This window comes from Lynx canadensis, chromosome C2 (assembly GCF_007474595.2).
Source record: "Lynx canadensis isolate LIC74 chromosome C2, mLynCan4.pri.v2, whole genome shotgun sequence".
In the NCBI taxonomy this organism is placed as follows: domain Eukaryota; kingdom Metazoa; phylum Chordata; class Mammalia; order Carnivora; family Felidae; genus Lynx; species Lynx canadensis.
The window spans coordinates 269,400-557,757 of NC_044311.2; the positions used below are offsets into that span (position 1 = coordinate 269,400).

The window sequence follows — 288,358 nt, forward strand, 5'->3', positions numbered from 1 at the left end:
CTAAGTCTAGCAAGTGAGGTCAAAAGCTTTAGACTCAAGAGTTTAAGAAATGAAAAAAAGAAAAGTTTAAGAAATGGGATCCTGTGGATGGAGATGCTTAGCCATTCCACTTTATTAGGTAAATGAAGAAAGGGGAGTAAATGTTTATGCCCAACTGCCACGCATATTACGTTAATCCTAATAACCCTGTTAAGAATAGCAAAGAGACTTGTGTCACCCAGGTTATAGTCAGGAGTCAAAAACCATACCAATTATTTTAAGAAAAAGAACTTAGAATTGTGTTCAGTAGGTATATCTAAGTAAAAAGCCAAAAAAAAGAAAAAAAAAGCTGATGTTCATGGAGGTAGTGACTTGAAACCTGGTACCACCCCAGGATGGGGGTGGGGGGTGATGTAATGGAGTCTGACCCCATTTTTGATGTTTGACAACTGACAGCTTTCAAGCCCTCCCCATTTTGCCTCACATCTGGGCCAACTGGTAAGGAAACCAGGCACTGTCTTAACACTTGAGGTGAACTTTATGCAAACCATTGCCCTGGAAACACACACCCCTAACCACAATAAAAATCAGTCACTTGCCCTTCCTTGCAATCAAGGCCAACTGACTGGCTGGGGTGCCTGTCTTGCTCTTCCCAGGGAGCCGCATTATGTGAAGAATAAACTTTTTCATAACATCCTGAGGTGTGTGGTGTCCTCTGTCTCAACATCTGAATCTGTTTGGGGGCACAGTATTTATCCCACCTACACAGGGCAAGCTACAAAGCAGGAACAGAATTATAAAAAGGGAGGACATTGGAAGAGAGCACCTGTGGGGCTGAATTCAGATGTATGCAGAGATCACTGCTGGGCTGGTGTTGGTCTGAATCAAAAGGAGGGCCTTATGATGACACAACTGCAAGCTGGACCCAATTGCTGCTACCAGAGGGAATTGCCACTGCTGGAGTGAAGGAGCATTGGAAACAGGAAACAGTGCCTACGTAGACATGAAAACCAGGAAAGGATTCCCCTCTTCCTCGTATTGTTAAGGTTCTCCAGAGGAACAGAACCAATATATGTGTGTATACACATAGAAATAGATTTATTATATGGAATTGTCTCGTGATTCCAGAGGCTGGCAAGTCAAAAATCTGCAGGATTGGCCAGAAGACTAGAGACCCAGGAGTGCTAATTTTCCTGTTCCAGTTGAAGGCTGGCTATTGTAGAACTAGAAAGAGCCAGTGTTGTAGATGAAGTCCAAAGGCAGCCTCCCAGAGAATTCTTTCTTGTCCCCGGGAGGCTTTTTGTTCTATGCAGGCCTTCAACTGATTCATGATGAGGCCCACCCACATTATGGACAGTAATCTGCTTTACTCAAAGTCCATTAATTTAAGCGTTAATCTTATCCAACAGCACCCTCACAGGAACACTCAGAATAATGTTTGTTCAAATTAGGCAACTTGTCACACGTAGCCAAGTTTACCCACAAAATCAATCACAATACTTCCAACACTGCAGCTTTCCTTTTACATTCCTCAATGCTAGAGCCTAGCAGAGATATAGCTGGCAAAATGGAGATGTGGATTACAGAGTTCCCACCCCATCATCTCAAAGCATCTACAGAAGAGTGGGTTTTGAAGCAGAGACCAGTTAACTGGCACAGCTTTCCTAAATAATTTTATCTTAAAAATTCCTAGGATGTTGACTTAAAACTTTTGAGACCAAGAATATTATTATTTTTTTTTTTATTTTTTTTTCAACGTTTATTTATTTTTGGGACAGAGAGAGACAGAGCATGAACGGGGGAGGGGCAGAGAGAGAGGGAGACACAGAATCGGAAACAGGCTCCAGGCTCTGAGCCATCAGCCCAGAGCCCGATGCGGGGCTCGAACTCATGGACTGCGAGATCGTGACCCGGCTGAAGTCGGACGCCCAACCGACTGCGCCACCCAGGCGCCCCAAGAATATTATTTTTTAAAAAAGTTTTATTTATTTTGAGAGAGCTAGAGTGTACAGGAGGGACAGGGAGAGAGGGAGAAAGAATCCCAAATAGGCTCCACAATGCAGGGCTCAACTCACGAACCTGGAGATCATGAGCTGAAAAAGCGTCAGATGCTTAACTGACGTGAGCCACCTAGGCGCCCCTCAAAATGGAGAACATATTTAAAGATATTTCTGCTTAAAAACATTTAATGTACAACAAAAAATGAATACATTTAATAAGTTTAATAAATTTAACAGTAAATTTATGACTTTAACAAAACACAGACTTCTGATTTGCCTCCAATGGAGCAGTAACTTAGGTGATAACCCCCCAACAGAGCTTAGGGGAGAGCATATAGCAACTCCTATAGCCCTGAATTCTAAATGAATGAATCAATTAAGAAGGCAAGGTTGCCTCCATTTATATCTCATAGTTGAGCCATCTGTCTTTGTTTCCCAACTGATCTGTAGCCACATTACTTCAAGCTTCTTGCTATGAAATCAATTTAAGCTAGGTAAGGCAAAGAGAGTGTATGCATCCTCTGATTAAGTCATAGGATGTTTAAGTGTTTTCAACAGATGGTTGCTATTGGTGTGAACCCAAGAATTGGGTCAATATATTGGATACAGGTAGAGAAATTTGGCCTATGGATGTTTTACCATTATGACTTGGGGTTTTAATGAGAGCAGAAAGCAAGCTGTCCTTGGATACATCATTGAGGTTTACTTAAAATGGCCATGGCAGGTTCTCCCTTGATGAGAAGTCTAAAGAGTCCATATGTACATAAACCAATACTAAATATTGAAGTCAGCAACCCAAAGGAAATGTACTTTTATATTCATACAAACATTTCCATATACTAGTTATACTAGTTCTATATTCATATATAAACAACAAAGTTTTGGGGGATATCCACAAATATTTCTTCCTTTTGATCTATTTATAATCAAAACAATTACTCTTTATACATATAGAGTTCTATCATCAGATCTTCAGCTGAGAAGCTCATTCTACCAAGGTGCATTCTAATGTGAACATAAGCAGAAATTTTATATGTTAAAAAAAAAAAAGAGAAACAAGTAGCATTTGCACATAAGAAGGAAGTCTGGTTGGAGTCCTTGAGAGCAAGCATGGTGACTGCATTGTCATTGGAAGGAGCTATGTTAGGTAAGACTACTGTAATTCTAATTATATGAGATGACTTGTAGAAGAATGTTCCAACTGATAAACCATGGTCATGGTCCTGGAGTAATCCAATGTCCAATAAGAATTGGTGTTTTCCTGTCCTCAAATGTTTCATTCACACATTGAATGTTTCATTCAACCCTAGAATGACTTTCCACCTGTAATTGGCCACATTAGTTGGAGCTGGTAATCTTTTAAAACTGAAATGGAAGAACAACCTATTAAAGTTTTACTTGATCTGAATATGTGGAAAATCTCCAGGTCTAGGGAATATAGGTCTGATATGAATCACCAAAACAGAGTTACAACTCATCACTCAAATCCCAGACTTAAGCTAGTTCACAGACCCAGAGCAGCTTGAATAAAGGGTAGGTAGGCCCCTTTGAAGCAGGACCCTATGTGTGTGTGTGTGTGTGTGTGTGTGTGTGTATGTGTTTTAGAGAGAGAATTTATATATATATTTTTTGAGAGAGAGAGAGATCATGAGCAGGATAGAGGGGCAGAGAGAGAGAGAGAGAATCCCAAGCAGGCTCCCTGATGTGGGGCTTGGTCCCACGACCCTGGGATCATGACCTGAGCTGAAATCAAGAGTCAGATGCTCAACTGACTGAGCCACCCAGGTGCCCAGAACAATTTATATTTTGAATTTTCCTCATCTTCTTCCAAGGCACCCAAGGACATTTACCAGTGCATCAGGAAGGACATATAAACAGACTTTTCTGGGATTGCCCAAGCCTGGTTCTGAACTGACACTAATTACAAGAGACACAACTTGCTTCAAATTGATCTTGATCCATATTCTTGGGCATTGAAAAATTCAATAATTGAAACTGCTTTCTACTATGTGGTGGTCTGAGTCAAGTTGAGAATAGATTACTTTCCTATCCTCTCTGTTTTTTAACAGAGTTGGGAAGAACATGAAAACTGTAGGTGAGTTCATAATTTATTTTGAATTCTTTGAGTTTCCTGAGTTTGATCAAAATTAACTGCAAAGCAGAGTTCAATCCAAATAGTTTTGAACAAAGGATTATTATTTTTTTCAATGAGAAGAGGCCTTAAGGTTTTACATTACTTGACCTAGAGAGCTACCTCTAGTTTTGGAGGACCCACTCAAAATCAGAAAGTTTAAAAGAGAGCTCTGAGTAATAACTCTAGAAGTGGAATGTAAGTGAAAATATAACTCTAGAAGTACAGTGTTCTATATTGAGTGAGAAAGAGTGCAGGAGGGGCAGAGAGAGAGAATCCCAAGCAGGCTCCCCATTATTGGCACAGAGCCTGATGTGGGTCTCAAACTCACGAACCGTGAGGTCATGACCTGAGCCAAAATGCTTTGGCTGAGCCAAAAGAGTTGGACACTTAACCGACTGAGCTACCCAGGCACCCCAAAAGTATTTTTTATCACAAAATGTAACAAAGTATTTGAAACAAAAATGTACAACTCAAGTTTCATGAAGTGAGCTCCCCTAGAATCACCAGACTCAGAAGTAGGACTCTGCAGGAAAATTTTAAGTCCCTCCTGCCCTTCCTGATCACTTTCCTCCCCTTACCAATGTAAACTGTAATCTGATGTATAATAATTTACTTGCACTTATTAACCACCTAAGAAAACTTCCCTAAACATATTTCTGCCTGATTTCTGTTTTGTTTTCTACTTTAAATAGATGGAATCATATAGTATGTATTCTTTGTGTCCGGTTCCTTTTCATCTAAGTGGTTTGTGGGATTCATCCCTGTTGTGTACCTCTGATTGGTTCATTTTCACAGAGAAGTATAGGTAGCACAGGTGATCACAGATCTAAGAAGGTTAGCTTTTCAAAATCCTGACAAGAAGACTGGAAAATAAAGTGCCATAGAAATGGAAATAGATATTCTCCATCATTCACCACCCTAAGCTTCCTGGGAATCTAAGCATCATAGTTGTTTTCATCTTTCCATCTGAGATACAAGGGCAAGTTTGGGATGTGGAAATTTTGTTAGAGAAAGGAAATAGGATAGACAACTCAGTGGAGTCTTAGGAGCCACTCCCAGAATCCATGTTAAATTAGGCTCATATTTGTGAGGACTGATGGGAACACAGGGAAATGCCCAGGGAGAGAGCATGGGGATGGCTCAAGAGCTCAAGGAACACGTTCTGGATCCTGATCTTAGGCCAAACCTGAGGAGAGAGGGTTGGAAAGTCAAGGATCATCTGCTCAATTTCCTCCTCACTATAGCAAATGCATCTGCCTCAGGTCAAGGGCTGGCTTCCTGGGTGTGCTACTTGGGCATTTGCACATAGGCCTCATACTTAGAAGAGCCTTGGCTTTAATGCCCTGATTTCACTGTCTTAAAATTTGGAATAATTTTGAACATTTTACAATTGATGTGGCAAATTATATAGCTGGTCCTGATTAGATCTCAAAGCAGCTCCAAACCAAAGCTGCTCAAAGCCGCACTGAGAGAGTGAATAGATAGTGTGAGATGAGAATTATCTGAGACTTAAGGGCACCCCCCCGCTTGGAAAACATTTGGGCAGTTCCACAAAATATTAAACCGAGTTACCATATGACCCAGCAAATGTCATGTAAAATTTCCTCTTGTGGCTCCTTTAAACATACAGAAAATAAATATTGGAAACATTACAAAGAATGAAATTTTGGAAAACATTGTTTACCTTAGCCAAGTTTATTTTCCACACTCTGTCATTTTATGTGTCTGGTCAGTAGTTAGAGTAGTAGTTAGAGTATGCTTCCGACATGGCAGATCTGATTACCCTAATATCATCAATATGTGGGCCAGCATGGTGTCCTGTTGGTAGAAATGTGATCAAAGTAACTGTGAACTAGATTGTAACTAGGGTTGTAGGGTTGGTATAGCCCTGAGGTAGGATAGTGAAGGTATATCCAGCTGAAAGCAAACAATTTTTGATGGTCTTTACTAACAGGCATAAAGAAAAAAAAAGCATTCATCAGATTAGATTAGTAGCTGCAAATCAGGTGCCAGATGTGTTGATTTGCTCAGTACCAAAACCACATGTGGAAACAACAGGTGCACTTGGAGTCACTACCTGATTAATTTATGATAATCCAATGTCATTCTCCAACATCCATGGAGGCAGGCTGAATGGGGAGTTCATATCTTACCTTGTCAGTTTCTCCAGGAGTGCAATATTGGTTTGGTCCACCATTTTCCTGGGTAGAGGCAGTTCTGGTGGCTTCCTCTTGGCCTCTCCTATAAAGCCTTCACTCTATGGGTCAGGGAATCAGTGGGATTCTGCCAGCTGTTGAGTATGTATAGTCTAATTCTGTGTTCCAGACTGGGAAAATAATTGCAGGATGAATATAGGAGGCCTACGGTGGAGCTGAGCAAAAACTCCATCAATCACTGACCTCCAAATGCTCATACTCTGACCAGGGGACCACAGTGGCATTTTGAGTCTCCTGTAATTAGTGTCAGTTCAGAATCAGGCTTGGGCAATCCCAGAAAAGTCTATTTATATGTTCTTCCTGATGCAAAGTCACTCTGGTAAATGTCCTTGGGTGTCTTGGGAGAAGATGAGGAAGATTCAAAATATAAATTGTTCTGGAGCACCTGGGTGGCTCAGTCAGTTGAGCATCTGACTCTTGATTTCAGCTCAGGTCATGATCCCAGGGTCGTGGGACCGAGCCCCACATCAGGGAGCCTGCTTGGGATTCTCTCTCTCTCTCTCTCTCTCTCTCTCTTTCTCTCTTTCTTTGCCCCTCTCTCCTGCTCATGTTCTCTCTAGAAAAAAGTATATATATATATATATATATATATATATATATATATATACCACTCTAAAAAATACACACACACACACACACACACATGTATATATAGTGTCCTGCTTCATAGGGGCCTACCTACCCTTTATTCAAGCAGGTCTGGGTCTGTGAACTAGCTTAAGTCTGGGAATTGAGTGATGAGTTGTAACTCTGGTGACTCATGTCATACCTATATTCCCTAGATCTGGAGCTTTTCCACATACTCAGATCAAATAAAACTTTAATAGACTGTCCATCCATTTCACTTCTAGGGACACCAGGATCAATTAGCTAATATCAAAGAATTCTGTGGGTCAGGCTATTCAGATTACAACTTTGACTCCACTGTTTATTATAGTAACTACATCTACCTTATCGTTGCTGACTGTTACCACATGGTCTTTGCCTCCCCTCAGGATTCCATTATCCCCATTGCATTTAGGAATCCCAGTTTAATGGAAGTAATTCCCACTGTTTGTAGATTCCCTTGGATTTTCTATGTAGATAATCTTATCAACTGTGACTAATGGCAGTTTTATTTCTTTCTTCCCAATCTTTGTACTTTTATTTTATTTTTTACACCTGTTAATTAACTGGTTAGTTTTACAATATTGAATCCTTATCTGATTCTTGCCTTAAAGGGGATTATTCTAAGATTTCACAATTAAGTATGATATTTACTGTATGATTAACATACTAGCATTATTGGCTTAAGTAAGCTCTCCTGTAGTTTTAGTTTGTCAGTATTTTTAAAAATTGTGAATGGATGTTTTATTTTGTCACAGATTTATTTTGCTCTTGTTGAGATATGGTGACTTAAATGGATTTTCTAATATTAAGCCATTTGTGAATTCCAAAGATAAATCCAAAGATGTATTTTTTAAAACATGTATACATCATTGGATTTGATTTGCTAATATTTATTTATAATTTTGCATCTATGTTAATGAATGAGATTGGCCTGTAATTTTCTATTTTCCTTATCCAAATTTGGTGTCAAGTTTATGCTAGCCCTATAATTGAAGATATCTCCTGTTTCCAACTCCCTGGAAGATTTTATTTTTTTTTTTTAATTTTTTTTTCAACGTTTATTTATTTTTGGGACAGAGAGAGACAGAGCATGAACGGGGGAGGGGCAGAGAGAGAGGGAGACACAGAATCGGAAACAGGCTCCAGGCTCTGAGCCATCAGCCCAGAGCCCGACGCGGGGCTCGAACTCACGGACCGCGAGATCGTGACCTGGCTGAAGTCGGACGCTTAACCGACTGCGCCACCCAGGCGCCCCATCCCCTGGAAGATTTTATATACAATTAGTGTGGCAGAGACCACTAGATGTCCCCAAAGAGAATGAAAAAACGATTTTCTGGCTTTCAAGGTCAGAGTTATTTAAATTGAATCAGAGTTAGGAATTGTGGTAGTCACGTGATTAATACCCTTACTAATTATTTTATGCCTCATCTATCAGTTAATGAGTAATACATAATTTTTAAACATCTCAGTGTGATGGTAGGATTATCATCTTCTCCATGTAAGTAGATCTATCTTTGTTTTGTCATGTACATTCAAGACAACAGTAATAACAGAATACACCTTAAGGATTGTAAAACATTGCTGGAAAACTGAATCTTTTATCGTTGTGTGATGAGCCTCTATATCCCTGGTAATACTTTTTGCCTTAAAGCAGGCACAGTTGACAAACTATGGTCCATTGGCATGAGAAAAAGAGATTAAAAAATCCAGGAGTATGAGAGGAAAATTAGAGAACTAAGTGATGCACTAAAGAGAAATAATCTATGCATAATTGGTATTCCAGAAGAGGAAGAGAGACAGAAAGGTGCTGAAGGTGTACTTGAAATCATAGCTGAGAACGTCCCTGAGCTGGGGAAGGCAAAAGGCATTGAAATCCAAGAGGCACAGAGAACTCCCTTCAGACTTGAACTGATCTTCTGCACAACATATCATAGTGAAACTGGCAAAATCCAAGGATAAAGAGAAAATTTTGAAAGCAGCTAGGGATAAACACGCTCTAACATACAAAGGGAGACCGATAAGACTAGTGGCAGATCTATCTACTGAAACTTGGCAGGCCAGACAGGAATGGCAGGAAATCTTCAATGTGATGAACAGAAAAAAAAAAATGCAGCCGAGAATCCTTTATCCAGGAAGTCTGTCATTCAGAATAGAAGGAGAGAGAAAGGTCTTCCCAAACAAACAAAAACTGAAGGAATTAATCACCACTAAACCATCCCTACAAGAGATCCTAAGGGGGATTCTGTGAGTGAAATGTTGCAAGGACCACAAAGTACCAGAGACATCACTACAAGCATGAAACCTACAGACATCACAATGACTCTAAATCCATATCTTTCAATAATAACAATGAATGTAAATGGACTAAATGCTTCAACCAAAAGACATAGGGTATCAGAATGGGTAAAAAAACAAGACCCATCTATTTGCTGTCTACAAAAGCCTCATTTTAGACCTGAGGACACCTTCAGATTGAGAGTGAGGGGATGGAGAACTATTTATCATGCCACTGGAAGTCAAAAGAAAGCTGGAGTAGCCATACTTATATCAGACAAACTAGACTTTAAATTAAAGGCTGTAACAAGAGATGAAGAAGGGAATTATATAATAATTACAGGGTCTATCCATCAGGAAGAGCTAACAATTATAAATGTCTATGCACCGAATACGGGAGCCCCCAAATATATAAAACAATTAATCACAAACATAAGCAACCTTATTGATAAGAATGTGGTAATTGCAGGGGACTTTAATACTCCAGTTACAACAATGGATAGATCATCTAGACACAGGATCAATAAAGAAACAAGGGCCCTGAATGATACATTGGATCAGATGGACTTGACAGATATATTTAGAACTCTGCATCCCAAAGCAACAGAATATACTTTCTTCTTGAGTGCACATGGAACATTCTCCAAGATAGATGACATACTGGGTCACAAAACAGCCCTTCATAAGTATAAAAGAGTTGAGATCATACCATGCATACTTTCAGACCACAATGCTATGAAGCTTGAAGTCAACCACAGGAAAAAGTCTGGAACACCTCCAAAAGCATGGAGGTTAAAGAACACCCTACTAAAGAATGAATGGGTCAACCAGACAATTAGAGAAGAAATTAAAAAATATATGGAAACAAACGAAAATGAAAATACAACAATCCAGACGCTTTGGGATGCAACGAAGGCAGTCCTGAGAGGAAAATACATTGTGATCCAGGCCTATCTCAAGAAACCAGAAAAATCCCAAATACAAAATCTAACAGCTCACCTAAAGGAAATAGAAGCAGAACAGCAAAGACACCCCAAACCCAACAGAAGAAGAGAAATAATAAAGATCAGAGCAGAAATAAACAATATAGAATCTAAAAAAAAAAACAAACCTGTAGAGCAGATCAATGAAACCAAGAGTTGGTTTTTTGAAAAAATAAACAAAATTGATAAACCTCTGGCCAGGCTTCTCAAAAAGAAAAGGGAGATGACCCAAATAAAATCATGAATGAAAATGGAATTATTACAACCAATCCCTCAGAGATACAAGCAATTATCAGGGAATACTATGAAAAATTATATGCCAACAAACTAGACGACCTGGAAGAAATGGACAAATTCCTAAGCACCCACACACTTCTAAAACTCAAACAGAAGAAATAGAAAACTTGAACAGACCATAACCAGCAAAGAAATTGAATCAGTTATCAAAAATCTCCCAACAAATAAGAGTCCAGGACCCAGATGGCATCCCAGGGGAATTCTACCAGACATTTAAAGCAGAGAGAATACTTATCATTCTCAAGCTGTTCCAAAAAATAGAAAGGGAAGGAAAACTTCCAGACTCATTCTATGAAGCCAGCATTACTTTGATTCCTAAACCAGACAGAGACCCAGTAAAAAAAGAGAACTACAGGCCACTATCCCTGATGAATATGGATGCAAAAATTCTCAACAAGATACTAGCAAATCGAATTCAACAGCATATAAAAAGAATTATTCACCATGATCAAGTGGGATTCATTCCTGGGCTGCAGGGTTGGTTCAACATTCGCAAATCAATGTGATGCATCACATTAGTAAAAGAAAAGATAAGAACCATATGATCCTGTCAATCGAAAGATGCAGAAAAAGCATTTGACAAAATTCAGTTGGGATAGAAGGAACATACTTAAACATCATAAAAGCCATTTATGAAAAGCCCACAACTAATATCATCTTTAATGGGGAAAAACTGAGAGCTTTCCCCCTGAGATCAGGAACACGACAGGGATATCTACTCTCACCGCTGTTGTTTAACACAGTGTTGGAAGTTCTAGCATCAGCAATCAGACAACAAAAGGAAATCAAAGGCATCAAAATAGGCAAAGATGAAGTCAAGCTTTCACTTTTTGCAGATGACATGATACTCTACATGGAAAACCCGATAGACTCCACCAGAAGTCTGCTAGAACTGATACATGAATTCAGCGAAGTTGCAGGATACAAAATCAATGTACAGAAATCAGTTGCATTCTTATACACTAATAATGAAGCAACAGAAAGACAAATAAAGACACTGATCCCATTCACAAGTGCACCAAGAATCATAAAATACCTACGAATAAACCTGACCAAAGATGTAAAAGATCTGTATGCTGAAAACTATAGAAAGCTTATGAAGGACATTGAAGAAGATACAATGAAATGGAAAAACATTCCATGCTCATGGATTGGAAGAATAAATATCGTTAAAATGTCAATACTACCCAAAGCAATCTACACATTCAATACAATCCCAATCAAAATTGCACCAGCATTCTTCTCGAAGCTAGAACAAGCAATCCTAAAATTTATATGGAACCACAAAAGGCCCCAAATAGCCAAAGTAATATCAAAGAAGAAGACCAAAGCAGGAGGCATCACAATCCCAGACTTTAGCCTCTACTACAAAGCTGTAATCATCAAGACAGCATGGTATTGGCTGACACATAGACCAATGGAAAAAAATAGAGACTCCAGAATTGGACCCACAAAAGTATGGCCAGCTAATCTTTGACAAAGCAGGGAAGAATATCCAATGGAAAAAAGACAGTCTCTTTAACAAATGGTGCTGGGAGAACCGGACAGCAACATGCAGAAGAATGAAACTAGACCACTTTCTTACACCATTCACCAAAAAAAAATAAAAATAAAAACCACCTCAAAATTGATGAAGGATCTGAAAGTGAGACAGGAAACCATTAAAACCCTAGAGGAGACGGCAGGAAAAATCCTCTCTGACCTGAGTCCCAGCAGTTTCCTACTTGACACATCTCCAAAGGCAAGGGAATTAAAAGCAAAAATGAACTATTGGGACCTCATCAAGATAAAAAGCTTCTGCACTGCAAAGGAAACAATCAACAAAACTAAAAGGATACCGAAGGAATGGGAAAAGGTATTTGCAAATGACATACCAGACAAAAGGCTAGTATCCAAAATCTATAAGGAACTCACCAGACTCCACACCCGAAAAACAAATAATCCAGTGAAGAAATGGGCAGAAAACATGAATAGACACTTCTCTAAAGAAGACATCCAGATGGCCAACAGGCACATGAAAAAATGCTCAACGTCGTTCCTCATCAGGGAAATACAAATCAAAACCACACTGAGATATCACCTCACACGAATCAGAGTGGCTAAAATGAAGAAATCAAGAGACTATAGATGCTGGTGAGGATGTGGAGAAACGGGAACCCTCTTACACTGTTGGTGGGAATGCAAACTGGTGCAGCTGCTCTGGAAAACAGTGTGGAGGTTCCTCAAAAAATTAAAAATAGATCTACCCTTTGACCCAGCAATAGCACTGCTAAGAATTTACCCAAGGGATACAGTAGTGCTGATGCATAAGGGCACTTGTACCCCAATGTTTATAGCAGCACTTTCAACAATAGTCAAATTATGGAAAGACCCTAAATGTCCATCCACTGATGAATGGATAAAGAAGTTGTGGTTTATATATACAATGGAATACTAAGTGGCAATGAGAAAGAGTGAAATATGGCCTTTAATAGCAACGTGGACGGAACTGGAGAGTGTTATGCTAAGTGAAATAAGTCATACAGAGAAAGACAGATACCATATGTTTTCACTCTTATGTGGATCCTGAGAAACTTAACAGAAGACCATGGGTGGGGAGGGAAGGGGGAGAAAAAGAGAGGGAGGGAGGCAAACCATAAGAGACTCTTAAAAACTGAGAATAAACTGAGGGTTGCTGGGGGTGGGAGGGAGGGAAAGTTGGTGATGGGCAATGAGGAGGGCACCTGTTAGGATGAGCACTGGGTGTTGTATGGAAACCAATTTGACAAAAAAATTTCTTATTTATTTATTTATTTTATTTAAAAAAATTTTAATGTTTATTTTTGAGAGAGAGAGAGCATGCGAGTAGAGGAAGGGAGGAGAGAGAGGGAGACACAGAATGCAAAGCAGGCTCCAGTCTCTGAGCTGTCAGCCCAGAGCCCGATGAGGGGCTTGAACTCACGAACTGTGAGATCATGACCTGAGCTGAAGTTAGACGCTTAGCCGACTGAGCCACCCAGGTGCCCCGATAAATTTCATATTAAAAAAAAAACCCAACTGGGGACCCTTTCCTAGGAAGTCGGCCTTAAGAAAGGACTACATGTGTTGGAAAGTTGCTTATATCATGACGGACTTCTATCTTACCATTTTTCATCATTGTCCTCTACTAACTACTTAAACTACAGAATTGGGAAATTTCACCTTGTAAAAACTTTCCAGTGTTTTCCATGGATTACAAATGGCAGGTTATTCATGGCCTTCTCAGCAAGGCAAGCCAAGGTGCAGCATGGCCTTCTCAGCAAGGCAGGCCAAGGTGAATCTGGCCTTTATGGTGTGGCCTTCTCAGCAAGGAAAATTCAGTCTATATGCCAGCACCCATTGTAGTCTAGGAAGCAATGGGGAAGTGGTAGGGGGGAGGGCAGGGGGGAGGGCTGGCCTCCCTCCTACAGGGTCTTTAGGGCAGGTGGTGATCATAGCAATTTTGAGAGATGCTTCAGGTCCCTTTGACACCAGGAACCTCTGACATATCCTGTGTGTGGAATGCCACCTGGGAGTTGGGGGGAATTTTCTTGGTAATGGACCTTCTCTCTTCTTCAATTCCCAAGGACTCTCCTTTGGGATGCCTTTTAACCCACTGGAAACAACTCAGATTGCAAAATTTAAGAAATAACTGCTCTTCTAAAGCACTGCATGGCCTCAGTAGGATCTATCAGTTAGATCTCTCCTGCAAGAAACAGGGAGACTGTTAGAGATACCCTATGTCCAGGACTTTTTGTCTCTAAATCAGGACCTCAACCTAAGGGCCTCTTGCAAACTGTGTTTGCTCAAATGTGTTTGGCTAGTAAACTTCCTCCTGATATATTGGATGATAATGGTCTAAATAAGTCTCCCTGAAATAAATCCAGGTTGCTGGAGGAAACACAGGCCATCTCTAATGAAGGGGATGCAGACTCTCTTGCACTGTTCCTCTTAGTAGACCCAGGTTACTCTAGCTATATGTGGGGGCTTCTCCCTCATTCATTTCCCAGGGTAATTGTCTATAATTGGAACCAATGGTCTCTGGTAAGTCTATCTCAGGACAGAGACTTTAAGGAATATTCCCAAGCAGCTGCCAAAACCCTCTTTGTTTCAGAAAAGTTCCCTGTCTTCTCTGGCCTGACATGGACTGCATGTTTCCACTTTGGTGGAAAAAACATGGTGTCTGCTCATCTGTCCAAGCTGACAAGGTTTAGAACCAGGAACCCTCTTTCTCTGCCTTCTGGCGGTGCTTTGCCTCTTTGGTCTTCCCCTGTTTCTGCACCACCTTGGGTGCAGCCTGTATCACTGGCTCTTACACCATCCTCTTTGCCTCTGGCACCATTGGCTCCTCCTTCTATCTTCACTGTCAAGGATTAAAAGGCAAAACCCCCTTGGGCCACCCACTTCAGATTTCCCCACAAGTGTCCCAGGTAAGAATTGACAATGGGGAACACATTGATTGACTTTTAAGTGGATGCAAGTGGAAAATATTCTGTATTTAAGCTAATTTAAGTTTGTGGGTTTAATTAATATAGACATGCCTTTAGAGTTTTTTTTTTAATTTTTTTTTTAACATTTATTTATTTTTGAGACAGAGAGAGACAGAGCATGAATGGGGGAAGGTCAGAGAGAGGGAGACACCGAATCTGAAACAGGCTCCAGGCTCCGAGCCGTCAGCACAGAGCTCAACGCGGGGCTCGAACTCACTGACAGCGAGATCATGACCTGAGCCGAAGTCGGCCGCTCAACCGACTGAGCCACCCAGGCACCCCTAGTGTTTTTAGCATTAAATATGAAACTTTTATACTATCTAGGTTTGCTGAAGGTCAAATAAGCTCATATTATCTCTGCAATTTGTCAACAAAAAGATGACTTAAAATGATGGTTAATTCTGTCTCAAAGTTTTCATGGGTAATTGTTAAGATAGCTTTCATTCTTTGGTAATGAAACTTTAAAGCTTTGCTTGCATGATAAATGGGATTGAATCCACTGGACATCTAGATCTTTTCCAAATAGAATGTAGTAGTGAAGAATTGAATTACTGAAAGTAGGTTTATGTCTTTTGGCTTCTTATTGAAGAGAAACTAAGGATATTTAAATCTGTTGGAAAACATGCTTTGTGCTTAAATGTGTCCATAAATTTGCCATCTAAAGAATTCTGGTGTGACAGACCACAATTGGTTACTACTTAGTTTTCACTGGAGACTAAGATTTCTAAGAGTTAAAAATTCTGCTAACTGTAATTAAGACTGATGGAGACTGTGATTAAGACTGCTGTCTAATAATAAGTCTTAAATTATATTTGGGTAAGTGCTATAACTATTCTAGAGATTATATGAAATTCCTGAAGCTTTAATATATATTGGTACAAGGCCATCACTTGGTATTCTGATTATTGAAGTGTTATATGTCACATAAATAACCGGATTTCTTGTCAGCTATACTCTCATCAGATCTTTATGTCCATTTTTTACTCTTTTTGTCATTTATAGTTTTTGTGACTCTTGTTAAAATATTTCTGGTTCTCTAATGTGTGCTCTTCCAGATTAGGGAAATTTCTCTTAAGATATTTATGATTTACAGAAAGGTGATAGAATATTCCTCTGTGAACAAATTGAAGCATTTAACTTTCTCCTTGAACCCTCTGAAATTCAGAAAACTCTCATTGAGTATTCTTTTTTTTCATGGCAACTACAGATATTTGCATAAGTTCAATAAGCATCTGTTCTTGTAAGAGGACACCATTGGAAATACTGGTTATTTTACCAAGGCATTGACTGAAATGTCATTATCTGAGAGACATACATAGACGCAAATGACTATACAACGTTAAGGAACTAAGGTTGACTTTATGAAGCATGAGCCATTAAAGCCCCTTGGAAATGTTGACCTGATACCTTGCTTACAGAGTTCCCAGCAGCCTTACTAGGTGAGTAAAAATTGTCACTTCCTGGCAAGTGCCAAACCTCAGGATATTTTGGGGACCTTGAGAAGAGGAATTCACCCAAATCTACAGGTATTTCAGGCATGTGTAATGGCCAGTACTTGGCTTGGCTTCTGGCCTGGAGAGACTACTAAAAGTTCAATCTAGAGATTCCTTATGAAAAAGTCCCAGCAAAGCAAAAATTTTAAAGATCTATATGATCAATCACTATTCTTACTGAGCTTATGTAAATAATTAGGCCAAGTTTGTTAAAATTGGATTTGTTTTACAAATGACTTAGTTTTGATTTGGCTATGGCTCTCCAAATTAAGGTTTCTAATATTCTTCCAAAAAGCCTTTTCTTACTTGTAGAGTTAACAATAGATGGAGACTATAATGCTCTGCTAAATTATTACATGAGACCAGGTTAATGCATAAATCCCTAAATGAATATGAGAAGGAAACCTGGTAAAAAGCAGACAAAAAGGGCCAGCCAAGATGTCCGAGGCTGGCTACTCCCTTTACATGCTTTTGGCTTCTGCAATCTTGCTTGCCTCTTGTATCAGCCAGCAGCCAGGAAACAAAAGCTTCTCTGTACCAGTCCCACCCAGCCTGGAAGCACTTATGTATAAAAGACCAGTAAAATGCAAGGCAGATGCTCAGCTTTTGGAATAACTCAGCTGGGGGCGGCACTGGTGCGAAATAAAGTCTTTTCTGATTCCCCGAGTGCGTGTCCCTTCCTGGGCACTGAGTATTCCTGTAACAAACATGCAAACTGTATCCTCCCTAAATCTGATCTGACAGTTACTAGCAACCCCATGTAAACTCAGGAGACCAGGTTTATTTAAGGGTTTGGAAGTCTAATACAGTGGGGTATTTAACTGCAAAATGTCAGCGTCCCTACTGGGTCATATTATGTACTCCCATTGCAGTAAATTAGAAGGACATTCCTCATGGACTCATATATCAAGAATTAAACATTTCCTTCTTCCCAGGAATCTAGGATGCCCGATAACATGCCTTCTTATTCCTATGAAACTGTGGAACACCTCAAATTCCTCTTCCAACGACAACGAAGGACTTGAGGAAAATTTTGGTCAACTATCAAAGGTCTTTTATTCAGGCTTCTTTTTCTCATGATAACATTAAACTTATTTTGTTGTCTTTTCCAGTGTCTTTCTGCCTGGCCTTTCTTCACTGCCATAACTTGTAGCTGACAGATGATCCTTTCTACTCAAGAAGGTTCATATATGTTGGATTGACTGTTTCTGCCTTTGGTAACTCCTACATATATATATATACCCCAACTGACCAATGTTGACCCATAGGTAGGGACATCTCTATGCCCCTATTCAGCAGGAAGAGGTTACAGAAGGTAAGACCTTCCACTCTCAGCAACCTTAAAGATTTAAGGGTCAAAATTGTTCAGGGGTGAATGATGTGGGAAACAAAGGCAGAAAGAAATGGTAGATAAAATTAAATTTCCTTATAACCTGCAGCCCATTGAAAAATACTTGAGTCTGGCAGAGTATGACATTCCTCCAGGAACTCCCAACTGTCTTAATGTTAATGCTTTGCTAGAGAGAAAAACAACCTTGGCTTCACAATAAGCTAGGCCTCCAGGATCCTGCGAATCTTCGTTAGCATATTAAAATCTCACTGGAAACTTCCTCTTGCCTTACCTTCCTCAACTCCCAAGTATGTAATCAGCCACTCTTCACAAACCCCAGGGCAGCTCTTTCTGCCCATGGATCCTGTCCCCATGCTTTAATAAAATCACATTTTTTGCACCAACGATGTCTCAAGAATTCTTTCTTAGATGTTGGATCCAGACCCCCCTCACCACCACTCCATAACCTCATCAATTTCTACAACCTTATTGTGCTTTTGAGTTTTAATTTGTCCTGCTTTATAGATCTTCTGCTACTTTTGTTTTGGATTTATTGAAGCCTTTAAATTCATTTTTTTCTCTATACTATGGTAGAAGTTATATGCTATTTCTGTTATCTGAAAATATCATGCATTTTATACCATATACATACTTACATTGTACCTCTATTCATATATGATATTGTTATTACTACCTCAACTTTTTTGAAACACTGTCTCTACTCACTTTCCATCTTTAATTTTTTTCTTTTTTGAAAAGAAATTATCCAATTAAAAACTGTAAATGAGCAACTATTACACAAAATTTTATAGAGCAAAAATTATTAGATGCTAAGACAGAACTGCTTAAATCTCTCCTACTTCCTTTTTTCATTTAATATTGACTATATGTTATAGACTTCCTTCAAGGTCAGTATATATAGGCACTTTCCATGTTAATGTCTGTTTTAATTTTGTTTGGTTTTTATCCCACAAACTACACATTTTTATTATTGTTTTATACACTGTTTACTACTGAGGTAGACATCTTTAAATATAATTAATTTCTGTCCATTTTTTAACCTTCTGTAAATGGAGTCAAAAAGTATTTTGTCTTGCATCTTTTGCTCAAAATTATGCTTGTCATTTTATGCATGTCACTACATGCCACTGTGCTTTAGTTTGTTTTATGGTATTCTGCATGATAACACAACTGATATCCAGACACCGGGCTCTTTCCAGTTTTTGTCCTAGCTCACTGGGAATATCTATGTCCAACACTATGAAATAACATCAAATCATAACAGTTCTTCTTGTTAATGCTTGATTTTGCCAGATTTCTTCACATTTGCCAATATGATAGATTTGTTATAAAAAGCAGCACACTTAATCTCATCTTTACTCACAACACCAATGTTATCTTCTGCAAATGCTGCCTGCCTCTTCATAGCCATAGCTCAAAACTGTCTTGGTTGAGTATACAGAGTGGTTATTTTTTTCAAACTTGCAAGGAACCAAATTATTCAACTGTCCATGTTATGGCAGGCCACAGTTGGAGTTACCTTCATTAATAATACAGGGTCCTTAACAACTCTCCTTGCATACTGGATAACTCCAGCCAGAGACCATCTTTCTTACAAGACTCTGCTAAAAGCAGCTGGAAAAAAGCCAAGAAATCCACCATTCTGGATTCTTGTTACCATTTTCCTAATGCCACCCGTGTGGTCAAACTGTGCTCTAACCCCCAAATTAAAGCAGACTGCAACCTGGCTGAACATTTTACTTGAAGCACCAGCTTCCCAGTCTGCCTAGCTAAAAGCCAGGGTTTCTATTATTAGGGAAAAGTGGAGAATGGACATTGATGTCTTTGTTATAGTTTCCTCTGGCATCATTTTCCCCCCCTGAATAATATGCTTTAGACCAGTGTTTCTCCTCAAGGGGACATTTCTCAATGTGTGGAGACAACTGGGAAGAGGGTGACATCTAGTGGATGGAGGGCAGGGTACTGCTAATTATTCTACCATGCACAACACACTACCCCCCCTCCCCTCACCCTCTACACCCCCAAGGAATCCTCTGGCCCAGTATGTCAGGAGTGCTGAAGTTAAAAAACACCATTTGAGACATTTCTTTAGGTCTGATTGTAGTAATTCACCTTGAAAATCTTTATATTTCCCTAATTCTTGATTAGCTGAGCATACAAATCCCAGCTGGTGGCTGGTTTTCCCCATATATTAAAGATATTCCACTAAACTCCATCATTATCGATGGCATCAGTTATTTATTTTCTTTAACCACTTTCAAGGTTATCTTTAGTGTTCCATGGTTTTGCTACTATGTAACTTATCTTGGGATTTAGTGGGGTCCCTGAGAATTTCTGTCTTTCATCAACTTGGAGGAAGTCTCAGCTTTCTATCTTTGATGTAGCTTCCCCACCTCTTCCTGTTCTGTTCTAGAGGTTTCTCTCTCTCTGCTCTGTATGTTGTCATTCAAATTTTCTTTCTCCTCCTCTCTACTACTCAAGAAATATGGCACTTAGGTCTTGTTCAAATTTAGCCCTGCTTCCATCTGTGTCTGATTTTGCTTAATCTGTCCATTAACTTCTTGCTCCTAATGATATATATATTTTTTCATTTTTAAAATTGAAAAAGCACATTGGCACAAAGAATGAAACACTGGTATTGTTTTAAAATGAATTTATTTGTGTCTCATGTCCATAAAATACAACCAGACCAACACTGAACCATCCTACACACCTAGAAAACTGGAAGATTAACACAACAATCTGCACAACCTGAACCACAGAATTCAGCAGGCACGCGGTGTGGAGAGCTGAACTTTGGGAGCAAGAAGTCCCAAAAGGTAGGGAACTGCTTTTGCGGGCAGAGGGAGGACGAAGACTGGGGAGGAGGGGAGAATCACCCTTCCCCAAAAGCAGCTGGAGAGAAAGTGGAAAACTGGAAATAGCCGCAGAGACGAAACTAAAAAGGGAGAAAGGAGAAAGGAGAGGGTTTGAATTCCATTAAGACTGTAAACAAGGGGAGCGCAAAGGCTGCAACTCTGCAGCTCGATACTTGGCGGTGCTTTGATGGGAAGGGCGAATCCCCAGGAACAGAGTGGGGTCCGGGAGGTTCTAGGGCCACAAGGGGAAAAGTGGTTCCACTGCTGGAAGGACATTTGGTAGAGACTGTTGAAGCCACCTGGTCCCAGCAGACCCCGGAAGGCGGCCACGTTAGCTGGTGCTGGGTCAAGGTTAAGGGTGAAGCTGGTGCCAGATGTGGGTTGTGATTTTCCATAATCCCTGAGACACTGCTGCTACACTGTCTCGCAAACATCTGGGATGGGCTGGCACCTGGCTCCAGTCTCGGGGCATCGGCCAGGCATCGGCAACAACAGCATCCAGCAGGAGTTCCTGGGTGCAGCTGACATTCGGCCATTGCTCATTCAGCCATTCCTCGGTGAGACCCTCCCACAGAGGGGTGGAACGGGTCAAAGCCAAAGTACTTTGGAAGTAGGGGGCCGGGGAAAACAGCCGCATCTGAGGCAAAACTCGGGGGAGAGGTGCTGCCTGGGGCCTGGTCACAGAGAGTGAAGAAGCAGGGAGTGGATGAGAGCTGAAGACAGAGGACGGATGCGCAATTGCTGATCCAGGAGAACAGACTGGGGAGCTGGGTGGCGCCGTTTTCAATGCTGCCACACATGCGCATACGCACCTAGGAGTCCCACAACAATCCATCCCAGTAGGCTAGCAGCGCCACCTAGTGGAGAGCAGAGCTGTTACCCAACTGGACCAACTTCACTGTTCAAGAACACAAGTCTCACCGCTGACTTAATTTATGGACGATAAAGAGCTAGACTGACTTCTAGGGGAAAACGAAGCAATTTCAGTCCTACTTCCATCTGTTAGCAGATTCATCTATTCGATTTTCTTTCTTTTTTCTTTTTCCTTTTTCTCTTTTACAATTCTTTTCTTTTTCTTGTATACATAAAGAGAAAACATTCATTTTTATTTTTAATTTTTATTAAAAATATCTTTCTTTAATTTTTATTACTGTACTTTTTACTTTTGTATAAATTTTTTCAAATTCTACTTTACTTCCATCATTTTATTTTAGCCTACTTCAGTGTGCTCACCTTTTCAAATTCTCAATTTCCTTTTTTTCTTTCTTTTTCTTTTTTCCTCTTTTTCATTTCTTTTCCTTTTCTTGAATACAGAAAGAGAAAAACTTTATTTTTACTTTCAATTTCTATTAAAATGTTTAATTTTTATTACTATATTTTTTGTCATTTGGTAAGTTTTTTCAAATTCTATTTTACTTCCATCATTTTATTTTAGTCTACTAGAGTGTATTCACTTTTCAAATTTTCAAATGATTTTTTTCTTTTCTTTTTTATCTCTTTTTCTCTTGTTCATTTCTTTCCTTTTTTCTTAAATACAGAAAATGAAAAAATTCATATTTATTTTTAATTTTTATTAAAAATATTTTTCTTTAGGGGCGCCTGGGTGGCGCAGTCGGTTAAGCGTCCGACTTCAGCCAGGTCACGATCTCGCGGTCCGTGAGTTCGAGCCCCGCGTCGGGCTCTGGGCTGATGGCTCAGAGCCTGGAGCCTGTTTCCGATTCTGTGTCTCCCTCTCTCTCTGCCCCTCCCCCATTCATGCTCTGTCTCTCTCTGTCCCAAAAACAAATAAACGTTGAAAAAATATATATATTTTTCTTTAATTTTTTCTACTACATTCTTTACTTTTGTGTATATTTTTCAAATTCTATTTTACCCCAATCATCTCATTTTAGTCTACTTCAGTGTATTCATTTTTTCAAATTCTCAATTTCCTCCCCCCATTTTTTTCTCTAATCTGTCAAACCATTTTCAACACCCAGACCAAAACACACCTAGGATCTAGCATCATCTATTAGATTTGTGTGTGTGTGTGTGTGTTTTTAATTTCAATATTTTTTTAATTTTAATTTTTTTATTTCAATTTTTCTACCTCATTAATTCCCTTTCTCCCTTCAAAATGACAAAACTAAGCAATTCACCCCAAAAGAAAGAGCATGAAGAAATGACAGCCAGGGATTTAACCAACACAGATACAAACAAGATGTCTGAACCAGAATTTAGAATCACGATAATAAGAATACTAGCTGGAGTTGAAAATAGATTAGAATCCCTTTGTGCAGAGATAAAAGAAGTAAAAAATAGCCAGGATGAAATTAAAAATGCTATAACTGAGCTGCAATCACAGATGGATGCAGCGGTGGCAAGAATGGACAATGCAGAACAGAGAATCAGCAATATAGAGGACAAACTTATAAAGAATAACGAAGCAGAAAAAAAGGGGGAGACTAAGGCAAAAGAGCACGATTTAAGAATTAGAGAAATCAGTGACTCATTAAAAAGGAACATCAGAATCACAGGGGTCCCAGAAGAGGAAGAGAGAAAAATAGGGGTAGAATAGTTATGTGAGCAAATCATAGTGGAAAACTTTCCTAACCTGGGGAAAGACATCAAAATCCAGGAAGCACAGAGGACCCCCATTAGATTCAACAAAAACTGACCATCAACAAGACATATCATAGTCAAATTCACAAAATACTCAGGCAAGGAGAGAATCATGAAAGCAACAAGGGAAAAAAAGTCCCTAACCTACAAGGGAAGACATATCAGGTTTGCAGCAGACCTATCCACAGAAACTTGGCAGGCCAGAAGGGAGTGGTGGGATATATTCAGTGTGCTGAATCAGAAAAATATGCAGCCAAGAATTCTTTATCCAGCAAAACTGTCATTCAAAATAGAAGGAGAGATAAAAAGTTTCCCAAACAAAAATTAAAGGAGTCACAACCACTATGCCAGCCCTGCAAGAAATTTTACGGGGTACTTTCTGAGGGAAGAAAAGATGAAAAAAAAATATGTAAATAAAAAATATATATGTATATATATACACATATACATATATATGTATGTATATATGTACATATGTATGTATATACACATACACATATATACATATATACACACATATATGTATATATGTACACATATATGTATGTACATATGTATGTATGTACATATGCATGTATGTATACATATGTATATATGTACACACATATACGTATATATACATATATATGTATATGTATATATGTATTTATATATATGTAAATAAAAAATATATATATGTAAATAAATACCAAAAGCACCAAAAGATTAGAAAGGACCAGAGAACAGCACCAGAAACTCCAACTCTACAAGACAAGCATCATAATGGCAATAAATTCATATCTTTCAGTACTCACTCTAAACGTTAATGGACTCAATGCTCCAATCAAAGACATAGGGTAACAGAATGGATAAGAAAACAAGATCCACCTATATGCTGTTTACAAGAGACCCACTTTAGACCTAAAGACTTCTTCAGATTGAAAATAAGGGGATGGAGAAACATCTATCATGCTAATGGTCAACAAAAGAAAGCTGGAGTAGCCATACTTATATCAGACAATCTAGACTTTAAAATAAATACTGTATCAAGGGATGCAGAAGGGCATTATATCATAATCAAGGGGTCTATAGACCAAGAAGACCTAACAATTGTAAACATTTATGTGCCAAATGTGGAAACACCCAAATATACAAATCAATTAATCACAAACATAAAGAAACTCATTAATAGTAATACCATAATAGTAGGAGACTTCAACACCACACTCACAGCAATGGACAGATCATTTAATCAAAAAATCAACAAGGAAACAATGGCTTTGGATTTTTTTTTTTTTTTTTTTTTTTTTTTTTTTTTAACGTTTATTTATTTTTGAGACAGAGAGAGACAGAGCATGAACAGGGGAGGGTGAGAGAGAGAGGGAGACACAGAATCTGAAACAGACTCCAGGCTCTGAGCTGTCAGCACAGAGCCCGACGTGGGGCTCGAACTCACGGACCGCGAGATCGTGACCTGAGCCGAAGTCGGCCGCTTTACCGACTGAGCCACCCAGGCGCCCCCGGAAACAATGGCTTTGAATGACACACTGGACCAGATGGACTTAACAGATATATTCAGATCATTTCATCCTAAAGCACCAGAATATACATTCTTCTCCAGTGTACATGGAACGTTCTCCAGAATAGACCATATACTGGGACACAAATCAGCCCCAAGTAAGTATAAAAAGATCAAGATCATACCATGCATATTTTCAGACCACAACGCTATGAAACTTGAAATCAACTACAAGAAAAAATTTGGAAAGGTAACAAATACTTAGAGACTAAAGAACATCCTACTAAAGAATGAATGGGCTAACCAAGCAGTTAAAGAGGAAATTAAAAAGTATACGGAAGCCAATGAAAATGATAACAGCACAGCCCAAAACCTCTGGGATGCAGCAGAGGTGGTCATAAAAGGGAAATATATAGCATTCCAGGCCTTCCTAAAGAAGGAAGAAAGGTCTCAGATAACCTTATGCCTTAAGGGGCTGGAAAAAGAACAGCAAATAAAACCCAAAACCAGTGGAAGACAGGAAATAATAAAGATTAGAGCAGAAATTAATGCTATTGAAACCAAAAAAAACAGCAGAACAGATCAAGGAAACCAGAAGTTGGTTCTTTGAAAGAATTAACAAAATTGACAAACCACTAGCCAGTTTTATCAAGAAGAAAAAGGAAAGAACCCAAATAAATAAAATCAAGAATGAAAGAGGAGAAATCACAACCAACACAACAGAAATAAAAACAATAATAAGAGAATATTATGAGCCATTATATGCCAATAAAATGGGCAATCTGGAAGAAATGGACAAATTCCTAGAAACATATACACTACCAAAACTGAAACAGGAAGAAATAGAAAATTTGAACAGACCCATAACCAGTAAGGAAATTGAATTAGTAATAAAAAATCTGCCAAAAAAACAAGAGTCCAAGGCAAGATGGCTTTCCTGGGGAATTCCACCAAACATTTAAGGAAGAGTTAACACCTATTCTCTTGAAGGTTTTCCAAAAAATAGAAATGGAAGGAAAACTTCCAAACTCTTTCTATGAAGCCAGCATTACCTTGATTCCAAAACCAGACAGAGACCCCACTAAAAAGGAGAATGATAGACCAATTTCCCTGATGAACATGGATGCAAAAACCCTCAACAGGATATTAGTCAACCGGATCCAACAATACATTAAAAAAAGTATTCACCACGACCAAGTGGGATTTATACCTGGGATGCAGGACTGGTTCAATATCTGCAAAACAACGTGATTCATCACATCAATAAAAGAAAGGACAAGAACCATATGATCCTCTCAATAGATGCAGAGAAAGCATTTGACAAAATGCAGCATCCTTTCTTTATAAAAACCCTCAAGAAAGTAGGGATAGAAGGATCATACCTCAAGATCATAAAAGCCATATATAAATGACCCAGTGCTAATATCATCCTCAATGGGGAAAAACTGAGAGCTTTCCCCCTAAGATCAGGAACGAGACAGGTATGTCCACTCTCACCACTTTATTCAACATAGTATTGGAAGTCTTAGCCTCTGCAATCAGACAACACAAAGAAATAAAAGGCATCCAAATCGGCCAGGAGGAGGTCAAACTTTCACTCTTCACAGACGACATGATACTCTATATGGAAAACCCAAAAGATGTCACCGAAAAACTGCTAGAACTGATTCATGAATTCAGCAAAGTCGCAGGATATAAAATCAATGCACAGAAATCAGTTGCATTCCTATACACCAACAATGAAGCAACAGAAAGAGAAATCAAGGAATTGGTCCCATTTACAATTGCACAAAAAAACATAAAATACCTAGGAATAAATCTAACCAAAGAGGTGAAAAATCTATACACTGAAAACTATAGAAAGCTTATGAAAGAAACTGAAGAAGACACAAAAAATGGAAAAAGATTCCATGCTTCTGGATAGGAAGAACAAATATTGTTAAAATGTCGATACTACCCAAAGCAATCTACATATTCAATGCAATCCCTATCAAAGTAACACCAGCATTCTTCACAGAGCTAGAACAAATAATCCTAAAATTTGTATGGAACCAGAAAAGACCCCGAAGAGCCAAAGCAATCTTGAAAAAGAAAACCAAAGTAGGAGGCATCACAATCCCAGACTTCAAGCTATACTACAAAGCTGTAATCATCAAGACAGTATGGTAGTGGCACAAGAGCAGACATTCAGATCAATGGAACAGAATAGAGAACCAGGAAATGGACCCACAAATGTATGGCCAACTATTCTTTGACAAAGCAGGAAAGAATATCCAATGGAATAAAGACAGTCTCTTCAGCAAGTGGTGCTGGGAAAACTGGACAGCGACATGCAGAAGAATGAACCTGGACCACTTTCTTACACCATACACAAAAATAAACTCAAAATGCATGCAAGACTCAATGTAACAGGAATCCATCAAAATCCTCGAGGAGAAAGCAGGCAAAAACCTCTTTGATCTTGGCCGCAGCAACTTCTTACTCAACACATCTCTGGAGGGAAGGGAAACAAAAGCAAAAATGAACTACAGGGACCTCATCAAAATAAAAAGTTTCTGCACAGTGAAGGAAACAATCAACAAAACTAAAAGGCAACTGAAAGAATGGGAGAAGATATTTGCAAATGACATATCAGATAAAGGGTTAGTATCCAAAATCTATACAGGACTTATCAAACTCAACACCCAAAAAACAAATAATCCAGTGAAGAAATGGGCAAAAGACATGAATAGACACTTCTCCAAAGAAGACACCCAGATGGCCAACTGATACATGAAAAAATGCTCAACATCACTCATCATCAGGGAAATATAAATGAAAACAACAATGAGATACCACCTTACACCTGTCAGAATGGCTAACATTAACAATTCAGGCAACAACAGATGTTGGCAAGGATATGGAGAAAGAGGATCTCTTTTGCATTGTTGGTGGCAATGCAAGCTGGTGCAGCCACTCTGGAAAACAGTATGGAGGTTCCTCAAAAAACTAGAAATAGAACTACCCTATGAGCCAGTAATTGCACTACTAGGCATTTATCCAAGGGATACAAGTGTGCTGTTTCGAAGGGACACATGCACTCCCATGTTTATAGCCGCACTATCAACAATAGCCAAAGTATGGAAAGAGCCCAAATGTCCATCTATGGATGAATGAATAAAGAAGATGTGGTATATACATACAATGGAGTATTACTCAGCAATCAAAAAGAATGAAATCTTGCCATTTGCAACTACGTGGATGGAACTGGAGGGTATTATGCTAAGTGAAATTAGTCAGTCAGAGAAAGACAAAAATCATATGACTTCACTCATATGAGGACTTTAAGAGACAAAACCGATGAACATAAGGGAAGGGAAACAAAAATAATATAAAAACAGGGAGGGGGACAAAACAGAAGAGACTCATAAATATTGAAAACAAACTGAGGGTTGCTGGAGGGGTTGTGGGAGGGGGGATGGGCTAAATGGGTAAGGGGCACTAAGGAATCTACTCCTGAAACCATTGCAGTATATGCTAACTAATTTGGATGTAAATTTTAAAAAATAAAAAAATTAAAACAAAAGAATTTATTTACAATAATTACACATACATATATGGAAAATAGTAAATATTTGAGAAAGACTTCAACATTAGACTCTGAGACATTTTAAAAGACAAACCAAGTCATGATTTGAGTCAGACTGAAAGCCTCTGAGAGCCCTGTGTAGGTCCTGTGAGTAATGCAAACAGCCTGGAAGACCATTTTCTGGAGGCTGAAGGATGTTACCTTTGTGGACAAATCATAAAAGTAGGAAAGCCCTTGTTCTAGGAGAGTGCCCTAGGGGGAGGGAAATGATGCCAGTGGCCAGCACAGTGGGGGAGCCTGAGAATGGAGAGAGCAGAATGCCTGGTTCTGCTAATGAAGGAGGGCTCTTGATAGCAGTGAGCACCTGCCCAGTGCCTGGTGGAGACCAACCAGGGCTTCTTAGGCTATTTTCTCTCAGGGAGGCAGACACTGGACTCAGTGTCTGTGTAGAGACAAAAGGTGAGCCTCTGAGATAGGAAGGAGCCACATTCTCAGCCCAAATCCAGATAGAGGTCTACATTTCATGCTCAGCAGAGAAGCAGGAGATGGTGTGGGAGGATTTATCTTCTATGTAAGGTAGGTAATTTGTGCAGTGACTTCATTTACCCATATAAATGTAGGTAAAAGCTTATTCCTTGACCCCAACTGACTTATCATCTAAAGGAGAGGAGAGAAAGCCTAGGTGAGTTCTCCATCAGTGGTCAATGGTGGGGAATTCTCTTCACACACATTGGTTCCAAGAAACCTCATGGTCCATGAGCTTCAGTGAACTAGCCTATGCTCCATAGGGGTACAAGCTTTTCTCAGAGACTTTAAAAACTTTTCCAGGAATATGAGAGATCTCATAAGCTGCCCCAATTTAATTTTTAGGTTTGATTAGAACTTGATAAGAAACACACTGCATTTCTCCAAGTCATCCATTCTTGCTCTAAATAACCAACACGCATTTGCCAAGGGCCATTTCCTGTGAATTTATGGGTTCTATTTCTTTTATAAGGTATGAAGTGATGATCTTTTCCAGTGACATCTGACAGCCCTTATCTCTAACTAAGTCAAAATAGTTTTTGTGGTCTGAGCACTGTTTTGGAAATTGATGCTGGGTGGGGAATGTGGGTTAGCTGTGGGAAGTGTTTGGGTCCGTGACTGGAACGCTGTGACAGTTCTAAGGCCATGGTCAGTGGGTTTGGGAGAAGGATGGCTGTAAAGGGAAGCACAAAGAGGAGGAGTGGCAGAAGACCTGCAGTACTCTCTCAACTCCACAGCCCCCTCCTTTTATTCTCTGGCACCAGCACTTAGCCTTTATGACATCAAGGCTCCCAGCCAATCATAGAGAATCATAGAGCTTTGCTTTCACAATGGGTTGTCCAAGGCGATTCATGGATGAAAGCACCTTTACTACCAGTATAAATACATACTTCTTTGCTTGTGCTAGTTAGCATGCTTGGGCGAGGGCAATTATTTTAGTCATATGAACTTTAATTTCTGGGCAATTAAATTAAATTTAATTTTTGTGAGTTCTATATTTTAAAGGTGAATTTGCTTCTATGATGTCATTTAAAAACATGAATAAAATAAGGTCAGATGTATCTAAGGGAATTTATATTATTTTAAGAATATGCTAAAAGTACTGAGAATTAACCAAATAATTTGGTAACAAAGAGGAACCTCTAGTACTTTAAACATTAAAAAAATTCCACCAAACACTATTAGAACTAATAAATGGGGGCGCCTGGGTGGCTCAGTCGGTTAAGCACCCTACTTCAGCCCAAGTCATGATCTCACAGTTTGTGAGTGTGAGCCCCACGTTGGGCTCTGTGTTGACAGCTCAGAGCCTGAAGCCTGCTTCAGATTCTGTGTCTCCCTCTCTCTCTGCCTCTACCCCGCTCTCTCTCTCAAAAATAATTAAACATTAAAAAAATTTAAAAAAGAACTAATAAATGAATTCAGTAATGGTGCAGAATACAAAACTAATGTACAGAAATTATTGTGTTTCTATATGCTAAGAATGAAATAGCAGAAAGAGAAATTAAGAAAATGATGCCATTTACAATCACATCAAAAAGAATAAAATACCCAGGAATAAATTTAGCCAGGGAGATGAAAGACCTATACACTGAAAATGATGACATTGATGAAAGAAATTGAAAACAACACAAACAAATGGAAAGATATTGTTACCATGGATTGGAAGAATATTGTTAAAATGTTTATACCACCCAAGCAGATTTAATGATATTCCTATCAAAATACCAATAGTACTTTTCACAGAACTAGAGCAAATAATCCTAAAATTTGTATGGAAACACAAAGGACCCCAAACATTAGCCAAAGCAATCTTGAGAAAGAACAAAACTGAAGGTATCATAATCCCAGATTTCAAGGTATACCACAAAGATATAGTGATCAAAACTGTATGGTACCACCATAAAACAAGACACATAGATCAATGTAGTAGAATATAAAGCCCAGAAATAAACCTACAATTACATGGTCAATTAATCTATGTCAAAGGAGGCAAGAATATTCAGTGGAGAAAAGACAGTCTCTTCAATAAATGGTGTTTGGAAAACTGGACAGCTACATGTAAAAGAATGAAATTGGACCACTTTCTTACACCATAGACAAAAATAAACTCAACATGGATCAAAGACCTGAATGTAAGATCTGAAACCATAAAACTTCTAAAAGAAAACATAGGCAGTAAATTTTTGGACATTGACCTTAGCAACAGTTTTCTGGATATGTCTCCTTGGGGCAGGGAAACAAAAGTAAACAAACAAACAAACAAAAACAAAAACAAACTATTGGACTATACCAAAATAAAAAGCTTTTGCACAACAAAGAAAGCCATCAACAAAATGAAAAGACAACCTATTGAATGGGAAAAGATATTTGTAAATGATATATCTGATAAGGGGTCAATATCCAACATATATAAAGAACTCATACAATTCAACACCAAAACAAAAAAACAAACAAGAAACCAAAAACAACTTGATTAAAAAGTGGGCAGAGGACCTGAATGGTCAATAATATTGTAATAACGTTGTATGGTAACAGATGGTGACTACTTATCATAGTGAGTACTGAGTAATGTATAGAATTGTTGATTCACTATGTTGTATACCTGAAATTAAAGTAACATTGTCAACTTGTATGTCAATAAAGCAAACAAGAACCTTAGTCCTTTTACATGAGAGACTGTATTAGGGTTCTTCAGAGAAATAGAATCAATAGGATGTATATATAACACATGTGTGTGTTTATATCTATGAGAGTTATTATAAGGACTTGGCTTACACGGTTATGAAGGCTGAGAAATACAGTACTGGGAGGGCTGATGGTATAGCCGCCATCCAGGTCAGAGGCCAAAGGCAGGAGGAGACCAACATCCCAGCTTGAGGACAATCAGGTAGAACTTTTATTCTATTCAGGCCTTCAACTGATTGGATGAAGCCCACCCACATTGGGGAGAGCAGTCTGCTTCACTCAGTCTAGGGATTCAAATGTTAATCTCATCCAGAAACACCTTCACAACGCATCCAGAAATAATATTTAGCTAAGTATCAGGGACCTAGTCAAGTTGACACATTAGCCATCAGAGACCCAAGTGTTAATTTTACTCTTTTGGTACATTATTTATGTAACAAATTATAATAAAGGAGCAATCAACTTACTTTTATTTGTATGCATTTAAGTATACACAGATGTATAAATATATACACAGGTAATAAGTTAAAGTTTCTAACTATGGCTTAAAATATAATTAACTTAATTGTATATTAATGAAACATATATATATCATACTAAAATTATCAGTTGAATGAAATATAACAACCATTTGAAATAATAGAATATCACATCTGTATACCTGTATCTTTCTGTTATTATGTATCCTGTGCAATTAACTACCAATTGTTAATTAGAGTAACCAATCTTTTTTTTTTTTTAATGAGAAATGTGGGGTAAAAAAGAGAAACTTGGGGATGAAGAGTTAAAAATCACACAGCTATATATTTCTGAGTATTTATCTTACATTATTTTAAAATCAGAGAAGGTAGGGGCGCCTGGGTGGCTCAGTCGGTTAGGCATCCGACTTCGGCTCAGGTCATAATCTCACGGTCCGTGAGTTTGAGTCCCGCGTCAGGCTCTGTGCTGACAAATCAGAGCCTGGAGCCTGTTTCAGATTCTGTGTCTCCCTCTCTCTCTGACCCTCTCCCCATTCATGCTCTTTCTCCCTGTCTCAAAAATAAATAAACGTTAAAAAAATAAAAAATAAAAAATAAAATCAGAGAAGACAAAACCAAACATATATGCAAATATGCAAATAATCATGTTAAATAATCAGTGTGTTTCTAAATCTTTTTTTCTTTCAGAAAATATATAGGTCTTAGGGAAGGAAAAAATAAGATAAAAACAGAGAGGGAGGCAAACCATAAGAAACTCTTAAATGCAGAGAACAAATTGAGGGTTGCTGAAGGTGGGGATAAGTGGGGAGATGGGTTAAATGGGTGATGGGCTTTAAGGAGGGCACTTTTTGGGATGAGCACTGGGTGTCATATGTAAGAGATGAATCACTGGGTTCTACTCTTGAAGCCAAGACTACATTGTATGTTAACTAACTTGAATATATATATTAAAAAGAAAATATATAATTCTTTAAAGATTACTTATTAATTGATTTGCTTGAAGTTTTTAAAACTAGTTAAAAATGTGGAGATGACAATTTAACACATCAAAACTTTGTGAAATGTAGTATTGTAAGTAATTTATAAAATTGAGGCATTTAAAAAGATTCATTGGGGCTCCTGGGTGGCTCGGTTGGATATCAGACTGTTGATTTCAGATCAGGTCATGATCTCAACGTTTTGTGGGATTGAGTCTTGCGTCAGGCTCTATGCTGACAGCCTGGAGCCAGCTTGGGATTTTCTCTCTCTCTGTCCCTCTCAAAATAAGTAAATTAATTTAAAAAATTAAAAAAAAACATTCATGGAAGATTGAGGGAAGATGGCAGTGTAGGAGGACGCTGGGCTCACCGCGTCCTGCTGATCACTTAGATTCCACCTATACCTGCCTAAATAACCCAGAAAACCACGAGAGGACTAGCAGAATGGACTCTCTGGAGCCAAGTGTAGACGAGAGGCCCACAGAAGAGGGTAGGAAGGGCAGAGAGGCGGTTGCGTGCTACACGGACTGGTGGGAGGGAGCCGGGGTGGAGGGGCGGCCCGCCGGCCAAGCAGAGCCCCCGAGTCTGGCTTGCAAAAGTGGAGGTGCCGGACGGAGTGTGTTCCGACAGCTAGCAGGACTTGACATCTGGAAGGTTATAAGCTAACAGCTCTGCTTGGAGAGCAGGAGGGCTGGAGGACAACGGGAGGGAGAGTTGTTGAGCCCCAGACGACAGAGCTCAGCTTGGCGGGGAACAAAGGCGCTCGCCAGCGCCATCTCCCTTGCCCATCCCCCAGCCAAAATCCCAAAGGGAACCGGTTCCTGCCAGGGAACTTGCTTGCACCACGCAAACACCCATCGCTGTGCTTCTGCAGATCCCTCCCTCCAGCAGGTCTGACTCCCGCCCGGTGCCGCAGGGCCCCTCCCAACGGGATCTCTGAAGGGTAAGCGAGCTGAGCCTGTCCCTCCTGCCCCTGTGCACCTTGACGATCCGCCCCAGCTAATCCGCCAGATCCCCAGCACCACAAGCCTGGCAATGTGCAAGTAGCCCAGATGGGCCACGCCACCCCACAGAGAATCCTGCCCCGAGGAGAGGGGAAGAGAAGGCACACACCAGTCTGACTGTGGCCCCAGCGGTGGGCTGGGGGCAGACATCAGGTCTGACTATGGCCCCGCCCACCAATGCAAGTTATTCAAGACAGCACAGGAGAAGTGCCCTGCAGTTCCGCACCACTCCAGGGACTAACCAAAATGACGAAATGGAAGAATTCCCCTCAAAAGAATCTCCAGGAAATAACAACAGCTAATGAACTGATCAAAAAGGATTTAAACAATATAACAGAAAGTGAATTTAGAATAATAGTCATAAAATTAATCACTGGGCTTGAAAACAGTGTAAAGGACAGCAGAGAATGTCTTGCTACAAAGATCAAGGGACTAAGGAACAGGCAGGAGGAGCTAAAAAATGCGATCAATGAACTGCAAAATAAAATGGATACAACTACGGCTCAGATTGAAGAGGCAGAGGAGAGAATAGGTGAACTAGAAGATAAAATTATGGAAAAAGAGGAAGCTAAGAAAAAGACAGATAAAAAAATCCAGGAGTATGAGGGGAAAATTAGAGAAGTGATGCACTGAAGAGAAATAATCTATGCATAATTGGTATTCCAGAGGAGGAAGAGAGAGGGAAAGGTGCTGAAGGTGTACTTGAAGGAATCATAGCTGAGAACCTCCCTGATCTGGGGAAGGAAAAAGACATTGAAATCCAAGAGGCACAGAGAACTCCCTTCAGACGTAACTTGAATTGATCTTCTGCACGACATATCATAGTGAAACTGGCAAAATACAATGATAAAGAGAAAATTCTGAAAGCAGTTAGAGATAAACAGGCTCTAACTTATAAAGGGAGACCTATAAGACTCGTGACCGATGTCTCTACTGAAACTTGGCAGGCCAGGAAGGAATGGCAGGAAATCATCAATGTGATGAACAGAAAAAAATATGCAGCCAAGAATCCTTTATCCAGCAAGTCTGTCATCCAGAATAGAAGGAGAGATAAAGGTCTTTCAAACAAACAAAAACTGAAGGAATTCACCAACACTAAACCAGCCCTACAAGAGATCCTAAGGGGGATCCTGTGAGACAAAGTACCAGAGACATCACCGCAAGCATGAAACCTACAGACATCACAATGACTCTAAACCCATATCTTTCTATAATAACACTGAACGTAAATGGACTAAATGCGCCAACCAAAAGACATAGGTATCAGAATGGATAAAAAAACAAGACCCATCTATTTGCTGCCTACAAGAGACTCATTTTAGACCTGAGGACACCTTCAGATTGAAAGTGAGGGGATGGAGAACTATTTATCATGCTACTGGAAGTCAAAAGAAAGCTGGAGCAGCCATACTTATATCAGACAAACTAGACTTTAAATTAAAGGCTGTAACCAGAGATGAAGAAGGGCATTATATAATAATTACAGGGTCTATCCATCAGGAAGAGCTAACAATTATAAATGTCTATGCACCGAATACGGGAGCCCCCAAATATATAAAACAATTAATCACAAACATAAGCAACCTTATTGATAAGAATGTGGTAATTGCAGGGGACTTTAACACTACACTTGCAGAAATGGACAGATCATCTAGACACACAGTCAATAAAGAAACAAGGGCCCTGAATGATACATTGGATCAGATGGACTTGACAGATATATTTAGAACTCTGCATCCCAAAGCAACAGAATATACTCTCTTCTCGAGTGCACATGGAACATTCTCCAAGATAGGTGACATACTGGGTCACAAAACAGCCCTTCATAAGTATACAAGATTTGAAATCATACCATGCATACTTTCAGACCACAATGCTATGAAGCTTGAAATCAACCACAGGAAAAAGTCTGGAAAACCTCCAAAAGCATGGAGGTTAAAGAACACCCTACTAAAGAATGAGTGGGTCAACCAGGCAATTAGAGAAGAAATTAAAAAATATATGGAAACAAACGAAAATGAAAATACAACAATCCAACGCTTTGGGATGCAGTGAAGGCAGTCCTGAGAGGAAAATATACTGCAATCCAGGCCTATCTCAAGAAACAAGAAAAATCCCAAATACAAAATCTAACAGCACACCTAAAGGAAATAGAAGCAGAACAGCAAAGACACCCCAAACCCAACAGAAGAAGAGAAATAATAAAGATCAGAGCAGAAATAAACAATATAGAATCTAAAAAAACTGTAGAGCAGATCAACAAATCCAAGAGTTGGTTTTTTGAAAAAATAAACAAAATTGATAAACCTCTAGCCAGGCTTCTCAAAAAGAAAAGGGAGATGACCCAAATAGATAAAATCATGAATGCAAATGGAATTATTACAACCAATCCCTCAGAGATACAAACAATTATCAGGGAATACTATGAAAAATTATATATATGCCAACAAACTGGACAACCTGGAAGAAATGGACAAATTCCTAAACACCCACACGCTTCCAAAACTCAATCAGGAGGAAATAGAAAGCTTGAACAGACCCATAACCAGAGAAGAAATTGAATCAGTCATCAAAAATCTCCCAACAAATAAGAGTCCAGGACCAGATGGCTTCCCAGGGGAGTTCTACCAGACGTTTAAAGCAGAGATAATACCTATCCTTCTCAAGCTATTCCAAAAAAATAGAAAGGGAAGGAAAACTTCCAGACTCATTCTATGAAGCCAGTATTACTTTGATTCCTAAACCAGACAGAGACCCAGTAAAAAAAAGAGAACTACAGGCCAATATCCCTGATTAATATGGATGCAAAAATTCTCAATAAGATACTAGCAAATCGAATTCAACAGCATATAAAAAGAACTATTCACCATGATCAAGTGGGATTCATTCCTGGGCTGCAGGGCTGGTTCAACATTCGCAAATCAATCAATGTGATACATCACATTAGTAAAAGAAAAGATAAGAATCATATGATCCTGTCAATCGATGCAGAAAAGGCCTTTGACAAAATTCAGCAACGTTTCTTAATAAAAACCCTCGAGAAAGTTGGGATAGAAGGAATGTACTTAAAGATCATGAAAGCCATTTATGAAAAGCCCACACACAGCTAACATCATATTCAATGGGGAAAAACAGAGCTTTTTCCCTGAGATCAGAAACACGACAGGGATGTCCACTCTCACCGCTGTTGTTTAACACAGTGTTGGAAGTGCTAGCATCAGCAATCAGACAACAAAAGGAAATCAAAGGCATCAAAATTGGCAAAGATGAAGTCAAGCTTTCACTTTTTGCAGATGACATGATACTCTACATGGAAAGCCCGATAGACTCCACCAAAAGTCTGCTAGAACTGATACATGAATTCAGCAAAGTCTCAGGATACAAAATCAATGTACAGAAATCAGTTGCATTCTTATACACTAATAAGGAAGCAACAGAAAGAAAAATAAAGAAACTGATCCCATTCACAAGTGCACCAAGAAGCATAAAATACCGAGGGATAAATCTAACCAAAGATGTAAAAGATCTGTATGCTGAAAACTATAGAAAGCTTATGAAGGAAATTGAAGAAGATATAAAGAAACGGGAAAACATTCCGTGCTCATGGATTGGAAGAATAAATATTGTCAAAATGTCAATACTACCCAAAGCTAATTACACATTCAAAGCAAAATTGCACCAGCATTCTTCTTGAAGCTAGAACAAGCAATCCTAAAATTTATATGGAACCGCAAAAGGCCCCGAATAGCCAAAGTAATTTTGAAGAAGAAGACCAAAGCAGGAGGCATCACAATCCCAGACTTTAGCCTCTACTACAAAGCTGTAATCATCAAGACAGCATGGTATTGGCACAAAAACAGACACATAGACCAATGGAATAGAATAGAAACCCCAGAACTAGACCCACAAACGTATGGCAACTAATCTTTGACAAAGCAGGAAAGAACATCCAATGGAAAAAAGACAGTCTCTTTATAAAATTTTTTTAATAACATTTATTTATTTTTGAGACAGAGAGAGACAGAGCATGAACGGGGGAGGGTCAGAGAGAGGGAGACATAGAATCTGAAACAGGCTCCAGGCTCTGAGCTGTCAGCACAGAGCCTGACACGGGGCTCGAACTCACAGCCCTCACGGACCGCGAGATCATGACCTGAGCTGAAGTTGGCCGCTTAACCGACTGAGCCACCCAGTCGCCCCTAAAAAAGACAGCCTCTTTAACAAATGGTGCTGGGAGAACTGGACAGCAACATGCAGAAGATTGAAACTAAACCACTTTCTCACACCATTCACAAAAATAAACTCAAAATGGATAAAGGACCTGGATGTGAGACAGGAAACCATCAAAACCCTAGAGGAGAAAGCAGGAAAAGACCTCTCTGACCTCAGTCGTAGCAATTTCTTACTTGACACATCCCCAAAGGCAAGGGAATTAAAAGCAAAAATGAACTATTGGGACCTCATGAAGATAAAAAGCTTCTGCACAGTAAAGGAAACAACCAACAAAACTAAAAGGCAACCAATGGAATGGGAAAAGAAATTTGCAAATGACATATCAGACAAAGGGCTAGTATCCAAAATCTACAAAGAGCTCACCAAACTCCACACCTGAAAAACAAATAACCCAGTGAAGAAATGGGCAGAAAACATGAATAGACACTTCTCTAAAGAAGACATCCAGATGGCCAACAGGCACATGAAAAAATGCTCAACGTCGTTCCTCATCAGGGAAATACAAATCAAAACCACACTCAGATATCACCTCACGCCAGTCAGAGTGGCCAAAATGAACAAATCAGGAGACTATAGATGCTGGCAAGGATGTGGAGAAACGGGAACCCTCTTACACTGTTGGTGGGAATGCAAATTGGTGCAGCCACTCTGGAAAACAGTGTGGAGGTTCCTCAGAAAATTAAAAATAGACCTACCCTATGACCCAGCAGTAGCACTGCTAGGAATTTACCCAAGGGATCCAGGAGTACTGATGCATAGGGGCACTTGTACCCCAATGTTCATAGCAGCACTCTCAACAATAGCCAAATTATGGAAAGAGCCTAAATGTCCATCCACTGATGAATCGATAAAGAAATTGTGGTTTATATACACAATGGAGTACTACGTGGCAATAAGAAAGAATGAAATATGGCCCTTTGTAGCAACGTGGATGGAACTGGAGAGTGTGATGCTAAGTGAAATAAGTCATACAGAGAAAGACAGATACCATATGTTTTCACTCTTATGTGGATCCTGAGAAACTTAACAGAAACCATTGGGGGAGGGGAAGGGAAAAAAAAGAAAAAAAAAGAGGTTAGAGTGGGAGAGAGATCCAAAGCATAAGAGACTCTTAAAATCTAAGAACAAACTGAGGGTTGATGGGGGGTGGGGGATGGGTATTGAGGAGGGCACTTTTGGGAGGAGCACTGGGTGTTGTATGGAAACCAATTTGACAATAAATTTCATATATTGAAAAAAAATATTCATTATTTTTATTACTTTATTTGTTCAATACTTTATGCATATGCTTTTTAAGCTTAAACTAGTTATGGAAAGAATGGAAACATATTTAACTCATAAAACCAATCTTGGAATTTTCAGAAGTTTGAATTGTGAGAAATGAAATCTTGGTCTTAGATAAACCAAAATATTTTACTAGCTTTTTTTTTATGATGATAAATTAGTAAAGACTGAATCATACTGAAGTTTTTCTTTTATTTTGAAAATTATGCCTTTTGTTATTATCTTATAGGCAATTATAAAAGCTATTAGGTAAATATACTTAAAAAAAACCAGATTACTGGTTTATTATAAAAGGGTAGAACTCAGGAAGTGCCAGATGGAATAGAGGCGTGGGGCAGGGTGTGAAGAAAGGGTGCAACCCTTTCCAGCACCTTCACGTATTCATCAACCCGAAGCTCCTAAATAAACTTTCTAAAGTCCATAAAAATAAACATAGTTTAATAATGTTTCTCTTCTTTCTTATGTAGACAATTTTGGCTTTATCTGAACTAAACATTCCTGAAGAATTTGTAAAACAAATGAATGTGTTTTGGATGAATAAAGGAAATCTGTCATGTTTCCAAGAAAGGGGAGAATGGAAGGGGAAGTGAGGTAGAAAACATAAGAAGGAACTGGTTTTAGACAACTAATCATTTTTCTCTGTAAGCAGAGGAGATAGCTGAGGCATGCACACACACCAAAGAGAGTGTTGTATATTAGATTTTGACATTGACATCACTTGGGTCCTTGACAGTTCTGTTGAGTCACAAGATTTTTAATACCAGCACTTATTAAAAATTTTTTTTAACATTTACTTATTTTTTTAAATTTTTTTCCCCACGTTTATTTATTTTTTTTGGGACAGAGAGAGACAGAGCACGAACGGGGGAGGGGCAGAGAGAGAGGGAGACACAGAATCGGAAACAGGCTCCAGGCTCTGAGCCATCAGCCCAGAGCCCGACGCGGGGCTCGAACTCACGGACCGCGAGATCGTGACCTGGCTGAAGTCGGACGCTTAACCGACTGCGCCACCCAGGCGCCCCTAACATTTACTTATTTTTGAGAGAGAGAGAGTGAGGTAGGGGCAGAGAGAATGGGAGAATCAGAAGCAGGCTGCAGGTTCTGAGCTGTCAGCACAGAGCCCGACACAGGGCTCCAGCTCAGGAACCACAAGATCATGAATTGAGCCGAAGTCAGCTGCTTAACCGACTGAGCCACCCAGGAACCCCAACACCAGCACTTATTAATTCACAATGTATGGAAAGCAAGGAAGGATGCCTCCTGCATGAAACAATTTCATGAGACTTCTTTCTTTTTTTGGTATCTACCTCCTTAAAATATATAGCCAAACACTGACATTTATGCAATCAAGTGATTTACCAGTCAACATTAAAAACAAAATTTTTTTTTTAAGTTTAGTTATTTTGAGAGAGACTGTGAGCTTGAGCTGGGGAGGGGTAGAGAGACGGAGAGAGAACGAATCCCAAGCAGGCTCCACATTGTTAGCATGGATCCTGATGGGGGCTTGAACTCATGAACTGTGAGATCATGACCTGATCCAAAATCAGAAGTCATATGCTTAATCCTACTGAGCCACCCAGGGCCCCTCAGCCAACATATCTATGCTAACATATCTCAGCTAACGTATCTATGATTTCTGACTGTAAGCCTTTAACAGACTGGAGAAAAAGCACGGGACATGTCAATACCAGAAGCTAATCCTAAAGGTGCTGATGAGGGAGAAAATTCTCATATATTAGTTTTAGCTACAAAATATTTTAGGAAGGCAATTTTTGAGTTTGAATTGTGTTTAGAATCCTTCTAAACACATAGCTACAAAGGAGGAGTCAGAATTTTGTTTTCATTTTTTAGAGTAAGTCACCTCTCAAATGAATAGTTGTGTCCATACCAAAATTTCTCAAAAGAGGCCATTTTAATTCCAAATTATTTTTGATGAGATTGAGCCAGTTAGGGAGATATGCATTAGCATTCTAGTGAGAAAACATACAGAAAGCAGGTATCTGGTCTGGAAGAGGCAGAGTTTTAGACAGAGAAGGTCCCAGAGAATTGGGGTATGTCCATAGGTTGGCGCTCATGTAACTTTTCGGCCCTGAGTTTGTCAAAGGCCATGCATTACCAGTCACACTTTTCTGACTGCATGGAAGACAAAGCCCTCAGAGTACATTCTCAAGAGCTGCATGTCCTGGTGGGAACAGGGGAAACCTTGAGCCCAGGGATGCACACAGCAAGCGTGTGCCTGTCAGCGATGGGCCTGTCAGCGTGGGCCTCGGTAAGGCCTGTTCCTGGTCCTGGAAGGATTTCTGGAGCACCTGGGAAAGCATCTGTCTTCCTGACAGAATCCTGGCACTGGCTGTCTAGTCCTAGCCCAGGGGCTGGTGGTTCCCTTTGACCCTGGCTGTGTAGAGACAGCCCTCTGTCCCCACTATGGCCAACTAAAGATGCATCTGTGTTGCCTCAATTTCCTCCTTTGTAGCTATGTCTAAGAGTCTGTTTGGACAGGGGAAGAAACCTCTAGATACGTTTTTCTGGGTAAACAAGATAACTGGAGAAATCACCTATCCCCCATGAAGACAGATGTACTTGAAGCTTCTCCAGCTTCTCTGGAGAACCCCCAAGATAGGCCCAGATCTCAGCATGGGAGCGTGCAGGGGCTCCTTCCAGTGACCAGGGTCTGTCCAGCACACCTGCACAGAGGCTGTCCTTTCACCTCCTTCTAAGACTTCGCTGAAAGACACTGGCTCAAGAAATTCCCTCCCATCTGCACCAACCTATGGCCTGGCTAAGGCTGGACCAAGGAGCACCCTCCCCTTCTCCCCACCCCCCACGCCCAGCCAATCTCAGCAATTCCTGTCACCATCTCACCACCAGGAGGCGCTCCACCAACATGAGGCGCCCTTGGACCAGCAGCCTGCCCCCAGTGTCTTCCTTTCTTCCCAGCCCTTCTGTCCCCTGGGCCTTCACCTGCAAGCTGAAAAGTGTCCTTAACTGGGAATAACCGATTTTCCTTTTGAACTTGAGAGTATTTGCATGGTCACACCTTCCTGAGCTGCCCATGGCCAGAGTGGCCTGTGACCTCTACACCTTCGTGCTCCCCTCTGCCTCCCCTGCAAGCGCACAGGACTGTGGGCAGAGTTCTTAGAAGAACAAACCAAGTGCTTTCAAACCTCATTTCAATTTAACTTTTTTTTTTTTTAATTTTTTTTTTTTCAACGTTTATTTATTTTTGGGACAGAGAGAGACAGAGCATGAACGGGGGAGGGGCAGAGAGAGAGGGAGACACAGAATCGGAAACAGGCTCCAGGCTCCGAGCCATCAGCCCAGAGCCAGACGCGGGGCTCGAACTCACGGACCGCGAGATCGTGACCTGGCTGAAGTCGAACGCTCAACCGACTGCGCCACCCAGGCGCCCCTCAATTTAACTTAGATTTTGACACATAGCATTTTCTAGACCTTCTTTTACCTCCCAAACCACCTTGGTATTTTGCTCCTAAGTTTTTTGGGTTCAAGAATTTGGTTCTGATGTTGGTGTCAGAGCAGTACTTTGGTTCCCAGCCAGAGTCAGAAGGATGCTTCTTTGGTGGAGATGGGAACAAGCTAGGATGAGTGTGACCCAAAGGCCCTGTGTTCCTGGGCACAGCCCGGGGCCACCTGGACTTGGGGATGGGCCTCAGGGCTGCCCTGGACCTTGAGCACAAAGGGGCTGGGGCCCTGACAGGAGCTTCGAGGCAATCTGAGGCTGAGAGAGACTTTGGGCAGGGCGCCCCTTCCAGCTATGTGCCTTCCCTAGTGGACAGGCTCCCTGATGATGCTTTGGTGGGACAGTGGACAGCTGCTCGGTCCTCCAGGAACGGATGACCACTTTCCCACTGATCCGGTCATGCTGGAGTGGGAGGCAGAAGCGGGGGCTCGGAAACACTGTCTCAGCCTGAGGACTCCGGGAAACCCCAGTTCTCGGGCCTGTGGAGCAAAGGCCTGAGGTCCCGCCTGCCTTGATTCTGTGGCCAGTGTGTCCTGTGACCCAGTCAGAATCCTGCCTCCCGTGGCCTCAGTGCAATGTAGGGGTGAGCGAGCCCGTTCTGCACAACACGCCCGTCGCATGTCAGCCCTGCTGCCTGCTGGCCCGTCCGCACCACGGTGCCAGGCCTGACACCTCGCCATCCAAGGTCTCTGTTCCTGTATCTCCCCTGCCCGCCCGCAAGGGCACATCTGATCCTGACTTGTGGGTTGCCTACGTGCAGTACTAGCTCAGCAGTGGGCACACACACGGCCGGGGGTGCTTCTGCCCGCTCAGACCCCTCACAGCCCCCGGGACACCTGGGCTCTAACCCCACCTCTCTTGTCTGCCTCAGGCAGAAAGGCCTTGGGCAAGTCTCCAATTTTGGGTGTCAGTTTCCTCATATGCAACATTCATCAGCTTAGGGGGAAAAATTGCTATAATGCTCCATAATAGGTATGTCCCCTGAGGGAAGGGTTTTGAGGGACCAGCAGCCTGAACTTGCAGGAAGCAGGGGAATGCAGGGAAGGAGAGGGTCCCGTGGCATTGACTCAGGTCTGATCTGTCTGGACACTGGCTGCCCCCCATCCTCCTCCTCCTCGTCCTTAGGAGTGAGGGGAACCTAGGCTGGCGGCCAAGACCACCCAACGGAGGGCTCTGCATTCCTGGGGCAGACTCACTGAGGGCGGGAGAAACTTCAAGAACACAACCTGGTGTCTCCTCTTAGAGATGGGGACACTGAGGCCAGATGAGGCCTTGCCCAGAGCCACTCTGTGCAGGGAGCCACTGGGAGCCCTACAAAGGTGCCCTGGGGATTGTGTCAATAATTACAGAACAGGCACCTGTGGTGACCCTGCCAGGTCACAGGGCTCGTGGTTGGGATCGGTGCCAGGTGGCACACGTAACAGGCAGTCTGGAAACAAGGGGGCACTTTGTGGGCAGCTAGCTGCCAGGCCTCACCCAGTGCATCGGTGGTTCCTGAACCCTGGGTCTGGGTGCCAGGCTCCCAGGAGCTTAGGCTCCCAGCTCTGGGGCCTGTGGTGGAAGGCTGCCAGGACCACAGCCCCCTGTAGAAGAGCCCAGAGCCTTGGAGCTACCAACCTCCACGGGACATGGTCTAACTGGCTCACTCTGGGGAAGCACAGACAGGTCCCTCCAGGGAAGTTGGGGTGGGGTGGTGATACTGGATTAGTATAGGGGAGGTAGGAACTCTAGGGTGCTGGGACAGTAGCCTGAGCTGGAGGGGTTCACTTCAGGGGCCTCTGCCTGGGACGTGCAGAGTCCTTGGAGGTTTCAAAGGTGAGCTGACTCCAGATGCAGCCCTGGTCCCTCTTACTTCACCGAACCATTTCTCAATGCCCACCACTCCCTCATGAGCTCAGGGGGGCTGCCTGGAGGCAGAGGTCTTTAAGAAATGAAGGAGGAAGTAGGGCTTGGGGAGATCTGTCCTGAAGACAGATGCGGCTTCCGATGTAAGCCAGGCCATCAGTTTCTTGTAATTTCTTATTATGTTCTAGGAGTTGTGAAACTATTAATAACCGAATAAGGAAAACAATAATCTGATTAATGTATTATTTATTATATTATTGTTAACAATCAGTTCTGAGACAAAGTCCAATTCAAAACATATTACTGAGGATTCTATATTAGTTGATTTTAGAAATGGCATGATCCAAAGCTACTTTTCAATAAATTTTCTTACATAACCTTTAAGGAAGGAATTGTTCACCCCCATCATTTGGCTCTGGAAAATCCTTATAGGCAACATTTTTACATTAGAAAAACAAATTCAGTATACTTGTTACTGAATGTTCACAGGGATGATATGCACAAACTATAAAAATTACACATCAGTATTTCTTTTGAACACACATTTGAATTTAAACAGTTTAAACAATCGGTGTTTTAGATGAATTTGAAACATACTTCAAGAATGGTTAACAGCTCCTTCCCTTTCTGATGCACTGTGAAAAAAACTTCCTTTCTTATTTCTTCAGCCAGCAGTAGGAGCCACGAAAATGGTATCCCAAATTAGATTCACCTTACCCTCCTGAGAAACAAGCTGGAGAGGTTTTGGATCTGGCGAAATACATTATCCGAAGGGAAAGGATTGCAGAGAGAGAAGCCCTGCGTCTCCAGAGTGGGCCCGCCATGGCCTTAGGTCTGGGCCGTGCTGCGACCTCAGGGAGGCCACACAACCTCGCACACGGGTGGCTCAGAGGGACTTCATGCCGGATGCGAAACACTGGTAGGAACAGGAAGCCCGGGGTTGAGGAGGTGACAAATCCTGGATGGCCTGAACCATTTTACACTTGGTTCGACTTGCTGGAACTCTGTGGGACACCAGCAAGGGTTTTTCCAGACAGTTTGTCCATGAGAAACCAGAGTCCCCTCACTGATTCAAAGACATTCACTGTCTGTTGTGTCATGCTACCAACAGTTGTGATAGATTAATGGATAGGAAAACCCACGGGTTTAAACCCAAGTTTGCTGTCACTAAGATGTTTCTAACGAACTGGTATCAGACTGCTTATGTCCATGTCAATACCATACATACATCCAGTTGCTTTTTTTCCTTCTACTCTTTCTTTCAGGAAAAATTCGGTTATCTAATTTTTGCCATCCATCGGTTGTCTTCTGTTTTGGACAGCAACTGTCCCGTACTGGCTGCAAAATACGCATTTGTATTGACCCATGAGATGTAACTACAAAGTTGCATGTTGAATGAGTTCCATCGCTCCGGAGCTACGCTGAATGAGACCTGATTACACTTACACACGCTCACTCATATAAAAATATATATCCTCAACTTCGTAGAACCCCTCATTTATATACCGCAAAATATGTTCCTTGATGCTGACATCTTTTTACCCAATCTTGCCAATCAGCTAAGAAACGCCATAAGACTGGGAGATAAAACCTTTTAAAGCAAGTTTTGTAGCAGAAATTAATTTTTAAAAAAGGTCTACTTTTAGAGCAGCAGTTAGAAATTTTGTCCTTGTAATATGTAAATAATACTGTTATATTAAATTGTGGATTTAAATAAGTTTAACGGTTTCTTGTCTCTTCAAAAAATAATACCGATTTCTGTGTTACTTAACGGCTTCTCCATCCTTCCAGTTCCAAGGAATACAAACGTCTCCATCTTGCATGACAGAATAAAAATGTGAAATGCAGAGATGCATCCCTCGTAGGTAAGGCAGCGACTGTTCTAGAAGTCTCTTACAACAATCCACCATTTGTATACTAGAAACGCTGGGCTCCTTATAAAACTTTCCCAGAGAAAATTTCTTCGTTGAAGCCTCTATCAATTCATTTTCAATAACCTTTAACCTGTCATATTGAAAATAAACGTAATATTGCCACAAGCTATCACCAAATAAAATAACATAAAATGTAGATACAATTTTATATATTGGGGCTCTAACTTTCCACTCTCAACATTGAAAATGGTGTTGCCCGCAAGGGGCGAATTACATGCTCGGAACACATGCCAATCGTTGTCGTGCATGTATCTCTAAAAGTATTTGTTAAATCTTTTTTAGCAGCAATGGGTAAAAATAATTAATACATAGTTTAAAAAGTTCTAATCCTGCCTCACTGAGCAGCTGTTAGTGACCAAAGAAGGCAGAAAGCAGAGTGTAAAAGCCATAGTTTTAGGAACCACCTGCTCTCTGACCCTTGGGCAGTAATGACTTCTGGAAATTCCCAAATACCCAAGCTGGCCCCCTGAGGAGGAAGGGCTCACTCCACTCACTTCCAAACCCATCAGCTCCCTTTCTGCTCCCTCCCCTTCGCCTGCAAGCAACAATGCCTCTTCCATCAAGGGCTTGAGTAAAGGCCTGCAAAGTAGACAACTCCCGGCAGAACTTGGTGTCTTAAGTACATTATCCCACAGGTGGTCAATGTTTACGGATATGTTTTAATGTTTATTTACTTATTTGAGAGAGAGAGAGAGAGAGAGAGAGAGAGAGAGAGAAAGCATGAGTCAGGGAGGAGCAGAGAGAAAGGGAGATACAGAATCTGAAGCAGGCTCCAAGCTCCAAGCTCCAAGCTGTCAGCACAGAACCCCATGCAGGGTTCAAACCCATGAACTGTGAGATCATGACCTGAGCCGAAGTCAGACACTTAACCGACTGAGCCACCCAGGCGCCCCAGTGAACATTCTTTTAAATGGTTGTTTCTTCTATATGTCAGTATCGAAATTATTTAAACATTCTTCTATTATTGTACATTTCCATGGTTTCCAGTTTGTCTAAGTGACATTAAAATTTATAGTATGTGATATAGGGTAGGAGGAAACGTGAGTGAACTTCCACAGAAACACTGAGTGAGGACAGCCTGTCTGGGGACAGCTGGCTTACCGCTAGGCCCAGGTTACCCTGGGTCACGACCGCCCTATGTAAGAGCTGTGCACAGGTTATTCCCAGCCTCCAAACACAGCAGGGGTTCCACAGACAGTGCCTGCACTCTCCCTGGCAGCCAGGAGGTGCAGCCAGGCGGTGTTAAGAGGCAGTCTTGAGAAGGCCACGTGGAGTCTACTTGGGACCCAGGTAGTAGCTTATTAGCATAGTGGTTTTAAACCGCTGGCAGGCTCCTGCAGAGCTATTCCGAGGCTCCCTGTGGGGACGGGGGCCCCTAGTTCCCTTCCTCTTCAGACAGAAAACCAGCGAGTTTTTACCTTTTTTATAATTTGAATTTCCACTCGGAAATCCACTTTATAGAGATATGCAGCTAAAAGGTGAAAACCACGGTCTAGGAGCACACTTCATCTGAGGGAAGCCAGTAGTCTTAACCACGCCCTGGTGATTACAAGGAGGGCAACCTTGATAGGGTGGGGAAAAGGAGCAAAGGAGAAGAGAAGGCAGAGTGGAGGGGACCTCTGGGCCCAGAGTCAGAGGTCTGCAGAAGGATGAAAGCAATGATTATGAGGGGAGGTATACTGGGACCAGCAACAAAGTGGCTTCCTCTCCACGGGTGGTGAAGCAGGGACGAAGGCTCCAGGGCCAGGGCCAGAGCAAGGCTCAGGCAACGTGCAAGTTAATGGATTCAGTCCGTTATCTTCCCGAAGGCCTCCTGTGTGCCAGGCGCTGATGCTGGCACTGGAGGGAATAAGAGACAAAAGTCCCTGCCCTTGTGGTACTCACATTCTGTCTGGGTGGGCACAGGCACTGAATAAATAAGGAAAAGAGCTTGTCAGAGGCCGATGGTGGTGAGTTCAAGGGAGCAAGGCAGACCAGGGCATGTGGAGGGGGTGCTGCAGGGGAGGGGGCTGGTTCCGCTAACCGCCAGGGAAAACCTCACCCAGAAAGAAGGTAGATGCGAGCTGAGACCCAGAGGGAGGTGAAGGGCAAACCGGGAGGACACTGGGAAGAGGCGCTCCAGGCAGGTGCCAGGGGAGAACAGAAGGGCCACCTGGCTGGGGCAAAGTGAGCGAGGGATGAGTGGAGGGGGTCCTGGCCTGCAGGCCACTGACGAGCCCCGACTGGGCTTCTCACAGAGTAACTCACTCTGGCTGCTCTGATGAGCCACTGTATTGACCCGACTCACTGGTAGGATGGAACTTTCAAAAGCTAACCCATGTGAACTGCATTTCTTTTTATCTGACTTCCTCAAAATCTAGTAGCAATACACTGAGCCTATTAAGTGGCCGTTGAGAAGACAGAAGCAGCAGCGACAGTGTAGCCAACAAAACTGTCAGCCCTGACGATGACAGGCTGGCCAGGGCTGCTCCCGAGGGTTCAAGCTGACTCACAACTGAGAAAATCACATCACAAACACGGAGGCTGAGCACCCAGTCAGGAAGTAGGGTGTCTGTGCCATCGGATCCCGCCAACGCAGCTGTCACCAACCCCACAAGCCAAACAAAGACGCAGCTCCTTCACTTGGTTTTTATATGCAAATGACCCCGTTATTTCTTGTCAGAGGGATGACTTCCGTGGCCCTCCTCCACTGCCACCCTCGATCTCTTCTGAATGAGCAACTGGTAGGGACGGAGGGGTGAGCGGGTGGCAGGACAGGAAAACCTGGAACCAATGCCCCAACGGTCCACGGCTCAACGGTCACCTCTACCTTCCGGGTGCCAGTCTCCGTCCTCCTTGCTGCCTCCCTGGACACGTGCAGCCGCCTTCTCTGGGCCTCCGTGGCCTTCGGGGAGCAGTAGCCCCGGTGCTTCTCACTCAGCCCCACCCTGGCCCAGCTACCCAGCGCTCGCACCTCCCACCAGAAACACATTCCAGGACGACAGGGACCCAGCCTCCATCTTTCTATCGATGGCACCTTTCAGTCATGGCAAATGACAGCTGAATGAATGAATGAATGAATGACTTCTCAGTATCCAAACCTCCTTTGCCAACATCTTTAGAAAAACAATCCTGTTTTGAGTGTAATATCCTCCTTTCTTCATAGTAGAAACATTATTAAGCAGTATCCACTGCCCACAAAACAGGAAACCATTGGCTAAGATTCCTTCAAAGATACAAACGACACAGATACAGGACTGCTTATGAACTGCAACAATTTTTTACTTCTAATCTCTTCTCCTTTACTTAAATTCAGACGAAGCTTGCTTTGCACCAGTAGGTCTCAAAGTTTTAAACAGAAAACATGCCTGTCATCTTTCTTTCTGATACTCTTATCTTCGTTCTGCTCTTGAGTTGACTTTTATATTAACAAGTCTTGATCCTCAAATTGAGGCACATGGTGGTAATGTAATTTAGACTCTTATATCAGGAAACACCATATGCAATTCTTGGCAGAATAAGGTGGGGGATAAGTAAACATGGACTATGCACCAATGAATCAATTTTCTAAGTGTAATACAGTTTTTATGTCCCATATTTATGAATTCTGAATATTCAAATTTTTATTTATTATTATTATTTTTTAATGTTTATGGTTGAGTGAGAGAGAGCATGAGCAGGGAAGAGACAGAGAGAGAGAGAGAAAGAGAGAGAGAGAGAGAGAGAGAGAGGATCCAAAGCAGGCCCTGTGCTGACAACAGAGAACCCAACACAGGGCTCGAACTCACTGACCGTGAGATCATGACTTGAGTCAAAGTCAGACGCCTAATGACTGAGCCACCCAGGCGCCCCTGAATGTTTAATAGACTGACTGGTAGGAAGTTACAGAGGGTTCATAGCACTCACTCTTCTTTCCTCTTCATGTTGTCTCTTGCCTGTTGGGCTTTGGTTAGAATAAACCACTGGAGCTTTGTTGGATCACAGAGGCTTGGGATGTTAAAGTGCCCGAGTTCATGCAAGCTTGGAGCATATCTGTCACTGTAATGAAATATACATAAAAGGAAAAGTCACTGATCTCTCATCCCCCACTCTGCCCCCAAAGAAAACATGTTATTAGTCTGATTAGTGATAAGGGAATTTTTCAAGAAAATCCATTTTAAAAGTATAGCAAAATTACATTTTAACTTTTGCTGTCCCCAAAGAGACACTTTCAGGATAACCGCATTCTTCCTCACTGTATGGCCACCCTCACCTGTAAATGGAGGCAGTAGCCCACTAGACGGTGAGGTATGCTTTTAAACAGCAAGCACAGGCTGTGAAAACAATGTGTGCACAACAAACACGGGCTGATTCAAATTAGTCTAACGCTATAAAGTTTTCCACAGGATTGACTTTGCCTTGAAGTGGCAATGTATTTCAAAAATGTTCTAGAGATTCAATCCTTCAATCCTCTCATGTTGGCTTTTTTAATGTGTAAAGAGCGCTGCTAACAGGAGTGACATTCTTTTCTTTAGTTCCTAAGAATCACACAGTGAAACACAAAACAATTTAATCTACCTACACACACAACACATCTAAGTGAAAGAATAAAAATAATTCTTATTTTAGATATTTACCTGTTAAGGATCATTTTTAAACCACGTAGACTTCGAGGGTGAAAGGGTATTCTATTTTTCAACAGCCGATTATAGAACACATCAAGAAGAGAGTAATACTCTTCAAGTGTCAATACTGGCTGCAACTCTTCGATATAAACCACTTGTATGCCACCTAGAAGATAGCTTATTTGGTCTTCCAACAGCATCAGCCTCCTCCGAAGGTCAAAATAACTTGGTAATCTTTCAAAAAGCTACAGTATTTAAAAAAATGAAAGAAATACTTAGTTTAATAACATAAAACTAAGTAAACATAAAACAAAACAATGTTAGGATTCCAATTAGTGATATTGAGAAATTTTAACAACAAAATTGTTTTTCTAGAAGGAAAGCTCACATAAGTACTATGACTTAATGTAGGGCTGGAAATATTAATGTTCAAAACAACCCACTGTAAATCTTAGGAATTTTTAGATAGGACTGAAGAGATTGCAGAAAAAAAGAAATACGTTCCAAATAAAAATAAGTCCTAAGTACTAACATTTAAATAATCAGGTAAGTGGGGCACCCGGGGGGCTCAGTTGGTTAAGCGTCCGACTTTGACTCAGGTCATGATCTCCCGGCTCCAGACGCGAGTTCGAGCCCCACGTCGAGCTCTGTGCTGACAGCTCAGAGCCTGGAGCCTGCTTTCCGATTCTGTCTGTCTGTCTCTCTCTCCCTGCCCCTCCCCCACTCGTGCTCTGTATGCCTCTTGCAAAAACAAACAAACATTTTAAAAAAATTAAAAAAAAATCAGGTAAGAATCTCAAATTAGTTTAGAATGATTATATGGTCTAATAAAGAAGGGTCTGGGAAATAAAGTACATGTAGTTCCCTCCAAGTATATTTCTTCAGAATTTACTTTTAATTCCAACAAAACTCAATTACATGCAATAAATATCACTGAGCACCTACCATGTACTTAAGCACTAAACTGTGTGTACAGATTATAAAAGGTGGGCCCTGCTTTTCAGCTGGGGTGCAAGGAAACAAAACAAGAACCAGGATTCTTTGTACTAAGTGCCATGTAAACATGAGTGGACACAGGGGAGAGGTTCAAGCAAAGGTTTCTAAGGAAGTCCAATGTGACCAGTCTGAAAAGCTGAGAAGACAACCAGGATTTAGCAAGAGTTAGATACGTGTGGAAGTGTTTTGGGGGTAGAAAGAAGAACATGTGTAAAGATGGAAGCATGGCAAGGGGCAGCACATCCCCAATTCTGGAGTCTGGTGTGGCTGGAGTGTGGCAAGGGTGTGGAAAGGAAAAGGCTGAAGACGCGGGAGTGGCTGGGCTGGGGAAGGCCCTGTATGTTGCACTGAGGACTCAGACTTGACGTAAAGAGCTGGGGATGTACAACTCACAGAGGAGTCGAAAGGCATAAAAACTCTGCGATGATAAAAGCAATAGCGGTACACAAGTTATTTGTAATGTATTTCCAACACTTTGTGAAAATAATTTCCCTACCCACTTTTTCCATTTTTTTCTCTTAATGAGTTATCCATGTATGAATGGTAGCTACCTTTAAAAAACTTTTTATTTTCACAGAACATCTTTCATACAGTTTCCCCAACGGTAACATCTAACAAAACTACAGTATACTATCACAACTGAGAAACTGATATTGAAAACAATCCACTGACCTTCTTCAGACTTTATCAGTTTTACTTACACTCGGGTGTGGGTATGGGGGGCGGGGCGGTGTATGTGTGTATATGTAACTGTATCCCATGTGTAGACTGACGTGCCATGACCACAGTCAAGATACGGAACAGTTCCACTCTATGGATCCTGCATGCCTACCCATGCACTAGCCACGGACCACGGCAGGGAGAGTCCCTCACTCTCCAACCCCTGGGAACCACTAATCTGTTCTTTCTACAATTTTATTTTAAGACCATTATGTACATGGAATCACACAGTATGTAGTCTTTTGATACTGACTTTTTTCACTCAGCACAATGTCCTTTTGTGCCAATCCACCCAAGTTGTGGCTGGTATCAGTAGTTCATTCCCTCTTTTTGTTGGGTAATATTCTGTTGTACGCATGTGTCACAATTTAAACATTCACACACTGAAGGACATTAGAGTTTTTCTAGTTGTTGGCTATTATGAACATTTATGTACAGGTTTTATGGGAACATAATTTTTCACTTCTCTAGTACAAATGCCCAAGGGTGCAACTGCTGGGTCATATGGTCACACTTGTTTAGTTGTGTACCATCACACTCTTTTCCAGACTGTCTGTAGCACTCTATACCCCCACCAGTGACCAGTGCCAGAATTTGGTGGTATCATTACTTTTCATCTTAGCCATTCAAAAAAAATTGCCATCTGTAGGTCACCTTCTGTGACAAACCTGTTCATGTCTTTTATTTTTGTTTTTGGATTGTTTGAGGTTTTTTTTGACTGTTGAGTTTCAGAGTTCTTTATACATTAGGTACACAGACTTTGTCAGAGACGTGGTTTGCAAATATTTTCTACCAAATATTTGAATAGCCACTTCACAAAAGCAAGTACGCAGATGGCAAATAAGCACATGAAAAGATGCTCAACATGATGGGTCATTAGGGAAACACAAATGAAACCCACATGAGATAGAACCATACTCGTGGTAGAACGGCTAAAACTAAAGACAACCATTGCAAATTTTAGCAGTTTCTTAAAAGGTAAAATGCCCTAACATGTGATCCAACTATTCACGGACAAATGTTCCTAGCAGCTTTATTTCCAACAGCCCAAACTAACACAGCTCAATGTCCATCAGTAGGTAAATGGATAAACAGACTGGGGTAGATTTAGATGATCAGATACTAACTACATGGCAATAAAAAGGAATAAATTCTTGATACATGCAACAGCATGGATGAATCTGAAAAAAATTATGTTGACTGAAAGAAATAAGAACCTGCCCCCCCCTGCCAAAAAAGAGAAGTATATACTTTGTGATTCCACTTATAGAAAACTCTAGTAATATAAACTGATCTACAGTGACAGCATGCCAGAGGTTGTTTGTGGAGAGGGTGGTGGGATGGACGAGAGGGCTTACAAGTGGACACGAGCACACTTTTGTGGGTGATGGATACGTTCACTATCTTGTTGTGGTAATGGCTATTTATACAGGTTAAATCTCATCAAATTATATACCATCTGTGCAATTTATTGTATGTCAATGATAGCGCAGTAAATCTGTTAACACCAAAACAATAGAATGCAAGCCTTTTAGGCGGTGCCTCAGAAAGACTACAAAATTTCCAAATAAAAACTGACTTAAAAATCAGGCCCCTAAGTATTTTAACTACATGATAGTAAACACCTAATCTGAAAACAGCCGAAACTATGATTCAAGTTGTTTTTTAGTTCATTGACGTAACAACATAGTTTGAGACAAGCGTATGTCTATGACAAATCAGAGATTCTTTTGCTTTTAAACTCTTCCTTACTTTTGTCCAGTGATGATGGACATCCATTGTTCCTAGCATCACATGGCCCACTGCACTCATCCCGGAGCGGTCTGTAAATATTATTGTACATCCTGATGATAAAAACACAAACCCTTTGGTCACTGTCCAGAGATGCTTCATTCACCACTGTGCAAATAATTACTTAAACTTAGCATACAAATTCAGGATTAAATTAGGTAGAAGCTTAAAGGCTAATTTTATGTTGCTGTTTTAATCAAAGGAACACATTTAAAAATTCAGCTGTGATATGGTCACATCTGTAAGGATTTTTAACACTTAGTTTTCCTCCACAAGTTACAGATGTGTATAGCAGCTGTGTGATATTTGAAAAGAAAACGGAAATTGTTTACCTTTTGCATTTTTAAGTGTTTCCAAGTTCTGCTGTGCTAGGCGGCCTAAACTGTGAAGCTGGCTACAGCGATGGGCGATGCCCCAGCCCCTCTGCCACCTAGGACACCAGAGCACAAAGGCACGTTAGCAGCAGACATCCCTGAGGTAAGAGCCGTGCATTCACCCCAGCTGCTTAATTCCTGTGAAAGACAGAGAATTAATTCCTGCGAATGCTTTTTTCAAGTAGTCGTGTTTTCCAACTAGCTCATTATTTTATGAAACAACCAAATGGAAAATGAATGGTTGGCCAGAGGGTAAAAATATTACTACTATGTTCAGGTACCCAAAGATTTAAAACAAGCAAATACAGGGGCATCTGAGTGGCTCAGTTGGTTGAATGTCTGACTCTTGATTTTGCCTCAGGTCACAGTCCCAGGGTCATGGGATAGAGCTCCAAGTCTAGGTCTACACTGAGTGTGGAGCCTACTTAAGATTCTCTCTCTCTGCCCCTCCCCATTCACCCTCTCTCTCTCTCTTTAAAATAAAATAAAACAAACAAACAAATAAAGCAAGCAAATACACTATGCTGTTTCTATTTTAAAATAAGGGAATGAGGGGCCCCTGGGTGGCTCAGTTGATTAAGCATCGGACTTTTGATTTCAGCACAGGTCATGGGTCATTCTTGCTCTCAAAATAAAGTTAAAAAAAGAAAAAAAAAAGAAAAAGAAGAGAATGAAATAGGAAACACTTAAAAAAATCTTTTCCATCTCCACATCACTCAAAGATGATGATTTTGTTTTAGATTTAAGGTTTTTTTTTTTAATTTATTTGAGAGAGAGAGAGCAAGAGAGCAGATGGGAGAGATGGAGAGACAGAATCCTAGGCAGGCTCCTTACAGTCAGTGCAGAGCACAATGTGGGGCTCGAACTCATGCTCCATGATATCATGACCTAAGCCAAATTTGGACACTTAACTGACTGAGCCACCTGGGGGCCTCTGGATTTAAGTTCTAATTAGGAATTCCAGTTAGGTTTATCAGATTCTTTTTATCTTATTCTGGACTAAGTGATTTTTATGACATGTGATCTACTTATTTTATAAATGAACACTAAATCTTAGTGACAAGATGGAACCTAATGTTCACATGATGTTACAGAGGCACTGGTGTGCAAATGTAATATGTAAATATATTATTATTATATAATAATATATATTATATGGCACTGTTCCTATTAACAAAGGGTCTTTCACACAGGCTGAATAGTTAGAAACGTCATTGGTTGCAATGTCTCCATCTTTTGGAGGTTTGGGTAATTTTCTAATAGTGGAAAGCCATCATGCCCATGGTCCTCAAATGTTTCGGTCTCAGAACGCTTTTGCACTCTGAAAAATGGAGAACCCCCAAGAGCTTTTGTTTATGTGGCTTATATTTATTGACATTTACCATGGTAAAAATCAAAGCTGAGAAATTTCTACACCATATTGTAACATAATGCTTGTTTCTTTTTATGTTTAAGAAATCCTTAAAAAAAATCCTTTTATTTTCCTAATCCCAGTCTCTTTGATAGATCATTTAGAATTTGCACTAGAAAAAGTTACTTATAAAAGTACAGGAATTTATTTTACAAACTTTTAAAAGGGATCTTGTTATTTGGTTGGAGCTAGAAAAGTCCGTGCTACTAGATTGTGGAATTGGAAGAATGCCCTATAAACAAAGCAGGGCCTAAAAATATTGACCTGATGATCAAAGAGCAGCTATCAGCACAAAACCCAACACCCCACATACCCCAAGTCCACATGTTTTCCTTGAAATCTGAATTCTCTTATAAAACTATGATTTGAAAAAAAAACCCCAAACCCACTATGATTTGAACATACAAGAACAGAACATATACGTCTTATTAATACCGGGCAGGCACAAAGAAAAGGTGCTATTATGGTACCCAAAGAGTCATTTCAGTTCAAAAGAAGAAAAAGCATCCTGTTAATGAGGGTTGAAAACAACAAAGCAGGTTACAAGAAACAGTAATAGCAATGTCCAAGCTTCACACTGCACAAGTTTTTTTTTTTTTAATATGAAATTTATTGTCAAATTGGTTTCCATATGACACCCAGCGCTCATCCCAACAGGTGCCCTCCTCAATACCCCTCACCCACCCTCCCCTCCCTCCCACCCCCCCATCAACCCTCAGTTTGTTCTCAGTTTTTAGGAGTCTCTTATGTTTCACAACAGTTTCTCAGAGTTCTCCTAATGGGGAGTCCTCCCTGGTGGGGAGTCCACCAGGCCCTGCCCTTTCTCTTCCTTACCATTTTAAACAGCTGTTAAATCTGTTTTTATAATAAACACCTACATGTATCTTTATGTACCTTGCAATTTCCAGGTTAATGAAAGCTTCTTTAAAAAGTCATGTTGGGGCGCCTGGGTGGCTCAGTCAGTCAGACTCTTGATTTCAGTTCAGGTCACAATCTCATGATCGTGAGATTGAGCCCCACATTGGGCTCTGGGCTGGGCATGGAGTCTGCATAAGATTCTCTCTCTCTTTGTCTCTCTCGCTCTCCCTCGGCCCCTCCCTTGCTAGTGTGTGCTCTCTGTCTCAAAAAAATTATATATACATTAAAAAAAGGTCATGTTATAAAACATGGAACCAAGAATACAACACCCATTTTCTCTCTCCCTTCATTTTAAACTTGGATACTGATCTCACATGATGGAGGAATAATTATTTTTTATATATTATGTGCATATGGGATAGATATTTTTCTTATAAACGTTACTTTAAAAAATTAAACTGCTATGCTAAAAATGTCAGTATCTAAACTTTAGTTCAGTATCTAATGTCAGTATCTAAACTTTAGTTCACTGTTTTCAGCAAGAAATTGATCATTTTCTTACACAGATGAACATTTGACAATTTCTGAAAAAGATGACTGAAGATTATTTAGTAATCAGAATAATTAAATTAAAGATGCAAATATCTAACTGCTGGAAAGCTTGACCAATAGATAGCACCTGCTTACTCCCATCTCCAAATTAGGCTCTGCCTTTGTTACCTGATGTCCGAGAGCTGCAGCTGATTAGACAGGTCATCTTTTAGACGATCTAGTTCTTTTCTAAGTGGCAAACTGTTCTTCAGCTTTCTAACTGCACTTTTCCCATTGTTATCTAACCAGGATCTGGAAAGAAAAAACAGACATACACACTTTGTAATACTGACTATAATGCAAATATTCCTAGTACTAAAAGATATAAGCACTACAGTAAAGTAGCCCCAGTATTAAACTGAGTTTCCAACCAAGCCTTTACCAAATTATAAGCAAAACACCAGATGGGGAAGAGTTGAGCACAGCCCACAGTAGCAGAGTGGACGGGGCATGTGGTAAGGCTGAAGGAAAGAGGTGGCAGTGAGCCCCAGGGGAGTAAATAGACAGGTATTTTTGGAGACTCTGGGGTAAAAACAAAAACAAAAACTGGACTGGTAAGGTCTGGCCACTGTGGGCCTTGGATAGAGCTATGGGGGAGTAAACACTGAGAGCTCAGGGAATTAATGATGAAGATTAAACTAAGGAAGGAGTTGGAGTCTACCCAGCTAGAACCCACAAAGTGATCTTTGCAAGTTCCTTCAGCCACGGGCATTGCCTTCTCAATGTCACCAGCACCATTGGCTGTGCCTTCCGAGTCTGACTCTTTCACCTTATTAGTTTGCCCATCTGCTCTGGTTAGAAGTGTAGCTCTGCCCTCTCACATGGACATGGCTGAGTGACGGGCTAGTGCAGCCTACCGAAAGGCGCAGCACATGTGCTGATTCTGAAGTATCCTGACATTTGAAATCTTTATCCCATCTCTAGAAATCTAGCAACAGGTTTAGCATAATTAAAATTTAATTTTTTTATATGCAAAGGAAGTTATCGAAACTAGAGTAGGATTTAAGAGGTGCTGGCAGAAGAGACATTTTAAAATGATCAAAGGTGATAATCTTGAAACCAATAAAATCTTTCTGCATTTATCCAATGCCTGATACTGTGCTGTGCTGAGATATAAGGAAGATAAAGTCGCCGTGTAAAGGAAGACACACCTACTAAGGAATACAGAGATAAAAAATTAGGATAGATGAGCCTTTGTGAGAACAGAGGAAGAATGAATTCTGTCTATAAGAGTCTGTGGAACAGGTGATATGTGACCTGGAACCTGAGAGACGTGTCAGATGTTTCCAGGCAGATTACTGTCGGGGGAAGGGCAAGCCAATCATGCCAGTGCGCTGGGAACCGTGAGGCGAATCAATGTGCCCAGATCATATAATGCCCTGAGGGAGGGAAGTATGAGATGAGACTAGGGAGGAAGGTGGGAGGACTTGCACATTGGGAGAAGGAATTGGGACTTTACCCTCTAAGTAAAGGTATTCAACTTTTAATTAATTTTTAATTCACCAACTCTGTATAGTAATTAATAACTCTCCCTACTCCCTTTTTAAGAATATTGGTAAAAATTTTGTCATCGGTGCATAATGGGATAAATAAGAAAATAAATAAAAATATCTTATTTCACCTCACTATTATAAGCTATTGCATTATAAATTTTCAAGATTTTCCTCATTTATTAATGTTATTCAACTTATTTTAAATCATATAAGAGAAAGCATGATTTGTTGACAAATGAATCATCAAAGAGCATGCCATATTTGGTTGGAGAAAAAATGTCTTAAAATGTAGGCTGAAATATAATCTTATGACTATATGCTCATGACCTGACTTTTGGAATTCTTACATTTAGTGTATAAAAATCAGCTGGTCTAGTTTAACAGTTTTTGTGTTTTGTTTCTAAACACGGAGATAGAAATGAAGCTTCTAAACACAGTATTTACTACATACATGTAGATAAAGATACATGTTTCCTAGCCTCAGCCATGAGGGGTTTGGGAGCTATGGAGCACATCTATCTGCCCCAGACCTCAGATTCTACAAACCATTCCTTACTAAAAAGAATGAGGGCTTCCTGGCCAAATGGCTGAATCAAACATTGCGGCACAGACAGTCCAGATGAGCCTGGAACGACTTAATGAATCAGAAAGCAAAACTTCCCAAGGAATGATAGGGACATAGGAGCCAGCTTGAAGGGATGATGAAATTAGAAAATTGTTATATGGATGCTATCATTTAATATGTGATTTAGGCAAGAATCATCAATGAAGATTAGGGCTAAGGGGTAAGAATGTGGTGAGTAAAAGGATATCTAAATAGCTGTATCTTTTCAAAAGCAACTAACCGAAAGGAAAACTTTACTATGGAAAAACAGAGGTAATCATCTTACTCATTTTTTTTTTTTCTTTAGTGCACTGGTTGGACCCTCTAAGACATGTAAGTTATAAAGGGGGACAGCAGTCTTGTTGCTGGCCAGCTTGTTTCTCCTCTCATCTGCTTTCTATTTTTCAAAAATTCCCCCAAACATGTCTCTTACTGACATTCCTTTGCTTTCTCTCACCAACCTCCATGAACTTTCATAAATTCCTAAGGATCTGCAGGCTACCAAAGAGAAATGCTTCTCTGGATAATGCATGAGTTATTAAGGGGAATGACAGGATAAAATTGAATATGTAGGTTAGGGGGAATACAGAATCTAGGATGCAGGGAAGAGAAACCAACAGCACCAGATCCTTTAGGAAGTTACAATCTAGGAGAAAGTAGCAACGCAGATTTCCATTAAGTATTTTTGAATGATCTTTTTCTCCCCTAAGTAAGAACTATGAAAACAAACTGGAATAAGTCAAGAGCTACATTTACTTTAAAACTTGTCTGGACATACCCTCCCCCTAACTTCTGTCCTATGACTGGCCAGTGTACTTTTTTAGTATCTCTTTTTGAGAGATACAGTCTGTAGAATAATTTCTCTAAGTGTTTCATTTCCTCCATTACCTTATTACCTCATGAGGGAAAGATAAGTCATCCCTTACCTAATGTTGTTTTAAATTCAAACTTCAGATTTCAATTTCATCTCAGGAGATCACTAGACAACCTACATTTTCACTATGCAAATTAAACCATAAGGCAAAGAGAAAAGTGTATCTTCTTGTCCGACATGGAGACACATGGTTATCCTGACTGTCCATATTCTAGAACTAAGAGACAGAATTCTATGTTATTCTCTGGATGGATTTAAAAAGGACATTAAGGGCACCTGGTGGCTCAGTCAGTTAAATATCCGAGTCTTAATTTAGGCTCAGTACATAATCTCGTGGTTTGGGAGTTCAAGCCCTGCCTGCTCCCCCGCTGACGGTGCAGCGCCCAACTGGGATATTTCTCTCTCTGTCTCTTCCCCCTTCCCCCCCTTTATCTGCCCCTCCCCTGCTCATGAGCTCGCTCTCAAAATAAAAAAAACATTTAAAAAATGTTAAAAAACCAAAAAGGACAATTAATGCCTGAATTTGCCATAAAAATAATTTAAATTCTTAATTTTACAATCATAGTCATTTGTAAAATTTGAACACTTGATTTTTAATGGGGAAAAGTCCATTCAAATTATTATTGAGATTAAAGAGCCATCTTATATTTATTCTATAATAAAATACAGTTAAACCATACTTTAAATTTTTGTAAACATTTATTTTTGAGAGAGAGAGAGTGTGTGTGTGGGGAGGGAGGGTGGGGGACGCACAGAGAGAGAGGGAGACACAGAATCCGAAGAAGGCTCCAGGCTCTGAGCTGTCAGCACACAATCCATGCAGGGTTGAATTCACAAACCGCCCACATCAGACGCTTAACCGAGTAAGCCACCCAGGTGCCCCTAAACCATACTTTTTTTTTTTTTTTAACTTGAAAAAACTTTTTTTAAATGTTTGTTTATTTTTGAGACAAAGAGCATGAGCAGGGGAGCACAGAGAGAGAGGGAGACACAGAATCTGAATAGGCTCCAGGCTCTGAGTTGTCAGCACAGAGCCTGATGCCGGGTTCGAACCCACGAACTGTGAGATCATGACCTGAGCTGAAGTCGGAAACTTAACTGACTGAGCCACCCAGGCGCCCCCGCAAACCATACTTTTTAAACTTTACTAGTCAAGAACTTTAAGAAATGTTGAAATTTCTTATTATAAAAATTTATCAAAAATGAAATAATCCAAATAAATAGTATTCATGAATATATTTTTTAAAAATAGTAATAGTTTTGTGTTTAAAACTTTATTGATGCACTAAAAACCATAAGATGCCTCGGAATACACCAAAGCAAAGAGGTGAAAGACCTATACTCAGAAAACTATAAAACACTGATGAAAGAAATTGAAGATGACAGAAAGAAATGGAAAAAAAAAAACCATTCCATGCTTATGGATTCAAAGAACAAATATTGTTTAAATTTTTTTTTAATTTATTTTTGAGACAGAGAGAGACAGCACAAGCGGGGGAGGGGCAGAGAGAGAGGGAGACACAAAATCCGAAGGAGGCTCCAGGCTCCGACCTGTCAGCACAGAGCCTGACGCGGGGCTCGAACTCACGGACCACGAGATCATAACCTGAGCCGAAGTCGGACGCTTAACCAACTGAGCCACCCAGGCGCCCTTTTTTTAAATTTAATTTTTTTTTTGAAGAACAAATATTGTTAACATGTCTATATTACCCAAAGCAGTCTACACATTTAATACAATCCCTATCTAAATACCACCGGGCATTTTTCACAGAGCTAGAACAAACAATCCTAAAATTTATATGGAATGACAAAAGACCCAAATAGCCACAGCAATCTTGAAAAGGAAAAGCAAAACTGGAAGCATCACACTTTTGAACTTCAGGTTATATACGGAGCTGTAGTCATTGATACAATATGGTAGTGGCACAAAAACAGACACATAGATCAGTGGAACAGAACAGAACAGAAAGCCCACAAGTGGACCCACAAATATATGGCCAGCTAATCTTTGACAAAGCAGGAAAGAATATCCAATGGATAAAAGGACAGTCTCTTCAACAAATGGTCCTGGGATAACTGGACAGTGACATGCAGAAGAATGAAACTGGACCACTTTCCTACACCAGACACAAAAATAAATTCAAAATGGATTTAAGACCTAAGTGTGAAACAGGAAACCATTAAAATCCTAGAGGAGAACACAAGCAGTAACCTCTTTGACCTTGCCCATAGCAACTTCTTACTAGATATGTCTCCTGAGGCAAGGGAAACAAAAGCAAAAATTAACTATTGAGACCTCATCAAAATAAAAAGCTTCTGCACAGCAGAGGAAACAATCAACAAAACTAAAAGGCAACCTACAGAATGGGAGAAGACATTTGCAAATGGCATACCTGATAAAGGGTTAGTATCCAAAATCTACACAGAACTTCTCAAACTCAACACCCAAAAATAAATAGTCCAGTTAAGAAACGGGCAGAAGACATCAATAGACATTTCTCCAAAAAGACACACAGATGACCAACAGACAAATGAAAAGATGCTCAACATCACTTACCATCTGGGAAGTGCAAATCAAAACTACAATGAGATATCGCCTCACACCTGTCCATATGGCTAAACGTAACAACACAAGAAACAACAGGTGTTGGTGAGGATGAGAAAGGGAAACCCTCTTGCCCTGTTGGTGGGAATGCCAATTGGGGCAGCCACTATGGAAAACAGTAAGGAGTTTCCTCAAAAAGTTAAAAACAGAACTACTCTACAATCTAGCAATTGCATTACTAGGTATTTACCTAAAGAATCCAAACAATACTAATTTGAAGAGATACATGCACCTTGATGTTTATAGCAGCATTATCAACAATAGTCAAATTTTGGAAAGATCCCAAGTGTCCATTGACTGGTGAATGGGTTAAGAAGCCATGGTGTAGTGGGGGAGCCTGGGTGGCTCAGTCAGTTAAGCATCAGACCTCGGCTCAGGTTATGATATCCTGATTTGTGAGTTCAAGACCTGCATTGGGCTCTGGGCTGACAGCTAGGAGCCTGAAGCCTGCTTCAGATTCTGTGTCTCCCTCTCCCTGCCCCACCCCCGCTCACATGCATGCTCTCTCAAAAATAAAAATTAAAAAAAAAAGAAGAAGAAGAAGACATAGTGTAGGGGAGCCTGGGTGGCTCAGTCGGTTAAGCATTGGACTGTTGATTTTGGCTCAGGTCATGATCTCACCGTCTGTGGGATCAAGCCCCATGTCCGGCTCTGTGCTGACAGTGCAGAGCCTGCTTGGGATCCTCTCTCTCTGCCCCTCCCCTGCTTGTGCTCTCTCTCTCTCTCTCTCAAAATAAATAAATAAACTTAAAAAAAAAAAGGAAGACGTTGTGTACGCACACACACACACACACACACACACATACACACACACACACTGGAATATTATTTAGCCATAAGAAAGAATGAAATCTTGCCATTTACAATGATGTAGATGGAGCTAGAGAGTGTAATGCTAAGTGAAATAAGTCAGTCAGAGAAAGACAAATCACTCATATGTGGAATTTAAGAAACAAAATAAATGATCATAGGGGGGAAAAAAGAGGAAAACCAAGAAACAGACTCTTAACTACACAGAACAAACTGATGGTTACCAGAGAGTTAAATAGGTGACAGGGATTAAGGAGGGCACTTGTCATGAGCACTGGGTGTTGCATGGAAGCACCGAATCGCTACATTGTACACCTGAAACTACTATTACACTGTTAACTGGAATTTAAATTAAAAAATAAATAAAAATAAGAGTTTTACTGAAATGTAATACACACACCATGCATGTTGTGTATATTCTCAGAGTTGTGCAATCACCAGTACAATCAATTTGGGGATACTTTCGTCACCCTAGTAAGAAACACGTAGCAGGGCGCCTGGGTGGCTCAGTCGGTTAAGCATCCAACTCTTGATTTCAGCTCAGGTCAGGATCCTACGGCTCCTGAATTCGAGCCCTGCATGGGGCTCTGTGCTGACAGTGCCGAGCTTACTTGGGAATCTCTCTCTCTCCCTCTCTCTCTCTCTGCTCTTCCCCTGCTCTAAATAAATAAATAAACTCAAAAAAGAAAAAGAAATCATGTACCTATTAGCAGTTACTTCAATACTCACTTCCACCTCTGAGCAACCACTAATCTACTTCCTGTGTCACAGATTTGTCAATTCTATACACTTCACATAGATGGAAGCATTCAATATGTGGTCCACTGTGACCGCTTCTTTCTCTTAGCATAATGTTCTCAAAGTTCATCCATGCTGTAGCATGTATGAGGACTTCCTTTGTTTTTAGGGCCAAGTACTATTTTCACTGTATGAATATACCACATTTTGCTTAACCACTCATCCATTGATGGACCTTTGGGTTATTTCCACTTTTTGGTGATTATGAATAATGCTGCTATGAACAAGTTTTTATGTAGACGTGCTTTTTTCTACATCCTTCCCAATACTTGCTATTTTCTTTTGATTATAACCATGCTAGGCTATGAAGTGTTATCTCATGGTAGTTAATTTACTTGTTAGACCTTGCCTTGGTTCCAAAAATGATTTCATTATACTTATAATAATAAATATGAAACATGTATTGTTATAAGATGCAGGGAAAGAGAAAAAATGCTGGTAATGAAATGAAGCCACAGGGAAGTGGTATATAAAAATGAATACAGGAATATCATGTACAGGGTCTAAAGTTAGACTGCAGACTGAAGACAACTGGTTTAGTTCTTAGGCTAATGATTCTTTTGAGATAAAAATATTTCAGTAACTCAAGAGAAGTTCAGTTTTTCATGGATACAAGAGGATGAAAAGGACAGCCATGATCCAAATCGCAGTAAAGTTAAAATGGCATAAATTTCAAACTCCTAGGCCTCAAACTACATGGAACTACATGACATTTACACCACAGCTTTTCAAACTTCTCTGATGGCAGCCCACAGTAAGAAATTTTAAATGGCGACTCAGTATACACACATATGCATATACATATATGTTTACACAGAACTCAAAGGAGTATTTTGAGAAACGTTGAAATTTACTGAAAATATATATTTAAAAAATGTTTAAAAGGAAGAACACAAAGCAACTTTGCTGGTCCCAAATCACTAAACTGTGTCATGACTTGTTATTTGAAAAACACTGACTTAGCCTGTAAACAAGGGGAAGAATAAATACAGGCATGATAGGAGTTAAAATTTCCAAACGTTCTATAGAAATAATTCCAATGTTATAGTTGTCCAAGGTGTCATTTCGTGGACAAAGATTGATTTACAACTTAGACACTGAAGGTGAAAAAAAAAAACTACTTGAGCAAAATTCGAATGGAGAAAACAGAAGTCTGACATTTATTGGTCTTCCAGTATCTGATAGAATAGCATTTCAATGATCCTTCTACAGTTTATGTTTTCTCAATGGGAAAGATATTACATATGGGATTATTTTATTTTGTTTTCAAAGTTTATTTATTTTGAGAGAGAGGGAGAGAGAGAAAGAGAGAGGGACAGAGAGAGAGGGAGACAGTGAGAATCTCAAGCAGGTTCTGCACTGTCAGCATGCAGACTGATGCGGGGCTGGATCCCATGAACTGTGAGATTATGACCTTAGCTGAAATCAAGAATTGGACACTTAACCAACTGAGCCACCCAGGTGCCCTGGGATTATTTTGTTTAGACATAAATGGATCCTGTTGGCTCCTTCCAAATACAAACTATATAATTAAAATCCATTTTTGTTATAACAGTATTTGAAAATCAGAGAATATATTCAAAATATGAACATACTAAAATCTACAACATGGAGTGGCATTTCCTAATCTTTTTGAGACTCGTAAATTCCTATTACAGTATATAATTAAAGAAAACTCCTGAGGTATTAAAATTTTAATTTTGTTCTTTTTATATGGTTATACAGTAAAATGAGTTTGAAGTAAGCTAAAGCATAGTTTGTTGAGAAATTCAGAATTACACAGCATGTCCTAAAATGTGGATTGAAATACAGTTACCAGATGTAGTATGAAAACAAATTAAATGGAGCTTTTATGACCTGATAATTCTTCTATTTAAAAAGCAATCCCAACTGATTTATTTTCATGATTTCTGTGTCTTATTTCATAATAGTAAGAGACTACTTCAGCCTGCACTTCTCAACAAAAACAGAATTATTGAAAAAATTAAGTCTAAACTAAATAACATTGCTGCTATATCTTCTCTTTTTAATATTATATCCTAAAATATTAGAAGTATCTTAATGTGCTTTCCAAAATGAATTTGAATCAAGTGAATATAATTTATAAATCAAGTGAAGATCAGTTTGATGTAAATCTGATGCTCCTTCTGACCATATAATTCAGCATGTGCTCTGATTCTTCTTCTGCAACCTACATATATAAGATGAAATTAAACAATACAAGAATACAAACAAAAACTTAAACTGCAGAATGGCCAAAATGACCATGGTGGCCAATAAGTTTTGGTTGAGTTATAGGCACCCTAAATCTTATCAAGTGGTGTCACACAATTCATGAGTTGAAAGCTTTAAAATGGTTCAACAATTTTGTAATTATTTTTAAAATAATTACTAATTTATTTTTTTTTATTTTTCAATATATGAAGTTTATTGTCAAATTGGTTTCCATACAACACCCAGTGCTCATCGCAAAAGGTGCCCTCCTCAATACCCATCACCCACCCTCCCCTCCCTCCCATCAACCCTCAGTTTCTTCTCAGTTTTTACGAGTCTCTTAGCTTTGGCTCTCTTCCACTCTAACCTCTTTTTTTTTTTCCTTCCCCTCCCCCATGGGTTTCTGTTAAGTTTCTCAGGATCCACATAAGAGTGAAAACATATGGTATCTGTCTTTCTCTGTATGGCTTATTTCACTTAGCATCACACTCTCCAGTTCCATCCACGTTGCTACAAAGGGCCATATTTCGTTCTTTCTCATTGCCCTGTGGTACTCCATTGTGAATATAAACCACAATTTCTTTATCCATTCATCAGCGGATGGACATTTAGGCTCTTTCCATCATTTGGCTATTGTTGAGAGTGCTGCTATGAACATTGGGGTACAAGTGCCCCTATGCATCAGTACTCCTGTATCCCTTGGGTAAATTCCTAGCAGTGCTACTGCTGGGTAATAGGGTAGGTCTATTTTTAATTTTCTGAGGAACCTCCACACTGTTTTCCAGAGTGGCTGCACCAATTTGCATTCCCACCAACAGTGCAAGAGGCTTCCCGTTTCTCCACATCCTCTCCAGCATCTATAGTCTCCTGATTTGTTCATTTTGGCCACTCTGACTGGCGTGAGGTGATATCTGAGTGTGGTTTTCATTTGTATTTCCCTGATAAGGAGAGACGTTGAGCATCTTTTCATGTGCCTGTTGGCCATCCGGATGTCTTCTTTAGAGAAGTGTCTATTCATGTTTTCTGCCTATTTCTTCACTGGGTTATTTGTTTTTCGGGTGTGGAGTTTGGTGTGCACTTTATAGATTTTGGATACTAGCCCTTTGTCCGATATGTCATTTGCAAATATCTTTTCCCATTCCGTTGGTTGCCTTTTAGTTTTGTTGGTTGTTTCCTTTGCTGTGCAGAAGCTTTTTATCTTCATAAGGTCCCAGTAATTCATTTTTGCTTTTAATTCCCTTGCCTTTGGGGATGTGTCGAGCAAGAGATTGCTACGACTGAGGTCAGAGATGTCTTTTCCTGCTTTCTCCTCTAGGGTTTTGATGGTTTCCTGTCTCACATTCCTTTATCCATTTTGAGTTTATTTTTGCGAATGGTGTGAGAAAGTGGTCTAGTTTCAATCTTCTGCATGTTGCTGTCCAGTTCTCCCAGCACCATTTGTTAAAGAGACTGCCTTTTTTCCATTGGATAGTCTTTCCTGCTTTGTCAAAGATTAGTTGGCCATACTTTTGTGGGTCTAGTTCTGGAGTTTCTATTCTATTCCATTGGTCTATGTGTCTGTTTTTGTGCCAATACCATGCTGTCTTGATGATTACAGCTTTGTAGTAGAGGCTAAAGTCTGGGATTGTGATGCCTCCTGCTTTGGTCTTCTTCTTCAAAATTACTTTGGCTATTCGGGGCCTTTTGTGGTTCCATACGAATTTTAGGATTGCTTGTTCTAGTTTCGAGAAGAATGCTGGTGCACTTTTGATTAGGATTGCATTGAATGTGTAGATAGCTTTGGGTAGTATTGACATTTTGACAATATTTATTCTTCCAATCCATGAGCACGGAATGTCTTTCCATTTCTTTATCTCTTCTTCAATTACCTTCATAAGCTTTCTATAGTTTTCAGCATACAGATCTTTTACATCTTTGGTTAGATTTATTCCTAGGTATTTCATGCCTCTTGGTGCAATTGTGAATGGGATCAGTTTCTTTATTTGTCTTTCTGTTGCTTCATTGTTAGTGTATAAGAATGCAACTGATTTCTGTACATTGATTTTGTATCCTGCAACTTTGCTAAATTCATGTATCAGTTCTAGCAGACTTTTGGTGGAGTCTATCGGGTTTTCCATGTATAGTATCATGTCATCTGCAAAAAGTGAAAGCTTGACTTCATCTTTGCCAATTTTGATGCCTTTGATTTCCTTTCATTGTCTGATTGCTGATGCTAGAACTTCCAACACTATGTTAAATGACAGCGGTGAGAGTGGGCATCCCTGTCGTGTTCCTGATCTCAGGGAAAAAGCTTTCAGTTTTTCCCCATTGAGGATGACGTTAGCTGTGGGCTTTTCATAAATGGCTTTTATGATGTTTAAGTATGTTCCTTCCATCCCAACTTTCTCGAGGGTTTTTATTAAGAAAGGTTGCTGAATTTTGTCAAAGGCCTTTTTTTGCATCGATTGACAGGATCATATGATTCTTATCTTTTCTTTCATTAATGTCATGTATCACGTTGATTGATTTGCAAATGTTGAACCAGCCCTGCAGCCCAGGAATGAATCCCACTTGATCATGGTGAATAATTCTTTTTATATGCTGTTGAATTCGATTTGCTAGTATCTTATTGAGAATTTTTGCATCCATATTCATCAGGGATATTGGCCTGTAGTTCTCTTTTTTTACTGGGTCTCTGTCTGGTTTAGGAATCAAAGTAATACTGGCTTCATAGAATGAGTCTGGAAGTTTTCCTTCCCTTTCTATTTCTTGGAATAGCTTGAGAAGGATAGGTATTATCTCTGCTTTAAACGTCTGGTAGAACTCCCCTGGGAAGCCATCTGGTCCTGGACTCTTATTTGTTGGGAGATTTTTGATAATTGATTCAATTTCTTTGCTGGTTATGGGTCTGTTCAAGCTTTCTATTTCCCCCTGATTGAGTTTTGGAAGTGTGTGGGTGTTTAGGAATTTGTCCATTTCTTCCAGGTTGTCCAGTTTGTTGCCATATAATTTTTCATAGTATTCCCTGATAATTGTTTGTATCTCTGAGGGATTGGTTGTAATAATTCCATTTGCATTCATGATTTTATCTATTTGGGTCATCTCCCTTTTCTTTTTGAGAAGCCTGGCTAGAGGTTTATCAATTTTGTTTATTTTTTCAAAAAACCAACTCTTGGTTTCGTTGATCTGCTCTACAGTTTTTTTAGATTCTATATTGTTTATTTCTGCTCTGGTCTTTATTATTTCTCTTCTTCTGCTGGGTTTAGGCTGTCCTTGCCATTGTGCTTCTATTTCCTTTAGGTGTGCTGTTAGATTTTGTATTTGGGATTTTTCTGGTTTCTTGAGATAGGCCTGGATTGCAGTGTATTTTCCTCTCAGGACTGCCTTCGCTGCATTTCCAAAGCGTTTGGATTGTTGTATTTTCATTTTCGTTTGTTTCCATATATTTTTCAATTTCTTCTGGTTGACCCACTCATTCTTTAGTAGGGTGTTCTTTAACCTCCATGCTTTTGGAGGTTTTCCAGACTTTTTCCTGTGGTTGATTTCAAGCTTCATAGCATTGTGGTCTGAAAGTATGCATGGTATGATTTCAAATCTTGTATACTTATGAAGGGCTATTTTGTGACCCAGTATGTGATCTACCTTGGAGAATATTCCATGTGCACTCAAGAAGAAAGTATATTCTGTTGCTTTGGGATGCAGAGTTCTAAATATATCTGTCAAGTCCATCTGATCCAATGTATCATTCAGGGCCCTTGTTTCTTTATTGACTGTGTGTCTAGATGATCTGTCCATTTCTGCAAGTGTAGTGTTAAAGTCCCCTGCAATTACCATATTCTTATCAATAAGGTTGCTTATGTTTGTGATTAATTGTTTTATATATTTGGGGGCTCCCGTATTCGGTGCATAGACATTTATAATTGTTAGCTCTTCCTGATGGATAGACCCTGTAATTATTATATAATGCCCTTCTTCATCTCTGGTTACAGCCTTTAATTTAAAGTCTAGTTCGTCTGACATAAGTATGGCTGCTCCAGCTTTCTTTTGACTTCCAGTAGCATGATAAATAGTTCTCCATCCCCTCACTTTCAATCTGAAGGTGTCCTCAGGTCTAAAATGAGTCTCTTGTAGGCAGCAAATAGATGGGTCTTGTTTTTTTATCCATTCTGATACCTATGTCTTTTGGTTGGCGCATTTAGTCCATTTACGTTCAGTGTTATTATAGAAAGATATGGGTTTAGAGTCATTGTGATGTCTGTAGGTTTCATGCTTGCGGTGATGTCTCTGGTACTTTGTCTCACAGGATCCCCCTTAGGATCTCTTGTAGGGCTGGTTTAGTGTTGGTGAATTCCTTCAGTTTTTGTTTGTTTGAAAGACCTTTATCTCTCCTTCTATTCTGGATGACAGACTTGCTGGATAAAGGATTCTTGGCTGCATATTTTTTTCTGTTCATCACATTGATGATTTCCTGCCATTCCTTCCTGGCCTGCCAAGTTTCAGTAGAGACATCGGTCACGAGTCTTATAGGTCTCCCTTTATAAGTTAGAGCCTGTTTATCTCTAACTGCTTTCAGAATTTTCTCTTTATCATTGTATTTTGCCAGTTTCACTATGATATGTCGTGCAGAAGATCGATTCAAGTTACGTCTGAAGGGAGTTCTCTGTGCCTCTTGGATTTCAATGTCTTTTTCCTTCCCCAGATCAGGGAGGTTCTCAGCTATGATTCCTTCAAGTACACCTTCAGCACCTTTCCCTCTCTCTTCCTCCTCTGGAATACCAATTATGCATAGATTATTTCTCTTCAGTGCATCACTTCTCTAATTTTCCCCTCATACTCCTGGATTTTTTTATCTGTCTTTTTCTTAGCTTCCTCTTTTTCCATAATTTTATCTTCTAGTTCACCTATTCTCTCCTCTGCCTCTTCAATCTGAGCCGTAGTTGTATCCATTTTATTTTGCAGTTCATTGATCGCATTTTTTAGCTCCTCCTGCCTGTTCCTTAGTCCCTTGATCTTTGTAGCAAGACATTCTCTGCTGTCCTTTACACTGTTTTCAAGCCCAGTGATTAATTTTATGACTATTATTCTAAATTCACTTTCTGTTATATTGTTTAAATCCTTTTTGATCAGTTCGTTAGCTGTTGTTATTTCCTGGAGATTCTTTTGAGGGGAATTCTTCCATTTCGTCATTTTGGATAGTCCCTGGAGTGGTGCAGGACTGCGGGGCACTTCCCCTGTGCTGTCTTGAATAACTTGCGTTGGTGGGCGGGGCCACAGTGAGACCTGATATCTGCCCCCAGCCCACCGCTGGGGCCACAGTCAGACTGGTGTGTGCCTTCTCTTCCCCTCTCCTAGGGGCGGGATTCACTGTGGGGTGGCTTGGCCCATCTGGGCTACTTGCACACTGCCAGGCTTGTGGTGCTGGGGATCTGGCGGATTAGCTGGGGCAGATCAGCAAGGTGTACAGGGGCAGGAGGGACAGGCTCAGCTCGCTTACCCTTCGTAGACCTGCTTCTGGAGGGGCCCTGCGGCACCGGGCGGGAGTCAGACCCGCTGGAAGGAGGGATCTGCAGAAGCACAGCGATGGGTGTTTGCGTGGTGCAAGCAAGTTCCCTGGCAGGAACCGGTTCCCTTTGGGATTTTGGCTGGGGGATGGGCAAGGGAGATGGCGCTGGTGAGCGCCTTTGTTCCCCGCTAAGCTGAGCTCTGTTGTCCGGGGCTCAACAACTCTCCCTCCCGTTGTCCTCCAGCCCTCCTGCTCTCCAAGCAGAGCTGTTAGCTTATAACCTTCCAGATGTCAAGTCCCGCTTGCTGTCGGAACACACTCCATCCGGCCCCTCCGCTTTTGGAAGCCAGACTCGGGGGCTCTGCTTGGCCGGCGGGCCGCCCCTCCACCCCGGCTCCCTCCCGCCAGTCCGTGTAGCGCGCAACCGCCTCTCTGGCCTTCCTACCTTCTTCCGTGGGCCTCTTGTCTATACTTAGCTCCGGAGACTCTGTTCTGCTAGTCCTCTCATGGTTTTCTGGGTTGTTTAGGCAGGTGTAGGTGGAATCTAAGTGATCAGCAGGACGCGCGGTGAGTCCAGCGTCCTCCTCCGCCGCCATCTTCCCAGGATTCTCAATAATTACTAATTTAAAAACACTAATAATTGAAGCAAGAATTGATAGATAACATTCTGGCTTTCGTGATAAAATCCCCTGGAATCCTTACTGGGAAAAACTAACATAAAACAAACTGTTGAAGAAGCCCTCAGAGAATGCCTTCAAAGTGGGCAATTATCTGTGTTTGGGAGCAGGTCAAGACTGGTTTGAAGGGGCTCAAAGGGGCTTGAAGCGGCCCAAGGGCACAGCAACCCACTTGACTTCCAATGTAGCCTCTGCACGTAATTCACCTTCAATCATCTTTTATTTTTCTAAACTTTTTTTCTAAATCATCACTTTCTATCCTACCATGACTGCTCTTTGTTTTTCTTATCCCTACTTCTTCATGCTATCTTCATTACTGCTGGTCTATCATTAAATTATCATTCCCAGTGAGCCATAGCATAAGTGACTCTTCAAAACTGAGAACAAACTGAGGGTTGATGGGGGGTGGGAGGGAGGGGTGGGTGGGTGATGGGTATTGAAGAGGGCATCTTTTGGGATGAGCACTGGGTGTTGTATGGAAACCAATTTGAGAATAAATTTCATATATTAAAAAAAAAAGAAAAAATAAATTATCATTCCCATAGCCACATTTTCCTCTTGGTTTTATTTACAAAGAAAATTTGAACAATTAAAATCCACATATTTAGGGAGGTGATTTACCTATTAGCTACACATATAGATAGAGACACACCTTCACCACAGACATGCCTTCAGGCAGACACTGGTCTCCTTTTCTGTACAAGACTCTGTTACTTTCTTGTCTCTTCAGTTTTGTTTGGAATCTAGCTAGATAATGGGAGCAGGGATTCCTGAGGTAGTACAGGTAATCTACAAAGCAAATGTTCTGCCAATGGAGGATTAAGGATTATCTACCATGCTGTAAAAAGTGAGAATCCTCTGGTAAGCCATGGACTCATTAAATACAACCACAGAACAGAATATGGCTGGTCTTTATGGAGTCCAAAAAGGACTTACTTAAAAAACATTAATGGTGACTTTACAAACAAGATAAATCATAGGGAAATATTTCATACACGGCTTTTATAACTAAAAATTATTCTTTCTCAATACATTCCAGATGATATATTTAAAAAAATTAGATATAAATGACATATAACATTAGTTTTATGTATATAGCATAATGATTTGATATTAGTGTATATTACACTTACTAAAGTAAGTCTAGTTAACAGCTATCACCATATGTAGTTATCAACTGTTTTTCTTATGAAGATCTACTCTCTCAGCAACTTTCAAATACACAATACAGTATTATTGACCACAGTACCCATGCTGTATGTTACATCACTAGGACTAGTTTATTTTATAGCTGAGAGTTTGTACTTTATAACCCCCTAGAGATGATATTTTCAAGCGCTGTCTCCATGCATTTTTATTATGTATGGACTGTTACACTAAAGAACATTACTCCTACACTAGCTGAAGAAACTGGAAATGCTTACCTGAAGAAGCCTCATATTTTTTATAGTCTTAGGTATATACATCCTTTTTCCATATACCAGGGGTAACTTGAATAGTAGAATTTTTAAAATTTAAAACAACTTCCTGCATTTGTTTGGCATCAAAAGACCACAAATTAAAAACATTTGAAAGTATTCTGGCCACTTTAAGAAACATGAATTATCTTTTTCATAATGGTCACTGGATTAACTATATTGATAGAATTATTTTTCCTGAAAAATTAGGCTTTAATTTTAAACATGAACTAGAAATACGTTTAATTAAATAGGAACTTTTACATACGTGAGGGTTGTTTCCATTCTCGAGACTTGTTCAAGGTCTTCATGAGGGTCCTTGAATCCAGTAAAGTAGTAATAAGACTTGTCCCACTTGATGGGCCTGTCAGGCATCCTTTTAGCCTCTTTGAGAGGCTGGGAACACACATTAGTATTCAAGCTTTGGATATGTTCAACAGATAAACTGCAGGAGTTGAGAATATATAATACTGTGCTTAGCAGATCTCTGGTGTGCAAAGTAAATTTGACTGCTCGAAATCCTAGAGAATATAATTCCCCCAAACAATTAATACAGATGATTATTCATTTATTTAAAAATAATTATTCATGCAACATTAATAAAATCAAAATCTTTTAAAACATTTGATTACTGCTTAAAATCCATCCTATTGGCAAATCATCTGTAAATGGAAAACTACTCTTCTCTAAAACTTTACCACAGTATCTTTACCTTCATGAATTCCTCTGTCAGTTTTTCTTTCTAGTCTGGCACTAGAGACCAAACCCATTCCAGCCCAAGGAGGGGATTCAGAATATTTTCAATGCTGGCCATAAATATGGTCTCTATAGTCTAGAATGGAAAAGCTCTCCTATTAGCAAGTATCCATGAAAGATGGTTTCTAGCACTAAGACAAAGGAGGAGAGATGGGAGATGGGGAAGTTTTACTGTAACAATGGTTCAGGTGGGAGTGGCCTAGCCTCAGGGGTGACAGAAACCCATCTCAAATTTTCTCTGTGATTACAGGAGACCATCTTCCTATTTGTCCACTCAGCTACCTAGTAACTCAATATTTTTGGCAGTGATGTAAAATTCCCTAACTGGTTAAAAGTTAATGCTTCACAATCTGATTTTGATTTTGGGTAGTCAGTGGGGTAAGGTCAGTAATCTAATGTGTTACATCCTCAATAGGAAATCCACTGTTTTTTCTTTTCTTCATTACTGGGGGTTAGGCAGGGTTCCAGCTGAATTTATACAACTTCTCAACATCCTCACCAACTGTGTCACTATTATCTTTCTTCAACTGTGAAGAAATCTGGCTTAAGGAGGTTAGGAAAACAGAGCAAGGGCTTAAATCTGAGTTGACCCCAAGCCCAGTATTTTCTCCATTATACCACCCCAACACTGACTCTTTCTTCTTTTTTTTAAAAAAAAGTACTTTTAGTTGGTTTCAAAAATTATACAATTATTTTATAAGTACATCCTCACTATGAAATTGGAGATACATATAGTAAAAATAAAAGTCTGTTCACAGGCATACAGACTCACATCTTTACTAGACACAACAATTAGGAACCTGTGCTTTTCGACCTGCACTGTCTAATATGGTAGCTACTAGCCCTCTAATGGAAGTTTAGGATTAAATTAATCAAAATTAAATAAAATTAAAATTCAGTTCCCGGTCACATTAACCCCATTTCAATAGTCACATGGGGCTAGTGCCTGCAATATTAGTGCACATACAGAACACTGACATCATTACAGAAAGTTCTCTTGGACAGCACTGCTCTAGACCTTTTCTATGTGTTTATGCATGTATAATACATGTGATATATGCCCATATTTGTTTACACACACCCCTACAGTTTGAATTGTTTCTTTTTAATATAGAAATAGTAACATTCTAGGTATATTACTTTGAACTTGCTTATATTACTTAACCCGTTGTCTGTATGTATAGATCAACTTATTCTTTTTAGCAGCTATATATACCAGTCCATATATTGAAGGCAGTGCAATTTTTATTTAACACTTCTGAAACTGATGGACACAAACATTTTTAATTGTTCACTTTTCTTTTTAAAAAAAATTTTTTTTCAACGTTTTTTATTTATTTTTGGGACAGAGCGAGACAGAGCGGGGGAGGGGCAGAGAGAGAGGGAGACACAGAATCGGAAACAGGCTCCAGGCTCTGGGCCATCAGCCCAGAGCCCGACGCGGGGCTCGAACCCACGGACCGTGAGATCGTGACCTGGCTGAAGTCGGACGCTTAACCGACTGCACCACCCAGGCGCCCCAATTGTTCACTTTTCATATAAGGCTGAAATGTATTTTCTTATCTTGGCCACTGATGACAGACACCAGAGTTTAAATCATTATGAGAGATACACACACGCCTTGCCACACAGACTTAAGGAATCCAGAACATGCAAACTAAGAAGTTTTTTAGTTCAATCATTTGATGGTAAAGTGAGAAATACTGGCAGGAGAGTTGTTCTAGTTAGTGAAAGAAGAAAGCAAAGTCCAAATTCCTGCATTTGAGGTAAGGAAGAGCTCAGTCAAGGAACAAATCCCCAGAAGAGTTGTCAGGAATAAATCTCAGTTTCTATCTTATCGATTCTGTTAATTATTTATTCCAATGTAAGGGCTGCTATATAGTGAGGAATGCCTCTACCAATGTGACTACAGAAGCTACACATTTTAATGGTTGTTGGCTATTTGTATATATTATTTCCTGGGGTGCCTGGGTGGCTCAGTCAGTTAAGCATCGGACTTCAGCTCAGGTCATGATCTCACGGTTCGTGGGTTCAGGCCCCGCGCTGGGCTCTGTGCTGACAGCTCAGAGCCTGGAGCCTGCTTTGGATTCTGTATCTCCCTCTCTGCCCCTCTTCTGCTCACACTCTCTGTCTCTGTCTCCCTCTCTCTCTCACAAATAAACATAAAAAAAAAAAATAGAGAGGTGCTTGGGTGGCTCAGTTGGTTAAGCATCTGACTTAGCTCAGGTCATGATCTTGTGGTCTGTGAGTTCAAGCTCTGCATTGGGCTCTGTGCTGATAGCTCAGAGCCTGGAGCCTTCTTCAGATTCTGTGTCTCCCTCTCTCTCTGCACTCCCCTGCTTGCACTCTGTCTGTCTCTCTCTCAAAAATAAACATTAAAAAATTAAGAAAAAAAAGTAGAGGATTTTTATTTCTACTCAGTCACCACTGACTACAACTACTTGTTTTAGCATTTTTATGAAAGTTTATTTATTTATTTGGGGGGAGGGGAAAGAGAAGGGGGAGGGGAAAGAGTGAGAAAGAATCCTAAGCAGGATCAGTGCTGTCAGCACAGACCCCGACGCCAACGCAGGACTTGATCTCACCAACCTTGCGATCATGACCTGAGCCAAAATCTAGAGTTGGACACTTAACCAACTGAGCCACTCAGGCGCCCCCTACTAGTTTTAACATTAACTCACAGAAGGCTCCTGGTAACTCTTCCACTTGTTTTAGTGGAGTATATCTCCTCACAGGCCACCAAAAAATGTAGAGCTAAAGAAACAATTTAGGCCTTTCAGTACTGAAAATCAGTAGTAAACATTTTACCTTGTTACCATCTTAATTATCAGTGATCTTAATTTTACAATCAGATAAAAAGGTTAAAAACATAAAAATCTTTTAAATACTTGTCAGATTTCCAGACTCTGTCATAACGGCAGAGGCAAAAATGATTACTAACAAAATTTTTGAAGAGGAATAGATAATGTAAAATACAAATCACAACATTAGACTATGAATGAGGAGATGTTAGGTCTAGTAACAGCTCTGTCCCTAATTTGCTGTGTGAAACTTTCTAAGTTTGAGTTTCCCTCTGTTTGCTCCTTCCCTAACAAATAAACCTGGTTCATTCTTTTTTTTTTAATTTTTAAAATTTTATTTTTGAGAGAGGGAGAGAGAGAGAGAGAAAGAGACAGAGGGAGGGGCAGAGAGAGGGGGAGACATAGGATCCAAAGCAGGCTCCAGGCTCTGAGCTATCAGCACAGAGCCTGATGTGAGGCTCGAACTCACGAACCATGAGATCATGACCTGAGCCGAAGTTGGCACTTAGCCAACTGAGCCATCCAGGCACCCTATAGACCTGGTTCATTCTTTAACTCCATGTGAGGTGAACGTCCAAGACAAACCCAGTTAATGGCAGTAGTGAAAGTGGCAATGACTAGAAATGAGCCTGACTCTCCAAAACCCAGACAAATAAAAACTGAACGGTGATAATATTGTTTTAAAAACTGTAAAGGACTTAACCTACCTTTACAAATTCTATCTGTCAAGGAGAAATCATTAACTCTAAGTAGACAACTATGCATAAGTATGAGGTTTTTCAATTCCTAGCCTAATCTTGACTGTGTATCTATTTGAAGAGTATTTATGAATATTTGGTCTTATACTACTAAAGAATGTATCTCAGCTGCTTAAGAAGAGCACCTTTATAATTACTTACAATTTCAAATAGAATTGTGTCATTTAGAGTGATAAACATAATTACTTGTTACGACTACTATTATCATTAACAGCATTCTTCAGTAGGGCTGTGCTTTCATAACAGGACTCTGAGTTGACTTTTTGTCTCTGGATAATGAAGAATAGTGTCTTTCTTTTTTTTTTTAAATTTTTTTTCAACGTTTATTTATTTTTGGGACAGAGAGAGACAGAGCATGAACAGGGGAGGGGCAGAGAGAGAGGGAGACACAGAATCGGAAACAGGCTCCAGGCTCTGAGCCATCAGCCCAGAGCCTGACGCGGGGCTCGAACTCACGGACCGCGAGATCGTGACCTGGCTGAAGTCGGACGCTTAACCGACTGCGCCACCCAGGCGCCCCAATAGTGTCTTTCTTTAAATAAAACTCCCAAATCAGAGGTAGATGGAGAAACAGACAAGGAATTTCTGATTTCTGATCTCCCACATTCAAACATGAGAGGGTAAGAAAACAAAGAGAAGATACATGATCAAATATTCATTCCTGGAGAGATTGGGTGGGAAGTGTTTTTCAACATAAAGATCCTGCTTTAGCCCTTTTTAGCCCAAGCTCTCCTCACTCCATGCGAGCTCCTGAGAGCCTTATGAGCCCCGGGTATAAGGTAGGGTCTTCACTGAATGCTTCAGTACGTACACACAGTATTTCACCTCTTTCATTTTAATAATGAAGAACCAGAAATTAAGGTCACATAGCTAGTCACTGGCAGAGCAAGAAATAGACTCTAGGTCCCCAAAACGATCACATTTTGAGTTTTCTAACAGTTTGTTTCAAGAAAAAACATTATAGTGCATTTTCTAATTGTTTTGACCTTAACTCACAGAAAGCTCCTGGTAAACCTTTAAATTATTTTAAGGTTCACTCCAAAAATAAAGTTATTTCCTCAAGGATCACCAAAAGAGTATATATTTAGAGAAAATATAGACCCTTATTTGCCCTTAATTTTAAGTATTTCTGGATCTGGATTAAAGTAGCAACAAAGGATCAAAAAGAAGGCTGTATATTGGGGTGCCTGGGTGGCTCAGTTGGTTAAAGCAACTGACCTCGGCTCAGGTCATGATCTCACGGTTCATGAGTTCGAGCCCCGCGTGAGGCTCTATGCTGACAGCTCAGAGCCTGGAGCCTGCTTCAGATTCTGTGTCTCCCTCTCTCTCTGCCCCTCCCCCACTCACACTCTGTCTCTCTCTGTCAAAAATAAATACTAAAAAAAAATAATAATAATAATAATAAAAAGAAGACTGTATATTAAGACTGATTAAAAAGAGCCAAAAGGCACCTGCATGGCTTAGTCTGTTGATTTCAGCTCAGATCATGATCTCTTGGCTCTGAAGATTGAGCCCTGTGTAAGGCTCTGTGGTGACGGTGTGAAGCTTGCTTGGGATTCTCTCTCTCTCTGTCTCTCTGTCTCTCTCTCTCTCTCTTTCTGCCCCCCCCCCCATCTTGCTCTCTCTCTCTTTCAAAATAAATAAATACCACTTAAAAAAAATAAATAAAAGAGCGTAAAGCTGGAGTTGAAAGGCCTAAGTTCAAGACCCATACTCCATCTCCACAGTCCTGGCAAAATCCCTGCACATTACCAATTTATTTGGGCAAACACTACCTACTTCAGAGTACTTTGAGGACAAAATAAGGGATTATAGGCTGTACTTTAAAAAATGTAAATTGTTATAAACACGTTTAACACTTAAAACAACACTGAAATAGGAAGTGGACAAATAGATTAAAAAACAACTTTAAAGGGGGCACCTGGCTCATGAGTATCTGACTTTGGCTCAGGTCATGATCTCATGGTTCAGGGGTTCAAGCTCCACACTGGGCTCTGTGCTGACAGCCTGGAGCCTGCTTGAGATTCTCTGTCTCCCTCTCTCTCTGTCCCTCCCCGACTTGTGTTCTCTCTCTCTCAAAAAAAATAAACATTAAAAAAAAATTTTTTTAAAAAGTGGACAAATAGGAACATTTTAGTTTTACAGACAAAAAAGTTTAAACACAAAAAATGGCTTGTTCAAACACAGGTAGCCAGAAATAGAATCTAATTCTAGGAAAACAATTAAATGATATTATTACTACTTTTTTTTTTTTAAGACCAAGTCTTCAATCCAAAGGTATTCTGGCAACAACACACTTAATGAACAGATTTATCACAGAGCTTATAAGGGAAACACTAGAAATGAGAACACATACCGGATGTGCTAAAGGGTTCCTGGCCTTCAGAAGAATTCTGCTCTGTTTCTCTTACATAAAATGTAAGCTGAGTTGGTTTCAAAGACTTGGAGCCTGGTTTCTGGAGGTTTTCTAAGTAGACACTTAATCTCTTAAGAGAATTTTCATTGACTTCCTGGGGAAAAAAAAACAGTAAGGGGCATTTACATGCAAAATAGAACAAGGAAACAATTATACCCTGACCTTTAAAACATTATTGACGGTATTAAATAATTACTATCAGTGTTAAATAATTTAGTGTTAAAAATGTTGGGATTTCATAGCTCTCTGGTGAAGAATAAAACTGGACCCACGTCTTATAACATGTAACAGAATGAACTCCTTATGACTAAGATGTGAAAAAAAGTGCCTAAGTAGTGGAAGAAAACATGGTTGAATTCCTTTATAACCTTGGTGTGGAAAAAGCCTAACTATGACTCAATCTCAAACTGATACAGGATTGATACATCCAATTACATAAAAAATTTAAAAACAAAAAAAATCACACAAAAAACCACACACACACACACACACACACACACAGCTGTTTACATACAGATAAGCTACTGAGAGAAAATATTTTCAAGTTATTTGTCTCTATAAATGGCTCTTAAAATGACCACCCAGAGGAGATTGGTTGAATTACAGTACATTCATTCAATGGAGTACTATACAACCAAAAAAGAAGGGAGAGAAAGAATGTGGTGTAGAAGTCTAGGAATTGATATGGAATTATTTCCAATGTTTTAAGTGAAAAAAGTAACATCCTTTAGTGAAGGAACAGCTCTACAGAACGGCATAAATAGTAACCATGCTTCTTATCACTGTAGATTTCTTCTCAGACACATTGTGTGATCTGAAATTAGGAACACTTTATTTTTTTATTTTTATTTTTATTTTTTGAGAGAGAGACAGAGAGAGCTTGTGACCAGGGGAGGGGCAGAGGGAAGGGAGGGGAGAAAGCATCCCAAGTAGGTTCCATGCTGTCAGCACAGAGCCCGATGGGGGGCTCAAACTCATGAACCGTGAGATCATGACCTGAGCTGAAATCAAGAGTCAGACACCTACCCGACTGAGTCACCCAGGCGCCCCTGTTTGTCTGTTTAATTTGATTATAATATGCTGTTCTTAGCTGTGATCCAGTGGACTGAGGTACATTTCCTGCTAAGACTAAATCTTATTATGTTTTGCTACAAGTTTCTACTTTTGCCAGAAAGAAATAGGCAGAACAACCAAGAAAGAACCTAGTAAAAATGGTTGCCTACAGGAAGTTCACAGGAATGGGGTAAAGGAAACAGGGACAGGAGTGAGACTTCTGAGTAAGCTTTGCATTTAGTTTTGATTTTTGAAACTTGGAAATGCTTTGTGTATTTTACAATGGAGTTAAAATGAAGAAACAATAATAAAACAGCGATAACTGTGTTTCACTTTGAGACCCTGGCCGGATGCTGACTAGATGGCCCTTTAAGTCTGCTTCCCTAGAAGAGGGATGGGGGTGTCCTGCACAAGTGCAGAGAAGACCGGACTGAACATGTGGTGCCAAGAAGGGTGAACTGCCTGCTCAGAGCTGGCCTCTTGGTGCCAGTTTTTGACATGTGAGGGAAGGGGACACACACAGCAGCAGAAACACTATGGCAGGGCATGGGGGACAGAGTGCTGGGAAGCAAGGTGGGGTGGCAGGCAGTCTCAAATGGCGCAGTCTGGGAGAGCCTCATGAAAAGGAGATACTTAAACAAGAAAGGAAAGGACACGCCACACCTATGTGACCAAGTCCCAGTAGAAACCCTGGACCCACGGCTTGGTACAGAGGAGGCACGCAAACACAGTGAGAGAGTAAATGGAAATACAGCTGACTCTTGAACAACACGGATTTGAGCTGCACAGACTCACTTATCCGCAGACTCTTTTTGGATAAATACACAGTAAATGTATTTTCTCTTCCTTATAATTTCCTTTTTAAATACATATTTTTGATAGAGGGCACGAGCAGGGGAGGGACAGAGAGAAGGGGAGACAGAGGACCTGAAGTGGCTCTGCACTCTCTGTGTAGCTGACTGAACCACCCAGACACCCCTCTTCCTCATGATTTCTTAATAACATCTTCTTTTCTCTAGCTTATTTTAAGACTTTAGTATATATTACACATAACATGTAAAATATGTGTTGATTATTTATATTACTGGTAAGACATCTGGTCAACAGTAGGCTGTTAGTAGTTAAATTTGGGGGAGTCAAAAGTTATATACAGATTTTCAAATGTGCCATTTATGTGGCCATTCAGAGCACTAAAATGAGACCATCTTCAGAGGGGACAACCAAAATGAAAACCCCATAAGCCATGCTCCTGATGTGGAGACAATCACTGGTAATCTGAATGTATTGGGGACCTCTATCTATGAGGGCTCAGATAACCAATGTCTGGGGCTCTTCACGGTGACTCCCCTAAACCAACTGTCTATCAGAAACCCAGAGCCTCGGGTGACTCTAAATATAGAAGAAAAACTGGTTGATTTCCTTCTTAACACCAGAGCTACTTTTCTGTCCTCCTTTCCACTCCAGGCCAACTATCCAAATGCAGCATGATGATTAGAGGCATCTCCGGAAAACGTCTAACTAAATTTTTCTCTCAGCCCCTGGGATGTATATGGGGAAACCTAATTTTTTCTCGTTCTTTCCTGATAATGCCAGAGAGCCTTGCTCCCTTGCTAGAAAGGGACATTACAACTGAATTAGAGACTATGGTGCTACCAACTCCAGGACAGATAAACAGTTATGTGAGTTTTTGGAAATTACTAGACATTGTAGGCTGTGCATATCAGAGTTCAGGAAAATAGTTTGCCTGCTATATCAATTATTAAAGGAGACTCAATCCCACCTACTCTCCAAAAAGATAAATAAATAAACAAACTGGGGTCTGACTCCTAGACACTGTTTGTAGCCCTTGGAATGGTTACAAACACAGCAGGGCAATTACTATCACCAAGCTCACAGAGCTAAACATCATTAAAACACAGCACCAGGCCTTTCTTGAGGGAGGGACAAACCTTATCAAATGGCCCAAAGGATGTTTACTAAACAAAAATTTGTCAAGGACAGTTCTGCAAGTAGTGTCAGCCTGTGAAGTGTGTCTTAGAAACAATCCTTTCAACCACAAACTTGTTCCCTCAGGCAATCAAGGAACCGAAGGCTACCCAGGAAAGACTAACAATTAGGTTTCCCTCATATGCCAAGGTCAAAGGAATTCCAACACCTGTCGGTATGGATTGATACTTTCACTAACTGAATAAAGGCCTTCTCCTGCAACACAAAAAAAGGCACAACAGGTAATAAAAGTTTTGCTTTATAAAATAATACCCAGGTTTGGTTTACCTAAAATTGTGCAAATTAATAATGGTAAATGGCTGCTTTGACTCTTTCTCTAATAGAACTCCTGGCTGTTAAAAAAGTTTTACACCTCAAAATAAAGCAGGCTGTCTGCTTATACTCAGCAAAACTCTAAATAATACCTCACAAGCATTAGATGCTTTAAATTTTTTTAAATTAAATTATGGCCAAACTCTTGGAAATAGAGCCACCACTGCTCTCCTGCTTCTCCATCACCTGGGTTATGAGAGACTCCCCAACATATATTGTTTACATAGTCAGGGTCTCTCCTAGACTGTTTCACATGTTTGGAAACTGCAGACATTATCTTAAGATGCCATCTTGTTGGTCAGTATAATCTTTACGTTGAGTTTTTCTCTTTGTGTCTGCTAATGTTTACGCCACCTCATGCCTGCCAGCCTTCCTGTAAAACCATACTGTGGGCCACTCGAACAATCCTTGAGTAGACTCTAACTGCTGTACCCCTACACCGTCCCTTATCAGCTTGAAGAAACCAGAACGGTCATCATCCCTGTTCCCTAATGGCAGTTAGGGGCCCTGTTCCAGGGGGAGGAATGAATAGGAAGAGTTAACATGAGGCACGGAGAGATAAGGGACCTTCAGGGAGGCAGATTGCAGCAGCAGGTGGGAGGCTGAAGAAGCAGATGCGACTTTCCCCTTATAAAATCCTTTTTGGGTGCCCTCCTTCCATTATCAAGGGTACAAGGCGGGGAATGTAAATGAGACAGACAATCTAACCCTAAGGCAACAGATGCGGGCCCTTGGTTCTACCCTAACCATCTCACACCCCTGGGTCTGGGAGCCATTGCCTGTGAGTCTGACTGCAGACGCTCACCCCTTTAAACCAGGAGATGCGATATGGATAAAGGAGTGAAACGTCCAACCCCTAACACCCCTCTGGAGGGGTCCCTTCACTGTCATTTTGTCCACCCCTACTGCAGTAAAGGTGGCCGAGGTAGGTCCCTGGATTCATCACAGCAGAGTGAAGCCCGCATCTCGAAACTGGGAGTGCCTTCCTGATCCATCAACGCCTTGCAAGCTGACCATATGGAAGAAGCAATCTGCAACCCCAGAGGCTCTGGGAGACCGCAGCCCTGCTTCAGTCACTCTGGAAGCTGACTGATCTAGGCACGGCAGAAGCTTGAGGAATGGACGGTCCGGTGAAACAGAAGACTGTCCTTATTTTCTGTTTCCTTACTGTGACGCACTGTCACGCCTTGTTTCTCACCGTTATTGTGATTCTTGCTCTACTCTTTGCCATAGGATTGGCCGAGGCTGACCCAGAAATGTGGGGAGAGGCTTCCATTAGCACTCACCTTCCTCTTGGGGTTAGGATACTTCATTGGTACCAACATGGGGAAACAATGGCCATAAGAGACTAGAAAATTAGATTCCCACAAACCTTATAGTGAAACAAAATACCCCAGTCCTACTACCGGGGTCTGGCTCCTCAAAAGCTCAATTATTGGGAAAAAATGTTTTGCTTGGTGGAAAAAATTTCATCATCGTCTCTGTTAAAAACTTAACATACCTAGGCCAAAGATTTTATAACCGAAATGCCCGGAAAATCCAATGGTGGGGGACCCCAGATCACCTTGAGCCAGATCCCCATTCCTTGTCTAACTTCTCTCATCTCTGAGAGGCCTGGGACAATGTCGATGCAGCCATCAAATGGCAGGCCCAGGTGGACTATACTAGATTATGTGGAAGGACAGCCTATATAGTACTTCCCTCTGTCTGGTCAGGGTCATATGTACTGAAAACTATTCATCCATCTTTCTTCCTGCTCTCACTTGCTAGAGGGAAACATTTGGGAGCCCAAGTGTATGGGGACAGGGAGACTCAAAGGAAGCAGTGTGCCTTACAAATTGGCAATTAAAAAGATAATAAATGGCTTCCTGAGTGTATAATCCAATATTATGGCCCTGCCACCTGGGCAGAGGATGGTCCCGGGGCTACCACACTCCCATTTACATGCTAAACCATATGATTAGAGTGCAAGCAGTTGTAGAAATTACAATCAATGAAACTGCCAGGGCTCTTAACTTACTAGCCAAGCAACAAACCAAATGGGCAATGCTATCTATCAAAATCGCTTGGACTTAAATTATCTGCTTGCTTCTGAGGGAGGAGTTTGTAAAAAGTTTAACTTAAGCAACTGCTGCCTACAGATAATGAGAAAAAGTCATAGAAGAGATCACAGAACAAATGAAAAGGACTGCTCATGTCCCCGACCAGGCCTGGAATGGTTAAAACCCCAGGGAGTTATTTGGAGGATTTTCAACTGTCAGGGGATTCAAAACTCTCATAAAAATTATCCTCCTAATTCTGGGAGGGTGCTTAATCCTACCTTCCTTAGCTCCCCAGTCTGCCTCCAGTCTCACTGAGGCCATGATTACAAAAAAAAAAAAAAAAAAAAAAAAAAAAAAAAAGACAGCACTCATGTAATGGTGTTATAAAAATATAAACTTCTAAACCAAGATGATGCTCTTTGACCCAAAACAGAGGGGTCTGAGCATGAAAGGGGGGAATATGGTAGGGTCCCCTCCCTAAGGAAAGAAAAAAAAAAAAAACCCTCAAGGCAATCTGACTATATGCTAATGACAACATCCCTCAGGACCTTGTAACATGAGACCACTTCATCAGACTGCATGTTTGTGTGTTACCATATATGGGAGACAAAGAAGTAAAAAATACATTAAAAACTATGTCATGTGGCACTGGGGCCTCAGTTCTTCTGGTAAGAACCCAACTAAGCAGTGCCCCAGGAATAAAGTTGCTTCCTGGAAGGCAAAGCCTGGTATCATGACTCTCTGTGCGAGAATCCTGCTACAGTGGAGGAAGGAAAACATTCACCTACTACTAGGCTTAATTTTTGCATACGTGCTGGGTTTAAAAACTAGGTAATTAGCAACCCTGAGGTAATGGCTATTTTTCTGTTGATTCATTTTACCAATCACTTAGAAAGGATCTGAACTTGAGTAGCCAACATATGTATCAAATATCACAATCAGAATATTTTCCTCGAGCAAAGAAGCAAAATTAATTTTTTCCACAAGTAGAAAAAAATTATATAATAATGTTCTAAATTTTCAAGAGTTTTAAATTCCTTATCATGTTAAACCAGGTATTAATGTTAAGGAAGATAAACAGAACCAATGAAATAATTTCTATCTAATGTCAAAAAATATTGACCCTCACACTAAGTTTATTGTAAGTTCCTTTTCATCTCAGTTTGCATTCCTTCAACATACGATAACCGAGGCTGTAGGGAATTAATCAGTGGCATGTAACAGAAGGGAAAACCATTTAGGGGACTAAAAACCTTCCTGTAACCATCCTTTTTTTACTTTACATTTTAGTTTTTATTAAGAATTTTTTTTCTTACATTTATTTGAGAGAGAGAGAGTGTGAGTAGGCAGAGGGGCAGAGGAAGAGAAAGAAGTCTTTAGCAGACTCCACGCTCAGCACGGAGCCCGATGCAGGGCTCCATCCTACGGCCCTGGGATCATGACCTGAGCCAAAATCAAGAGCTGGATGCTCAACTGAGCCACCCAGGCGCCCCCCTTGCAAGCACCCTTAACAATAGGGTGGACCATGGTCACAGAAGCCTGAAATTTTCTTCCTAACACTCAATTTGACTCTGAAAACTGGTCAGGAAACGTGATTACTCATACTGTAAAGAGTTTCCATGATAGCTGTATAGACTTCATTAAAAATGACAGCTTTCGGGGCGCCTGGGTGGCGCAGTCGGTTAAGCGGCCGACTTCAGCCAGGTCACGATCTCGCGGTCCGTGAGTTCGAGCCCCGCGTCAGGCTCTGGGCTGATGGCTCGGAGCCTGGAGCCTGTTTCCGATTCTGTGTCTCCCTCTCTCTCTGCCCCTCCCCCGTTCATGCTCTGTCTCTCTCTGTCCCAAAAATAAATAAAAACGTTGAAAAAAAAATTAAAAAAAAAAAATGACAGCTTTCGTATAAAGGAAAAACTCAGTCTGTCTCCTGTGTGCCTCCTTTATTATTCACACAAAACACTTCACTTCTGATACTTCTGGTCACCAAATGGGTGGTTTTTCCCCACAATAAGCAATTCTCTGTGACATCAGCTGGGTGCCCTAGAATTTAACTCAATTGTGACATTACTCACCCAGAGACAGTATCAGATCCCACAGGTTAAGGGCTCGGTCTCACAAGACTGTCCTCTCCCCCCCACCCCATACGCGCGCGCGCGCGCACACACACACACACACACACACACGCCAGATGCCAGGTGCACCTGTTATCACCTGTGACTCTGACCAACCAGCTATTTGCAGCACGCCCTCCTTAGGTTCTATTAATTTGCTACAGCGGCTCACAGAACTCAGGGAAAAACTTACCTATGTTTACCGTATTAAAGAATGTAAAGGATGCAGATAACAGCCAGATGAAGAGATACACAGGGAACTTGTGTCCCTGCAGAGTTGGGGAGCCCTACCCTCCAGTGTAGATGTGTTTACCCACCTGGAAGCTGTCTGAACCCCAGACTACAGGAGTTTGATGGAGGCTTCTACACTAGGCATGATCAATTTTTAACTCTATTTCCAGCCCTTCTCTCTTCTCTGGAGGTTGAGGTTTGGAGCTGAAAATTCCAAGCTTCTAATCATGCCTTGGTCTTTCTGGCGACCAGCCCTCATCCAGGAGCCACCCAGGGTCACTTCATTAGAACAAAAGACGCTTCTGGTGCTGCTACCACTTAGGAATTTACAAGGGTTTTAGGAGCTTTGTGTCAGGAACTGGGGGCAGAGAGCAATATATGTATTTTCTATTTCCTCAGATTTCATAAAAAAACATAGCTATATTTTCAATTTTCAGTATATATATTTCAAATTAATTCAAAACACTGACTTTGTCACCATGACAGAAAAATTCAAATTTATAAAACTCTGTATTATACTGTGTCAAAAAGAAATAAAATAAACTGAAATGTGAACTAAAGGTTAAATATAAATAAATAAATAAATGTTTACCCTCTCTCTGGGGTGTTGTCCAAAGAAATCTGGATGTACTGCAAAATAGAATGGCCTCAAGGCATTGACTGCTTCAGCTCCAGATAAAGCTCTTGAGTAGAGAAACCAGTGTGGAAATATCTTCTCCAGACATAACCTTTTAAAAAGATTCAGATTTATTATATCAAGGCACTGACACACACACACTCAGATCCTCAATGCATAAAGTGACAATAACATCAAAATTATTATGTATGGAAGATACCATAGAAACAAGACAGAAACCAAAACTGTGGTTTTCTGAAATATATAAAAGTTTTGACAAGCAAATGTCCACGTCTGAAATAAATAAGTTGCGGGGATGTGATGTACAGCATAGGCAAATAGTCAATAATATCAGAACAACTTTGTATGGTGACAGATGGTTAACTATGCTTATCAGGGAGATTATTTAATAATGTATAAAAACATTGACTCATGATGTATACTTGAAACTAAGGATACTGTATGTCAATTATACTTAAAAAGAATTTAAAATTAAATTAAGAAATATATTAAAGTTTTAACAAGCAGTGAGTACCACGTGGCTTCTAAAAACAGTGATTTTAAATTCTTCTGGTGCAATATGAAAAAATAATATCAATTAATAATGAAATTTCCAAATTTCCCCTCAAAGCCTATTATGAAATACTAAATGGCATTACTACAGATGATGACAATTTTCTATAACATTTTTTTCTTCAGATAAAAAAACCTCAATATCCAATAATATAGTCTTTTCTTTATAGTGAAAAATATTTTGAAAATTATAATGCTTAAAAAGAGATACAAGATGTCCCTTGGTTTACTTCCTCATTGCTAGCATGCTAAAATTATTTTAGTTGGATAACTTAACATTCTCATTCTTAGATTCTGGCATAACTCACCTAGGAGTGCTTTTTTAAAGTGTAGTTTTAAATCCAAACGAAAATATTTGCAATTTTGGGGAAGCACTGCCACGACAATCTATTTTTGAACATTACAATTTTACCTTTTCCATTCCATAATGGTCTATAAAGAAGTCTAAATATTAGGCACATTTTTGTCTTAATACATTACCTCATAGATAATTGAGCATGAGTGTTGTCTCATACAGTATTGAATCTATAGAAAGGTTTTATATTTTTAAAATGAGAGATTATCGAATCATTTATGAGATTTTGCTAACAATCTGGAGACCACCAGCATATTTTCAGATTACCTTTGGTTTTGTTTTGTTTTGTTTTTTTGCATATATTTGACCCTTTTACAAAGTCAGTATATGTAGGCTGTGTACAAAGGACTACAACAGGAGCCTGAACAATAAAGGAAACAGTAAACAGGTACCCGAGTCCTCAAAGTGGGGCAGCATAAGTAAAGATTGGTGATGGCTCCACTCAGTCCCCATTTGAGTTTCAGTTCTCATTTCTAAGTGTCTCACGGACACTTAGCTGTCCTGTCAGCCTGTCAAATTCTGTGTCTATAAAAAGGAATAGAGGTCACTGTCTTCCTTCTAATCTCTGCCTGGATACAGAACGCAAGGAAGCAGTTCAATCCAGGATTATCTTCCTTATTTCTGTCATTCAGGTACCACTGTTCTCAGAGTTGCCAAAGCACAAACCTGCAGAGGTACCACTGCCCAAAGCAGTTCACACCCCCACCCCATTTTGGGGTGCTCTGGAAGTGGGTTATTTCTTCTCACTTTACAGTGTCCCTGGAAACCGTTCCTTCTTTCCATTTTCTGTGCTCCCCATTTATCACCACAGGGTTGGACTGCATAGCCTCACCATCCGTCTACCCTCCAGTCTTATCCCTACCATATTACATACAGGTTAATTTTCCTGAAATTCCACTACCACTGTATTCCCTGCTAAAACACCTCTGCTGGTGTTTCAACTCCTGCTGAATAAACTTCACTTCTTAGGCTGGTATTCAAGTCCTCTGTAATCATTTCCAATCTGTCTTTACAACATGACCTCCTACCACTTCTTTAGACACCTCAGGTCAACTCTCAGTGATCTCTCTCATTCTTCCCTTTCTTCTGCGTGGTTTCTGAGCCCTAAACACGCTCCCTGTGCCTTAGTTCCATCTACCCAAACAGTACTCACTCACTAAACAATTATTGTGTAAGTGCTATGTGCCAGAAGGCAAGATGCCCGTTTCCCCCAGATACTTCCCTTTAGTATCCTCACTATAAACAGTCTTCCCTTCTTCTAATCTCTAAAAACAGAAACTGTGGACCCAGCATATTTGGAGCACCATACCATAACGTGTGAGAGATGTTTCCATTTGTTCTCTTCCTCCACCCACACCCATCCTCCTCAGCTATCATGCACCCTTGAAGGCTGTAAACATGGTTTACATGTGTACTTGCCGTTGTTCGGTTCGTTAGTTGGCATCTGCTGAAAAGCACTAGCCAAACACACTTAGATGTGCGAGAGAAGTGCTGGGAAAGGGAGAAGATAGGGAGAACTTTCAAACCAGGAGTTAGGTCTGACACCGGTAGGGGAGAGGGGAGGCAGGACTGGGTAGGAAGTCTTGGGCTGCAGCACAGTTCCAAGAAGCGCTCAGGTAGGCCAGTGGAGTGTCCTTGGACCAAAGATGCCCACTGGCAGAGTCCTGTGTCTTGCTGGAGTGAGCCTGACTTAGTATTCCTGCTTTGCTTGGTCACTGACAGCCAGGAAAGCGTGGCTTCGGGACAAATCCTTTGGTGGACCCGGAGAGGCCAGAGTGCTCAGTGGGTATCTTATAACCACCACAGCACAGGGTCTGGCACAAGTATTATTGTTTTTATTTTAAAAATTTTTTTAAATGTTTATTTATTTTTGCGAGAGAGAGAGACAGAGACAGAGAGTGTGAGCGGGGGAGGGGCAAAGAGAGAGGGAGACAATCTGAAGCACGTTCCAGGCGCTGAGCTGTCAGAACAGAGCCCAGTGTGGGGCTCAAACTCATGAACCACGAGATCATAACCTGAGCCAAAGTCGGACCCTTAGGTGCCCCAAGTATTATTTTTACTGTACGTTAAATGAATGTATAGTAGGTTTTTAATGAAAGGAAACAAAACAACCAAGGAAAGGTAAATGGAAAACAATATTATACTGCTTGAAATCGAGCAGATTCAGCACATGAAAATCTGAAATTGCAAGATATTAAGGAAAAGATTAGATTTTGTAGGCCACGTGGCCTGTATTACAACTATCTTACTTTGCTGCTATAGCAGGAAAGCAGCCACAATGAGCACGTGAATGAGTGTAGCCGCGGTCACAGAACTTCACTCACATAAGTAGGCAGTGGGCCCGTCTGCCTCATGGACTATACTTCGCTGACCTCTGCACTAGAGGAAGCATCCCAAGTACATTAAAAAATACGTGCACAATTTCCTTCTAATTTTTGTGGAACAGACTATGCAAGAGAGAGATCTGTCAAATTATTTGCATTTTTCCAAAAAGGAAAGTTATCCTACCTATAAGAGCAAAGCTGCTTTGAGTTAAATGCAGAGCCATTAACAACATGTCAGGGGATTAGGTCCTAAAGAATGTCACTACTGGTATCTGTTTTGCATATGATGTGATTTCTAATTAACAAAGAGTTTGCACTGCAGTTACTCCAGGGCAGTGTTCATCATGATCCATAGCACTGTAAAATCAACCTACTGGGCTATGAACCGGCATTAAAAAAGAGAGGATGCACAAGAGAAAATATCACTGGATACATATTTTTTAATGTTTTGTTTTTGAGAGAGAGAGAGAGAGAGAGGTGTGACAGAGCGTGAGAGGGGGAGGGGCAGAAAGGGAGGGAGACTGAATCCAAAGCAGGCTCCAGGCTCTGAGCTGTCAGCACAGAGACATCATACCCTGAACTGAAGTCGGAAGCTTAACCGACTGAGCCACCCAGACGCCCCAATATCACTGGATATTTTCTCAGGCTCAGTTGGTTAAGCCTCTGACTTCAACTCAGCTCCTGGTTTCAAGGTTCGCGGCTTTGAGCCCTGTGTCCGACTCTGTGCTTACAGTGTGGGGCCTGCTTGGGACTCTTTCTCTCCCCATCTCTTTCTCTGCCCCTCCCCAACTTGTGTGCATGTGCATGCTCTCTCTAAATAAATAAATAAACTTAAAAAAAAAAGAAAATATCACTGGGTAACTATTGTCATGAAACTTGTATTTTAAGGATTATGATTAAAATACTGTTTTCTGAAGGCTGGAATAAAAACAAGCTGGAAAAGCGTGGCTCTATTCTACAACCACTACTATTCACTGCCTGTCAAAGGCATGGAGTGAGGGGGCAACCATCACTGAGGGGAATGGTCCATGAGATGTTACAGAACTCATTCCTCCAGGCTCCTATGGTCTCTCCTGTATCAGAGCATGAAAACACAATACTTTAGCCTGGTTTTCTGTGGTTGAATATTATTAAAAATACCACACCATGAAGAATGTCTCCTCATCTGCAGAAGAACAGTTTTTCAGGGCACTGTATCCCACAGTTGCTTTGTTTCCCTGCCACTCCCCCTCCCCCTTCATCTCCTCACAGTTGGGTCAGGAATTCTGTCAGAGAAAGTCTCCCTTTGTTTGAGAATCCTTGTTATTTACAACTTGGTGGAAAAAGTGTTTCCTCTAAACAACTTCCTTTTGCCAGGAACTATTTACTTACACAGAATAGTTATTTAAAGGAACTAAATACTGCCAAGTATGTTTCAGAAAACTAAAACTTCACATATTTTTATGTAGCAAGTCAAATTGTCTTGTAGTTATACATTTTGAGCCAAATGAACAATATTTTCCCCTTTTTTGACTTGGCTACCAAGAAGCCAGGACTGAATTTGATGTCTGAGTAATTGTTGACCAGTTCTGTTTTTTTTTTTTTTAAATTCTTAATGTTTATTTATTTTTGAGAGAGATAGAGTGTGAGTGAGGAGGGGCAGAGAGAAAGGGAGACATAGAATCCGAAGCAGGCTCCAGGCTCTGAGCTGTCAGCACAGAACCCGACATGGGGCTCAAACTCACGAACCTCGAGATCATGACCTGAGCCAAAGTCAGATGCTTAATCAGTTCTGCTTTTTAATATGATTTTTTTTTCTCTACAGGGCTTTTGATCTCTTTCAATTATACTATATATGCCTATTATACAATGTCAATTAAATTCATATATTTGAACTCAAATCCTTTCTTGAAGTAGGATTTAGATTATATATCATTAGTAGCAAATACAGGATTCAAATGATCTTACTATACAATTAAATACAATTTAAATGTAAAGTGGTTTTCCATATGACAGCATAGACTTGAGGGCAACATGACAAAAACTGTGCTAAGGACAATCTTTATCTTTTTTTCTCTTAAATTTTTCATACTAAACTATTCTGAAACATGGTATTTTTTTTTCAGCTTCTGCCCTGAATGAACTCTTGGAGGGTCTGGATGTTAATATGAATTTTCTTTTTCTTTTTTCGTTCCTGCCCTCCATCATAATATAATTTTAGAATTTGAAAAATAAAAATAAATTAAAATTATCCAAATGCATAACAGATACCCCCACCCACACTATTTACAGATTGGACCACACAGCTTACCTTCTCACTGGTCTCAGGTGGCAAAACATTTCTGAATATATGTATATACATCAACTGCCAGCCAGCCATTAATCACCTAAAAAGTTAAGCAGATACAAGTAATGAACAAATGGAATTTGAAATTAAAAATTACCATTTATATTAGCATCCCCCACTCCCAATATGAAATGCTTATCCATAAATCTAACAAAATATGTACAAGATCTATGAGTAAAACTGTGAAATTGATGATGAAATCAAAGAATTAAATAAATGGATATCCTATGCACATGAATAGGAAGACTCAATATTGTCAAGATATCACTACTTTCCAACTTGATCTATAGGACAATAGATGAAATCTATAGATTCAGTGCAATCCCAATCAAAACTCCAGTAAGTTATTTTATGGATATTGGAGGTTCTTCAAAAAGTTAAAAATAGAACTACCCCAGAACCCAGCAATCACACCATTATATATTTACCAAAGGATACAAAAATACAGATTTGAAGGGGTTACATGCATCCTGATGTTTATAGTAGCATTATCAACAATAGCCAAACTATGGAGAAAGTCCAAATGTCCATCAAGTGATGAGTGGATAAAAAAGATGTGGTACACACACATGTAGGAATATTACTCAGCCATCAGAAAGAATGCAACCATGTGGATGGAGCTAGAATGTATTATGCTAAGAGAAAGAAATCAGAGAGAGAAAAATACCATATGATTTCATCACTCATATGTGCAATTTAAGAAACAAAACAGACCAAGAAAAAAAAAAGAGAAACAAAATAGATAAACATATGGGATGGGGGAAGAAAAAGAGGAGAGAGGGAAACAAACCACACGAGACTCTTAATGATGGAGAACAAACTGAGGGTTGATGGAGGGAAGTGGGTAGGAGATAGGCTAGATGGATATTAAGGAGGGCACTTGTGATGAGCACTGGGTGTTGTATGTGGGTGATGAATCACTGAATTCTACTCCTGAAACCAATATTGCACTGTATGTTAACCAAAATTTAAAAAAAAGAAAGAAAGAAAGAAACCAGCATACAGATGTCTAAAGAAGCTTTATTCATAATTGCCAAAACTGGGGAGCAACCAAGATGTTCTTCAGAAGGTGAATGGATAAACTGTGGTACATTCAGACAATGGAATATTATTCAGCACTAAAAAGAAAAAAAGCTATCAGGCCATGAAAAGATGTGGAAGAAGCTTCCAAAGCTATAGTAATTAAAACAGTATACTGACATAAAAATAGACATATAGATTGATGTGACAGAATAGAGAGTCTCAAAATAAGCCCATGCATAGATGGTTAATTAATTTATGACAAAGGAGCCAAGACTATACCATGGGGAAAGGACATTCTCTTCAAGAAATGATGCTGGGAAAATTGGACAGACATATACAAAAGAATGAAATTGGACTCCTGTCTTATACCATACACAAAAATTAATTCAAAATTAATGATTTGAACATAAGACCTAAAAGCATAAAACTCCTAGAAGAAAACAAAAGTGGCCAGCTCTTTGACAATGATATTTTTGAATATGACACCAAAAGCAAAAGCAACAAAAGCAAAAATAAACAAGACAATATCAAACTAAAAGGAAAGCATCAACAAAATGAAAAGGCAACCTCCTGAATGGCAGAAAATCATTGCAAAGCATAAATCTGATAAGGGGCCAATATCAAAATGTATAAAGAACTCAACTCAATAGCAAACAATCTGATTAAAAAAACCTGAATAGACATTTTCTAAAGACATACTGATGGCCAACAGACATATGAAAAGATGCTCAACCTCACTAATTTCAGGGAAATGCCAATCAAAACCACAATCTGATATCACCTCACGCCTGTTAGAATGGTTATTATAAAAAAGGCAAGAAATAACAAAGTTGGTGAGGACGTGAAGAAAAGAAAACCCCTGTACACAGTTGGTTGGAATGTAAATTGGTGTAATCACTATGGAAAATAGTATGGAGTTTCCTCAAAAAATGAAAAATAGAATTACCATATGATCCAGTAATTACTTTACTGGTTATTCAAAGAAAACAAGAACACTAATTTAAAAAGATAAAAGCATCTCCATATTTGCTAAAGCATCATTTAGAGTAGCCAAGATATGGACACAATCCAAGTGTCCATTGGTTGAATGAATGGATAAAGGCATTGTAGTACACACACACACACACACACACACACACACACACACACACACAGAAGAATATATTATTCAGCCATAAAAAAGAATGAAATGCTGCCATTTGCAACAACATGGATGGACTTCAGGGATCATATGCAAAGTGAAATAAGTCAGACAAAGAAAGACAAAAACTATATGACCTGTCTTATGTGTGGGATCTAAAAAAAATAAAAAGAAAAAACCCATCAAGCTCAGAGATAAAGAGAACAGATCGGTGGCTGCAAAGGGTGGGGTGGGGGTGGGGGGAAGAAATGGATGGGCTGTCCTTTTTTTAGTTTACATAAATTCAATATAAAATTTTTAAAAGTTTAAAAAAGAAAAATAAATGAGCTATCAAACCATGAAAAGATGTGGAAGAAAAAGTGACAGAAGCCAATCTACAAAGATTATGTACAGTGTGATTCCAACCATATGACATTCTGGAAAAGGCAACACTATGGAGACAGTCAAAAGTTCAGTGGTTGCCAGAGGTTGGAGGGAGAGAAGGATGAACAGGTGGAGCACAGAGGATTTTTAGGACAGTGAAACTACTCTCTGTACTACCATGGCAGACACACGTCATTATACTTTCGTCAAAACCCATGGAATGTACAACACCAAGAGTGAACCCTAATGTAAGCTGTGGATTTTGGGTGGTAATGATGTGTCACTGTAGGTTCAAACTGTAACAAACGTACCATGCAGGTGTGGAAGACTGTGTGTCAGGGACAGAAGGTATATGGGAACTCTATACTTTGCTCAATTTTGCTGTGAACCTAAAACTGCTCTAAAAAATACTGTATTTTTTGGGAAGCCTGGGTGGCTCAGTCGGTTGAGTGGCCGACTTCGGCTCAGGTCACGATCTCAGTCTGTGAGTTCGAGCCCCGCATCGGGCTCTGTGCTGACAGCTCTGAGCCTGGAGCCTGTTTCGGATTCTGTGTCTCCCTCTCTCTGACCCTCGCCTGTTCATGCTCTGTCTCTCTCTGTCTCAAAAATAACTAAACGTTAAAAAAAATTTTTTTAAATAAAAAATAGTGTACTTTTTAAAAAGGTAAGCAGATAAAAGGGGGAAGATTTTAATCACATGAACTTTTCCAACAATTTAGATTATAGGAAGATGTTCAACTATAGTATGATATCCATGTCAACTGACATAGTGATTTAAAAAAATCCTAAGAGGAAGAAAAATCGTATGAGCAGTCCCTTAATAAGTATTGAAATGCCCTATTCACCCAATAATCACCAAGTAAAACATTCCTTTTCTCCCTATTATCAAGCTCTTCGCTGTCTTACTCCCTATTATTCCACTCTTCCAGGCATCTGTTCAGAAGCATTATTCTCTCAAACAAACCATTACATGGCTAAAGTCCTACTCCATCAAATCTTGAGCATTAAGTATGTTTAAAAAATATTTTCATGATGTAGTTAATATACCTGAACCAAGGTAATGTAATGAAGCATATCTGCCGTTAATAAAATGACAGAAATGTGTATTTTAAAGACAAATCGAGAATTACCTTGAAAAATTTATGTATTCAAACAACAATGGATACTTTACTTTCTGGTTAATTGGTGTGGCAAGAGTCTGTGGGATGCAGAATGTGTTAGACATATTCATTTCAGTGTTTAAAAAGATGATTTTACTTAACCATCTACCTTTATATTTTGTTTGAGACAAATACACAGATACGGGAGACACTCCTACCATTTTGAAGATTTCTGAGATGAAATGCAGGAAAAAGAACCATTTGGACTATCTAAAAGTTCAGTGCAATCTGTGATGGACTGAATTCTCACAAAATTTTCTCAAGAAGTAACCAGAATAATCTAATCTTCGTTAAGATGGCACAGATAGAAGGCTCAAAGCTTGCAAAGACCAGAAGGATATACATATCCAATCTTTTTTTTTTTTAATTTTTTTTAACCTTTATTTATTTTTGAGACAGAGAGAGACAGAGCATGAACGGGGGAGGGTCACAGAGAGAGGGAGACACAGAATCTGAAACAGGCTCCAGGCTCTGAGCCATCAGCACAGAGCCCGACGCGGGGCTTGAACTCACGAACCGCGAGATCATGACCTGAGCCGAAGTCGGATGCTTAACCGACTGAGCCACCCAGGCGCCCCTACATATCCAATCTTTAACTGGCTACCTGTAGGTAGTAAGATATTAAGTGCTTTAATTTTATTTTCTGGTTTACTTACAATGAACATGTGGCATACATTCTTAATTTTTTTTAATCAATGCTTTTAACATTCAAATTTAATGAAGAAAATGAGTATAGCAGGAAAGAGGGTTGCTCACTCAGTATTTAAGACAGGACCCTAACCCTGGAATATCTGTCCAAAGACATTCCTGGACTGTAGTCCCAATTTAGCTCAAGAAGAAACAGCTCACCACACTCACACATAATGAATTCATTTTTATATTATTATTTTTTTAAGTTTATTTTTTTTTTAGTAATCTCTGCACCCAATGTGAGGCTTGAACTTAAAACCGTGAGATCAAGAGTCACATGCTCTTCTGACTGAGCCAGCCAGGCGCTCATTTTTTATATTATTAAGAACATTTATGCCACTTAATGGCAAAGATACTAATAAATGAGCTAAAACTGTGGGTAAGAAATGAGGAATAATACTTGAGAGGCAAATGATCATCTAAGAATACAGATGGGAAACAGATGAAATACACAACCATGCTCTAACCAATATCCATTATTCAGCATAAAATGATCTAAAAGCACCCTTGAAAAGCCAGAATTACTAAACACCACAAAGCACCTCGGTCTACAACACAACAGTGCAACCTGTTTTGTCTTTTGCAGCAGTATCTTAGAAGTTCATAAAATCAAAATGTCTACATCCAATGAATAATGTAGGTGATCCAGAGGACATGCTCTCCTACACATTTTCAAAAGCAAGACATTAAAACACAACACTGAAAAGAAACTGTTATGATAGCTGATTTGAAATAAATGTTTTGAATTTTGAAGTTAAAGCACACCATAAAGATAATTTAAAAATCTGAAATGAATTTAGGAAAGACTAGCTGTTTCAAATTTGATTCAAAAAGTGTTTTAGAGGCAGATAGCCAAGTTACACTAAACACTTATGAATAAGATTTCCTAGGAAAAGTAGCTCATTTATCACAGAAAGCAGTTTTGTAACTTCAGAGTCAGCTTGGAATTGATCTCCAAAGAATCACCAACAGCAAAATTGCAAAAACTACAGAATGTGACCTTAATGATTTTCTTTATTTTTTTTATTATGAAATTTATTGTCAAATTGGTTTCCATACAACATCCAGTGCTCATCCCAACAGGTGCCCTCCTCAATACCCATCACGCACCCACCCCTCCTTCCCACCCCCCATAAACCCTGTTTGTTCTCAGTTTTTAGGAGTCTCTTATGTTTTGGCTCCCTCCCTCTCTAACCATTATTTTTTTCTTCCCCTCCCCCATGGGTTTCTGTTAAGTTTCTCAGGATCCACATAGGAGTGAAAACATATGGAATCTGTTCTTCTCTGTATGATTTATTTCACTTGCATCACACTCTCCAGTTCCATCCATGTTGCTACAAAAGGCCATATTTCACTCTTTCTCATTGCCACGTAGTATTCCATTGTGTATATAAACCACAATTTCTTTATCCATTTGTCAGTTGATGGACATTTAGGCTCTTTCCATAATTTAGATATTGTTGAGAGTGCTGCTATAAACATTGGGGTACAAGTGCCCCTATGCATCAGCACTCCTGTATCCCTTGGGTAAATTCCTAGCAGTGCTACTGCTGGGTCATAGGGTAGGTCTATTTTTAATCTTGTGAGGAACCTCCACACTGTTTTCCAGAGTGGCTGCACTAGTTTGCATTCCCACCAACATTGTAAGAGGGTTCCCGTTTCTCCACACCCTCTCCAGCATCTATAGTCTCCTGTTTTGTTCATTTTAGCCACTCTGACTGGCATGAGGTGATATCTGAGTGTGGTTTTCATTTGTATTTCCCTGATGAGGAGCAATGTTGAGCATCTTTTCATGTGCCTGTTGGCCATCCGGATGTCTTCTTTAGAGAAGTGTCTATTCATGTTTTCTGCCCATATCTTCACTGGGTTATTTGTTTTTCGGGTGTGGAGTTTGGTGAGCTCTTTATAGATTTTTGGATACTAGCCCTTTGTCCGATATGTCATTTGCAAATATCTTTTCCCATTCCGTTGGTTGCCTTTTAGTTTTGTTGGCTGTTTCCTTTGCTATGCAGAAGCTTTTTATCTTCATGAGGTCCCAATAGTTCATTTTTGCTTTTAATTCCCTTGCCTTTGGGGATGTGTCAAGTAAGAAATTGCTGCGGCTCAGGTCAGAGAGGTTTTTCCCTGCCTTCTCCTCTAGGGTTTTGATGATTTCCTGCCTTACATTCAGGTCCTGTATCCATTTTGAGTTTGTTTTTGTGAATGGTGTAAGAAAGTGGTCTAGTTTCATCCTTCTACATGTTGCTGTCCAGTTCTCCCAGCACCATTTGTTAAAGAGACTGTCTTTTTTCCATTGGATATTCTTTCCTGCTTTGTCAAAGATTAGTTGGCCATACATTTGTGGGTCTAGTTCTGGGGTTTCCATCCTATTCCATTGGTCTATGCGTCTGTTTTTGTGCCAATACCATGCTGTCTTGATGATTACAGCTTTGTAGTAGAGGCTAAAGTCTAGGATTGTGATGGCTCCTGCTTTGCTCTTCTTCTTCGATATTACTTTGGCTATTTGGGGCCTTTTGTGGTTCCATATAAATTTTAGGATTGCTTGTTCTAGCTTCGAGAAGAATGCTGGTGCAATTCTGATTGGGATTGTGTCGAATCTGTAGATTGCTTTGGGTAGTATTGACATTTTAACGATATTTATTCTTCCAATCCATGAGCATGGAATGTTTTTCCATTTCATTGTATCTTCTTCAATGTCCTTCATAAGCTTTCTATAGTTTTCAGCATACAGATCTTTTACATCTTTGGTCAGGTTTATTTGTAGGTATTTTATGATTCTTGGTGCACTTGTGAATGGGATCAGTTTCTTTATTTGTCTTTCTGTTGCTTCATTATTACTGTATAAGAATGCAACTGATTTCTGTACATTGATTTTGTATCCTGTGACTTTGCTGAATTCATGTATCAGTTCTAGCAGACTTTTGGTGGAGTCTATCGGGTTTTCCATGTATAGTATCATGTCATCTGCAAAAAGTGAAAGCTTGACTTCATCTTTGCCTATTTTGATGCCTTTGATTTCCTTTCATTGTCTGATTGCTGATGCTAGAACTTCCAACACTATGTTAAACAACAGCGGTGAGAGTGGACATCCCTGTCATGTTCCTGATCTCAGGGATAAAGCTCTCAGTTTTTCCCCATTGAGGATATTAGCTGTGGGCTTTTCATAAATGGCTTTTATGATCTTTAAGTATGTTCCTTCTATCCCAACTTTCTCGAGGGTTTTTATTAAGAAAGGAGGCTGAATTTTGTCAAATGCTTTCCTGCATCTTTCGATTGACAGGATCATATGGTTCTTATCTTTTCTTTTATTAATGTGATGCATCACATTGATTGATTTGCGAATGTTGAACCAGCCCTGCAGCCCAGAAATGAATCCCACTTGATCATGGTGAATAATTCTTTTCATATGCTGTTGAATTTGATTTGCTAGTATCTTGCTAAGAATTTTTGCATCCATATTCATCAGGGATAGTGGCCTGTAGTTCCCTTTTTTTTGCTGGGTCTCTGTCTGGTTTAGGAATCAAAGTAATACTGGCTTCATAGAATGAGTCTGGAAGTTTTCCTTCCCTTTCTATTTTTTGGAACAGCTTGAGAAGGATAGGTATTATCTCTGCTTTAAATGTCTGGTAGAATTCCCCTGGGATGCCATCTGGGTCCTGGAGTCTTATTTGTTGGGAGATTTTTGAGAACTGATTCAATTTCTTTGCTGGTTATGGTCTGTTCAAGTTTTCTATTTCTTCCCGTTTGAGTTTTGGAAGTGTGTGGGTGCTTAGGAATTTGTCCATTTCTTCCAGGTCGTCCAGTTTGTTGGCATATAATTTTTCATAGTATTCCCTGATAATTGCTTGTATATCTGAGGGATTGGTTGTAATAATTCCACTTTCATTCATGAATTTTTCTATATGGGTCATCTCCCTTTTCTTTTTGAGTAGCCTGGCTAGAGGTTTACCAATTTTGTTTATTTTTTCAAAAACCAACTCTTGGTTTCATTGGTCTGCTCTACTGTTTTTTTAGATTCTATATTGTTTATTTCTGCTCTGATCTTTATTATTTCTCTTCTTCTGTTGGGTTTGGGGTGTCTTTGCTGTTCTGCTTCTATTTTCTTTAGGTGTGCTGTTAGATTTTGTATTTGGGATTTTTCTGGTTTCTTGAGATAGGCCTGGATTGCAGTGTATTTTCCTCTCAGGACTGCCTTCGCTGCATTTCCAAAGCGTTTGGATTGTTGTATTTTCATTTTCATTTGTTTCCATATATTTTTTAATTTCTTTTCTAATTGCCTGGTTGACCCATTCATTCTTTAGTAGGGTGTTCTTTAATCTCCATGCTTTTGGAGGTTTTCTAGACTTTTTCCTGTGGTTGATTTCAAGCTTCGTAGCATTGTGGTCTGAAAGTATACATGGTATGATTTCAAATCTTGTATACTTACGAAGGGCTGTTTTGTGACCCAGTATGTCATCTATCTTGGAGAATGTTCCATGTGCACTCGAGAAGAAAGTATATTCTGTTGCTTTGGGATGCAGAGTTCTAAATATATCTGTCAAGTCCATCTGATCCAATGTATCATTCAGGGCCCTTGTTTCTTTATTGATCCTGTGTTTAGATGATCTATCCATTTCTGTAAGTGGAGTGTTAAAGTCCCCTGCAATTACCACATTCTTATCAATAAGGTTGCTTATGTTTGTGATTAATTGTTTCACATATTTGGGGGCTCCCATATTCAGCCCATAGACATTTATAATTGTTAGCTCTTCCTGATGGATAGACCCTGTAATTATTATATAATTATCTTCTTCATGTCTTGTTACAGCCTTTAATTTAAAGTCTAGTTCGTCTGACATAAGTATGGCTACTCCAGCTTTCTTTTGACTTCCAATAGCATGATAGTTCTCCATCCCCTCACTTTCAATCTGAAGGTGTCCTCAGGTCTAAAATGAGTCTCTTGTAGACAGCAAATAGATGGGTCTTGTTTTTTTGTCCATTCTGATACCCTATGTCTTTTGGTTGGCGCATTTAGTCCATTTACATTCAGTGTTATTATTGAAAGATATGAGTTTAGAGTCATTGTGATGTCCGTAGCTTTCATGCTTGCAGTGATGTCTCTGGTACTTTATCTCACAGGATTCCCCTTAGGATCTCTTGTAGGGCTGGTTTAGTGGTGATAAATTCCTTCGGTTTTTGTTTGTTTGGGAAGACCTTTATCTCTCCTTCTATTCTGAATGACAGACTTCCTGGATAAAGGATTCTCAGCTGCATATTTTTTCTGTTCATCACATTGAAGATTTCCTGCCATTCCTTTCTGGCCTGCCAAGTTTCAGTAGACAGATCCGTCACAAGTCTTATAGGTCTCCCTTTATATGTTAGAGCATGTTTACCCTAGCTGCTTTCAGAATTCTCTCTTTATCCTTGTATTTTGCCAGTTTCACTCTGATATGTCATGCAGAAGATCGATTCAAGTTACGTCTGAAGGGAGTTCTCTGTGCTTCTTGGATTTCAATGCCTTTTTCCTTTCCCAGTTCAGAGACATTCTCAGCTATTATTTCTTCAAGTACACCTTCAGCACCTTTCCCTCTCTCTTCCTCCTCTGGAATCCCAATTATGCGTGCATTATTTCTTTTAATTATGTCACTTAGTTCTCTAAGTCTCCCTTCATGCTCCTGGATTTTTTTATCTCTCTTTGTCAGCTTCTTCTTCTTCCATAATTTTATCTTCTATTTCACCTATTCTCTCCTCTGCCTCTTCAATCCGAGCTGTGGTCGCCTCCATTTTATTTTGCACTTTTTTAGGTCCTCATGACTGTTTCTTAGTCTCTTGATCTCTGTAGCAATAGATTCTCTACTGTCCTCTATACTTTTTTTCAAACCCAGTGATTAATTCTGTGAGTATTACTCTAAATTCTTGTTCCATTATATTGCTTAAATCGTTTTTGATCAATTCATTAGCTGTCACTACTTCCTGGAGTTTCTTTTGAGGAGAGTTCTTCCATTTCATCATTTTGGGTATTCCCTGGTGGCTCCAAACTACAGGGCACTTCCCCTGTACTGTCTGGAGAAACTTGTGTTGGTGGGCGGGGCCACAGTGAGACCTGATGTCTGCCCCCAGCCTACCACTGGGGCCACAGTCAGACTGGTGTGTACCTTCTCTCTCCCAGGGGCAGGACTCACTGTGGAGTGGTGTGGCTCCTGTCTGGGCTGCTTGCACCCTGCCAGGCTTGTGGTGCTGCTTTGATGGGATCTGGCCAAGGGCGTATTAGCCGGTGGATCCGCAAGGTGCGCAGGGGCGGGAGGGGCAGGCTCAGCTCGCTTTGCCTTCGGTGGTCTGCTTTGGGAGGGGCCCTGCGGCACCGGGAGGGAGGCAGACCTGTGGGAGGGATGGATCCACAGAAGCACAGTGTTGGGTGTTTGTGCTGTGCAAGCAAGTTCCATGATGGGAACTGGTTCCCTTTGGGATTTTGGCTGGGGGATGGGCGAGGGAGATAGCGCTTCCCAGCACCTTTGTTCCCTGCCAAGCTGAGCTCTGTCCTCTGGGGCTCAACAACTCTCCCTCCCGCTCTCTGAGCAGAGCTGTTGACTTATAACATATCAGATGTTAAGTCCCACTGGCTGTCAGAGCACACTCCGTGCGGCCCCTCTGCTTTTGCAAGCCAGACTCGGGGGCTCTGCATTGCTGGGCGGGCTGCCCCTCTGCTGCCCTGGCTCTCTCCCACCAGTCCGTGTAGCGCGCACTGCCTCTCCGCCTTTCCTACCCTCTTCCGTGCACCTCACGTCTAAGCTTGGCTCCGGAGAGTCCGTTCTGCTAGTCTTCTGGTGGTTAGCAGGGCAAATTAGGCAGATGTGGGTGGAATCTAAGCGATCAGCAGGACATGGTGAGCCCAGCGTCCTCCTATGCCGCCATCTTACTGTCTTCCCTTAATGATTTTCAAACATGGAACAAAAAGTATGTTATACAGAGAATTTTTTGTTTGTGCAGAGAATTTATGTTGCAAGTTTTAGAAGCATTTCCATAAACAATAAGGCAAAAAAAAAGTTTCTGTACCTAAAGTACTGGTTTTCAGTTGTACAGAAAAATTATATATTCAATGTCCACTCTGTAATCACATGGCAAATTTACTACTGAGCAATGACTAATAAAGGACATTAATACTTAGAAATGGGACAACGGATTCCCCCAAAGAAAATAAAATGTTCCTAAATACAAATCTGAACATCTCATCATGGCTTCTAGATTTAGGGAGAACTTAAAAAAAAAAAGTTGGACTGTTACAGGTTAAAAGTTAGGTGCTTTCTGCCTGCTTTTTTGGTGAGTAGGCAATTTCCTTAAAAGGTGCCCATGGCAGTAAAATGATTTCAAATCTAGGCCACCTAATAAGGTAGCCACCTAAAGCCACCTTCCCCAAAGGCCTTAGTGGTCTCACAGGTAGAAAATTTTGCGGCAGGGAATGTAATAGACTCTGGTGTGTGTGTGTGTGAGAGAGAATGTGTGGCTCAGCCAGCCTTGCCGATTTCGAGTTTGTGGCTCCACGGACAGGCACCCTTAAGGTCCCCAAAAGTCTACGGAGTCTGAGTGGGCTCTCCTTGTCCTTTGGGAGCATAAGGTCTAGGGCAGTATTGGATCAGATTCTGATATCAAGTCACAAAGCTGAGTCCACTCCAGCCAAACCTCACCTAAAGTTTCCCTCGGGAACATGACCAGAGGAGTATCTGATTGGTCCTCTCATCCGAGGAAATACTCTCCTTTTGTCTGCTCTTGTGACACTGAACATGAGAAAGAAATTAATAATGGGATCAAAACAGAGTAAGCTTACGATTTTAGAGGTCATGCCCAAAAATTTTACAAAGGGATTTTTCTGGTGATTATGGGGTGAAAATGACACCTGGGAAGTTAAGGACCTTTTGGGAACTAGAATGGCTTATATTCAATGTAGGATGGCCCCTAGAAGGGACATGAAATGCTCAAACAGTGCAGTGGGTTTGGCTAATAGTCACTGGGAACCCAGGCCACCCTGATCAATTTCCATACATCTTCTCCTGGCTTGAAATTGCCCGAAACCCCCTACCTTGGGTGTGATTCATCCTTAGCAAGCAGAGCCAGGTAATGTTTTAGCCATTTTATCTGGACACTCACCCAGGGAACCAAAGAAGCAACCCACCGCTCCTCTAATATTTAAAGGAGACATGGAGAAAGATCTTGTCTTTCCACCTCCTTATGAGTCGTTAAACTCCCTCCCCGATGCCCCTGAGCTTTAAACCCCACCCCCGTCTGTCTGTCTGTCCCATCTGCTGCTGTTGCCACCGCCATTGTCACCACGGCCCATCTCCCTGCCCCTCTCAGACCTGGAGAACTTTCCCCCACAAAGGCCAGCAGCCAGATTGCATGCCAGACCCAGACCTAACGCTCTCCAAATGCCTGTAAGGGATATGAGAGAGCCTGAAAGACAGAATGAGGAGGGAACAGTCCAGCCCAGCCATTCCATGATGTATTACCAACCTTTCTCTATAACTGACCTCCTCATTTGGAAACACAACACTCCATCATACTCTGAAATGCCACAAGCAGTGGTCGACTTGATGGAGTCCCTCTTCCAGACCCACCGACCGAGTTGGGAAGACTGTCAACAGTTACTCCATACTCTGTTTGATACAGAAGAAAAAAGAAGAAGAATGAGAGAAACATAACAGTACCTAGAAGATCACACACCTCTGGGGATCAATGACCCTGCTGTCTGGGCTCAAGCTGCCATGCCTGAAGAACGCCCAACATGGGATTTCACCACAGAAGGACAAGCCCATATCCCATGATACCAGGAAGCCCTCCTTTGGGGAATCTGAGCTGGAGCCAAAAGGCCTATGAACATGACTAAAACATCATCAGTCACGCAGCACCCTGGGGAGTCTCCCAGAGACTACTATGAAAGATTATGTGAAGCATACCATGTATACACCCTGTTTGACCCCGAGGCACCAGAAAGTCAACAAATGGTAAATACCTCTTTTGTGGCACAGGCTGCCCCAGATATCAGAAGAAAACTCCAGAAGTTGGAGGGCTTTGCCGGAACGAATATCACTCAGCTGATAGAGGTCGCCAATAAAGTTTTTATGAACAGAGAAGTCACAGCCGAGAGAGAGAAGTGGAGAGAAGACCAAAAAAGAAAGCCACCCTTCTCGCAGCAGCACTAAAAGAAAAGGACACTGCAAAGATAGGAAGACCCCAACCACCAAAAGGGGGGAAGCCCAGAGCACCCTCAGCAAAAGACCAATGTGCATACTGCAAAGAGAAGGGACACCGGAAGAATGAATGTCCGAATCGGAAGGGGCTCTCAAAACCCAGTCAATATCAGGAGGAACTCAAGGCGAGAACCTCATTGGTCTGGCCGGGGTAGAATCAGACTGAGGGGGACTGGGCTCTTTCTCTCTTGGCCCCCATGAGCCCACGGTCGGAATGAAGGTAGGAGGCCAAACAGTAACTTTCATTGTTGACACTGGGGCTGAATACTCCATTGTTAATTCCCTGGTGGCGCCCTTAAGCCAAAAGACGGCAACCATACTTGGGGCTACTGGGACACGGGTGATGCAACAGCCCTTCTGTCAAGTTCAACAATGTGAACCTGGGGGTCACAAGGTGCGGCATGAGTTCCTCTACTTACCTGACTGCCCGATTCCTCTCCTGGGCCGGGATATGCTCTCCAAACTTGGGGCCCAGATAACTTTTGAACCCAATGGACACACTAGCCTCCAATTAAACCCAAGCAGGAGGAAACCCTGGTCTTGGCAATTACCCTGCCAAGGGAAGAAGAATGGAGACTATTCTGTGCACAGGCCCTACCCTGTAACCCCTCAGAATTCAGGCTTACATTCCCCTCTGTATGGGCTGAAGATAACCCACCTGGACTAGCTTGCAGTTGGGGCCCCACCGTTGTTGATCCCTGGAGCCCAACCTCAGAGACAAAGGCAGTACTCTCTTCCACTCGAGGCTAGAATGGGTATACAAGAGCACCTGACCAAGCTCAGAGAAGCAGGTATTCTAATTGAGTGCCAATCGGCTTGGAATACCCCGCTCTTGCCAGTCAAGAAGCCAGGAGGAGGATACTGACCAGTACAGGATTTGAGGTCCATTAACAAAGTGACTGTTTCCTTACACCCAGTGGTTCCGAACCCATATACTCTCTCCAGACGCATTCTGGGGTCAGCCAAATGGTTTACATGCCTCGACCTAAAGGATGCTTTCTTCTGCCTCCGCCTGGCTCCTCAAAGTCAACCATTGTTTGCCGTTGAATGGACTGAGCCCGTTACAGGGCGCCAGATGCAGCTGACCTGGACACGACTCCCCCAAGGTTTCAAGAACTCGCCCACTCTTTTTGGGGAAGCACTAGCTGCAGACCTTGCCGACTTTCTGAGGGAAACCACAGGGTGTGTCCTCCTCCAATACGTAGGTGACATCCTCCTTGCCAGCGACACCCAAGAAGACTGTATGAAAGGTACCAAGGCCCTCCTGCAGCTCCTGTCCTACTCGGGGTACCAGGCCTCTCGGAAAAAAGGCACAGGTTTGTCAGCAGCAGGTCTGATACTTAGGCTTCCTCCTCACAAAAGGAAAAAGAGAACTAGGACCGGAAAGGAAGAAAGTTATCACCACACTGCCACAGCCCCAAACAAAATGAGGCTTGCATGAATTTTTAGGGGCCACAGGGTTCTGTCGCATTTGGATTCCTGGATTCTCAGCCATAGTGAGGCCCCTCTATGATCTGTTGGGAGGGCCAGACTGGGGGCCCCTTGCATGGACTAAGAAGGCAAGAGCTGCTTTCACAGAAATAAAGTGGCTCTGGGATGAGCCCCAGCCCTGGGTTTGCCTGACATAGAAAGACCCTTTAACTTCTTCGTACATGAAAAGGACAAATAGCCCTTGGAGTGCTCACTCAGAGTATGGGGCCTTGGCAATGGCCAGTGGCCTGTCAAAAAAACTTGATCCTGTGGCTGCAGGATGGCCCACCGTGCCTCAGAGTGCTGGCAGCCACAGTCCTGCTCATCAAGGATGCAGACAAAGTCACGCTGGGACAAACGCTTAATGTTAAGGTCCCACACACGGTCATGTCCCTCATGAGCACCCAAGGATATCGTCTCCTCTCCAATTCTCGGCTGACACAATACCAAGGCCTTCTCTACAAAAACCCAAGGGTCGCTCTTTTACTGCTCTTGAAGCAGTAAAAACACTAAACCTGGCCACCTTCCTTCCCATGGGGGAGGGAGAACCTGACCATGTCTGTTCCGAAGTAGTGAATGAAGTCTACGCCAACTGCCCGGACCTCCAAGACCAGGTTATGTAACAAGCCCGGAGATCACCCTGTTCAGTGATGGGAGCAGCTATTTACAAGAGGGCAGCCGAAGAACAGGATATGTAGTAACCACAACCACCGAAGTTCTGGAAGCCAAGGCTTTGCTGGAAGGATGGTCGGCACAACGGGCTGAACTGTATGCCTTAATCTGAGCCCTCATCCTTAGCAAAGGTAAATGAGTTAACATCTACACTGATTCCCAGTATACCTTTGCTACTGTGCGTGTACACAGGGCCATCTATAAAGAAAGAGGTCTCCTTACTGCTGCAGGGAAAACTATCAAAAACAAGGAAGAAATACTAAAGCTTCTTGAGGCCGTATGGCTACCAGACAAGGTAGCTATCTTACACTGTAAGGGACATCAGAAAGGAGACGACCCTATAACTCAAGGAAATCACCTCGCCGACAAAACAGCCAGAGCGGCTGCCTGTGGTGACCCAGGACAAGCTCCTACCTACACTATGACTCTTGTGCCCCACAGGGAAGCCTCCCTGCCCCTGTACACAAACAATGAAAGAAGTTGGGCTTCGACAGAAGGGGGCACACTAAGCGAAGAGGGATGGTGGGTCATGCCAAGTGGACACATCTTTGTCCTGTCGTCTATGGGAAAACACCTAGTGAAGGAATATCACCAACTCATGCACCTAGGGAAAACCGCACTGGAGGCCCTCCTCAAAAAGAGCTACTATATCAGCCAGGTGCCGGCATTATGCTGAGCTATCAGTGAACAATGTGTAACATGTACCAAAACCATGCTTGGTCTGCCCCATGGCCCCCGCCTGGCACGCAAATGATGGGGGCCGCCCCTTTTGAAGACTTTGAGGTGGACTTTACCGACATACAACCAAATAAAGGATTCAGGTACCTTCTTGTAATAATCTGCACATATTCGGGATGGGTCGAAGCATTCCCGACCAGAACGGAACGAAGTCGCAAGGTGGCCAAAACTCTTCTACAGGAGATTGCACCTCGGTTTGATCTACCCTTAACCATACACAGTGATAATTGACCTTTTGTGGCAGACATTATACAAACCCTGACAAAGTCCCTCAACATTACCTGGAAACTGCACACTGCTTAACGACCCCAGAGCTCAGGGAAAAGTAGAGCAGATGAATCGCGCCCTCAAGGAAACCCTAGCTAAGTTCCACCAAGAGACTAATCTCCCAAGGCCAGATTTACTACTGCTGGCCCTCCTGCATGCCCGATGCACACCTCGGGCACTAGGATTCTCCCCTTTTGAGTTATTATGTGGGCGACCCCCTCACATGTTTAGGAAAACTCCCAGGAGACCTACACCAGATTGGAGACAAGGGAACAAGAGAACAGCTCCAGACCTTGGGGGCAGTCCTAAACAAGTTATAGAGATATTCCATAGAGAGGGCCCCAATTTCCTTAGGGACCCCCATTCACCCCTTTCAGCCAGGAGACTCTGTATGGGTCAAAGATTGGAAGAGGGAACCTCTTAAACCACAGTGGACTGGGTCTCATACTGTTATTCTAACAACTCCTGCAGCCCTTCAAGTTTCAGGTGTCACCCCATGGGTCCATCACTCCAGAGTTAAGAAGGCCAACTCAGAAGAACCCACAACCTGGCGAAGTGATCCAGATCCAGTCAACCCATTTAAACTGACCCTCAAAAGGGAAACTGCCCCTGAGACCTCCAGCCCTGCTCCAGCCACACCCCAGAAGCTGGCTGGCCTGCGTACAGCAGAAGCTTGAGGAATCAACGCATGAACCTAGCCCAGGGGTCTGGATGCAACTCTGCCAGCCCTTGCCCCTTATTGGTGTCATAGCCCTGATCTTACTTCTTACTGTTGGGCTGATAGAGACTGTACCATCAAGCTGGGACACAGGACAAAAGATGCATTCTGGGTCTCACATACCTCCTCTGGATGGGAGGGCCATTAGGTATTGCCTGTATATTATGATAGCCTCTCTCACCCTCACAACTGCTGCTTACCCACTTTGCCTCTAGGATTGTCATATGACAATAAGGGGGTCAAGGGCATTCAGTGCCTTCCCCTGCCTCCACAAGATTGCTACAAGGGAAAAACACCCACTCTCTGTCAGTCACCCGGTGCCCCAATGACTAAGTATTGGACTGCAGAGATAACCCAAAATGTCAGGAACCCATGTCACAACAAGGGCCTCCAGAGAGGGAAGCGAGCTTGCTACACTTACTTTCCTCAATAGGGGAATCTCGGATGGGGTAGGGGTGCAGGACAGGGCCCATCAAAAGGTTATAAAGGATACCCAGGATAGGGTAATACAAGCCATAAAGGCGACCACTCCCCCGGCAGCCTACCAAGGTGCGAACCTTTCAGCCCTCAATCAGATGCTTACCGTTTCCCCACTCCAGCGTTGGGCCAACACTACTCTACAAGTCCTCCATAAAATAGATATTCACACCCAAACCTGCTGGATGTGCTTGCCCCTCAGCTGGAAGGCTTACTTAGCCACTCCTATCCCTTTGACCTGGGAAGCTCCTGAAAATCTCAAAACCAACACCTCTGTCTTAATTGGACCCCTGGCCGCTGGGGTCCGTCTCACAAATGCCAACAATCTAATCTGTACAGTTGCTGAAGGTATGAATGGTACCTCTCTATGCAGAATAAATATAACCTTAAGGAGGAACACAACCCTATGTTCAGCCTTTGGGGTGTTCTATCTGTGTTCTAATTCGGCCTACCGATGCTTAAAGGCCAACTGGACTCAGATATGTTATTCCATCTTCCTAACCCCAGAGCTATCCATATACACTGAAGATCAGTTCCTAACAGCCTTTAGCCCCAAGTCCCAGGCCAAACGGCAGTCTTGCTACCTGTTCTGATAGGAGCAGGAATTGCGACAGGAATAGGAACTGGAATAGGGGGCATAGGTTCATCCGTAGGACTCTACCATAGACCATGGCAAGAGCTAAATGAAGATGTGGAACAAACAGGTGGCAGATTCTCTGGTAACCTTACAAAGCCAAATAAACTCTCTGGCAGCAGTGACCCTCCAAAATAGGCAAGCCCTCAACCTCCTCACTTAAGAAAAAGGAGGGACTTGCATCTTTCTGAGGGAGGAATGTTGCTATTTTGTAAACCAGTCAGGAATAGTTATAATTAAGGTTAAGGAACTCAAGGAAAGAATTTAACGTTAGACAACAGGAAAATATCAATCAATGGAAAGGATAGGATCTCATGGATCGGGCATCCTGGCTTCCTGCCCTGGCGGGGGCCCTCCTCTCCATAACTTGTACCCATTGGCCCCTGTATACTGAATGCCATGGTTTTACTGAAAACACTGTTTGCTCGCCAAACTACTGCACACGTATCTTAGCCTTCCGAGAGTACCAACCTGTAAAACTGAAAGGTGATGCCTACTAAACATTTTTTTTAAAAGGCATTAAAGGGGGGCATGTTGGAGAAGTGAATAAAGTACGCCAAAGATGGCCAACAGGGCTAAAACAGACTCTGGTCTCTAGCTTATAGACCCCCTCCTCCAGGTTCTTCTTCCTTTGTTTGCTGTGCGCACAAAACCCCCACAGATATGGAAGCGGACAACTACAAATTAGCCTCCCCACTTGCGTTCGGCACTCAGGTCTTTGAAGAAACAGTCTCCTCTGATCCTGCCGGTGTTAAATAAGTCTCTGATCCACCAAGATCGCCGAGTGCCGCTTGGTTTTTCTGCCAGCCTTCCTGCCTGGTTCCGTAACACAAGAACTGTCTGTTCTGCTACAAAAAAAGTTTCTTTAATGTGAACTAGCTTATGTGCAATTGGTGAATAAGGGAAATATGTTACACCTTGTGAAGTTTTTTCCCAGCATGTAAGTGGTTTAGAGCAACCAGAAGTGGTCTTTCTACAATTACAGTGGCTTCAGCTGTATGTAAAGACCTTACAAAACCTGAAAATCCCCCAGGAGTTCCTTCCTTTGATTTAAGCTTATGTTTAGTGGCTTCAAGTATCCCTGCGTTTTTCACTACATCAAGCAATCTGGAAAGCTGCTGGTGCAGATGAAAAAGCTGGAGACTTCCACATGTCTCATTTTGAGTGGTATATATTTTTTCTTCATAACCCCTGTTATTTTAATGTATTATCCTACAGAATGTCAGGATTTCCAGGAATGCGTACATATCCTTACAGCAGAAACACCTGTATAATAGGCACTGTCACCCCAAATTGCCCTTTAATTTAAAATTTAAAAATTTTCATTAACTGAGAGAATACTTTAAGCTAACACTGTCTGCTAGACAGGAGTGGTTTAGTCAGAAACTTTACTGTAGAAATGTTAATTCCGTAAGCATTTTATTAAATTTTGTCTTTATCAAAAGGATTACATTTCCTTTTTTTTTTTTTAATTTTTGTTTATTTTTGAGAGAGAGAGACAGAGAGAGGAGGGGTACAGAAAGAGGGAGACACAGAATCTGAAGCAGGCTCCAGGCTCCGAGATGTCAGCACAGAGCCTGACGTGGGGCTTCAACCCATCAGCTATGAGATCATGACCTGAGCTGGTCAGACACTTAACCGACTGAGCCACCAGGTGCCCCAAAAGAATTACATTTCTAGTGCTAGCAATAAAGACTAACAAATTGAATACAAATGAAACAATAAATACAGGTATCATCATTTGTCCTTTATCTCATGCTCCCTAAAGCTATCTTCACTGTGTATTTAAGAAAAAATGTTGACAGACACATATAAAATGCTGGAAATACTCATTACAGACTGTTTCTAAAAGGTGAAATGTAGGGGCGCCTGGGTGGCGCAGTCGGTTAAGCGTCCGACTTCAGCCAGGTCACGATCTCGCGGTCCGTGAGTTCGAGCCCCGCGTCGGGCTCTGGGCTGATGGCTCGGAGCCTGGAGCCTGGAGCCTGTTTCCGATTCTGTGTCTCCCTCTCTCTCTGCCCCTCCCCCGTTCATGCTCTGTCTCTCTCTGTCCCAAAAATAAATAAACGTTGAAAAAAAAAATTAAAAAAAAAAAAAGGTGAAATGTAATCTAGAATATTGTAATTATTTTTTAGTTCTCTGGATATGGAATCCCACATCAAACTTTTGTACATGTTTTAATGAGTGTGTTATGTATAAAAGTAGGGGCTACTTGTGTTAGGATTTTGTGAATCTTAAATAAAATACATAAAGGATTAGCAACATCTGGCAAATAGAAAATTTATATGACATCTATTATTATTAGATAATTTGGGGCTCATAAAATTCTGCAGAATTCCTTTTTCCCCGCCTAAGGGCTTACATATAGATAGAACATGTAGTTAAATACAACATTTTATCCAAAAACAAATTCTGTGATTGGAAAATAAGGATAAGGATATGTGAAAGTCTTAAAAAATACAATGCAAGGCTAGACACAAGTCAAAAATCACAAATGAATAAGTTCACAAACTATAGGGAAAAAACTGAATCTATCAGAACAAATAAGTATGGCTATTTATTTTTGTTATTCAAAGACAAATAAAGTTAGCATTTGCTAAGTAATACAAAACAAGTTTTCACAGGAGTATTTCTCTTAAAAAAAAAAAAGAGAGAACTTAAGTGTGTATAATAAAATTATATTGTGCTGTGGGAACTGCCTTTTTAGTGAATAAAGTGGTTTTCTCAACTGGGAGATGGAGGGACTTCTTTTCCTTTGGCCAAAAATCTTCCCCTGCCCCCATCAATGGTGGCCAACTCGTATTTCTATAGGAAAATGCCTATATACATAAAATGTCCACTTAATTCCGATATACCCTCAACCTAATTATTACCCTAAAATGATTGTTTCCTATTTAAATCATTGGAAAAAATTAAAAATGTGTGTTCTGGTTCTGTTGAACCAGACAGGACAGGAAATGTGTGGTTTCCCCTGGAAGTCCTAGGAGTGTTTTTAAGTGTTTCCATAAGCTCTCCTTGAAGAGTAGGCTGACAATTTGATCGTGATGGGTGGGATCAGCAATCAGCTCTGGAAGGGCAGGGATTAGAGAAAAGAAAGGGGCGCCTGGGTGGCTCAGTCGGCTAAGCGGCCGACTTCGGCTCAGGTCATGATCTCGAAGTCCGTGAGTTCGAGCCCCGCGTCAGCTCTGTGCTGACGGCTCAGAGCCTGGAGCCTGTTTCGGATTCTGTGTCTCCCTCTCTCTGCCCCTCCCCCGTTCATGCTCTGTCTCTCTCTGTCTCAAAAATAAATAAACGTTAAAAAAAATTAAGAGAAGAAACAGCAAACAACCTTTAGGGCAGTGGTTCTCAAAGCTGGAAGAACATCTTTGGGAATTTGTTATAAATGCAAATTATCAGGCCCCACCCTAGACCTGCAGAATCAGAAACTGGGTGGGGCCCAGCAGTCTGTTTTAACATGCCTTTAGGATTCTGATGTTTAGGGAACCCTAATGTCATCATTTTATAGGACCCAGGTGTCTGTCAGGAAACTTTTAAGCTTTAATTCATTAAAAATACTTCTTTAACACAACCTTAGGGAAAGATCTCTAGATAGCTGTAGGGGAAAAGTCAAATAATTTTAAGTTTTGTTTTAACTAGTTCTTTGTTTTCTGTATGATTTACCCACTCCTTAAGAAGAAAAAAAAAACAAAGCAGTTCTAACTGGAAATGATGAGGGAGCATAAGGCAGGCTGAGGGCAAAGTATAAGTGAGCATTACCACGCCCCACCCCCAGGTGGGATATGTGTGGCATTTCTCAGGCACTCCTGGCTGCCCAAGGACAGAAAACAAATGGTTAAATGATAGAGATTGCATTCATACAGGACATGGGTCTCCCTCACTTAACAAATCTTAGTAAATTACAAGAAAAGGCAATCTTATCAATAGCCTAATCTCCAGAAACCTACAGACTGTTTCCTGGAGCCCCAACATCACCCTCCCTCCATAGTGATGGGGGGGAACAAAGGCAAGAAGGAAATGGCAGAAAAAACTGAATTTCCTTATAACCTGCAGCCCACTTGACAAATATTTGAGGCTGGCAGTCAAACTTTTCTCCAGGAACTCCCCAGGGTCTTAATGTTAATGCTTTGCTAGAGGGAAAAACCACCTTAGCTGGACAATACCTAGGCCTCCAGGATCCTGTGAGTCTTTAGCATATGAAAGTCTCCTTGGAAACTTGCAGGACTTTACCTTCCCCAAGCCCGTAGCGTATAACCAGTCATTCTTCCCAACCCCAACGCAGCTCGTTTTGCCCTGGGGTCCTGTCCCCGTGCTTTAATAAAATCACTTTTGCACCAAAGATGTCTTCAAGAATTCTTTCTTGTCCATCGGCTCTGCATCCCCACGAACCCCACCATCATCCTAAAACCTCATCAGAAACAAGGTTAAAACCCAGCCGGTTGGCAGGCATGGCTGCTTGTTTTTTCACGTGGCACAGATCTTAGATCAGTTCTCATCTCTGCAAGACAAGAACCCAATTACATCACTTTAGTCAGAGATAAACAGGCCTAGGGAAAACAAAATCATAAGAGGCCTGATTTGATAACTGCAATGTCAACTTTTTAATTTACTATGAGAAATGTGATTGCTAACGACAAGAAGATTTAGATCTGTGGTTCTTGGGCCTTAGTTACCCAGAAAGTCAAATGATTTTTAGCAGATTGAAAATCTGCTTCAGAGTGGAGTTGGGTGCACTCATTTGCTAGTGAGAAATGGTCTGAAAGCCTGGGACACCCAGGTCAACCGCAGGGTTTTGTCTCCAGATAAATTCTTCCGTTGCCTACAATTCTTCCATTTGGAAAAGGCCTCAGGCATGCTACAAAATAACTAATTTTTCAGACTTCAGAGGCACTCTGGGTCCCTAATTCACCTAATTCCTCTACAGGCATTTACCATGTTCGTATGTGCCAGGCTGTATGCCAAGTACTGGGAATAAAAAACAAAACAAAAAACACATTAAGACAATCCACTTGTCCAAAATTTTAGCGCAGGAAAGAGGGAGAGAGTGGAAAAATAGACAAAGATAATTATAAAACAATATAGTAAATGAAATAATACAGCCGCGCACAGAGTATTATGGGACACTCTCTGGTACAATAGGTAGAATGGGAGAGGGGAGTTGGAAGGTCTTTTCCAAGGAGATGGTGAACTCTGGACGGAGGTGGAAGATGAGGAAGGTCACAATTTATTTACAGTCCATCGAAAATGGCCTCTGTCATCCGTTTAATAGTGATGTTAGCTTTTATTTCGTAAAATGAAAACTTCTCTGACCTTAACCTAAACTGTGCGAACCGAGGCATTAAATCTATGCAGTTTCAGGTCAAATGTGGTAGGAAGAGATAATCGAAATTGGTGGAAAAGCCACATTATGGGTTGTTTAAAAAAACAAAACAAAACTGTTCTGCTTACCTCTGATACAGAAACAGTAACAATGATTGTTAAATAAAGGCCCTAAGATTGACTTTTGGCCATTTGGCATAATTTTTATTTGAAAGTAACTTATTTTAACAAAGTTTAATATCCCCAGGCTTCTCTCATTTAAACTGTGACTTATCTTACTATTTTGCAAGGGTTTAAAAGCAATTTGCTCTGTCAAGGAGGAATAAAAGCAATTTTTCATTGCTTTTCGGTTGACTACTCAGGAAAGCGAAAAAGGTAAAGGAAAAGCAAAAGCAGCAAGTCCCATTAAATAAATTAATAAATTACAGCAAGAGCAAAGCATGTAGACTCTTTAGTTTCCTTCCTAAGTCTCTGGCTATGAGGTTTGAATCACAACAGTTTCCTATAAGGTAAAGGGCTTCGGGGATATATATCTTCTTTGGCTTCTCATTTCAAAACAAGTTAAGACAGGTGCGGTGCAGGTACCCCGGGCCCTGGCAACGCCTCAGTTCAAAAGCGCGTCGACCTAAGGTGACTGTGCACGCTGCCCGCCCAGACGCCCGTTCTGAACGCGCCCGTTCAGTGCCGAGCGGCCGAAGGTACCACTTGCGCACCCTCCTGCTCCTTACAGCTCGGACCAGCGCCCAGCGCAAACGATTCCTCAGACCTGCTCCACCCACCACCCGGTACCAGGGCGAAGGGCGGTCGCTCCCGCAGGGCGGTGCGGGGGCGGGGGGCGCATGCGCAGCGGAGGGCCAGCCCTGGCAACGGGAGCGCGCCGCGGGGCCCGGCGCTCCCACCTCCACTCGCCCCACTGGGGGAGAGGCTGACAAATTCCTACCAGCAGTGCTCGCCAAGCCCCCGTCCCTGAAACCGCAGCCGGGCGCGCACCCCTGCGCGCGTCGCTCCGGCGCCAGCCGCGACGGGTCGCTCGAGGCGAGTCCGGCGTCTGGCCCGCGCCGAGCTCGCGCTCCCATTGGCCGACGCGTGCCCGGCCTTCCTTCCCTGAGCGCCTGCGCGCAGCCGGACGCAGGGGAAACCCCGAGCGGTCCCCAGCCCCGCGCTGGTAGCACTGCCCAGGTCACCGGCCTGGGGCCCCCGGACCTCTTGAGACCCTTGCCCCTCCGCCTTCTTACCGCCCGGCCGGGAAGGAACTCCGCCCTCCCCGGAAAGCACTGGGAGACGCGAATGAGCACTCCAAGACCTGATGGACTAGGCCGGAGGGAGTCAGAAAATGACTGGGTGGCAGGTGACGGGGCCTGACCGGAGCAGGGCAGGCTGGACGGGGAGCGGAGGGCGACCGAGCACGCGCTGGAACCCGGAGCGGGGACTGGCGGGGGGGGGGGGGGGCGCATGCGCCGGGCCGCCCTCCGCCCTCCCGCCCCGCGTCCCCCACCGGGGCGGCCTGGGAGCGTGGGGGGGCGGGGGGAGGCTGGCCCTGTGAAACGCGCTCGGCGCTTTCGGAGCTGATGCCTTAGGTCGGCTCTCAGTGGAGAGTTCCAGGTTTTAAAGGTCTTATTAAAGTGTGCCCTTTGGCATTCCATATAGAAACATAGCTAATTTTTAAACATTTCTTTTCTCCAGCTTGCATTTTCTGACTTCGGTCCCTTCGATATCTGACCTTTTTCAGACTTGAAGCGCCCCCTTGCCCTCCCGTCACCGCCGCCTCTTTAAACTATGCATCTAGGGTTTTAGCTTTATTTTGCTCTTTTGGCTTTGATTATCCCTAGAAACAGCAACAAATGAAATTAGGCAAATGCAACAAACGCTCTTTTCCCTTTCTTTGGCACTGTTGACAGAAGCAAAAAGGAGCGCCTCCATTTTTTGCAACCCTAGGACCGTAAGGGCTCTTGATTTGTCCTTAGAAAGGATCTGGCCACTTGTAATCTATTCCATTCAATCCCATTTTTTAAAAAATTCTTTTAAATGTTTTTTATTTGTTTTTGAGAGAGACAGAGCATTAATGGGGGAGGAGCAAAGAGAGAGGGAGGCACAGAAGCCGAAGCAGGCTCCAGGCTCCGAGCTGTCAGCGCAGAGCCCAACATGGGGCTCCAACCCACAAACCGTGAGATCATGACCTGAGCTGAAGTCGGTTGACTTCAGTCGGTGACTGAGCCACCCAGGCGCCCCAATCCCATTTTTTCTTAAAAGCTTAATTTACAGGGTGCCTGCTTGGCTCAGTTAAGCCTCCCACTCTCGATTTCGGCTCAGGTCATGATCTGGTGGTTTTCTGAGTTAAAGCCCCGAATCGGACTCTGTGCAGGCAGCCCAGAGCCTGCTTGGGATTCTCTCTCCCTCTCCTTCTGCCCTTTCCCCACTCACGCTGTCTCTGTCTCTCTCAAAATTAAAAAAAAAAACAAAAACCTTTTTTTATTAAAATAAAAAATTTTTAAAAAGTTTAATTTATGCCCTTTGCCATTTTAATCCTTTCAAATGCATCCTAGCCACAAGCATCTAAACAGTGTTGCTCTTTGCATTTCAGTTTCCATTTATAGGAAAGACTAATTTATAAGCGGCCACTTAACATTCTCCACTTGTCCCCAAAGGCACCTTAAACTAACGGTAGTAATCTCCAAACCTAATCTATTTCCTAGGTGCCGCAATTAAGTAATGGTAGTTATAGTCACCTGGTTTTTTCATACTAGACAAGTGGGCATTTTTCTTGACATCTCCTGCCTCATTTCCACTATCCTGTTCATGATGGTGTTCATTTCATATCCTATCATATGGTAAAAGGTGATGTGAAATGTTGGGGTCCAGGAGCAAATGGTCAAGAAAGGACTGAGACCTCTCCAGCGCAAAAAAGTGGTTGTATTGAAGCACAGGCCCCTGGGCAGAAAGAGCTGCACTGCAGTTGTGAGGAATGGCTGATAATAGACTTTCTTTCAGGTTGGGAGGGGGTCAGGTATAGTGTAACTCTCTAAGGAATTTGGAAGCAAGTTTTCCAGCACCTTGAGAGGCAAGCTGTTGTTAGGAAAAGGTCATTTACAGTGGTCTATAAAACCTTAGTCATGAGACCCTTCAGATGTGTACCAGTGCGCCCTATGCTTGGAGGGTAATTGCTAACCTGTATCTTGGGAGGTGGGGGTGGGGATGGGTAGAGAGTTTCCAAAGGGATTTTCCAAAGGATCTTTGATCCAAAGGGTCAGGTTACTGTCAAGCTAAGGTTGCCTTTTGCCTTTAGCAAAGTACTAACACTGAGACCGCTAAGCTCCTTGAGGAAGGTTACTGTCTTCCTCAAGTACTTGTCACTACGCTGTAAGTGATAAGGAAGTTTAATTTTTTCCCCCTTTGTTCTCCACATTAATAGGCATTTTGCTAAGTGCTAGGATTTAACTGTTTTTAGTCTTGGGAGGGTGCACTTATTCCAGTGATGCTATTATCATATTTTGAGAACTTTAAGAAATACTTTCAGTTCTCCTAGTCACAATTTATTATTCACCTTATTCAGACTTTTTCTCTAAATGATTTTAAATTATGGTTTAAAGTATCAAATCAAGGATTGAGAATGATCACCTTGGACAATGACTGTACTACAGATCCTGAGGAGGACTTCAGAAAAGGAGTTTTAACTTCTTAAGGTGGTTAGGAATAGTACTTGTTAGGGTATCTAGATTGTGGTATACTTGTTTAAAATACTATTTTCTTTAGCCATACCTAATGTAACAAATTACAGATTTCCAAAATACAGGTAGTATTCTAAGATACAATAAAGTTACTCAGAGGGTAATTTAAAATTTTTTGGTATAACTTAGAAGGTGCTCTGGAATTTTAGTGTTTGAATCATCTTTCAATAGTATTTATGATTCTAGATTACAGATGTAGAATAGGATTTAGAGACTGGACTGTGTATACATTATTTCATACCCAAAAGCTTTATCTTTAAACTCCAGTGACTTCCTCATGTACTTCCCTTTTATATCCCCCTCTCATTAAATGCTGCACTATATTCAGTTTGTGATTTATCATTGTTTGGATTTCAGAATAAATAGGGATTTACTACATTTAGGTTTACCTAAGTTAAAGAGAAGTAAAGTAATTTGAAAAGTCATTTTTCTGTGTGGGTAAACCATTTGCATACTTCAAATTTTTTTGTGTTTTGCTGGAAGCCGAGCTATCCCAGCCTGAGTGGCAGGGCCCGAGCTGTGGATGGATTGGTGACTGCAGGGCGGCCGCCGACAGGGAAGCTTCTTGTACTCCCGCTTTTAGGTAATTTGGCCTTAAAACTACCTGGGGTATTGTCAGTTGGGGAATTGCCCTTGACAGGCCCTCTGGGAAAAGAACCAGTAGGAAAGAAAATAAGGTTCCGCAAGAAACTGTGCGGCCTTACATTTAGCCCTTGCCATTCCCCATGGAGACTCCTCTACTTATAGGAAGGATAGCCTCGTACCTTTGCCAGCAAAGAGGGCCTGTATAGGAGAGACATATGGATTTGAAAGCCCCACTCTGGCAACTAAGGAGTGTATCTATGGACACAGGTCACTCTAATCCCTAGGCCCACTTGGCCCCCAGGAGGCATTCCAGATGATGACTGAACCTAGTCGGTTAAAGTACAGAATGGTTCATTGGTTCCTAGGTGCATTGTCTCTCTGAGAATGTATAAGGCGTGGGTTTCTAAGGCCCTCTTGGCCCTCTTCCTGGCACCTCGGACCCAGGCGAACACTTTTGTTCTTCAAAACCACGAACGCTTCAGGGAAACAACTAACAGGTCGTGTCCCTCTAACTGTTCCACTTGAGGTGTTGAGAGATAAATGACCTTTCATGAAAACAGCAAAGCAAATACTTTATAGATTATAGATAAACGTAGATACATAATAAAAACAATGAAAGAAATTAAAGGGCAGGAGGGAACGTTATGAGAAAACAATCATGTTATTCCTTATTGGGTGATGATACATAGAAACATTTTCAAAATTAGGTAATGTTAGAAAAACATAGATGACGTATGCTACAAGGAAATCACTAGCATATATAATGCCACGCTTGGTACAATAAATTGGTCAGTTCAACACACTGCTGTTGTCTGTGTCCATTTTTATTTCAGTTTTAGTTTTTTATTTTCCAGTTTTTTATTTTAGTTTTATTTTCACCGACACTGTTCTTCCTTCGGGAACCCCTGGTTGCTGGAGCTGGTCTCTGGCACTGTTTGGAAACTATTAACTTACTATAAACCAATAAAGGGCAAAAGCTGAATATAGTGAAAATTGTCTTTACTTTTATTGCCTTTTATTTTCAACAATGATTACTTGAACTTAAAAAAAAAAAAAGCCTTTATTAACTAATGGTTATTGAAAAGCCAAACCTTTCCAGCCCACTTCATATTATCTTTCAACCATTTCAGGGCAGAACAATGTTCCAAACTATAAACCTGTTCCTTATTAACATTGACGGTCATGTGCTTAATGAAGAGCTTTGGGTCCGATATACGAGCAGCCATAATTAGTCTTTCCACTGCAGCTTGATAATCATCCTTACTCCGAGATTTGTCTTCTTCACATCTACAAAGTGAACACCTCCCGAAGTCAGAAACTGTTAAAAAGGAGTTCTATCGTTTCTCCAAAAGACAGTACTTTGCATTTCCTGGTACTAAGCTATAAGAATCTTTTTACTATATTCTTCTAACAGTGCCTTTCAAACTTGTTTGAACATAACACACAGCAAGAAACACACTTTATATTGTGACCCGGTGTATACCCTCCACATCAAAATGGAAGTAAGAGTTTCACAAAACAAGACTTACCCTTATGACAATGTACTCTATTTTCTACTCTCTTTTAGTTTTGTAATAATGTTGCAATCCCCTGAACTGATTTCACCAACCAAATAGGCTACAACCCACAGTTTGAAAAACACTAATCTAGAACACAGATAATAACCTCTTTGTATTTTGAAAATTGATAATTGCGTAACTATTTATTGTAATATGTACAAAAACATTGAGTTTAATCAAGTTTGGAGTTACTAATGGTCATATGTTTTACCTTGATATTAGCTATTTTTAATTATAAGCATATACGTAATAGGTAGCTAACATTTGGAACTGTTGCTGTGTACCTTTACTAAATTTCCAGTTATTTTATTTAGTCTTGATTTAAGATTCTTCACTAAGTGCTCAGACTTACTTTTCTAATAACTCTTTTACCAGTCTCCAACTTTCATAAAATTCATACCTTATGGCTGTTTATCATAAGGGATAGGGAATGGGAAGTACATACATTTTTTAATGTTTACTTATTTTTGAGGGTGGGGAGAGCAGAGACAGAGGAAGTCACAGAATCCAAAGCAGGCTTTAGGCTCTGTCAGCACAGAGCCCTATGCTGGGCTTGAACTCATGAACTGAGAGATCATGACCTGAGCTGAAGTCAGAAGCTTAAGCAACTGAACCACCCAAGCGTCCCTGGAGTGGGAAGTATTTAAAATAGAGATGTGGCTGTTACATTAGGCATCAGTTGTTCTTTATGTTCACTGTATCCTGCTCTTGGCACCTGTAGGACCCAACAGCAAGGTCCAAGAGTGAGCCTACCCACATCAATACCTTAGTATGGTGCAGAGTGGTGGGAGTGAGGACTTCAACTTAGAACAGAAACTTGTCACAGAGAGGAAAGATTGGTCAGGCACCTTCTACTACATTCTGGCTTAGAAACTGGTGCCTGGGATCTGGTAGACCGGGCATATCCCAACTATGTGCAGTTTCTGAAAGTCTAAAGATGCATAGATTCTCTCAGAGAGAGGTTAGTATAGCAAGGCAAGGCTCAGTATGATGATGACGATAATAAGAGAAATAGTATTGGTTAGGACAAAATTAAAGATCTAGGCATGTCACTAATTTGCACTGAGGTCACAAATAGCAACCAAGTTCAACAATGAATAAAAAGGCTGCATATGTGTGGGGAGTCCTGAGAAAACCAAACCCTCATTAGGAAGATGGGGAGCCAAGATTCCTCATGCCACTTATAGTGCATAGTAGTAAACAAGGAGGCCCTCAGAAAAGACCTATATCAATAAAGCTAATTTAGTGAGTTTTTAAAAAATTGTCGACCTAAAATAAATTATTTCATAATTCTCCTCCCTTTAAGTATGGGCTAGATTAAATGACTCGTTTATCACATATAGGATAAGGGTGCCTACCTGGCTCAGCTGGGGTTGTGAGTTGGAGCCCCACACCGGGTGTAGCGATTATTTAAAAAATAAGACCTTAAACAAATGACTTGCTTATCACATATGGAACAAAGCAGAAATGACTGTGTAACTCTGGACACTAGGTTATCAGATGACAATTCTTCCTCGGTCCCTGAATTTCTGGAAGTTTTGAGGACAGAGACAGTAACTACCTCTTGTTCTGAATTTCAGGCATGTTTATATAGTGAACAACCTTGAAAGACAGATAGGTCCTCCCTCTGGAGCAAACGATAGGTTTGCTTACAGCCTTACAAGATAGTGATGGTGTTTCCCTGCAGAGCAACAGGGCAGGCATGCTTATCATTTATAGTAAGAGACTTAGGTTCCCCAAAGTTCAAGATTCCTCTTCTGTAAGAGGGCCCGGTACCTGTGTAGGTATCCACCAGGGCCCCTCTGTGGGACTTGGGAGCAAAACCAGAGACACAGATATGCATATAATCATATGCAAGCAAGAGTCTTACGTCTTATGCTAGGATCCAGGACACTGTCAGCCTGCAATTAGGGTAAAATTCAGAGCCTTCCCAGTTCTTGATATAGCTCATGAAAGGCACTGTAGCTTCCTCCTTGTCTTTTTTCTCTTGGATCACTCACTCAGAGTGTCATAAAGACACTCAAGTAATGTATGGAAGGACCCATGCGGCAAGCAACTGAGGATTCCTGGCAACAGGCACGTGAGTGAGCCATCTAAGAAACAGATCCTCCAGTCCCAGTCAAGCCATCAGGTAGGTGACTTTACCTCCTGACCAACTACCTCAGAGACTCTGAACCATAACCATACTGCTAAGCTACTCCAAAATTCCTGACCCACAAAAACTAACATAATATTTGCTGTTTTAAGCCACTACATTTTGGGATAATTTATACACAGTGATAGATAGATAGATAGATAGATAGATAGATAGATAGATAGATAGAATATCCAATCTGATGATGTGGTTTATGATACCATTAAACTGAAGCAAAATTCTTGTCAAGAAACCCTCAAAACAGGAGTTCCATGAGATCTTTATTAGTTTCCTGGATAGGTTAACAAGAAATTGGGAGTGGTGTAAGTCTAAATTCTGGGACTTTGAAAAAATTATTTAAAGAGATACTAGTCTGGTCCAACAGCTAAATTGTATGCATTTGTAACATTTTAAATATAGACACTAGGCTGATGGCTTTATTTTCAACAGAATTCTTAAAAAAATTTTTTTTTAATTTTATATTTGAGAGACAGAGAGAGAGAGACAGAGTGTGAGTTGGGGAGGGGCAGAGAGAGAGGGAGACACAGAATCTGAAGCAGACTTCAGGCTCCGAGCTGTCAGTGTAGAACCTGATGCAGGGCTCGAACTCACGGACTGTGAGATCATGACCTGAGCCAAAGTCAGATGCTTAACTGACTGAGCCACCCAAGCGCCCCTCAACAGAATTCTTGACTGAACCAAATTCTTGACTGAACCAAAAAACTATCACATATTTTCCTTTTAGACCTGGTTCTTAGATCTTCTGTGTTGACCAAAAAGGTAAATAACTTAGATATCTATCTCAAAACCATCAGTGCACAAGAAAGATGCATACCTAAAGAAGGCCCATCTCTTTGAACAGCATCTTTGGAGTTGTTAACGTGTTTATTAAATGCTATCAGCTTGTTCATTTTAAGTCTCAGGTCAAATCCTTGCTCAATTTAAATGTTACCAAAATTTGTAAATGCATACAAACACAAGTATATACATATATATGAATATGTATGTGTATACACACACACACACATATGTATAGAAATGTGTTTGTGTATATATGAAAATATTTATGCATAAAAATATATAAAATATATATTACAAAATATAAAGTAGAGATAAACATTTACATCCTAGGGCAGGTGTAATGATCTGCTTTTAGCATGCAATTAGAAGTTATATCAACCAACCTTTTCAAAACTATCTGCAGCATCTGTGTAGAAGTTCCAGGACTCTGAATACTACTAGCATTAGATACCAGGAAGATTTCAATAGCTAAAAGCATTTCAATCTCAGATAAATAAGAAGGAATCAGTAGAAGTTTTCGGTATAAATTTCCCTCCAATGGTGGATAGCAACCCAATGAAAGAGCACCTGGAAATCAAATAACAGATCAAACTTTATTAAACCCCAACAAGTGAAAAACTAGATTTCCAAAATATCCACAGGTGATAATTACTTACATCATAGAATGATTCTTCACATTAGTAGGTTTATTATACAAATTATATGGTGGTGAGCTTATCCTAATACATGGGAAATTATTCTTTGTAAAATACTTTTGAAACATTAAATATGAAGTAAAAATATATATTTAAAAAACTCTCCTAAAAATGACTTTTGAGCCTCATCGTGGTAAGTGACCATTTATTTCAAGTCATCGTCAATCAATACAACATAATTATAGAATAACTAAAAAACCAGAATAGCGACTTGGGTTTTATTTTAATGGGATCTGGTCTAATAGCAGCTACACAGATTTGTAATTATTGCCTATCTTGAATTATGAATCCAAAATGTAGAAAAAAAGAAATTATAATTTGAAGATTTTGTCATATATATTATACTATTTTTTAGCACTTATTTATACTGCTGTTATAGTTTGCATAATAAACATTTACTGTTCTAACCACAAGAGACTCTTAACAATAAAAGAACAAACTGAAGGATAATGGAGGGAGGTGAGTGGGTGATGGGCATTAAGGAAAGCACTTGTTGAGATGAGCACTGGGTGTTGTATGTAAGTGACGAATCACTAAATTCTACTCCTGAAACCAATACTGCATTGTATGTTAACTAAAATTTAAATTAAAATAAATAAATTAATAAAATAAAAATGGAAAAAACACATGTACTGTTCCTACTCTATGTCTGGCATTGAGCTAAGCACTATTTAGATATGAAACTAAAATACATATCTTAAAATATGTATCTTTCCTGTAGATGGTCAATGTGTTGTAGCTATACTCACCAAGTAATGTTCTAAAAATTTTACTTTTCAAGAAAAGAGATTTAACTTTTAAACTGTTTAGGTGCTTATTACAAATGATCTATACGGAAAACCCCTGAAGTCTTGGGGTATCCAAACTGTATATAAACAATATTATACTGTCAAATTTCACTGAAACCAATTTAAATCATACAATGTAAATTTACAATTTACAATTTAAATCATACATGTAAAATTTGTTTAAAATGTTGTGTTAAGATAAGTTTCTTTAGGGGCACCTGGGTGGCTCAGTTGATTAAGCGTCCAACTTTGGCTCAAGTCATGATCTCAAGGTTCGGGCTTTTGAGCCCGCACCAGGCTCTGTGCTGACAGCTCAGGGCCTGGATCCTGCTTCGGATTCTGGGTCTCCCTCTCTCTGTGCCCCTTCCCCAGTCACACTGGAGGTCTCTCTCTCTCTCTCTCTCTGTGTGTCTCTGTCTCAAAAATGAGTAAATACTTAAAAAAAAAAAAAAAAGTAAGTTTCTTCAAGAAATCTAATGTGGATGATGACTGCTAATCTTTGGGGGCCTACTATGTGCCAGGTACCTGTGTTAAACATAAACACATAAGTTTTCCCTCATTTTAACTGACAGCACTACCTTTGAAATCAGGTATACTGACTCCTACATTAGGTGAAGGGCTCTGGCAATCACCCCAGCCTCTGACTCCAGATCTCGGATTCCTAACTACTAGGTAGTTCCACTCCCTAGGTCGCTTGCAGGATTAACATACTACTGACTCATTAACTTTCTGACTATTGATAGGTATAATTTACATACATTCTTGTTTTACTTTGCTGACCGGAAGAGGAAAACAAAAAATAACAAACTGAGTAGAAATTTACCAACATCATTTTTCCTCTAAAAGCAAGTATGAAAAGAAAAATATTCCTATTCAGTTTTAGGGGAGGGAAACATACTGGAAAGACACACTAACATCTCCCCTTCCTAACTTTTTGGCTGAGAGAAAATCAGTATTTTTAGGACTAGGAAGAACAAATCAGGAGCATCAGGAAGGCAATTTTACTGTCCTTGGACAGTTTCTTTATGATTAGTTTGAAAATAAAAGCAGAGCCAAGCCATTAAGAAAGTGAAAGACAACTGACAGACTGGAAAAAAAATATATTTGAAATTCATGTATCTGACATGGGACTTGCATCCAGAGTGTGTGTGTGTGTGTGTGTGTGTGTGTGTGTGTGTGTGTTGTGTGTGTTGTGTGTGTGTATATGTACATATATGTATATATATGTATATTATGTGCATGTATTCTTACAACTCAATAATAAAAAAAATTAAAAAATGTGCAAAGAAAAAAATGGGTAAAGGATTTAACAGACATTTATCCAGAGAAAATACACAAATGGCTAATAAGTACTTGAAAAAGTCACTAGGATCATGCAAATCAAAACCACAATGAGATACCACTTTATATCCACAGGAAGTCTAAAATAAAAAACACAGTGTAACGAGTGTTGGTGAGGATGTGAGGAAACTGGAAATCTCAAATTTGGGTAGTGGGTATATAAATACAAAATGATACTGCATCTTTGGAAAAGCAGATTTGGCAGTTTCCTAAAATGCTAAAAACAGATTTATATGAGCCAGCCACTTTGATCCCAAGAGAAATAAAAATATATGTCCACACAAAAACTTGTATGTGAATACAGCAGTGTTATTCATAATAACTAAAAACTAGAAACAACTCAAATGTCCATCAAAGGATGGATGGATAATTCCACACAATGGAATATTATTCAGCAATAAAAAGGAATGAAGTATTGATACACGCTATAACAGGATGAGCCTTGAAAATATTACACTAATTACATGAAGCTAGTCATAAAAAACTACATATTGAAGGATTTCATTTATGTGAAATGCCCCAAATATGCAAATCTACAGAAATAGAGTCAATTAGTTGTTGTCTGGTCAGCAGGAGGCATCCAGGGAATGCTAATATGTTTCCTTTTTGGAGGTGCTGAAGATGTTCTAAAATTAGATTGTGGTGTTGGCTACACAATTCTGTGATTATAATAAACACTAATGCATTGCCTAAATGGCTGAAATTTATGGTATGTGAAATTATTTCAGTAAAGCTACACAAAATATTTTTTAAAAAAGCAAAACAAAGGCATTGGCACCACAGTCTTGAAAAAGCCATCAGCCTAAAATCCAGCACTACTGGACCAATTATAACGCTTTTCTAGAGTGTTAACTATGTGTGAAGATAAACCTAGAGAGTTCCAATGATATCTGAAATGTCAGCATTGTCAGGTAATAAGATGTTTTTGAAGACTGATTGGTGAATATACATTACTCTTTTCATTTTGTAACTCAGGCACATTAAAAATACCAAAAATACTCTTAGCCTTATACCTAACCTGCATAAGTCCCAGTAGTTCACTGCATATGAAATTAGGCATAGATGTATTTAAATTATTATTATCATTTTTAATTTGAGACAGAGAGAGCATGAGTTGGGGAGACAGACACGGGGGTGGGGGGGAGGGAGGGGGGGGGAGAGAGGGAGAGAGAGAGAGAGAGAGAGAGAGAGAGAGAGAGAGAGAGAGAGAATCCCAAGCAGGCTCCACACTCAGTGTGATTGCACGAACTATGAATACCTTAAGACCACTGTAAATGGGTGAACTGAATTTGAATTATATCTCAATAAAATTGTTAATAAAAATTTTTACAAATGATTAAGTTTAGCTGCTTTAAAACAGAATTTTATTTCCAACTAAGAAACAGAGATTCATAGAAATCTCATCTAAGTGTTTCCAAGTTTATGTTTTGTTCCTATGGCAGAGAAACACCTTCTATGGCATGATCCCCAAATCGCACAATTATTTTGAAAATAAATAACCCCACTGATTCTAAAAACTAAAATAAAGAAGCTACAGCAAAAACTAGTATATATATACTTTGTGTGTGTGATTTCTAGTAATCTGCAGGGAAATAGTGTAAGGAGTTGAAACATAAGTTGAAATGAGGTGTTTATGAATAAACAAATCTACGTTTCCTCTGAATTTCTGATCATTTTAAAAAATTGTTTTTAATTTTATTTATTTATTTTGAGAGGGGGGAGGGCAGAGAGAGAGAGAGAGAGACAGAGAGAGAGACAGAGAGAGAGAGAGAGAGAGAGAATCCCAAGCAGGCTCCATGCTGTCAGCACAGAGACCAATGTGGGGCTTGGTCCCTCAAAACGTAAGATCATGACCCAAGCTGAATCAAGAGTCAGGCGCTTAACTCACTGAGCCACCCAGGTGCCCCTAAAAAAATTCTGCTTTTAAAACTTCTTTTGATTGTAACCTACAATAAGAGGTACATTTTACATATTGACCTGGTACACATATATGGATATATGTAACTAAAATGAAAATTTTATCAAATAATACTTCATCTTACCACCTGTAATGTATGCTAATGTTTTCTTTCCTATTTCATTGGGGAAAAGTTACCACCTGCTAAACAGCTGGTAGTGTGAAAAACACTCCCAAGTTCAGAGAGGTTTCTGGGCTGGCAGGGGTGGCTGGGATGTTTGGCAAATCTGGCACAGCGGTGACATGCAGTAGGCACTCAAATGTTTGTCAGATACGTGGCAGTGATAGAAACGTAAATTTAGGACAAACTACTGCAGGAAGGCAGAAGTGTTTTCTGGATCTCGACTCTACATGAAATTACTTCCAATTCAAATACCTATGAGGTGGCTGGGACTAGAGAAAGCATTAGTTTTCCAGGCTTATTGGTTAGAGAGAAACAACTGTAAATAGATTAATAAAGTTCTTTTACTAGGAACCACGTGAAAAACCTATGTGTCGTGTTCATTGTAATGGCAGCCTCTGTACTTCTTATGTGGCCTGCTATAAAATATTCTAACTTATGAATTATAAAGATCAGGGATATAGCAGGGATGAATAAAATATATAAATATTCCTATTGTTTTACTCCTATATATTTATAAGCTATGTCAACTGGTTGAAATTCTTTTATTTATTTCCTTTGTGCACCCTCAAGTGGGCATACTAATGTGCAAAGAAATAAAGATATAGTAATTAGAAACGAGAAAGAACACGTTTCAAAAGAGAGAACAAATCTGTGTACACCATTATCTTTGACTGTGTATCAACTGCTCCTTTTACATATTTAAATGCCTAGTCATAGACACTATGCAAGGATTCTTGGTTAGAAAATCGAAGTCAAAACCAAGATTTCAAATATAAATTTTTAAAATGCAACTTACTTTTGTAGTGGGTTCTGGCTTTGAGCCATAAACAACTCCTTCCCAAAGAAGTAATTAATCTTCTAAGAAAGGAGAGCTCAATAGGGATGTTCTTTGAAATCATGAAGTCTGCCACGGAGGATGACATACCAAGACTGTTGCTTTCTATACAGGCATCTAGAAGTTTATTAAAAAGAAGGCTGTACTGTGAGACCTCCACAGTTTCTGGAAAACAAAAAGGATATAATGAAATCAATCTATCTTAGTCTCTCAATCTTCCCTCTCTCACTGCTTTTCTTTTCCCTTTGCTCCTGTTGGGATTTTCCTACCCACTATGGGAGTCACAGTCGCTAAAATGCAATCATATATTCTCTAAGAAACAAGCATTCAACAAAAGAAACCTCCTTCATTTACTTTGGAACAAAGAAGAAGAAAGGAACCTTGTAACAATGTGGGTGAAACCAGAGGGTATTATGCTAAGTGAAGTAAGTCAGGCAGAGACAGATACCTGTTTTCACTCCTATGTGGAATTTGAGACACTTAAGACCATGGGGGAACAGTAGAGAAAAAAAAAGTTACAAATAGAGAGGGAGGCAAACCATAAGAGACTCTCAAATACAGAGAACAAACTGAGGGTGGATGGGGAGGTGGGGGCAGGGGACAATGGATGATGGGCACTGAGGAGGTAACTTGTTGGGATGAGCACTGGATGTTGTGTGTAAGTGATGAATCACGAGAATCTACTCCTGATGCCAAGAGCACACTGTATACATGTATGTTAGCGAAGGTGACAATAAATTATGCTTAAAAAAAAAAAGGAAGCTTGACAACTATCGCAGAGGCTACATTAACACCGCTGTCTGTGATTCCACCTGCGACTGCATCTGCTCTCCCAAATGAATGACTTGCACAGTTCTGTTTGCACTGTCTACAGTTCAGACCTCAGACTTAATTTCTCATGACTAAAAATAAACCACCACCTCTAATATTCTCTCTCAAATTAAAAACAAATCCTTTATTAGGTATTTATCCTTCTTTCAATTCCTCACTTAGAAGAAAGTGAAGTCACCTTGGAGACTGTGAAATCTTTTATTCCCTGTATTGTCAGTTCAATCTATGACCTAGATTTTGGTCTTTATCACTTCATCTGTAGCATCCTTTAGTGATCCAGGCCTAAGCAAGAAGTTAATCTCCTTACCTTTTAGTCTCTTCCTAAACATCTCCACCAATGGAACTTTCCTAGAACATGTACACTGATAAAGCACTGTGGGAGGCATTCAGGTTAACATTCTCATGAAGTGGCAACTTGCCACTCTGAAAGCATTACTCAGGTTCATTTTGATCCAAAGCTTTTGCTCATGTTTCCCTTAACATGGACCCCCTCTGGTCTACATAAAACTTGAGTGTCAGGATTCGACTACCTACTATTGTCCACATTAATATTCTCTTTCTGTGAACTTGTCATTTCTTCCATTTATTTCATATTTTCCTATGTTCCAAGGTAATGGAAACTAAGCTCTGTATTTAATGTTAAGTAATAAAAGAAAAAGTATTCTTCATTATTCTAATGCAATGAATTCTTTTACGACACAAAACTTGCTGGGGCATTATTGTTTGCTGCTGACCTGACAGAGAGGGAAAGGGGACTGATGAAAACAGTTGAGGGAGGGAATGGCTGACAACCCGAAGGTAAGCATCTCTGCTTTTGAAAAAACAAAAACAAAAACAAAAACAAAAAAACAACAAAAAAGAGAAAGAAAAAAGAAAAACATATTGAATTTGCAGAGAACACATTTTACAGAAAATAATTTCATTAAAAATATATGCTGGAATATAAAACTCAACCAAAACAGGTGGAGAATGGTTTCTTATTTAAACACCAGATGGACATTAGAATTGAGGCTTTTAAAAAAACATACCTTGAGAATTTTGAAAACCTGGTAGATTTTGCAAAACTTCAAATGTCTGTCTATAAAGGCTCTTGGCTAAGATTTCATGTGCAATTGTACAGAGCAGATTATGTCGATTGAGTACATCCAGTCTATCACAAGGCCACAGTGGTGTATTGATGATCCATTCTGATTCTTCCAAAAAGAAAAAAGTACTAATACTTTATACTATGTAAATTACACTTAAGAGTATAATTACAACTAATGTTTTCAAATATGTTTTGTTAAGTATCAAAATTTATGTGTATTCAGAAACGATAACAGTAACTCAAATTTATTAGAAACAACTTGTATAGTAATGGTCACTATCCTAAGGGGATACAAACGAATGAGTACTTTGTTATACTTATTTTTTAATTTTTCATTTTTCTAAGTGTACTAACTCAGTTTTTAACTCTAAGGTTAATGTTTATTTTTACATGACAAAAATGTTTCTTTTGTAGTAAATTATTTGTTATAATGTAAAATATTTGTGTGGACAAGTTTAACAATTTTATAATAAAGAATACATAAATTAATTAGTTTTTGGCATTTTGGGGAACAGCTTCCCCCCCCAATTTCTTACATAATTTTTATTACAAGATAGTTGATATGTGCACAATATATAATGTAAGTTATAAAAGCAAAATAACAAACTTTTATGCACGCTTCACACAGCTTAAAAAAAAGAGAATATTACCTATAATGCTGAAGTTCCTTAATTTCTGCCTTGATTTGCACATTGAGAAAAACAATAGGAGACTATCATACAGAACACTGAGGTACTAAAATATTAGAAATGTCAATATTTTATCATTTGCCTAATTCTCTCAATCATCATACACCAGATACATAAACGAAACGTTGTTATAACACTTAAATCATATTTCCCTGTTTTTTAACTGTACTAAGTATAGGAGTCATGTTTTCTTTTTCTTTGGGGGCCTTCCCAGCACGGTGAATACAAAAAGTATTGAAGGGAGATTTGGTAATTCATGTACACAAATGCCAAAATAAAGGCTTAATTACCCAGTATAACTTTAAAACAGGAGCTAGTTTTTAAATTAGTAGAGCCCATCTGACACACTGATTGACTGACTGAATTGCCTTATGCTATGTGTTAGGCAATGTTTTACAAATATTGGTGCTTTATGAATCTTAGCTCATTTAAACAGATATTTCCATTAATTTACTTCCAAATCTGCTTAAACTTTACTTTATAGAGAAATTTAAATGAACTTGTTATCTTTTGAAAGACTGCATAAATCATTGGTTAAGCATAATTCCCATTTTCCCTCATAATTCCCCAAAGTAAAACCGCTAAATCACCATTCCTTATAAACTGAATTTTATTTTTATCAAATAAGTTCAATTGTTTTTTGTTAATGATCTATCTGGTAGATATGTCACACTTACAAAAAGTAGACTATGTGGACCTTTCTCACAACAATTGCACTGTTCTTTAGTACTCATTTTTTATTGTTAAGGTAGAATAATGGTCACAGTTTTTGAAAGAATAGATGGTATTTTAGGAGCTTCATTTTGAAATCTTACCAAATTGTGTAGCTATATTAAAAACTCTGAATAAGCTGGTCATTTTATGTACTAAAGTTAACTGAAACTGGTAATTGGGTAGTCATTTAGACTTTTAACTAATCCACCCCATTCACAACTCTATCAGCATAAACACTTTTGAGAAATTTTATAAGACCTCTTATGAGAATTAAATTTTCAAAAACAAAAACCAGTTTACTAGTGTACTTTAATACTAGTTTTATGGTGATAGAAGTCCTTATTGCATTACCCCTCATGTTTTTCACTCTTCGATGGTTGGGAATATTTTCCATTTGTCTAAAAAGTCTGAGTCAAAATGCAAGCAAATTTTCTATAATAGCCATTCTTTATCCACTCACCTTCCAACATATGCATATTTAGTCATTTGACTCATGCAAGATTTTGAATACAAGGCACTGAGAATATGAAGACTATTAATATGAAGATGGTCTGCAGTGAATGAATTTCCAGGCTAGTCAGTGAGACTATCAAATAACTATCCTTGACTACCATAGTGAATGCTACATATACCATAAAGAATATCTAAAGATACCTTTCTCCTTTTAATATATACATTTAACATAATCCCAATCAAATTTCCTTACAGAACTATATGAAAAATTCAATAGCTGAAATTCATCTAAAAGAATAAGCACTTGAGAATGTGAACAATAATTTGGAAAAGAGGAGTAAAAGTGGTGTTGCCTAAATAGATATTACAGATATTCTAAAGCTACATTAACTAAAAAGAGTTTGGTGCTACCATAGAAACAGATCCCTGGGAGAGAAGACAAGTATAGAAACACACCTAAGCAGATACAAGATTCTAATAAATGATAAAAGTGGCATTTTAAATAAGTGAGTAAAGGGTGAGTTGGGACATTTTGGGGAAATAAATACAATTTTGTTCCCATTTCATATCAAAATTTAAAACTAGTAATGAATGAAAAAATTTGAAGAACATGGGTAAATATATAATTTTGAGATAGCTAAGGAGTGCCTAAACCATGATACAAAACAAAAAGTCATGGGAATAAAAGGTATAGCAAAGGGAATATAGTCAACGGTATTGTAATAGTGTTGTATGGTGACAGACGTATAGCTGTGGTGAACATAAGCATAATGTATAGAGATGCTGAGTCACTATGTCACTATGTCGTACACTTGAAACTAATGTAACATTGGTGTCAGGTATACTAAAAAAAAAAATATTAAAAAAATAAAAAGCTATACTAAAAAGAGAACACTAAAAAAATAAAAACAGTTTACGTTAGGTAGAAAAAATGTCAGGTGGACAACAGAAGAAAAACAAAAATGCAAAAAAAATCATAAAGTTAAAGGAAAATGAAAAGCTGAGAAAAATATGTGCAAATATCCAACAGATGAAGGACTAATATCTTTAATATGTAAAACTATCATAATACAAAGGGACATAATTTACAGTATAATATTTTCTAAGTGTGATACATACATCATTGATGATAAGTACCTGAACTGATTTTTAGATCACATTATAATGTTAATAACCTATTTGATTGTGTACTATAAAAACTGTAACAATAAAAGAGTGCATCAAGTATAAAATCCACATTAAACAGGCAATTTCAGAAATACTGTTCAGGATGAGGCCAAGCTGGTTGATTTACTTCTAAAATAATGTTTATTTAAAAAATTATTTTTTAAAGTTTATTTACTTATTTCTGAGAGAGACAGAGAGAGAGAGTGAAGGAAGGGCAGAGAGAATGAATCCCAAGCAGGCTCTGCATGGTCAGCGCAAAGCCCGATGTGGGGCTGAAACTCACGAAGTGTGAGATCATGAGATCATGATCCGAGCTGAAACCAAGAGTCGGACGCTTAACCAACTGAGCCACCCAGGTGCCCCTAAAATAATGTTTATTTAAAAAATATAAACCATCACAGAGGTGCCTGTGTGGCTCAGTTGGTTAAGCGTCAGACTTAGGCTCAGGTCATGATCTTGCAGTCTGGAAGTTTGAGCTCCCTGTTGGACTCTGCATTGACAGCTCAGAGCCTGGAGCCTACTTGGCATCCTGTGTATCCCTTTCTCTCTTCCCCTCCCCTGCTTGCATTCTGTCTCTCTCTCAAAAATAAACATTATATATATATATAATATATATATGTGTGTGTATGTATACACACACACACACAATCACTACAAAAAATTAAAACAGAGAAGTATAAAGAAGAAATTAACAAAAATTGAATATCCCATCACTGAAAATGACCAGTGTTCACATTTGGTGAAAATTACCTGGGAAAGAAGTGTTAATGACCTAAATAATGGCTATGCCTACATAAGTAGTTATAAATGAAACTGCTGTATGAAAACAGAGATTAAACATGGCCTGGCCTAACATAACACTGTTCTGAACAGAGCTATCCACTGATTGAAAATAAAGATGATGCAGTTTTTAAATATTAACATTGTTTATATGCTTATATTAGTACTGCAGTGGCAGTCACTGGTCTAGGTGTTCAAGCTAAACTTTATGCTATATTTCCTATATAACAAAGGGTAACACTTTCCTAAATAAACAAAAAAACACACACACATCTATGCTTTAAACAAGTCTAGCCTAAAACAATATAGATGGACCTTGAGAGCATTAGGCAAAGTGAAGTAAGTGAAATACAGAAAGAGAAACACTGCATGATCTCACTGGTATGTGAAATCTTAGAATCATAGAAAAAGAGATTGGATTTGTGGTTACCAGAGGTGGGGGTGAGGGTGGGGAAATGGATGAAGGTGGTCAAAAGGCACAAACTTCCAGTTGTAAGGAATACTGGAGATGTAATGTACCATAACACGGTGACTATAGTTAACATTGCTGTATAACATCCAGGAAAGTTGTTGAGAGTAGATCCTAAGAGTTCTCATCACAAGGGAAAAAATGTATTTTTCTTTTTTTTTTCTATCTATAGGAGATGATGGATGTTAACTATATTGTGCCAATCACAATTCACAACATATATGTCATTATGCTATACTCCTTAAACTTACACAGTGCTATATGTCAATTATATCTCAACAAAACTAGAAAAAAAAATCTAAAACAAAAACATCTCCAGCCATTTCCTCCCTAGGAAGGTACAAAGAGAGTTAAATGTAGAAAATCCATAAATAATACATAATAAAAATGGTAATGCTTGTAGCACTGGTTAACAAACTAGGGGAGTGACTTGAGGAAGTGTGGTTTAGGGATACAGGGGAGGTGTGAGAAATGCCCACACAAGAGAGCTATAGGGTAGTGGTCTTCAAAGTGAGGTCCCAGACTACCATCATCATCAGTAACCTCTGAGAACTTGTAAGAAATGCAAATTCCCAGGACCCATCCCAGATTTAATGAATCAGAAAATCTGGGAATGGACCAAGCAATCTGTGTTTTAACAATCTTTCAGGGTGTTCTGATGGCCAACTTTGAGAACTACTGTCTCAGATTTATAAAAACAAGATCAGAATCACCACTTTGCTCAGGTGGCTGATTAGGTCAGATCCAGGTCTGTTTCTGTGGTTTGTGCTTCCTCCCTGGTTGCAATTTTACAAAGTCCATTTAAATGAAAGATTAGGGAAATAACAGTGGTATAAGGTTTTAATATATGGACTCTGCAATCAGACCTAGATTGGAATTGCTGTGTGATCTTCTCTGTGCCTCAGCGCCTTCATCTTGGGATACCATCATCTACTTAATAGGGTTAGTGTTGATTAAATGAGATGACACAAGTAACACACTTAGCACAATGCTTGGTATATAGCAAATAATTACATTATTATTAAATCAATAATGAAGAGATATATTAAAATTTGAAAACAGACCAAGAGGGGCGCCTGGGTGGCTCAGTCAGTTAAATGTCTGACTTCGGCTCAGGTCATGATCTCGCAGTTTGTGAGTTCGAGCCCCGCATCGGGCTCTGTGCTGACAGCTCAGAGCCTGGAGCCTGCTTTGGATTCTGTGTCTCCCTCTCTCTGACCCTCCCCCACTGTGCTCTGTCTCTCTCTATCAAAAAATAAATAAATGTAAAAAGAAAAAAAATTAAAAAAAAAAAGAAAACAGACCAAGAACATGAATAATCCACAAAAGAATAAGTAAAAATGGTAAAAAGGGGAAAGAGTTAAATTTTCTAATAAGCAATTAAATGCAAAGTAAAGCAACAAATATCACCTTTTCTCTGTCAAACTAGCAAAGAGAAAAGAAAAATAGTATTCAAAAAATAGTATTGGTGAGGGTGTTTCATAACATGCATCTTCACATGCTGGTAAGACTAATTACTACAAACTTTCTAAAGGTGTAGGGTACTTTTATATTCCACTTGCAGAGATAAGACCTGGAATGGAAAGTATTGAATGGCCAGATTAGGGATTGCATAGACTGGAAAGTACCAGTCTGTCTGACAACTAAAAACCATAATATTCGGCACTAACTCTTGGACTGTTTATATGCACCTATGACCCCTAAAAGGACAATGTGTTTATAGAAGAGATACCTATGTAATAGTTCTCTAGGATTTTCTTACAAAGGGAGGGTTTCTAATAAACTCAAGATAACTTGATGCAAATCTGAATGGGAATAAGGGCAAATCTACCAACATTTACCAAAAAGCTTTAAACTGCCTTATCCTTTAACCCAGCAATTGTCAGAATTTATCCTAAGGATGTAATATTAGCAGGAATGTTTAGCATGGATTATTATTTATGATGGACATCTGGAAACAAGCTAGATGAAGAAATGTGGGTCTATGGATATATTTACGTATCTACATTTATACACTTATATATATTTTTTCGTAAGATGGAAAACTAAGCATCCCATTAAGTGACGTTATAGAAGAACATTCCTTTACACAGAAGATGTCCACAGAAAGACTGTTCCCTAGGGGCGCCTCGGTGGCTCAGTCGGTTAAGCGTCTGACTTCAGCTCAGGTCATGATCTCGTGGTCCGTGATTTCGAGCCCCACTTCGGGCTCTGTGCTGACGGCTCAGAGCCTGGAGCCTGTTTCGGATTCTGTGTCTCCCTCTCTCTCTCTGACCCTCCCCCGTTCATGCTCTATCTCTCTCTGTCTCAAAAATAAATAAACGTTAAAAAAAAAAAAAAAAAAAAGAAAGAAAGACTGTTCCCTGAACAAAACAATGCAAGGTACAAAAGGAGTCTGTGTAGTAACGTTAAAGTGGTTAACAGTCATTTCTGGGTGGACTGAATAAGGAATTTTTATCATCAGTTTTTCTTATCTACCTTTTCCTACTGGTTGCTAATGAACATGTGTTACTTATGTTGAGGCAATAAAATTTATTTTAAAGTTCAAAGGCAGCTTCTCAATAAATGGCATAACTTTTTACAAAATGTATATTCCAGGGAGTTAGGACACTTATTTTTCAGCCTCTAAGCCATGATTATAAATTATGGTTTAAAGGCTTTTTTTTTTTTTTTTTTTTTTTTTTTTTTTTTTTTTGGTAAGGGGAGAAGGCAGGAATTTATTGTTCATTTGCCAAGATACAAGCTACTAGTGCTGAGAGTTTTAAATGTCAAACTGAAAAGCCAAAACAATAGATTTCTCATCATAAAGTCTGCCACTAACTAAAATGAGTAAAATATTCTGCATTTCTCCAACACAAGTAATGTATAACCCTTCTATAAAAAGTGTAGTAGGTAGTAAGTGCACAGGTTTTCAAAAGGAAAAAATATAGAGAAATAAGATGGTAGAGGAGCAGGGGGACCCTAAACTTCCCTTGTCCCTTGAACACAGCCAGATAAATATCCAATCATTCTGAGCACCCAAGAAATCGATCTGAGGACTGAGAGAGCAAAACTGCACAACTAGAGGGAGAAAATGGCTACAAAAGGCCACATCGTGGAAGATAGGAGCTACGGAGAGTTGATTTGGGAAAGCAAAGAACTGCAGGTGCTATGAAGGGGAGGGAGTCCTGATGATGGAGAGATGAGAGAATATAAGAAAGAGAAAGAGGGGGCGGGGGCAGTGCGGAGCGACGAGCACACGCAGGGGACTGCACAAGAAAACTCTTTCCCCAAGACCACTGACTAGGAAAAGGAGAGCAGTGGAGCACAGTCTGAAGCTTTGAAGGTCTGCACCATGGTTGTGCCTTGTGGCCCCGGTGGGGAAAGACTATGAAGACCTGGGAGAGGCCAGCAAGATCTCAGGATTCCCTGGGTCACATGGGAAGAAACAGTTCCCCTGCTAGGAGTACATTTGGCAGTGGCCGCACAGCCTCTGCGGGGACAAAACAACTGGCAGCACCCATGGGTTGCCCTGTTCTCAAGCATAGGAACAAAGACACAAGCAGGGGAAGCAAATCTTGGTGCCAATTTTGTGCTGTGCTTTACAGAAACTCCAAACTGCTGAGCTGTATCGTGACCATTTTTCTATAACAAACCAGCAAATGCAATAGTACAGTGAAAGCTTCCCCCAGAGGGTCAGCACGGGTCTGAGCAGCTTGGATCTCTGAAATTTGGAGTTTTGAAACCCACCTGTGTGCCTGAGATAAAACACAGGAATACAGTGTCACCTGGCAGGTAGACAGCTCGGACACTGGCAGGGTGAAGGCAGGAATCTGACAGAAGCTGGGGACACAAAAGGGGTGAATATCTGCTCTTCTGTGCCAGCTTCCTAAAGAGTGGTGGGTGTGAGCTTCCTGCTCTGGGGAAGGAGGAGAGAGCGGGGCTAAGCCATTACCCTCCCTCCCCCACACCGGCACTGAGGTCCTTCAGTGAGCAAAACAGTGCCACCCAGTGTAGGCAAGAGCAGCTTACACCAAGGCCCTGCTGTGCACCTCCACAGGGGCAAGTCCACCTGAGAATCATCACTGCAGGCCCCACCATCATGGGACCAGCACAAACCCCTCTTATGCACTAAGTCTACTGATCATAGAGTGCTACAAAGCTTCAGCTCTAGGGGAGATAGGATCCAGCTGCCTTTTTTTTTTTTTTTTTTTTTGATCTAGTTTCTTTTAATAAGCAGACCAAAATACACCTAGGATCTAGCTTCCTTCCTTTCTTTCTTTCTTTTGAACTTCTTCTTAATATAGCCATTACTCTCAGGAGCAGGAATACGACAAGCTTTCCTAACAACCCCCCCCCCCCCCCACACACACACACCCAGTGACTCAGACAAATGACAAGATGGATGAATTCACACCAAAAGAAAGAACAGGACGAAATCATGGCCAGGGATTTAATCAATACAAATATAAGTAAGATGTCCAAATCAGAATTTAAAATAATAATTATAAGGATACTAGCTGGGCTTGAGAAAAGCACAGAAAACACTAGAGAATCCCTTACTGCACAGATAAAATAACCTAAAAACTAGTCCAGTCAAAATAAAAAATATTATAACTAAGATGCAAAACCGACCGGGTGTAATGACAACAAGGAAGCAGAAGAACAAATGAGTGATACAGAAGATAAAATTATGGGAAATACTGGAGCTGAAAAAAAGAAGGAAAGAAAGGTACCGGATCATGGATGTAGACTTAGGGAACTCAGTGACTCCTTAAAGCACAACAACATTCCTATCATAGGAGTCCCAGAAGAAAAAGAGAAAGAGAAAGGAGCAGAAAGTTTATACGAGCAAATTATAGCTGAAAACCTCCCTAATCTAAGGAAGAACACAGATCCAAATCCATTAGAACCACAGAGAATTCCCATTAAATTCAACAAAAGCCAGTCATCACCAAGACCCCTCATAGTGGAATTTACAAAATGCTCATATAAAGAAGGAATCCTGAAAGAAGCAAGGGTAAAAAAAAAATCCTTAACCTGCAAAGCAAGACAGATTGGTTTGCAGCAGATCTGTCCAGAAACTTGGCAGGCCAGAAGAGAATGGCACGATATACTCAATGTGCTAAATGGGAAAAGTATGCAGCCAAGAATACTTTACGCAGCAAGGCTGTCACGCAGATACAGGAAAGACAGTTTCCCAAACAAAAACTAAAGGAGTTCATGACCACTAACCCAGCCCTGCAAGAAATATTAAAGGGGACTCTTTGAAGTGGGAAAAAAAGAGCAAAAGCATAAAGACTAGAAAGGAAGAGAGAACATCACCAGAAACACCAACTTTATAGATAACACAATGTCACCAAATTGACATCTATCAATAATAGGTCTAAATATAATGGACTAAAAGCTCAAATCAAAGGACACAGGGTATCAGAATGGATAAACAAACAAGACCCATCTACGTGGTGCCTACAAGAGGATCACTTTATTTTATTTTATTTTTTTAAACTTCTTTTTTTGTTTATTTATTCATTTTTGAGAGACAGAGCATGAGCAGGGGAGGGGCAGAGAGAGAAGGAGACACAGAATCCAAAGCAGGCTCCAGGCTCTGAGATGTCAGCACAGAGCCCAATGCGGGGCTTGAACTCAAGAACCGAGAGATCATGACCTGAGCTGAAGTGGGACGCTCAACCTACTGAGCCACCCAGGTGCCCCTAAGAGGATCACTTTAGACCTAAAGACACCTACAGACTGAAAGTGAGAGGATGGATAATGATTTATCATGCTAACAGATGCCAAAACAAAGCCAGAGTAGCCATACTTAGACAAACCAGATTTTAAACCAAAGACTGTAATGTGAGATGAAGAAGGGCATTATACCATAATTAAGGGACCTACCTATCAAGAAGATCTAACAATTGTAAACATTTATGCGCCCAAATATATAAATCAATTAATAACAAACATAAAGAAACCCAGTGATAATAATACAATAATAGTAAAGGACTTTAACATGCCACTTACAACAATGGATAGATCATCTAAGCAGATCAACAAAGAAACAATAGCCTTGAATGACACACTGGACCAGATAGACTTAACAGATATATTCAGAACTTTTCATCCTAAAGCTGGAGTATACACATTCTTCTCGAGTGACCATGGAACATTCTACAGATTAGATCACATACTGGATCACAAATCAGCTCTCAACAAGTACAAAAAACTGAGATCATACCATGCGTATTTTCAGACCACAGCGTTATGAAACCTGAAGTCAGCCATAAGAAAAAATTTGGAAAGACTGCAAATTATTGGAGACTAAACTTCTACTAAAGGATAAATGGGATAACCAGGAAATTGAAGAAGAAATTTAAAAAAATACATGGAAGCAAATGAAAATGAAAACATGATAGTCCAAAACCTTTGGGATATGGCAAAGGTGGTCCTAAGAGGGAAGTATACCGTAATACAGGCCTACCTCAAGAAGTAAGACATGCCTCAAATAAACAACTTAAATTACACCTAAAGAGGGTAGAAAAGGAACAGCAAATAAAGCCTAAATCCAGCAGAATAGAGGAAGTAATAATGATTTGAGCAGAAATAAATAAAATAGAAACAAACAAAAAAACCCAGTAGAACAGATCAATGAAACTAAGAGCTGGTTCTCAGAAAGAATTAATAAAATTGATAAACCCCTAGTCAGACTTATCAAAAATAAAATAAACAAATAAAGTCACAAATGAAAGAGGAGCGATCACAACCAACATCACAGAAATATAAAATTATGAGAATATTACAAATTATATGCCAACAAACTGGTCAATGTGGAAGAAATGGTCAAATTCTTAGAAACACACAAACAACCAAAACTGAAACAGGAAGAAACAGAAAATCTGAACAAACCCAAACCAGCAAAGAAACGGAATCAGTAATCAAAAATCTCCCAACAAATAAAAGTCCTGCGCCAGATGGCTTCCCAGGGAAATTGTACCAGACATTTAAGAGTTAATACCTATTCTTCTCAAACTTCCAAAAAACAGAAATGAAAGGAAAACTTCCAAATTCATTCTATGAGGACAGCATCACCTTGAATCCAAAACCAGACAAAGACCCCACTATAAAGGAGACTTACAGGCCAATATCCCTGATGAACATGGATGCAAAAATTCTCAACAAGATACTAACAAATCAAATCCAACAATACATTAAAAGAATTATTTACCATAATTAAGTGGGACTTATTCCTGGGCTGTAGGGCTGGTTCAATATTTGCAAATCAATGTGATACACCACAATAAAAGAAAAGAACCATATATCCTCTCAATAGATTAAAAAAAAAAAAAAGCATTTGACAAAACATAGCCTCCACTCTTGACAAAAATGCTCAACAAAGAAGGTATACATGGAACATACCTCAACATCATAAAGGCCATATACAAAAGACCCCCAGCCAATATTATCCTCAGTGGAGAAAAACTGAGAGCTTTTCCTGTATAGCCAGGAAAAAGACAGCAATGTCTACTCTCACCACTGTTACTTACCATAGTATTGGAAGTCTTAGCCTCAGCAATCAGACAACAAAAAGAAATGAAAAGCATCCAAATCGGCAATGAAGAAGTCAAACCTTTGCTCTTTGCAGATGACATGATATTCTATATAGAAAACCTAAAAGACTTCACCAAAAATTGCCAGAACTAATATATAAATTCAACAAAGTTGCAGGATAATAAAATCAATGTTCAGAAATCTGTTGCCATTTCTACACACCAAAAGAAGCAGAAGAAAAATAAATCAAGGAATTTGCAATCCCATTTAAAATTGCACCAAAAACCATAGATGCCTTGGAATAAACCTAACAAAAGAGGTAAAAAATCGGTACTCTGAAAACTATAGAACACTTATGAAAGAAATTAAAGAGGACACACCCCTATGTTTATAGCCACACTATCAACAATAGCCAAAGTATGGAAAGAGCCCAAATGTCCATCGATGGATGAATGGATAAAGAAAATGTGGTATATATATACAATGGAGTATTACTCAACAATCAAAAAGAATGAAATCTTGCCATTTGCAACTACGTGGATGGAACTGGAGGGTATTACGCTAAGCGAAATTAGTCAGAGAAAGACAAAAATCATATGACTTCACTCATATGAGGACTTTAAGAGACAAAACCGATGAACATAAGGGAAGGGAAACAAAAATAATACAAAAACATGGAGGGGGACAAAACAAAAGAGACTCATAAATATGGAGAACAAACTGAGGGTTACTAGAGGGGTTGTGGGAGGGGGGATGGGCTAAATGGGTAAGGGGCATTAAGGAATCTACTGAAATCATTGCTTCACTATATACTAACTAATTTGGATGTAAATTTTAAAAAATAAAAAATCAAGGTTAAAAAAATAAAAAAAAAAAAAAAGAAATTAAAGAGGACACAAAGAAATGGAAAAACATTCCATGCTTGTGGATTGAAAGAAAAAACATTGTTATAATGTCGATACTACCCAAAGTTGTCTACACATTTAATGCAATCCCTATCAAAATACCACCAGCATTTTTCACAGAACTAGAGCAAACAACCCTAAAATTGGTATGGAACCACGAAAAACCTCCAATAGACAAAGCAATCCTGAAAAAGAAAAGGAAGGGCGCCTGGGTGGCTCAGTCAGGTTAAGCGCCCAACTTTGGCCCAGGTCATGCTCTCATGGTTCATGAGTTCAAGCCCTGTGTCAGGCTCTGTGCTGACAGCTCAGAGCCTGGAGCCTCCTTCAGATTCTGTGTCTCCCGTCTCTCTGCTCCTCCCCTGCTCATGCTCTCTCTCTCAAAAATAAATAAACATTAAAAAAAAAAAAAAAAAGAAAAAGGAAAGTGGGAGGCATCACAATTCTGGACTTCAAGCTGTATTACAAAGCTGCAGTTATCAATACAGTATGGTACTGACACAAAAACAGGCACAGATCAATGGAACAGAACAGAAAACCCAGAATTAGACCCACAAGTATGTGGTCAACCAATCTTTGACAAAGCAGAAGAGTATATCCAATGGAAAAAAAGACAATCTCATCAGCAAATGGTACTGGGAAAACTGGACAGCAACATGCAGAAGAATGAAACTGGACTACTTTCTTATACCATACACAAAAAGAAATTCAAGATGGATGAAACACTTAAATGTGAGACAGGAAACCATCAAAATCCTAGAGAACACAGCGAGCAACCTCCCTGGCCTCAGTCATAGCAACTTCTTACTAGACATGTCTTCAGAGGCAAGGGAAACAAAAGCAAAAATGAACTATTCGGACCTCATCAAAATAAAAAACTTCTGCATAGCAAAGGAAAACAATCAACAAAACTAAAAGGCAACCTACAGAATGGGAGAAGATATTTGCAAATGACATATCTGAGAAAGATAATATCCAAAATCTATTAAGAACTTATCAAACTCAATACCCCCAAAATAAACATTCCAGTTAAGAAATGGGCAGGAGACATTTATAGACATTTTTCCAAAGAAGACATCCAGATAGCTAACAGACACATGAAAAAATGCTCAACATCACTCATCATCAGGGAAATACAAATCAAAACTACAGTGAGATACCACCTCACACCTATCGGAATGGCTAAGATTTACAACACAAGAGACAACACATGTTGGCACGGATGTCTAGAAAGGGAACCCTCTTGCACTGTTGGTGGAAATGCAAACTGGTGTAGCCACTCTGGAGAACTGTATGGAGATTCCTCAAAAATTTAAAAATAGAACTACCCTATGAACTAGCAATTCACTAGTAGGTATTTACCCAAAGGTTACAAAAATACAGATTCGAAGGGGTACATGTACACTGATGTTTATAGCAGCATTATCAACAATAGCCAAACTATGGAAAGAGTCCAAGTGTCTGTCCACTGATGAGTGGATAAAGATGTGGTACAGATATACAATGGAATATTATGCAACCATCACAAAGAATGACATCTTGCCATTTGCAATGATGTGGATGGAGGTAGAGTGTATTATGCTAAGCAAAATAAGTCAGAGAAAGACAAATACCTTATTATTTCACAGATATGTATAATTTAGGAAGCAAAACAGATGAACATAGGGGAAGGGGGAAAAAGAGAGAGGGAAACAAACCATAATAGACTTAAATATTTTTTTTAATGTTCATTTTTGAGAGAGAGAGGGAGAAAGAATGTGAGCAGGGGAAGGGGGTGGGACAGAGAATCTGAAGCATCCTCTGTGCTGACAGCAAAAGCAGGGCTGGAACCCATAAACCATGAGATCATGACCTGAGCCGAAGTCAAGACACTTAACCAACTAAGCCAGCCAGGCACCCCAAAGACTATCAACAATAGAGGACAAACTGATGGTTGATGAAGGGAGGTGGATGGGTGATGGGCTAAATGGATGATGGGCATTAATAGGAGGGCACTTGTTGTGATGAGCACTGGGTGGTATACGTAGGTGATGAATCACTAACTTCTACTCCTGAAACCAACATTACACTGTATGTTATCTAAATACTATTTCAATAAAAATTTGGAAAAAAATAATTAAAAAAGAAAAATAAAAGGAGAAAATATAGAAAAAGCATATGGAAAAAGTTAATCTGCCTCCTATCCATGTCCTCCAAGCACTAAACTCTTCTTTCCAGAAGCAAACACCATTCTTTGTTTCTTGTGCATCCTTCTAAAAATATTTTAAGGATATAAAAGGAAATACGTGTGTGTCCATCTTATTTACGTTACTGTGGACACAGTTCTGCACATTCCTTTTTTCATCTGGCAACAGATCCTGGAGAACATTCCAAATGATTATCTGTAGATCTGCTTTATTCTACTCCATCATATGGCTATCACACAGTTAATCAACTTGTACTTTCTTAATGAAACATTTAAGTTATGTGGAATCCTTTGTTAGCACTGTGATGGTTAAAAAATATATTCTAGGGGTTCCTGGGTAGCTTACTTGGTTGAACATCTGACTCTTGCCTTTAGTGTGGGTCATGATCCCAGGGTCATGGGATCGAGCCCCAAGTTGGGCTCCATGCTGAGCATGCAGCCTGCTTGAGATCCTCTCTCTCTCTCTCTCTCTCTCTCTCTCTCTCTCTCTCTCTGTCACTCTCTCCTTCATCCCTCTCTCCCTGCTCATGCACACTCTCTCAATCTATCTCTCTCTCTCAAAAAAAAGATTGTAGACAACTTACAGTACATACTTGTGTTTGCAGGAGAAATTCCTAGAAATAGAGATGAAACATAAAAGAAAATATGCACTATTAGATTTTAACAGATATTTTGCCAAAAAGCCCCTAAAGACAATGTATGTGAATGCCTGTTTCTCTATACTTTCATGAAAAGTATATCACTAAACTCTTATTTTGCTACTCTGACAGGTATTTTGTAATTTTAATGTATATTTTTATTATGAGTATTGCACTCATGTATTACAAGTGAGATAGAGTCCTTTGTATTTCCTTTCTTGAGAAAGGCCTGTTTACTGCAGAATGCTTTTAACAATAAAATAATTCTGGGGAGAACTTAGTATACTTCTGTGGGTCTTTCTTTTGAAGAAGTAAATTTTTATTTATGAAAATGACTTTCAGTTGAAATTATCCCTGCAAAAGGAAATCCTGTGTTATAACTTACAGAATTTTTAAAGAGAACATTAAAATTGTAAACATTTTAAATCTCCACAGTTCATTTTACACCCTTCACACAAACCCTCCTTCATGCTCTAGTTTGAGAAAGATTGGTTTTTCCAGAATTTTTAGGCTGAAATTTCCTATCATAAGGTGACTCACGCTCATTTTTATCAACCATTTTAACCTTTCCATTCTCACCACATCTCTCCTTTCCAACAAAGCTTGTGAGCTCTGGCTTACATCTTGCTAATTTCTATTTTTGTATTTTGGTTACCCTTCCCCACTTAGCAAACTTCACTGGCTATATTTGTTAAGTTGGAGAAAACCCTTTCCAACAAGCTTTTGATCCTGAAGTCCACTCAGAACCTCTGTATTCCATAAACTCTCAGCCCTGAACAAATACAAGGCATTACATATATGTATGCAATTATTCCACGTATATAATACATAAATTATATATTCATATGTATGCGCATGTATATGTGCTTGTGTGTTAGTGTAAAGATTATCTATTTGCTCTACCTGTGCATATGTTCTATCTTTCCACCTAAACCCAGAGATTTTTAATTTCTTTAATGTTTATTTATTTTTGAGAGAGAGAGCGAGCATGAGCGGGGAAGGGGCAGAGAGAGAGGGAGACACAGAATCCGAAGCAGGCTCCAGGCTCTGAGGTGTCAGTCAGCACAGATCCCGATGCAGGACTCGAATCCATGGACCGTGAGATCATGACCTGAGTTGTTCAGATGCTTAACTGACTGAACCACCCAGGTGCCCCATAAACCCAGAGATTCTTGAGGTTTCTTCACTGTTATCCCATTTTATCAAATGAAATCTGCCTGATGGTTTAAGCAGCCAAAGGTACCATCATGTAGCATCTTGTGTTACCAGTGTGATCTCTAAGTTTCCATTTACCTCATAGCAAACCAATCTTAATTGCTTCTCCTGGCTTAATTTCATTGTGATTTCTGCTAGATGGACTGACTTACTAGGGAAGTAACCTTGCTTGTCCTGGCTTGAAGTCATGTTTGCCTGTATGTACAAAGGTTAAGAGTTCATGCAGATTATCAATAGGGATTTACCTGCCCCAGTGGTAGCTGAAGCCTGGGCTCCGAAGCTGGACTGTCTGGGTTTGAATCCAGTCTCCACTTCTTACTTGTTGTATCATTTTGGGCAAGTGGCTTAATGTCTCTGACATTTTTTAACTAACAAAAAAAGGGGGTTATACTAATTCCAAACTTGTAGAGTTTCTATGAAAATTAACTGAGATAATTGATGTAAAGCATTTATTAGTATGGTGCCTGGGCTGAAGTAAGAACTAGCTTTTCAACAAAGGGTCATATGATTTTTTCTTTAAAGTGAGGTTAACTTTCTCCTTCCATTTAACACATCAACCACCTTTCCTATGCACATGATCACTAGGGTTTATTAGGTCAAACTGCCATTCACAATTCAACATCAATTTAAGGTAATTACATAGACAAGAATTTGTAACAACAAATTATATTATGCTTACATATATCAGAACTTACCCCTCAATACCCAAATGGCACCATCTAGGCTTCCACTTTTTAGAAAAATTTCTGCTGCAATATTCACAATTTGACATCTTGGTGCTAACTTCTCAGGCCCTGTAAGTCCTTTTAAAGTTGTAAAATGTATTTTCAATTCATATAGTTTATCTAAGACCTTCCTTCCCTAGAGTAAAAGTAAAGAACACTCATTGAATATCATTCATGTAGAGTATCACAGAGGTACAAAATGAGTAATTATATACAAACCAATTATCCGATATTAATCATCCTTCTATACTGATGGTTTTCAAACTGCTCTAAAATCCCTGTTTTCAGTCCCCTCCTGCTTAGCCACAAAGACAGACAGGGAAGGGGAGGAAGCAGGGCTTTGCCTCACTATTAATCCTCACACTGCTGACTCCTTTTTTCAAGTGTTTTTATACTTGTGCTTCCCCTAAAGATTTCTTTTGGAAAAAGGAGTTCTTGCCCTAATGTGGAAAACTACTGATTACAAGTTTCTGCACTTCTTCTGTTGATCACCCTAAGAGTCAAGAGGGAGAGACAATGAAAATCGAGATAATGTCTTATCAAATTTATAGGAAGAATGACAGTGGGGGAAAAAAAAGAATAAAACTACTGACTGGAAACTGTCTTTTTTATTCAATAGACTATTCACATAGTCTACATAAAAGATTAGCTCTAGTGTGGACATCAGAAATGAGACATATATTATTATTTTATATCAAGAGTCAGCAAACTTTTTCTATAGACAGCCAGATAGTAAATACTTAGGCTCTGCAGGTCACATTTAGTCAGTTGCACATTCTTTTTAGTTGTTGCTGTTTTTCTTTTCTAACTGTTTAAAAATGTAAAAAACACTCTTACCTCTTGAGATGTAAAAAAACAGGTGAGGGCCAGATCTGGCTCTTAGATGGACCCTTGTTTTATATTATATTCTGTACTAGCTGAGTCAGATTCATATTGTGATGTCAAAGTATTTTTAAGTTGCCTATATAAATGAGTGCATTTTTAAAGGGAAAGCTTTAACTTAATTTTAATAATTTTGTGTTCAAAAGGAATAGGTTTCCACTAAAAAAATTCATACTAAGTAAAATAAATAAAATATTTGTTTCAAACAAGACAGTGAAAATTTTAAATCAAAATTCAGGTACAAACTCACCAACCTCTTAAGAGATAGTATTAACCAAATAAAATTAAAATATGCCTTAAAATTGTAGCAAAATCTATCTTTTTCAAAAAGATTTTATCATGTAGTCCTCAATTTCTCAAGCATTAAATATCTAAGAAATTAATGCTATGATGAACCTTAAACTAGACTGTGAGACCAGGGACAAGGTACATTCTGCCCATCCCAGTATGGGATCACATACTAATCACACATCAGTCGGTATGGGATCACACATCACAGTAGGTGCTAAACCTCATGAAGAGCTTGGAGACTGAAGACCTTATATATAAGGATTCTGTTGCTGTTTTTAAAAAAAATTTTTTTAATGTTTAGTTATTTTTGAGACAGAGACAGACAGAGCATGAGTGGAGGAGGGTAGAAAGAGAGAGGGAGACACAGAATCTGAAGCAGGCTCCAGGCTCTGAGCTGTCAGCACAGAGCCTGACACGGGGCTCAAACTCACGAAATGTGAGATCATGACCTAAGCTAAAGTCAGACGCCCAACTGACTGAGCCATCCAGGTGCCACTGTTGTTGTTTTTTAAATAAAACAAATCCATGGGGGTGCCTGGGTGACTCAGTAGGTTAAGTGTCCATGTTGGCTCAGGTCATGATCTTGTGGTTCATGAGTTTGAGTCCTGCATCCAGCTCTGCGCTGACAGCTCGGTGCCTGAAGCCTACTTTGGATTCTGTGTCTCCCTCTCTCTCTGCCCCTCCTCCGCTCACGCCCTGTCTCTCTCTTTCAGAAACAGATAAGCATTAAAATTTTTAATATCCATGAATCTGTATATGTAGGAGTGACCCTGTGCTTAAATGTTATTGAACATACTCAATTATAACTTATTCAATTCACCTTCAATTATATGAAATATAAGAAGTAGTAACAAAAAGATATATTGTAATAGTTGATTCAGTATTGACCACACTCTCAACTGCTCCATTCATCCCTCAGCACTTACTTCTTGTTTTAGATTTTCCTGTCCTTTACTTTATTTCACTTTAATGAATCTATAACCACCTGCCACCTCAGGGAAATCTAAAGAATGGTAGTTCAGTATAGTCCAGAATAACTAGACCACTTCTATGCAGATATCCCAAAGCAGATATCAAGATATATGGGATATAGTGTTCTAGAGCATTCTAGGAGATGATTTTTAAGAAGTTCTGTTGTGAGTTTACCAGATTCATCTTAAAAAAAAGGTCTTGAACTCTTGCAAAATGGTATTTAGCACAGCTTCCCAAGTGCTCCCTATAGTGAGATACTTCAGGGTAGCTGGTCTCCTGATACTTCCTTTCCACGTTTGCTTAATATACCACCTAATAATTCACTTACTAGTCTGGGACTCATTTTGCCACTTGTAACATTATTAGCAAATTTCTAATTTGTAGTTTTAACTATATTCTGTTAAAAAATTTAAAATTAACACTTTCTGTACCAAGCCCAAACAAAATTTAATGACATACCTTGGCCCACTGCAACAGCTTGTGATAGAAGTACATAGCACTGATTCCAATTCTTCCCAGCAAAGTTTTATCTACTTCACTATTTTGTGGATCTTTGCTAACTGGAACACAAAGTAGGCATATGGGAAAAGGTGGAAAAGTCATTTAAAATGACAGAAAAGGCAAATTAACATGAAATTATTGATACTAGACCAAAGATCAGGTGTCGGCAAACCACAGCCTACATGCCAAATCTGGTGTGTGGTCTGTTTTTGTATAGCCTGAGAGCTAAAAATGGTTTCCCTATTAAAAAGAATTTTTTTAATGTTTTTATTTATTTTTGGGAGAGAGAGACACACACACACAGAATCAGAAGCAGAATCCAGGCTCTGAGCTGTCAGCACAGAGCCTGATGCAGGGCTCGAACCCACGAACCATGAGATCATGACCTGAGCTGAAGTCGGATGCTTAACTAACTGACAGAGCCACCTGGGTGCCCCATGTTTCCCTATTTAAAAAAAAATTTTTTTTTAATATTTATTTATTTTTGAGAGAGAGACAGAGTGTGAGCAGGGGAGGAGCAGAGAGAGAGGGAGACACAGAATCCAAAGCAGGCTCCAGGCCCTGAGCTGTCAGCACAGAGCCCAACACAAGGTTCAAACTCACGAACTGTGAGATCTTGACCTGAGCTGAAGTCGGTCACTCAACCGACTGAGCCACCCAGGAGCCTCCCATGTTTCCCTATTTTTAAAGGGTTGTTTGAAAGGAAAAGAAAACTATGTAACACAGATTAAATGTGAATGTGTAAAGCCTAAAACATTTACTACCTGGCCCTTTGCAGAAAACATGTGCTGACCCCTGATAAAGAATATACAGCAGTGAAGGGGCACCTGGGTGGCTCAGTCAGTTGAGTGTCTGACTCTTGATTTCAGCTCAGGCCATGATCTCACGGTTTGTGGGATTGAGTCCTGTGTCAGGTTCTGCGCTGATGGTGGGGAGCCTGCTTGGGACTCTCTTTCTGCTTATGTTCACTCTCTCTCTCTCTCTCAAAATAAGCAAATAAACATTTAAAAAATATATAAATAGCAGCGAAGAGCTCAAAAAAGTCTCAAAAACATGAATTTTGTTGACTTGTAGTGAAGATAGTAACAACTTAAATGATTCAAAAATTCAGGTGCTCCAGTATAATTTGCTAGGAATAGTTTTACCAATCTGAATGAAAAGAAAAATAAAACATGAAGCATGAGATATTAAAACACCAATTCTTGACCTTATATCATTATAATCTAACTTAATAATAAAAAGATGGAAATATTTATAAAGAGAAATCTGAAATCTGCAATATTAACTTATCCCCAACGTGGAAAATATTAAGAGCTTTACATTCCTGTTAAAAACACTGCACCACGCTAACACACATAATACTCAGACCCAAATAGTGACATTTTACCTGTTTCAGCAAATTCACAAAATGGAATGCCTGGTCTCTCTTCTTTACAGTTTTGTGTTAGTGTTTCAGCAATACAAGCACAAAATCTCTGGAAATCTGCAAAGTTTCCACAGCTCATTTTTATGTTAATGTATAAATTTCCCAATTTGGTCCAGTCACCTTTTTCTTTACAATGCTATCAGAATTATTAGAAACAAAACAAAACAAAAAAAGAGAAAGAAAGCTGTCATTATGCAAACATATTATGGAATAGGCACATGCTGACATTAGATATACAGAAATTAATAAGACAATCTCCATAGGTCTTATAAACTTACCAGCAGTGTTATACCATTAAAAAACTTTCTATCATACAATTTGTGTTTCTGACTACAGCACAGTCTCTATAAGTTCCAGATGGCAATGTCCATTTGTTTTAATGGTCTTGTTCCTAATGTACTTAAGGATGTCACCCTCAAACCTGAACTAGACAGTAGGATAGATTTTATGGAAAAGAGATAATTAGCAATATGATTTGAGCTGTCTCCAGAGAAATACATTATTTTGCTACTTTTACAGATTGCATTTTACTATTATTTGGCCCCATTTATGATTTGGGGCCCAAATATCATTTTGGGAATACAAAGTAAATTTCAGTAAACTTAACCTCTTCTCATTATTTTCTATTATAAACAAAGAAATAGTTTTCCATACCAACAGATTGTTTCAAGGATATAAATACTAATTAAGACTAGACCAACAATTACTACATGAATATAAAAATCATCTTAAACCAAACAGTAAAATCGTCCTGAAAGTTCTCCATTTCTTATCCTCCAAACGCCTGGAAAAGGCACACTGGCCTTGGCTTTCCACTATCATCTCACATATCGCAGCCATCCATGGACTGTGACAAGAAAGCCAACTTTCTTATGCACTGAGTCTGTCCAGTGATAAGAATTGAAGGTTAATTAAGCCTTAGATTATTATACCTTGATAGAAGTTAACTTTGGAAATGAGCCAATTATTTCCAGAATTATTTTTAGAATAGTCCATAACTCCAGAAGTTACATTTGTATTTCAAAGTATTAAAAAAATTAAACTTTTTTCTTGAGCACTTTCTTTGTATAACAGTCACATTTTAAAAATTTTTCCTAAAACTTTTACTATTCAAGGTCCTTTGTTATTACTGGTTTTCAGAGATCACAGCTATTTATTTAAAAAAGTAAATGTCATACCTGTATTTCATTCAAGGCTGAATCTAAATCACATTTCCAGTTCTGTTTAAATTGCCTCATCCGTAACCTTTAACAATAGAAAAGCATTAATTATGTTCACACCCCCCAAAGTCACTATTGTCCCTAATTCACTTGTTCCAAAGTATATACCTCAGAGAGTGGAAAAAAAGGAATGCAGTATCTATAAAAATTCTTTAGAGCTGAAGAAAATGGCAAATGCATAGATACCCACCTCACATTATTTCTTCCCCAAACCATAGGCAACAGGAATGAAAAGGGAAATTCTACATGAAACCATACCTTCAGCCTGTAAAGTAACTAAGACAGAAAATGCCAAAGCTTCAAAATAATTGTGAATAAAAAGAGAAGAAAAACATTAAAACCAGCACTTGTTCTCTCCTGCTCCCACTTCATCCTTGCTGATCCACAAGGATTTGTGATAAGCAGAAACAGACCAGAACAAAAACAATGCAAAAAAACCCCAACCAACCAAACAAAAAAACCAAAAAACCAAAACCAAAAACCCTGTGGGGGAAAATTGAACAGATGGAACCTAACACTGATTAAAAAAATACAACAGACTAAGTCCATACTAAATTTGAAAATGATTTTTAAAAAACCCATAGAACAAAACAAAAACTGGGTAGATTATAACCCAAATCACGCAGAAGGAACTTAAAAGTTTGTATGATTTGAAGAACACAATCTAGGGATGCCTGGGTGGCTCAGTCAGTTAAGGTGTTAGACTCTTGATCTCTGCTCAGGTTTGTGACCTCACAGTTTGTGAGTATGAGCTGAACTGGGCTCTGTGCTGACAGTGTGGAACCTGCTTGGAATTCTCTCTTACTCTCTCTGCCCACACCCTGCTCGTGCTCTCTCTCAAAATAAATAAATCAACTTAAAATTTTTTTGAAAAAAAAAAAAAAAAGAACACAATTTATAAAATGCATAGCTTCTGGGAAAGAAAAAAACGACAAAAATGAAGAAGAAACATCCTTTGGCAACTGGAAAGAGAAAAAGAAGAAAAAAGGAAGAAGAGGGTGCCATTACTGTACATCAAATTATGGGGTTAGTTTTGATAATTAGTCTCAATGCTCTACAAATTAACTTATAATGCTCTATAAGCATTAAAATGGAATTCCTTGGGGCGCCTGGGTGGCTCAGTCGGTTGAGCGTCAGGCTTCGGCTCAGGTCATGATCTCATGGTTCGTGAGTTCGAGCCCCGCATCCGGCTCTGTGCTGACAGCTCAGGGCCTGGAGCCTGCTTCAGGTTCTATGTCTCCCTCTCTCTCTGCTCCTCCTGTGCTCACACTCTGTCTCTCTCTCAAAAATAAATAAAGATTAAAAAAAATTTTTTTAATGGAATTCCTAATTCCTTTCATGAATCAAGTATAAATAACATTGATACTTAAACTAGATAAAGGCGGAAGAAAGAAAAGTACAGAACAGTATCACTTATAATGGTGATGAAAAAAGCTAGATAAAATATTAACAAGCAAACCGGTTTTACAAAATTGAAAAGAGTTACGCAGATGATGGTTGTGATGGCTGCACAAAAATGTGAATGTATTTAACGCTGCTGAAATGTACACCTAAAAATGGTTAAGATGGTAAATATTATGTGTATTTTACCACAAAATTAAAAATATTGACAAACAGAATCCAAGACCATCTTAAGAAAATGATACACCATGACAGAGTGGTATTTATTTTGCAAATGTAAGGCAACTTCAGTATTAGAAAATCCATCAATATCATATACCATATTAATAAATCTAAGGGAAAAATCATGATTATTTCCATAGATATTAAAAAAGACTGATAAAATTCAACATCAATTCACTTATGAATATAGGGACTGAGAGACACTTTCTTAGAGTGATTAAATACATATATCTTAGTCCTAAAGCTACTATTGTATTTAATGAGAAAATTCTAGAGATATTTCCACTATGATCAGGAACAATGAAAAGATGTCCACCATATCCATTATTACTCATTATTATTCATTTAAAAAAATTTTTAATGTTTATTCATTTTTAAGAGAGAGACAGAGTGGTAGCAGGGGAGAGGAAAGAGAGAGAGGGAGACACAGAATCTGAAGCAGGCTCCAGGCTCTGAGATATCAGAGCCCCGAAGCGGGGCTCGAACTCATGAACCATGAGATCATGACCTGAACTGAAGTCGGACACTTAACCGACTGAGCCACCCAGGTGGCCCTATCCATTATTATTCAATACTGTACTAGAGGTAGGAGCCAAAGCAGTTAGGTAAGACAAACTACTTACAGGCAATAAAACATACATGCACGAAGAGCAAGAGAGACATGGAAAAGAAAAACTTCACGGGGGATTATCCCCACAAAATGTTAAAACATATTACTAAAGCCTCTATAATTAAAATACTGTGGAACTGGTGCACAAATAAACAAACAGTCCAGTGGAATAGAATACAAAGTCCAGACACAGACCCAAACACATATGAGATTTAGTATTTGATAAAGGTAGCATTTCAAATCACTCAAGTTAAATAAATGGTGCTGGGAAAACTGGGACAACCAATGGAAAAAAAAATTAGACCTGTATCTTACACTACACATAAGAATAAACTCCAAATAGATTAAGAACCTAACTATAGAAATGAAACCATATAAATAAGGAAACATGGGTGAATTTCTCTAAAACCTTGGTTTAGGTAAATTATGACTCAAAATTCAGATGCAATAAAAAATAACTATGACTCAAAACTGAGGCAATAAAAAAAAGATTGATAATGTAGGTTGAATAAAAATAAAAGTTTTTGCATGGTAAAAACCATAAACAAATTCAAAAGACAACTGACAAACTAGAAAAAAATATTAAGGAACAAAGAACCAGAATCCAATAGAAAAATGGACATGAGCAGACAATTCACAACAAAAAGTATAAAAACAGCCCTCAAATACATGAAAAGAAAAGTTTTAAACTCATTTATGGTAAAAGAAAAGCAAATCAGAACACTGAAATACCATTTGTTACCTAACAGACTAGAAAAAAGTATGACACACTATGTTAGCAAAGCTGTGCTGAATAGTCTCTGAAGTTTCTGGATATATGGATATATATGTGTGTGTGTACATATATGTATACACACACACACCACAGGTACATATATGCACATATACCAAAATACGTATATACACACACCACATATACAAACATATACACCGTGAATACAACATATCTATACAAACATAATGTATATATACATACCACGTATACAAATTGGTAGAGCCCTCTGGGCTGTATCTAACATATGTACTTACCCTTAAAAAACTTATACTGAAATAATTATAGACTCACAGAAATTTTCAAAATAGTACCTAGTCCTGGTACTCTTCATCCAGCTTCTTCCAATGATGATTTCTTACATAATTGCAGAACAACATAAAAACTAGGAAACTGACATTGTTACAATACTGTTAATTAGGCTACAGATATTATTTAGTTTTCACCACTTTTTACATGCATTCATCTGTGGGTGTGTAGTTCTATGCAATTTTATCCCATATATAGATTCATGTTACCATCACCACAATACAGATATAGAACTGTTCCATCACCACAAAGGAACTTCCTCATGTTACCCATTTATACTCACCCCCCAACCCCTATCCCCATCCCCTGTCAACCATACTTGGTTCTCCAAATCTACAGCTTTGTCATTTTGAGAATGTTATATAAATGGAACCACGTAGCATGTGGCCTTTGAGATTGGCTTTTTAAATTCAGTATGATTTCTTTGAGAACAATTTGTTTCATGTTTCAATAGTTTGTTGATTTCTATTGCTAAGTAGTATTCCTTGGTATGGATGTACCACAACTGAACTGTTCATTCACTTGTTGAAGAACATCTGTTTTCCCCCTAGGTTTTGGCTATTACAATTAAAGCTGCTATGAATGTTTGTACACAAATTTTTGAGTACAAGTTTTCATTTCATTACAATAAATGCCCAATAGTTCAATGCTATACTTGATTTTTATATGTTCAGTTTTTAAGGAAACTGCTCAACTATTTTCCGTAATGGCTATATAATTTTACATTCCCACCAAAACATATAAGAGACACTTTTCCTAAACCCTTGCTAGCTAGCACTGTTATTGACACTTTTCCCCCAGTTAAACCAAGGCATGTTGACAAATAAAAATTGTATATAAGATATACAACATGTTTTACTAAATGTATATACATTGTGAAATAATTGTCACCATTGAGATAGTTAATGTATCTATCACCTCATCTAGTGTGTGTGTATGGGGGGGGGGTGAGAACACGAGATCTACTCTCAGCAAATTCCAAGTACACAATACATCTCTCAGCAAATTCCAAGTACACAATACGTTATGATTAACCATAGTCATTATGTTGTAAAATAGGTCTCCAGAACTTACTAATTTTACAGCTACAAGTTTGTACCCTTTGACCAACATCTCATCTGCTCCCATCCCCATCTCCTGGTAACCACTATTCTAATTTGTTGCTGAGTTAGACTTCTTCAGATTCCACATACAAGTGAGATCATGCAGATCTGTCTTTCTGTGACTGCCTTATTTCACTTAGCATAATGTACTCCATGTTAATCCGTGTTGTCACAGATGGTAGGATATCCTTCTTTTTAAAGGCTGAATAATACATATTCTGTATATATACACCATACCCTACTTTGTTCTTTTTGCTCAAGATTGCTTTAGCCATTCAGGGTATGTTGTAGCTCCGTATGAATTTTAAAATTGTTTTTTCTATTTCTGTAAAAAAAATGTTATTAGAATTTTGATCGGAATTGAATTGAACCTATAGTTAGTTTTGGGTAGCATGGACATTTTCACAGTATTAATTCTTCCGATCCATGAACACAGAATATCTTTTTATTTTTTTTGTTTTGATTACTTTTATCAGTTTCATGGTTTTCAATGTATAAATCTTTCACCTCCTCAGTAAATTTATTTGTTAAGAGGTTATTGTAAAGGGGATTGTTTTCTTGATTTTTCTGAATACTTCGCTATTAGTATATAGAGATGCAACTTTGTGTTTTAATTTTTAAATTTTTATTTTAAGTTTTTATTTAAATTCCGGTTAGTTAACACACAGTATAATGTTAGTTTCAGGTGTATAATTTAGTGATACAACACTTCTGCACAACACTGGGTGCTTATCACAAATTCCCTCCTTAATCACCATACCTATTTAACCCATCCCCCTGCCTATCTCCCCTCTGGTAGCCATTAGTTTGTTCTCTATACAAAGTGTCTGTTTCTTGGTTTGCCACTCTCTTCTTTTCCCTACAGTCATTTGTTTTGTTTCTTAAATTCCACATATGAGTGAAATCATATGGTATTTGTCTTTCTCTGACTTATTTCACTTAGGATTATACTCTCTAGTTCCATCCACATTGTTGCAATGGTGAGATTTCATTCTTTTTTTTATGGCTGAATAATATTCCATTGCATGCATATACACACACGCACACACACACACCCATGCAGTAAAATCTTGGTTTGCGAGCATAATTTGTTCCAGAAACATGCTTGTAATGCAAAGCACTTGTATATGAAAGTCAATTTCCCCACAAGAAATAATGGAAGCTCAGATGATTCATTCCACAACCCAAAAATATTCATATAAAAATGATTACAATACTGTACTATAATATAAAATTAAAAAGAAAATACAAAATATAAAGAAAAATAAACAAATTAATCTGTACTTCCCTTTGTAAACCTTTGTGGCTGGTGTGAGGGAGACAAGAGAGAGGAGGGTTATTGTATAGAATGACTTTCTAACGGAATTGCTGCCATCTATTGGTTCTGTGGAATCTTTTTCTTTTCATGCAACTTTAACAAGGAACCTTTCCAAGCACACTTGCTTTCGCCTCCTTTTGAGGATTCTGCGGAAATGTGACATTGCATTGTCGTTAAACAGATTCATCGCTTGCACTGCTAAAGCCTTCATCAGGTGGTGCTTTTCTCCAAAATCTTGCACTGTTTCTCACATTTTACCCATTTCCCTAATCTCATCTGAAATGAGGGATACCTTTATCTCCTCCTCCTCTGCAAACGAGATATAGACATAGACTTCTTCTAAAATCTTGCAATTTTGGCCACCTGCATACCTCATCTGTACTTCTCCTTTTTTACTTCCATTGTAATTATCTTCTTACTGCCTTCCTTTTCAACCTTTTTCTGCATGGGGGCCATTGTATATGCTCACACATGTTGACTACAGTACAGTATTAATAAACTCTTGTCATATACTGTATTTAATGTAACAGGCAGTAAGACAGCAGAGGAAAGGGTCTATATCTGCAGGCAGCCTGACCCAGAATGAAGCAAAGCATTCCTAAGCATACTCTTGTATGCAAAAGCAAATGACTGTCCATAGGTGCTTTGAAGTGACAAAAAACACACTAGTAGTACCAGCTGTGGGCACCTTCCAGCGTTCTGAAAAATCACTGATTTCTGCCAAACACTGTGGCCTGAGACCGAGCATCCGAGTATGAGAGATGATCACACACAATCTGCAGCGAGACAGAGAAGAACCAAGGGCTAAGTTGTGATCATGTGACATTCAGCATTGCATACTACTCATATTGCAAGACATCACTCGTTTATCAAGTTAAAATTTGTTAGAAATGTTTGCTCATCTTGTGGAACACTCACAGAACAAGTTCCTCACAAGCCAAGGTTTTACACACACCACAACTTCTTTATCCACTCATCAGTTGATGGACATTTGAGCTGCTTCCATAACTTGGCAATCGTAGATAATGCTGCTATAAACATCAGGGTGCATGTATCCCTTTGAATTAGTATTTTTATATTCTTTTGGTAAATACTAGTGGTGCAACTGCTGGATCGTAGGGTAGTTCTATTTTTAACTTTTCGAGGAAACTTCATACTGTTTTCCAGAGTGGATGCACCAGTTTGCATTCCTACCAACAGTGCAAGAGGGTTCCCCTTTCCTGACATTCTTGCCAACACCTGTTGTTTTTGGGTTATTGATTTTAGTCATTCTGACAGGTGTGAGAATTGGTAGTTTTGCTTTGCATTTCCTGGATGGTAAGTGATAATGAACATATTTTAATATGTGAATATGTTTAAACACACAAAACGTGTGTTTTGTTTTTTTGTGTGTGTTGATTTCAGCCATTCTGACGGGTGTGAAGTGACATCTCATTGCAGTTTTGCTTTGCATTTCCTAGATGGTGACGATGAACATATTTTCATGTGTCTGTTGGCCATCTATATGTCTTCTTTGGAAAAATGCCTAATTATGTCTTTTGCCCATTTGTTAACTGGATTATTCATTTTTTGGATATTCAGTTTTATAAGTTCTTCATTTATTTTAGATACTAACCCTTTATTAGATATGCCATTTGCAAATATCCTCTCCCATTCTGTAGGATGCCTTTTAGTTTTGTTGATTGTTTCCCTTGCTGTGTAGAAGTTTATTTTGATGAATTCCCAATAGTTTATTTTTGCTTTTGTTTCCCTTGCCTCAGGAGATGTATCTAGTAAGAAGTTGCTATGGCCAAGGTCAAAGAGGTTACTAGGATTTTAATGTCTCACATTTAGGTCTTTGATCCATTTGAATTTATTTTTGTGTATGGTGTAAGAAAGAGGTCCAGTTTCATTCTTTTGCATGTTGCTGTCTAGTTTTCCCAATACTATTTGTAAAAGAGACTGTTTTTTCCCAATTGGATTGTTGAAAACTGACCACATAGTTGTGGGTTCATTTCTGACTTTTGTATTCTGCTCCATTGAAATATGTGTTTATTTTTGTGCCAGTACCATACTGTTTTGATCACTACAGCTTTGTACTATAACTTGAAGTCCAGAATTGTGATGCCTCCAGCTTTGCTTTGTTTTTTCCAGGTTGCTTTGACTGCTTGGGATATTTTGTGGTTCCATACAAATTTTAGGATTGTTTGTTCTAGCTCTGAGAAGATACATCAAAATAACATCTTTCCATTTCTTGTGCCCTCCTCAATTTCTTTCATTAGTGTTCTATAGTTTTCAGAGTACAGAAATTTCACCTCTTTGGTTAGGTTTATTTCTAGGTATCTTATGGTTTTTGGTGCAATTGTAAATGGGATCCATCCCTTTATTTCTTTTTCTGCTGCTTTATTGTTAGTATATAGAAATGCAATGGATTTCTGTACAACGAATTTATATTCTAAGACTGCTGAATTCATGTATTAGTTCTAGCAATTTTTTGGGTAGAGTCTTTTGGGTTTTCTGTATAGAGTATCATGTCATCTGCATATAATAGTGGAAGTTTTACCTCTTCCTTGCCAATTTGCTGTCTACTTGCTGTGGCTAGGACTTCCAATACTATGTTAAATAACAGTGGTCAGAATGGACATTCCTGTCTTGTTCCTGACTGCAAAAGGAAAACTCTCAGTTTTCCCCCATTGAGGATGATATTAGTTGTGGGTTTTTCATATATGGCCCTTATTATGGTGAGGTATGTTCCCTCTAACACTATTTTGTTGAGGGTTTTTATCATGAATGGATGTTGCATTTTGTCAAATGCTTTTTCAATACGCAACTGATTTTTGTATGTGGATATGACATCCTGCAACTTTACTTAATTAGTTCTAACGATTTTTGGTGGTGTCTTTAAGGTTTTCTGTATGTAGGATCATGTAATCTGCAAACAGAGACAATTCTAATTCTTTCTTTCTAATTTGAATGTCTTTTTCTTTAAAAAATTTTTAAAAAATTTTTTTATTTTTTAAAATTTACATCCAAATTAGTTAGCATATGATTGTTAGCAACAATGATAAGGAGTGCCCCTCACCCATTTAGCCCATCCCCCCTCCCACAACCCCTCTAGTAACCCTCAGTTTGTTCTCCATATTTATGAGTCTCTTCTGTTTTGTCCCCCTCCCTGTTTTTATATTATTTTTGTTTCCCTTCCCTTATGTTCATCGGTTTTGTCTCTTAAAGTCCTCCTATGAGTGAGGTCGTATGATTTTTGTCTTTCTCTGACTGACTAATTTCACTTAGCATAATACCCTCCAGTTCCATCCACGTAGTTGCAAATGGCAAGATTTCATTCTTTTTGACTGCCGAGTAACACTCCATTGTATATATATATACCACATCTTCTTTATCCATTCATCCATCGATGGACATTTGGGTTCTTTCCATACTTTGGCTATTGTTGATAGTGCTGCTATAAACATGGGGGTGTATGTGTCCCTTCGAAATAGCACACCTATATCCCGTGGATAAATGCCTAGTAGTGCAATTGCTGGGTCATAGGGAGTTCTATGTTTAGTTTTTTGAGGAACCTCCATACTGTTTTCCAGAGTGGCTGCACCAGGTTGCATTGCCACCTACAATGCAAAAGAGATCCTCTTTCTCCGCATCCTCGCCAACATCTGTTGTTGCCTGAGTTGTTAACGTTAGCCATTCTGACAGGTGTGAGGTGGTATCTCATTGTGGTTTTGACTTGTATTTCCCTGATGATGAGTGATGTTGAGCATTTTTTCACATGTCGGTTGGGCATCTTGATGTTTTCTTTGGAGAAGTGTCTGTTCAAGTCTTTTGCCCATTTCTTCACTGGATTTTTTTTTGGGGGGGGGTGTTGAGTTTGATTAAATTCTTTATAGATTTTGGATACTAGCCCTTTATCTGATATGTCATTTGGAAATATCTTCTCCCATTCTGTCAGTTGCCTTTTAGTTTTGGTGACTGTTTCCTTCACTGTGCAGAAGCTTTTTATTTTGATGAGATCCCATCAAAAATTTTTTTTAATGTTTATTTACTTTTGAGAGAGACAGAGTGTGAGTGGGGGAGGGGCAGAGAGAGAGAGGAAGGCACAAATTCTGAAGCAGGTTCCAGGCTCTGAGCTGTCAGAACAGAGCCTGACATTGGGCTTGAACTTGTGAACCATGAGATCACGACCTGAGCTCAAGTCGGACACTTAACTAACTGAGCCACCCAGGCACCCCTGATTTCTTTTTCTTGCCTAATTACTCCACCTAGGACTTCCACACTGTGCTGAACATAAGTGGTTACAGTAGACATCTTTTCTTTGTTCCTGATCTTAGAGAAAAATCTTTCAGCTTTTTACTGTGCAGTATGTCAGCTGCGGCCTTGTCATATATGGTCATTGTTATACTGAGGTACCATTTTCCCTATACATAATTTGTTGAGAGTTTTTATCACAAAAGGATGTTAAATTTGGTCAAATGCTTTATCTGCATCTACTGAATCATTTGATATCCATCCTTCATTCTATTAATGGGACAGATCATATTTATTGATTTACACATGTTGAACCATTACTGTATCCCAGGGACAAATCCCACTTTATCTTGGTGTATGATGCACAGTTGAATTTGGTTTGGTAATATTTTGTTGAGAATTTTATATCTATGTTCATCAAGAAAAATGTCCTGTGATTTTCAGTTTTTGTGGTACCTTTGTCTGACTTTGGTATCAGGGTAATACTGGACTTGTAAATGAGTTTGGAAGTGTCCCCTCATCTTCAATTTCTTGGAAGAGTTTGAGCAGGATTGGTATTAACTCTTCCTTAACTGGTAAAATTCATCAGTGAAGCCATCTAGTCCTGGGTTTTTCTTTATGGAAAGATTTTTAATCTCCTTACTCAAAACTGTCTGTTCAATTTTTCTATTTCTTCATGTTTCAGACTTGGCAAGTTGTAGGTTTCTAGGAATTTATCCAATTCTTCTAGATTGTCCAATCAGTTGGTGTGTAACCGTTCTTAGTCTTTTAATAGCCTTTGTATTTCTGTGCTGCCAGTTATGTCTCCTCTTTCATTTCTGATTTATTTGCTCCATCTCTCCTTTTTTCTTAGTGTAGCTAAAGGTTTGTCAATTTTATCTTTTTGAAAACAAACCCTTGGTTTTGTTTTTCTATTGCTTTTCTAGTTTCTACTTATTTCTGCTCTGATCTTTATTTCCTTCCATTAACCCTGACCTTAGTTTGTTCTTCTTTTTCTACTTCCTTGAGGTACATATTCAGTTAGGTTTCAGATCCTTCTTTTTTCTTAGTGTAGCCATTTATCACTATAAAGGTCTCTGTTAGAACTGCTTTTGCTGTATCCCATAGATTTTGGTATGTTGCATTTCCATTCTCATTTGTTTAAGGTTTTTTTTACTTCCCTTTTGATTTATTCCTTGATTAACTGGTTGTTTAGGAGTATCTGTTTAATTTCCACATATCTGTGGGTTTTCCAGTTTTCTTCCTGTTATTGACTTCTAGTTTCATATCATTGTAATCAGGAAAGATACCTGACTCAATCCTCTTAAATTTTGTTTACTTGTTTTGTGAACTAACATATGATCTATCCTGAGAATGGTCTGAATGTGCTTAAGAAGAATGTCTGTTCTGCTCCTGTTGGATGGAATTGTTTTGTATATATCTGTTAGGTCCATTTAGTCTAAAGTGTAGTTCATGTCACATGTTTGTTTACTGATTTTCTGCTGGATGATATACCCATTGTTGAAATAAGTACTGACATCCTCTACTTTTATTATACTGGTGTCTATTTCTCCCACTAGATCTGTTAATATTTGCTTTAGATATTAGGCTGCTCTGATGTTGGGTGTGTGTGTGTGTATATATATATATATATATATATATATGTATTTACAATTGTTATATTCCCTATCTATCTTTTTATTTTGGGAGAGAGAGAAAGCGCACAAGCCAGGGAGAGGGGCAGAGGGAGAGAGAAAGAATGTTAAGTAGGCTCCACACTCAGTGCTGAGCCTGATTCGGGGCTTAATCCCATGATCCCAGGATCATGACCTGAGCCAAAATCAAGAGTCGGACACTCAACTGACTGAGCCACCCAGGTGCCTCATACAATTGTTATACCCTTTGATGAACTGACTCCTTTCCTTATATAATGACTTTGTCTCTTCCTACTTAAAAGTCTAGTATTTCTCAGAAAAAGTATATCCTGCCCTCTTGGTTTCCATGTGCATGGAACAGCTTTTTTTTTTTCCATCCCTTCACTTTCAGCGTATATGTATCTTTATAGCTGAAGTAAGTCTCTAGAAGGTGGCATATAGCTGGATCTTGTTTTTAATCCATTTAGACACTGCCTTTCATTTGGAGAATTTAATCCAGTCACATTTCAAGTAATAATTGATAGGCAAGACTCACTACCGGCATTTTGTTAAATTGTTTTCTGGCTATTTTGTAGTTCCTTTGTTCCTTCCTTACTATCTTCTTTGGTAATTTGGTATTATAGAGTCTCCAACTAAAATTATAGATTTGTCTATTTTATCCATTCAGCTCTATCAGTTTTGTTTCACATATTTTGAAGCTCTGTTGTCTGCTGCATACACATTTCAGATTGCTAAGCATTCTTGGTGTACTGATGATTTTGTTATTATGCAGTGTTCTTCTTTGTCTCTGGTAATTTTCTTTGCTCTGAAGTGTATCTTACCCGTAATCAATACAGCCATTCACATTCTTTCTTCAAAATTACCATTTGTATGGTATATTGTTTTCCATGCTTTAACTTTCAACCTACCTATATCTTCATATTGGAAGTGAATTTCTTATAGATAGTATATAGTTGGATCGTGCTTTTATATCTACTCTGCCAACTGCTGTCATTTAATTGTTATAATTAGAATATTTACATTTAGGGGCAGCTGGGTGGTTCAGTCGGCTGAGCATCTGACTCTTGATTTCAGCTCAGGTCCTGATCCCAGGGTTGTGGGATCAAGCCTGACACTGGGCTTGGTGCTGAGCGAGGAGCCTGCTTGAGATTCTCTCACTCTCTCCCACGTGCCCCTTCTTTCATTCTCTCCCACGCTCCCCTTCCCTGCTCATGTGTGCACATGCACAAATACATGCACATGTTTTCTCTCTCTCTCTCTCTCTCTCTCTCTCTCTCTCTCTCAAAAAAAAGAACATTTACATTTAATGTGAGTATTGATAAGCTAAAAAGCTTAAGTCTGCCATTTTATTATATGTTCTGTTTCCCTTTATCTTCCTTTGGGGTTACTTGAATATTCTTAGAATTTCATTTTGGTTATCCATACCTTTTTGAGTACTTTGTACAGTAGTGCACTTATCTTTTGAACAAGCAATCCCAATTCTAGAAATATACCATAAAAATATACCTCCAACAATACAAAAATACATATATTCAGGGTTATTCACTGCAGCATTGTATGAATATCCACACAACGAAGTACGGTGCAGTTCTAAAAAAGGATGACAAATTTCCCTATACTAATTTAAATTGATTTCCAGGATATACTGTTTTAGTGAAAAAAGCAAAGTTGAAGAGAGCATTTATTGTATGATACACTTTATGTAAGAAAGAATTAAACATAACAAAATATATATATATCTACACATTGTAAGGAGGACAAACCAGAAACTAAAATACTGGCTACCTTGAGTAGGTGGAAAACAGGTAAAAAGAAGGAATGGAAATAGGGCATTAGGGGTAAGGAGAACCAACACTTTTCACTGCATACATTTTAGTACAGCTTTGACTCTTAGAACAAACAGTAATGTTTCATATACCTCCTTAAATAATTAAAACCAGGATTTGGAAGAACTCAAAATATAAAACAAACAGTAATGAATAACCTCAATGTTCTACAAATGAATAACCGCACTGAAAGGAGTGAGGAAAAAAAGAACTAACCTAAGTAACGGAGGAAATAATTTTTTTGGCTGAATACTATAAGACTAAAGAAAAAAAATAACTTTATACTAATACCATACTCTAAATAAATTTTTTTTTTTCCACAGGGGTATGGGTTAGCAGTTCTGACACCACTTTATGTGGATAGGATGGATAAATGACTAAACATATTATTCATAATGAAAGTTAGGTTTCTCACTGTCAGAAAGAATTTATAAATAAGAAAAAGGGAAGGCTAAAATAAACCTGTGGTGTTGGATTAGAATCAAGCTGTCAGTATGAACTCATGTTTTTTAAATATACATACAAAGAGAAAAGTATGTTTTTTGTGTATATATGTATATGTCTGTATATATATAGGCACACATATATTTCCTATGTGTATTTTTATTTACATATTTTGTATACACATTTACATGCATATATTTCCTAGCCCTGTCCACTCAGAAGGCCTGGCTGCAGTTATGCTCCTGTAGCAATGATCAGATCTTGGTCTTCGAATACCACTCTCCCATAAAAGGAACCAAAGCTCCTTGGAGAAGCTCCTTGGTTGTCGCCAATGTTGCAGGAGGAAAAACAGAAGATGACACTTAAAGCAACTTTATGGCTCCAAAAAATAAGAAAATGGTAGAAAAATGAACAGAATGTGATGGAAGGATACAGGAACTACCCTGAAGCACTTCCCAAAAGTCAAATCTGGAATAATTTGAGCAACAAAATAATAATAGTATTAGATCATATATAACCCCTAAAATAAAATAAATATACATGAGCTCATACTGATATAAATAAATGAAGAAATAAATGAAGAAGGGGCAACTCTCCTTTACTCAAAATTCCAATTAAAAAAATGTAGAAGAAATAGGGAAAATACAAAATCACCATGGGGCAAATACCACAGTAGTAACCTCCAGGAAAGATCCCCTGATGAATCCTAAAATTAATGTGTAAAGGTTTGAGGAAGAACCAGATAATGTATAATGTTAAAGACTCTTCCCCCAAATATTAATTACAAAGGGGCAAAGAGTATCTTTACATGTAGAAACCTGGCAGTTAACACTGTTTTTACTAAGTTATCAAGGTTAACTTATCTAAAATGTATTGGCACCATGTACGTCCTATGAGGATGCACTGAGACGTGTAGTTAATTGGGTTTTACAGTAGTGATTTCCTGGTTTTGATAACTGCACCATTACTATGTAGGATATTAACATGAAGGGAAGCTAGATGAAGGGTTCATGGGAAGTCTCTATACTAATTTTTGCAACATTTCTATAAGTCTAAAATTATTTCAAAATAAAAAAATTTACTCATTAAATGTATGTTAAATGTCCTAGATTATAGACACACCTACATTCTCACTGATATCCTGAAAGTAAATGTTAGAATTTTTTTCTAGCAGCCTTATCTACTGAAAGTGAAAACCTTCCAAATGAACTATAAACTACCTAATTAAAAACTATAATAAAATCAAAGTATGAGTGTCTATTGAAACTCATTTCCCTAGGCCAGAAAAGGGTAATTATTTCAACAGGTGTCAGGAAAATACAAATATAAAATAATATTAATTTTTTTTTCCTTCTGCATTGAGGCTGCATCCACATCCCCAACCATAAACTGTACCTTTTAACTACCAAGTTATTTTCCTAGTCTGTCCTTCATCAAATAGGTCACCAATGTTAATTCCTCTTAAAAATACCAGATAATTCTTTTGAAGTGGGAGCATACGAAGTAGTAGAGTATTTAAGGATACAATTTTCAAAATTAGGGGTTGTAAAATAAACTACAAAAATATTTGTGGGATTGTGTCAATTTGAAAATTTGAAAACTAAGGCTGGTTTGTTCTGGAGTCTTCCTATATCAAGAGATCCTTTTCCCAATCAGCGCCTGAAGGGTTGAGTTGAATAGCTGTTCTGGGTACCAGGGTACTGCTGCTCCTTTTGAACATGGACGCGCACACTTCCCTTGTGCCAGATGCTACTCAATCTGGCAGAAGACTAACATCTGCTAGCCATTTCAGCTCTCTGTCATAGCTGCCACTGTCCAAAAAGCCAACTTGTTAGCATGTGGATCAGAAGAGGAATGACTTAATGTTCTGAAGAAAACATCGATGTACTCTAGTTATTATAAATGGATTTAATCCCAGAACTCTATGCTAGACATTCTTCTCACAAAAATTTATTTCCTAAGTAGTCCCAACACTTTATGTAGCCTGAAGAGTATTATAATTTTTATAGACAACATAAATTGCAATTATCATTAGTTAAAGAAATGAAACAACTCCCAGAACTTGAAGAAGTCAAATGTATCTTCAATGCTGGTGCTTCAAGGGACGTCCTATTACTTAGTAGAATCACTGCAATTCCCTATCTGTGTACCATGACATCCAGGGCACTATAGCAAATGCATAGGAGCCTCACAGGTTATTTAAAATTTTTAAGAACCTTCTGTCAGATATCATAAAATTACTACTATTAACTTGTTTGCATCTAACTACATAATAAATGTGACTACTAATGTACTTCTTTTGGCCTACGGACACTATGAACCAAGAAGTCAAAAGCTCTGTATTATAAAATGAGAAAGGAGATGACAACAGCTGTGGAAGCTGTATGAAGGAACTTTCTAGGCATTCTCAAGGACTTTGGTAGTTAATACCATTTGTATTCTATCAACTATGATTTCATTCAAAAGTCATGGTTCTTTTAAACACAATATGTAATACTTTCTCTATGTATATAACGGTTTACTTAAAATTTCTGTAAAAGTCAAGGCTTTCCTTTTTCTCAATACAGGTATATTATGATACTGCTCATAATTATCATAGGTTTCCAAATAAAAAAGTCTTGGGAGTCCTATGAGCCACATAGAGAAACTGAACAAGTGAGAGACAGATGAAGAAGGGGCTTAAAGTATTTTATTATAGCTAACATGAAAAGAAGTGAAAGAAAATAAAGAATTAACGCAATTTATATACATAAAAGAGAGTGCAGTAAGTGTAATTAAGTAAGTTCTGAAACAAAGGATAAGAGATTCCTTTTACACTTGATGTGCAGGCATGGAGATGAATGAGGTACTGACAAAGATTTGGTGAGGCTGGTCAGAAGGGCTGTCTAGAGGCAGCCCGACTAATGACAATGTGACTAGGACAGAGCCAAGAGATGGGAGAAGGGCTTATGGTGGGTAAGTACCCAGGTGTTTGAACAGTGGTAAGTAAGTGCTTTCCTTTCATCCTTTGTAAGTCCATAAGTATATATATTTAAATATATAAATATATAGAAAAAATATATATATAAATATAAAATTTAACCTTAATTATAATGACTTTTCTCACCTGGATTTCATTTCCAGAACTGCAGTTATTTCTTGTTGGGAAGCCTGTAGTTGGTATAAGAGCTTGATGATATAGTTAAAGTGTTCTGGGTCAAACACCATCCCAACTTCAACAAACTGTAGAAGACAAAAAAAAAAAAAAAAAAAAAAAAAAGAAAAGGAATCATTTTTATACAAATATGAAAAAGTTAAAAACCAGTATGTAACAATTAGGAGACTGGTGGACAAAATGAAATAAGCAGACAAGCAGAATTAAAATTCACTTAAAAAGTCTGAAGCATATTTTCTTCCAATATTTGAGAACCAAAATTAGACACCCTACTTTAAGAATTTAAAGTGAAAATGAAAATAATTCTTTAATTCAAAACTTGAATATTCTTTCTGTTTTTCAAGTTATCTCAATGAATTTATCGTCCGTACATCTTGTTTTGTACTCATTTCATCTTTAGCATAGCACTGGTGTTTATACCTTATCCCAGATTGTAAACTTCCTGAGAAGTATCAAACCGAGCTTTTCTACAACTATTAGTGGTAATCAGTAATTTCTGGTTCAAAAAATTTCTAGGCGGGTAATTCTGTCAAGTTTTGTAAAGTGGAACTAGAGGCATTCACTGAAATATCCATACATCTGCTAGAGTGGTTCCAATGCTGCTCCTTAAAGAAAATGCAGGCTTTCTTGCTGTTAGCCTATTCTGAAATGGATGGCCATGCAGTGCTAAATACCAGTAAGCATCCAAAAGTACAAATTTTAACATATTTTTAGGAAGCCATGAAAATTATTTTTCTTTTTGTTTAGTGTCAAATATAAAATTAATTCCTAACCTCCATGTTTTTCCCTATCTACTTCCTTTGTTTCGGTCATGATTTTCTATTTATATATTGATTTGCATATTTATTTTTGTTATAAATGACCTCAAATCTTTTTGATGAAGAGAGTTTTCTTTAATCATTTTTGAGGTATAAAGATGACTTCACAACTTAAAAAGAAGTCACCTGGAGTGCTTGGAATGATTTATTTAAGGGGAAGGCCTATCAGTCACTGGAGTCTGTTTATAAATCCTATTTCAAGAGAAAAAGAACATTTCTGAAAAACAGAATTCTTTGGCATCAGTAATGTGGATAAAATGTGCTTTAAGAGTGTTAGTGGAAAGAATTATTTTCTTGGTTAGTCACTATCAGAGAATAAAAGAGATAAAGCATACCTTACAAAATATATCAATTAAAGCAGGTACAGCATTCCTTAATTTCATAGTTGCCACATGCTCAAATATTTTTAGTAATATTTTCAGAGCAGGCTGGATAAAACAAAAAAAATTACACTCATTTTCATGTCTTCTTTCTGTACACCTTAAGTTTCTCAAATTCGTTTATGCTGAAAAACACAAGTGTCCTCTAGGAAGTATTCGACAACACAGAAATTTAACTGCTAAATTATACAAACAAGAAACATAACAGAGAAGTTCACATATGAGTTAGAAAGTATATATTTTTAGGTTACTTACCAGCATTTTAACCATTATGCTGAGGTTCACTACCTGAAATACTTCTTTCAATAAACAATGTTTGAGTAAAGAATTTAGAAGGTCATTTAGCACTTGTAAATCAAAGTGTATACCTGGAGGAAACTTTCTGTAGTACTCCATAAACATGTTTACTAAAACAAACAAACAAAACATAAAAGTCATGTGCTGATTTTAAGATATTTATCTTTCCTAAATTAGGCAAATTTTCTATATTTAAAAATCAAGTAGTATAAATTTATTTTCTTGAAAGGTACATTTCCACATCAGAAATATTTGATGAAAGTAAATTAAAGCAGAAGTTAATAACCACACAACATTTGAAATCAACGAGGCATATTAGGCACTAGACCGGGAGCTAACTCAATGTGCTAACCACACGAAATACGTCGAAGTTACCTCATATACCATGGTCTCAATATGAACTCTGAGGGAGCCATGCTCTCGGGGAGTCTTCAGGCCTGGCCTAGTCATGTACGAGAAACTGTGTAATTGGGGGTGGATGTAGACTATTCTGACACACACAAGAATGTCATTTTAACCCCACCAACATGTTAATCCTAAGGATAGTTTTTTTATTCCAGTTTATGATTATGAACACTCTACTAAAAAGTACAGATTAATTTCCTTTGACAAAGTAACTTCTTAATGTCAATTCCTTAATCTATTTTCTATACAACACTTAACCATTACAAATTTTCCCCATTAATTTTAGGGATCATTCATTCATTATTTTTTCCCAATTTCAAAATTTCATAGGTCAAAATCTATACACCTTAGCTGAAACTGCCTTAATAAAAATTACTTTGGGCTTTACTTTTGTGTAATTATTTCTGCCCAAAATACTTATTACTATCTGGATCACTTGGTGATGCTTGGGAAAGTCAATAACTACTGATAAAGTTCAATAGCATAATAAGAAAAAATAATTGTTGAAGTTACAATAACCTTTAACAACCTTAATACAATATAATAACATTCAGGTTTTCTTTTTAAAAAAAAATTTTTTTCTTAATGTTTATTTTTGAGAGAGAGAGAGAGAGAGAGAGAGAGAGAGAGAGAGAGAGGGGGGGGGGGGGGGAGGGGGAGGGGCAGAGAGAGAGGGAGACAGAATCTGAAGTAGCTCCAGGCTCTGAGCCATGAGCACAGAGACTGCCGTGGGGCTCCAACCCAGGAACCATGAGATCATGACCTAAGCCAAAATCAGATGTTTAACTGACTGAGCCACCCAGGTGCCCCAACATTCAGGTTTTCTTAAAGCGTCTTTATATACAACTGTTTTTCCTGGGCACATACAGATGAGTTCTTCCTGATATTCATTTTGCAGTATCTGCATAGTTGCCTTCTTAGCAGGTAACATGGGAAATTCAGAGTGCTTGCTATTATCATTTATTAATAAAACTGGAACTGCATGTTTAAAAAAAGAGGGGTGCCTGGGTGGCTCAGTTAAGCGTCCGATTCGTGATTTCTGCTCAGGTTATGATTTCACAGTTTGTTGGATCGAGCTCTGTGTCAGGCTCCGAGCTATGGAGAGGCAATTGATAATTCTTGGCATTTTCTCTCTCTCCTCTGCTCTCTCTCCTCACCAACACCATCCCCATCCGCCCCACCGCCCTTGGGAACATGGGCACTCTCTCTCAAAATAAATAAACTAAAAAAAAAAGATAGTTGGAAAAAATTTGTTAATGTTTAAGTAGTCCACTAAATGACACGAAGCCCTCCTTCTTTTGTCATGAACTACTTTTAAATTTTAAAATATTAATATAACTTCTCTTTTTAAAATAATCTCTCCTGGTTAAACTGTTGGATGACAAAAGTTTAAAAATTGTGATGGCTTTTGACACAACCTGCTACATTGCTTGCCCCCCCCCAATTTTTCATTGTGATAAAATACACATAATATAAAATTTACCATCTTCATTATTTTTTAATGTTTATTTATTTTTGAGACAGAGAGAAAGACTCAGAGTGTGAGCAGTGGAGGGGCAGAGAGAGAAAGGGAGACACAGAATCAGAAGCAGGCTCCAGGCTTCGAGCTGTCAGCACAGGGCCCAATGCAGGGCTTGAACTCACAAACCATGAGATCATGACCTGAGCCAAAGTCAGACGCTTAACCAACTGAGCCCCAACCAACCCAGGCGCCCCACCATCTTCATTATTTTGAAGTGTACCGTTCAGTGGTATTAAATACATTCAAAATGTTCATCCATCTCCATGAAATTTTTTCATCTTATAAAACTGAAACTCTACACTCATTAAGCGATAATTCTCCCTTTTCACCTCCTCCTAGCCCCCCACAACCACCACTCACTTTCTGTCTCTATGATTTTGACTACTCGAACTACGTCACATAAATAGAATCACACAGTATTTGTCTCTTTGTGATGGACTGACTTCGCCTAGCATAATGACCTCAAGGTTCATCCATCCATGTTGTAGCATGTGTTAGAATTTCCTCTTTTTAAGGCTGAATAATATTCTGTATGTATATACCACATTTTCCTAATCTATTAATCTGTCATGAATACTTGGGTTTCTTTACATTTTAGCTATTATAAATAATGCTGTTATGAACATGACTGTACAAGTATCTTTTGAGACCCTGCTGTTAGTTCTTTTGCGTATATACCTAGAAGAATTCCTGGGTCATATGGTAATTCTATTTTTAAGTTTCTGAAGAACTGCCATACTATTTTCTATAGTGTGTGTACTATTTTACATTCTCACCAACGGTGCACAAGATTTCCAATTTCTATATATCCTAACATTTTATTTGATAGTAACCATCCTAATGGGTGTGAGGTGGTGTCACATGTAGTTTTATGTGCCCTTTCCTAATGACGTTAAGCATCTTTTTATGTGCTTATTGGCCATTTGTACATCTTCTTGGGAAAAACGTATATTGAAGTACTTTACCTATTTTTCAATCAGGTTGCTTTTTTTTGCTGTTGAGTTTTAGGAGTTCTCTATATATTCTAGATACTAATCCATTGTTAGATATATGATTTGCCAATATCTTCTCCCATTCTGTGGGTTGCTGTTTTACTTTAGATACTGTATGTTAATGCACAAATTTTTAAAATTTTCATAAAGTCCAATTTGTTTATTTTTCTTTTGTTGTCTGTGTTTTTGGTGTCATACCTGAGAAATTACTGTGAAACCAATACTGTGGAGCCTTTGCCCTTAAGACTTCCAAGAGCTTTATTTTTGTACATTTTGTACATTAAGGTCTTTGATCCATTTTGAATTAATTTTTGTATATAGTGTTAGGTAAGGGTTTAATTTTATTCTTTTGCATGTTGGATAGCCAGCATTCCCAGCACCATTTGTTGAAAAAAACTATCCTTTCCCCATGAAGTAGTATTGGCACCACTGTCTAAAATCATTTGACCATATCCATGAGGGTTTATGTTTGGGCTTTCTATTCTATTCCATTGGTTTTATGTCTTTATGCCAGTACCACAGTTTTTGATTACTATAGCTTTGTAGGAAGCTTTCAAGTCAGAAGTTTGATTCCTCAAGTTTTTTTCTTTTTCAAGATTGCTCTTCGATATGCGGAGTTTAGGAAACAAAACAGATGAACATAAGGGAAGGGAAAGAAAAATAAGATAAAAACAGAGAGGGAGGTAAACCATAAGAGACTCCTAAATAGAAAGAACAATCTGAGGGTTGCTGGAGGCGAGCTGTGTGGGGTGATGGGCTAAGTAGGTAATGGGTATTAACGAGGGCACTTGTTGGATTGAGCTCTGGGTGCTGTATATAAGTGATGAATCACTGGGTTCTACTCTGGAAACGAATACTACACCAGTAAATCAATACTATGTTAACTAACTTGAATTTAAATAATAAATTTTTAAAAAAACTTGAAAAAAATGAAAATAAAAAAATTGTTTTGGTATTCCTTATAATATATAGGTTTTTCTATTTCTGCAGACAAACGTCATTGGGATTTTGATAGGGACTGCGCTGAATTTTAACAATATTAAGTCTTCCAGTCTGTGAACATGGAATGTGTTTCCACTAGTTTAGGCCTTCTTTAATTTCAGCAATGCTTTGTAGATTTCATTAGACAAGGCTTTCACTTCCTTGGTTAACTCCTAAATATTTTATTATTTTTGATGCTGTTGTAATTGAAATGTTTTTATAGTTTCCTTTTCAGATTGCTCAAAAATGCAACTGATTTTTGCATGTTGATTCTATATCCTACTTTGCTGAATTCATATTTTAGTTCTTATAGGGTTTTTTTTTTTTTGGTGTCAAATTTTTAGTACTTCTACATATAAGATCGTATCACTTGCAAGCAGAGATAATTTTACTTCTTCCTTTCCAAAACGGATGCATTTCATTTCCTTGCCTTGCCTAATTACTCTGGCTAGACTATGCTGAACAGAAGTGATGAAAGTAGGTATCCTTGCCTTTGTTCCTGATCTTAAGGGAAAGAGTTTTCAGTCTTTCACCATTGAGCATGATATTTGCAATAGGTTTTTTATATACAGGTTTCCCTCATTCTCTGTAAGTTTGCTTTATCTGCTTTACTTTTATGAAAGTCCTAGCTTAGTGTGCCTACCTTGTTTTATTGTACTTTGCTTTACTGTACTTTGCAGACACTGCATTTTTTTACAAATTAAAGATTTGTGGGAACCTACATCAAGTAAACCTATTGGCACAATTTTTCCGATAGCACTTGCTCATTTCATGTCTGTGTGTCACCTTTTGGTAATTCTTGAAATATTTCAAACTTTTTCATTATTACGTCTGTTGTGGTGACCTGTGATCAGTGTTTAGGACTAATGGAGGGCTTAGATGATGGTTAGAATTTTTTAGCAATAAAGTTTAACTAAGGTTCATATGCACATTGTTTTTTCCTATTACACACTTAACAGACTATAATATATAAATGTTATATTTACCAGGAAACAAAAAATTCATCTGACTTATTTTTTCTATATTCATTTTATTGCAGTGGTCTGGAACAGAACTCACAACATCTCTGAGGTATGCCTGTACCTATTTTCACTAACAGAGAAACTTAAAGAGGATTTTCACTTCTACAAAATGGTAACTGCTTCTCCACTTTATGTCACTTTGGCTTATGAAAGGTTTCCTAAGAACACTTTACTTTCAGATAGTGGGAGAAACTTATACAGCTTTTACATCAGTCTCCTCTTATTCCCAGTTTTTTGGAGTGTTTTTATCATGAAAGAATGTTGAATTTTACCACATGCTTTTTCTGCATCAATTGAAAGGAATATGTGGTTTTTCTCTTTCATTCTGTTAATGTGGTGTATTACTTTGATTTTGTATGTTGAACTATCCTTGCAATTCCAAGAATAAAATCCCACTTGGTCATGGTGTATAATCCTCTGAATGTGCTGCTGACTTTGGTCTGCTAGTATTCTGTTGAGGAATTTTTATCAGTTTCATAAAGGATACTGATTTGTAGTTTTCTTTAGTGTCTTTGCTCGCTATCAAAATAATGACTAACTCAACCTCATAGAATGAGTAAGCACGTGCTCCCTCCTCTTCAACTTTCTGGGAAAGATTGAGAATAACTGCTATTGGTTCTTTTTTTTCTATACACTTATTTATTTTGAGAGAGAGAGAGAGAGAAAGTGCACACGTGGTGAGAGAAGGAGAGGGAGACCGGGGATCCAAAGCGGGCTCTGTGCTGACAGCAGAGAGCCTGATGCACGGCTTGAACCCACAAACCACCAGATCATGACCTGAGCTGAAGTCAGCTGCTTAACTGATTGAGCCACCCAGGCGTCCTGGTATTAGCTCTTTTCTAAATGTTTGGTAAAACTCACAAATGAAGCCATTGGGTGCAGGGATTATGTCAGGAGCCTTCTGATTACTGATTTAATCCCCTTACTAGTTATAGGTCTATTTGGACTTTGACATCACTTAGTCTTGGCAGGTTTTGGGTTTCTAGGAATTCGTTCATCTAGTTTTGTGTACAATTATTCATAGTATTCTTTTATAATTGTTTTTATTTTCTGTAGAATCATTAATGTCTTTCAGTTTTTATTTTAGTAACTTGAATATTCCTTTTTTCTTAGTCAATCTAGCTAAAGGTTTGTTCATTTTGATGGTTTAAGAACCAACTTTCAGTTTCACTGATTTTCTTTCTCATTGTTTTTCTATTCTCTATTCCCTTTATCTCTGCTGTAAGTTTTATCATTTCCTTCCTTCTGCTAGCTTTGGGTTTAGTTTGTTTTTCTTTCTCTAGTTTCTTAAGTTGTAAAGGTAGGTTGTTGATTTAAGATCTTTCTTAATGTAAGCCTTTAAAGCCTTAAACTTCCTTCTTAGCAGCACGTTCACTGCATCCCATACGTTTTGGTATGTTCTGCTTCATCTTCATTTGTCTCTAAGTTTTTTCTAATTTCTCCTTTGATATACCTGTTCAACTTCCACCATTTTGGGAATTTTCCAGTTTTCCTTCTGTTACTGATTTCTAATTTTATCCTATTGCAGTCACAGAAGACACTTTGTGCAATATGTATCTTTCAAATCTGTTGAGACTTAATTTGTGGCCTAACATATTGTCTATCCTGGAAAATGTCCTATGTGTTCACAAAAAGAATGTGTATGCTATTGTTATTGGGTAGAATATTCTGTATATGTCTGTTAGACCTATTTGGTATGTTGTGTCAAGGGCTCTTTTATCAGGTTGCTCAATACATTATTGTGAATTGGATACTGAAATCTCTATTATTGGAAAACTGTCTCTAATTCTGTCAATTTTTGCTTTATAGATTTTGATGGTCTGTCTTTAGGTATATAAATGTTTATAACTATTATATCTTCTTACTATATTGAAACTTTTATTACTATATAATGTGTGAACTTAAGGTATACTCAGGTCTTTTCTGAGCCTTTCCCATGCATAGTCACTTTTTAGTTTTCTCCATAAATGGATACAGCAGTTGTTTTTGAATATCCTAGCCTCTAATTGTTCCTGTAAAGGAAAAAAGAGAAAATTGAAAGGGAGGATAAAAAAAAAAAGGTTGCTAGCTCTTTAAATCCTCTGGAAGTCACTAGCAGGAAGGAGAGGCGCTTGCAACAATGGGGAAAAGTGCTATAAGAGCTGCCCATCCTTTTGCACCTGTGATTAGAAGCAGCAATCTGAGTGTAGATTCCTGATAATCTGGGGGACAGCATCTTTCTTCCCCACTCTGGCTCTCACAAGCTGTGTGCAAACTGCTCCAGGAAGTCATGTGCAGCTGCCCATTAAATGGCTCTGATGAGGCATGGGCAGTTGTTACTGTGCTAAGAGCTGAAACGGACTGAAATTAACTCCAATTTATCCCTCAAGTCTTCTCATAGAAGTTGCAAACCTTCAATAGACTCTGGAGTTCTAAAACAGTTGTACCAGATTCTGCCAGTGCAGTTGTTATCTAGGTGGGAAGACAGATACACACACACACACACACACACACACACACATCAAAGAAAGACAATGGCAGTGTTCTATAATAAAGGAGCATAAAGAGAACAACTAAATGTAATGACTGATCCTGATCTGGAGGGGAAAATGATGTAAGAACATTATGGGTTAACTGACAGAATTTGAATACAAATGTAGCTTAGACAAAAGTATTGTACCCAATGTTAAATTTACTGAGTTGATAAATGTGCCATGGTTACATAAGAGGATATCCTGTTTTTAGGAAATATACACTGAAGTATTTAGGAGTAAAAAGCCATGATGCATGTAACCTACTTTTGGATGGTTCAGGGAAAAAAATGTGTGTGCATGTATACCACACACATGCACACACATGCACATAAGGAGAGAAGGAGAGGGGGATAGAGAGAATGAGTGCAAACATTAAAGTAAGGATATGTGGGTATTCTTTGTATTATTTTAAGTTTTGCAACTTCCTGGAAATTTGAAATTATTTCTAAGTAAAACATTCAAAAATTGCTTCCAGAAAGAGAATTTTATGTGTAAAATCAAATATAAAATATATAAAAGAGGACCTATGGATAAATAGGGGATGAGGAGTCCTACCCACTCGGTAACTTCCCCTGTGTACCAATGTAGGTTCTCTGTAGAGCCTGAGCAGTTAGACCTACACCTTATACCTGTGGTATTCGTTTCTCTTTCTAAAATGGTATCTAGTTATCCTAACATCATTCATTAAATGAGTCTTCCCTTACCAAACTCTCTGGTCTTTCTAAATATTAAAATTCTTTATATGTAATATTAGTTCTATTCTGAGCTATCTATTCTGTTCCACTGATCTAAGTTTCTGTTTTCACACCAAACATAATTTCCACAGGTTCTTACCAACTTTCATTCATTATAGGTCTTTATTTTTGTTCTCTGTATTTGTTGATTTTTATTTATTTGTTAATTATTATTATCTTTTTTACATTCTAATAAGCCAAGAGCTTTATTGATGCAGTAGGCACTTTACAATGAACCCAAGAGAGCCCCATCTTCCCAGGGATGTCTGTACAAATCCTGGAAGTTTTACTACTTCAAAAAAACAAGGCTCTGCCTTTTACCACAGCCCTTGGATCTGTACCTGCTCAGATAGTCCCTCCTCCATTTTAAATAGGCAGAGCACACATGGACACCTGGCCAAGATGCGCCAGCCACTCCAGCAGGCAGTTGCAACATCAGTTCTGTGTTACTTGCGGACAAAGGCATAGACTATCAGATCCTACAAAGGATTTAAGAAACAGACGACTTCTCCCTCCACCTTGAAAATAAAATACACTTCAGCGGATGCATGTCCTGAAATAGTTTAGCTGGGAATTCCTAGGAAGATGGTCCAGTGTCAATCCCTTCTTCATCAGCCTGTGCATCCAAAATTCTTCTCAAGATAAGAGGAGTCCTTTTTTTTTTTCTTTTTAAAGTCTTTCTTGCTGTGAGAACTCATAATGGAGCCTAGTCCTCCTACTGCTAATGCCTTTTCATGCCATTGGGGTAACACTGCGCTGCTGTTTTCTGTGGGCTTCTCAAACCCTTTATAAATGTACTTGATTGGCAAGTCAATGCCATTTCTGTCCAGTGAATGCACAGCCTGCTCAATTGCTCTGCTCTTAAAATCTGTAAGTACTTTCAGCACCATGCTCTGGGACCGTTCCTTCATGGCCTGATTCTTGGTGTTGATGGGACAGTTCTGCAAGGCTGAACGGAATGCTCGAAGCACGCCCCCTTGCTGCAGAAGGCCATCCGCCTCACCAGGGTCCGGGCATGGTCTGGCCACCGCTGCCTCCTCCTGCTTGCCCAGGAACCTGTTCTCATCAAACTTGTCGATGTCCACCCAATGGAAGTTCTGGGCCGTGGCAGGGAGTCAGAGCCTGCCCAGCCGGCTCGGCTCCGGGTCCTGCCCCGGCTCTACACCGCTTGGCACTGGCTCAGGGGCAAGAAGCGGCTGCCAGGGGCCTCCTCCACCTCCTCCGTGCACAGACGCCACCACCCATCCCTATATTTGTTGTTTTAAAACTAAATTCAAATATATTTCTCCTGATACACTAGATGTTTACACAATCAGAATTACAATTTTGGGAGTCTTCCTGTTTTTTTTTTTCATGTCATCCATTTTTCTTCCACATCTCATGCTACAGAATTATTTCTGGAATATACATGTTCATTGACATCTAATCATGCAGCTTCTCCCATCAATGCCTGGGTGATGGGTACATTCTCTATATAGGCTCCTGTTACTTCTCCCTTGCCTACTTCCTCCTTACTGTAAGAGTAAGTTCAGTCATAGCAGTTCCCTCAGACGCTTCCTTTAATCCTTGGGGAGATGATGTCACTCAGCAAAACAAATAATAAACTTGTCAGAAATTTTGTTTTTAACCAAATGAGATTTCAAGCTGATGAATATGCAGCTAACATGTTCTATTACCATGATACTATGTGGCTTGGGTGGCTGTGTCAGCGTGACAAATATAAATAAGCTTGGTCCCTTCCTCTTGACACTCAAGGTGTAGTAGGGGGAGACGGTGACAGAGAATGGGATGAGGCAGTAGAGTCAGATAACGGCTGACAGAGGAGGTAATCCTATTTCCTGTGACTAAAACTTGCGAGATAAATAGGTCTTTGCTGTGGAGAAGATGGATGAAAGAAAGGCATCCCAGATAGACAGCAGGGACAGCAGTGGCTCTGATATTATAACACAGCCTGTCCTGCTTAGGGAACTGAACAGAACTCAGTATGGATGGTGCCATCGGCCTCAAGGGGTAAGTGTTAAAAGAGAAGGATAAAGATGTAGGGAAGATCTAGTTTCTGAAACATCCCTTCAGAAAGATTTTAAGCCAATTATCTATGTTATATTTTTGTCTTACACACATACATAAAATTTCTATCTATGTCATGCAATTTGGTTTTAGAAAATGATAGTGCTAGGTGGATTATAATTTTTTAGTAACCAAAATGCCATACTTATTTTTAATCATTTGTAACACCAATAGAGCCACTCTAAGGCATTCAGTTTTCATACTTACAAGTATTGAATTTACTTTCAAACTGTAAGATACAATTGCACATTGCTTGAAATACTCACATTCTTGAATTTATAGTAATCATCCCTGTCTCATACCTGCACGTTGTAGCAAACACAGCTCGTTGATGCTTATATATTTCTTAAACACATCCATACAAACCTACAAGTAATGAAAAATATAACGTTACCTTTTTATATTTCATAAAGAAGACAAAATTTCAATCCTATCTTTCTGCTTATTCTCAAAGTGAACTTAAAGCAATGGAATAAAAAAACTGATGTTGGTTAACTCACAGATTTGAAATATGTACTGAATTCACTATAAAAACTTAATTTTACAGATGTTCTGACAAAGAAATAGTCAAGGAAATAGCAAGATTAGCAAGCAATTGGGGAGGGAAGGAAATTCCTGAATATTCAAAATTAAAAAAAAACTTATTTAGGTCATTTAAAAAATAGCCATTTACTGACTCAAGGATAAACACATTGACCAATGGATTAGAACAAAGAGCCTAGAAACAGACTCACTCATATATAATTAGCTGATTTATGACACAGTGACCCTGAAGTGCAACAGGGGAAAAGGATGTTTTTTTTTAAGTAAATGGTGTTGGCTTACAAAGGGATCCTCATGCGGAAAAAATATTTATCTTGACCTTGTTTTCACATGAAAACCAAAAATCAATTCCAGGTGGCTTTGTGTTCTAAATGCCAAGATAAAACAACAGACCTTTTAAAGGAAAAAATATAAGAGAACATCTTCATGATCTTGGCAAAGATTTCTCCAACAGGATGCAAAAAGTTAACACCGTAAAAGGATCGACAGAATCGGACTACGTAGAAATTAAGAAGTTCTGTTTACCAAAAGACACCTTAAGAGGGTGAAAAGGCAACCTTTACAGTAGTAAAAGTTATCTGCTATACACATACTCAATAAATAACTTATACCCAGAATATATAAAGAATTCTTAAGGTATATAAGAAAAAGACAATCCCATAGAATATAGGCAAAATATTTAGAGATTTCCAAAAAGAGTGTATCCAAGTGTCCAATAATGATTTTGAAAGATGCTCAGCTTCGTAAGTCATCAAGGAAGACATCACTCCCCACTCACTAGAATGGCTAAAATTAAAATACCAAGAGCTGGTAACGCTACGAAGCAAGCTGAACTCTCAGACATTGCTGGTGAAAAAGTGTAATTGGGCAGACCACCTTGGAAATCTGTTTGGTACTATCAACTAACGTTGAATATATGCAGATCCTATGACTCAGCAATTCCAGTTTTAAGTATAACCCATCAGAAAGTACACATATGTTCACCAAGAGACACACGAAAGAACACTGATAACATCACTACTGTAATTCCCAAATTCAGAAATCCAATGAATCAAAAGTAATATTTATCAATAAAATAAATTTTGATATACTCACAAAATGGAATATTCAATATTACAATGAGAAAGAAATGTTTATAATTAAATAAAAAAATATAGATGAATCTCAAAAATATTGAGCAAAAAGAAGCCAGAAACAAAAGAATACAGATTGGATGATTTATTTAAAGCACAAAACCAGACAAAGCTCATCTATGCTATTAGGGGTTAATGAAAATCTGACTTAAAACATATAACTGAGATAATCTGAAAACAATCTCTACTTCAAAGACTTTACATATTTTACCTTTTCATCCCCTTGCTCAGGCACATGAGCAAACTTGCATTGCGATCGCTCACAGCCACGTAATGTATTAAAATGAAATTTGCAGTATCTATGGGGTAGCATCAACCCTAGGGGCTTCTGGAACACCTAGAAAATTAAATAAATTTTCTTTCTGTGTTAATTGTAAAAAAATACCATAATCAGGTAAGAAAGCATTTGAAGGAACCAGAAATTATACCCAAAACTGCACCAAGACAAATTGCTTGCTGACTTGATAAAAAAATAAAACTCCCAACTTAATCTATATTTTCAAAAATAATGAAAAAAAACAACTCAAAGTGGTTTGTCTGACTTTTTGCAATATTTTGAAAATACTCCATCAAAGTTACTACTGTTTTACTTTACATGTTTTTAAAAGTTTTACATCCCCTCCCTTTCTCACATACTTGCCCTGTTTGCTTTTACAAAAAGTTAGTCCTATTTACAATATGTACCATATTTCAGATGCATTTATTTAGAACTCAGATTTTCCTTAGCTTTTCTGATTAACAGAAAGAGAAATGACAGATTCAAAATATATACAACAAACTTTTCCTATAAACAGCTTTAAATCACTAGTTTTCTCTTCTATCACCAGGAACTATCCATCCTGTATTTTCTGTTTTGGATATCCCCTCTCCACCCCGCCTGCCCAGCCTTCTGCTTTCAACTTCTTACATTATATGTGAATATCCTCTGAGTTACTATTCATTTTCTGCTTCTCATCACCAAGTGTCATGCAAACTCTGTAAACGTCCAGAAGTGCTTAACAAATGATAGGGAAATACAACCAAAATATGTACTTTGTAAGATTTTTTTTTTTTAAATGGGGGACTTACCCCTACATTTTTTTCCCTCTTAAATATTTCACAAGTTTCAGGATTCTGCAGCTTTAAGAGAGAATGTTTTCCTGGAAATCTGAAATCTAGAAATGATTAAGAATCACATCAAATACCAATATGTTATAGCTTCTTCCCTTCATAACAATGAACAGATGACTACTACTATCTGCTTTAAAGTTTCACTTTGGACCACTCATACTCAGTTCACAGACTATGCTGCCATGTGTATTCCTGTGAAATTATTTACATCTTTGGTGCTCCTTAAGTATTTCTAGGCCTAACTAAAATTTTAAACTCATTTTAAGCTGAAGATACTTTCTTAAAAGCCTTAAAACAGCAGCACTGAACACTGCACTCAAATGACAGTCTCCATGTTAAACAAATATGATAGACAATTAAAATCTCTAAGTAAATTACTGACAAACCTAAGTGTTATGAAATGAACCCCACAAATTCATATGTTCAAGCCCTAAACCTCAGTGTGAGTTTATTTGAAGATAGGGTCTTTTACAGAACTAATTAAGGTTAAATGGGGTCATAAGGAAGAGACCCTGAGCTGATGGAATTAATGCTCTTATAAGAGACAGCAGAGAGCTTGCTCTCTCTCCATGCACATGCACCAAGGAGAAGCCATGTGAGGACTTAGCAAGAAGGCAGCCATCTGTAAGCCAGGAAGAGAGCTAGAAACTAGACCCTGACAGAACCCTGATTAAGACTTCTAGCCTCCAGAACCGTGTGAAATAAATTTCTGTTGTTTAGGCCATCTAGTCTGTGGTATTTTATTATGGCTGCCTGAGCTGACTAATATACCAGGCACCCTATTCCTTAATGTTGGTCCTTTAAAATGAGAATTAGGACATCTGGAAATGTTTTTTCTAAAGATATTTTATTTTTTTATTTAAAATAATTTCATTTTTCAGTTGGCAGCATTCAGACAGAAGTTGGAAAAAGCTGAAGTTTCTGCTGCAGAGTTTTGCTGTAATTTCCATTATAAAATCTGTTAAGGCTTTTTAAGATAAAACACACAATCATCTGGACATGCTGCAGTCCTACACGACACCAAGAAGCACGAAGTCAACAACAGGAAGGGACAATTAGGTATGAGCTACACAAAGAAAATTTATTGTTTCCAAATTCATTCCTCAATCTAGCTTATTTTGTTCAAAAGCTTTATGGATTTTCAAAAAAACTAACACAAATTTTAAAATACATTATAATTCTAAAATATTCAACTAAAATATGAATATTTTAGGTATAACCTATAATTTATTTGCACTACAACTATCACGTAAGTACAGATATTTAAGAAATTGTTCCATCAAAAGTATTAAGTGAAGGTATACAAACTTCCTAATTTTAACATATTCTAGGCTGGTTTTGATTTTTTTAACCTTTTTTGCTTTTGGTGAAAAAAATCTCACACATAATTTCTATACTATCAAAGGCCAACATAATTATATTAAGAAAATAGTACCATTCATCCAGGGCTTCAGTAATATGTCTTCTTGATGAGCATTTAGATTCAAAGGTGGCACTGATAAGCACAGAGGTTTGGGGGCCAATGTTGATAACTGACATTCACCAACCATCTCTGAATTTTTAGGATCTTTGCTGTATGAGCAGAAAAAAACAGAATCAGAATTTAAATTTATTCTAAAACCTTTAAAGTAATGAGAATTGAGTGGAAACACAACCTAACACTATGTATATACTATATACCATGCTGTATACTGTTACCATACCATGATTCTTCATTATTTTCAGTAAGCATTCCTGCCTTCTTACATAGAAAACCAATGCTTGTTGAACGGCCAGGGTAGAGGCAGGAGTAAGGTGGTTGGGTTAAAACTGGAGCAGAACACTTTTTTAAAAAAATTTTTTTAATTTTTTTTTTTAACGTTTATTTATTTTTAAGACAGAGAGAGAGCATGAACGGGGGAGAGTCAAAGAGAGGGAGACACAGAATCCGAAACAGGCTCCAGGCTCTGAGCTGTCAGCACAGAGCCCGACGCGGGGCTTGAACTCACTGACCGCGAGATCATGACCTGAGCCGAAGTCGGCCACCCAACCGACTGAGCCACCCAGGTGCCCCAAAAAAATTTTTTTTAAAAATCTTTATTCACTTTTGAGAGACAGAGCGAGACAGAGCATGAGTGGGGGAGGGGCAGAGGGAGAGGGGCAGACACAGAATCCGAAGCATTCTCCAGGCTCTGAGCGGTCCGCACAGAGCCCGACACAGGGCTCGAACCCATGAACCATGAGATCATGACCTGAGCCGAAGTTGGATGCTCAACTGACCAAGCCACCCAGCTGCCCTGAGCACAATACTTTTGATCATGCCAGACAAAATGTCCAAGGAGGCACTGAACTGGCATTCTAACAGAAAAGATTATCCAATTATTCTATTGATAGTATAGTGAAAAAAGAATGAGTTATAAATTAATTCTTTGGGATAAGTATATTTAATAAATTTATACATGTACTTGAGAGCTTCCTTTGGGAAGAAGGTATAAAAAATTTACTGTCCTTGGTTGCTGATTTAAACAGTTTCAACTAGGGGCACCTGGGTGGCTCAGTCGGTTAAGCATCTGACTTTGGCTCAGGTCATGATCTCACAGTTTGTGAGTTTGAGCCCTGTGCTGGGCTCTGGGCTGATAGCACAGAGCCTGGAATCCTTTTGGAGTTCTGTGTCTCCCTCTCTCTCTGCCCCTCCCCTGTTTACTCTCTCTCTCAAATATAAATAAACGTTAAAAAAATAAACAAAAATAAACAGTTTCAACTCTATTTTAATATGTGAGATCCTACATAACCAATTTTAGAAAAACTTAAAAAGAGTTTGCTGGACAAAGCAGGAAAGAATATCCAATGGAATGAAGACAGTCTCTTCAGCAAGTGGTGCTGGGAAAACTGGACACTGACATGCAGAAGAATGAACCTGGACCCTTTCTTACACCATACACAAAAATAAACTCAAAATGGATGAAAGACCTCAATGTAAGACAGGAAGCCATCAAAACCCTTGAGGAGAAAGCAGGCAAAAACCTCTTTGATCTTGGCCACAGCAACTTCTTACTCAACACATCTCCGGAGTCAAGGGAAACAAAAGCAAAAATGAACTACTGGGACCTCATCAAAATAAAAAGCTTCTGTACAGTGAAGGAAACAATCACCAAAACTAAAAGTCAACCGACAGAATGGGAGAAGATATTTCCAAATGACATATCAGATAAAGGGCTAGTATCCAAAATCTATAAAGAACTCATCAAACTCAACACCCCCCCCAAAAAAAATCCAGTGAAGAAATGGGCAAAAGACTTGAACAGACACTTCTCCAAAGAAGACATCCAGATGCCCAACCGACACGTGAAAAAATGCTCAACATCACTCATCATCAGGGAAATACAAATCAAAACCACAATGAGATACCACCTCACACCTGTCAGAATGGCTAACGTTAACAACTCAGGCAACAACAGATGTTGGCGAGGATGCGGAGAAAGAGGATCTCTTTTGCATTGTAGGTGGCAATGCAACCTGGTGCAGCCACTCTGGAAAACAGTATGGAGGTTCCTCAAAAAACTAAACATAGAACTACCCTATGACCCAGCAATTGCACTATTAGGCATTTATCCACGGGATATAGGTGTGCTATTTCGAAGGGACACATACACCCCCATGTTTATAGCCGCACTATCAACAATAGCCAAAGTTACGGAAAGAGCCCAAATGTCCATCGATGGATGAATGGATAAAGGAGATGTGGTATGTATATATATATATACAATGGAGTGTTACTCAGCAATCAAGAAGAATGAAATCTTGCCATTTGCAACTACGTGGATGGAACTGGGGAGTATTATGCTAAGTGAAATTAGTCAGTCAGAGAAAGACAAAAATCATATGACTCCACTCATATGAGGACTTTAAGAGACAAAACCGATGAACATAAGGGAAGGGAAACAAAAATAATATAAAAACAGGGAGGGGGACAAAACAGAAGAGACTCATAAATATGGAAAACAAACTGAGGGTTACTAGAGGGGTTGTGGGAGGGGGGATGGGCTAAATGGGTAAGGGGCACTAAGGAATCTACCTGAAATCATTGTTGCACTATATGCTAACTAATTTGGATGTAAATTTTTAAAAATAAAAAATTAAATTAAATTAAATTAAAATAAAATTAAACCCCCTCCCCCCCCCAAAAAAAAAGAGTTTTCTGGAGTTTCACTTACCTAGAAAAAGAAATAACTTAAGCAAGGGGGAGAGGAGGAAGTATCTCAAAGCTGACTAACAGACAACTAATAGATAAGGAAATCAGTTTTTTGGAGATTAAAAACAATTCTAACAAGCTTTTTCAGCTGGGGTTCCCTGGACCAGTGGAGAGTAAAAATAGAAAAGGGTCCCACACTGGGGCGCCTGGGTGGCGCAGTCGGTTAAGCGTCCGACTTCAGCCAGGTCACGATCTCGCGGTCCGTGAGTTCGAGCCCCGCGTCGGGCTCTGGGCTGATGGCTCAGAGCCTGGAGCCTGCTTCCGATTCTGTGTCTCCCTCTCTCTCTGCCCCTCGCCCGTTCATGCTCTGTCTCTCTCTGTCCCAAAAATAAATAAACGTTGAAAAAGAAAAGGGTCCCACACTTACAACAGTTGAAACTTACTAGCATTGACGGGGCTTAAAAATTACACAGAAAATAAAGATACTTCTCTTTCCAACTTGGGACATAATTAATATGTGCATTCAATAATAATAACCTCCCTCAAAACAAAAGCAATAACATACAATAAACAAATAAGAATTATGGAATTTTACAGATGGAAGAGATGATCTAATAAAACTCTTTTTGTTTTTGATTGGATGACTGAAGCCAAGGGTAATGTAGTGACTTCAATGTCAACATTCCTGGTCATTATGGTAGATCCAAAATCATGATAAAACTCTGCAGGCTGCAATGACACTATTCAGTTTGTAAGCAAAATGCTTTCAATAGAATAAAAAAGTTAAATTGTCATTTTTTTCCTTTAAAAATTTTCAAATGGTCATGAATCGTACTGGGTTTCTGTGCCAATCTAATTCTTACCTAGCTTTTCCTTAATACAATGGTTCTCAAACTTGAGCACATCTTAGGACTAGCTAAGGGGCGCTGTTGAAACACAGACTGATGGGCTCCATCTCCAGAGTTTCTGATTTAGCGAATCAGGGATGGGACCAAATAATTTGCATTTCTGACTCATTCCCAGATGCTGCTGCCACTACAAGAATCACACTTTGAAAACTACGTCTTAACATAAAAAGACTTGAAACATTTGTCACCTGATTTGAGTGTACCTTGCCTCAACAGCAAAATGGGAGTGCACGATGGTCAGGTGATCTCCAAGGTATCTTCCAACTCTAAGTTTTGTATTTGCATATATTCTAGTGAGTGTACTGTAACTTGCAGTACTCATGACCACAACCATGTCAGATACCTGCAAACTGCAATATTCATCTGATTTCAGCTGCTTTTACCTTCACAAATGTCATGTACATTCTTTTTTCTTTTATCACTACTCTTTACTCCTTCCTTGAAAAATATTTTAATGGCTCAAAAATCTTTGTGACAGCTTTAAGGTAACTTACAGTATCGCTGACATCTGTGGGTACCAGATACACCAATTTAATAATACCCATATATGGCTTACGGCATAGTGGCCCAAGTACATAAAGCAGAGAATGAAAAACACAATCAAAATACAAATTATTTGACTATTTTAAAGTTACATAATTAAAAATGTTACAGACCTTTTGCAAACTTCAAAAATATTTTCTTTTTCTTCTTTAATAGTCACCTCTTCTGAAAATGTATGCTATAAGGAGATTATGGTTAAAAAGTACAAGTGAGTATCTCTGTATTCCATATTAAGCTGAGGCTTACCAGACATATTAGAATTTATTAGATGTTAATTAAACCACCACCTGATGGCCAACCAAAAGCACAACTCTGTATTATTTAAAATAATGAATATTGACTTAAAAATTCCACTGTTGCTTAAGAAAAAAACTAATAGAAATAATATATTTTCTCAGCTTTTGACATCACTTTTAATTATACAGGCTGTCATTTAAAGTTATTATGAACAATTAAAGTTACATTTGTTTTCTTTCAGATAAAAAGCTTCAAATGATTTTTATTTTCAGATGGTATTTATGAACATAAATTTATTTTTCTCATTAGAAGTATCTATATGGGGTGCCTGGGTGGCTCAGTCAGTTAAGCATCAGACTTCAGCTCAGGTCATGATCTCGTGGTTCATGAGTTCAAGCCCTGTGTCAGGCTCTGTGCTGACAATTTGGAGCCTGGAGCCTGCTTTCAATTCTCTGTCTCCCTCTCTTTCTCTTCCCCCGCTGCTCGCACTCTGTCTCTCTTAAAAATAAATTTTAAAAAAATTAAAAAAGGAAGTATTTGTATGTATTTTACATATCACTATACTTAAAACATTTCACATTAGTGTTCTGGAATTGTGACTTTCCAATTAAAAGAAAGTTCTAAATGCTTAATATTAAACTTTTGAAAAAACAGGCAAGCACCAAGAAAACAAACCTCCAAATCACCTATCATTTGAGCAGAGATAACCATTTAATATCTTACTTTATATCTTTCAAGTCTTTTCAATTTAAAAAAATTATTTTTTAATTATTAAACATTTTCCAGTCTTATTGAGAATTAATTGATACATATTATGGTATAAGTTTAAAGCATACAGCATGATGGTTGGGTTTATATATATCGTCAGATCATTACAACTGGTTCAGCTAACATCCATCTTTTCACAGAGATACAACAAAAAGAAGAAAACAAGAAAAAAATTTTCTCCTTGTGATGAGAACTCTGAAAATGTACTCTCTTAGCAACTATTCTTTTTTAAAGTACATAATCACACATTACATAATGATACACACGGCATATACTATTGTTACGAAGAAAATTAGAAAAATCAAGTGAGAAACATAAAACATCAACAAATACAAAAATATACTATGTTCCTGAATGAGATTAAAAAAAATTTTTTTTAAGTGTTTATTTATTTTTGACAGAGAGACAGACAGAGTGCGAGCTAAGGAGGGCAGAGAGAGAGGGAGACACAGAATCCGAAGCAGGCTCCAGGATCGGAGCTGTCAGCAGAGCCTGATGCAGGGCTCAAACCCACCAGCAGTGAGATCATGACCAGAGCTGAAGTCCGACACTCAACCAACTGAGCCACCCAGGGGCCCCCTGAATGAGATCATTAAATGTAAAGATGTTAGTTCTCCCTAAATTAATTCATACACTTTAAAAACTACTTTACGTGTTTAAAGAACTCTTAGGAAAATATAAGAACAGCCAAAAAATATTTTAGATTTATAATACATTTCAGAATCTTTCAAAGTAAGCGTTCCTTGTTTTATTTTTATTTTGCTTGCCATTTTTATTTTTCAAATAACTGACAATATGGTATCAGTAAAAGGACCTGGGCAATCAATGAAACACAAAAGAAGGAATAGTTCCATACATAAAAATTTGAAAAATTTAAAGATAGCATTTGAAATTTGTGAAAAAATGATTCAATAAATGGAAGTAGAACAACAGTCTAGCTAACTGGATAGAAAATAAGTTTGGTACCAACTCACCCTATGTCAAAATACTTTTTAGGTTCATTAAAGATTTAAATACAAAAAATATCAGAAATAGCAAAAACAAAATAGAGGTATAATTTGGAGGGTGGAGAAAGACTAACCATGATACCAGAAGCAGAAACCATAAATTATGATACCAACAGGTGTGAATATAAATATGTTAGATATTTTCTTATGCTGGAGAATACAGAGCACACAAAAGCCATTTGTCAAAAAAATTTTTTTAAAGGTTACATTGTTTCTACCTTCTTTCTCCTAAGATAAATTTTAGATTCAGATAAAAAATTCAAACATAATAAAAAACAACAGAAAAAAACACCAGGAGGAAATACAGAAGAAAAATTTTAAATCTTGAAATGGGGAAGAGCTTCATTAGAATACCCATTGCTCATCACAAGAAGTGCCCTCCTTAATACCCATCACCCACTTAGCCCATTCCCCTGCCCACCTCCCCTCCAGTAACCCTCAGTTTGTTCTCTACAGCTAAAGTCTATTTTATGGTTTGCCTTTCTCTCTTTTCCCTCCTCCCCCCACCCAGGTTCATTTGTTTTGTTTCTTAAATTCCACATGAGTGAAATCATATGGTATTTGTCCTTCTATGATGGACTTATTTTGTTTAGCCTATTACTCTAGAGCTCCATCCATGTCATTTCAAATGGTAAGATTTCATTCTTTTTATGGCTGAGTAATATTCCATTGTATATATACACAACTTCCTTATCCATTCATCAGTCAATGGACATTTGGGTTCTTTCTATAATTTGGGTATTGCTGATAATGCTGCTATAAACATTGGAGTGCATGCATCCCTACAAATCAGTATTTTTGTACCCTCTGGGTAAATACCTAGCAGTAAAATTGCTGGATCATAGTGTAGTTCTATTTTTAACGTTTTGAGGAACCTTCATACTGTTTTCCAGAGTGGCTGCACCAGTTTGCATTTCCACCAACAGCGTAAGAGGGTTCCCCTTTCTCTGAATCCTCGCCAACATCTGTTGTTTCTTGAGTTGTTAATTTTAGCCATTCTGACAGGTGTGAAGTGATATCTCATTTGTATTTCCCTGATGATGAGTGATGTAAGAATATATTTAATACATGAAAAGTTCCTACAACTAAAAAAATCAAAATCTCAGAAGAAAAATGGGCAAAGAACATAAAAAGGAAGTTCATAAAAAATGTAAATGGCCTTTAAATATACTAAAAGATGCCTAACTAGTCTCATAAGAGGAAAGCAAATTAAAACTAAAAGTCATTTGTAAAAATAGACAGATGGGACAAAATTTTAATACTGAGTTGGTTAGTGTGTGGGGAGAAAACTGGCATTCTTACCCAATGTTGCTGAATGTATAAATCACAGTCATCTTTATGTAGGCCAATCTGACAATTCTACTTCTAAGAATTAATCCAAAAATGCTTGCACATATACAAAATGCCTTATGTTCAAGGGTACATAATGCAGCAATATTTAAATTGCAAAAAATGGGAACAAAGCAAGTGTCCACCAACAGTGGAAGTTGTTGAATAGAGTATATCCATACAGTGGATAATTATACAATTAGAAAAACAGGGCATAATTACATACATTGAAAAGAAACAATCTCCATTATATATTTAGTTTAAAAAGCAAGATAAAGAATGGTATGCTACCGTTTGTATAAAAAGAATAAACAATACATCCACTTTGAGAAATGGCAGAGTATGTCTTATTGGGATAATCCTCTTGCAGTTAACAATTCTAAACCCTAGATAAAATATAAAAAAAATCACTGGAAAGATATGAAAAGCAGGCAGAATCTGGAGCGAAGTCTACACTTGGAAAGAAGGAATAGTACTGACCAGCTCTTCTGCTTTCATGGTTTTATTCCTGAAGGCAGGCCCTAGTTGGAATCACCTGGGAAGGCCAAGAACTTGCCTTGCTGAAACAATGCACTGGAAGGCTAAATTTAGGACATAGTCAGAAACTGGGAAATAAGGATGAGAATCCAGGAAAGGAGAGAACCTAAGACAGGAAACCCTGAAATCTGGCTATACACTTGGTGCAAATCTCTCGCTGATCCTTGAACTGTATCTCTCTAAGGTTAGACTCCAAACAGCCCAGCTAAGGTTACAAGAACCGAAAAAATATTAAAAAAAATTTTTTTCAACGTTTTTTATTTATTTTTGGGACAGAGAGAGACAGAGCATGAACGGGGGAGGGGCAGAGAGAGAGGGAGACACAGAATCGGAAACAGGCTCCAGGCTCTGAGCCATCAGCCCAGAGCCCGACGCGGGGCTCGAACTCACGGACCGCGAGATCGTGACCTGGCTGAAGTCGGACGCGTAACCGACTGCGCCACCCAGGCGCCCCAAGAACCGAAAAAATATTTAAACTAACTGCTACTGTGGAAGAGTAATCTGGAGGCTGAACTCACCTAAGTTAAAACCTAAACATACAATTACCATACAACCCAGCAAATACAGACTTGGGCATTGATCCCAGAGAAACTAAAAATTAGATTCACCAAAAACCTGTACACAAATGTTTATAGCAGCTTTATTTGAAATAGCCCAAAACTGGAGACAAGACAGTTGTCCTTCAATGAGTGAACGGCTTTTAAATAAATGGGAGTAACCCACCCCACGGAATACTGCTAAGCAATCAAAATGAATGAACTACTGATACATGCAACAAACTTGATGACTATCCAGAGCATTATGCTGGGTGAAAAAAACCCCAATCTGCAGTGGTTACGTACTATATCTAATTCCATTTATGTAATACACTTAAAAAAATTTTTTTAATGTTTATTTTTGAGAGTGAGCGAGCATGAGTGGGGGAGGGGCAGAGAGAGCGAGAGCGAGAGCGAGAGCGAGAGAGAGAGAGAGAGAGAGAGGGAGACACAGAACCCGAAGCAGGCTCCAGGCTCTGAGCTGTCAGCACAGAGCTCGACACGGGGCTCAAATCCACGAACCGTGAGATCATGACCCGAGCTGAAGTCGGACGCTTAACCAACTGAGCCACCCAGGCGTCCCTGTAACATCTTGAAATGATAAAATTATAACAATGAAGAACAGATTAGCAGTTGTCAAGGGTTAAGGAGAGGTTAGGGGGAGGCAGGGAGAAAGCAGGCATGGTTATAAAAGGGTAACATAAGGGATCCTTGTGGTGATGGAAGTGTTTTGTATCTCTGACTGTATTATAGTGTCAATATTCTGGTTGTGGTATTATACTAAAGCTTTGCAGTGTTACCATTGGGGGAAATTGGGTAAAGAGTACATGAGATTTCTGTTATTTCTTGCCACTACTGTGGTGAATCTGTAACTATTTCAAAGTTAAAAGAAATGTGGGATCCTGCTAAGGCAGTATTTATGGATATGTTTATAGCACTAAATTGTCTCAGAAAATAAGTTTTAAATCAGTGACCCCAGTTGTAACCTTAAGAAACTACAAAAAGAGGGGTGCCTGGGTGGCTCAGTTGGTTAAGCCTCTGACTTAAGCTCAGGTCACGATTTCACGGTTTGTGAGTTCGAGCCCCGTGTCAGGCTCTGTGCTGACAGCTCAGAGCCTGGAGCCTGCTTCGGATTCTGTGCCTCCCTCTCTCTCTGCCCCACCCCCGGCTTGCACTCTGATACTCTGTCTCTCAAAAATGAATAAACATTAAAAAAATTAAAAAAAAAAAAGAAACTACAAAATGAATGGCAGATTAAATCCAAAGTAAGCAGAAAAAAGGAGAAAGTAATGATCAGCAGAAATCAGTAAAATAGAAAACAACAGAGCAAGAGAGAAAAAAAATTAATAAAACCAAAGCTGGTTCTTTTCGAATAGTAACAAAATTGATAATCTTCTAGTCAACCTCCAGCAAATCTACATCTATTTCAAAATACCAAAATTACAGAGATGGAAAACAGATTAATGGTTGGCTAAGGTTAGGAATGTTAGAGGTAGGGAGAAAAGTGTAACCAAGGAATAACATAAGGGAGATATTTACAGTGATAGAATAATTCTTTACCTTGATTGCAGTGGTGGCTAAAAGAGTCTGCCCATTTAATAAAATACAGAGAGGTATATATACTATACATTTAATATCAGATTCCTGCTTCTGATATTGCATTTAAAGACGCAATCGCAGGAAAAAACCAGGTGGAGGATACACAGGTCCTCTCTATACTACTTTTGCAACTTCCTGTGAATCTACAATTATTTCAAAATAAAAAAATTTTAAAACGGTATACTAGCATTTTAGCTATATGGGGTTCAAAACTAGAATTAAGTAATTCCTATCATGGTTAAATTTAAAAATTGTTACATACACAAGACAAAATAAAAGGTCACTGGAAAAGACAGAATATACATATAGTTATTCCATGAATATTTATCCCGTAAGTATTATATAAATATATACAAAATATCAGTAAGGAAGCATTTATAAAAATTCACAGAAAACTATGTAAAAGGAGAAAAGTAGTAGGCCATACATATGTCCTAAAGTCAATCTATTTATCCCCTCAAATTCCTAAAATGTAAAGTGAGAGAGAGACAAAGTTTAATTCCCAAATTTGGGGGCCAGATATCTTAAAAAAAAATTTTTTTTTAACATTTATTTATTTGTGAGAGACAGAGAAAGAGCAAGAGTGGGGGTGGGGCAGAGAGAGAGGTAGACACAAAATCCGAAGCAGGCTCCAGGCTCTGAGCTGTCAGCACAGGGCTCGATGTGGGGTTCGAACTCATGAACCGTGAGATCATGACCTGAGCCGAAGTCGGACACTCAACCAACTGAGCCACCCAGGCAGCCCGGAGGCCAGATATCTTAAAGACAAATATTACTGTTTGGTCATGATTATTTTCTAGAGTTGGTACTTTGAAGCTTACCATAATATTAGAAGAATAAATGTATCATCCCCTTTTCTTAAACAAAACCAAAAATCTTACTATACTAGGAAGCAACTAAACAATTCTGTGGATTATTTTAAAAGAATTAATGCCAAAAATAGTCTACATCTTGAAAATATTTACAGTGTTAAGAATTGAGTGACTTCTGGCAAACATCTCCTAAAATCTATCCTTACAGGAACAAATGGATTAAGTCTTTTCCTCAGCTTTAAGTAGAACAAACTAGTTTTTGTTGTTATTTTGTCTTAACATTCATTTATTTTTGAGAGACAGAGACAGAGCACAAGTTGGGGAAGGGCAAAGAGAGAAGGAGACACAGAATCTGAGGCAGGCTCCAGGTTCTGGGCTGTCAGCAGAGTCTGACACGGGGCTCAAACCCACGAACCGCAAGATCATGACCTGAGCCAAAGTCCTATGCTTAACCAACTGAGCCAGCCAGGCGCCCGTTTGTTTGTTTTTAATGCTTCAGAGCAAGGGTTGGCAAGCTACAGCCTGCCTGTTTTTGTAAAGATTTACTTGAATATAGCAACTGCTATTTGTTTATATATTGTCTATGGCTTCTTTCATGTTATGACGGCAGAGTTGCAACAGCAACTATAGGGCCCACAAAGCCATACAGGAATTTTACCATCTAGCCCTTTGAAAAAAACTTTGCCAACCCTTGCTATACTATAAGTCAAGGGACTCTGCTGTGAGACCTTGGACAAGATACAGACTCAAAATCTGTTTCTTCATCTATTAAAAAGAATAATAGCACATGCCCATGTGCAGCAAATGAGTAACTCAGCAAGTCAGGGTTGTCGATACTGTGTACATTGAAGGTATGTATGGTCCTTGATCTACTCCTTGGAGGGAACTTTTAAGCCCTTGGAATGTGCTGCCTTTGGTAATGTGTTTTTGCTTGCTTGGGGGTCTGGGACCAGACAGTGTATACCAATAGTGTAATTCATGGTAGGGGCTTTGGGCCACTCTAGACAGTCTAAACTAACAATTTGATTTATGGTGGGGGCCTCAGGTCATCTGGTATCCAGCCTGACCTCTGGAGGGTATGGAGAGACTGAGTGATCGAGGTCAGCCACACAGGCAGTCAGACATGCCAATGTGACTGACCCCCAAAAAGACTGACCAGGGCTCAAGTAAATTCCTTTGCCTAGCATTCCTCTCTGTGTTGCTATGCATCATTGCTGGGAGAAGCAAGCAGTGTCTACATGGCTCTACTGAGAAAGGACAGCTGGAAACCTGTGCCTGGTTTCTCTTGGACTCTGCCCTATGTGACTCTTGTTTGTGGATTTTAATGTACACTCTTTCACTGTAATAAAATGTAATCTCAAGTATTAACAGCTTTGCTGACCTCTGTAAGTTCTACCAAATCACCAAATCTGAGGGTGGTCTGGGGGGCTCCTGAGCAGCATCTCATTATATTATGTGGATAAAATGTGATAACCCATACTAGGCATTTAACAGTGGCTGGCTGGCATTATGATAAAGGCTGAGTACATACTGGCTGTTATCATCAAACCATTAAACAAGTACTTTGTAAGATTCTTTGTGTTATAAGACTCTTATAGCACTTAAAGACTTTTCAAATGGAGTTCATATTCAATATGTATTCAACAATTATTTGTGTTATTACTCTGTATCAGCCACTGCTCTAGGTGCTAGAGATTTAGTAGTAAGCAAAATGGACAAAAATCCTTGCTTTCATGGAGCTTCACTCTAGCAGGAAGAGATAAACATAAAAAAGTAAATGTGTAGAATGTTAAACCATAATAAATATAAGAAAGGGGAATATGAAATGTTGAGAGAAAGGAGAACATTTGAAGTTTCAGGTTGAATGGCCAGGAAAGTTATCTCTGAGAACACGAAACCTGAGTAAAGATGTGAAGGAAGTATGAGAACCAGCTGTACTATTTTTAGGAGAACATCCCAGGCAGACAAAATAGCGAGAGCAAAGGCCCTGAAGTAGGAGAAAGCCTACTATGTTTTAAGAACAGCAAGGAGGCTAGTGTGGTCAGGGTGAAATGGATATGGATAGGAGTATAAGAGATCAGAGAGATAACAAGGTGGGGAAGGAGTACAGGAGACAGATACAGGGCACTACAGGTCACAGTAAGGACTTTGGCTTTGAATCTGAATGTCATTAGAAACTAATGGAGAGTCTGAAAATAATGACATGATCTAACTAATGCTGTGTCGAGAATAAACCACAAGAGAACAAAATTAGAAGCAGGAGATCTACTAGAAGGTGACTGTAATAAATCAGGCAAGAGATGACCCTCACTTGGGTCTGTGTGGTATTGGTGAGGGGTGATGAAAAGTGGACAGTTTCTAGACATCTGATGGTAAAGCCTGCAGGTTTTCCTTGCAGTCTGGGTATGGACTGAGAGAAAAAGAAAGGAAATCCAAGGTTTTGAGTCCGAACAATTATAAAGGATGGAGTTGCCATTAACAGAGAAGGAGAAGATTATAGGAGGAACTAGTTTGTGGTAGAGGAGGGGATATATAACAGAAGTTCATTTTTTAAAAAATTTAAAAAATTCTTTCTTAATTTTTTATTGAGATATAGCTGACATACAATATTACACTAATTTCAGGTGTACAACATAACGCTTTGGCATTTGTACACATTACAAAATGATCACAACTGATCTAATTACCATCTGTCACCATACAAAGTGAATACAATATTAACTATATTCCCTATGCTGTAGATTGTACCCCCTTATTTTGTAACTGAAAGTTTGTACCTTTTGACCACCCTTCACCCATTTTGCCCCACCACAACCCCCCCTCCTGTCTGGCAACAACCAATCTGTTCTCTATATCTTTGAGTCTGGGTTTTATTGTGGTTGTTGTTTTGATTCCAAATAGTGAAATCATAAAGTATTTATTTTTCTTTGCCTGACTTACTTTACTTAGCGTAATACTGGTAAATAATACTGCAATGAACACAGGAGTGCATGTATCTTTTTGAATTAATATTTTTGGTTTTTTTGGATACCCGTAGTGGAACTGCTAGATTGTATGGTAGTTCTATTTTTAGTTTTATTTAGGAACTGCCATACTTTTTTTCCATAGTGGTTATACCAAATTACACTCTTACCAACAGTATACAAAAGTTTTCTCTGTATCTTTTTCTCCATATCCTCACCAGCATTTGTTATTCCTTGTCTTTTGAATAACAACCATTCAGACAGATGTTAAGGTGATATCTCACTGTGGTTTTGATTTACATTTCCATGATCATGAGTGATGTTGAGTACCTTTTCATGTGTCTGTTCACCAACTGGATGTCTTCTTTTGGAAAATGCCCATTTAGGTCTTCTGCCCATTTTTAAATCAGATTGTTTGTTTTTCTTTGTTATTGAGTTGTAGGAGTTCTTCACATATTTTGGACATTAACCCCTTATCTGATATATGACTTACAAATGTCTCTTCCCGTTAAGTTGCCTTTGCATTTTGTTGTTTGGTAGTTTCCTTCTCTGTGCAGAAGCTTTTCTGTTTCGTGTGGTCCCATTTGTTTGGTTTTGCTTTGTTTCCCTTGCCTTTGGAGTCAGATGCAAAAAAACTTTGCTAAGATTTATGTCAAGGAGATTACTGCTTATGTTTCCTTCTAGGGTTTATGGTTTCAGGTCTTAAAGTCAAGTCTTTAATCCATTTTGAGTTAATTTTTGTATATGGTGCAAAATAGTAATCCGTATTCATTCTTTTGCATGTAGCTGGCCAGTTTTTCCAAAACTATTTACTGAAGAGACTGTCCTTCCCCCACTGCATGTCCTTACTTCCTTTATCGTAAATTAATTGACCATATATACTTGGGTCTATTTCCGGGCTGTCTATTCTGTTCCACTAATCTATGTGTGTTTTTATGCTAACACCATACTGTTTTGATTACTATAGGTTTATGGTATAGTTTGAAATCAGGGAGTGTGATACCTCTGGCTTTGTTCCTTTTTAAGACTACTTTGGCTATTCAAGGTCTTTTGTGGTTCCATATACATTTTAGAAGTATTTTTTCTTGTTCTGTGGAAAATGCCATTGGAATTTTGATAGGGATTGCATCAAATCTGTACATTGCTTCGGGTGGTATGGTCATTTTACCAATATTAATTCTTCCAATCCATGGGCACAGAATATCTTTCCATTTATTTGTGTCTTTAATTTCTTTCATCAACGTCTTATAGTTTTTTAAATTTTTTCAAATGTTTACCTTTGAGAGAGAGGGATAGACAGAACACGAGTGCAGAGGGGCAGAGAGAGAAAGAGAGAGAGAGGGAGAGAAAATCCAAAGCAGGCTCCAGGCTCTGAGCCATCAGCATAGACCCCAACACAGGGCTTGAACTCATGAACCATGAGATCATGACCTAAGCCGAAGTTGGATGCTTGACCAACTGAGCCACTCAGGCACCCCAATGTCTTACAGTTTTCAGTGTAACCTATAGTTTTTGGTTAAATTTATTCATAGGTATTTTACTCTTTTTGATGTGCCCATAAATGGGATTTTTTGGATTTCTTTTGTTAATAGCTATTATCATACAGAAACACAACAGATTTTTGAATATTAACTTTGTGTCCTGAAACTTTACTGAATCCATTTATTAGTTCTAACAGCTTTAGTGGTGGAGTCTTGAGGGTTTTCTATATATAATATCACGTCACCAGCAAATAGTGATGGTTTTACTTCTTCCTTTCCAATCTGGATATCTTTTATTTCTTTTTCTTGCCTAACTGTCCTTGTTAGGACTTCCAATGCTATGTCGAATAAAAGTAGGGACAGTGGGAATCCTTGTCTTGTTCTTGATCTCAGTGGAAAAGCTTTTAACCTTTCACTGTTGCATATGACATTAGCTGTGGGTTTGTCATATACAGTCTTGATTATGTTGAGGTACATAATCAAGTTTTTATCATCAATGGATGTTGAATTTTATCAAATGCTTTTCTGTACCTACTGAGATGATCATACATTTTTATCTTTCATTTTGTTAATGTGGCATATGACATTGATTTGATTTGCGGATGCTGAATAATCCTTGTATCTGTGGAGTAAATCCCACTTGATCATGGTGCACAATCCTTTTCACGTACTGTCGAATTCCTAAGGTTGAATTTGATTTTGTTGAAGGTTTCTGCACCTGTGTTTATTAGGGATCTTGGCCTGTAATTTTCGTTTTTTTGTGGTATCTGTGTCTGGTTTTAGTATCAGGCCTTGTAAAGTGAGTTTGGAACTGTTTCCTCCTCTTCAGTTATTGGAAAAAGTTTGTGAAGGAGGGTAGGTGTTAAATCTTTGAATGTCTGATAGAATTCACCAATGAAGTCCAGTGGTCCTGGACTTTAATTTTTGGGAGGTTTCTGATTGCTGATTCAATCTCCTTACTAGTAATTATAATCAGATTTTCTATTTCTTCATAATTCACTCTTGGAAAATTGTAACTTTCTAGGAATTTATCTATTTCTTCTAGGTTGTCCAAGTTTTTGGTCTATAATTCATAATTCATAGTGAACTATAGTTCCTAGTATTTCTGTGGTATCAGTTATAACTTCTTTTTCACTTCTGATTTTATTTGAGTCTTGTTTTTGTTGTTGTTGTTTCTAAGTCTGGCCAAAAGTCTTGTCAATTTTATCTTTTCAAAGAACCAGCTCTTGGGTTCCACTGATCTTTTCTACTGTCTTTTTATTCTCTATTTCATTTATTCCATTCTGATCTTTATTATTTCCTTCCTCCTACTAACTTTTGGCTTTATTCTTTTTCTAGTTCTTTCTGATGTACCATTAAATTGAGATTTCTCCTGTTTCTGGAGGTAGGCCTGCATGCTATCAACCTCCCTTTCAGAACTGCTTTTACTTCATCCTGTAGATTTTTGTATGCCATATTTCCGTTTTCATTGTGTCTAGGTATTTTTTTCTCTTTTGATTTATTCTATGATTCAACAATTGTTCAGTAGCATGTTGTTTATTCTCCACATATTTGTGATTTTTCTGATTTTCCTCTTGTAATTTATTTCTAGTTTCATACAATAGTGGTATGCTAAATATGCTTGATATGCTTGATGGGATTTAAACCTTCTTGCATTTACTGAGACTTGCTTTGTGACCTAACACCTTATCTATTCTAGACAATATTCTGTGTGAACTTGAGAGGAATTTATATTCTGCTGCTTTTGGATGGAATGTTCCATATATATCTATTAAGTCCATCTGGTCTAAAATGTCATTTAAGGTTTATGTTTCCTTACTGATTTTCAGTTGTTTTTTTTTTTTTAATTAAAAGGATATTTTTAAATATTTATTTATTTCTCAGAGAGAGAGAGAGAGAGAGAGAGAGAGTGAGTGCAGGAGTGGAGGGGGGGAGCAGAGAGAGGGAGATACAGAATCCGAAGCAGGCTCCAGGCTTTGAGCTGTCAGCACAGAGCCCAATGTGGGGCTTGAACCCACAAACTGCGAGATCATGACCTGAGTGGAAGTCGGCTGTTTAACCAACTGAGCCACTCAGGTGCCCCTGATTTTCAGTTTTGATGACTGATGTAAGTAAGATGTTAAAGTCCTCTACTATTATTGTATAGTATATACAATTATATTATATACTTTGACGCTCTTATGTTGGGTGCATACATATTTATAAATGTTATATTTTCTTGCTGGATTGACTACTTTATCATTATGTACTGCATCTCTTTGTCTTTAATTACACTCTCTTTTTTACAGTCTATTTTGTTTGATATAAGTATAGCTGCACCAGCTTTTTGTTTCCATTTGCACTGGACATCTTTTTCCTTCCCTTTACTTTCAGCCTGCGTGTGTTCCTACAGCTGAAATGAGTCTGGTAGGCTGTATATAGATGTTTTAGGAATTCAGTTTGAACATGTTAAGTTTTATATGTCTAATTGGACATCCAAGTGGAAAAATCCAGTAGACAACTAGACATAAAGGTCTGCAGTTCAGAAAGTTCAGGCTGCAGTTATAAATTTGAGCGTCTTAGCACACAGATGGCATTTAATTCAATGAGGTTGCATAAGACCATTTAAAGAGCAAATCTACATAGGAAAGAAGAACACATCATGGTCTAGGCTCTAGGTCATTCTAATATGTAGAGGTCAGGGAGATTAGGAGACACCAGCAACATTAGTTGGGAAGTTGCAGACAGAAAGGCAAAAAGTAAACCAGGCAAGTATGTTTACCCTGAAAGTCAGGGTTTCAAGGAAAGTGTGATCAACTGTGACAAATAATGATGATAGGTTAAGTAAGATTAAGACTGAGAAAATGTTCATTGGATTCGGCAACAAGGAGGTCAACCAGAGAGTTAAAGGATAATTCTGGTTGCAGTAAAGGCAAATATCTTTGGAATGGGTTCAAGAGAACTGGAGGAGAGAAACTAGAAATAGTGGGTATAGATATGCCTTTTGAGAAATAGGGTGACAGCTGGAAAAAAAAATGGGACTATGTAAAGGTTTTTGTTCTGTTTGAAAATGGGAGAACAGCATATTTATATATTGATGAGAATAATCCAACAATAAAAGAAGAATTACTGCAGTAATATTTTGAGAGAGAGAAGAGATGGACTTTAGCACATAAGTGGAAGGAATATCCTTGGCTAAATCACCTATTGTAATTGAAGAGAAGCTGGAGTTTGGGGAGCAGATGCAGGTTAAGTGGCTAATGTTTTGGTAGGGAATCAGGATGTTCTTTTCCAGTTACTTCAATTTTCTTGGAAAGTAGGAAACTAGGTTGTTAGCCATGAGGATGAAAGAGGAGGAATAATGAGAAAAAAGAAAGTATGAAATAGTTGCCTAGGAAGTCAAATGAATTATGCAAAAGGTCAGGACAATCATACACATTTTCTGGCAGAAAACAAGAACAAACTTTATATCCAAACTTTTCCCCATACCATATGCCAGTGGTATGTTCCGCCATCGCTCCAATATGCCTTCTGGATCTGTGGTTAAATAACTGCTGTGTGCATTCATAGCCCTTGAGCACTAGGATATTCTTAAATTTTAAAGATCAAGTGATATTCAGAACTTTGTGTTTAATGAGGCAGAAAAATAAGTAATAATTTAGAGACTTATGTAGGTTTGAGACCAACTTCAGGACACTAAAAAAAACAAACAAAAAAACTAAATAATAATTAAACACCTTATTTTCCCAGACATGTGAAACTTGTAAATAGTGTGCTTATGTAAAGCATCAAACAATATATCCTTAGGAGCAGAATGATGCAATTCTTTTCCTCAATAAAAAGGCGTTACACTTGTCACCTGACCACACTGTTATGATGAATTTCTGTATTATAACTATTTAGACCAAGAAATAAGAAAATGCAGAAGATTCCCACAGTACCTTTTCATCCAAGTCTGAACTACTGACAGCATTGTTAAGATGAAATTCTGCATTACCACTGTTTAGACCAGGAAATAAGAAAATGCAAGAGTCTCTTGTACCTTTTCATCCAAGTCTGAACTTTTTATGTGTTCACTGAAGTCTTCCAGATTTTCACTTTCAGAGGTCTCATTAGTAATTTCCCCTAGGGAAATGTTTTCACCTTTGGAATCATGTTTTATCTCATTTGCTGAAAAGAAAGAATATTCAACTGTAGAAACTTCAAACAGTGAAATAACTAAGTTATTCAAAGATTGTTCTAAAAATGAGTTAGAATTCAGACTCTTTTAAAGTCCAATGTGACAAACATGAAGTAGTTTTCAGCAAACTATACAATTATTCCTCCTTCTTTCAAAATAACTCCATTATATTAGATATAAAAAGAATGGCACTAAGACAAACTGAGATATATCAAGATAAATTTAAGAATGTTTCTTGATTACATCCAGTTATTTTAAATATGTTTTTAAAACTTTAAAGTACAATTAACTTTCAAAATATTTCCTGTGAAGACCCAGGTATTCAAACTTATGATTAACTGTAAATTACAAAAAATTATAAAAAGGATTCAGATTTAAAATGTGATAAAGTTTAAATACATACTTCCATTTAAAAATAATGCCACAAAATTTCTAAGGTCAATGATCCTCTCTTTTGTAGATAAAGCTGAACAAAGTTGCTTACTAAATAATCAAATGGAAAATCTCTCAATCTCATCTGTCAACCAAGCAATAAAACTGAGGAAAACTGACAAACTATAAAACATGTTTTAACAAACTCTAGAATGAGAAGCTTCCTATTTTAATGAATTCATTTTGGCTAGGCCTGAATAGAGACACAAAATGATACTTCAATATACATATTTTGAAAACGTCAAATTTTACCTGCTGACAAGGAAGCACAGACCTCTGACTTCATCAATCCTGAATCCGGTACAGGAAGTTCTCTATTATAAAGCAAACAGAGCTTGAACATTATAAAGGATTCTACACAGATCCACTTCTCTAAACATTATATGTTACCAGCTTTAGTAGCTGGTGAGGATCAGCTCAAGTTCTCCAAGGACAGAGTATTACACTGGAGGTTCAGAAACCCAGCACACCCAAGTAGATTCCTCATTTGTTTCTTTTAATCACACACATAAGCCACAACTGTTAGGGAGTGCTGCCATTCAAACTGCTATCAGGGAGAACCCGATGACAGTTCTAACAGTTCTAAACTATTACACCCATACTAGAAGATGTTTAACTTCTACTCTGAAGTTTATGTATGTACAGCTTACTGACAATGTAAAAAGGAAGACAGTTTGACAGCTGTTTGAATCTTTTTTTGTAGTCTCTAAAGACCACATATGGTCTAAAGGTTAAGGGTATAGAGATCAGAGTTAGATCAACCTAGGTTCAAATATCGTTCTGCCGCTTAACTGTGTCAACTATGGCAACATTATTTCTTTCAGTCTTACCATATCTGTAAAATGGGAATATCACCTATCCATGAGGTTATTGTGAGGATTAAATGAAGTGTTTTTAAAACCAATAGCATAGACTCAACAAATGAAAACTCATTTATATGAGCGACAAATGGCTAAACATTTCTCCATTTTTAAATATTTAGAAATATATAAAAGAATAAAATATAATAAACGCCCATAATCCCACCACTTTTTTCATTTAATAAATTCGTTTTATTAAACCTAGCCTACAGCTCTACAACCGCTCACTGGTTCAAGATTACTTCCTACTCAAGAAAGAGAAAAACTAAACAAAGTATTTTATACATCATTCTTTAAAGTCTTTGGAAAACAGGAAGCATTTGCTCCCTGACATAAGACCTAAAACAACTGGAAACATATAGTTTAAAGAATGGAAAAAATAATAATATGAACAGAAGGCTCATACAATTTGACATCATGAGCAGAACACATCCCCAATCCTGCCCATTCATATCTGAGAATTGTCATGTCCTTCTCTGAAATAAGAAAGAAATCAGGTATCATTCTTAACTCCTACCTATGATTGATCAATCAGATTAATCAACCTTCACTTCCTAAATCTCTCCCAAATCCACATCCACTTCTGTTTGAAGTCATCATGTCCTTTGGCCTCATTATTACAATAGCTCCCCGCCACACCAGAGCTACAATGATTTTTAAAATGTAAATCTGGTCTATTTAAAAGTCCTTTGGTGAATCCCTATATGCTGTTAGGATAAAGTTCAAACTCACCATGACTTCCAGTTTATCTAGGGTGGTCTGTTTAGTCCTGTTGTCTTGGCTTAAATTATTAAAAGCTCCTCACTTCACTCTCAAAAGTTTTGCAGTTCAGAAGACAGATTCTATGGTCATCCTATTTGTAAAGGATGTAATGTAATGACTGAGCTTTCTGCACATTTTGTAGCTTTATTTCTTGCCATATGAACCCTAAGCCATGGAACATTATCTCTGTTTCTCAGTTGTGGCATACCTTTCCCTGTGGGCCTTTATACAGGCTATTACTCCTATAACAAAATTCTATTTGCTTTTCTTCACCAACTGGCTAATTCTTGGTAATTCCTTTAGTGTTCATCTTAAATACCATTTTGAAAGGAAGTCCTTAACATCTCACACTTCTATTATAGTTTACTGTACTTGCTTAAATATCTGCCTCTCTTGGTGGATCAAAAGCTTAGGGAGGACAAGGCCCAGACGTGTCTTGTTGCCCTCCATATATACTCAGCACCTGACATCTTCGTAGCCAGGCACCACAGGGAGACCCAAATGAAGATGCCCCTCTTCTGTCTAGGAACTCCCAGTATATGGGAGGCTCACATACAAGCAGACGTAATACACTGAGATAAGTGCCAAGAAAACTGCTAGAACAAATTCCTAGAGTACCATCTCAGATGAGACTTGAAGGATAGCTGAATAAAAAGAAAGGGACTTGCAGATAAAGTAACATAATGCAAAAGGACTCAAGTACATGACATACTGTAGAAACCACGAGCTGCTTGCTGTGCATATCTGTTATTACCCTTTCCCCCCTCTCCCCCCGCCCCCCAAAACCATATTTGTCAAAGAGAGAATGGATGCAATCCACTAAAGAGCCTTAAAAAGACATGCCAAGCAATTTAGACTCTATCCTCAGGTGGGCAGAAAGCCATTGAAGCAATGTAAGCAGTCACTGGCAGATCAATTTCTATTACAGACTATCACTACGGAGGAGGATAAACAGAGAGTTCAGGGAGAATTAGCCAGGAGCTCATTACAATAATCTAGGAGAAAGATGAATAAGATAGCAGCAGTGAGAAATGAGAGGAAGAAAAAACTGTGAGAGATTCAAGTAATAGCATGAATACGATTAAGTGACTCAATAAATACACAAGAACTGAAGGATGTTTTTGCAGTTTCTAATTATCCTGAAAGTTACATTCTCACATAGGTATAGCTCCAGACACATAGGAGGTTATATCTGCAAACAAAACAAAAACCATAAACAGGCTATAATATAGCAAGTATACTGCTTTAATTTCAATTTCAAAGTACCATATTAAAATAGTATTTTTAATATTGCTGGTATAGCTTATAAACATGAGAAACTTTTTACTATGAATAAGTAGCTCACAGGAAGGTAAAATTGTACATGCTGCTCTTGTTAGAAGTAATTTAATTTTGTTTTGAAGATGAGAAACACAAAGAAATTAAATTCATCTAAACTAAAAAAAATAATAAAGCAACACTGTAATGCACATAAATATTTTACAGTTTTGTACTGCTGTAATGAAAAGGTACAGCTCTCCCTTGATGGAGTGGGAAGGTTCAAAAATGAAGGGGAGGATGAGGAAAGGAGAGAAACGAACAGACTTGAGTGAAGCTATAGAAGTACAGAGAAGCAAAAGAGATTTGAGCAACAAGGAGAGGGAAGGAGAGGGGAGTAAAAGAGGTTTCTGAAGAACGACACGGATTACATCAAGTTTATCCTCCAACCACAGCATTTTGTAAGGGAGTGATGAAGTTTAATGGGTTCCACCCAGGACTTGTTTTTTTTTTTTTTTTATAAAACAAAATTTAATACAAAATATGATACTACATCTCTTATAGTAGGGAAAATATTGTTTTTATAAATCTGTTTCACACACTCACAAGTATGTACTGGATTGTAATGCAAAATGTACCTTTGCTATGGGTAACTGACAAAAAGTTGAGCAGGACTGCTCTAGAATTATTACTACCAGAACAAGTCTGAAAACTATGCCCAAGAAAAATTCAAAATGTTATTGCTTTCTTCTAAGATGTTAACTAGCTGACTTGAGGTCAGTGTTCACTTATTTACACATTCACATACTGCTTCTAAATAGGGCTGCTACAAATTTACTGAGGCAATTATTCTGTAGATAGCAGTGGCCAAAAGCAGAGAAATATTATAGTATCCAATTCATTGGGACAGAGGTTGCCTGGCCTGATGCCCTGGTGTGAGGTGCTAGGTCTCTTGCTACTACAAATGAGTATTCCATAAAGTACAATATCATATATTCTGGCAAAGACAAAAAAAAACAATGGTTTATGTGACCCAAAAGAGAAAAAAGTAAAAATAAGAATGACACTTCTTCAAACTGCCCCACCGCCACTTTAGAGAGGAAATGATGGAGAAAAGAGATCAAAAGTAGATTAATGTTCTGTGGCAATCTGTAGAGTAATCAAATTAAAGTCTTACAAATAACCAAAATGTCTCTGTTCTAGCAGGCTGTTTTGGGCTGAGGAGCAAACTTCAGAGCAAGCTACCCTGGGTTCAGATCCAGGCCTTACTAACTTACTAGCTGTGTGTCCTTTGGAAAATTAAACACTTTGATTCAATTTTAAGGGGGGCTAGTTTTGGAGAAACTGAACAGACATTTTTCCTAAGAAGACTCAGAGATGGCCAATGAACACATGAAAAGATGCTCAATACCACTAATCATCAGAAAGATGCAAATCAAAATCACTTCATACCTGTCAGAATGGCTAAAATAAGTAACACAAGAAATAACAAGTGTTAGTGAGGATGTAGAGAAAAAGGAACGCTTGTACAATGTTGGTGCAACCACTGCGGAAAATAGTATGGAGGTTCCTCAAAAAATTAAAAATAGAAGTACATTATGACTCAATAATTGTACTACTGAAAGAAAATGAAAATACCAATATATGCACCTCTATGTTTACTGTAGCATTACTTACATTAGCCAAGATAAGGAAGCACCCTAAGTGTCCATCGATAGATGAACGGATAAAGATGTAGTGTATACACACAGGAATATTACATAGCACTAAAAAAAAAAAAAAAAAAAAGGAAGAGGTCATACTATTTGCAACAACATGGATGGACCTACAGGGTATTATGCTAAATGAAATCAGTCAGACTGAGGAAGACAAATACTATATGATTTCACTCATATGTGGAATCTAAAAAACAAATGAATAAACAAAAAGCAGAATGAAACCTATAAAGAATGAACTGATGATTGCTACAGGGAAGGGAGGTATGGGAATGGAAAAAGTGGGTTAAGGAGAATAGGAGATACAGGATTCTAGTTATGGAGTGAAAAATTCATGGGAAGAAAAGGCACAGCAAAGGAAATATAGTCAATGATATTGTAATACTATTGTAAGGTGACAGACGGTAGTTAAACTTGTGGTGAGCATAGCATAAGGTACAGAGATAGTGAGTCACTACACTGTATACCTGAAACTAATACAACATTGTATGTCAACTGGACTTAAAAAAGAATTAAAATAAAAAGGGCCAGTTTCAACCTCAGAATTATTCTACTAAATAAAATAATGTAAGTGATGTATCTAGCACAGGGCAGACACCAAATATCAGTTCTGATAATTCAGTGTAAAATTTTGCACTATAGAGTGTCTCAGATATTCAGTGGAAAGGCAGAATGGAGCAAGGTAAGCTTCCTAAAAGGCTACAGAATCTAAATATACAGGGAGAGAAAGAATGTCTTCTGAATCATCTGAACAACCTTGGTGTCAGGCATTTTTCCCTCTAGAAGTTTGTGTTTATTATTACCAGCTCCAGAAGGTACAATGCTCTTTATGGATTTAAATCCAATTTGCAAAGGTGGTGTAACTGGTCCTCATTGATCACCAGCATTAGTCCTGTCCTGGTGACTTCAATTTCTGAGGCTCAACTTTCCAACCATCTTAATCTGGCATCACCCTATTTATCCAGTTTTATTTCCCAGTACTCATCAACATCTATTTGCTTTAGAAAGAAAGGATTCACTGTCTTCATTTACGTATATTCTAATCTAGATGCTTGAGGCACAGCCTACTATGATAGAAATTTAAAGTTTAATTCTCTCCCTTCCCTCAAAGTATGAGGGACTGGGCTTGCAAAGGTAAATGAGACATGGGAACTTCCTACCCTCAAGAAGTCCAACAGTTTAATAGGCAAGAGACATGTAAGTTATTACTATCATAACATCAGTGCCATAATTGTGATAGGAAAAGGTGCTATGGGAACAGAAAGGGCTCCTAACTCTGCCTGAAAGAGTCAGGAAATGCTTCATAATCTGCCCTCTACAACCATATTCATATTTACCTTTACCTTATGCCTACCTTTTCTTCATTAATTTTCTTCCCCCACCAATTTTTTTTCCTTCTTCCCCTTTGTTAAATCTAAATCAATCCAAATTTCAAGGATCAGTACAAATTCTGACTTTTCCAAGATACCTTTTCATCCCTCTTTTCTAAACTACTAGTATTCTTAGTACTTCAGTTTATGTATTTTTGTTTCAGGCACATTGATTTTTCCTTCATACCTACACAGCAATTCCCTCGAATGCTTGGCAGATTCTTAAAATCTCAATGATCCACTGTATAATATCACTCAACTTATATTTTAGAATATAATAAAATTGTGATTGAAGATAATCCTACGTTCTAGGTCAGCACTATTATAGACAATCTCAGGCTAATGTATTTACAGGCTAATTCAAAAGTTTTATCATTGTCAAAAATTATGCATTACCAAGCTCATCAGTTCAAGTGTTAGTGGATTAGTTCCAATATGCTTCTGATAATTTGGGTTTTAATATGAACTCTATCCATTGTAGAGATCAAAAATGAATAAGCATTCTAACATAACTTACACATCTTACAAATTCTCCCTAACCAAGTCTGAGAACACTTCCTCCAATAACTGAATCAATTCAGGCTTGACTATGTTTTAACAGTAAGAAGCAGTCCAGAGCTTCTGACAGTATCTGCCCTAACCCTCCCACTTTTTTTTAAATTATTTTTTAAAAAACCTTTTGTTAGTGTTTATTTTTTGAGAGACAGAGTAAGAGTGGGAGAGGGGCAGAGAGAGAAAGGGAGACACAGAATCTGAAGCAAACTCCAGCCTCTGAGCTGTCAGCACAGCAGCGCCTGACGCAAGGCTTGAACCCATGAATCACGAGATCATTACCTGAGCCTAAGTTGACCACTTAACTGACTGAGCCAGTCAGACGCCCCCTAACCCTCCCATCCTTTAGTTCTGTTCCTGTAAAATACAAACACGGTCTAACAGGCTTCAACCTCTTAGTGTCTTAGAGGAAAAAGTAGTATATGAACCAGCAACTGGTTGATAAAAGGGACAGTTTTGAAATTTGAAATTATATTTTAAGCTTCATTTAGTTCTAGAATCATTAACAACTTTCTGTCCAACTATTAGCAGACCCTCTGTTTATCATACCTCCATTTTTCCCCGTTAAGGTTGATCCTAGCACTGTGGATGATTATAAAACGGGTATTTCTATTGCAGAAAAAAAATTAAAATAACTACTGAGGGGACACCCGGGTGGCTCAGTTAGTTGAGTGTCTGACTCTTGATATCAGCTCAAGTCATGATCCCAGTGTCATGGGAATGAGCCACAAGTTCGGGTTTGCACTGAGCATGAAGCCTGCTTAAGATTTGCTCTCCTGAGCCAAAGCATAAGAGACTGTTAAAAACTGGGAACAAACTGAGGGTTGATGGGGGGTGGGAGGGAGGGGAGGGTGGGTGATGGGTATTGAGGAGGGCACCTTTTGGGATGAGCACTGGGTGTTGTATGGAAACCAATTCGACAATAAATTTCATATATTGAAAAAATAATAATAAAAAATAAAAAAAAAATGAAAACTTGGAAGAAAAAAAAAAAGATTTGCTCTCCCTCTCTCTCTTTCCTTGTCTCTCTCTTTCTCCCTCCCTCTGCCCCTCTCCCCGGCTCACACTTTCTCTAAAAAAGTAAAATCAGGGGCACCTGGGTGGCGCAGTCGGTTAAGCGTCCGACTTCAGCCAGGTCACGATCTCGCAGTCTGGGAGTTCGAGCCCCGCGTCGGGCTCTGGGCTGATGGCTCAGAGCCTGGAGCCTGTTTCTGATTCTGTGTCTCTCTCTCTCTCTGCCCCTCCCCCGTTCATGCTCTGTCTCTCTCTGTCCCAAAAATAAATAAACGTTGAAAAAAAAAATAAAATAAAATAAAAAAGTAAAATCAAATAAAAAAAATACAATACAATGCAATAAATAACAACTGAGGAAATTTTCAAGTTTACTTGAAGACCAAAATTTCAGAAGGAGATATGAAAAAAAAAGCCAATAAAAGTATAATTGGCACTTCTGAAATAAAGGGAAATGACGTTCAAAGACAATCAGAAAAATTATCTGAAGTAAATTTGATACTGCAAACCAAAACGGTTCACCTTGTCCAGGAAAAACTGACACATAATTACCAATCCCAAGACAGAAAGTAAGAGAAACAACTGATAGCTGATAGGAGGAAGACGAGGTGGAAAGGGAGAAGGAGGAGTGGGGGGAGGGCTAGGAGGAAAAGGCAGAAGTGGCAGTTGAGAGAGGAATGATGGGAGAATTAGGTTTGGCTTCAGGCTTCACAACGAAGTCAGAAAGCAGGCTGGAATGACCATACAGTTGTAAAAAGGAAAAACATCAACTGAAAATTTTATACCCAATTTGCCTACACAACAGTTGTTCTTATGTATCCAAGATCTTAAAGAACACAGCAATCATGAACTCTTCTTGAAGAAAACTGCTCTGAAATCTATCCAACTAAGAAATGAATCAAAATAGCCAAAGCAGAGGAAAGTACAAAGCATAATGGTAGGGACTGAATCAATTTAAATATATAACTAAGAGAGTCTTTGGGAATTCAGATTATTGAAGAGAATGTAAATGACACAAAGCTTAACAATATAAAACATTTTTTTAAAACACAAAAGTTGGGGGCAACACTGGTAGAAAAGCCAAAGTGTACAGTTATGCTCATCTTTCATGTTTGGAAAGCAAATGCTGCTGTCTGAAGTTAGAACATAATTTTTAAAAGTCATGATAAAATTCAAGCTATTAAATAACATTTCTTATTAACTTTAGAGAGAGACTTTTCGAAACTAATCTCTTGTGATACAGAAGTATATTGTTTCAGCAATCCCTTTAGTTTCATTTTAGTTCCCCTTCCCCTCAATCAAGAATAAAAATATTTTTACTAAAAAATAACAATATAATTTTTCTAAAATATGTCTATGTATATGCCTAAATAGATGTCTGAAATGATGACTACAAATTGTTAGCAATTGATTTGTTATTTTGGATGGTAGGATTACCCCCCTTTTATACTTTTAATGTAATGAACATGTATCACTTTTTTCAAAATCAGCCATTATTCTAAAAAAAAGAAAAGAAAACAAACTTCCTAACAATTCACATTTCTTTCTACCTTTGGTGGTAGCTTACTGTCAACATCTTATTAGCTAACGGAGATGTCTGCTCTATTTAAATGCAGGATTTGCTCTAATTTCCCTTTGTATTCCTCAAAAGAAGTGTGGTATACCAAAAGTTAAAATCACCTTCATTAACTACCTCCTTTTGAACCCTTACTCCTCACTCAGTGCCATGCTAAAACCAAAATCTCCTCTTTGATTTAACCCACACAATCCAGAAGCAAGTATCTTCCCCTTTAACAGATAAGGTAAAATAATTTGCCTAAAAGGTCCCATAGCTGATAGGTGGCAAGAAGAATAAAAAACGATAAAGACTATAAAGGTCAAGTTCTCAATCATTAAATTTTTTCTTTTTTTAGCACTAATTCTAAAGTAAGACAGGCCTCAGTTCATAGCCAGATGTTATTAGCAGTGTGACCCTAGACAAATGACAACTTGTCATCTTTATTTTTCCATCTTTGAAATGGGCAAACTATCATCCTATCTCATTATACTGCTAAAAATACATAATAAAGCTTAGTCTTCCATTTGACAAACAGAAAGTACTCGATTTGATAAGTTAAAAGTTCTCGAGGGGCGCCTGGGTGGCTCAGCTGGTTGGGCAACCGACTTTGGCTCAGGTCATGATCTTGCAGTTTGTGAGTTCGAGCCCCGCGCTGGGCTCTGTACGGACAGCTCGGAGCCTGGAGCATGCTTCGGATTCTGTCTCCCCCCTCTCTCTAACCCTCCCCTGCTCATGCTCTGTGTCTGTCTCTCAATAATAAACATTAAAAAAAAGAATTTAGGGGCGCCTGGGTGGCGTAGTCGGTTAAGCGTCCGACTTCAACCAGGTCACGATCTCGTGGTCCGTGAGTTCGAGCCCCGCATCAGGCATCTGGGCTGATGGCTCAGAGCCTGGAGCCTGTTTCCGATTCTGTGTCTCCCTCTCTCTCTGCCCCTCCCCCGTTCATGCTCTGTCTCTCTCTGTCCCAAAAAATAAATAAACGTTGAAAAAAAAAAATTTTTTTTAAATAAAAAAAAAAATTAAAAAAAAAGTTCTTGAAACACTAAAAACATCAAGAATGTATCACAAAAATAACTAAGTAAAATGTATAAATACCAAAGAGATTTAAGTAATGTAACACTGAATCTTAGTGGAAAGGGTTTTCATGTTTCCTTTTGAGTCTGTTCACAAAACATTGCATTATTCAAGTGTTGTAACATATAGATTAGAGCTTGAAGAATCATAAAAGTTTAGTAAAATATGACATAACATAAAATTTGGATCAACCAGAATAGATCAAATTCCTGAGCATGAAGGTTTACTACTTGGTTCCATTTACAGTTGCCTTAGGCAAAACTGCCCTCTTTGGGGGCTAAACCATCATTTAAAACCATCACCTTAAAAGCAGAACCATCAGAAAAATTTTACGCCATTTTCTTCTGAAAAGTGGTTTAACTTTTGATTCTACTCTCAAGTCCTAAATATGTCAAATAAACCTTTCCAACGTTTCTGTGTTCCTTGAAAAATGAATTTTTTATCTAACAAGGAAGACACAGAAAATGGGTTAAAATATACAGTACTGTTCTTAGTAACTTGGCTGAAATAAAAGTATATCTGCATATTTGTAATAATTTAAGAACATAGGAAAATAAATTTAATTGACTTTTGAAAGCATCAGTGTCAGTAATTTACAAATCACCATTTTAAATTCTGAACTGCTAATGTGCCCATAATATCCAAAATAGAATTGCTTTATTTTGACTCTAAATTTTAGCATAATGACATTTCCAGGTTTCAGCAGTAATGTGTTACATTACATTTAGTAAATAACTGTATTAAAAACATAATGGAGTTTCAATGATCACTGAATAAATCAGTGATACCTAAGAGCAGAAAGTGCTTTTGAAACCCCCAACAATAATCTGCACCAAAAGGCATACTTTAACATGCATACCTCAAGTCATCACTTGTTTCTTTTTTTTCTGGAAGTTCCACGTGCTTAGAGTCTGTTGATTGGTGCTCTTCAGCAACAATGGGCTCCTGGCTTATCATAGGGACCTCTGAAGTAAATGAGAGCTCCCCTTCATTGGAGACCCCAAAGAGATCTGGGTCATCTTGAATGACATCAATTAAGAGGACATCATCTTCATATGCTTTCAGAATATCTGGAAACCCCATTTTAATTTCTGAAAAGTTCTTAGTCATTTCTCTACCACTAACTTCAGAGAAAACTGGTTTGAATGTTTCTTGTTTATTAGAGGAGGCACAACTTTTCTCCATACACCCAAGATCACAAGAAAAACTATTTCTTTCAATTGTGAGAGAAACAGCTTCCTTATTAGAAATAATATTGCCTGGTTCAGAGATGCAGTTAGATGGTTTAGTATCATTGCTTTCCTTTAAAAAGTTTGGAGAAACACCACAGGAATTCTTACACGTGCATGAGTCAGAATCAGCTTGCACTGGAGTTACACTATTTTGTAGACTCAAAGACTGAGGTCCCGATGTTACTGTGGAGACATTTTCTTTACTCCTACTTTGTCTTACCTCTGCTCCAGATAAATTGTCAAGAAGTTCTAGGGGACTATATGCATCTCTCTCTGATGACCTGGCATTTATTTCTTTTCTTTTTTCTGTTTTATTCTTAAGTAATGGAATTTTAAAATTAGTCAGTCTTCCTGTGTTCAATATTTTAACCAAGTCTGGAACCACAAGTGTTTGCTTAGCAATGCATGCTTTTCGATGAATCGTTTTGCCTAGAGAGTTATTTGCTTCCTGGCCATCCTGTGAAGCCACTGTCAAATTAAGTTTTGTTAAATTCCCTCTATCTTTTTTTTTACTTCCTGTTAAGTTTTGAGTCACATTAGTTAGCGGAGTATCTTCATCAGTATTAGAAACTACCTCTGACCCACTTCTGCTCCATTCCTCTGACTTCATCTTTTTACCATCATCCATTGTAGGTTCCTTTATAATCGTCAAAGTAGGCTCTACTGCAGAGACTGAAGACAAACAATTTAAATTAGAATTCAATTTTTCTTTGCTTGAAGATTCACCATTTGTTTTTGTTATGGTACTCTGTAATGATAATTTAGAATCAATTAAGTGAGTTTGATTTGTTTGGTGTTTAAGAAAATCATCTTGCCTAAAACTTTGCTGAGACCCAGGAAGAAAGTTATTTGAATCTGGCAAGGAAGACTTTTTCCAACACTGGGCAGATATTCTAGCACATGAATAACAAGGCCAAGTTCTTTTACCAGTCATCGGTATTGTTCTGTGACAGCCTGACTTCGATTCTTCAGCTTCATTTCTCAAGTCTTCCTGTGAAGATCTCTTTTCAGTAAGATGGCAATCACTAGATAATTTCACTACTGAGCTTTGCATTGACTTAAAATACTCTTCCGGCTCCATGCCTTTAAATCCTAAGGGCTCTGGAGTGTTCTTTGTTTCTTCTTCCACAAGTGGCTCAAGGGTTTTCTGAAACATAGCATTTACATGATGTTCAGGACTTGTTTTTTTTCCTATTTCTGGAAGACTTAATAAATGATCCATTGGGGAGAGTGTATTATGGTTTACTTTTCTCAAAACTTTTAAAGGACTTTTTTTAGCCTCTAAAGTCTCTGCTCCTTTGCCCTCAGCACCTGTTTGGTTGTCTTGTAACACCAATTCAGATTTGTTATACACATTACAGCAGTTCATCTCAATAACCATTTCATTTCCTTTTTCAGACACTTTCATCCTTTTCCTGGGTTTTCTCCCAATATTGTTCTCCTCTATTGAATATTTATTTTTTTCATTTTGAAGGCAGGAAAGCAAGCCATTAATTTTACTTTGGTGTAAATCAGCTTCTTCAAATAATAACCTATTTACTCCCATTAAGTTTTCTTCAGTCTGTAAGAGCTGGGGAATATTATTTGTGTCACTCTTATCTGCAAGACTCCTGAGGTTTTCTTTCTTTAACTTCGAGGAATTTTCTGGAACGTGCATACATCCACCATGAGGTTTATATGCAAGGTTATTTCCATCATTACAACCCTTGGAATGGGGGAAAAAATTGTAATCATGTAATTTTAAAATGGAATTATTTTCTACTCCAGGTGACAAGCTGTTACAAGAATATTTTGGAGTATTCTTGTACAGTTCATCTTGGAATTCAACCTTAATATTTTGTGTAGCCTTACTGTCAGTTATTTTGAGAGGTGGGCTCTCTAAGCTTTTAAGTTTTTTAATTTGAATTCTTCTTTTAATACCTTCTACCAAACTCTCCTTACCCAAAGACTGCAAGAAAGCCATACTTTGAAATTCACTGCACTCCACTGTTTGGAAAGATTCCAAACTGGTTAATGATTCCTTTCTTACCAGGTCAATCCCTGGCTGTGGATCATGACTTGAAGCTTCAGTGACTTTTCTTTTTTCCTTGGCTGATCAAAACAACAAAACATACCAGAAAAGATGTTTATATTGAGGAGGAAAAAGCAACACCACTTAAAATAAAAAACTGTGAAGCCATCCACATTTATTTCCCTGAATAGCTAGCTGTATGGGAATATACTTCTGTTTTCAAATGAAAAACCTAATTTCCGCTAAGGAACTCCATACAAACCCGTATAAATTCCAAACCAGCTGAATAATCGCTAGCATCAACATCACTTCACAGTAGCCAAAATGGACCACTAATAGGAATTGCTCTGAAAGTAATTCTGACCAAGGGCTTCCGGTCAATCACGTGCATCGGTAAAGCTCAATGCAAATTCAAGCTACACACTAGTGGGAAACAACAGGGGGGCAGGCTGAGATGCAAAGGCTAGAATGCGAGTGATCTAGGAGGCCTCTCTTACTGGTCCTCCCGGCTGCAAGGGGAGCTCTGCCTCCTTCGCTGCTTCTAAGCCCTGAGGGTCTGACGGGCCCGAAGCCCCCCCACCCCCGCCTACCCTGGCCCTTCTCCCGCCGCCTCACGGCGGCCTTCCCGGTCCCATACGCCTCACCCTCACCCGACTTGTCACTTTCCACCTCTTCTCTCCCAGACGCTCGGGCCACCATTCTCCTCTTCTGCCCGCTCTCCTCGCGTCCCGTGGCCTCAGGGCCACAACTTCCCGCTTCGCCTGGCCCTGGCCGCCGGCCTCGCTTCCTCAGGCCTCGCGAGTCGCCTTCACGCCCGGGGGCCGCCGCGGGGCCCGAGGGCAGCGGCGGCCGCATCCGCCCTAGGCGGCCAGCCCAGTCCTCGGCCAAGGCCCACCGAGGCCTGCCGCACCCACTCACAGGAGCCCACCAGCCGCGCGAAGGCCGCTCCCGCCGCGGAGCTCCTACCGCCCTCGGCCCCGCTCCGTGCCGCCTGCAGTCTGGATCCGGGGGCGGAGGCGGAAGCGGAAGTGGGGCCCGCGCTACCCCCTGGGCAGGACGGGCGGGGCCCAACGGGCGGAAGTGCCCCAAGCAGGTGCGGGCTACGCATGAGGGCCTCATTGCTTGGGTCTGTGGCCCGAGTCGCCTTCCTAGGCCGGAACCTCCAGCAGCCACTGGGGGCCCTTTCTCTCACGTGCTGCCCCCTCCTGCCTAGCCACTGGCAAAGATGAGTGTCAGCCAGTGGCTTCTAACCGTCCCGTCCTCTGGGGTCCCGTTCCTTCAGCCTTCTCAATATAGTCACCCACATACCGTATAGACACCTCAAGCTCCAGATGTGCAAAACTGAGCTTAATCCTTCCTCGACAAGCTTCCTCCTCCTGTGTTGGTGGATGTGCCACTGTCCACCCATTTGTGTAAGCCAAGAATCTAGAAACGATCAGAGACCACTTCTTTCCACTTCATTCGCCACAGCCACATTCATTACATCTGCTGGATTCTACTTCCTGTGTTTGTCAGCCACTCTCTGCTCTTTGCCATTACTTTGGGCCTGGCTCTCAGAATTTGACCTACGGCATCAGCCTCCTAAATTGTATTCATGCCTCTGTCCTTATGTAACCAAACCAACCTTGAGTTTGCTACTTGGTGAGCCAGAAACTGCACCAGGTTGAGTTGTCACGCAAAGAAAAGTTCATTTGCAGCAAATAAGGAGATAGTGGGGAGTGGCTTCCAAAGCCATGACTCCAAGAACACGGATGAATGGGTTCCTTTCATTTAGGGTTAAGTTGCATATTTAGATAGGGAAGCCTTGTCATATGTAGGGTAGGTAGAAGTTGTCCATGTGCCTTAAGGAAACATGCCTATACATACGTTGTTTGTTATATAAATGAGGCTGAGGATCCTTCTGGGGTTGAGATTTTATTTATTTATTTATTTTTATTATTATTTTTTTTAATGTTTATTATTTTTGAGAGAGAGTGCGACCAGGGGAGAGGCAGAAACAGACACATAACACACAGAATCTGAAGCAGGCTCCAGGCTCTGAACTGTAAGCACAGAGTAGGACACGGGGCTCCAACTCATGTACCACAAGATCATGAGCTGAGCCGAAGTCAGACACTTGCTTAACCAACTGAGCCAGCCAGGCGCCCCTCTTGGGTGGGGATTTTAGTATTATGATGAGTTAAGGTAATCATCAGTTATTCTAGAGGTCATAACATGGTCCATCTGCACAAGCATGAGTCAGAAGTTAAATTCAAACTGGTCTGGGTGGCCTGGGCTGGCTGGAGGTCTTAGGGCAGTCGCTATGGCTTAAGGGAAGTTTCACTTCCCATTTACCCAAGTTAAGAGAGGAGCTGGAAAAAAGAGATTAAGGAAAAATGTGGAACAAAGGTCAGTGAATACAAGCAGGTGTGAGGTAAAGGTCAGGTCTTGGTGTCCGGCAGGTGACATTTGTGGTATTTCGGTGAGGTTTCCACCTGCTGCCAGGCCTTGCCCTGCCCCTCCCATGTCAGAGATCCTGGCATTCCCAGATTGGTCCTTCATGAACCTCCTTTACTTAGAGACTAAAATAGTAGAAAGAAGTCCAAACCTTTTATGGTTCTCTCCTGTGGCCACTGAATATTTAACAAATTTTGTCTCTTGTTGTCCCTGTAGGGGAAAAGTTGTACTTCAGTGGAAAACTATATGTAGGAGTCACCCTTCTGCATTATCTGATTCTGATTCTATGGGACATATCTTACTAATTTTAAAATAAGTGGTAGCAATACAAAATAATGGTCTATGGACATGCAAATCCTGTCTTATCCTCAGTTGACTTCCCACTCTCACTGTGGAAGAAGCCAGTTGTTCCTCAATTGGCACATTCATTTCAATATTCCTGATCTGTGTGTCTGTTTTTGAGACTTATCCTTTGAACTGGTATTTATAAAATCTGCCTAATGAGAGAAAGTTAGTACAAGTTCATTTCTATGAGACATCTCTATGAGAGTCATGACTTTATCTTGTTTTTTGGAAAACTATCTTCTAACACCACACATATCCTGCTCTTCATATGCTGTGTCATGCTTATGCGTCTTTACATGCTAGTCCTGGAAATTCTTTTTTTGCTTTTCTGCTTGGTGAACTACATATTCTCCTTCAAGATTTAGTATGAGGATCACCCCTCAAGGAAGCTTCCCTGCTACCCATCTCCTTACGTGTGTGTGTGTGTGTGTGTGTGTGTGTGTGTGTGTGTATGTATGTGTTGGAGGCAAGGAGCATCAGGTATTCCTGCCTGCCTGCTAACACATTGCTTTCAGCTCTTTCTATCTCTTTCAGGGCAGATATCTTCTGTTAATCTTTGCATTTTGTATGTTTTAAGATAAACTTGGTGATTTTTAACACAATGTGTGTGGACGTTAAAGGCTGCTGGGTATGATGCACAGACTACTATGGCAGTTTGGATGAGCAGTTTAAGAGGAGTATCCTTAGGAGCTTCTATAAAATAGAACTCGGGTAAAGGAGGTGTAAATGATCTAGAAACTTCCCTTGTTTCTTTCTTCTTGTGAAAAACCCCCAGTAAAAGGGAAACCAGTTTAAGAATAACAGAATAGAAAAAGCTATTTTAGGGAATTCAGGCTACATGCTTGTTCACTTTGTGCCTCAGTTTTCTCACCTGTAGAATGAAATAATAGCGTCTCCTGAAAGAAACCAAATATGTTACCCAAAATATGACTCTTTGACATAAAAATTATTTGGAGCTGAAGACAATTAGGAAGTAGCAAATACAGAAAAACTTTCTCTACCTCCCTCCCCTTGCCCTCTGCCTAAAGGCAGGATGTAAATTCTGCTTTACTGGAGATGACTCTAGACTTTACCACCATAGAGCTGGTACTAGAGGAATTTTCAAATAAACATTACTCCATTAGTTTCTTCCCATATACTGATCTTCCTGTAGTTTGCCACTCTAGGAAGACTAAAACCATTTTCCTTTGTCCTGCCACTTCTAAACAAAGTTATTGTTCTTTGTTGAAGATGATAGCATCTTATAGGCCAGAGTTCTAAGCCATCACTTTGAGTTACCCTTTGTTGAGGTTTCTCCTGCATGATGTACACTGTATTCATTAAACTGTTTTTCTCTTATTAATCTTTTTGTTAAAGACCCCCAGTGGAGAACTAAAGATGCGTAGAGTTTTGTGTGCATATATTTGTAAAGCACTTAGAACAAATGCCTAGTAGGTTGTAAACATTAGGTTGATTTGTTAAAAAAAACTTCAATATATCAAAAGATAGATTCTATATAATTCTGACATTTATTGCCTACAAAATTTTTTTTTGCTACTAAGATCTCAATAAAATAAAAGATAAAAATTCAAGAATCCAGCTTCTTTGGTCTGAATAAAAACAGATGATCTTAAATACAGCTATAGACCCAATAATTTAAAAACTTTTATGACCCGTAACTGTTAAGCAATGCATACAAAAAGAATGGGAAGAGTTTAGTAGCATAGGAAATTGCAAAGTCAAGCAATTGAGTGTTCTGAATAAGAAATTTCTAATCTTTATTACAGATTTTAAATTCCCCATACCAAACTGCTTTCACAGAAAACCCTAGGAGATTAGGTGTGTTTATACAAGTTTTCATGGATCTCTTGTTCTCTTCTGTGAAATGATTATCATAATCCTTTCATTGTGCTTGGTAATTTCTGGAAAGGACAGGCACATTTGTTTACCAAAAAAGGATTCAATATTCTTAGTGGCAGATCTCACACACTTGGGAGTTCAGAAGATAGACTACAATATATACCCATACCTATTGGCTTATATCTCAGTCCACACAGAATCAGCCCTCTGTGAGAGTCTGGGGTCCTTTCTCTTCTAGTCCCCTACCCTTTTCTATTAACCCCTTCCCCTTGCCCCTGGATCCTGACTGACACTACTGTTCAGCCCTCAAAGTCAACTTCAGAGTCACTGCTTCTTCAGTGTCCTTTGTGTGTGGTAGGTCCTAGCTCTATCCTTGAAGGATGACAGCAGAGCCATAACTACAGCTGTAGATTATTAATGCACAGAACTGGCTACATAATTTGTTGGCCTGGTGGAACTACACAGCCCATGTGCCCATGAAGCCAGCCCTACAGATCCATGGTCTACTTCTACAAACATCCAGAAGACTACAAGACGTCTCTATTACTAATATTTATCAGCTTTGACAGTATTATTTTACTCTGTATCATACCAGTCACTGGCCAGTTTGTACTCAGAGTAATTCCACACCCTTCCTCTGCCCTGTTCTGAATCATAGGGGTGTTTTCCACACTCCTGGGTCAGTTGGCTTTGGGTGAGATTTGGCCAATGGAGGACACTGGTAGGAGAATGGAGAAGGGATATTTTCTCTACCTTAGGCTGCCTATCAGACACCAGCTGCATCTTCTTTGAGACTCCATCTCTTGCTGGTCAGGCTTACTGTGGGGCAGCTTCCACCAGGTACCTTGATGTCCCTTTGCTTCAAGGGGTGGTAGTGGCTTTCTGTTATGAATCTCTGGGAACATGAAACCCTATTTGTTTTCTCTGTGCATTTAGCCTATCTTCTGCATTATATTCCTCTCTTTAAAATACTTAATTTCTTCTTTTTCTGGTAAGAGACACCCCTCCCCACCACACACTCCCCAGTAACTAAGGATGAGGATGAAAGGAGCAAAGGGGATGAAAGGAAAAACTTCTGTCCTGACACAGTGTCAGGAGACATTCTTACACCATCTAAAAATGAATAACAAAAGAATCAATGTGGTGATCCCCCAAGACATAATCACCTTTCTTTCTCCTAAGTATTTTCAATACTTTCTCCAGGGTTAGCTTCTTACTCAAGTTTAGATTGTAAATCTTCTGTCCAGGAATATTATATAATCTGATGTTCAGCAAACAACAACATATTGGAACCTTTAAATGTGTTTCTTTTAGTTGATGATCCTATTTTACCTCTAGAAAAAAAAATCAAAGGCCAAATATTTTACTTCAGATATTAAAGTCCAGATTTGGGAACCTCAATTAACTCTCCCCACTAGAGGGCTTCAGATCCAGAGCAGCCAAGGATGAGCCATGACTCTTTCCTCTGGCTCCAGGAACTCATGCTCTTTGATCATAAAAGTCTTTGATTGTGCCATTGAGGCAGAAGAACTCAATTACTCAATGTAACAAGTCCAAAATAGAACACAATGGAAATCTGTGAGGGGAATAGGACCTTAGAAACTGTCTAGTCTAAGCTCTTCAGTGCTTTAAGTAATTTAAAAGTGCTGTGAATCAATCATTTCCTAAGTGTTTCTTCTGATTGCTGCTTAGTTGCCTGCACTTCCAAGTAAGTTTTCTTCAGGAGACAAGCACTTCTGGTCTGAGTGAGAGACTGAAGCAAGCACACATTTATTCTGTGTGTATGGCTGTACATGGCTGCACACCAGTTGCAGGAATGACTATGGTGCAGGTGTCCACACTCTAGCATCTCTGTAAGGGATCCTATATTTATGCCTGTAGAAATTTCCGTTGGAATTAGGGCCATCACTGCAGTCTATTATCTTGTTTGTGGAGGAGGGAATCCCTGTTTCACTATCCAATATGAGATAACCTCAGACAGAAGGGAGCTATGCCAGTGGCTACTATGTCAAAGTCAAACTTACCAGGGTAAGAATGGGTAGAATGGATGGTTGCTTAAATGGTTTTATTTGAAGTGTGACAGGGGAAATTTCCTTCTATTTAGTCACTTTCCAGCTCAAGAGGACATTATGTATGTTTACATATGCATTGATGACTTCCAAATTTTTACCTCTAGCACCATGTCCTGCTTTGTAGTCCCTCGCCCATGCTTCTGATTCAAGTGGCTGCAATAAACAGTTCTTTCAGGCTTTGACTCACTTAGCAGAAAGAATTCAGCAAGAATTTTCCTTTTCTGCACCAGGGATTTCCCTCAATGCCCCAGGGCAGACAGCTGGCTTTTTTAAGGGCATGGGCAATTAGAAGGTGCAGTGGTGTTAGCAGGCCTGGAGAAACTACGGGTGGGGAGCTGGTAAATAAGTGCTCCTGCCCCTTACCCTTCAGACAGACAGTCCTGGAGGCATTTTGCATATTCTTTTTGGTACTTTTGAAGATTTGAGTTTTCACTGTACATGGCAGCAACCTTGATAACACAACTTTCTATTGGCCTTTCTTCCTTCCTGGTCACACTCTCCCTTTTCTTATTGCCGGCCCTTGTACCTCCTAAATAAGCTACTTACACATAGGCCTTGGACTCTGCTCAAGCTAAGACCATATCTAGTTGACATTAAACAAAATTTTTTTTAACATTCACTCGTTTTTGAGAGAGAAAAAAAGAGAGAGAGAGAGAATGAGTGGGGAAGGGGCAGAGAGAGAGAGAGAGAGAGGGGGAGACACAATCAGAAGCAGGCTCCAGGCCCTGAGCTGTCAGCACAGAGAATTGAACTCATGGACCGTGAGATCATGACCTGAGCCGAAGTCAGAGGTTTAACTGATTAAGCCACCCAGGTGCCCCTCTAGTTGACATTTTTAAATTTACATATCCCCAAGATAACGCTTGATCTTTCCATAGTTTCTTCTCCCATAGTGTTCTCAGCTTAGTTAGCAATAACTCCGTAATTCCAGGTCAAAAACCTTAGACTCATTCTGGAATCCTCTTTCTCACTGGTCTGCTCTTCCACCCCCATCTAATCCATCAGCAAACTGCTCTACCTGAAAATTAAATCCAAAATCTCACAATTTCTTATCATGTCCACCACTTCTGTCCCCTAGTCAGGCCACCACCATCCTTTCTTGCCTGGACTATTGTAAAAGCCTTGTAACTGATTTCCCTATTTCTAACTTTGCCCACCTAATAGTCAAGTTACTTCATTAAAATCAAGTTGTCTCTGCCCAGAAACCCTCCAAAGGCTACCCATTCGATTTAAAATAAAATCCAAGGTCTTGGCAAAGTATAATCATGTCCCCAGTATCCTTTTGTGCTAGTATTCTATCTATCACTTTCCTCCTTATGGTGCTCCAGGCCACTGGCCTTCTCACTTGCCACTTGAACATGCTAAGTATGATCTCTCCTTATGTCTTTTGCATTTGCTGTCCCCCTGCCTGGAATGTTCCTTCCCACCAGAATCTATATGCTCCATTCCCTAATTTCCTTCAGGCTTCTGCTCAAATGTTGCTACAAAGAGAGACCTTCCCCTGACCACTGTCAGATAAAAAACAAATCTGGACTTCACAAGGGGAGTTGAATAGCTGCTCCCCCTTCAGGTAGGACAGTGCTCTGCAGTTTGCCACAGTCTCCACTATTCCCTACCGTCCTCAGACAATTTTGTTTGTTTATGCTTCCTGTCTGGCCCCTGTCAACGTTGCAGTTTTACTCTAAAGTTATACATTTCAGTTTACAGGACATTTGCAACCCCACCATCTGGCTGCTCAAAAATCATCACACCATATCCTTTCTTATTATTAATACCCTACTCTGTTCTCCACATCACCCTCTGCAAACCTTCTCCATCTTCTCAAGCCTTCAGTTCTACACTCTCGGCTCCACAGGTGAAACTGTCTCCTTTTCTGGGGTGTTCTTAGTCATTCTGAGATTCCAGTTCCCTCTGTATCAGTAAATCTCTGTATTTACCTGTTCCCTCTCTTGAAGGAAATAAACAAAGACAAAACCAAATGAGAAAAGCAAAGTCTACTTGGGTGTCAGTTACCATTGCAGACACTCAAAGGCAAGCAGAGCAGGGGGAAAGCTTGTTAGTTAAAACAAGTGAAAAGCGGGGCACCTGGGTGGCGCAGTCGGTTAAGCGTCCGACTTCAGCCAGGTCACGATCTCGCGGTCCGTGAGTTCGAGCCCCGCGTCAGGCTCTGGGCTGATGGCTCGGAGCCTGGAGCCTGTTTCCGATTCTGTGTCTCCCTCTCTCTCTGCCCCTCCCCCGTTCATGCTCTGTCTCTCTCTGTCCCAAAAATAAAATAAACGTTGAAAAAAATTTAAAAAAAAAAAAAAAAAAAACAAGTGAAAAGCTTCAGGCATGCCCTGGTTAGAGGCTATTGGCCTGGGGAAATTACATGTGGGCTATCAATATGATAGGTTAAGGATGCATATTTGGCTTTCTCTGATTTGTCCTAAGCTGGAAACAGGGACAAAAATTAGGGAAGCTGTCAGTTATTAATCAAGTATTAGCCACTTCGGTTTGATTGTCACAGAAGTAATTAACTTCCTGGATTGTTACTAGAGATAGCAATCTGACTTCTTACAAGTCTAACTGATAGCAGACTGGCTTCCTGGGCCATTTATTGTACATAAGGTGATTAATTTCTTGGGCAGGTTGCTGTAGATTGGGGAGTCAGACTTTTATTTCTATAGATCATCTGGCCATTGTCTGTTTGTATATTTATTCTCTCATTTTTTTTCTACCGCTGCACAGAAAGAGCATCCCTCTATTTGTCAAGGCTAACTCTTTCACTGATGATCTCAACATTTTATGGCTGTGCTAATGAAGCTTTCCCATACCTTTCTTCTTTTTACCTGCCAGATGCATCTGGGTCCAATTATTCACACCCTTTCTCCTTAGTTCTTTGAAAATTGGTTTCCTTCTCAGATACTCAAATGAAGTTTTAATTTCAAATGAGATTATAGGTTTATTTTTTTTATTTTTTTTATATATATGAAATTTATTGACAAATTGGTTTCCATACAACACCCAGTGCTCATCCCAAAAGGTGCCCTCCTCAATACCCATCACCCACCCTCCCCTCCCTCCCACCCCCCATCAACCCTCAGTTTGTTCTGTTTTTAACAGTCTCTTATGCTTTGGCTCTCTCCCACTCTAACCTCTTTTTTTTTTTTTCCTTCCCCTCCCCCATGGGTTCCTGTTAAGTTTCTCAGGATCCACATAAGAGTGAAAACATATGGTATCTGTCTTTCTCTGTATGGCTTATTTCACTTAGCATTACACTCTCCAGTTCCATCCACGTTGCTACAAAAGGCCATATTTCATTTTTTCTCATTGCCACATAGTATTCCATTGTGTATATATACCACAATTTCTTTATCCATTCATCAGTTGATGGACATTTAGGCTCTTTCCATAATTTGGCTATTGTTGAGGGTGCTGCTATGAACATTGGGGTACAAGTGCCCCTATGCATCAGTACTCCTGTATCCCTTGGATAAATTCCTAGCAGTGCTATTGCTGGGTCATAGGGTAGGTCTATTTTTAATTTTCTGAGGAACCTCCACACTGCTTTCCAGAGCGGCTGCACCAATTTGCATTCCCACCAACAGTGTAAGAGGGTTCCCGTTTCTCCACATCCTCTCCAGCATCTATAGTCTCCTGATTTGTTCATTTTGGCCACTCTGACTGGCGTGAGGTGATACCTGAGTGTGGTTTTCATTTGTATTTCCCTGATAAGGAGCGACGCTGAACATCTTTTCATGTGCCTGTTGGCCATCTGGATGTCTTCTTTAGAGAAGTGTCTATTCATGTTTTCTGCCCATTTCTTCACTGGGTTATTTGTTTTTCGGGTGTGGAGTTTGGTGAGCTCTTTATAGATTTTAGATACTAGCCCTTTGTCCGATATGTCATTTGCAAATATCTTTTCCCATTCCGTTGGTTGCCTTTTAGTTTTGTTGGTTGTTTCCTTTGCTGTGCAGAAGCTTTTTATCTTCATAAGGTCCCAGTAATTCACTTTTGCTTTTAATTCCCTTGCCTTTGGGGATGTGTCGAGTAAGAGATTGCTACGGCTGAGGTCAGAGAGGTCTTTTCCTGCTTTCTCCTCTAAGGTTTTGATGGTTTCCTGTCTCACATTTAGGTCCTTTATCCATTTTGAGTTTATTTTTGCGAATGGTGTGAGAAAGTGGTCTAGTTTCAACCTTCTGCATGTTGCTGTCCAGTTCTCCCAGCACCATTTGTTAAAGAGGCTGTCTTTTTTCCATTGGATGTTCTTTCCTGCTTTGTCAAAGATGAGTTGGCCATATGTTTGTGGGTCTAGTTCTGGGGTTTCTATTCTATTCCATTGGTCTGTGTGTCTGTTTTTGTGCCAATACCATGCTGTCTTGATGATGACAGCTTTGTAGTAGAGGCTAAAGTCTGGGATTGTGATGCCTCCTGCTTTGGTCTTCTTCTTCAAAATTCCTTTGGCTATTCGGGGCCTTTTGTGGTTCCATATGAATTTTGGGATTGCTTGTTCTAATTTCGAGAAGAATGCTGGTGCAATTTTGATTGGGATTGCATTGAATGTGTAGATAGCTTTGGGTAGTATTGACATTTTGACAATTGAGATTATAGGTTTAAAACAAACTGACAACACAAGCATCACAAAATCCATAAAAGTTACATAACATCATTATCATGTGTATAATTTCTGTACTGTTATATGTTGTATATGTCTATATTATTACAACTTTTCTCAACTTTTTTTTTTAATTTTTTTTTACAACATTTATTTATTTTTGGGACAGAGAGAGACAGAGCATGAACGGGGGAGGGGCAGAGAGAGAGGGAGACACAGCATCGGAAACAGGCTCCAGGCTCTGAGCCATCAGCCCAGAGCCTGACGCGGGGCTCGAACTCACGGACCGTGAGATCGTGACCTGGCTGAAGTTGGATGCTTAACCGACTGCGCCACCCAGGCGCCCCTTAACTTTTTTGGCTACATACTCTTTGATTACATCTTCACTTGATAATAGTTTTGTAATATTTTTCTATGGAGAGAATAAACAATCTGGTCTTTCTTCCAGGATAGTCAACTGAAATTTGTTCATAAGTGGTAGTTTGGAAATATAAACATGTGTCTTTATACTGCCATACTTTCTGTTACAAAGCAACACTTTGCTACAGGCTTGTGCCCAGAACACACAGGAATCCTGATAAATTTTACCTCATGTGATTAGCATTTGAGAGGATGAATATACACATTCACAATGATATATAAAAATGGTGATATATAAAAATAGAACTCTGACCCACAATCTCCAGCAACCAGCCCAGGAAACCAAAATATTATCTACAGTAAGTAGCTCAGGAAGCTAGCTTACTATCTGTAACTCAGACTTGTAGGAATTCAGAGCATTATCTCTAACAACTGATCCAGGAAGCCAAACAACAACCTCTGTACCAATTGATCCCAAATGACCAGAATTTGAATAAAATCTGACAGCTTTCTTAATTTTTGCTTCCAACATAGGATCAATCAGAGAAAGCCAAATTTGACCCTTAACTAATCATATAGGACATGGTACTCCTAGTTAGCCCACTGTCAGCTTTTTTATGCCAACAGCCTCCAGTCAGGGCACACGTGAAGCTTTCCTTTTTTTCCACTAGAAAACTTTTCCACTCCTCTGCTTGCCTTTGGGCCTCTGCCAAAGGCAGAGTGATGGTGGTTGACTTCATTGTTATAGCAAGCTCTGAATAAATATACTTTGCTTATTCTCATTTGGTTGGTCTTAATTTATTTCTACACATCAAAAAAGAGAGAAATGAATGTCTAAAGAATTTATAATTACATATGCTGCATTACCTTGTGTATTAAACAAGAAAGATCTTCCATTTTAACTGATCACTGATGAGAACTCAGTCCTCTGTTTGTAATAAACTTTGGACCCTGTTTATTCTAAATTTTATTTTTCCTCCACCGCCCATTTACTTCTGTGGTGGGAGTTGCAGACCACTTTCATATCCTGATACAAAGTCTGGTCCATAGGCCCCCACACTGGGTTCAGTGCACAGCAGAAGAAATCATTCCTAGTTCAGCAGAGAAGCAGTTACTTAACTATACATTGGAGTGCAGGGATCTTCATCATTATATCCCACAAATCCCAAACTAACTATATCCCCGACTCAAATTCTCCTTAGCCACAATTAAGGAGGGCACAGCGAAAATGTCCTGTGGTACAGGCAGATTTCTGTTACAGCAGGAAAGTGAAGGGGATGTTCAGACTGATATGGAGGATCTTCTTGATGGACCATTTATTTTAGAGGGCGTAGCAGATTGAGAATGGGGTCAGAGTTGGGACATGCAGAGTCTGAGGGATAACTAGGGAGTCTTCATCTTTCTTCAGTGATTTTCATATCAGGATACAGTCCAGGTAAGGGATCATCATAGTTGCTTCTATATCATCCTGTACTAATAATGTTAATAGATGAATCTACAAGGCACTCTTCTGAATAACATTGTTACTAGCCTATTTTACAGATGAGGAAACTCAAGCACATAGCACTTAAGTGATATTCTCAAGTCCTATAGGCTTGACACCTCCAAAGTCTACGTGTTTATTTGCCCTTGGCACTGATGTTCTGTTGGAATCTCCTGGTTTTGTCTCCATTCTTTCTTTGTACTAGTTTCTATTGCTGCTGTCACAAATTACCACAAATTTGGTGGCTTAGGACAACACAAATTTGTCTTGCAGTTCTGGAGGTCAAAAGCCAGAAATGGGTCTTACTGGCTAAAATCAGGGTGTCAGGCAAGACTGAGTTCCTATCTAAAGGCTCTAGGAGAGAATCTATTTTATTGCCTCATCCAGAGGCTGCCTGCATTCCTTGCTTGTGGTCTCTCCCACCTTCAAGGTCAGAAATGCCTGGTCAAGTCTTTTCACATCAATCATTCTGGCACTCCATCTTCCACATTTAGAGACCCTTGCAATTACATTAGTGTGGATCTTGGTGAAAGGATGTGTTTAGTGAGAGCTGGTGCTTTGCTGAATCCTGTCCCTTTCCCTCCATTAGAAGGAGATATTTTTTGACATAAGCCCAGCAAGGGTGGCTTCCAAGAAACCAGTTGGAAATTTGACCAGGATTCCATCCAGTTGGGAGACCCAGATCTGGAACCTGACCCATTTGTGGAGTTATTTCTAGAGAATGTATTGTAAGCCCCAGGAAAGTAAATGGGGTAATTGCTGAAACATCAGCAATGTTCTGGTCTCAAGGCTGTCAAACGCGATAGCACTATGAGATCCAGAGCCCCATGAACTCCCAGGAGCCAGTCAGGGAGCAGACCCACTGTAATTACCTAGTAGTTCTTGAAACTGCCCATCTTCCCTGCATGCTTTCACGTAAACACCAGATGTGTGTTTGGTCTATGTCTGGAGGCTCTTTGTGTTTTCCTCCCATGCTTTAACACTCTTTGATGTTTACACCTGGTGAACATGAAATAAAGACTATGTGCACTTTTCTGTGGCTACTATTTCCCTGGCAGAGACAGCCCTGCATGTCCACTCAGTCTCAGTGTCTGAGAACTTTTTCTTCAGTGCATGGCTACACCTATTCTTCACAAAGCTAAAATGAACCATGGATGGGGTCTGACTCCCTTCTACCAAAGGAAATCCGGAGTGGGTAAGAACTGGCTTTCCATCTTGGTAGTGAAGCCAGCAGGCCGGCCAGGTTGAGAGGATCTGCACTCCTAGAACTAGTCAAGGCAAGAGACCTGACAGCATCCACCATACACCAGATGTGGACCATGCAGGAGAAGCTGACACAAGGTCCTGGCCAGTGGGACCGGCTGGTAGTATGAGGTGACCTTAAGAGGAGAATGCTAGGTGATCTATCTTTAGGGGCTAAAGATAGAATTTCAAGGGCCATCTGGAATATAGATGCACCTTCTCAGATTGAGGGATAAGAGGAGTCTCTGAGGAAGTCATGAGAGATGGTTTTGACCGCAACCCATCCCATCTCAGGCCTAGCTTCTCTCTGAAACTACTAGTAAGGGGGGAGACAAAGGAGGCCAGGAAAAGCATTGAGCTTAGAAAGAGGGGCAAGGAGAAGGATGATCCCTTTTTCCTACTGGAAACTTCCATCTGGAAGCAGGAATGAACTTAGAGGGGAGATAACCTAATGCCATTCCAGCTGACAATCAAAGTTAGAGTTTGACCATCACATGACACTAGACATTTTAATTTCTCTATTTGAGACTATCTATGGCTAAAAGCAACATAGGACTATCTGTGAGTAACCAGAATTTTCAGTCTGCCCAAGTCTTCATCCAGGCTCTGGAGAATACTATTCCTCACTGCAGAAAGTTTAGAGGATCAGAGAAAGACAAACATGAAGTTTCATTTTGGTTCCACACCTCTGTAATGCTTGCTCAATGTACAAATTATGCATTTGTTATAAAATAACCACAATTTGAGTCCTACCTATCTGCCTCCAGCTGCGATAGCCGCAGCCTGACTCTGAGTGAGCCCAGTGGCCTTAGCTGTGAGTGGAACAGCAGCAGCAGCCCCCCTCAGGAGACCACCAGATCTGTGGCCTTGCCATGGTGACCTACGGATGCAGCCAACGTGTATTCCGCCATCATCAGCTGACCTTGGCAAAGCTGCTAGAAATATTTTCAACAGAGGATTTGGTTTTGGGTTGATGAAACTGGACGTGAAAACAAAGTCATGCAGTGGTGTGGAGTTCTCAACATCTAATACAGACACTGGGAAAGTTACTGGAACTGTGGAGACCAAATATAAATGCTGTGAAATTTTTCACAGAGAAATGGAACGCTGGCAACAGTGTGGGAATAGAAATCACAATTGAAGACTGGATTTGTCAAGGTTTGAAACTAACATTTGATATTACATTTTCATCAAACATGGGTAAGAATAGTGGTAAAATCAAGTCTTCTTATAAGAGGGAGTGTGTAAACCTTGGTTGTGATGTTGAATTTGATCTTGCCGGATGTGCAAGTCATGGTTCAGCTGTCTTTGGTTATAAGAGCTGGCTTGCTGGGTACCAGATGACCTTTGACAGTGTCAGATCAAAGCTGACAAAAATTAACTTTGCAGTGGGCTGCAGGACTGGGGATTTCCATCTACACATTAATGTCAATGATAGGACAGAATTTGGAATATCAATTAATCAGAAAGTATGTGAAGATCTTGACACTTCAGTAAACCTTGCTTGGACGTGAGGTACTGACTGCACTCACTTTGGCATTGCAGCCAAATATCAGTTGGATCTCACTGTTTCTATCTCTGCAAAAGTCAACAACTCTGGACTACACCCAGACTCAGGCCTGTCTGCTCTGGTAGATGAGAAGAGCATTCATGCTGGAGGCCACAAACCCGGCCTTGCCCTGGAATTGGAGGCTTTATACAGCTGAAAGAAACCACTGGGAATGGATATCAGAAGATTTGGCCTTAATATATTTCCAAATTGACCAGCAATTTTGAAGGTGATCAAAACAACGGATGATCTAAACAAGAGCTGTATTTTAAATATTTAGACAGTTGTTAGTTGGTTTCTAATTGAATTGGTTATCATCTAGTTACCAATGCTGTAGTCATGCAGTCACCTACACATTATTTAAATGTACAGCAAAACCTTGGATTGCGAGTAACTTGTCCTATGAGTGTTCTGCAAGATGAGCAAACATTTCTAATAAATTTTAACTTGATAAATGAGCGATATCTTGCAATACGAGTGGTACGTGATGCTAAATGTCACATGATCACAATTAGCCGATGGTCCCCCCGCTCTCTCTGGGATTGTGGGTGATTGGCTCCCGTGCCTGTATGCTTGGTCTCAGGCCATGGTGTTTGGCAGAAATCAGTGAATTTTCAGAACATCGGAAGGTGTCCACAACTGGCACTAGTGTATTTTTTGTCACTTCAAGGCACCTATGGACAGTCCTTTTCTTTTCCATACAAGAATAAGCTTAGAAATGCTTTGATTCATTCTAGATCATTGGATAGGTTCCTTGTTAAAGTTGCACAAAAAGATTCCATTGAGCCAATAGATAGCAGTGATCCTGTTAGTGACAGTGCAAGTCATCCTATACAATAACGCTCCTCTCTCTTGTATCCCTCACACCAGTCACGAAGGTTTTCAAAGGTAATTGCAGGTTAATTTATTTTTCTTTATATTTTATATTTTCTTAATTATTTTGTATTATAGTATTGTGATCATTTTCATATGATTAATTTCGAGTTTTGAACAAATCATCTGAGTTTCCATTGTTTCTTTTTTTTTAATATAATTTATTGTCAAGTTGGCTAACATACAGGGTATGCAGTGTTCTCTTGGCTTCAGGAATAGATTCCCATGGTTCATTACTTACATACAACACCCAGCGCTCAACCCAACAAGTGTTCTCTTCAATGACCACCACCCATTTTCCCATCCCCCCGTCCCCTTCCAAAGCTCAGTTTGTTCTGTTTTTAAGAGTCTCTTATGGTTTGCCTCCCTCTCTGTTTGAAACTATTTATTTTTCCCTTCCTTTCCACCATGGTCTTCTGTTAAGTTTCTCAAATTCCACATATGAGTGAGAACATATGATATCTGTCTTTCTCTGAATGAATTATTTCCTTAGCATAATACTCTCCCGTTCCATCCATGTTGTTGCAAATGTCAAGATTTCATTCTTTCTCATTGCCAAGTAGTATTCCATTACACACACACACACACACACACACACACACACACACACACACACCACTGTTTCTTTATCCATTCATCATTTGATGGACATTTGGGCTTTTTCCATAATTTGGCTATCATTGATAGCACTGCTATAAATATTGGGGTATATGTGGCCCTATGAATCAGGACTCCTGTGTCCTTTGAATAAATTCCTAGACATGCTATTGCTGAGTAGGGTAGTTCTATTTTTAATTTTTTGAGGAACCTCCATACTGTTTTCCAGAGTGGCTGCACCAGTTTCCATTCCCACCAACAGCCCAGGAGGATGCCCATTTCTCCACTTCCTTGCTAACATCTGTTGTTTCCTGAGTTGTTCATTTTAGCCACTCTGACCAGTGTGAGGTGGTATCGCAGTGTGGCTTTGATTTGTATTTCCCTGATGATGAGTGATGTTGAACATCTTTTCATGTGTCTGTTGGCCATCTGGATGTCTTCTTTGGAAAAGTATCTATTCATGTCTTCTGCCCATTTCTTTACTGGATTATTTGTTTTTTGGGTGTTGAGTTTGGCAAGTTCTTTATAGACTTTGGATACTAACCCTTGATCAGATATGTCGTTAGTCTTCTCCCATTCCATTGGCTGCCTTTTAGTTTTATTTATTGTTTCCTTTGCTGTGCAGAAGCTTTTTATCTTGATGAAATCCCAATAGTTCATTTTTGCTTTTATTTCCCTTGCCTTCAGAGTCGTGTCAAGTAAGAAGTTGCTGTGGCTGAAGTCAAACAGATTGCTGCCTGTTTTCTCCTCTAGGATTTGGATGGTTTCCTGTCTCACATTTAGGTCTTTCATCCATTTTGAGTTTATTTTTGTGTATGGTGTAAGAAAGTGGTCGAGTTTCATTCTTCTGCATGTTGCTGTCCAGTTCTCCCAACATCCTATGCTAAAGAGACTGTCTTTTTTCCATTGGATATTCTTTCCTACTTTGTCAAAGATTAGTTGGCCATACATTTCTGGGTCTATTTCTGGGTTCTTTATTCTGTTCCATTGATCTTAGTGGATTTTTTTGTGCCACTACCACACTGTCTTGATGATTACACCTTTGTAGTAGAGGCTAAAGTCTAAGATTGTGATTTTCTTTGGTTTTTCTTTTTCTCTGGTTTTCTTTTTCAACACTACTTTGGCTATTCAGGGTCTTTTGTGGTTCCATATAAATTTTAGGATTGTTTGTCTAGCTCTGAGAAGAATGCCAGTGCAATTTGGATTGGCATTACATTGAATGTGTACATTGCTTTGGGTAGTATCGACATTTTAAACAATATTTGTTCTTCCAGTCCATGAGCATGGAATGTTTTCCATTTCTTTGTATCTTCTCCATTTTTTTTCATAAGTTTTCAGCATACACATCTTTTACCTCTTAGGTTAGGTTTATTCCTAGGTATTTTATGGTTCTTGGTGCACTTGAAGATGGAATTGATTCTTTGATTTCTCTTTCTGCAGTTTCATTATCAGTGTATAGAAATGCAACCATTTTCTATATAAAATCGGTTTTATATCCTGCAACTTTGCTGAATTCACATATCAGGTCTAGCAGTTTTTGGGTGGAGTCTTTTGGGGTTTCTATGTAGAGTATCATGTCATCTGCAAAAAGTGAAAGTTTGACTTTTTCTTCACCAATTTAGATGCTCTTTCTTTCATTTTGTTTTCTGATTACTGAGGCTAGGACTTTCAGTACTATGTTGAACAAAGTGGTGAGAGTGAACATCCCTGTCATGTTCCTGAACTTAGGAGAAATCTCTTAGTTTTTCCCCACTGAGGATGATATTAGCTGTGGGCCTTTCATATATGGCTTTTATAAAGTTAAGGTATGTTTCTTCTATCCCAGCTTTCTTGAAGGTTTTTATTAAGAAAGATGCTGTATTTTGTCTAAAGTTTTTCTGTGTCTATTGAGAGGATCATATGGTTCTTATCTTTTCTTCTATTAATGTGATGTATCTATCACATTGATTGATTTGCAAATATTGAACCAGCCCTGCAGCTCAGGAATAAATCCCACTTGGTCATGGTGAATAATTTCTTTAGTGTATTGTTGGATCCGGTTGGCTAGTATCTTGTTGAGAATTTTTGTATCCATGTTCTTCAGGGATATTGGCCTGTAATTCTCCTTTTTAGTGGTGTCTCTGTCTGGTTTAGGAATCAAGGTAATGCTGGATTCATAGAGTGAGTGGGGAAGCCTTCCTTCCATTTTTATTTTTTGGAACAGCTTGAGAAGATAGGTATTAACTCTTCTTTAAATGTCTGGTAGAATTCCCCTGGGAAGCCATCTGGCCCAGGACTCTTCTTTTTTGGGAGATTTTTGATAACTGATTCAATTTCTTTGCCGGTTAAGGGTCTGTTCAAATTTTCGATTTCTTCCTGTTTGAGTTTTGGTATTGTGTGGGTGTCTAGGAATTTCCCCATTTCTTCCAGGTTGTCCAATTTTTTGGCATATAATTTTTCATAGTATTCTGTAATAATTGTCTGTATTTCTATGGTGTTGGTTGCAATCTCCCCTCTTTCATTTGTGATGTTACCTATTTGGGTTCTCTCTCTTTTCTTTTTGGGAAATCTGGCTAGGGGGTTATCAATTTTATTTCGTTCTTTCAAAAAACCAGCTCTTAGATTCATTGATTTGTTCTACTGTTTTTTTATTCTATATTGTTTATTTCTGCTTTAATCTTTATTATTTCTCTTCTTCTGTTAGATAGTTCTTCTTCTGTTCTGCTTCTAGTTCCTTTAAGTGTGAGGTTAGGTTTTGTCTTCAGGATTTTTCTTGTTTCTTGAGATAGGCCTGGGTTGCAATGTATTTTCCTCTTAAGACTGCCTTGGTGCATCCCAAAGGGTTTGGACTGTTGTGTCTTCATTTTCATTTGCTTCCATATGTTTTAAAATTTCTTCCTTAATTGCCTGGTTGACCCAGTCATTCTTTAGTAGATATTCTTTAACTTCCATGCATTTAGAGGTTTTCCAAACTTTTTCTTCTGGTTGATTTCAAGTTTCATAGCATTGCTATCTGCAAATATGCATGGTATGATCTCAATTCTTTTATATTTATTCAGGGCTGTTTTGTGACACAGTATGTGATCTATTTTGCAGAATGTTCCCTGTGCACTCGAGAAGAATGTGTATTCTGCTGCTTTTGGTTGAAAAGTTTTGAATATATCTGTCAAGTCCATATGGTCCTTGTATCATACAAGGCCATCATATATAGATGATCTGTCCATTGTTGTAAGTGGAGTATTAAAGTCACCAACGATTACCATATTTTTATCAATAAGATTGCTTATGTTTGTGATTAATTGATTTATATGTTTAGGTATTTTCAAGTTGGGGGCATAAACATTTATAATTGTTAGCTCTTCTTGATGCATAGACCCCATAATTATGATATAATGCCTTTCTTCATCTCTTGTTACAGTCTTTAGTTTAAAATCTAGTTTGTCTGATATAAGTATGGCTACTCCAGCTTTCTTTTGACTTCCAGAAGCATGATAGATGGTTCTCCATCTCCTCGCTTTCCGTCTGAAGGTGTTCTCAGGTCTAAGATGAGTCTCTTGTAGACAGCATATGGATAGATCTTGGTTTTTTATCCATTCTGATACTCTATGTCTTTTGATTGGGGCATTTAATCCATTTATATTCAGAGTGATTGAAAGATATGGATTTAGTGTCATTGTGCTATCTGTAGGTTTTGTACTTGTAGTGGTGTCTTTGGTCCTTTGTAGTCTTTGTAGCATTCCACTCACAGAGTCCCCCTTAGGATCTCCTGCAGGGCTGGTTTAGTGCTCATGAACTCCTTCAGTTTTTGTTTGTCTGGGAAAGCCTTTATCTCTCCTTCTATTCTGAATGACAGTCTTGCTGGACAAAGGATTCTTGGCTGCATATTTTTCCTATTCAGCACATTGAATCTTTCCTGTCACTCCCTTCTGGACTGCCCAGTTTCTGTGGACAGGTCTGCTACTACCCTTGTGTGTCTGCCCTTGTAGATTAAGGCCCATTTGTCCCTTGTATTTTTCCAGTTTCACTATGATATGCCATGGTGAAGATCTGTTCTTGTTGATTCTGAAGGGAGTTCTCTGTGCCTTCTGGACTTAGATGTCTGCTTCCTTCCCCAATTAGGGAAGTTCTCAGCTGTAATTTGTTCAAATAAACCTTCTGCCCCTTTCTCTCTCTTCTTCTTCTGGAACTCCTATGATACAGATATTATTATGTTTAATTGAATCACTTAGGACTCTAATTCTCCCCTCATAGTCTAGTATTTTCCTCTCTGTCTTTTTTTCAGCTTCATCATTTCCCATAATTTTATCTTCTATTTCACTTATTCTCCTCTCTGCTTCCTCCAACCTTGCTGTCATTGCATCTAGTTTATTTTGCATCTCATTTACAACATCTCTTAATGCATCATGACTATTTCTTAGGTCCTTGATCTCTGTAACTATAGATTCTCTGCTGTCTTCTATGCTTTTTTTCAAGCCCAGCTATTAGTCTTATGATATTATCCTAAATTATTGTTCAGATATGTTATTTATACCTGTTTTGAGCAATTCTCTGGCTGTCATTTCTTCCTAGAATTTCTTTTGAAAAGAGTTCTTCTGTTCTGTCATTTTGGTTAGTTTTCTGTCTTTTACATGGTTTAATAGTTTATTATGTGTCCTGAACCTGTGAGTACTACTATATTAAAAAGTGGTCATACACTGTCCAGAGCCTGGCCCTTAAGGAGGTATTTTTGGAGTGAGTTTCATGGTCTCTGTTGTGACTCTGGTTCCTTTATCTTCCTACTCATAGTGGTGGTTTGGACCTTCCAGCTGATGTGCTTTGATTTGTTCATTGAAATAACCCTGGAAAATTTTAAGAAAGGGGAGTGGTGGTGGAAGGAGCCTTATCCCATAGGAAAGAGAAGTGATGGGGGGGGGGCAGGGAATGACCAGGTAGTTTCAGAGAAACTATACAGCTTAATCCAGAGAGAGAGAAGAAAATAAAGAAGAAGGAGATATAGAAGAGGTATAAAAAGAATATATTAAAAATACCATTGTATGATGGTGACTTGGAACTGGTGGCTGTGCTGGTCTGGAGGAGGGGCCCTCTGGTTCGGTCAATGTCAGTCTCACTCTGTAGATAGGCAGTTGCCAGGCACAGAGGGGCAGGGTTTGGTGTAAATGGTCACGTCTCTTGTTCCCTAAAGCCCCACTGTGTTGGTGAAGGGGAGAAAAATGGTGATCCCCCAGTCTCTCCTCCTCTGACTGGGTGTCGCAAACCACACTGTTCAGGCAGTCCTCACAGTGCACATGGTCACCAGAGGGCCAGTTCATCCCACTCCACAGTCTCCCGTGCCTCCCAGGCACTTGTCTGGTATTCAAACCCTGATGTCCTAAGGGATCTCTCTCCATGTGTCCAGATCTGGGGTAGCACCACTCTGCCCAGCTGACAAAGGGCCTCTGGCTGGTACCTGCAGGGTCTTTTGTCCTTGGAACGGCAGTATACCTTCTTCCCACAGCACTTGAGGAAGGCAGATGCTCTCCCAAAACTCCTCTGAGCCTGGGGCTCCCCCTCCCCACCTGAGCCAGGCACACACCACACTGGCAGCCAGCTCCCATCCTGGTCTGGAGAAAGTCATGCAACCCTGTATGTCACTCCTAAGGCTGTTTGCAAATTAAAGACTGACTGTCTCTGCTTTTTTCCCTTCCCTGGTCCATGGACCAGAGAGGTTTTTCTCTTGTCCAAATATAATCTCACACTTCTACAGCCTCTTTCTCTTCCTTTTGTCTCTCCACCAAAAGGGTTCTCCCCTCCGTGACTATGCCACCCATTTTATCTCTCCCAGTTGGCAAGCACACACTTCTGTCCCACCAAACTGTCTCTGTGGGCCCATGGAAATGCTTCTGTCCTCCATTATTTCTTATGGGGAAATTCACTTTGATATACAAGTGCTTTGGATTACAAGCATCTTTCTGGAATGAATTATGTTCACAAACCAAGGTTTTACTGTACTTAACTGTTAAATGTTCTACCCACCAATAATAAAATAGACCTTTATGAAAACTGTGAAAAAAATAACCGCAGTTTGATTGTGATCTATGAGGGACATGATGTTTAATATCCCCCTATTAGCCCTACAAAAAAAGAGCTTGTTGCTATTGCAGGACACTTAGATCAGGACATGGAGGCTCAGAGAGTGTGTCCTTCCTCAGTGAGTTTGAGCAAGTGGATATTCACATCCACATTCACATTCACCCAGATTCTTAGCCCATGAAGTTCATCACTGCACCACAGTGCCTCCCATAGATATATTTCTGTAATGCTTCCTGGGGCTTAAAGTGTCAGCACATTTTATCTTTACAGCCAGACCATGAAGTAGGCCAGTGATAGTCCCATTTTCACAAAGAGAAATGATTTGTAGAAGATCTCTCTTGTTCATGGCTCCTGGCCCTATGACCAGCTTTTGAATTTTTGCTTCCTGGTAGGACTTCTCTATTTCTCTAGGGTACCTTTCAGATACTAACTTTGCTCATCTGAAAGTTATGCTTACAACCTAACCTTACACCTAAAGGATCTGGAAAAAGAACAGAAAATAATGCCCAAAACCAGTGGAAGAAGAGAAATAATAAAGATTAGAGCAGAGCTCAAAAATACTGGAAAAAAAACCACAGAACAGATGAATGAAACTAGGAGCTGGTTCTTTGAAAGAATTAACAAAATTAGTAAACCCCTAGACAGTTTAGGTAGTAAATCCCTTACCTAAAAGAAAAGAGAGAGGACCTAAAATAAATAAAATCATGAATGAAAGAGGAGAGATCAGAACCAACATGAAAAATTATATGAAAAAATTATATGCCAATAAAGTAGGCAATATGGAAGAAATGGAAAAATTCCTAGAAATATACAAACTCCCAAACTGAAACAGGAGGGTAGAAAATTTGAAAAGACCCATAACCAACAAAGAAATTGAATCAGTTATCAAAAATCTCCCAACAAACAAGAGTCCTGGGCCAGATGGCTTCCCAGGGGAATTCTACCAGACATTTAAAGAAGAGTTAATACTTATTCTTCTCAAACTGTTCCAAAAAATAGAAATAGAAGGAAAACGTCCAAATTCATTCTATGAAGCCAGAATTATCTTGATTCCCAAACCAGACAGAGACCCCACTAAAAAGGATAATTATAGGCCAATATCCCTGATGAACATGGATGCAAAAATTCTCAACAAGATACTTGTAAATAGAACTCAACAGTATATTAAAGTAATTATTCACCATGATCACATGGGATTTATTTCTGGGCTGCAGGGCTGCTTCAATATTTGCAAATCAATCAACATGATATACCACATTAATAAAAGAAAGGATAAGAACCATATGACCCTCTCAGTAGATGCAGAAAAAGCATTTGACAAGATACAATATCATTTCTTGATAAAAATCCTCAAGAAAGTAGGGATAGAAGGAACATACCTCAACATTATAAAGGATATATATAAAGACCCACAGCTCACATAATCCTCACATAATACTGAGAGCTTTCCCCCTAAGGTCAAGAACATGACAGGGATGTCAACTCTCACCACTTTGTTCAACATAGTACTGGAAGTCCTAGCCTCAGCAATAAGACAACAAAAAGAAACAAAAGGCATCCAAATCAGCAAGGAAGAAGTCAAACTTTCACTCTTTGCAGATGACATGATACTCTACGTGGAAAACCCAAGAGACTCTACCAAAAAACTGCAAGAACTGATATGTGAATTCAGCAAAGTCCAGGATATAAAATCAATGTACAGAAATCAGTTACATTTCTATACACAAAAAATGAAACAGCAGAAAGAGAAATCAAAGAATCAATCCCATTTACAATTGCACCAAAAACCATGATATACCTAGGAATCAACCTAACCAAAGAGGTAAAAGATCTGTATGCTGAAAACTATAGAAAACTTATGAAAAAAACTGAAGAAGACACAAAGAAATGGGGAAACATCAATATTCATGGATTGGAAGAACAAATATTGTTAAAATGTCTATATTACTCAAAGCAATCTACATATCCAATGCAATCCCTACTAAAATAACACCAGCACTTTTCAAAGAAAGAACAAACAATTCTAAAATTTGTATGGAACAAAAAAAAAAAGACCCCAAATAGCCAAAGTAATGTTGAAAAAGAAAACCAAAGCTGGATGCATCATAATTCTGGACTTCAAGCTGTATTAGAAAGCTGTAATGATCAAGACAGTATGGTACTGTCACAAAAACAGACACTCAGATCAATGGAACAGAATAGAGAACCCAGAAATGGACCCACAAATGTATGGCCAACTAATCTTTGACAAAGCCGGAAGGAATATCCCATGGGAAAAAGACAGTCTTCAATAAATGATGCTGGGAAAACTGGATGGTGACATGCAGATGAATGAAACTGGACCACTTTCTTACACCATAGATAAAAATAAACTCAAAATGGATGAAAGACCTAAATGTGAGACAGGAAACCATTAAAATCCTAGAGGGGAACACAGGCAGCAACCTCTTTGACCTTGGCCATAGCAACTTCTTATACATATATTGCTGGAAGCAAGGGAAACAAAAGCAAAAATGAACTATTGGGACTTTATCAAGATAAAAAGCTTATGCACAGCAAAGAAAACAACCAACAAATCTAGAAGGCAGCCTACAGAATGGGAGAAAATATTTGTAAATGGCATATCTGATAAAGGGCTAGGATCCAAAATCTATAAAGAACTTATCAAACTCACACCCAAAAAATAAATAATCCAGCTAAGAAATGGGCAGAAGACATGGACAGACACTACTCCAAAGAAGACATGCAAATGGCTAACAGACACATGAGAAGATGCTCAACATCACTCATCATCAGGTAAATACAAATCAGAACCACAAAGAGATACTACCTTACACCTGTCACAATGGCTAACATTAACAACTCAGGAAAAAACAGATGTTTGCAAGGATGTAGAGAAAGGGGAACCCTGTTGCACTGTTGGTGCAAATTAAAACTGGTGCAGCCACTCTGGAAAACAGTATGGAGGTTCCTCAAAAAATTAAAAATAGAACTACCCTCTGACCCAGGAATTACACTACTAGGTATTTATGCAAAGGATACAAAAATACAGATTCAAAGGGGCATATGCACCCCAATGCTTATAGCAACACTATCAACAAGAGCCAAATTATGGATAGAGCCCAAATGTTCATTGACCAATAAATGGATAAAGAAGATGTGGCATATATATATATATATATATATATATAATATTTATATATTTATTTAATATATATTATATATGTAAATAAATATTTAATATATAGTTATTTAATATATAATACATATATTGCTTCTTAAAAACAAATGTCTTTGACACCTTTTAATCTTCACGTTTTCCCCTTCTCCCTTTTTCCTTTCACAATTTGAAGAAATTGAGTCATTTGCAAATACTGCAAATCAAGACTTTCCTCCAAGAGAGATAGTTGTTAAACATTCAGCAGCAGCCCTCGTTGGATATGAGTCTTTAGGTTTCTCTGATAATTCCAAAATGTTTTCCAAAGTAGCTGTACCAAATTACATTCCCACCAGCAACTTTAGAGTTCTTGCACACCCTTGCCAACACTTAAATTATATTCTGGTGGGCATGTAGCAGTATTTAATTGAGGTTTTAATTTGTATTTCCCTTCAGCATTTGTCCCGCAGTTGAGTATTTGGATTTTCTCTCTCTGTGAAGTGCTTCTTCAAGTCTTCTGCTCATTTGTTTATTATGTTGACTGTCTTTTTTTGTTTTTGTTGTTGACTGTCTTTTTAAAAAGTATTTTCTAGATCTTTCCACTGACAAAGGATACCAACCCTTTGTTGTTTACAAATATCTTTTTTTCCATTACTTTTTTGTCGTAAAACAGAAACAGAAAACTCATGTAAAATATATGGTAAAACAAATGCCCTTGCAGTCATTACCCAGATCAAAAAATAGACCCTGGCCAACAACTTTGGTAGCTGCTCTGTGCCCTAAAAGTAACGACCACCCAGACGTCAACAGTCACCACTCCTTTGCTTTTCTTCATAGGTTTACCCCCCTAATGTTCATCCTTATATGCAATTGCTAAGCTTTGCTTCTTAAAAACAAATGTCTTTGACACCTTTTAATCTTCACGTTTTCCCCTTCTCCCTTTTTCCTTTTACAATTTGAAGAAATTGAGTCATTTGTTAAGGTTTCCAATAGGCTAGATGTTGATGATTGCATTCCCAAAATGTGATTTGTCATTTTCTTCTGTTCTCTGAATTTTCTGAGACTCGATCCTATCCAGGTTCCTTCCCCCCCCCACCCCAAGATAATTTCATAGGTGGCAATGTGTTTTTGCATTAGGAGGCTCATGAAGTCTGGTCACCTCTCTTTCTGTGATATTATTAGCCCCTGATGCTCAAAGCCCACATGCATCAGTTCATTAGGGAGTGCAAAATGATGACATTCTAAATTTATTATTGTGTCATATATTAGCTGGGTAGCTACTTCTCTACAGAGAAACTTCCCCTCATTTGCTAGTGGTTACCTAGTGGTTCTGCCTATATACAAAAAGCAGGCAAATTATTTGGTTCAGTCTACTGCCTTTTAAAAATAGTTTGTCCTCTCAGAGGTGACATTTTTCTTGGGTTTACTGATCACTTACATATTTGCATATTTCTATTAGTGCTACCTTTTTTATTATTGTGAAAATTCTCTCATCTCTGACCTATGGGAGTTTCATCAAGTACTTAGAAACATAACCTTATTAGTTTTTGGTAGCTTTGATAGCTTTCCTGCTTTCTGACATGACAAGATAGCCCAGGCTCATCTTGTACATTTCCTATCCAACCCCTGAATCATCCATTTCTCCAATAAGCCCTGGTTTTTTTTAACAGGAAGTAGTGTTTCAAGACCATAGTCAAGGTGCTAGCAGTGCACATTGCTAACAGGTTGGTCATTCTTCTAGGCCTCTTCAGCAGACAGAGTTAGGAGGCTAAAAGAAAATGCCCACACTAATACTTGGATTTCAAAGTCATGACTGCAGGATTTTTACTTAATTTATCTCTTCTTCTTCCATATAGAGAACACTGGTTCTCAAGGACACAGGAGATGACAGACTGGAATATCCCATAATTACACGGTTGCTCTCCTACATAACACACTATACTCACAGAGCTAAAATCGAATGCTCCCACCACTACCAAAATGGTTACTGAAGACAGCTAACTTTTCCACGTGCTCTCCTGATCTCTCTGCTTTTCATAGTTTGTTGAAACTATATTACCAGAGTGAATAGGTATTACATCTTATATTCTCTCCCTTATAATCCTGATTTCCCATAAGCAGAAGCTTCGCCAGGGATACTTAGACTAAAACGGGCACTTTGGTACCTCCTGTGTGTAAAAACTTTGTACCTCTTTGTGAATCTTCACATATTTAAAAGAACATATTTCAAATTAAAGAAAAGAGAAGTGTACTCTACTAAGCTCACCTGTTACACGTATTTTCACGTTTGTGAATATGTACAGTCTTACCTCCCTTTGACACCCTATAACTGACATTTTGGGTTGTGCAACTAATTCTAACAATCTCATTAGATGATCTGTTAACATAAGTAATGAGAAAGTAAGGTAAAAGTTATGGCTGTTTCCAGGTTCTTAAGCATAGAAATAACAGATATACTGAAATATTCTAGAATTTGGAGGGTTACAAAAGGAAAGGCAATCCTTGGAGGAGGTACACAAAGTTTTCTTTTCAAAACCATTTTCAAAGTTTATCTGTGCCTTTTCTGGAAAAAAAAATGCCATTTGTTAAACATTGCATCAATACAGAAATATATTTTTGAAAATATAATTCAAGCTCACATCACCCAGAGGGAGTCCTAAAGTTGTAATTCCATACTTTCAATTAAAGCTTCTGTTCTGGTTATGTTACATATCATAACTGCCACCCAAACTTCCAACATTCTCAAAGTCATTTCTGAAAAAGAAAAGAAACAAACAAGCTATACTTAGAATCATGAAAATGCAACTCAGATGTCTTGATAAATATAGTAGTACATCCCATAAGTGGAAACTGACAGGATATGACTGGTATAAGTTGTATAATGTGGTCATCAAATGTAAACTCTACCCATAGAAAAGCAAAAAAGCAATTTCCCCCAAGCGGTGCTGTTGGTTCATAACCCTCCCTGGAGCTTTGCTGGTGTAATCTGAAATTCGACCTTGTACTCAGAGGGCAGGTGGAGTCCAAAGAAAGAGGCGGGCCATTCCGGGTTGGTAGGTGGCAATTTTCAAAAAGCAAAGGGAGCTTACGTACGAGGCTTGTTTCGAGCAGCAGCAAGACAAATGAATACTTGCGCCTGTCCGCCAAATCGTAAAAGTTTATAAAGAGGCCTTACCTGGATTCAGTCATGTATAACGTGTGGGTGCAATGTGTGACTGTGTGACTACCACCAGGGGCCAATAAAGAGAACATCGCCTGATTATGAGACGCTTCCCCCACTTCTAGCCTTTCTCGCTTCTTGTGATAACCATTTGTTGTTTCCATGATAGTTTTACCCCCATGCACCTATTCTTAAATGACCTAGTAGAGTTTTGGCTCTTTTTAAACTTTATTTAAAGGGGCCATATTGTATGAATTTTTTTGTCTTCCTCCTTTCTCCCCCATTTTATGTTGTCAATGGTCGTCCATTGCTCCACTTTGGTCATGCGCATCGCTGCATAATATTTCACTGTATTAATGTATCTGCACTTACCCACTTTTATTGTTGATGTGCATTTGTTTTGCACTCATGTTTTCACTACCATAAAATATTGCCATGAATATTCTTTTACGTGTATCCTGATGCATATGTCAACAAATTTCTTCCGGATCCAAGAGTGAAATTGCTGGTTCATAGGGTATATCTGTCTTCTATGTTATTAGATAAAGCTGGATTCCAATAGCTATGAAAATACAAAGTGGTTTTTCCAGTTTTCACTTACACCTGGAGAATATGTGAATTTCCTTCATAATACATGTTCAACAACATTTAGAACTGTAAGACTTTCCACATTTTAAAATATTATTTATTTTTATTTTTTAAGACTTTCTACTTTTTGCCAATCTAGGGGGTCTACAATGGTATCTTAATGAGGTTTTAGTCTCCCTGGTTACTAATAAGTTTAGGCACCTTTTCCCCCTAATTATTGACTGTTTGGATATCCTCTTTTGTGCTGTGCTCATTCAAATCTCTTGGTTTTTAAAAAAAGTTTCTTGGCTCATAACTACTTTTTAAAAACAAATTTTTATTTTTTAGAGCAGTTTTAAGTTCATAGCAATACTGAACAGAAGATACAGCTCTTTCCCATACACCCCCTGCCCCACACAGGCAAGGCCTCTTCCATTGTCAACACTCCCTCTAGAGTGATACATTTGTTATAATTGATAAACCTACATTGACATCAAATTTATAGTTTACATTAGGGTTTACTTTTATACATTCTATGGGTTTGGACAAATTTATAATGACATGTAGCCATTTTAACTTTATCGTAGGAGTTCTTTTTTTAAAAAAAAATTTATTTATTTATTTATTTATTTATTTAGAGAGCAGGGTAGGGGCAGAGAGAAAAGGAGAGAGAGAGAATCTGAAGCAAGCTCCACACTCAGCACAGAGTCCGATGCATGGCTCAAACTCATGAACCACGAGATCATGACTTGAGCTGAAATCAAGAGTCATGCACTTAACCAACTGAGCCACCCAGGAGCCCCAAGTTCTTTACATGTTCTGAATTTGAGTTTTCTGGCTGGCTTGCCTTTTCACTTTCTTTATGGTATCTTTTGATAAACAGAAGTTGTCAAATTTAATGTAGTGAATTTATTAAACTTTTCCTTAAAAGTCACTGTCCTTTATTTAAAAAAAATTTTCCCACCCACAGGTCAGGACAATATTCTACATTATCTTCTGAAAGCTTAGGTTTGCCTTTCACATTTAGGTTCATGAGATACAGGTTTCAGTGTCATTTTCCCATATAAATACTCTGTTGTTTTAGCATCATTTATTGCAAAAATCATTCTTTCCTCAGTATTATGCAATACACCTTTATTATAAATGGTGTCCTCATATTTGAGAATCTATGTCTAGGCTCTCTATGTTTTTCTGTTGGCTCATTTGTCTAGTTCTGTATCAATGTCGCTTTCTTCATTACTATAGGTTTATAAAAAGAATTGGTATTGGTGGAGCAAGTCCTCTGATCTTATGCTTCTGCATCAAGCCTGTTTTGGATCTTCTTGGCTTTTACATTTTCATATATTTCACAGGATCATTTATCAAATGCTTTCTCTATATTGAAATAATCACATCATTTTTCTCCTTTAATTTATTAATGAGATGAGTTAATTAATTTTCAAATATTAAAACATACTTGCATTCCTGGGATAAACTCAACTTGGTCATGGTATAGTATCATTTTCATATATTCATTAATTTTTGTTACCTGTATTCTTTTTTTGAGATTTTTGGATTTATGCTCATGAATGAGGTTGCCTTATACTTTTTCTTTCTTATATAGCTCTTGCCGAGTTTTGGTGTCATGGTTATGCTTGCTTCATAAAATGATTTGAGAACTTTCTTCTTTTCTCTGGAATAGTTAGGGCTAGATTATAATTATATCCTCTATAAATGCATTGCTGGGGAAATTATCTCAGCCTGGAGTTTTCTTGCGGAGGAAGAGGCAGGGTTTGTTTGTTTTTTTGTTTTTGTGTTTTTTTGTTTTTGTTGTTTTTTTTTTTTTTTTTTACCACTGAGTCAGTTTCTTTAGTGGCCATAGAACTAGTTAGGTTTTCTATTTATTCTTAGGTAGGTAATAAATTTTTTTCTAAAAATTTATCCATTTAATCCAAATGATATGAACCTGGGCTGTATACCCATGTGATGGCTGATTCATTCTTGCCCTGAGGATATAGCCCACTTATATCATGGTTTAGTAAAAAATTTGGAAGCAAATGCCTGCACAGACATGAAGGTAATTGGCTGGGAGCTTATAGATTCTAGGCTGGAAACCACCAAGCCATCTTTACTTGTGAGTGTCACCGTTAGCAACCTGCCTACCATGTTCACACTAGCTTCAATGTTTGAATTCTTCATGACCTTTCTTAACTCTGTTATTTTTCCTTTTTTTTTTTTAACTGTAGTTGGATGTTTTTCCTCTTTCTTCTGCCTGTATTACTTCAGCTCAGTATTACCGGATCTGCTCAAATGCCAGCCATTCTTGAAGATGTTGCTTCCCCTGGGAATCATCTGATCTTCCAGATCTGTCATGTACCTACTTCAGTCTGTCTTGTATGCAATTGACTGCTTGGATATTGGTCTCTTTCTCTCTAAATTATAGGTCACTTGCAGGTATCTTTTTATTCATGTTAGCAACTACTACATGGTCTAGCACTGTGATGGGCTTTAGTAGCACTTAATAAATACTGGTTGAATAAATGAAGTTAGTCATGAAGAGATTTTCAAATTCTCTTTAATTAAGATGGAAATTATAATCTAAGATATTCTTAGCGTTATTGTTAATATTTTAATTTTTTACCATGTGAGGGACAAAAATGGCATATTCTATTTCTAACTTGTACTTCATTGAATGTTACTGAGATTCAACATATTTTCATATTTTAGTTAATTGTTTCATCTGTGACTTTGTATCCATACCCTTTGCCAATTTTGGAGTTATTTTTTTTCTGTGGGTTTGCATATATTCTGCCTATATTACAGATATTACTACCTTCCTGACTATGTATATTACTGGTATTTTCTCCCATTGGTAGCTTGTCTTTTAATTCTGTCCATGATATCTTTTGTTAAATAAAAGATTTGAATTTGCATGCATTCAATCTGTCAGTGATTTCCTCTCCACACTTGGTTTTAATAAAAATCCCTGTTCTTTGAGAAGAGAGCTCTTGAGGAAGGAGGCCTTCTTTCTGAGAGATAGTTATTTTATAACTAATGAGAGATCCTTAAGTAAAATAGTGATGAATCTTCCCATGCATTTTAATTTGGGTGTCCAAATTCTCATACATATGCTTTAGATACATAATAGCATATCAAGATTAATTCTTATATTTATGTACATTTTCTTCATCATTGGCTGACATTAGTATTCATCATTTGGTTTTGTGATTCACTGAATTTTTTAGATGGTTAATTATTTCTATGTGGATCAGTGAGAAACTCTTCAGAGGCAACCCTTTTAGTGTGCATATTCTGTCAAATTCCCTCTGAGCCTTCAACTTCTAATCTAGCCAAACTAGATATTTACAAGAGAACATTACCTATTTTTAAGAACTGAAGTCCAGGATTTATGACCATACTCAGGTAGGATTGGGGTCTCACAGTGGCTTAAGTTTTAATATGGACTGTTGTCATTCATTTAAAAAAATGTTTTTTAACGTTTATTCATTTTTTAGGGACAGAGACAGTGCGTGAGTGGGGGAAGGGCTGAGAGAGGGAGACAGACTCTGAAGCACACTCCAGGCTCTGAGCTTTCAGCACAGAGTCCGCAGTAGGGCTCAAACCCACGAACTGCGAGATCATGACCTGAGCCAAGGTCGGAAGACTAACCGACTGAGTTACCCAGGCGACCCTGTCATTCATTTTTTACAGTCAGAAATTATTCCCAGGACCTGTCAGCATAAAACCACGAAGAGTTTAAGAAAACAATCTTGCTTTCAAGTGTACTTTTTTATCTCTCTCCTGAAATCTGAATTTGCATGAAGACATAACTACCCCGAATGGTTCCTTTGTACTTGTTTAAATGTTTAACCTGATATAAATTCTAGGCTTTGCACTCAGGATGGTTGCCCTAGTGAGGTCTACACTGACGTGAGAGAGTAGACTTAGTGTGTACCTGATTGTGTACCTGAGATTTTTTTGTTAAGCAGCAACCATAAGTAATCCTGATCATAAAATGAACAATAACATGTTAATATTTTGCATCTAACTTGATAATAGCAACAGTACCTACTATGTTCTAAGTCTATATGAAATAACTCATTTATTACACAACAACCATATATTTAACAGATGGTGAAACTGAGGCTCTAAGAAATTATAGGGAATTACAGGGAAATAACAGAACCTGGATATTACCAGATGACCAGCTCCAGAAACAGGTTCTTAACCACTAAATCATGCTATTAAATTATTATTTATTTAGAAAAACTGGAGTCAGGATAAGAGGAAACTCATAAGCCGGTGGCCAGTACATTGGAGCAGATCCCTCCAAAATACGTTCAAAGTAAAAATCTGGAATGTGCTTTGAAATATACTAGCAAACACTATATTAATAACAAAGCGTGAAATGGATCTTTCTCTAAAGTTCTTAATATATATTAATTCATTTAATCTTCACAACAACCTTATGAAAAGGGTACTGGTATTATGCCCACTTTACTAATAGATAAACTGAGGCCAAGAGGTGCAAAATAATCTAGGGATACATGGCTTGAAGTCCTTACTAGTGTCTCTCTATTTCTAGCTGCAAACTATTTGTTTTCTATAAGCATTCAAATTATTTTCATATGTATCATCTCATTTTATTCTCAAAATATTAGTGTACCAAACTGTTCAGTCAGTGTTCAATTTCCTTTAGCAGTTAAAATGTGTTTTCCATTTTAGGTCATTAGGAAATAATTGAGAATTCTTCAGCACTCCAGGTAAAACTCCAAATCATTTTGTTGAAATGAAATCATGGGAATAAATTGTTAGCAAGAATCACAATCCAGGGTTTCAAGGCCTGGAAGGAGACAGATGGAGTCCCCAGATGGTCAGTACAGACTCAGGAAGTAAATAGAAATGCTTGAAACTCAACAAGGAGGAAGGCTGGGGTTTCACATCCATTCTGCTCAACCCTGGCCTTCTTATGCATTTCAAGGAAATTGTTTAGGCAATTTAGGTGAATTGGGCAATTTGGAATGGGAAGGAATGAGTAGAAATGAAGAATAACCACTATTTGATTGTTGACACAATGAAGGGTCAGGGCACAGGTCAGCTCTACCCTTCCAGGCCAGAAAGCACACAGTCTGAGGTGGAGTTTCCCTTGGGCAAGGTTCCTACATACTGCTGAGTCCATTGTTGAGTGTACGATTTGCCCAACCATACAACAGTGGCCCAACTGGTATATAATGCACTTGGAAGAATAGAAATTCTTATTCTATTTATAGAATTCTTATTCTAATTATATAGATCGAATATTAAACAAATTCACCAAAAAAGATTTTCAAAATATAGAATGTCTTTGTTCCTCTAGACTTTTTCTCGTCAGTTTTATTGCAATGGGTATTTTATTTAAAAAAATAAATTAACAACCTTATTAAAATATAATTCACACATCATACATTTAATCCATTTAAAGCAAACAATTCAATGGTTTTTGGTATATTCAGGATTGTGCAACTATACCCACAATAAACTTCAGAACATTTCATCATACCCAAAAGAAACCCCATCCTCAGCAGCAGTCACTCCCCATCACCTTCCAGCCACCCTGCCCACCCTTGGCGACCATAAATATAGTTTTTATCTGTATGGATTTGCCTCTTTTGGAAATTTCATATTAATGGAACCATAAAGTATGTGACCTTTTGTGTCTGACTTCTTTCACTTTGCATGTTTTCAAGATTTAACCATGTTATAGTGTGTATCAATATTTTATTCCTTTTTATTGCCAAATAACATTGCGTTGCATGGATATACCACATCTTATTTACCCATTCATTAGTTGGTGGACATTTGGGTTGTGTCCACTTTTTGGCTGTTATAAACAGTACTGCTCTGAACATTTGTGTACAAGTTTTTGTGTGGATGTATATTTTCATTTTTCTTGGATGTAAAGCTAGGATTGGGATTGATGGGACATATGATAGCTTTATATTAAACCATTTGAGGACCTTCCAGACTGCTATTTTGCATTTCCATTAGGAGCTTATGAGGGTTCCAGTTTTTCCGCATCATCACCAACATTTATCTGTCTTTCTGATTCTAGTCATACTAGTAGGTGTATGAAGTCATATCTCACTGTGATTTTTACTTCAATTCCCTAATGGACTACATACGTTGGGCATCTTTTCATGTGCATATTGACCATTTGCATATCTTCTTTGGAGAAATGTCTATTTAGATACTTTGCTAATTTAAAAAATTGAGTTATTTATCATCTTACTGCTGAGTTGTAGGAGTTCTTTACATATTCTAGATACAAGTCTCTCATATATGATTTGCACAAATTTTCTCCCATTCTGTGGACTGGTTTTCACTTTCTGATGGTGTCCATTGAAGCATAAAAGTTTTAATTTTTATGAAGTCTACTAATCCTATTTTTTTTTTGTTTCTTGTGCTTTTCATGGCATATCTAATCCTAAGTCATGAAGATTCACACCTGTTTTCTTCTGAGTTTTTTTCATTGTAGCTCTTACACTTAGGTCTTTGATGGCTGCAGTATAAATGACAGATTCTTCCATTTGATAGATTTTTGCAGTGCACATCCTGTGTAATCCTGTGTGGCAGCTCTGACTTAGGAGAATCTAGTATTAAGTCAGATCTATAAATACTTGTGGTATGTATGCCTTTTAATGTGCAAGTCACCATCACTTGTCTATAGCATTAGGGCAAGGTTTAGGGATGTGCATCTGTGGCAATTAATTTTAACAACTACTGGGGCACCTGGGTGGCTCAGTCGGTTAAGAGTCTGGCTCTTGACTTTGGCTCAGGTCATGATCTCATGGTTCGTGGGTTTGAGCCCCATGTAAGGCTCTGTGCTGGCAGTGCGCAGTCTACTTGGGATTCTCTTTCTTTCTCTGCTCCCCTCCTGCTCGTGTGCTCTCTGTCTCTCTTTCTGAAAATAAATACATATACAAACAAATTTCAACAACTAGTTATTGAGCACCTATTACATGGAATGCTCCTCTGTGGCACTAAAATGCCACACAGTCCTCATCTTCAGTGAGCTTAGAATCCAGTGTAAGATGGACAATTCGGCACCTGTAACCACTGTCTGAATCAGCCATCTTTGTGGCCTACTGCCATTCCAACAAAAAGTCATGGTCCCTTGCCCAACAATCTGTGTCAGCCCCTTCCCGAGCTGCCCCTTAATCCCTGACCTATGGAGAGGTTCTGGAGCCACTTCTATTCAAAGTACTGATACAGCTGTGGAGTTAGTTTGAGTGTATGTTGGTATCTCAGACAAATCTTGGAGCAGACCACCTGTATTATAGAGTCATGGGAAGTACTCTTGGAAGTGTAAGCTCCAGCTGGGCTGTGTAGAACCTTCGCCCCAACTGAAAGTTTGTTCCTTCAGGTGTGTAGACCACAGAATTACATTGTTATGATCTGGGTATTTGATATAAATGAAGAGTCACAGACCACTGAGTCAGAATCTCTTGGGGTGGGACTCAGGAACTTGCACCTTAGTAAGTTCCCCAAGTATTACCCATATGCAATGAGGTCTGAGAACCACCTACTACTTAATTCATGCTTCCAAGTGCTGTGTGAGTAGTAGTTTCTCCCAATGGCACGTTAGACTCTGTAGAATGACTTTGTACTTCCCTCAAAAATATAGCCACTCCAAGTTTTCTTAGGAACCCACCTAGAATATTGTGTAGAAGAATTGTGGGCCCCTCCCTCTCAGGTTTCCCTGAGCAGAAAATCCAGTCACATGCAGCCCAACAGCCTCTATCTTCATGGGTGGTGGGGAATCCAGCCTAGGCTTAGAGTCCTTTTTGAAACCTACTGCTTGGGTCATTGCGATGAGAGCTTTATGATCTCTAGAAGGCAAGCCCAGATTAAATAAATGGGCTTATAGAAAAATCTGAGTGCCCAGGAGTGGAGGAGAGCCAAGGTCAGCTATGTGTCTCTTTATCTTCATAGAGATAAACTACTCTCTGCATTTAATCTGCTCTTCTAGAGAATATAGCCTCCAGCCACCACCCCATCCATCCAAACTTCACTCTGAAGAGCCACAGTTTTCTATGCAGTTGTGAGGGGGAATAGCAGGGTCCTAAGTCAACTGTTGTTGTTTTGTGAGGTGTCTGAGGAGCCCCACCTTAGGGACTAGTAATTTGCAATTGCCTCAGTGGAGTAACCTTTGGTTCCAAGATATTCATTTTTATTTTGGCTTTATGGTTTTCCTAAAATTACTAAGTGATTGAATTTTAGCTTTGTTTTTAAGGTCTAACTATAGAGAAATCCCATATCTAACTTGCTTTCATTCCTAGAAGGGTGTAGGGCCTGGGGTTACTTAAGCCATGCAGCTGCCTAGGACAATGGCCCTTGAAAGGAGGTTGTGCTATTGGTAAATTTCATGGGACCTTAAGGCTTTGGTTAGAAACAAAGTCTGAAATTAATTTGTAATGATCAGAAAAAAGGAGCAAAGTGCAGGACCATGTGAGCTTACAGGGACCTTGTTGCTCTACCCAAAGGAGAGGCCAGACTGCAATGGTGACAACTGAATTACAATGGCAACACCACCCAGGCATTTTAAGTTTGATCATGGCCTTGAAAAGGCCAGATAGATGCTATTTTATTTGATAGTAAACTCCTAGGTTTCTGTTTTCAACTCAGTTCGGGTGTTGGGTCTTGACTTTGTATCATGGCTTTAATGAATCTGGGGATAAGTCAGGATTGAATCCTGCCAAATATTAGCATTACTCAATAAAATTTACTCACATTGAGTTAATAGTAAAGTAATTGGAAAAATAATAGTAAAAAAAAAAAAGTAAAAGTATTTGAGTAAAATTTACTCCTATTTCTCATATTGGGTTAATAGTACTTTCTTGGGCACATGCTCTGGTTTATTAGCCTTTCCTTTAAGTTCCCTTTATTGGTCTGGAACACCTCTGTCCTTGATCACCCAATCTGGGTTACCAGGTCAGCCTGCCAAATGACCCAAAACAAAATGGCACTGTGTCTAGTCTAAGACCTGCTTTATAGCCCCATCTACACGTCAAAACCTCACTAGGTATTTCTTGTTCCCTTCCATGGTAGGTCGCTGCTTCTCTGAAGAAGTTGGTTAATGAGAGAAACCTGTCAATTTTGAGCTTGATGATGTACTTGTCCTTCTTTTCCAGTGTTGGGTTGGCTTATAAGCTGTACTCTTAAAGGTGGGTGGAACGAAGTGGCCAAAGAATTGGCTCTTCCCTTGTTTGCTTGGGATATGGATCAAAAGTTTCTAATGCTGAGTTTGGTTTTTGACAATGGGAGTTATTGTTTTTACTAGTTTTTAAGCTGCAGTAATTCCTTCACTGCGACTCCTCCCCTTTCAGAGGTCCCAATGCACTGACAGGAGGGAATAGTACCTGCATTCCTATTACTCACAATTGAGTTAACTCAGTGCCTAGTATGAAGTAGCTACTCAAAGTGTTGACTTAAAAATTAAATGCATGTTCTCTGGGCATGTGAACATCTTGAGAAAATCCCAAGCATGCTTGTGAGAGGACCGTAATCTGAGATGAGTTCTACAGCAAATATGTAGATCATTCATGATCTTGATTGAAAGGAAACTAAGGTGCCAAGTTCTCGAGACACGGAGAAATTGAGCTAAAGGGGGCTTAGTTATAATGTAGTCTACCCTACCACTCTTACTCTTTCATAAAATGATGAGACTTCCTTACAAACTTTACAATTAAAACCCAGATGTTAGATTTTTCCATTACTGGTTATGGTAGGGTGCCACTGAGTATTGGTATTGGGAGTCTGGCCTGATACTGATTACATTGCCCATCCTATCTCATCCACTTTCCTATGGCAGATAGCTGTGGTGAGTGCACAGGACTGTTTAGCTTACAACTTCACACCTTCCTTAAAAAGTTCACCAGTCTGGATTGTGGGAACACTACTCTTTAGATTTTATTTCCAATTTTGAGTGTGTGTACTCTTATACTCTTTGACAAACGATGGCTCCTTTACCGATACAGCGGGTAGGGGCCCAACTGGCTGGTTTATTTCTCCACATAGTCTTTCTTCTTTCAGAGGTAGTCATTTCCTTCTGGCCACTCACTTTCCAGCTGTGGCTTCATCTGTCTCTCTTGTCTTCACCTGGCACGGTTCCAAAAACCCTAAAGGACTCCTTCACAGTCCTAAAGGCTATGTTAGCGGAGAATCCCAGTTGGTCTCCCCTAGATTAAATTATCATTGCTTTTGGCGGAAAGCATTTGACCACATTTTTTGCCTTGGCCCCTAAGAGCCAATTAGCATACTTAAATCTAGAGCTTTGAGTAGCACCTCCATAGAGAGCATCAATCTACCTCCATAACTTTTTAATTGTAAACTTATGAATTATGCATCTATGAAAATGATGGCAATACGTGTGAGATATATCTAATTTTCTGTAATATAGAACTGCTAACAACAGAGTCCCCACTATTTCTTTTAGTATTGGATTGATTCCTAAGCCATTCTGAGTGTGAAGAGTAGGAAGATTATGAGGTAGTTTGTGGAAGGGAACACTTTATTAGTACCTACTCTGCTGGGATTGTGCTAGGCTAGACACATTTTCTTTAATCCTTAAAATCCTGTCTGAAGTGTCTTTTCAATTAAGGTTCATGGAGGTTTAAATCCTCCAGAGTCACATTGTTTTCACTGCATCCTTCTGGGAACAGCATTTTTCTAAGATATATATATATATATATATATATATATATATATATATATACATATATATGTGTGTGTGTGTGTGTGTTTCAAGGTGTTTCAAGTGGGAAGTTTAAAGGTGGGAAGGTGGGAATCGCCTGGTAAAGGTTTCAAAGTTAGCTTTGTGGTGCCCGGGGTTCTTCTCCTGCTTATCCTTCAGGCTTCCCAGAGCTGAAACAGAAGAGAACCTGGCTCTTAGCCTTCCTCATGACCTATTAGCAGGTAGGGTGGCAGATATACCCAAGGAAATAGCCTGCAGTCTCTATAATTAGACTAAAATAAAAGACCACAAACTGAACAAACACAAACCCTCTGAAACCAAACTTTGGAACAGATAGGTCAAGGACCTAAAATAGGGATGATCAATAAACTTGATATAAGGGACAGTGTGAGCAGCATGATGCAAGAGCTAGAAATCAAAGAACCAAGTAGAAATATGAGGAAAGTACGTATAAAGAGCACATATATAGGATATATAATAGTAGATATAGCCAAAGAATGAATTCCTGAGATGAAAGATGAGATGAAAGGAACAGAAAAGTATAAGAAAGGATGAAAGAAAATGTAAGAGATGAAGGATGGCTCCAGTGTTTGGGAGACAAAGGGAAAGATAGGGATCATGGTTGATCAGAAAGGTGACTAGGCTTAGTACGGCATGATTGTCCACAGAGGCATTATTTAGCTTGAATACAACTTAATAAAATTGAGACCAAAATTAGAAAATGGAATGTTAGCTTCTCTTGGGAGCGTGAGGGGAGAAAATCAAAAGATCTCCACCGACACCAACTTTCTTCTTCCTGCTTTATCCTGCAGTCTGCTTGGGTTTGTGATATATTTGACCTGGCAAGGACAGAATGTTTGACCATGCATATTCGCTCATCTGGACCAGATAATGTCCCTAAAATTATTCAACTATCTAAAACTACATTAAGTGACACCCCAAATCACAATGAACCATGTACAGCTTTTGAATTTGAGGAGGTCCACTGTGATTCAGCAAATAGCTGCCATGGTTCAGGATTGATTGGTGATAGGGCAGGGGAAAGTCCTGTGGTTTTCAGTGAGCAACAGCTTAGGTCACCCATACTTGGGCACTTCTTTCGTAGAAGATGTGGCTTTCATGAAGATATGAGTATCCAGGCCTGCTGGCAATCTTGGACACCTGTTCTATTTATTGTTTAAAACCCTAAATTACCTGACAGAGGTCTGGGATCTTAATGTCAGTTTACTTTACAGACCTTTCATCCTCTGCTTACAGCTGTCATACTGCATTTAGAGAAGTCCCCAAGACCTTATTTCTGGTTTGGAGAAAGGAGAGGGTAAAGCTTGAGAACACACCTAAAATACTACTGCAGCTTTAAAGGATTTCTGTTAGCTTTTTCTCTGTGAATTAATGAATGGCAAGACCATTTACCCCAGGGCAGAGATGAGAACACACATAAAGCAGGCCCTGTATTTACCAAGAACTCTTCCCCACATCACTACAAGTAAGGAGTTTAAAGAGGGCCTGGAAGGAAAGTGCCCCTCCCCATCATTCTGATGGCCCTGCAGTCTCTCAGTGAGGCAGTGTTTAGCTTGGTGTTCATGGGAATAAGCTTGGGGGCTCAGTGAACCTCCCCAAATCAAATGTAAGATTTGTATGCATTTTTCCAGTGAATCCATGTTTTCCCAGACGTGTTTCTGAAACCCAAAATGGTTAACACCAATTGTTTGAGGGTCATGGAAAGAATAATGTTCTAAAAATAGGGAAAGGAAGGAACTTTTCCTTCATCTCTTTTTTTCTGCTCTTGCTCGGTGACGTGCTGCTGCCTGTTCGTGGATGGTGGCGGTAGGGCAGCCTGATAGGCCTAGATGGTTTGGTTTAACTCTAATGAGTGGTGAGTTGAATTTTTAAGCATGGAATGTCATTGCTGCTGAGGATATTTGAGTGCCTAGTCCGCACCAGGCAGAGTCATGAGCACTACACATGTGAGTCCTTTTTATTCTCACAGCAGACTTAGGGATAGATACTATTATCCTCACTCAAGATGACGAAAGGCAGCAGGATTCATTCAGATGAGGGCAGTCTGATGGCCATTATTAAAGTCCAGTGGGAGTGCCTCCTATTTACAGAGGGCTTAGAGTGCAATGAAAGGAGGTTCTCAGGCTGCCTAAGCTCTACTTCCTCTGCTCCAATGAATTTAAAGAAAAAACCAAAAAGAGCTTTTCGAGTTCTTCTTGGATGCCACTAGATGGTGGTGTGCCAAAGGCTATTTCCTACCAGGATGTATAGCCAAGGGATACATCTTAAGTTCTGTTCTGGCATATAAAGATTTGCCAAATAGCCTGAAAGAAGAATCCTATGAGTGAGCTGGGAATCTCTCTTTACCTCCTGCCTACCCACTCCCCACCCCACCTTGCTCCAACATAATTCAAAGTGAATGTTTCTCATTTTGGCTACATAATGCGTCTGTTAATAATGCATCCTGCTTGCATCTGTCCCTTAATATAATTCTGGGTTTCCATCTGTAGAGCATTTGCAACCGGTGTGATGACTGTGTCCTCAGCAAGTCATAACTGTTTTACAGTGAAGGAAAGGCATTTTATCTTGACATCTTTACGAAGTTCTTATGGTGCACAGATTCCAATGCATTGAAGTTTTGAGCACCACAGTAGAGTGGAGACCAAAACACTGTGTTGAAACATTTTATTGCCGAAATCAGTAATGAGACAAGAACATTTTGACTCTTTACCTTTTCCTCTACCATATACTTTGTCCTCTTAAATAAAATCCTACTTTGGTATTCCCTGTTGTTATTGGTAGCTTTCAAAAACTTCCTCAAATGTAGGCAAGTAATCAAAATGTATTTTGTATCACTAGGAGTTGCCTGTTCCCAAGTTATATGTGAGTACTACAGTGAGACCAAAGCAATCTCATTCAATTATGAATTTTTCTTTAAGTAGTACAGCTTTAATGGTCATTGCTAATTCCACAGGGCCTTAAATATATTTTTATTGCACCCTTTTCAGCAGTTAGACACTGAGATGAGTCTCTAGCCTAAAGAGCCCTATCTAAAATCGTATATAATTCACGTACTCAATGGCCAAACTGGTACTATACCTCTTCTCCTTTACATAGGAATTTTAAAACAATAGGATTACTAAGTGGTTGGATCTTCTTCCTTCTCATATGTGCCTGACGAAATGTCTGACAGTCTTGAGCTGTTTTTTCTAGAAGAGCACTAGGCCAAGTATGTATCATTGTGTGTGATGTACTGTTCAGGGGTTTTTGCGGTTCCTTTACAGATCCATTGTAGAGTTTTTGGTGAGATGGCAGTCTCAATTCTAACATTCCCATTTTTAGGCTCCCATGAATAGCCCCTGGGCTATCAGATTTCTATTTGCAACAACCTTTCCTTGTTATGCCCAGAATTCGTGACCCCCAAAGACCACCAGGGAGCCGAGTCCGGTGCAAAAGCAAAGAACCTTTATTCGAGCTAGCTCGAGCTCAATCCCCCACCTGCACCGACGCAGCGGTGAAATACCGGAGAGAGAGAGCGGGTTTCAAAAGCACAAAGGTTTTATAGGGATCATGGCCTTAGCCGATTGGCTGGGGAAGGGTCGTGGCCTCAGCCGATTGGCTTGCTAGCTGATTGGCTGGGGAAAGGCCAGAGTCCCTTCACGCAGGTTGCCGGGCGTGGTTTGATCGGGAAGTTTGAACGGGTGAGCGGGAAGTTACTCAAGGGGAGGATACGGAACAAGATGGAGTCGGCCGGCCTAGGTCTGCTCTTTCATTCCCCCCTTGTCGTGTAGCTTGCGGACCCAATCATGGGACCGGCTGCATTTCTATTTTGTCCTCTCCTGTTATTAGGGGCTTGTACTGAGCACGGAGGACCGTTAGTTGGACGGCCCCCGACGCGTTCCCTGAGCTGGTGTCTATGATCTGCCAGGTAATGTTTTGGGGGGTGTGGGGACTCCCGGCAGCATGAGCAATGACAAGCAGAGTTAACAGAGTTACCAATATCAGGTGGGTCGAATGCACTGTAACTTGACCTTGAGCGGGTTGTGTTGGTCCCGAAAGATGGCCCATTGTGTGATGAAGTCCTTCCGGATCGAGGAGGGGTCCGCTGGCCGAACGTGGGTGTGATGGACCCAGGTCGCAATGCTGTCTACTTTGAGAGCGGTGGGGGTTGTCAGCATCACGATGTAGGGTCCCTTCCAGCGCGGCTCGAGGGTCTCTCGGTGGTGCCTCTTGACGTAGACCCAGTCTCCTGGCCTGTACTGATGAGGTGTCGGAGTCGGGCCAGCCTCATAGATGGCACGGAGGCGTGGCCAAAGGTCCTCGTGCGCCCTCTGCAGCCCTCTCAAGGAAAGAAAAAGTTCTTGATCTTTAAACTCAGCAATAAGTTCAGCTCGAAGGTTGGGAATAACAGGGGGTGGCCTGCCAAACATAATCTTGTAGGGAGTAAAACCCAGAGTGTAAGGAGTGTTTCTAATCCGGTAAAGGGCGTACAGTAGGAGAGTCACCCGGTCCCCGCCAGTCTCCATGGTTAATTTGGTAAGGGTCTCTTTTAGGGTTCTATTCATTCTTTCTACCTGTCCTGAGCTCTGGGGCCTATAAGTACAATGTAATTTCCAGTTTGCCCCCATAGCCTTGGCTACTGCCTGCGTTACCTGCAAGATAAAAGCTGGTCCCTTGTCTGATCCTACCATGGCAGGAAAACCATACCTGGGTAAGATGTCTTCAAGTAGCTTCTTAGCCACCGTCTGAGCTGTTTCATGCTTGGTTGGGTATGCCTCCACCCAGCCAGAGAAGGTGTCTGTAAATACTAAAAGATATTTATAACCATACTTTCCTGGTTTGACTTCAGTGAAGTCGACTTCCCATTGGGCTCCCGGTCTGGTGCCTCTGAGCCTGGTTCTTTTATTTGATGTGGCCCTCGCGTTGGTGAGTTGGCAGGTCTTGCAGGCAGATACAACTTGCTCTATTTTGGTGTCCTGTTGGTGAATCTTGATTCTGGCATGTCGGATTAAGTCTTTTAATTTTCGGGCCCCCATGTGAGTAGACCGATGCATGTGCTCTAATATTGAGACTCCGAGCCGGTCTGGCAGCACGAGCTCCTTGTTAGGTGTATACCACCATCCCTTTATCTCCTGGGCCATGGGGAGTTTCTTGATCCACTGTAACTCCTCCTGGGAGTATTTGGGCTGGTCTGGTAAAACTGGGTCTCCTGGGTCCGGTAGTTGTATGGTCATGGTGGGGACTGAAGTAAGGGCTACTGCCTTGGCTGCCTGGTCAGCCTTTCAATTACCTCTAGCTACTGGGTTATCAGTTTTCTGGTGCCCTTGGCAGTGGATAATGGCCAGCTTGGCAGGAAGCCATAAGGCTGTAAGCAGGTCAAGTATCTCCTGCTTATTTTTTATAGTCCATCCTTCTGCCGTCAGTAACCCCCTCTCCTGATAAATTGCCCCATGAATATGAGCTGTGGCAAATGCACAACGGCTGTCTGTGTAGATGTTAAGCCGTTTTCCAGCTCCCAGCGTTAGTGCCTTGGTAAGGGCGACGAGCTCTGCTCGCTGGGCTGACATTCTGGAGGGTAGAGCTTCTGCCCATACAGTGTCCGTTTTGGTGACCACCGCTGCACCCGCGTACCTGTGTCCATCCTGCACAAAGCTGCTGCCATCAGTGAACCAAGTAGCCTCGGCATCGGGGAGGGGCCGGTCGGTCAGATCCGTCTGGAATCCATGTACTTGCTCCAGGATCCCCCCACAGTCATGTAGTGGAGCATCTAGTTTGGGGTCAGGCAGCAGGGTTGCAGGATTGAGGGCCGCAAAGGGGTGGAACCGCACCCGTGGAGGGTTGAGTAGGAGGCTCTGGTAATGAGTCATATGTGTGTTGCTCATCCATCTGTCAGGAGGCTGTTTCAGGACCCCTTCAATGGCATGTGGGGTCGTGATCCAGATCTCCTGTCCTAGGGTCAGTTTGTCTGCCTCCTTGACTAGGAGTGCTGTCGCCGCAATAATTCTTAGGCATCGCGGCCAGCCGGCAGCCACTGGGTCTAGCTTCTTGGACAGGTAAGCCACCAGGCAGTTCCAGGGGCCTAAGGCTTGAGTTAGAACCCCTTTTGCTATTCCCTTGTGTTCGTCTACAAAGAGGTGGAAGGGCCTCGTAATGTCTGGTAGGCCCAGGGCTGGGGCACTTAGGAGGGCCTTTTTTAACTGATTAAAGGCAGTTTCTTCTTTTTCAGTCCATTTAAATGTTTTCCCCTCTTTGGTAGCTTCATATAGAGGCCTGGCGATCTCAGCAAAACCCGGAACCCAGAGGTGGCAGTAGCCGGCCGATCCTAGGAATTCCCTTACTTCCGTTCAGGTAGTGGGAGTAGGGATCTTTAGGAAGTTTCTTTTCTGGCATCTGATAACCGCCGCTGTCTGCCCTCCAGGATGTATCCCAGGTAACTTACCCTCTCCCTGCATATCTGAGCCTTCTTCGCGGATGCCCGGTACCCCAAGGCCCCCAAGGTAGCCAGCAGGTCCTGGGTCCTTTGCTCGCAGTCCTTGGCCATGTCGGCAGCAATCAGGATGTCATCTACATACTGTAGAAGGGTGAGGCCAGGGTGCTCCCTTCTGTACTCACCCAGGTCCTCGTGTAGTGCCTCGTCGAAGATGGTGGGCGAATTTTTGAACCCCTGAGGCAGCCGTGTCCAGGTGAGTTGTCTGCTGTAGCCCTCTTCCGGGTCATGCCACTTGAAGGTGAACAAGGGTTGGCTCTGGGGTGCCAGCGGCAGACTGAAGAAGGCGTCCTTTAAATCTAGTACAGTATACCAGACCCTGGAGGGCGCCAAGGAGCTCAAGAGAGTACATGGGTTGGGAACAGTTGGGTGTATGTCCGTGACCTCTTATTTACTTCCCGGAGGTCTTGTACCGGTCAATAGTCATTTGTGTGAGGCTTTTTGACCAGCAGTAGGGGGGTGTTCCAGGCAGACTGGCAAGGAACTAGTACCCCTAGGCTTCGTAGTCTCCGGATGTGTGACTGGATCCCCTTCCGGGCCTCCTGAGACATGGGGTATTGTTTGATCCTTACCAGACCTTCTCCTGGCTTGAGCTCTACCAGGACCGGGGTCCTATGAGTGGCTAGTCCTATCCCCCCCATCTCTGCCCAAACCGAGGGGAATTCTTGTACCATCTGTCTATATTATCTTCTCTCGGGAGCACCTCCTGGTGGAGGTGGTATTCATCCTCTAGTTTTATGGTCAGGACCTGAATGGGGTGGCCCTTGCCATCGGTGACCTGAGGCCCCCCTTGTCTGAAAGTTATCTGAGCTCCAATCTTGGTCAGTAAGTCCCGTCCTAACAGCGGGTAGGGGCATTCCGGTATTACCATAAAGGAGTGGGATACCCGGCCCGTCCCCAAATCTACCGTTCTTCGGGTAGTCCATGAATACTGGCTCATACCAGTTACCCCTTGTACCCAGGACTTCTCGTTGGCTAGCTTTCCTTGTGGGGTGCAGAGGACTGAATGTTGTGCTCCAGTGTCGACGAGGAAGTCAACAGGGGTCCCCTCCACTTTAAGAGTTACCCTGGGCTCGGGGAGAGGATCTGAACCCCAACTCCCCTAATCACTCAGTTCATCTAGCTCTAAGACTTTTACTCGATCAGTCTTACTTCCCTTCCTGCCGGCCTTTTTCGGACACTCTCGGGCCCAATGCCCTATCTCCTTGCAGTATGCACACTGATCCTTCTGCAGCCTCTGCTTTCCCCCCTTGGTGGTTCCTTTACCTCCTCTTGAGTCGCCCACCGGCTGCCGGAGACGGTGGTCTCATTCCTCGGGGGAATCAGCAGTGATAGCTAGTAGTATTCTGGCCAGGTCTCGAGTCTGCTTCCTGCTGGCAGCCGCCATGGCGCGAGCCTGCTTGTCCTCAGGAGGCTCCCGCTTATTATATACCTTTTCGGCTACCACCAGTAAGTCCTGCAGACTTTTTTCTCCTAGCCTATCTATTTTCTGTAATTTTCTCCTAATGTCTTTGGCCGATTGGTTTACAAAGGCCATGATAACAGCTGCCTTGCTTTCCGGAGCCTCTGGATCCATGGGGGCATAGGTACGGAATGCCTCCATGATCCGTTCTAAAAAGGCAGCTGGAGATTCATCTTTTCCCTGTTGTACATTTCCGACCTTGGCCAAATTGGTTGGCTTTCTAGCAGCCATTCAGAGACCCCCCATTAGAGTCTGGCGGTAGACCCGGAGCCTCTCCTTACCTTCTGCCGTGTTGAAATCCCACTGGGGCCGAGTTAAGGGGAAGGAGGCATCTATCTGAGCCTGGTTGGTGGTGGGATTCCCGTCTGCGCCCGGAACTAGTTTTCGGGCCCCATTGAGGATTCTTTCTCTTTCCTCAGTCGTGAACAGGACCTGCAAAAGCTGCTGGCAATTGTCCCACGTGGGCTGATGGGTAAAAAGAACAGAGTCTAATAAATCAATAAGCCCTGCCGGTTTCTCAGAAAACTTAGGATTCTGAGCTTTCCAATTGTAGAGGTCACTAGTGGCGAAAGGCCAATAGCGATGGGGCTGATTCCCCTCCGCGTCTGGGAGTCCGGTGGCTCGCAGGGGCAGAATAGTGGAGTCAGCGGCGGAGGCGGATTGCTCCCTCTGAGCCCTTTGTCTGGTAAAGGGCGGCCTTCCCACTGGAGCGTTTCCGCCTCCCGCTCTCGGAACAGCATCTGCCTCCCCCGGAGGGGGAGGATGGTGTTTTTCTGGCACCCTAGGGGGGTTATACGGGGGAGGAAAAATTAATTCTTTTTCAGTTCCCCCTCATAGGACAGGGTAGAGGGGTGCTGAAGGCTGGGTAAGACTTTTCTTGTTCTCCTTCTTCTCTGTCCCCTGTAAAGCAAGAATGGGTTTTGGTTCTGGAGGGCGTGGGGCGAGGAAGGGCTTAAGTCAAGAGGGTGGGCCTTCTACAAGGTCCTGCCAAGTGATAATGTAAGGGAGCCGATCAGGATGGCCCATCTTAGGCCGAGAGATGATACCCCTGACTCGGTGGATGCTGGGAGGTCGAAGGTTCCCTCTGGCGGCCATCCGACATTGAAAGCCGGCCACTCGCTAGAACAAAAAACCTGCCACTGACCCTTTCGGACTTCCACACTGAGGTTGTTAGCTCTTTGGCTGACATCCTTAAAGTGATCAATCATAATGGTTAGAGGGGTAGTCTGAGTCTGTCCCATAATGTCCGTCCAGTAAGTCCACAGAACAAAACATAGAAACACAGAAACAGACAAACAGAGGGCCCTTAGAAACAGTCTTCCAACTCCATGGAAGCAAAACCGAAAGCTAGATGACGGCCTCACGCCGACCGGCAGGAGTGGCCCACCTCGTCTCAGACCTTTGGGGGGATTCCACGTCCCTCAGAAGGGAGGATCGGAACGTCTTCCAAAACCCCCAGCCCGTGGTCCTCCAGTGCGTCCACTTAGACTGTGCGAGGCACCACCAGAATTTCAGAAATGAATTCACACAGAAGAGACAGGGAACGAACAGACGCTAACTGTGGCCAATCAGGCTCTCCGGGTCGGGGGTCCCTCTGGGGTCTTGGGGATCCGGGCGAGTCCCCAAATGTTATGCCCAGAATTCGTGATCCCCAAAGACCACCAGGGAGCCGAGTCCGATGCAAAAGCAAAGAGCCTTTATTCGAGCTAGCTCGAGCTCAATCCCCCACCTGCACCGATGCAGCAGTGAGATACTAGAGAGAGACAGCGGGTTTCAAAAGCACAAAGGTTTCATAGGGATCATGGCCTTAGCCGATTGGCTGGGGAAGGGTCGTGGCCTCAGCCGATTGGCTTGCTAGCTGATTGGCTGGGGAAAGGCCAGAGTCCCTTCACGCAGGTTGCCGGGTGTGGTTTGATCGGGAAGTTTGAACGGGTGAGCGGGAAGTTACTCAAGGGGAGGAGGCGTGGTCTGAGGTTTGAGCGGGAACTTCTTTCTGCGGTCATGGCCACGTCGGGGACATAGTCACTCAAGATGGAGGATACAGAACAAGATGGAGTTGGCCGGCCTAGGTCTGCTCTTTCATCCTCTGAAACACATAGGCAAGCACTATTACAACTTATATTTTTGCATCTACCAGAAAATCTATACCATTCTGTCTTGCAAATGTGACCATGAATATCAACCTGCTTTTTAAAAATGAAATGTATATTTATTTGCTATTTCTGCAAAGCAAACTGTACCACTGGACTTCCTCCCAAACCATCCTTAATATTGTCTTTGTGTGCTGATCTCACATGGACTCCTAATAGCATCTGCTTTCAGACTCCCCATCTTCCAACCTGGTGTCTCTTTGTGTTGTCTCCTTGCAGTGGCTGAGTTGAATATCATCTTAGAGTCACATGTTTTTTTCTCCCTGTCCCTAAAATCCACTTAGTTCCACTCCAGCCTTTCTAATGCACTCAATAATATGTCCTTATATATGTATTATTCCTTCAATGTACAATGGGAAGTATTCCAATTTACATAAATAAGTGGTTCCACGTTATGGATCTCAGTCTTTCTGTCTGCACAATTCTTTCTTTCTTTCTTTCTTTCTTTCTTTCTTTCTTTCTTTCTTTCTTTCCTTCTTTCCTTCTTTCCTTCTTTCCTTCTTTCTTTCTGGTTCTAATTTTTCTTCTAGTTCTTTAAAAATCTTAATTCCGGTATAGTTAACACAAATGTTGTATTAGTTTCAGGTGTACAGTATAGTGATTCAACAATTCTGTACACCACCGGCTGCTCATCATGACAAGTGCACTCCTTAATCCCCATCACCTGTTTTACCAATCCCCTTACCCACCTCCTCCCTGGTAATCATCATTTTGTTCTCTATAATTAAGAGTATGTTTCTCGGTTTGTCTCTCTCTCTCTCTTCCTTTGTTTGTTTTGTTTCTTAAATTCCACATATGAGTGAAATCATATGGTATTTGTCTTTCTCTGACTATTTCACTTAGCATTATACTCTCTAGCTCCATCCGTATTGTTGCAAAAGGCAAGATTTCATTCTTTAGAATGGTTGGGGAATATCTATATCTATCTATATCTATATGTATATCTATATAATCACATCTTCTTTATCCATTCATCTATTGATGGACACTTGGGCTGCTTCCATATGTTGCCTATTGTAGATAATGCTGCTATAAACATCGCAGTGCGTGTATCCCTTTGAATTAGTATTTTTTTGGTAGTTTTTTTTTGGGGGGGGGGTGGTAAGTATCCAGTAGTGAAATTACTGGATCGTGGGGTAGTTCTATTTTTAATTTTTTGAGGAAACTCCATACTGTTTTCCACAAAGGCTGCACCAGTTTGCATTTCCATCAACAGTGCTTTTTCTCTGTATCCTTGCCAACACTTGCTATTTCTTGTGTTGCTTTACTTTTGCCACTCTGACAGGTGTGGGGTGATAGTACATTGTAGTATTGATTTGCATTTTTTACATTTCCCTGATGATTAGTGATGTTGAGCATCTTTTCATGTGTCTGTTGGCCATCTGGATGTATGCACAACTATATATATCTTTTCATGGCATTTAACTGCAGCATGGTGTTCGAGAATATTCATCCACCACGCATTTCTTATCTGATCCCCTAGTGATGGTCACTATATCAGTTAAAGTAATATCAGAAAATGAATCAAACATAACAAACTTGTTATGAGACATATCAAAACACTTATTCCTGACAGCAGGCATCTCTCTTCTAAAGCAGGACTTCAGGGACCCAGACACCTATCTTATAGCTCTGCCATCTTAAAACCAAGGTTTTCAAGCCTGTCACAGTTTCTGATAATGATAAGGAAGGGGAGAGAGGACTGAAGATTGCACGTGGGAGGATTTTTCTGGGCTGTGTCTATAGTGGTACAGAACACATCAAATCATGTTCCATCAACTGGAGTTTGGTGACAGGCCATACCCAATGCCAGGAAAGCTAGAAAGCTATTGTAGAAGGAATTGCTTTTTAAATTACAGTTTTTAAATTGGTATGTAGACATAAAACTAACTTTTTTCCAATGGTGACCTTGTATCTTGTGACCTTACACGTTGACTTGTTAGTTCTAGTAATTGGTATATAGACTCTTTAAAACTTTCTATATAAACAATCATGTCATCTGGGACTAGAGAAAATTTTACTTCTTCCTCTGATCTTTTTAAAAAGTTTATTTATTTATTTTTGAGAGTGAGAGAGAGAGAGAAAAAAAAAACACAAGCAGGGGAGGGTCAGAGAGAGGGGAAGACACAGAATCCAAAGCAGGCTCCAGGCTCTGAGCTGTCAGTACAGAGCCCAAATGTGGGACTCGAACCCATGAACCATGAGATCATGATCTGAGCTGAAGTTGGACACTTAACCAACTGAGTCACCCAGGCTTCTTCCTCTGATTTTTATGGCTTTCCTTTTTCTTACCTTGTTGCAGTGGCTACAATTTCTAATACAATGTTGAATAGAAATGGTAAGCATAGATACCTTTGCTTTGTCACTGACTATAGGAGGAAAGCATTCAGCATTTCATCATTTGGTATGATGTTAGCTGTAGGTCTTTTGTTGATGACATATCAGATTGAGGAAATTTCCTTTTCTCCTAGTATTTTAAGTGGTTTTTATCCTGAATTGGTGTGGAATTTTGTTAAATGTTTTTCCTGCATGTCTTAAAATCATGTGATTTCCCCCCATTTATTGTGTTAGTATGGAGAAATTTACTGATTGTTTTTCAAACTTTAAACCAATTTTGCCTTCTGTGGATAAAACTCATTTGTCCACAATGTATTGATTATTAATATTTTTGCTAAGTACTCTTACATGTATGTACATGAGAGGTATTGTTCTACAGTATTCTTGTATTACCTTGGGCTGGTATTGGTATTAAGAAAATGCTGCTTTCATAAAATAAATTGGGAAGTGTCTCCTACTCCTTTTTCTGGAAGAGTTTGTATAAGACTGGTGTTTTCTTCTTAAATGATTGATAGAATGTGCTAATGAAACCATCTAGGCCTAGAGTTTTGTTTATGAGAAGGACTTTGATAATAGTCAATATCTTTAATAGGTATAGGTATTTAGATTACTTATTTCCTCTTGTTTCAGCTTTAATAAGTGTGTATTTTTCATGGAATTTGTTCATTTTGTCTAAATTATTTAATGTCATAAAATTGTTCATAATGTTTGCTTACCTTTTTTTTTTTTATATATGAAATTTATTGACAAATTGGTTTCCATTCAACACCCAGTGCTCATCCCAAAAGGTGCCCTACTCAATACCCATCACCCACCCTCCCCTCCCTCCCACCCCCCATCAACCCTCAGTTTGTTCTCAGTTTTTAACAGTCTCTTATGCTTTGGCTCTCTCCCACTCTAACGTCCTTTTTTTTTTTTTTTTCCTTCCCCTCCCCCATGGGTTCCTGTTAAGTTTCTCAGGATCCACATAAGAGTGAAACCATATGGTATCTGTCTTTCTCTGTATGGCTTATTTCACTTAGCATCACACTCTCCAGTTCCATCCACGTTGCTACAAAAGGCCATATTTCATTTTTTCTCATTGCCACGTAGTATTCCATTGTGTATATAAACCACAATTTCTTTATCCATTCATCAGTTGATGGACATTTAGGCTCTTTCCATAATTTGGCTATTGTTGAGAGTGCTGCTATGAACATTGGGGTACAAGTGCCCCTATGCATCAGTACTCCTGTATCCCTTGGGTAAATTCCTAGCAGTGCTATTGCTGGGTCATAGGGTAGGTCTATTTTTAATTTTCTGAGGAACCTCCACACTGCTTTCCAGAGCGGCTGCACCAATTTGCATTCCCACCAACAGTGCAAGAGGGTTCCCGTTTCTCCACATCCTCTCCAGCATCTATAGTCTCCTGATTTGTTCATTTTGGCCACTCTGACTGGCGTGAGGTGATACCTGAGTGTGGTTTTCATTTGTATTTCCCTGATAAGGAGCGACGCTGAACATCTTTTCATGTGTCTGTTGGCCATCTGGATGTCTTCTTTTTTTTTTTTTTTTTTTTCAACGTTTTTTTTATTTTACTTTTGGGACAGAGAGAGACAGAGCATGAACGGGTGAGGGGCAGAGAGAGAGGGAGACACAGAATCGGAAACAGGCTCCAGGCTCCAAGCCATCAGCCCAGAGCCTGACGCGGGGCTCGAACTCACAGACCGCGAGATCGTGACCTGGCTGAAGTCGGACGCTTAACCGACTGCGCCACCCAGGCGCCCCTGGATGTCTTCTTTAGAGAAGTGTCTATTCATGTTTTCTGCCCATTTCTTCACTGGGTTATTTGTTTTTCGGGTGTGGAGTTTGGTGAGCTCTTTATAGATTTTAGATACTAGCCCTTTGTCCGATATGTCATTTGCAAATATCTTTTCCCATTCGGTTGGTTGCCTTTTAGTTTTGTTGGTTGTTTCCTTTGCTGTGCAGAAGCTTTTTATCTTCATAAGGTCCCAGTAATTCACTTTTGCTTTTAATTCCCTTGCCTTTGGGGATGTGTCGAGGAAGAGATTGCTACGGCTGAGGTCAGAGAGGTCTTTTCCTGCTTTCTCCTCTAAGGTTTTGATGGTTTCCTGTCTCACATTTAGGTCCTTTATCCATTTTGAGTTTATTTTTGTAAATGGTGTGAGAAAGTGGTCTAGTTTCAACCTTCTGCATGTTGCTGTCCAGTTCTCCCAGCACCATTTGTTAAAGAGGCTGTCTTTTTTCCATTGGATGTTCTTTCCTGCTTTGTCAAAGATGAGTTGGCCATATGTTTGTGGGTCTAGTTCTGGGGTTTCTATTCTATTCCATTGGTCTGTGTGTCTGTTTTTGTGCCAATACCATGCTGTCTTGATGATGACAGCTTTGTAGTAGAGGCTAAAGTCTGGGATTGTGATGCCTCCTGCTTTGGTCTTCTTCTTCAAAATTCCTTTGGCTATTCGGGGCCTTTTGTGGTTCCATATGAATTTTAGGATTGCTTGTTCTAGTTTCGAGAAGAATGCTGGTGCAATTTTGATTGGGATTGCATTGAATGTGTAGGTAGCTTTGGGTAGTATTGACATTTTGACAATATTTATTTTTCCAATCCATGAGCAGGGAATGTCTTTCCATTTCTTTAAATCTTCTTCAATTACCTTCATAAGCTTTCTATAGTTTTCAGCATACAGATCCTTTACATCTTTGGTTAGATTTATTCCTAGGTATTTTATGCTTCTTGGTGCAATTGTGAATGGGATCAGTTTCTTTATTTGTCTTTCTGTTGCTTCATTGTTAGTGTATAAGAATGCAACTGATTTCTGTACATTGATTTTGTATCCTGCAACTTTGCTGAATTCATGTATCAGTTCTAGCAGACTTTTGGTGGAGTCTATCGGATTTTCCATGTATAATATCATGTCATCTGCAAAAAGCGAAAGCTTGACTTCATCTTTGCCAATTTTGATGCCTTTGATTTCCTTTTGTTGTCTGATTGCTGATGCTAGAACTTCCAGCACTATGTTAAACAACAGCGGTGAGAGTGGGCATCCCTGTCGTGTTCCTGATCTCAGGGAAAAAGCTCTCAGTTTTTCCCCGTTGAGGATGATGTTAGCTGTGGGCTTTTCATAAATGGCTTTTATGATCTTTAAGTATGTTCCTTCTATCCCGACTTTCTCAAGGGTTTTTATTAAGAAAGGGTGCTGGATTTGTCAAAGGCCTTTTCTGCATCGATTGACAGGATCATATGGTTCTTCTCTTTTTTTTTTGTTAATGTGATGTATCACGTTGATTGATTTGCGAATGTTGAACCAGCCCTGCATCCCAGGAATGAATCCCACTTGATCATGGTGAATAATTCTTTTTATATGCTGTTGAATTCGATTTGCTAGTATCTTATTGAGAATTTTTGCATCCATATTCATCAGGGATATTGGCCTGTAGTTCTCTTTTTTGACTGGGTCTCTGTCTGGTTTAGGAATCAAAGTAATACTGGCTTCATAGAATGAGTCTGGAAGTTTTCCTTCCCTTTCTATTTCTTGGAATAGCTTGAGAAGGATAGGTATTATCTCTGCTTTAAACGTCTGGTAGAACTCCCCTGGGAAGCCATCTGGTCCTGGACTCTTATTTGTTGGGAGATTTTTGATAACCGATTCAATTTCTTCGCTGGTTATGGGTCTGTTCAAGCTTTCTATTTCCTCCTGATTGAGTTTTGGAAGAGTGTGGGTGTTCAGGAATTTGTCCATTTCTTCCAGGTTGTCCAATTTGTTGGCATATAATTTTTCATAGTATTCCCTGATAATTGTTTGTATCTCTGAGGGATTGATTGTAATCATTCCATTTTCATTCATGATTTTATCTATTTGGGTCATCTCCCTTTTCTTTTTGAGAAGCCTGGCTAGAGGTTTGTCAATTTTGTTTATTTTTTCAAAAAACCAACTCTTGGTTTCGTTGATCTGCTCTACAGTTTTTTTAGATTCTATATTGTTTATTTCTGCTCTGATCTTTATTATTTCTCTTCTTCTGCTGGGTTTGGGGTGTCTTTGCTGTTCTGCTTCTATTTCCTTTAGGTGTGCTGTTAGATTTTGTATTTGGGATTTTTCTTGTTTCTTGAGATAGGCCTGGATTGCAATGTATTTTCCTCTCAGGACTGCCTTCGCTGCGTCCCAAAGCGTTTGGATTGTTGTATTTTCATTTTCGTTTGTTTCCATATATTTTTTGATTTCTTCTCTAATTGCCTGGTTGACCCACTCATTCGTTAGTAGGGTGTTCTTTAACCTCCATGCTTTTGGAGGTTTTCCAGACTTTTTCCTGTGGTTGATTTCAAGCTTCATAGCATTGTGGTCTGAAAGTATGCATGGTATAATTTCAATTCTTGTAAACTTATGAAGGGCTGTTTTGTGACCCAGTATATGATCTATCTTGGAGAATGTTCCATGTGCACTCAAGAAGAAAGTATATTCTGTTGCTTTGGGATGCAGAGTTCTAAATATATCTGTCAAGTCCATCTGATCCAGTGTCTCATTCAGGGCCCTTGTTTCTTTATTGACCGTGTGTCTAGATGATCTATCCATTTCTGTAAGTGGGGTGTTAAAGTCCCCAGCAATTACCACATTCTTATCAATAAGGTTGCTTCTGTTTATGAGTAATTGTTTTATATATTTGGGGGCTCCGGTATTCGGCGCATAGACATTTATAATTGTTAGCTCTTCCTGATGGATAGACCCTGTAACTATTATATAATGTCCTTCTTCATCTCTTGTTACAGCCTTTAATTTAAAGTCTAGTTTGTCTGATATAAGTATGGCTACTCCAGCTTTCTTTTGGCTTCCAGTAGCATGATAAATAGTTCTCCATCCCCTCACTCTGAATCTAAAGGTGTCCTCAGGTCTAAAATGAGTCTCTTGTAAACAGCAAATAGATGGGTCTTGTTTTTTTATCCATTCTGATACCCTATGTCTTTTGGTTGGCGCATTTAATCCGTTTACATTCAGTGTTATTATAGAAAGATACGGGTTTAGAGTCATTGTGATGTCTGTATGTTTTATGCTTGTAGTGATGTCTCTGGTACTTTGTCTCACAGGGTCCCCCTTAGGATCTCTTGTAGGGCTGGTTTAGTGGTGACAAATTCCTTCAGTTTTTGTTTGTTTGGGAAGACCTTTATCTCTCCTTCTATTCTAAATGACAGACTTGCTGGATAAAGGATTCTCGGCTGCATATTTTTGCTGTCTAGCACCCTGAAAATCTCGTGCCAATTCTTTCTGGCCTGCCAAGTTTCAAAAGAGAGATCAGTCACGAGTCTTATAGGTCTCCCTTTATATGTGAGGGCACGTTTACCCCTTGCTGCTTTCAGAATTTTCTCTTTATCCTTGTATTTTGCCAGTTTCACTATGATATGTCGTGCAGAAGATCGATTCAAGTTACGTCTGAAGGGAGTTCTCTGTGCCTCTTGGATTTCAATGCCTTTTTCCTTCCCCAGTTCAGGGAAGTTCTCAGCTATTATTTCTTCAAGTACCCCTTCAGCACCTTTCCCTCTCTCTTCCTCCTCTGGGATACCAATTATGCGTATATTATTTCTTTTTAGTGTATCACTTAGTTCTCTAATTTTCCCCTCATACTCCTGGATTTTTTTATCTCTCTTTTTCTCAGCTTCCTCTTTTTCCATAACTTTATCTTCTAGTTCACCTATTCTCTCCTCTGCCTCTTCCATCCGAGCCGTGGTGGTTTGCATTTTGTTTGCATTTCCTTTAAAGCGTTTTTCAGCTCCTCGTGACTGTTCCTTAGTCCCTTGATCTCTGTAGCAAGAGATTCTCTGCTGTCCTGTATGCTGTTTTCCAGCCCAGCGATTAATTTTATGACTATTATTCTAAATTCACTTTCTGTTATATTATTTAAATCCTTTTTGATCAGCTCATTAGCTGTTGTTATTTCCTGGAGATTCTTCTGAGGGGAATTCTTCCGCTTGGTCATTTTGGATAGTCCCTGGTGTGGTGAGGACCTGCAGGGCACTTCCCCTGTGCTGTGGTGTATAACTGGAGTTGGTGGGCGGGGCCGCAGTCAGTCCTGATGTCTGCCCCCAGCCCACCGCTGGGGCCACAGTCAGACTGGTGTGTGCCTTCTCTTCCCCTCTCCTAGGGGCGGGATTCACTGTGGGGTGGCGTGGCCCGTCTGGGCTACTTGCACACTGCCAGGCTTGTGATGCTGGGGATCTGGCGTATTAGCTGGGGTAGGAAGGCAAGGTGCACGGCGGCAGGGGGGGCAGGCTTAGCTCGCTTCTCCTTAGGTGATCCACTTCAGGAGGGGCCCTGTGGCAGCCGGAGGGAGTCAGATCCGCTGCCGGAGGTTTGGCTCCGCAGAAGCACAGAGTTGGGTGTTTGCGCGGAGCGAGCAATTTCCCTGGCCGGAACCGGTTCCCTTTGGGATTTTGGCTGGGGGATGGGCAGGGGAGATGGCGCTGGCGAGCGCCTTTGTTCCCCGCCAAACTGAGCTCTGTCGTCCGGGGGCTCCGCAGCTCACCCTCCCTTTGTCCTCCGGCCTTCCCGCTTTCCGAGCAGAGCTGTTAACTTATGACCTCCCAGACGCTAAGTCGCGCTTGCTGTCGGAACACAGTCCGTCAGGCCCCTCCGCTTTTGCCAGCCAGACTCGGGGGCTCTGCTTGGCTGACGAGCCGCCCCTCCGCCCCGGCTCCCTCCCGCCAGTCCGTGGAGCGCGCACCGCCTCACCGCCCTTCCTACCCTCTTCCGTGGGCCTCTCGTCTGCGCTTGGGTCTGGCGACTCCGTTCTGCTAATCCTCTGGCGGTTTTCTGGGTTATTTAGGCAGGTGTAGGTGGAATCTAAGTGATCAGCAGGACGCGCGGTGAGCCCAGCGTCCTCCTACGCCGCCATCTTCCCAGAATCCCTCCTTGCTTACCTTTTTAATGTCTTTTCATTCCCAATAATGGGAATTTGTGTTCTTTTTATTTTCTTGATTAGTTTAGCTAGAGGCCTATCAATTTTATTAATCTTAGAACCAAGCTCTCATCTTCATAATGTGCTCTTTTTTCGTACTTTCTCTACTTGTCTGTTTCATTGTCTACTAATTTTCTCTATTTCATTAATTCTCTTATTTATATGGTGCTTGCTTTGGGTTTACTTTGCTCCTTTTTTATAGCTATTTAACATGAAACCTTAGATTATTGATTTAAAAACTTTCTTCTCTTCTAAAATAAAAATTTGTAGGTATAATTTTCCTCTGAGACTCTAAGCATGTTTTAGCTGCATCCCACACATTTTTTAATATGCTTTATTTTAATTATTATTTTTTTAAAAACTATTTTTTAAGTTTACTTATTTTAAGAGAGAGGGCACGAGTCGGGGGTGGGGGTGGAGAGAGAGAGTATCCTAAGCAAGCTCTGCAGTGTCACTGCATGGAGACTGATGTGGGGTTCAAACTCACAAACCTCAGCCAAAATCAAAAGTCTGATGCTCAAGTGACTGATCCACCCAGGTGCCCCTGCTTTATTTTAATTATTAATCAGTTCAAAATATTTTATAACTTGATTATATTTTATTTCTACTTTGACTTGTTAGAAGTATGTTTAATTTCCAAATATTTGTAGTTTATTTTTTTCTCGATAACTTTGCATTTTTGATCTCTATATCCATTTGTGTTCAGTACATGATCTAACTTGATTGTACCATATATATTCTGCAGTCATTGGTAAAGTGTTCTACTGCTGTCACTTAGGTCAAGGAGGTCAACAGTATTTTTCAAATCTCTGTCCTTGCTGATTTTTATTTTTTGTCTGTTTTTTTTTTAAATCTATAACTGTGAGAAGAATGTTAAATCTACAACTATAATTATGGATTTGTTTTTTTCTTCTTTAGTTCTATCCATTTTTGCTTTATGTGCTTGCAAGTCTATTAGTTGACATATTTAAAATTTGATTGTTTTGTCTTCCTGAAGAATTTATCCTTCTATAATTTGAAATGTCTCTTTATTGATGGCAATTCTTTGTCTGAAAGAGTACCATACACAATCTCAATGTGGCCAATTTAAATTTCTTATGCTTCCTTTTTGCATGGTATATTCTTTTTTATAGGTTTACTTTAACTTGTCTATATCTTTGTATTTAAAATATCTCTTGTGGGGGCGCCTGGGTGGCTCAGTCAGTTGAGCGTCCGACTTCAGCTCAGGTCACGATCTCACGGTTCGTGAGTTTGAGCCCCGTGTCGGGCTCTGGGCTGATGGCTCAGAGCCTGGAGCCTGCTTCCGATTCTGTGTCTCCCTCTCTCTCTGCCCCTCCCCCATTCATGCTCTGTCTCTCTCTGTCTCAAAAATAAATAAACATTAAAAAAAATAATAAATAAAATAAAATAAAATAAAATAAAATATCTCTTGTGGGGCGCCTGGGTGGCTCACTCGGTTCAGCATCCAACTTTGGCCCAGGTCATGATCTTGCAGTTTGAGTTTGAGCCCTGCATCAGGCTCTGTGCTGACGGCTTGGAGCCTGGAGCCTGCTTCTGATTCTGTGTCTCCCTGTCTCTCTGCTCCTCCCCTGTTCATGCTCTGTCTCTCTCTCAAAAATAAACATTACAAAAAATTTTAAATATTTCTTGTACACAGAAACACTAATTCAAAGGGATACATGCACCCTGACGTTTCTAGCAGCACTCTCTATAATAGCCAATGTATGCAAAGAGCCCAAGTGTCCATTAATTGATGAATGGATAAAGAAGATGGATATAAATACAAAATGGAATATTGCTCAGCCATAAACAGGAATGAAATCTTGCCATTTGCAGCAACATAGATGGAGCTAGAGAGTATTATGCTAAGCAAAATAAGTCAGTCAGAGAACAACAAATACCATATGATTTTACTCATATCTGGAATTAAAGAAACAAAACAAATAAGCAAAGGGGAGACAGAGAGAGAGAACATGAGCGAGAGAGGCAAACCAAGAAATATATGTTTAATTATAGAGAATGAACTGATATTTACCAGAAGGGAGATTGTTGATGGGGATTAAGGAGTGCCCTTGTAATGAGCACTGGGCGATGTATGGAAGTGTTAAATCCATATATTGTACACCTGAAAATAATATTACACTGTACGTTCACTAATTGGAATTTAAATAAAAACTTAAAAAAAAATCTCTTGTAGGTAGCATGTTAGGTATGTCTTTTTGTCCCCCTCAAACAGATTGACAATCTCTGCCTTTTATTTGGACTGTTTAGTCCACTTACATTTAGTGTAATAATGGTTAGATTTAGGTTTGCCATTTTGCTATTTGTGTTCTGTTTGTCTTAATTGTGTTTTGTTCCTCTGTTCTTTCTTTCCTATCTTATTTTGTATTAATTTTTTTTAGAATTCGATTTTTGTCTGCTGATATTTATTTTAGTGGTTGTTCTAGGAATTAGAATGTATATCTTTAACTTTTCACAGTCTATTTTGAATTAATATCATAACATCTTACCTAAACAGTACCTTACAGTCATTTAAGTCATATTATAAATATATATATTACATCCACATATTTTATAAGCCCCCCAATTTAGTGTAATAGT

At 39.4% G+C, this 288,358-nt stretch overlaps 5 protein-coding genes and 1 pseudogene across 8 annotated transcripts; 2 read left to right on the plus strand and 4 right to left on the minus strand.

The window, feature by feature from the left end:
• The first annotated feature begins 42,010 nt into the window (after positions 1-42,010).
• On the plus strand, positions 42,011-42,520 carry CC2H3orf86 (chromosome C2 C3orf86 homolog). The gene is given in 4 exon segments (XM_030330047.1): positions 42,011-42,098; positions 42,101-42,181; positions 42,184-42,228; positions 42,231-42,520. Coding segments are annotated over 4 exon segments (504 nt in total).
• A 2,567-nt stretch (positions 42,521-45,087) lies between these two features.
• TCAIM (T cell activation inhibitor, mitochondrial) lies at positions 45,088-121,103 on the minus strand. Of its 4 annotated transcripts, none has more exons than XM_030329896.1 (12): positions 120,934-121,103; positions 108,687-108,812; positions 95,773-95,848; positions 90,207-90,342; positions 81,802-81,955; positions 75,399-75,651; positions 58,246-58,368; positions 55,215-55,312; positions 54,844-54,935; positions 51,388-51,620; positions 50,678-50,809; positions 45,088-46,862 (listed from the first exon to the last, which is right to left on the minus strand). In XM_030329896.1, the coding sequence occupies exons 3-12, from the start codon at positions 95,799-95,801 to the stop codon at positions 46,622-46,624; spliced, it is 1,491 nt and encodes a 496-aa protein (XP_030185756.1). In that variant the 5' UTR covers positions 95,802-95,848; positions 108,687-108,812; positions 120,934-121,103; the 3' UTR covers positions 45,088-46,621. The 4 variants fall into 4 exon arrangements, with proteins under 4 accessions (XP_030185756.1, XP_030185758.1, XP_030185757.1 ...); XM_030329898.1 differs by having other exon boundaries at positions 108,670-108,812; XM_030329897.1 differs by lacking the exon at positions 120,934-121,103 and adding an exon at positions 120,639-120,697.
• Positions 121,104-124,877: 3,774 nt separating this feature from the next.
• TOPAZ1 (testis and ovary specific PAZ domain containing 1) lies at positions 124,878-226,201 on the minus strand. Its single transcript, XM_030330143.1, has 20 exons — positions 225,997-226,201; positions 222,963-225,426; positions 212,197-212,258; positions 211,375-211,502; positions 196,198-196,262; positions 191,898-192,034; positions 190,421-190,506; positions 189,564-189,689; positions 187,979-188,042; positions 177,399-177,550; positions 177,099-177,191; positions 175,898-176,013; positions 158,875-158,941; positions 157,658-157,832; positions 156,229-156,329; positions 153,595-153,760; positions 136,102-136,266; positions 134,204-134,407; positions 128,886-129,069; positions 124,878-125,295 (listed from the first exon to the last, which is right to left on the minus strand). The coding sequence occupies exons 1-20, from the start codon at positions 226,199-226,201 to the stop codon at positions 125,076-125,078; spliced, it is 4,980 nt and encodes a 1,659-aa protein (XP_030186003.1). The 3' UTR covers positions 124,878-125,075.
• LOC115523229 (actin-related protein 2/3 complex subunit 5-like protein) lies at positions 185,788-186,721 on the minus strand (the record flags this gene model as incomplete). The annotated part of the gene is given in 2 exon segments (XM_032594613.1): positions 185,788-186,304; positions 186,306-186,721. Coding segments are annotated over 2 exon segments (534 nt in total), but the record flags the coding sequence as incomplete, so codon positions are not given.
• Positions 226,202-240,603: 14,402 nt separating the features above from the next.
• LOC115523803 lies at positions 240,604-241,423 on the plus strand (annotated as a pseudogene).
• Positions 241,424-272,746: 31,323 nt separating this feature from the next.
• On the minus strand, positions 272,747-275,517 carry LOC115523804. Its single transcript, XM_030330048.1, is given in 3 exon segments — positions 272,747-273,122; positions 273,538-275,109; positions 275,375-275,517. Coding segments are annotated over 3 exon segments (2,091 nt in total).
• Positions 275,518-288,358: the final 12,841 nt, after the last annotated feature.

Bases quoted from the DNA above. Each gene is read 5' to 3' on its own strand.
- TOPAZ1 (XM_030330143.1), bottom strand. From the start codon at position 226,201: ATGCGGCCGCCGCTGCCCTCGGGCCCCGCGGCGGCCCCCGGGCGTGAA. The intron at 196,263-211,374 runs GTACAAGAGACT...ATCTCCTTATAG, and splicing joins GTTCAGACTTGGATGAAAAG to CATACATTTTCAGAAGAGGT. The intron at 176,014-177,098 runs GTATGCTTTATC...TGTCTTCTACAG, and splicing joins TAATTGATATATTTTGTAAG to TTTGTTGAAGTTGGGATGGT.
- TCAIM (XM_030329899.1), bottom strand. From the start codon at position 95,801: ATGTTTTGCCACCTGAGACCAGTGAGAAG. The intron at 54,936-55,214 runs GTAAACAATTTC...TTTTATCATCAG, and splicing joins AACACTTAAAAATGCAAAAG to GATGTACAATAATATTTACA. The intron at 46,863-50,677 runs GTGAGTGCTATG...TCAATATGACAG, and splicing joins AACATGAAGAGGAAAGAAGA to GTTAAAGGTTATTGAAAATG.